This window comes from Cuculus canorus, chromosome 5, assembly GCF_017976375.1.
Source record: "Cuculus canorus isolate bCucCan1 chromosome 5, bCucCan1.pri, whole genome shotgun sequence".
In the NCBI taxonomy this organism is placed as follows: domain Eukaryota; kingdom Metazoa; phylum Chordata; class Aves; order Cuculiformes; family Cuculidae; genus Cuculus; species Cuculus canorus.
This window is the reverse complement of record NC_071405.1, coordinates 8,114,095-8,402,452: the sequence shown is the minus strand read 5'-3', so window position 1 is coordinate 8,402,452 and position 288,358 is coordinate 8,114,095. Positions and strand designations below refer to the sequence as shown.

General features: G+C 40.9%; 1 protein-coding gene across 1 annotated transcript; it reads right to left on the bottom strand.

Annotated features, from left to right (window-relative positions):
* Positions 1-76,544: 76,544 nt before the first annotated feature.
* KCNH5 (potassium voltage-gated channel subfamily H member 5) lies at positions 76,545-246,177 on the bottom strand. The gene is made up of 11 exons (XM_009564375.2): positions 246,069-246,177; positions 232,546-232,669; positions 224,912-225,018; positions 220,912-221,040; positions 203,400-203,515; positions 198,223-198,615; positions 182,492-182,921; positions 137,027-137,226; positions 125,288-125,540; positions 115,153-115,349; positions 76,545-90,388 (listed from the first exon to the last, which is right to left on the bottom strand). The coding sequence occupies exons 1-11, from the start codon at positions 246,139-246,141 to the stop codon at positions 89,441-89,443; spliced, it is 2,970 nt and encodes a 989-aa protein (XP_009562670.2). The 5' UTR covers positions 246,142-246,177; the 3' UTR covers positions 76,545-89,440.
* Positions 246,178-288,358: the final 42,181 nt, after the last annotated feature.

Here is a 288,358-nt window from a genome sequence, read left to right as displayed (position 1 = left end):
TTTACCTGCACTGGTAAATGTGGAAAAAGGTTAAAGAGTATGGGATCTTCCCTTAGTTTAAAGAACTTTTTCATTCAAGGTCCTCAGTATCCATCCTGCACAAATGATATTCAGACCTGCCTGTAAGGATGCCCAACTCCACTACCATATTTGAGTATTTTTTTTTTTCTTGCCAAGATCCACTTTGCAAGAAAAAATTAAATGCACCTGCAAATTTAAAATGTGAGCTGTGGAAATGCACAAAGGGAGCCAGTAACAGCTCAAATGAAAAATGCCCTCAGTCCAAAAAGCCATTTAAATGCTGCCTGCCAGACACTGAAAAGGCATCACTACGCTAATTTAGCAGAGATGGGATAAGTGTCACCAAAATGCTAGATCAAAGGTCTTAATAAACTGGAAAAGCAGGCTCCTTAGCAATACACACAACCTTCTAGGACCTCTCCTGCTTTCAACATGATTATAGCTTTTCAATAAAGTGCCTTCTCCACAAATCAATAGGGGAAATCCACTTAAGATTTTACCTAGTAAATAGGGTTGAACTGAAGCAGTGTGGCACATCTTAGACACCAAGGAGTCAGGGCAGTAGACATGGGGGATTTTAGTATGAAAACAGGGGGTCTTTTTCACCTGAACAGAAGCAGCTCTTCATTAAAACAATCACAGCAGACTACTGTTACGACTTCCAGTCACTATCAAACTCGTTAAAACAACGCATAGGTATTTCGGTTTATATGTACACACTGTGTATTTGTTGTGTTTTTATTGTGCATCTCCTGAATTATATTAAAGATTGATTGAGCTGCACCAGCCTCTACTGGAAGTCATCTGACTTGGTGCACTCTAAAACCAATATAAGTCTATAAACCTTTTTAAGCAACCCATTTGGGAATGCATTTCATTAAATATAGCAGCTTGACGTTCATTAAAATTAAAGACAGAAAATAATTTTAGGTAATGCAGCACTTTTCCCTTGGCAGTGTAGGACTGGCATCTCCTTGATGAAAGTTTGACCCTCTGTGTTGTTTTGAGAAACTGTACATTGTTTTTGCTACTGGTATATTTTCTCTGATTGCTCCCCAGACTTATACGTGGTCATCACCCAGTCTTTCACCATTCAGATATATTTGGGACCATGGAATGTCTGCACAGGAGAGTTTTAAATGTATTCGTGTTCCATCTAGCATACAACAACAGTCAATTTAGGACATCATTGAACTGATTAACGTAATTCCTCATTCTAAGCCCAAGAAAGGAGATGTAGTTGCCAAGATACAAATAAATCCTTCTTACATGGTGGGCATCAATGTGAGTGTTTGAGTCTGAAATAACAACAATGATAATACCCATTTTGTAAATACTATATATTGGTTACAGCTACAGAAGTCTTTCCTGCATCGTGCATATTAACTTGTTAGATGAATAACTACAGGTTTTTTTTTTCAACATAGCACAAGTCTGACATATCTCAATTTCTGGAAGTGGTCTGATTTCTCTTGAAAAGTAAAAAACAGTAAACAATAGCAGCTTTAAAAATGTTGAATGTGAAAGAGAGTGTTTATAAATCTGTAGTCCCAGAACTAGAACGGTTACACATTCAGAAAGGCAATACTTAAACACTAACATATAGAGACTCTTTACAGAACATCAGGATTAACATAATGGACCAAACTCATCCTGGGTGTTAAGCTGGCTGGAGTCACGGTTGTACCAGAAATGCTGCTGATGTATGACAGAAAAAGTATTCTGTTTTATTTCTTTGTGGAAAGGTGTTGCCAAGCAATTGGGAAAACAGTAAGGCAAAAGATATGAAATCATAATTCACTTTGTAAACAATAAAAATCTTTACAATTTTGGAAGAAGCTGCAGCAATAATGCATAACATCAGAAAGGAGAAGCTGTACCGAAGATCAATAGAGCATTATTCAAGCTTTTTTTTGAGCATGATAGAAGGCTGATGACTCTATGCTCATGTAGAATTGAGTTACCATCACTGATATCAATTATTTCCCCACCACGGTACTCAGTATCAAAAGCCCCAGTAAAGTTAGAGGCATGCGCACATGTACACAATCGCACTGCAGATTTCTTTCTCTAATGTAATTCGCTCACATCAAAACTGATTTTACAGTTTGCAGGTAGGGAAACTTTCTTCACATTAATACAGCTTTGTACAGTTAGCTTTTTACAGAAAGTTTCATGTTGGTTGTGTTATTTTTTCAGGATTTCCAATAAACATCTAAGTTGCAGTGACTTTTGCCACCTATGAATTAGTACCAGAAGCACCGATTTCTTAAGGAGAGCAGAAAAGTACCTACTGATTGTCCCCACAGATGAACAGGTTTGCGAGACAAAAGCAGTCACATCCAGTCTTTGCCAACCATAGCAATAATGATTTCTTGTTTATGACTCTTCCAAATGGTGTTGACACTCTGGCTGGGCAATTCCAACAAAGCATCTACCTGGGGGTCCTGCAGCATTTTTCCCTGCACCAACCTTTGTCTGACTGAATTGATGTTACTCTTTTGAAACCAATGGAGTGAAGATATTGATATTTTACATTGCCTGAGGAGCTGTCCTGATGCAGAAATACTTCCTTTTCTACCAGCTCTACTAGTTTCAGCAGGGTTTTCATCGAGCTTGGAGGCGGGTTTGAAAACGGCGGTATACTTTCATGTTTTAAATCAGGAACACTACATTGAGAAAGGGTGGCAGAATCCTCTCTCCTGTTACCTTTATAAAAAGAATCCAATCTTTTATTTGAAACTCACAAAACTGTGAGTCTAGATATACACAACACTCCTGGGTACCTCCTGGGAAATTGCTCAAGCAAGATCATTCATGTGTTTCATTCATGGGGGTGTGGGAAGAACACACCTGGATAGATGAAACTGGTTGCATAGAAGCTTTTCTTTTGCTTGTGTTTGTGTTAAGCTGCATTTCACCATGAAATATTTTTCTTCAGTGAGTTCAGGGATGAAAATACTAACATTGCTCTAAAGTACATGTGGCATTGAGAAAGAGCTGTTTTATTTTAAATAAAAGCATTTGTCTTCTTTTTCACAGCTAAATCCTTTGCATGACTTAGAAAAAACCTTTTCAGGAAAAAATATTAAACTTTCAGGCAGCCAAGAGAATGAAGTTTTTTCAGTTAACATTTTAGCCCTTTTGCCAACCTCTCTCATTTGCACTTAGCTGAGGAAAAAAACCCTAAAACATCCAAAAGCCACTTTCTAACCCTCCTGCTATGCCTCTGTGTCTCTGCCAACTGATGCTGGCAAGTGTGTTGCACTACAGCTGATCAGGTCAGTCATCCCTATTACCAAAGCAAAGACGACAGCAAGCGCTCTGACTGCATGCACTGCCTCACCTGAGCAGTCTCATGTTGCCACCACCTTTTCTTTTGCTCCATCCCTCCATTGGTTTGCTCCAGCCATTTTGGTGGGATGAGATGCTGGACTGTCCACACGTGCTCTGCTGCCATTATCAGCAGAGATTTTGCCTTCGCTGCGACAGAAACTGCAAACAGGATTGTAAAACCTTAGGTGAGCGATGGCCTTTGAAGTCTGTCGTAAGCAGTGGGACCTTTGCTGCTAAGCCTCTAATTAAAGGTCTGGAATTAAAGCCTAACAAGTTGCTATGAAGCCTTATGATCCCTTCGAATCAACGGCTCGAATCCTGTTGATTGCAGTGGATCTGGGCTTTGTCCTAAGGTGTTTCAACTTTATTTACACCCTCAGAAATACTAAGGATACCACAGCATCTGTTCATTTGATGAACACTCCTATGAGCTCAAAGAGACATAAATACAGTGGGGTTTGGTCTTCTACAGAGAATGCAAATGTTTGTTCTTTAAAGTTTTGCATTTAGTTTTACATTTTTGTTAAACAGCATCGATTCAGGTTTTATTTTCTGTACAATTCTGGCAATGTAAAGAGTTTGTTTAGTACACAGGTGAACTCATCCATGACAAATTACATGGAAACTATGGAAACACTGCGTAACGGAGTAAAAGGTCAGGCTGTTTCATGCTGAAAAATTAATCATTCCTCTGCTTTTTTTGCACAAGGTTTCAGGGGAGGTAGGAAAAAGAGGTTCAGATTAGTAGGACATGGGAAGCCTAAATAGTGGAATTGTTTAGAGTTAGTTGAATTAATCACTGGGAACAAATTGCTTGACAACTTTTATATTTTCCTTTTTAATCTGTTCTCTTTAATGCAAGAGGAAGTGCTCATTTCTGTAAGCGTTGATCAAATTATTTATATTCACACTTTTCCTTTTCTGGAGCACTCTTAACACCCACAGATGTGCCCTTGCGTCCTCTGGGACTCGTGGGAGCCTTATGTATTGAATGATCAACAGCCCAGCTGAGGGGATATGGTGACCCCGTGGGTGAGTGGGAGACCCAGGTGGGGCTGAGATCCTCAGGCATCTCTTGCTCTTCAGTGGTTTTGCTGATGGTGGTGCTTGAAACAGGCCATTGTGCTATAGTATGCCAAAATATTTTCATGGCTTTGTACATGGATGCTGTCACTTTCCACTCAGCCTGCCTGCAGGAGGGTTGGTCACGTACTGGGTGCTTGGATCCATCCCCATGATCACATAATTTTGTATTTGCCTTCATGACAGTAATTATCTTCCTTTCTCCACATAAATCTCCTATCCAACATGAGCTTATCCAGCAGGTGTCCTGGATTCATTGTGAGTGCTCAGCAGAGCAAAGATAATGTTTTGTGGATTTTACTTTGACTTTTTTGGGGGGGGAGGGGAGCAGGGGGGCCTGTAATTGATAAGATTTGCAGTTATTTCCCCTCTTAGTGTTCTCAGATTCTGCTAAAAGTAGAACCAGGTTTATTCTTCTAATACTGTGATAACCCAAATGTTTGTTATTGAATTTACCATGTATGAAAGTAAAACCATACATTTGGACTCATATCATATGAAGATTACTACTGTGAAGAAGAAGAGATGTCACACATCTACCACCTGTATCATTCTTGCTTAGTCTTTCTCTTGAGCTGAAAGTTATACATTCAGATCCATTTAAAAGAAAGAACCTTGAATTCCTAATGAGGAAGAGTTTTATGGATTTCAGAAATAGGAGAAATGAGTTGCCGTATGTGCAAACTTGTCACCCTTAGTCTGACTTAATGCAAATACTTATCATAGTTAATGCCACAGAGTAGGATGTACTGAGTAGTTTGACCTCAATAGAATTTCAGCATATACTGAAATGTTAAGCTGATTTCAAGTTCACAAATAAAGCTAATTTTGAACATTTTGATGAAACAACGCATTCACAGTTACAGTTCATCATAGAGGTGAATTGTTTATAACAATATTCTTCAGAGAGGCGGTAAGGGGCGGAGGGACTCCGACTCCACCAGCAGTAGTTAGGACTCTGGCTGGCCTTGCAGAGGACAGCTCTCCAGGTCTGTACCCTGCTTGTGCCAGAGATCTCTGGTGTGTGAGGAGCTTGGTTGTGAACCAGACAGACCCTGAACCTTGCCCTTTCCCATCTTTCTTCTCTGTTTATACTGAGGAGGAAAAATAAGAAAACCCATATTTCCATTCAGAATATTTCCCTGAAGACCTGTATTTATCAGTGCTCTTTATCCATGAAGATGAGTGACAAACCTTCCAGCACAGGTCCAGTCTTGGAGGCTTTGTGAAGTGCCTGGACAGTAGATGTATCCATAATTATTTCATGGCTCATAAACACTTATTTCTGACTGGAGATTTGGGCATGGAAAGAGGGGAGCCCAAAAATTGCTAATGTACAGGTAAATGTATTCCCAAGCATGCAAAGGACAGTGTCTGGTGGGACCGGTTTTGCTCTGTATGCTATATCCCTCTAAATTATTTTCTTGAGTGGCAGCTCTAGAGGGTGGGAAATTGTTTCACATTTAGTGTACAGTGGAGCCTGGTCAGGGAAAGACATTTCTAGAGTGCAGGAGATAAGAAGAGAAAGCATGAGCATTGCAGCAAAGAGTCTGAAAAGAGAGGGGGCAGAAGATAGAGCTCACAGAGGATGGAGATGAAAAGCTTCTTTGGAATTAGGGGGATTCATGGGCTTTTTGAGGCAGAATAAGTCCTTCAACTGGCCAAAGCAAATCCTAAAGGCTGGAACCAGCTCTGCCAAGATGAAAAGGGAAAGTGGCTGATAAGCACCTTTTTTATTTTCCACCTTTCACTGTTATTCTTTCTGTAAGAAGTGAAGTATTCTGCTTCAAGTTCTCATAAAACTTGATGTTTTTTAGTTTTGTGGGTTTTGTTTGTTAGTTTGGTTTCATTGGGCCTTTTTTCCCCATGAGGAAGGAAAGCTTCTCAAAAAATGGCTCTGAGAGCTCCAGTTTATCTGGGCTCATCTCGCAACACTACTAACCTTCTGACCAAGAGTTGTCATTTTTTGATAGTACTGGGTGTCCTGTAGCTGCAATATGTTGTATTGGTTTTCCTCACACTAATTTCTCAGTTTCGTAGTTAGAACACTAATATTCAGTTGAATATTTTGAACAGCCACAGAAAATTCCACTATCTTTTTCAACTAGTTCTCTGAAATTGGTTTCCTCTTCACTCTGCACTTGTTCTTGCAAAGTCTGCTTTCCTTAAGCTTACGTTATAACTGATATTCTGGGTGCTGCCTGGCTGGAGGCTTTTGCTTAGCATTTATCTATCTATGCCTAGTGTGAAGTAGGAATGTAAGCCAGAAAACTTGCAAAGATCTGGCTTCTACTAGCCTTTCCATTTAGGATTATAGACATCCACACACCCGATGCTTTTCTCTCTGAAGCTTCTTGTACTGGGATGAATGATGCATGCAGGGAAAAGATAACTTAATCCTGGGAAGGAATGTCTGTTTGCCCTGCAGATTCCCAGATTAGACCCTTTGGCATGTATACCTAGAAGGAACATGAGTCACCCACTTCAAGTTTTTGTAGCTGAAATTCACATCCCTACAGGTTGATTCAATATTGCCAGAGCTTTACAAGGAAAGGCAAATGTTAGCATCTTGACTGCAAGTTAACCCACCGTTTGTTCAATTAAAATAAGCTCATAATAAGCGTTACTAATAACTTCCCTATATTAGGATTACAAATGGGCTCACACTTACCCTACTCTCAAACTTAAACTAAAAGTATTTCTGAAAAGCAGCACAAATTTGTTCGCCTTCTGCCATCTCCTTTACCTCCATCTCAACAACCTCCTTCTCAAGGCAGATGGTTCCCACTCCCTCTTAGCTCCCCTTGACGCCCTGACAACACCATGCCCAACCACCCTTGTCATCTGTCTCTTGTCTCTAACCCAGTTCCCTCAGATATGACAGACTACAGTCTCCTCTTTTTCTCTAAAAGGAAGCACTGCACCAGCATGCCAGTACCTAGAAAACTTGGTCAAACTAATGTGGGCAGGGATCAGAGAGGGGGTGGAAGGCTTCCCTATGGAAGATACTTTACTTTTCATCAAATATAACTAGAAACTATCCATTTTTAAGCTATTTATTTCTTCCTGTCCAAAAAAAGCAAACACACCCTCACTTCCTCCTCCTGGTCTGGTTAGAAATGCCGCTAAAGAAGAACGTGGGGGCTCTAGTTCAATACCTTGTGCATCAATTCTCCCCTGAGACTTTCTTTTTCCCTCCTCTGAAAGAGCCCACTGAGCCTCTTGAATCCTGTCTCCTTGCTTTCCATAGGAAACCCAGCCCAGAGAGATGGAGAAACCATGTGGCATTTCAGCATCATGACAGTCAAATGTCATTTTTTTGGCTGATATCTGAGAACTTTTCAGAATCCAAGTGCTTTGGTTTTCCATTTTCTCTAGAAAGGTGACATTTTTTAAGAAAAGCAGAATCCTTCTTTTTATGGAAAAAAACCCAAATCCAAACCAGTGAGAAATCTTCATTCCCTCAGTTTCTATTGAAAATGTTTTGATCAGTTTCAGTAATGAGGGGTCTGCTGCAATGCATGAGGTAGTGATAAAATAAGACTTTTCTTAAGACATCTCTCTAAGATCTGCTGGCTCTACAGGTTTTTCATCTTTGGTACTACTGAAGTCCTCTGATCATAGTACTGTGGACAAGTTTTCTTTGCCTATTAAAGAATGTTGTGCTCTCATCTCCCAGCATTAGGCTTGCACATAAATCTTTGTAAATTGGCCCCAGGAGAGTTGGGAGAATTTTTAATCAGGACCATAACATATCTTCAATAAAGTATCTTTAAAGATTTCACATTTGAAGCTAAACACATGCCTTTCCAGTTTAGGGGACAAAATGTGACTGCCTCTGCCCTCAAACCCATATTTATAAACCAGAGTTAATTCTGTGGCTCCTACCGGCACATTGGGCTTTCAATGACCTGATAGGCAACACCTTGTCCTTTCCCTCCTTTGATTCCTTGTTCATTTAATATATTTTACATTCCTCAGTCTTACAGCGATGTGGTTCTCGTTGTGTTTGGCATAGTGATACTGGAGAAGGTATGCTTAAGAAATGCTTCAGATTTTCTTTGCTTATTAAATATCTTGATATGGAAGCTCTGTCAATAGACTGTGCTAGTGTTGCATCGGATTGCTAAAGAAGCACTTTTAGAAACTCCTAGATGTTTCCCTGTGGTTGGGGAAGCAATCCCAGGTAAGGGAGCATAAGAAACCAAGGAAAAGGTTGCTATAATTTGTCACCTTTTCATGTAGATATATGTTATCATGTGAATAGAAATATATGTGTACCTTGAAAGCGTTGCAGTAGATGTAGAGAGACGCATTCATGCTACACTCCTCAGTGTTGTGACATCTGTGGGGAAGGCTATTCTTCGAGTTTTAATTTTGTTTTATTTTTACCTCATACAGAGAGAGTTATCAATGAGAAATGTGAGTTTTACTTTTGGCGTAAACCTGTGCTCATATTTGAAAACCTCACTAACTCAATTTTTCAGCCTAAGAGAGGCGTTGGAAGCGGTCCCTGGCAAACTGAGTGAATTGCTTTCTTCTGAGACATTGAGCTGTTATCACACAGTGTATACGGCTGAAAACCCCATCATAAAGAATGCAGAAGAGCATTCTGTGACTTCCAAAAGCAGCTTGGTGTCTCAGCTGACAGCTGATATTCTGAAAATTAGTGAGCCTTTTGCTCTTAAGCAATTTAGGTAAAAAGCCTCCTCCTGTATTTCTTTTGATGTTAAATCTGACAGGTAAATTCAAGTAAGTGAGAGGTGAGTCAGAGATGAAGTACTGAAACAATGATTGACCAGGCTGGATTCCCACTTTCTTCAGCACTACTGAAGTTTCCAAGGAGAGACCTCTTATGAAACATCTTGGTATTCTTGCTTTTGTCCAATTCATCTAGGAAGGTTTTTTAATATGTTACTGACTTTTATTGATTTTTACCACTAATTCTGCTTTTGCATTTGTTTCAGCCTGGACAATGGAAATTTCATTGATCTATTTCTAGCCACTTTTTGTTATTGTGTAGCAGCCTAGCAATAGCAGTGGGAATTGAGAAGAAATTTTAATGTATTGAACTTGACAAACCTTACCAAACACAAATTCTTGTATTTTTTATTTAAATTGCTTGAAGGAGCACAAATCTGCCCTTCTTAGCTTTAACACAAAAACCCTCACATTCTTAATGTAGATGTAGAAGGAAATGAAAAATGGTAAATTGAGACCTGTGATCAAGGTCTTTATCTTTCCTAAAACTCTTTTCTGAAACCTTAATTGCACAATGCTATTAAAAAGCAGATGACTAAGTAAAGACTACCTATCAGCAGCAGGTTCTTTTGCGATGCAATCTAACCAGCTTTGTTTAGAAAACTTCAGGCAGTATGATGTAATTTTAATGACATTTAAATTTAGCATTCATATTGGAGAACAGAGAGTTGCCCCCCATGCAGCAAGACTTCTTGTTTGCACACAAGGGTGAAGGCTTATGGCACCATGGGTGGTATCCAGATAGACAGTAATTTCTACAACTCCTTGCTTGCCTTCACATCCTTAAATAAATATTTTGCCAATCAGTAAGTGTTCCTTATGTTAAGCAGTTACGTTAGCATTAAAATAGAGAAAAATAATCAGTTTGTGCTTGCTGGGCATCAACCCTGCTGACTGTCTGAACGGGATAAACAGAAAGGGGGAAGACGTTCACACTCAGAGAGTGCCAGTACTACTGAACACGTGCAGACAAAATACTCATTATTTTTCCATTAAGGAACAAGAAGGCCAGTTTGGAAATCAAGATTTGGACAGCTGGTGTACCCCATGATTCCATTCAACCCCATACAAAGACACATTCCTCAGTTCTCAGAGTAACTGGTCTACATCCTGTTACCCATCCTAGATTGCTGGGGACCTTATTTCGGGAGGAAGCTCTGCCTTCTTTGCTCCCCAGCTAGCATGTTCCCATTGCCTGGATGTTGTCCTTCTCACCAGATTTAAACGGCCTGCCTAGCATGGGGTACGTGCAGGTGGTTTTGTTCTGTTTCTGTTCAGAGAAGAAGCACAGGTTTTTGGTGAAACACTGAAATGCTCCGAAAACACATCTTTGTAAACTGATAGAAGCCTACATAGCTACAGAAAGCTGGGATCTTACCGATCTTGCCTTCCAGAGTCCTTTCCACCTCACATTGGTTTCTCGGACTGGTTCACCATGCATCTGCCCAGAGAACTGGGCAGCCACCATGGGGAGAAAGAAGGGGGACAGAGTGATCTTAGGACAGGAACAGGCAGCTGGGTGTGTGGGAGCGGGGAGTCCAAAGACGTGGCTGTGGAGCCACATGCAAAATGTGAGGGCAGGTGTGGCTGTTGGGTATGACGGGTTAGGTGCTGTTGGTTAGGAAGTGAGGAGATGTGGCATTAACAAGGTCATTGCTGCAATAACATGTTCCATTCTGGTAGGTGTCTTGAAAAAAACCAAAAAAGCGTCAGGAACAGCTTCAGACCCGGGACTGTGCCCTGGGCACACTGAAGGTGTCTTTAGTGTACCAGCTCCATAAATGAGATAGGGGAATGGTCTTCAAATTAGCCAGGACAGAATGTGATCAAAGAAGTAGAACAGGAAATTCAGATAAAGTTGTGGTGGAGTGTGATTTTGACAGGAAGAATAATTCCCTACAGAAACTGCTTATAAGGAGATCTATGGGATCATCACTGCCCTAGACTTGACTGAACAACCTTCTAAAACATAGACAAAACTTCAAAGAAACTGTGGGTTTGGTGCTGGTTTGAGCGTGGGGGTTCTTCCATCTACAAGCTGTAAGATGGTATAAGGTTCTAAACAACACTGTCCACTTCTTTAGGAGGAAGACTTTGTTGGCTACAGTATTTTCTCTTTACATACTTGGAGTATTTCTCTGTGTCTTGGAATGAATAAAATGCTAATCTTAATATTATGTTGTTTTCCATTTAAAATTGCAACATCTGAGATGGATATTTTCCCCTTAGAAACTTATTTATTTTCCCTGTTTTTATGGCCTGGAGGTTTTCTCTCTCCTTTTTATTTATCATCTCATATTGCTATGGTTTGAAGATACATACAGTAATGACGCAGGCTGCTGTTGAGTTTTGGTTCCTTGACTGGTTTCTATTTTTAGAGTGTTCTTAGTTCACTGAAAACAAGCAGCAGCAACTCTATTGGTCCCAATATAAAGCACAAGTTTTTTCAGCAGATACAATATGAATAACATAGCTTACTCTATATTTAGGGACTATGCAAAACATGATCCTTTTAAGGGACATACTTTCAATACATATATTTAATATATTTAATACATATATACTTTTATAAGTAATAAGTCTTGCTACAGCTGCCCAGACCCCCTCTGGACAACAGAAACCAGAATGAACAACCTTGGCCCATTGTCCTCACTGAGACAGAGGGCTGTGACCAGCTGTGTTAGCTCACCCTACATAAAATGGTAAATTATAGCTCTTCTGCTGTCTAACTGGCCATGAAATACTTAGCGGGCACTGGAGCGCATACGTACTGCTTTGCAGGTGTGTGCCCTAACCAGCCCAGAGGATCAGCCTGCCTGTCTCTTCTGCCCAAAGTTTGATTAAAAAGCCGAACATCTCCTCCAGTAGGGGAAGAGTCTGGTACCTCTATCCTCAGAGCAATTAGAGAAGACAGAAGACCGAGGATTAACTCTTCAATGCAAGCCAGCAGAGCAGCGCCTGCCCCTCAGCTTGCCAGGGTCCAGCTGAGCATCCTTCATGTAATTAGTCATGGTCTCTTTTCTTTGATGAAGTAAAAAACATTGAGCCCTAATTTTCTGCCAAGGTATGATGGGAACACTCTTGAGTTCCCCAAATTTCCATGGCTAAATAAAATTTAAAAAATCCCTGCTCATTACCTGATACATTTTTTTTTATTAGTGCTTGTGCATTAGAAGAATGTGGAATTCCCAGTTCTACCATTTCATGTGGTCACCTTCTGTCTAGCTCAAATTCCCGATAGGAAAAAACTCCACCTGAGATAAATAAAATGAAGTAATTTTGCTGCTCGTTTCCTGTAGAAGCAGCTTTGTCTGTGAAAGACTTCTTGAAATTGATTTTCCTGATACAGAATTTCCTTTCTTTAGCTTGAATTTCCTTTGAGGTTTTGTCTCTATATTTGCCTGGATTACCTTAAGTAAGAAAGTTTTAACTGAGCTGCTTTTGAAGAGGAAACACCAGTATTAGGACAGAAAAATTCTGTTCGAGATTGTAATTTGTAATATTTTTATCAAAAAAACAAAAAAAGGTAATGACACTGAACAGAACTAAGTGAATGGAAATGCAGACTTAACTGTGATGTGCTTTTTTAATAAATTAGATATGATGCCTTTTCCCAGCCAGTTTGAAAACATTATCCATGCCAAGATTTTAATGTTATGGCACAGCTCCGCTAACTACATTAAACTTCCACATGTCGGGGAAGACTGTTGTACAACGTATGTTACTTCTTACATTTTTATTTGATTCCTCTTCCCAGTTATGTTCCCTGGTCTTACCCTACTCCTGTGCGTATTTTGAGCACTGGATGTCACTGAGTTGACTGTGTCCACGTTGCAAAGTGCGGGTTCGGGCCCTTTCCTGAGCTGTTGGCTGTCCAATATCTCCTTGAAGACATCAGTCAGGCTCCATGAGATTTTTCAAGAGCTAAAAGCCTCACCATAAACTTAGACTCCTCTATACCACGTGGAGAGATCACACTCACTCCAGGCAGTGAACTCGAGTATCTGACAGCTCTGTCTCCAGCAGATATCCTCATAAATGCCTATTTTAAGACAAACCAACTTAAATTTGCGAAGAGTCAACTACATGCTCAGCATCTGTATAGAATGTGGCTCTTGATATAGTTTATTCCACTTGACATCCTGCTTTATCAACGTTTCTCTATCACAAACTAAGCCCATGGTCTGAGAACTGTAAGAGGAAACATCACTTCCTTATTTTCCATCTTGAATGAAGTATCATGGACATTTGCCCTGTCACTATTCTTAAGTAATTGTATCTAGCATCTGCTCTGAAAATAACTTAGACAAAGTCAAGCTTCACACAATACCATTTGTTCAAGGCAACGCAACACTTAACCTGAACTGTACCTGCACACTCAGTGCCCTTGCTTGTTTCTGAGAAGTGAATTTGATTCAAGAATGGAAGGATTTCTTGCAGCTTCTATTCCTGCTGCTCTAAACATTGAGCTTAAGGATGTTTTCTGGACTTGCAGGAGACTTCTTTACTTCTCCATTTTTTTGTGGGTATCATTAATTAGTTCTTTTGCTTGCCCATCTTGAAATCAAAATGTCATATGGCATTATTTTTTGCTCTAAGGGCACATTAGAAAGTGCTTGAAAATAGTTTGATTGTAATTTGGCAGCTCGTAGTATGGAATTTCATTGAAGTGCCCCTCTCTGTACCTGTTTTACATCAGAGGCCCTTACAACTTTTTCTAATATCCAGCGTTTTCCCTCCTCAGATGAGCTGGTGTTGGGCTGAACTGCTGTTCTTCCCCCACGCCCATTCTTTTGTGTACATCGCTAGTGGCTGAACATGATCTTGAGGTCACTTCACTCTTGAAGTGACAACTTTCACTCTCTCCTGCCTGGTACTTTATTTGTAATGAAATACATTGTGAAGCTCAGGGAGAGACAACTGTTACCTGTGCACAAAGAAATGGGAAATACCTGGGGTTAGGTACAGGAATACCTTAGTAATGATTGAATAATTTGCATTGGAAGGGCCCTTTGGAGGTTTTCTAGTCCAAAACAAACACTCCACATGCAGTCTCACAGGCAATGAGTAGAGGGAAAGGATGCCTTCTTTTATCTTACTGGTTATATGTGGTTGGTCTTCTATGCTGCAAAGATACTCTACTGAAAAACTATAACCAAATGTGATAAGAGGTTTGCAAATGGCCCAAGAGAGTGAGGCACACTTATGCAAGTGATAACAAACTGAGAAGTAAACGTGTGCATTGCTCACACCCCCACTGTTCCTGTTGATATGAGCATCAAGGCATCCTGAGGTCTCCAGGGAGATGACTATACCCTCTAAGCAGAACTTGTGGGATTTACCAGGCTACAAGCAAGCTCCAAAACAGATGTTAAAAGCACAGATGAGAGTGGGGAGAAATGGTGAGATCAAGCCTGCCCCAAAGCTCTAACTTATGTATCGATGATGTACCAGAACGTAAACCACTGCACAGCACAGATGTTTTTCCCAGAGGAGGCAAGATGTGCCTTCTTGGCTTGTCCTAATACAAAAAATGCCTCTCTTCTCTCTTGCCTTGATCTGTGTGATGCAAGCCTCCCATTCTCCTCTCCAAAGTACTGTTTGGGTTTCATCTGTAGTTGCAGTTCACCATCTCAGCCAGCACAGAGTCTGGCTGTACCATCCCTTACTTTGTCTTAGACCTGGAGTTCTGTGCCTACTTTCTGTGTTTGTGACATTACCTTCTGAGACATTAAGACTTGAGGCAGATGCCCTCAAAGGAGGTTGCTGTGGAAAAAAAACACCAACATTTCTTTCCTCTCCAGGTTTTGCAGTTTTACAGAGCCAAAAATGGGAGTGAAAGCCAGGATGCAGAGTGACAGCAGCACTGTTAAGGAACTTTATTTAATGCTTCCCTGGCTGTGGGCTGGACTTGTGGATCCAGCAGAACACAAGAGAGTGGAGTGAAGGGTCAAATCCTGTGTGACCTCCCCAGTGACTGCTCCGTGGCTGAGAGCCCTCTCGTGCTCAGGGAGATTAGGTTTGTACTTCCCTGCATCAGAAGGCTGTGGACCAGAAAGCCATAATTTAAACCCACAACAAGCTGTTTATAATGCTCAGTTCTCAGCTTCTGCCTAACACAGGCTAGAGAATTCCTCCTGGTAATTCCTGCCTTGTGCATTGCATCCCAGTCTGTGTTTGAGCTAGAACACATCTCTTAGAAACAAGGATTTAGCCTTGTTTTAACAACACTATGAGATGCAGAATTTGCTGCTTCCCTTGGCAATCTATTTAATCTAACCAATCCCCCGAGTGGGAGAATAGGCTTCAGACTATTCCTGAATACATTTGGACTTTAAACTTACTTTTGTTAAATATTTCTCGAAATAGATTTGCTAGCTATTAAGAGCCTAATATTACAATTTTTCATTTGGATAAAATAGTGACTTGACATCAGAAGCAGACCTGGCAGACACTGTAAGTCCATTTCATTTCACCTTTACCTCTGGATGTCTACGAAGTACTGTAACTTATTGTTCTGCTATCTTAAGGTTATTCTTATAGCCATTAGCATCTCCAGTAATGCAAATATGTGACTGGTGGTGTTGCTGTTAATTAATCATATCTAGTATTTTAATCTCCTTTAGTAATGCAGTCCAGCTGCATATACAGATGCCAGTCAGGCAATGAAATCCCTCAACTCCAAGAGACAATATCATGATTGATGGCTCTGTCTCTCAGCACTCATTTGCATCAATGACCAGCAGCTTAAGACTCCTGTTCTTTTCTTATCGGTATGTTGTAAAATGCCATTTTGATATATCTTTCTTCCTAAATCTGGCCTGAGATCTGGGTGAGGCTTTGGCTGTGCAGGCAAATGAGCTTATTTCCTTGAAATCCGAGCGTAGTTAACAGGAATGAGCTGAAGTGCTAGCATTGTCTTCCCAGGTCTGTCTGCCAGACATTCTTCAGGGTTGTGCCAGGTATAAGCTTGCTCAGGCATGCCAACCAGATCCTATTTCAGATCCAAGAATATAGCTTGACTTTTCTGACAGCAAGCTCTGAACAGATTTATGGATCTCTAAATGCGTAACTGTGTTTAGCAGGTGGCCTTGGTTATAAGCTAAACTTGGTAAACTCTCAGTCTTGGAGGCAATGCTGAAATTACCCCCTGGATTGAGAAGGCAGCAATTCATCAGTGTCTCCAAGAAGCAGCAAGAAAATATATCTGCGTGAAGGAGTTCCCTGAGAAGCTGTTCAGTTTAGGGCGTTTCAGAAGGATTTTTTGAGCCCTGTGGGGATCAGACATCCTTTAAAATCCCAGGCACACTCACTGCAAATGTGATGATGCTGTACTGTGTGTACACAGTTCGCTCATGAGGTGCATGTAGGGGCAGGACTTACAGCACCCCCGAGATTTATCTGTGCATCCACAGCAGCCATTTGAGGCCCAGGTGTCCAGCAACAGCAGTTGCCTCAAAAATTTGAGAAAAATTCTTCCATGGATACTTCTCTCAAAATATATGATGTTAGTATACATAATAGGGATGTCCTGGATGCCTCAGAGTGTCCTGCAACCCGATCATTTTCAGATGTCTTTCTATCTGAGTGTTAAAAGTCTGAGCTCCTTGGGACTGCGGCATAACCCAGCACAAAGCCATGTACCTAAACTCCGTAGTGCTTCAACTGTGTAAGCAGACAAAAGACAAGGGGTAGAAGGAATTCTCTGAACAAATATGTGTCTCTGAGCCAGGGAAACCAGGGCACGTGTTCTTTTGGAAACTCCTCTGCAGTGCAGACATCATTGTACTTCATTCCAGTGGCTGGAGCTCCATCACAAACTCTGCTGTGTGGTGATTCAAAGCTATTTGCTGTGAGTGAGGGCAGAGCTGTGACCCTTTGGCGGCAGAGGACCAGCTGAAGCACAGGCAGGATTCCACCTGGGAACATGTTGGTACCTGAAAGTGTCTTTCCACTTGAGTTGACTTTATTGCTATAAACTTCTGACCTCACTTTTGGAAACTGCTCACGCCAAATTAAGAAGTGACCCTCACGGCAGCTAATGTGATTACAGCTGAAAAGTTTCTTGGGATAAGAAAGAGATATGAGATTATACCAGAAAATTCGGTATCTACTTTCTAGTTTAAAGTGTAATGGTGATTGCACCCCACAACCCTTTATTTTTGGCCCTTTTTATTTTTAGGAACTGAAATATTTAGCCATTTTTTGCAGCACAGCCAGGCCTTGTCTGCAGTTATGGAGCACAGCTGGCAAAAGCTCTCTGTGGAAACACATTTCTTCTGTCACTCCTTATGAGAGCACACAGTCCATTTCACTAACTTATGAGTATCTGGTGGCAGAAATACCTGGGCAAAAGGTCTTCTATTATGATAATTGAGAACAGGATTATAATACCTGGCACAAATTACAAGCTGTGCCATGGGGGTTTCCCAGAGCATAATAACCCTCCCCAAGAACGCTCCTTAAAAACACATTAAAGTTACTTTAGGGGGAAGCAGTTTGGTCAAATAAGTGTCACTCCATACCTCCCTTTCATAGTGTCCACTGAGCCAGAAAGACACATGCTCTGCACACCTCTATGGTGAGAGAGAATGTGCCATTCCAGCTGCACAACCATTTTTACTGGGGTTCTAAGTTGTTTTTCAGTACTGATATGCTGTACAAGTCTTAGAGCAACTCTGAACTTTGTAGTGAGTCAAAGCAAAACTTCCAAAACCTTTTATACCCACTCCTTTATTGACCTCAAAGTGATATTCCACCCACAGTACCAAATCACTCACTTCTTCACCCAGATGAAAGTCTCCTGTCGAGTACGCAGAAACAGTCCAGCAAAGGGATGTTACTGTCAGGAGGTATCGTACATATGCCGACCCCATGCGTGTCCTGCCACCACATTTCACTGGGTTTAAGGCATTGTAGTTACCTGGTTTGGTCACGCGTACAGAGCAGCTTATTTCTCTTGGAGCCAGATTCTTTGTGATAATGGAATATAGGTATTAACACAACATCTGATCTTCACTTACAAAGGTCAGACGATGGCATATTGTATTAACTCCCCTTTGCATTATGCTCCGATTTCGTAATTTAGAATGTCTTATTCTGTGCTTGGACTTAAGCCTCCAAGGACTGGAAATTGTTATATTGGCTGGTTTAAAGTGTCATTAACATGGGGCCCGTTTCCACTGTTTCTGTCTCTTGCCTGCATTTAAATCACTCCTAATTTTTTTGGTTTTTTCTTTTTAAAGAAAATAGCATCAATAGAAATAAGTTCTGTTTCACAAAAGAGAATGGATTGTGCTCTTTACATTACCTGGGTCAGAGTACATCTTCAATTAGACTGTATTGCAAAAGGCAGGTAACCTGTTGGAGGAACATCAAACTCGAATGTTTTCACATGAGTCAAATACTTCAGTCTATGTCGTTTTGAGAGAAATTTCATTGAAAGTGATAATTTTGTGTTGAAAACTTTCTTATGAAAACATGTTTTAGATGCGAGTTCATGCACTTGGAAAATCAGTGGCCAGCATGTATTCCTTCTCTTCTTTCAAGATAAGTCTTTAAGATAATGCAGCTCCTCAACATACTTTTTGAAGTGTGGGTATTCCCTTGGTGAGTTTATTATTCCATATGCAGAGGAGACATAACTGCAGCTTACAACACCTCTTTATAAATATACCCAATGAGTCCTTAGGAGTTTTTGTCTTTATATTTTGTTCCTCTTATTTAATTTTCTCTCACCAGTTTTCTTTTCAATAATTTTCTATACATTTTTAGTCAATTACACAAAAAAAAGTTGCTAAAGAAGACATTTACTGTCTACTTGTGCCATTGCTGTGCATAGTCTGACTTGATTAGACCAGCCATGCCACCTCACTTTGAATCTTCCTGCCACTAATTCTGCCAAATATGACACTAATATATTTTTAATAAATGCTGTTTAGTGGTCCTACTGTTGGTGATTTTATTAGCCAATAAATCACCTCTCAAACACTTATTGCCTTCAGCTTCATAACACGATCTGATTGGGAACAAAATCACTACTTCATAAGCAGTTCCCATTTCTTTTACAAATTGTAGACATCTGTGTTTTCTTTATCTTTGCATATTTTTACAGTTTGTTTGGTATGAAGCTGATTGTCAGCACTGGAATAAATCTGCAGAGGTCAGTCTGTTAATTCAGCAAAGAGAGGTGCTAAGAACTTGCTCCCAGATAATTTCTCCTCCAAATTTTCTACATTTTCTTTTCTACTACTCTGTCTTTAACAAAGACTCGCTTCTTAAGATGTTCAGGAATGCCTTTACTTTATTGCTAACTCACTGATAAACCTCTCCTGCGGATGAAAAGCTGCAAGAAGAGCCCAGTGGAAAGGGGCTGCCCTACCCTTTACATGAAGGAAGAGGGAGACTATACATAGCAGGAATCATTGAAGTGTTCCTCACCCACCAGTGTAGACTTTGGTAAGCTGAGACACATGCTGCATCACTGTGAGGTCCTTGTCAAGTATCCCTCTGACCTGAGCTGGTTCTGTGTCATGCAAGTCTCCACAGCCATATTTGCCCTAAGAGCAGGTGTTACTGTGGCCATCTTTGGAGGGAAAACTTTAAAATTTCCTTTGACAGTAGTGTTTTCTTTTTTTATTGTATTTATAACTCAAGACCAGGGCCCAAGGGCTAGGATAATTCTGCCCTGCTTGGGTTATGACCTTTATTCTTTTCTGCTTTCCATCCCAGAGAGGACTGATGTGTACATTGTGAGAAAACTCTGTTCTTTAGCAGATCAGAACCTTTTGATCTGCAATTTCAGCCTGTAGCTGTGAAGTGTCTGATCAAAGGGGAAAGGACTCAATGTACTCAGGATAAAGCCATTTCCATGACATGAGATTCATTCCAAGCGTGTTTCCTGCTTCAGAACGTGTTTCTCTCCCTAGTTTTATTCCTCCGATAACTTTATCAGGTGGCAAATTGCTGCTTCAGCATGGTTTTGGTTTCTTTTTCATGTCTGCTGTTTTGCCGATCTATAAACTTGACGTATAAACTCTTCCCTTTCTTGAAGAGTGAGTGTCCTAAATCTGAGTCCGCAGAATTGCTGCTTTCCCTACAATTTATTTACAATAAGGAAGGGAACAACTTCAAACAGAGAAATGTAGAAAAGCGACAGTCACCATAAACCAAGTATTTTGTTGTTAAGGACGTTTGCCTGGATTGCAGGAGATTTGGATTCACAATCTTTATTGATACCCTATAAAACTGTAACTGGCACACTCACATTGAGGAAGAATAACTTTGTTAACAGCCCCTCTTCTATTTGGATTGGGAGAAACTTTGTGTCCTATTTGAATCATTAATTCCACAATGATGTTTACAAACTGCGCCTGACCAAAGTTATCAACAAAACCAGTGTATTTCCCAGAAAGGAATTGTTTTCAGTCAATCAGTCAGCAGTTTTTGATGAAAAATAAATGTTACTATCTCCCTCCTCCCCCTTCAAAATTCCAAAGAGGTCTCCTAATTACACGTCTACCAAAAGTTCACAAATCTGGTTAAGTACTCAATGGTAGAAGATGAGGTCCAAATCTTTGAAAGATCCTCTTCATCCAAGTATCAGTATGCATAACCCAGGGTATTGCAGGAGTACTTCGGCTATTGATGGCAAAGAGAGCATAGGGTTGTGCTTAAAATAGACAGAAGAATATAGAAAAAGATATGTCAGCAAAATCATCTCCAAGCATGTTTCAGAATTTTCCATGAGGCATCAGGGATCTTTGACCTAAGCTCAAAAAATATTATTCTGCCTTTCGCTATGTATCTTAGTCAGAGAGTGACACTTGAGGTTCACTTCATCAGAGTCTGTGCCATCAGAATCCAGCTTGAGTTATCCTGTGACAGCATTAGATCAATCATGTTTTAAAGTAGGCAAGCAATTTAATCTACTCCATCTTCTGAGACAGTCCAAAACTGACACTTCACTACAACCTGAGTTGCAAACACATTTTAGAAGGTGAGAGAGAAGTACCACAAAGCTGCATTTTTAATACTTGCATCTAAAACAAGTCAGTTTCAAATTAAAAAAAAAAAAATAGAACATGAACAAAATGCCTAGAATTATTTTTTAAAAAAATGTGATCAAACTCAGGGTCTTCAGTGAACTAAAAGCACTGTTAGCCCTTAGTGAACGTACACTGGGGTTATAATTTTAAAGCGTAGGTCAAGGTATTTGAAGTTCCGAGATCTGCAATAACCTCTGTGATACAGGTCTTGAAAAGGAATCTTTACTGCACTGACAGACCTAAATACGGAGTAGAAAACACCACCTGGGAGAATTCATTGTGAAGGGCTGGTACATGTGGTCTTCGAGAAAAATGGGTTACAAGCCCAATGAAAGGACTTTCCTCATGCTGTAAATGTTCATAAAGGTAATCATGATCTGTGCATCTTTGCTAAACTTGCACTTCCTCTTCATAGTCTTGTATGCAGGCACTGGAAATTCAAGCCAAACCCAAACCAGACTCGAAACAGACTGTGATGGCAAGTAATCACTGAAGAAAATGCAAAATGTTCTTTTTCAGTTGTCATTGCTGGCACCTCTTAAAATGAGATTAGACATTTTTCAAAACAGAACAGTACTTGAAATGGGGAGAAATCCCAGGAAGATGTCAGTTCTACACCACACAGAAAGTCAGACTAAATAATAGCAGTACTTCCTCCTGACCTTGTGGTCTGAAGATGCATTATATACCACATGGTAAGGCTGTACCACCAGAGAGGAAAATCTGTGGGGCAGAAGGAGTTAAAACATATTTGCTGCTCTGAATTTGCATTCAAAGAGCATTACCTCCGGCTTTACTGCTGGTATTGCGCTAACAGAAATAATTTACACATTTCATCTTCTCTTCCCGTGTCCCTTTGCAGGTCTCTGCTGAGTGAAAGGCTCCTCTAAGGGCATCCTGTGTCTGCATCTCCTGAAGGTTTAGCTGAGTGGTCTTGTAGATGGAAGGGGATGAGAGACATTAGACCAGCTGTTCCTTTCCTGTCCATTGCCTTGTGTCCAGATAAAGCTTATCCCTGTCATTTTGTTCAGCTGGCTGGAGCAGGATCATGGAAAGCAGTAAGGATCACATCTTCCCACTTCTTCGGGGTTTTCAGCCGGCAGCAATTCAAGATTGATCAGCACAAGTCCTATCAGATAGTGATGAAGAAACAAAGGCCAAGGGAATGGCAGAATCAATAAAATTTCTCCTTCCCTGTTCAATATATTCCCATTAGTCCTGTCCAGACTGCATCCACAGGTAAAGACGGGTATTAGGTAGTCACTTAATGTGACTGGGCCATGAGTGTAAGATCTGTCATGAGACTGGAGGTGATGATGACATACCAGGAAAGTTTTGCCTCTTCTGTGTGTCTTAAAACCTTCAGTTTTCTGCAAAGAAACAAGAAAAAAAGAGTTATATTGATAAGCTTAATCATCTGAATATGTTTTGCGTGTGCCCTTGATACTGTAAAATCAAAGCACCACAGCTCTGCCATGCATTAAAATGCCAGATTTGAGGGTCATTAAAAGCAGCAGGGTCCTTAATCAGGAGCCTTTATGGAGTAGCACAAAGCTGCTCCTCCCTTTCTGTGCATGATTTATTTTTTAATAAGGGCAACCAAGATGGCAGCCCATGCAACGCACTGTGCTACGCGAGCAGCTCTGCAGCAGGACGTGATGATTTGCTAACTCCCTCTGCAGTGTTAATGTCTATGTGAACAACTTGGAGGACACAGTGCAGCCTTAATGCTTTAAATACTTTCCCTCATCGTACGGGCCTGTCTCGTTCTGGATAAAGAAAGCAGTTGCAGAAGCCATTATGTGGATATGAATTTTTAAATGGTATATCTTTATTACTTTCTAGGTTCCTCCACAGGCTCCGGTATTGGGTAACTTAAGGTTCAGAAGCACACTCACTGACTCTTCAGGGAGCTATCTAGCCCTCATCAGAAGATGGTCACTGGCTGTTATGGTAGGACTGGCTTATTAGCTTCATGCTCAAATAGCGAGGAGGCTAGATGTGGGGTGAATCTCCAGCTGAGTTCATATGAGTGCAAAACACAGTGCACCGGATGCGACTACAAGCTAGCTTGTCCCAGTTTGTTGCAGCTCCAGGGGTATCCCTTGTGTAGGGGTGTCCTTGACAGGCATGGACATCACATTGTCATCGTCTTCAGAGGAGTTTGGCAGCCAGGCTGCCTGCACCAGTTACCCACATACATTACGTAGGCAGAATATAGCCTTCATGTGTTCCCAACCTGAAAAAAAAACCAACCAAGCAACCAACCTACCCTGCATGGTCTGCTACCATTCCTTCATCCTTTCACATGAGATTCACCAGACCATTTTCAGTTACCACAGCCACAGTTCTTTGGGTGCTGGTGGCCTTTCTGCCTCTCTATCAGCACTCAATCTCTCTTTCAGCAGTGCCAGCTCTACCTGGAGCTCAGGTCATCCAGCCCAGCAGCAGATTTTGGCTTGAGCTGCAGCCAGCAGAGCCTCAATGCTGAGGGACCAGTGGTTTGCAGCACACAGCCCTGATACAGTTGTGCACCCAACTTGACTGCTTCTCCTGAAGCTGAAATGCTTTAATTAGACCAAGTACCTCAGGGCATGGACCTGTCACAAGTCAAGCTGGGATATAGCTAGCATGTACCGGAAGACCGCACCTCCTCTGTCTTCCCAGCTTTTCCCCTTTGGGATACATGACTATTATGCTAATCTTCATAGAAAGGCAAGGTTTTAGAGACAGAGAGGACAGCCACAGGGAAAGCAGGCAATGGCGTGTGAAGAATATACGAGTGAAATAGGCACCTACTGTCCTGAAGCATTTTCAAATGTTAAAAAAAATATAATTGGGGGCATAAACTGGAAGAGTGCACAGGGAGATTTAAAAGTATAGGCTGGTGCATACATGAAGGATTGCCCTTTACATTTCTCTGATCTTGGCAGCCTCCAGGAGCAGTCATATTCAAATGGCTGAAGAATTAAGAAAAGAAGTTCCATGTGGCGGACAAAATAAGGATCACATTTGTCCTTTCCTTTTAAGTCTTCCTTTTTGACTCTGAGTCTTTGCTAAATAAGCAAATCCTCACACTGTGAACTACCATTTATTTGTCTGCATTTCAGATATAAACCTGCTTCTTTCATGCTTTGTTTTGTGAGCCATGGAGACCATTCCGAAACCCTGGGGAAATGCAATTGTGCTTCTATTTTCCTAGTGGTGAAGGCAAAGGTTTTCAAACAGATCAGATGACTGTGGGCAGCCACTTTGTAAGAAACTTAAAGAGTACCTGCAACACAGAAAATGCTGAGCCTTTTGAAAGCTGTCTGCTTAGACAGAATTTGATAGAGAAAGAAAAAAGTTTGCTTTTTTTTTTCCTTTTTCAAGCTTGCAGATGGATCTCAGTTCTTATGAGAGCAAGGGATGAGTAGCATGGATAAGAGCCAGACACAGGACTGGTAGGCTGTGTTGCGGCTGCCCCAGATAGATGTGTTGATCCCTTGGCGTGAAGTATCCCCTGCTGTTCCCATCCCAAACAGCTCCTGATCACAGACTAACAGCTGAGATATGGTGTTGATTATCATAACACTCAGTGGAGGTTATGAAGAATCCTGCTTTTTATCAGAGACTGAACTGGGAGAGTTCATTTCCCTCTAGTCGACCCAAAGCTTTCAGACCAGTTGAGTATGTTTTACTGATCTTATCGCACAAATTCAACCCACTTATATGGTCTTGAGACTGAAATATTTGAAGATTATCCCATGTTTGCTAGATGTGCATGGGCTGGTTCAAAGAGCAATGGAGGCAGAAGCCTCAGATTCCTCTGCCTTTTGTGCTGAGGGATCTAGAGGGATATCCCAAGTTGTTAATACCCTACACCACTGTAGTGCCACAATTTTTAGGATATTACATGGATGTCCTGATAAATTGAAGGAGCCAGGAGTGACAAGGATAAGTAGCCAAAGGATGAGTGAAATAATGTCCTGAGGACAAGACGTTTAGTGAACTCCTGAATGACCATGCAGCATAAGCAGAATTCAGCTCTCGTCCTAAGGACCAAGGCTGGTTAAACATCTGGTATTCTTCTCTGTTTGGGGATACTGAAGCACTGAACAGACTGCCAAGGTTTGATCTTCTGCCTAAAAGACAGTGATAAACTTCAAAGATGAAGTGTTATAATGATACTAGGTGTTTTGCTGTATGTATTCTGATGTAGTTAGAAGACAGATATCATGTTTCCAACACCATGGTAGTTCTTTACCTTCCTCTTGCATTTCTAAAAGAAACCTGTCCTGCTCCCAAATCAAACCCAAGTCTCCAACAGGCAACACTAAGAAAAGCCTCCAAGGGAAATATTTTTTAAAATGTTGAAATTAGTTATTGAAAAAAGAATATTCGCTTTACTTCTGCCAAGAGAGTTTGGCTTGGCTTGGCTGTACTCCTCCTTTGTATGCTGGTCCATAGCCTGAATAAGAAATCAGGACCAGCCAAAGCGGGTCAGTACTTCCCCACGTTCCCGGTCTCTACTTGCTCTGCTGCAACGACAGTCTGGGAACAGTGGCCCAGGGAGGGTGATGGCAGCACGGCACTGCAAGGTTGTAGGTGGTTGTCCTTCTCCATTCTCATCACCAGCTTACCACACTACTTTTGGTATGGAGCCCTGTCTTTCTGTCTATATTTCCCTATTAATGCAACATACATAATACCTAGCAGCTTGCTTGTGAAGTGCTCTTAACTCGGCATATTTCATTATAATTGCAGAGAATGTGATTATTTTCTCCCATGGTAGAGGTGAAGCTCAATGTTGCAGTAAGATGAAAAGGGGTGGTGTAGCAGATACAGGCTATGACTTGTTCTGGCAGCCTTTGCTTGAGGAATGTGTGAAGAGGGCAGACACGCTCATCTGTCAAGAGATAGTGGTGTTGGAAGGGCTGAAGATGCTTTCTCTTCTCCTCTTAGAAGCTATTAATTTCTACATCTTTTTCTACATTTTTATTGTCTGGCATTGTTAATATTCCCAATGTGTGGATTTTTTCTTGTAAAATGTGGGATAAATAGGTGGATTGGTAGTGTTAAATAAAATAATTCCAATAGTTTCAAACGGATTTTTGACTGTGGCTTGGGTAGAAAGCAGAAATTTTCTTTTGGATGATCTTTTTGTTTCATGAACTGGGCATCACCATGGCCCTCCCTCAAAACAGGAATGCACACAAAAGCCAGGAGAACTGTGATATGACCACAGCAAAGATTTCCTTTGTATCAGCATTGTTGCATGGCTTTCTGTGTGCTTGCTTTCTTAGACATGAAACATCAGTGAGGCATACAAACAGATCAGAGTTTGACCTAATGGACATGAAAGTTACATGTATTCCAAGAAAGAATATCTCCCAGCAAGATCTGGATGCACATAACATGTTCTGGCCTGTCAGACAGCTTTACATCTCTCCCAGATACTTTGTCCCCTAAAAAACATGCTGCTTTTTAAAGAGCCTTCTGTCATGCATCTGAGACCAAACAGGAGCATATTAGCGCTAGCTAGTGCACTTAATGAATATTCATAATTAATGAATATGCCGTAATTCGTATTCACTCAGCTATCCACTGCTGTATGGTGGCATCAAAGTAGATATAGGGGTTTAAAATGTGAAGGGCTGATTAAGAGGGGAGGGGAAGGCAAATTTCACACTTCAGCTAGTGTTTTTGAGTCAGTCCCTCTGGCTGCAGATTGCTTAATGCAATTGGTTGCTCCCCATAGCTGCTGCTGAACATGAGAAGAAATCCAGCTTGCCCTGAAGTCTCTGGTTCACAGCAAAGGTCACAGGAAAGCTGTATTGTGGTATTCAACAAGTTAACAATGCAATTAAATAGAGGCTAAGAAATAAAATCCTGCCGATGGTAGGCTTGTCAACATCATGTCTCTGCATTTGGGCTGATATTCAGGACAGATGCCTATGAAAAGCAAATGAAATCTGTCCCTGTTGCACAATCTGCAGAAGGAGTGTATCTTTCACACCAGAAAAGGCACAGACAGTGCTCAGAATCACTCAGATCCATGCCCTGGACACATCCTGGCAACGTGCTCCTCTGCTGAAAGCAGCATTCGGTGCAGTGTAGCCATCTCTCCAAAACCATATTTGGCTGTTTGTCTTTTTCTACCATTCACAGGTTCATGCTTGAGGCCTCTTCAGACCCTTTAACTTTACAACACATCCTCCAATTTTTTAGCCAATTTAATTCTGTTATAACTCAGTGAAGAGACAGAAATCACAGGAAACTTGTGATACCTTAGACAACCCTGTAGATTTTGCTCCCAGTGCAAGGATCTCCAGATGGGCAGGCTGTAGGTCCTTGCTCCGTGCTCTACAGATGACATGGTTCGATATGGAGGCAGGATGGGGACAGAAGGACACAGTGTGTGCTGGTGAAGGTCATATTAGAAGCCCCTTGGCTGCTAAAAATCTCTCTGATCCCCCAAAAATATATCATTCTGACTTCATGGCATGCAGCCCACCTGAGGGGCCAGACAGCACATTGGGGTCTCTCTGGAGGTGGCAGAAATCAACAAACAGCTTTTTTTTTTTTTTGCTTTTAAGCCATAGAGTAGCAAAGAAAGTGGAGGAGCAGCCTAGACCTGCCTGTTGTATGTATCTCTCTGCACAGGGGAACCATAGGGGCCCTGGCCCATTTGAATCCAACTTCGTTTTCTCATGATGCCCTGTGCCTGGAGTGGAATAACATGCTTTGTTGCTGTCCCAGTGCAGAACTGCCCATCGAAACTGCATGTGGATTTCTTTGCTTTCTCTTGGGCAAATTTGCTCAAAATATTTGCACTGAGTGGTGCTCATGTCTAGAATCCTCCATAGAATCACAGAGTAGAATCATAGAATAGTTTGGGTTGGAAGGGACCTTAAAGATCATCTAATTCCAATCCCCTTGTCATGGGCAGGGACATCCCACTAAATCAGGCTGCCCAAGACCCCATCCAACCTGGCCTCCATGTTATGCCTCAGCTGAGAAAGCACTGTTTTGGGATGTGAAATCTATCAGTAAGGGGAAATAAGAGAACACTTAATTGTCTTCATAGTGCAGAAGCCCTTGAGCACGTTAGAGGAGAAGCAATTCCTCAAATAAGCCTCTTCACGTGAATCCTCCATGGTGCTTGATCTTCATTGCTCTCATTGCTCAGGAGGGTCTGGTAAGCTTGTGCAAGCCATAAGGGACCACAGAAATACCTGTATGGTCTGTTCTCTGAAGAAAAAAAGCCTTTTAAAATGCCTTCTCAGAAGACACTCAACCTCCCAGAAAAGCAGAAATGCACACCAAGTAGGTGGATAAGGGGGGGTGCCTCTACACAGAAACTGAAATTTCTAGCAGTGCCTCCCCTGTCTTCTTTCTCAGGTACAAATGCCTTAAAAAAGTAAAATCAGTGGGAAGTATAAGAATAACTGAATTTAAGTTATCAAACATAGGGACAAAACATTTGTGACCTATTCTGTCTCTGCAAATGTTGTGCAAGACCCACTGAAGCCTGCGATGGATAAATGGGTTCCCTTTACTTTAGTTCCTTTCCTTCCTGTCCAGTGCTGTCTGAAATAAGTTTCCTTTTCTTTGGTTTATTAGATTTGCCTGAACTTGGCTATGTAACACTTTAAAGTGAGGAAAACCTCTCCTGAGGTCTTGCAGGATGATGTGCAGAGCGCAGCTTGCTGTTGTTGTCTGTGAAATATTCCTTGGTGTTTGCCCTGTGAGAAGGAGAGGCGATATAGACTCTGGCAAGACAACAGGCCAATATATAACTGGAGCAATGTCCTACAGCAACGCATGATGATAGGTCCATTGAATTCCCTTGAATTCCATTTGAAATGGTGCTATGGAAGGCGGCTGGTCAGAAAATGGAATTTTCATTCTGTAGAAAACTTACAATTTTAGTTTTAAATCAGCACCAGAAGGCAAAATGAAGCGCTGTTTGAAGTTTGGAAAATTTTTGGTTCCTGAAACATTGAAAAAGCTTTCTTCCAATGCTTCATAATGGTAATTTAGAACATTTTGCTCTTATTTCTGCTGTCATAATAGTAGCTAAAATTATTCTATTGAAACAAAATTATTTGAATATATCACAGTGAAATGTAATTTCCAGGTGAAAGCACTGATGGAGTTTGATACCTTCTTGCAAAACTTCCTAATTTTGTCAAAAAAGCACTTGTTGTAAAACTTTGAAATGCAGCCTTTTAAAATTCGTTTTTATTCCATTGTAATTTGTGGTATTTTGTGTAAAAACAGCAAAAAAATTCAATGCTAAAGAACAAAAAGGCAGATTTGAAAGCCTTACATTTAGATTACCAACAAAATGAAAGAAATCACAAGGGATTTGGCCTGTGTTACACGTGACTTTCTGTTTAGTTGACCTAATATCTTAGTCTCACAGAGTTCCCTTCCACTCTTCGTGGTATGTGTCCAATCATGGAGATTTAAGACTACCGAAGAACAACAGAGAAATCATTTAAAGCTTCATGATGACCATCTTCCTTCTTGTACCAACCCACTCTAGTAGACCTCAGAAGACATCGTCTCTCCATCCTAACTGGACTGGTAGCCACCTCTACTGCACTCAGCATTTTGGCAGTGCCTTAGAATCTGCACAGGATGCCCCAGTCCTGCTCTGCATTGCTGTTAGTCTCTGCTTGGCTTTCTTTGATAGAGGCTGTGTCTTTATTTCTTTTTGGATCTGAGCCCAAAGGGCTGTAACAGCAAGGGTCACGTATACTGGTGAAGGACGTGGTAGCTGGTAGATGATATTTCACAAACTGCTTCTCCTTCTGGATGAACTCCTTCCCATCTGTGTTTTTGAAGGCCCATTATCCTTTGAACCACTTGGGAAGGGGTCTGTACTGGGAGCAGTGCTGTTTAATATCTTCATAAATGACATTTGCAGCAAGATCGAGTGCACCCTCAGCAAGTTTGCAGATGACACCAACCGAAGTGGTGCAGTTGCCACACTGGAAGGACGCGGTGTAATCCAGAGGGACCTGGACAGGCTGGAGAGGTGGGTCTGTGAGAACATCATGAGGTTCAACGAGGCGAAGTGTAAGGTCCTGCACCTGGGTTGGGGCAATCCCCATTTTCTGTACACAATGGGGTATGATGTGCTTGAGAGAAGTCCTGCAGAAAAGGACCTGGGGGTGCTGGTCAATGAGAAGCTCAACATGAGCTGGTAATGTGCGTTCACAGCCCAGAAGGCCAACCGTGTCCTGGGCTGCATCAAAAGCAGCCTGGCCAGCAGGGCGAGGGAGGGGATTCTGCCCCTCTATTCCTCTCTCATGAGACCTCATTTGGAGTATTGTGTCCAGTTCGGGAATCCTCAAGATAAGAAGGATATGGAGCTGTTGGAGCGGGTCCACAGGAGGCTACAAAGATGATCTGAGGGCTGGAGCATCTCCCATATGAGGACAGGCTGAGAGAGTTGGGCTTGTTTAGCCTGGAGAAGAGAAGGCTCAGAGGAGAACTTATAGTGACCTTCCAGTAACTGAAGGGGCTACAGGAAAGCTGGAGAGGGGCTGTTTACAAAGGCTTGTAGCAATTCGACTAGGGGCAATGGGTATAAACTGGAGAGGGGCAGATTTAAGCTAGACATAAGAAAGAAATTCTTCACAATGAGAGTGGTGAGGCACTGGAACAGGTTGCCGAGGGAAATTGTAGCTGCCCCATCCCTGGAGGTGTTCAAGGTCAGGCTGGATGGGGCCTTGGGCAGCCTGAGCCAGTGGGAGGTGTCCCTGCCTATGGCAGGGGGGTTGGAACTGGATGATCTTTAGGATGCCTTCCAACCCAAACTATTCTATGATTCTATGAATTATAATTGTTTGCATCATGTAGGCAGAGGGGCACAATTATTGCTTTCAGGGGCTCTTGAATGGGAAGATTCTACCCACACAGAGTTATTCACCCGCCTTTGCAAGTATGGCATCTTTCTGTAACACCAATACTCCTGTTACTTCTAACATATCAGCTTTGGTAGGCAGGAGCATAAAGCTCACATTATTAGCATCCAAGATACATTTCTATTAATAGCTGTTCAAAGATTCTTAATTAGATTGACGTATATTGAAAAACATAACTGAATAAAACTGAACTGAATGAAGAACTACTATCAGAATCACCAGATTTTTAACTCAATTTTTCATTGTCATCTTGTCTTTATAACTACCATGGAATGAGGATGGTGCCTTGACAAAATACAGGGCTCCTATAGAGAGATAATAAATAACCTGGCATACATTTCCCCGCTTCCTCCCTTCTGCATGATTGAATTTTTCAACACCTAATAACAGTTCTTGCCAGCACAGCAATATAATTTCTAAATCTCAACGCACAGAAAAAAAAGTAAGTTTAGACAATATTGAAATGAAGAAACTAAAGGCTGGAATTGAAGTCCTGGCCCTGAGTATGAAGTCTGTTATTTATCCAACTTCTAAAACATCCCAGGATCCATTTTGGAACAGCCTATTGTGGTTATTTTAATTCAATGTCTGAGAACTTTGTGACTTTATTCAGGGCTTTAAAAAAGTCGATTAAATGTTTCAATTCCTTTTGCAGAATTCACAATTGTCGTCAGTGACTGACTGCTTTTTTTGTCATTGGGCAAGTTTTTACCTCCAGCCTCAATAATTCAGATTTAAGTGTCAACTGACTTTTTTTCAATGTTTTGAAGAACACTAAAATTTCAGCCAGGTTCTGTAGCTAACTCTTTTGTGCTATGAAAATTCATAAGACTTCCAAAAGATCTGGCTTGTTCCCACTCATGATGCGACACTGCCAACAGATTCTAACACTTTTGACAGACATAAAGTGAAGGCAAGAGAGAGAGAATAATATGTCACCAGAGTATAGGATCAATTAGCTATAGCAACAACAGTGAAAACCAGCAAAGCTGTCCTCAAACTGAAATAGAAAGTAATGTTTTCAAAAGTAGACTCTCTCTCCTCTGGTAGGAGTCACTTGCTCAGAAATGCCTGTCTGGCTCTAACTCTGCTTGGGTCAAGATGTTTTATTTGCTGTTGTTACTCAAGCCAGTAGTTAAATTTACCTAAATGTGCCAAATGAGAAACGCTGGAGTGAGATTTGTACACGGACATCCCATCTTTTTGAGAGATGCCATACCAAGCTGGGGGGCGGAGGTTAGCAGGGAGGTTTGATGTATCATCAAGGTTAATGTGAAAGGAAGTGACTAATGAAATGACTCAACAACTTTACTGATGGAATTAAATGCTGTGACCAGAAATGAAAAGTTCTGGAAGTGAAAAGACAGTTCAGGAAATGCAAAAATACTTGAAAAGAAGACCTGTCGTTTGCTCGCACTTATTAACTTTGGAGGAGGCTGGGTAGGTGGAGGTATGGTGCCTATTCCAATGATAAATCATCAGACACCACAGGAGAAGAAGTTCTTCATAGACACTCTCTTTAGTCAAGTCTTCAGTTAAATATACTACCATTACTCTTGTGTATTCTTAATAATATAGATGTGTGGGTTTCACAGTGCAGAACAACCAGCAATGTGCCCTCATGGCAATTAGGGCCAATGATATCCTGGGGTGCCTTAAGAAGAGTATGGCTAACGGTATGAGGGAGGTTATGGTTTCCCTCTACTCTGCACTGGTGAGGAGCTATCTAGCGTACTGTGTCCAGTTCTGGGCTCCCCAGATAATGAAAGACAAGGAGCTGCTGGAGAGAGTCTATCAGAGGGCTGCAAACTTGATCAGGGGACTGGAGCATCTCTCTTATGAGGAAAGGTTGAGAGCTGTTTAGCCTAGAGGAAAGAGGACAGATAGGGGACCTTATCAATGCTTATAAATATGTAAAGGGCAAGTGTCAAGAGGATGGGGGCAGACTCTGTTCAATGGTGCCCAGTGACAGGACAAGGGGCAATGGATACAAACTGGAGCACAGGAAGTTCCATCTGAACATGAGGAAAAACTTCACTGTGAGGGTGACAAAGCACCGGAACAGGCAGCCCAGGGAAGTGGTGGAATCTCCTTCTCTGGAGATATTCAAAAGCCACCTGGACAAATCCTTGTGCAGCCTGGTCTTGTTGAACCTGCTGTAACAGAAGAGTTGGACTGGATGATCTTCAGAAGTCCCTTCCGACCCCTACCATCTTTAGTTCTGTAAAAGGAGGCGGGTTGCCTATCCTTGTGCAGCAGGCAAATATAAAAGAGGGATAACTTGTATTATTCAGCAGGTCAGCAGCAGACCTGAAACTAGAGAGCAAATATTTGTTTTGCGTCTCTAACCACTAGAGAAGTGATGCTTTCTTTTACTACGTGTATCTTGAGAGATTGCAAATAAAAACACTGAGAAATAATACCACAATAAATTTACATCTTGCCTTATTATATGAAATTACACAATGAGTATTTTAAGACAACAAAGCTCATCATAATTAAATTAGCATTATAAAGACATTCCACTGCTCTTGGGCTCTCAGTTGTTTTAGTGTCAATCTGGATTAACTGACCATGTGAGAGAATTTGCCTAAAATTTACACTGTTGTAATCAAGACTGAGAGCTATCCAGTAATGCTACATTCTTGCTGGAGTCTGATATTTACTCTGAAATGGACAGCTGCAAGATACCAGTGGTGAAGAATTAGCAATTTAATAAAAACCAGCATGCTTCTAATTGGTATGTGTTATGTTTTGAACAAGAAGTTATGAAACCAGGAGCTTTGGTCCCAAACGTTGATTGTTATCCATGCATTTGTTCATATCCTGATGAAAATAAAATAGTTTAGGTTGATTGCCCACTCAGACTATCTCTGTGGACAGCTAAAAAATGCTTTTTTCCTTCAACATCTGTTCCTCAATAGCACGGATGTGTGCAATGGTGGAAAAAAATGTTTGGTGGAAAAGATCACCTATGCATCTATTGTAAGCAAACCCATTTCCTTTTCTTCAGAAACTGCGTGACCCAGTAGAACACCCTTATCTCATGGGACCCTTTCCACCTGGCAGCATTTGGTGTGCTTTCAGAAGAACCTGCATATTAATCATAGACATCATATCAAGCTCCTCAGTTTGCTTGGACCTAGGCCACTTGATGTGATAAGACATTTACATTGAGGTAGCCTTCATATCAGGAATGTCCAGAACAAAGGTAAGGGTGCAGTGGATGTTCATTCTGACTACGGACTTTGCAATCCTAATGAATATGCCCCTCTTTAAAGTGAGGTTGGTGAAGCTTTACTACCAGTCTGGACAAAGGCTTAAGTACCTGGATATATATCATGATGTCTTAGCCACTCAGCTTTAAGATCTTTGGAATTCATAACTTAGTACTGGGAAACACTGATGTAAACTAGAAGTTTGCTAAAATAAACCACAGAATGCTGAGGCCATTGTTGGTTTTCTGCTTGTAGCACAGGAAAAGGTTCTGCAGCTGCTATTTTGCTGGAGTGAACAAGCTCATACCAACAAGCAGCCTATTCTGAGGGTAGGAGACTGCTGGTGAGGATCACTGACACTTCCTAATTTCTTTTCTCCTGGGCTTTGATTAACAGACTCTCAAGGCCATTCTTTACTTACAGATTTGCAGCACTAGCAGGTATAAGCAAGACAAATGTCGCTTTGAATGAACTTGACTGGGCCAGTGGAGTCAATGGCGACCCCAAGAACTGAATGGATGTGTCATTGTCAATGTATTTGCTCAGAGCATGAGCACTCCAATCCATCAAGGTGGTAGACCACGTCTAATGGAAGCAAAAGGCCAAGTGGTGTCTTGCTACAGGATATTTTCAAAGAGTGGAGCTGAAATATTTGTATTTCTTGCTCACTCTAGCTTTGTGACTAGCAGCCCTTGAAAACGTGTGTGAAATGTGTCACCTAGTGTGAGGAAAACAAGCTCCTTCCTGACCACAGGGCCAGCTGGTTGCGATGATTTCTGGAGTGCAGTGCAGCCCTCCAGCTAGGCTCGAGTCAAAATCTGGAATAATTTTTTTAAAGAAGCAATTAATGGTCTCTGGTCAAACAGGACTGTCTGCTTACAGGGCAGCCCTGGCAGTACCAGCAGTCTGCAGAGGATGAGCGATAGCACACACCAGTGTCACTACTTTCAGTTGCATTATTCGATCTGTCCTTTACATACTGCTCAGTACTGTAGGTAAGAAAGGCAGGGACTGAGGAAAACAAAGGCTGGGAGAACATAGCTAGACACAACTGCTGATAAGAACAGTCCAAAGCATTTTTACAGTGAGCTTTTACAGTGAGCTTGCCCTCTCATTGCACAAAGAGAAAAGTGCGAACACAGACGATCTTGGGACCTGCAAGCAAAGGAGATTTGGTCAAGGCTATTTGCCAGCCACAACCTCACAATCCCATCCTCATGTGAAGATTTCCTTGAAAGAATGGACTTAATAAGGTTTTCAGTCCCCTCCCAGTCTCCTGCCTTTTATCAGTGCCTTATCTTTGGGCTTACAGAAGCCTGACCCATTTGTGGTCCACAAGTTTTTGTTCCAAGTCTCAATTTTGTCTGTTGGAACAGCACTGAAAATGTTCACTATGGTTTATGTTATGTTGTAAAGAGCCATCAGTGCTTGTTTACTGGCTTCCAGTGAGGTCTGAACATTCAGACTCTTAATGCCGTCCCCCCGATATTCCTTTCCCTTGACCTGCCTCTGTTATGAATTAAATATTTCCGACTGGAAAATTGAAAAGAATATACACCTAATCAAATACTGGTATCTTGTGCCTGAAGGATATCCGTGCGAATACCATACTTATACATAATACATATACATATTCTGCCGTTAAGATTGAATACTGTGAATGAAAAGTATTTTACATTGGTATCTGTGTTTCCAGAGCGTCAGTATTTTATTTGCTACAGAGTACGACAATTGGAAAGACTCACATACTTACTGTATTGTGCACTATTGAGAATCCATGAACTATTCTAAATGACCATTAACAAATGAGTCCACTGTGTTGGTGAGTAGCTTCAAAATCAATTGCTGTCATATTTCAAGTCACCAAGAATGTTAGAAACCTTCGTGCAAAAATATACCAAGATAGTCTAGGTATTTTTTAAAAGCAAATTTATTTCTATCTTATTTGTGTGCATGTTACAATGTTTGTTCCATTATACATAATATCACTATACTATTAATTAGCTTCTAGGAAGCTTCCAGTTTTGGGTTATAGATGATTCTCCTGGGCACTGGAGAAAGCATAGCAGAAAAACAACGTAGAAGATGGCTGTTGCCAAGTGGAACCTCTCATTGTATGTGGAGTGTCACTAGACTCTCATACTGACCTTGAAGGTGCTGTATCACTCATGTATGAAACAAGAAAACAAGAATTTGTCAGACTAGAAAGTAACCACACCCAGCATGGTGTTTCTCAGGGCAAAACAAGATTTTTCCCAAGGCTTTGTTTTTCCAATAGTTGTTTCTTTTTCTGCTGGACCAACTCTTTCTAAAAATAATGAATAGAATATTGGTGATGGTCAGCCAGAACTTCTGCAAAAATTCCCCACAGAGTGGGAACCTTCAGATATCTGCTTAGAATTGATTTCAAACCCAGCATAGGATTTCGCACATGCATCGACTGCCTTGGCCACCAAACACTGCAGCAATCTAGTCAGACAGACCCCATGGAGAGGATATCTCCCTTTAGATGCACTGCAAGAAGCACTTCTTCATCCACGATAAAAAGAAGAGTGAGGTTAAATTGCAATATGTATCCCCCAGATATATATTTTCCTTTCATACCTGAGTAACCAAACTGCAACAGGGCTTCTTTCCAAGACACATTCTCCTACTTCTTCAGCAACCACATCACAGAGAATAGTTTTATTCTGTTACAGCTGTCATCTTTTAATCGGTTTGGTAATCAGGTCTACACAAAGCACCTGCTCCTTTAATAGCTTCTGTCAGTAGCCTGTAGGCAGAGCCAGGGGTGCATCTGCCTGGCGTCCACATTTGCAGATAGATTGACTGTAATAGATAGGTACTGTATCGGCTTGTCCTTGGATTTGGGGATAGAAAGCAATAGTTGTCATTTTGTTTTAATCTTCACATCTATAACAAACCTGCCTGAAGCCACTTTGGATGGACAACTGTGGCTAACTTTTTTGTTTTGAGCATCTGAGATCACTACTACTTCAAATAAGGCTTGTTTTGAGGAATACGGGCCAAGAAATGGTCAAAATGACTCCAGTTCTTCAGTTATTCCAGTGATATGTGTTTGCTAACTTGAGACCCTCGACAACCCATAGGTGATTTCTCAGGAGAGCTTTCTCAGCACCCATCTCATTTCCTTATGGTAGCTCCTGCTGATCTGTGGAGGATGGCATTGCTTCTGTCAGCTTTGCCTGTAAGAGAGGAGCTAAAATGAGGAGATATCATCCCATTGAGGTGACTAGAAAAGTGGTGTGTTCTTTGTTCTTCTCATGTCAGAGAAGACAGATGCAGATGGCAATCTGAGGACCACTGTTGCCAGAATAGTTATTGAACTCACGGAGGCTTCAAACACAAGTAAAGGGTGTTCAGAGCCTCTTTCCTGCCATCTCCCCACTGGGTGGGTTGTGCTGTTATTTACTTTACCTAGAAAGGTAATGCAGCTCTCTGCTAAATAAGCTTGTCCTCAGACATCCAGCCCAGGAAATCCTGGGTTGGATTTTGAAGGAAACATCAGTTGAGGAGACAACCTCTTCCATTTCGGGGAGGAGACAGTACCTTGCATTTTGGGGCACATGTGTTATAGCCCTCAGAGGTAAGATTTTGGTGTATCTTAGTTTTAGCCACAGCACTAGATTGTGGCAAAAGTATGGGAGAGTAAGTAATGCTTGACGTGGAACGAGATTGAGTGGAGAAAGCAGTAGAGTTTTGCACAAGGGGATGCAGTAGATAGTGACCTTTAGGTATTTTTATTTAAAAAGCTGAAAAATTTAAAATCTAAAACTTAGACCTAGGGTTTTTTTTGTTCCAATTCAGGATTAATCCCTGTTAAAATAGCCTTCTTGTTTTAAAATGAAAAATACACCTACTGGTGTCATGAAAATTGCTTTGGAAAAGGTATGAAATCTATTTAGAGGCCTCTGGCTGAATTAATCAGTATCCAGCCTGACTGTGTGCCCTGAACAGGCAGGGAGACAAAGCAGTATAAACCTCCTCATTTGTGCAGGAGGACTTGAAAGGGTCATGCAAGAAGGTGCTGCATCAGAGAGTCTCAAACTACATTAATCTGAGGAGATATGGCCTTTTGGTGGTGCTCCGAATCCATTTCCTTCCTTCCTTCCTTCCTTCCTTCCTTCCTTCCTTCCTTCCTTCCTTCCTTCCTTCCTTCCTTCCTTCCTTCCTTCCTTCCTCCTCTCTTTCCTTCCTCCTCTCTTTCTTTCTCTCTCTCTTTTTCTTTCTTTCTTTCTTTCTTTCTTTCTTTCTTTCTTTCTTTCTTTCTTTCTTTCTTCCTTTCTTTCTTTCTTTCTTCCTTTCTTTCATCTCCTCTCACTGTCTCACTGGTGTCATAAGGTGCAGTCATGATTAGGCTGAGAATCCAAAAGAGGTTCCTAGATCACACACTTGCTTGTAAGGTGAATCCTTAGAAGGGAAGACAGCAAATGAGTGGTGCAGGGACTGATCTCATTCCCCTCTCACTTAATGAAAATCCAAGCATGCACTGTGAAGAATTTTAAATGTTTTTTCTTTTTTTTCCATTTTATGTAAGAAATGGGCTAAACCTTAAAAGTTAATGATTTTCCTCAAGGTGAGAAAAAGAATCAGCAACTGAAGTTAGGAAATCTTACTGCAATTACTAAACTGTTTAGTTACTGGGACGGGGATGGTTGATAAGTGGTTAGAAGAAAAACAAGGGATCAAGACTTTGAGGTTCAATATCCAGCTCTGACTTAGTTCATAATGCATGAAAAGTTTCCTAACCTCTTTATGCCTTAGGTTACCACAGTGGTACACTGTAGTACTTAGCTGTCTCCCGGGCATTTAGAAGATTTATGAATATGAGGCTTGAAAAGTACATTGGCATCAGAGAATGAGGGATATTACTATCTACAGATGACAAGAAGCATTTGTAGCCTCAGCACTCCCGGTGAAGGCTGAACACAGAAAATGTTTAGAAATAATGATAATAATAATAAAAAAAGAAGCTGTTAGACTTTCTGAAAACTGCAAAAAGATATGACACGGTTTTGGAGCCAAAGTTTAGAAGAGTTTAACCATTGCTAACCTAAAATTTCTCATCTTCGAAGAATATTTTTTCTACTTCTGGAGAAAAACAACCATGCACTATTCGTTTATTGTTATGAGGTATTTACAATGGAATCACAGTACACAGCAAGGCAGCATAAGGCTGTCTTGTGCATTCAGCTGGAGTCCCCAGAAAAAAGAGATAGGGGAGCAGCACGACTTTCTTCATAAGACAAACTTGACCCTCAGCAAACTGTGCTAAATAATTATATGTTCAAACCTAAAAATCTTCATGTGGAAAATCATCCCTTTAAAGCCTAGAATTTTAGCCTCTAATTTTAGGAATTTTAGGTTTAACTGACTGACTGTAGTCAGTACAATACTCCATTTTTAGGTACTGCAGGTATTGTAAGTCTGATCCTCTTCTAATACCCTGTTGCTAGGAAGGGTTGCATTTGATTTCTTTTCAGGTAGTTCAGATAGCAGTGAACAAAGTCAAGCAGCAACCAAAGGCTGACAAAGCAGAACATTTCCCAAGTTGAACTTCTGCTCTCTGTCCTTTTTTGACTCACAGGAGTTGAGAACAAGCCTAGCTGGGGCTGTGATGGAGGAGTGAAGTAGCAAAGAATAATGTGCGGCTTTGATTACTGCTAGCTGAGCATTACAGATGTTCAGGTTTGACTGTCTGTGTAGTGGCACACTGGTGACTGCAATAGGAACACTTTCTTCACCAAAGCAAGAAGCAGGATTTACCCACAGGCTTGCAAGCAGACAAGGGTGTAAAAACAAATTCACTGTTGTAATAGCCTTTCAGCTGTGGGCTGCCAAACATGTTTCGGAATACAGGACTGAATGTCCCGTTGGCATCAATGGCCCAAGGTTTGTGGCAGTGGGGAAGTGTCATGGCATTGGCTGTATGTCTTCCCATCCTTCCTGATTACTCTTCTTTGCTGGAAGACCACCTGAGCTAATGCTTCCCTTGGTTTACTCTGAGTGCCCAGGGAAATTTCAGCACACCAATGCTCTTTCAGATATTCCGTAGACTATGTTGGAAAGGACACCTAGGAGATATGAGAACTGGTAGTCCATCCTCAAGAAGAACTGAAGTATTTATTTTCAGACACCCTTACAAGGCTGAGCCTGAATACCCTCATGCTGACCAAGACCTTCACAGTTCCTACAGGATTCCTCATGAAGAAGGCTCTGCTGTCCAGTTTCAGGCAGGCAGTCTAGGCAGCCTAGTAGGCAGGAGCTACATTGCATGAGCTAAATAAGTGTGGCGAAGCTTCTGCTGACATTAATAATTCAATTTGTACTTGAAATTCAGAGTCAAGAGATATTTTTGGCATAGACATCCTTGCAGGTAGACACCAGAAACATGAAAATAAAAACACACATGGAAGAGCCAGAAATTTCTTGTTGCTTTAGGCTTATTTTAATTTGTTGCTTGGTAGGGAATATATCACTCTTTCATTGTGCTGGTGCAACTGAAGTTATTTGTTCTTCAGCTTTGTTTTTTGAGGTGGTTCTGGGGCTAAGAAACTCAAGATAATGCATATGCCATCTGCCAGCAAGTTTAGTTACTACAACTTAGTTTATAACTAGGAGCATACATGACAAAATAAACCAGTCTTCCTAAAAATGGGGAGATTGAGAAGTTGAGTAGTTTAAGAAGTGGAAATAGGACACAGAAGCTGAGGATCCTTTGGGTAAGGGGAGATGTTGGAGCTTTTAATCAAACATGAATGTTTGCTCCTCTCATTTACCATGGTTCAAGAAATTTGTCCCGATTAGGTGACTTGTGAAGGGATTTATTTCTATTGTACAAACTAAGGGGAATCCACATCTCCATCATGTAACTTGTTGCTCATCACACAACAGAAGACAGTCTTCCCACCTCCCTCTACTGGGACATCTTAGCTAGGGGTCCAGGAATCCTCAATGTTATCCCATCCTGAGAAAATGAGTGGAATGATAGGGATTGTCTTTTTTTCCAAAATCCAGGGACAGAAATTATATTCCAAAGAGTGTGTTTGGGAATAAGAGCGCTTGTCCTGTCCCCAAATCCCTACACATGCTACTCATCAGATCTCAGTTTTGTCACCCATTTCGGCCTGCTAATTCCATCATTCCTAGAGGCAGCCTTCCACTGTACTGATTTAGGTAAAGATCAAGCATCACTGAGGATCTCTGGCTTTTGGTCTTCTTGCAGTGCTAAACAAATGGCCAAGGTCTGTATACACCACAGAAATGCTAAATGCAAGGGAAGGCTGGTACTTCAGATTTAATCCTCTCATGACACAGAGCCAACCTGGGCAGAGTAGCAGGGGTGGGACGGGGACAGGGTGTGTCTAGAATATCTGCATGTGCAGAGGTGGTCTACAGCAGAAGCGCCAGCAAACCTGGTGTTCCTCGTGACCATAATACTATTTATGATCCTCTCCTATGTCAGTTAGTGTCTGCAGCTCATTGTGTCATCTAGCTCAGTCATCGTTCTTCAGTGCTTCTGTTACGAGTTTGTACAGTAGAAACCACAGTCTGTTTAATTTCTTTGTATAATTGGAGCTGGAATGGCTTTGTGCGCTACAATTGCAGGACAACTCTGGTGAAATTGCGGAAGCAGGGACTTGATGGGCTGGTATCCAGATCACTAGATAATAGTTTGGGACCTGCCTATTGGTTTTTCCACCTGTCATATCCAAGAGTCTGAAATCCCAAAACATCTTTTCAATGGTAAAAGGTCATTTGACTTTGATGCAATTCCATTTCATTGATGATGTTTCACTTTCTGTAATCCTGGAGAGAGAAACATCTTGTCCAGTTGCTGTGCTCTGCTCTTAAATATCTCCCTATGAAGCCTCATTCCTGAAAGCCAGGAATGTGAGTCTGGAATCAGAAATAAAACAGACCCATGGGCTATTTTGGACTCCGGCTCACTGGAGGCCAGGGCCAGGCTTGTCATATCTGCTGCATATCTTCTTGATTTGTAGAAGGAAAGATCAGGGAAGTCTTAGATGTGCATTTGTGTGTTTATTCCTTGAGAAAGACTTTGTTGTGTCCATACATTTTGTACTTGATGTATTTGTGCATTTCCAGCACACTCACTCTGGCTTCTTTTGTCTGGAACAGGCTTTTTGAATTCTTCTACTGCTGCAATGATCTTTTAGAGTAAACATTGTTTTTTTGTTAATTTAGTGCACTAGGCAAATAGCACACAACGTACATGCTCCTTCTCTGCCTCCTGTAATGTGCATTTATCTTAATGTGTTCCTTTCCCAAGTTGTTGGTAGTCATAGGCACCCAAAATGCTTTCCTAAAAGTTGATACAGATGGAAATGGTTAAGTCCCATCACGATGATGCTTAGTAGACCAAGACTCATTGGCTGGGGGTTCTGTGCCAATGCAGCTCCAAGTTGGCATATCTGCATGATACAGCCCTGTGCCAGTGACTATAGAGGGCAAATCATCTGTGTCCGCTTACCTGGTGACCAGCTCTTCCCACTTGGAGGTCTGACCCCTAGTGCTCCTGACTCTCTCCAGGTCTGGATGAGGAGCTCCTTTTCAGAGCCACTTTGGACTGTGTCTATCATTTATAGCTCTAATCAAGCCTCTGGACTGGGTGTCCTCAATTCATCCCTTCATGCTGTCAGTTCTCCCATATCCCCTTCCCTACCTATCCTGTTATGCTTCTTAGAACATCCCCAGTCCTGTGTAGATCATGGAGAACATGAGGAACACTTGAGCCCCAAAAAAAAAAACCCAACAGGATTCAAAAGAAGCATAAATTATCTTCACACTTGTATCTGATTATTGATTCATGCTGTCACTTCAGCTCACAGACTTTTTTTTTACTCCACTGATCTACTGATTTTAGCACTGCTGAGAATCCATAAAAGAAAATTAATTCAGCTTAATATATTTGACATGTTTCTTAAAAAACCCTTTGTTGACTTTGCATAATTAGAAATAGTTCATTTCATCACCACTGTCAGGTTCTGACTCTATCAATATGGATTGTTTGTAGAGATCTAAAGGTAAAGTTGAAAACGTAATGCTGAATCCAGTACCTTGTTGGACTATATACTTGTTGGAGCCAAAGTGTGGTGATAAATCGTTCATAAGCTGCATCACAGACAACTGCTTATTATGTCTTTGAGTTAAATCATAGTTTCCCTAATTGGCTTTGATACCGCTGTGCTCATTTTAGGACACTTCTGATGAGGGAAGAGTTCTCTCTCTTCCACTTCAATATAATTGTACTATCTGTAGATCCTTTTTCACTCTCCAAATTTTATTCTGGCATTAAACCAATTTCATTGCATTAATTTCTGCCTGATTGCTGCCCCATTTCTTTCGGTATGAGGCAAATCATTAGTCAGAATTCCTTGCTCCTCGATGTCCCAGAAAATGCAGCAAGTGTCCTCCCACTCTCACATATCCAGCAACTCCACCTCACAATAGCCAGGTGACTTAGATACATATATATATATATATATACACACACTCTTACATGGGTAGCTGAGATGGACTGAAATCCTTTAAAGCAAAGACTTGCAGCTGAGGTTATTTCAGGCCAAGTCCTCTGACCATTGGCTGTTATGAGGAAGGTGGCAACTGCTCTACTGAATGTATCTTTCACTAACCGTAAAAGTCTGAGTCTTTGGAGGTCCAAACACAATAGTTTAGTTGTCTTTTCCCGTGGATGCCTAAAGAACCCTCTGGCCACCTCAGAGGACATCATAGTGTACCAAAGATTAAGCAGTTCCACAAGACAGGTGGAACCAGGAATGGGACTTCAGCAGGATTTAGGCTGCTTGGATGTCACCTGCAGGATCTGAATGAAAAGACAGAAGATGTGTTCTCCCCATCCATTTCCATCCACTTCAGGAGCAGGTGCCCTCTGTTAGATCGTGGAAAGAGATTGTCTGGAATTCTCACTTCTGAGTATTTGGGGATACATCATGTTAAAAAAAATCATAAAATATTCAGAAATTAACATATCAAGTTCTAACAAACAGAAAACAATAATGAAACTACTACAGCCAAAGAGGGACAGCTGTATCCAACAACTCCTTAGAAAGTTATGGTAAAGTAAGAAAATCCCTTTTGTGTCTTTTTGAAAACGCGGTTACTGTGGACAGAACTCAGCCTGCTGAGTTTTACTGACCAACAGAGAGCAAGAAGGCAGGAAACTTGTAAGCCTCTTAGTTTATTAAACATATCTTCTGTCCCATTGCTTTCATCCCCATTTTCTGTGACTGATAAAGGTCATGATACCTGAATTTTCAGTTTGTAGTGCTCTCCACCCTCACTCTTCCCTCTTCTGATTCACTGTATGGCTTTACCTTTGATTTGTGTCTTTTAAGGAGAATTGAATTCCTAATACGGGTAACAGCCATAATCTCCTGAGTTTAAGACTCAGTTGGCGCAGATATTTTATTTTCCTAAAGGTCTTTTCCTAAAAAGTCTTTTCTAAAAGACTTTTGCACACTTTCTCACTACCTTTACTGTTCTTGCAGCATGAAGTTGTTGCAGCCCACGAGAGGGATGAAGAAATGCCGAGTCAGATGGTTTGAAAGGACATATATGTAATCCACATCTAGTCTTGTGTGTAGTAAGCAAGATCAATGAAATCTGAGCCATATTTGGAGTCCAAGAAGAGGAGCACTGGGAAAAGTGAGGAGCAAAATGAGTGCAAAGAGGATTGCCCAGAGGGACAAAGTATATACATCCCTCTTAAAGAGTGTCAGGTCTGTTATGTTCATAGTGCTTTACTTTAGAGTGGTACCCTGGCTTTCAAACAGCCTTTTTAAATTTAATCTGTGCTGATGTATGCCCTAGGAAAGCTCTCAGGAAAATAAATAGGTGGTTTTCAGTGCTTTCTGCCCTGTAAATACAGTCATCCTGCATTTTCCTTCTGAAAATGATACAGAGTTCAATAGTTCACATGAATCATAGTGACAGTTTCAAATTATTTCTTTCAGCAATTTAAGATGAGCTTGACACAAGTTATTAATTACTGAGATCTATCTTCCTGTCAAACATATAATCAACAAAGAAATCTGATTCTGACAAGTGAAAGGGGAAACCACCATTTCCGAACTGCTCCTCCTGAAAGCTGCCTCCTTTCAGGGGTGGGTTCTGAGTGTCGTTTCCAGCCTGTGTTTCTCGCAGACTGAAAAGACTTCTGGATCAATATTTTTGACTGTAAGGAGAGTTCAGTAAGGGAATACCACTGCCCACCACCCTTTGTGCGGAGCGGTGTCTCAGTGAGGATAGAACACTCGGCATACAGAGAAGCACAGTGAGAACCATGCGGCATTTCAAGGTGGGCGGAGGATCACAGCCACCTCAATGCATTTTAAGATATACAGAATATCACAGCATTGTCTGTAATCCATTCTTTTACAAATCTAACATATGAATTCTTTATTTTTTGATCGGAGACGTGAAAAATTATGGATATTGTACAAGTCATCTCTTGAACTACAGATGTGGGAGGCAGAAATAGGGAAGCTGGTTTCATTATGCACAGGGCCCTAACTCTGACGGACGACTTCGGTTAGTTATTTATTATCGTCTTCCTTTTCACACTCCCACGTCACTGTAGACACAGACAAGAGATGCTGAGATTAGCTCCTGGTGAGGTTTGTTACAGCTGTGAGCCATTAGCTTGCGGCGTGCTGGTGGTCTGCTCTGAGCTATCGTAGAGTGATTAATGCGGCTCTTGGGCATGTCCAGCTCTGAAAAGCTAATGGAGTTCTGATTGCTGAGGAGGGATCATGTGGAATGATACCCAGTTGCATTTGATCAATGCCAGGGAGAACTCTGAATGGCATTTCTTGCTCTCTGTCTCCACTAATTGCTTATATGTGTTGATATAAAGCTTTCACAAGAATTTGATGTGAGAAGTTATAAGGTGAATGTTTGCAATAGAGTTGCCGTATATCCCGAGCTGTAAGGGACTACTCGTGTGCCTTCCCCATGCCTCTGGGTGGAAAGCCAGAGTACATCTAGGAAATAAACTGTTTTCTACAACCCTTCAAGTCTGCCTCTTTTAAATGAGTATGGACATAAAACACAGCTGTGAACCTATGCCGCAATTTTCATTTTAATTTGTGATTTTATCCAAAGCAATAGTCTTCTTGAAGCTGGCTTCATCACAGTTCAAAGCTATTCAACATGGCATTGTCTATTGCTAGTGCAACTCACCAGGTTTTAAGCTTGATGGGAGAGCTGCTTGTTGCTGTTTTGCGTTCAATGCTTGGGCTCATTCCACTTCCTCATGGATTCGTATTTAAGTAGTGTCATCTCTCATGAGAAGGAAAGCTAAGTTAGCCTGCTGAAAAACCAAAGAGTTTTCTTTTCACTGAATGCAATTGCAAGTCTCTTTCAATCTCATTTGCATTGCCATTACTCCGGTGTTTACACCTGATTTATGGTGCTGCCTGATTTACAGCTCTCCAAGCAGATTTAGTCCTAAGAGTTTCTTGAGTTAATTCAAATGGAAACATAGCTGAAGAAAAGAAAATGGAAAGGAAATCACAGTGTATTTCTTACTAATGACAGGAGTAATTATGGGTAACTGGTGATTGAATACACAACATGACTTACCTAAATTAAGGATACTTGGATTTATGTCCAGGTGCAGCAAAGAGTGGTCGGATGTATCCATCTTGAGATGTGAATGTGCCATGTGCTACACCTAAAAATGAACTTGTACAGAATCACTTTGCTAAGCTGAGGTCCAGGAAACCAGTTTTTAGCTTTTGTGCTCCTGTTTTCATGTAGGGTCACAAAAAATATGGTAAGCATGTTGCAAACTCACTTTCTTTCAGGTTGCTAACCTAACAGGAGGGGGGAAAAAACTGACATGCCCTGATTCTGAAGATGTTGGCTCCAGTGATTATCTGCCTGGGTGATTTTTGCTTTTCATTGTTTATTGACATTAAATTAAGCTGACACCATGAGGGCAGGAGCCCCAAGTTCAGCAAATAAATACAGTTTCACATCTACTTTAATAAAATTTCTGCAAATATGCTTTTCCATGAGAACAGATGGTTCCATCATTTCTGATTCTGCCGAATGTTTTGTTTTGTTTTGGTAGGATACAGTCATTATCTTGGTCTCTGTTGTTTTTCTTACGCTTTTGTTTTATGTCAGTTTTCACCACTATCACATCTCTTGGTTCATTATAATCCAACTCTGTGACTGCAACGAAGAGAAAGTGGCTTTAGCGATTATTTTCATACTTTCTTAAAATACTTACAGTTTTCATTCTGATTTGGAATAAAGTAGCAAGATTTCCTGTACTTAGAAGTTCTTGTCAGCTCTCATTTTAAGCAATGGTTTTAAAGCAATAGGCCAGAGGACACCACTTAAAGCACTAGATAAATAACTTGCATGCGCTGCCTACACTGAAAGAAGATGGATTGCATGTGTTCCCTTCTCTCATTTTTGTCTTGGACACCTTTTTGTTTGATGGACAGCCAAGCAAGGGCTGAAATTTGCTTTAGACAGACTTCAATAGGGTTTTTTTTTCCTCATTCCTGACCAGTGGGATTTAACTTGCAATGTTTAGCACAGAATTGTACACTCCATTTGGTACAACTTCAAGAGCACAATAATTACAGGAATAAATCACTAGTATCTGCTCAGTGTTTGTGGAATCGAAGATTATAAAGCACTAGGGAACTGCAAGCAGTAGGAGTGAGAGAAGACGATGCTGGCAAGCAGTTTGTCTCTGATGTTACCTCCCTAAGGAAGAGAGTTAATTACAATAATAATATTCTTATTCTTTTGTTTCTTTGGGGACTGGAACTCTGGAAATGGGTCTGAGCAGTGGTGTATGTAGACAAAATCTAGAAATGCCCCCAGATAAAAAAACTGCATCACCTTCCAGAGAGAAGAACATGGAAGATAACTTTCCTACCTATCCCAGGCGGACTTGGATCCTGATCTTTAAAAATAGTCCATCTTTTGGTTTCTATGGAAAGTACGGGAGGTTAAAACATCTAATGGGGGTTTATCTCTGCTATATAAAGTCATTTTTATGTTCTTCGTCATCTTGAAGGTATCACAGCTTGTCCAAATTTACAACCAGGCTCTATATACAACCCATTTATTTGCATTGCTTGATGTGGGATGCAGCAAACCGCAAGTTTGATCCTTTTTCTGCCCCTCCTTCCCTTGTCCCAGATATAGGAAGGGCAATATTTAGTACTGCAGCAACACATATTTAAGGATACTCTCTCCCAGTTGTGGCTCCACACACTATGTTACCAAAGATCTCTGCAGAAACATTTCTGATGTGCATACAGACACACAGCCTTCTGGGTTTTTGGGGTTGAGTTGCATTAAAGCAAGCAGGAGCTCAGCTACTGAGGAGAAGTAAATTTGTTATAGGCGGTTGTTGGAATTAAATGCATCACTTCCTCATCCCTGGAGGTTTTTGGAAAGATTCCACATCTCCCCATATGTCTTGAAGAAGTCCTCAAGAAAGAATCTGCCATGGCTTCTAACAGGTCTAGCTGAGAACTGAGGGTCAGAGCAGGAAGAGTGATAGCTGCTAAGGCACAACAAATCATAAATTAGGTACCTGGAGGGGTTTTAGACAGTCCTTGACCATAAGTATTGAGTTTCTGCAGTCTCCATTTGACTTGTATCAAATGAGGAGTGCAACTGGCCTATTGGTATTGATTTATACTACCTTGCTAAGGAAAAGCTTGTTACCTGGGTGAGACTGTATAACATTTCATAAAAGAAAGCAAATGCCTAACATTTGTACCACTGGGCTGGCTATTTTCTTTCTATGATAAATGACAATGTTGAAAGGGAAACAAGAAGCAGAATCTATCCTATTCTTCAAAATTTTAGATAATAGCAGTTCCAAATTTAAGACATCAAAACTAATATAAAATATTTTATAAGTATACTTCAATACAACTCATCCATTTTGCTTTGATTAAAGTAAGACTAGATCTCTCATGACATTTTCAAAACAAAATGGGACAACCCCAATAAGTCACTTACTTTTTTCTATCTAATAATAGAAAACAGTATCCAGAGAAGCATTTCACTTTCAATGAAACTGCAAGGAAAATCTCTTCTGGCTAAACTGTTTCAACTGGCCCTGGGATTGAAAATTTCCTGGGTTAACATTTATTTTACAGACAGTCCTATCTATTTCCTGGCAAGACCACCTGGCTCTTGAATACCAGGGGATAAAACCAACATATACAAGTCTCAGGATAAAGGTTTCTGTCACAAATAAATCAATGTCCCAGCAGTACATAAATGGAGAGAGAGAGGAGAGACTGTAAGGCTGTGATTATGTGAATTTATTAAAATTCAGGGCATGCTGATCTTTGAAAAATGTTGTGGAGGGGAAAATAATTAACTTTTCTTTGGACAAGATAGATTAGGAAATACAGCATCTTGACTTATTTTTCAGAGCTGGGATTTCATTTGCATGGGAAATGTGGAATTCACTATGTCAGTAAAGAATGAAGCTGTAAGGGAGAGAAAATCTGAGGTGTAGCCAAAGCTTGCGAAGTGGCTAGTGGCATTGGATTGCAGAAGGGTAATCTAGAAACACTGGTGTCTCTTTGATGCATCCTCAAAACTGGGCACCCAAAAAGTGAGGAACACATCTTAATTTAATAAGTCTTAGTCTTAGTAGATAATTCTACAGTCTCTCTGGAAGAAAAAGCTGGTACCAATACTCCTCCGGACAAGAAGAGATTGTGTATTTGTAAATAATTTAACCGTCGTCAACAATGGTTTACAAGGACAGTAGAAAAACTGTTCATACAAATAAATATGAGCTTTTTATAGAACTTTTTTTGGCATCTTGTTTTCTCATTTCCAGATAACCTACTATAAGAACCTTTGTTTATTGCCCAGAAGTGGACTTCATCAAGTTTGGTAGCATGGTGTCAAGTGACATCAAGTGGTCATTTGAAGAAATCATTTGTGTCTTTTGTTCAGAGCAGTGGCCATAGAATGCTCTACAGACCCCCGAAGGCTGAGGTGCACAGAAACGTAGTAGAAGCTCAGTATTGATCCATGCTACTGTATTAAAAACTTTCATAAATATGTCCACTCTGAACATCTGCTTTCTGCAGTCCATGAAAGGCAGATTTCCCATGATTTCACTGAGCCAAATACTTGGGAACCAAGTTCTTGTAATTACCTAGGATTTATCTAATTCCTCAGCCAGATATATCTGTTGGTATCAGAGAATAAATTCCTAAATATATTGGAAAAAACCTTGTTTCAATGGACTTCGTGATCTAACCTTATCAATTTCATAGTCCCGTCCATCAATATTCATTTCACAAGCACCTAAGAACTCTTGTAAAATGTGGGTGGGCCGTGTTCTAGGGGAATGGGTGAAACAGCAGGTTTGGTAGATGAGCAGCCCTGAGAAACCTGCTCTAGGAGACCCTGCGTGAGTGTGGGAATGGGACTAGACAATCCCCAGGGATCCCTTCCAACCTCATCCATTCTCTGAGCCTGTGATTCTGTTTGGTTGCAACAATATTGAGACATTTGTTTTAAAAACACTTTTCTATGTTAGTTTGGTTTTCGATTCCTCAGAATGTCCCTATCCTCACAATATGGTTTCAATCTCCTGGAATATAATTTTCTAGTGTAAAAACAGTCTTTCACAAAACTTTCATCTGCTGTAGTTCCCAGACTTGCTGTGTGAAAAAAATTCCAAATCCATAATAATGTGCTGAGCTCTGGGGGCAGTGACACCAGTACTTGAAAATTTGCTGTCTACACCAGTTCTCAGTTCCTACCAGGTCTGGTAACTAGGTTGTGTGCATGATTTTCAGGGAGGCTGAGGACAACGTAAGTACTATAGACTGAGCTCAGTTATCCTTCACGTAGTTTGTTGCTTTCTAAAAGTCTCAGAATTCTGATGACAACTAATTGGAGCAATTTTAAAATATTCGTCTTGACTTTTTTAAAGTATTTTAGGTTTAATGGACGTAGTAACTAGATAAATGTCTTCTTATCCATCTCTCTGGCTTCCCTTGTGATGCTCTGCTGGGATTATGCATCTTCAATCTTTTTTCGGCTCTTAAGGTTGTATTGATAATTAGGTGAAAGTATAGAAGTAAACGGCGTACTAAAAGTACTGTTAAGAAGTCATGAATCAAGATTGCTTACAGCAGCTGTATTACTGGTCTGTTTAGAAGTGATTTGTTTTTTTTCTCAGCATTTCAGTTAAGTCATCTTGAAATAATTTGAGATATAACTAACAGACATGACACATCCCTCTATCTTTAGTGTTTGGCTTTTTTTCTTTAAAAAAAAAAAAGAAGAGCTAGCATGTCTAAGAAGTAGGAATATTGACCCATTCAGGCAATATTTCTTAATCCGTAGTGTTTTTACACTGAATTCACTGTGTCTAATTATTTAAAAAAAAAAAAAAAAAAAGAGGACAATAATTCCTGCAACTTTAGAAAAAATAGTGACAGGGTTTAGTGCTTGGTGGTGATGGGATGGTTCCAGACCCCCAAGAAATGTATTTCTCTGTTACTAGGCAAGATCTTCTATGGGACCTTGTTTTCAGGCCATGTGAGAGGGACCTGTAAGCATGGGGAAACTAGAGACTACCTCCAATGCTCATAGAGTATCCCAGGATAAAGTCTGTTCACCTCGGAGTAAGGTACCTCCTGAATAAAAAATCTCTGAAAAATGGACTTGTTTTATCTTTAAAAAATGGCCAGAGAAGATAGGCCTTAACTTACAAGGGCCTTACCCTGTAAGCTCTTTAAGTATAGCTCTGTAGAAAGTAGGGATTTCCAGAGAGCCACTGCCCTACCTGATTTCCAAATTCTTAGCCAGTCTTTGGTAGGAGCGAGAAGTCCAGTATTGGGAGGAGGAGTTTTGGTGTTGAGCAGAAGAAATGTCAGGAGGTAACTGGAGGTTGACAGTACAGGGTTGTGTTGAGCAGAACTTTTCTAACTTGTATTTTTGGACTTTGGGTCAAAGTTAGGTTTGTTTCTTGTTCTCCTCACCCTCTCCTGTAACTTTAAATGCTACTAAAAGTAGGAAACTCACTTAAGAAAAGGCCCCCTTTTATACCACGCAAATTCAGATCATGCTAAGCATTGAATCAGTCCCTCAATGCAGGCTTTCATATGCCTGTACTTTTATTGCAACTCACCTCACTTCATCCCAGGCAACCAGCTATTGAGTGAAAACTTTTATCAAGTTCTAGCAGCAATTCCTGTCCCTGTGTACTCACATTTCCATGTAAAATTATGTTTGTATCAGTCATTGATCAAACACGCAAATGTCCCTTTGCCATTTTTACAGTCACATACTCGTGTATTTTCCCTTTCCATCTTGAATTTCTTTCAGACATTTCAATCTCTTTCACACCTTTGTTTTTACAGGAGCAGTAGTGCTTTTCCCAACAAGTAAAACTTTTACCATCCCAGGTACGTGCTCAGCAGTTAATAACTACATCCTAAAGTCAAATGTCCTCACTCTTTCTGAAAAGCAGTGGAAACTTTTTTATCAGTGGGAATATGTCAGTATTTTAATTAAATGCAAAATAATACCCATTACAGCTAACAATGTGTGTAGAAGAGGTTTACATTCTATCCAAATACATAAGCAAACATTCCGAATCCTGAGAGCAACAGGCTAAAATGGAATTAAGCTGCCTGTGATGGTTTCCCCCCTAAAACAATAATTCCTGTTGCTATGTCACAGGAGCTTCCGTTTTTCAATTTATTTCTTAATGATATTTTCCTTTCAGAATTCTTTCTCTGACTTCAAGTGCCATAATTCATCTATCTCTGTTCCTTCCTTTCTAGAAGTTACATTAGTCTCAGTCAGAAATGAAAGCAGCGGAACAAGGTGGGGCACTGATTGAAATGGAATATAGCCTCATGCTGTTAAGGTCCAGAATAACAAATGGAAAAGTTTCAAAAAGGTAAAGAGAAAAACAAAAATGGCCTTGTATACAACACGCCATCAAAGTACCCCTGGGTTGAGTTAATTTTTTGTCCTGTATGTTAAACCACTTCTGCAGAAAGACTTGGCATGTGCAGGGGCTTTAATATAATTGCAAACCCAATGGGATGTATGGCAAAGCACTGCTGCACGGGAATGGTGAGGTGTCTGAGAGGGGGAGACTGAGGCTCTGAGATTCAGCCTGTGGGCACCTCTGGAAGGCTGCCAGCAGCGTATCCACAGCAAGAATTCACATCTGCAAGTGCAGTCTCACAGTGGCTCTGTCATCACCCTGTGCATAGGCTTTGCTTTCCAGCATCATGGGGTTCTTCTGTGTTTTCAGAGTATTTCAACCACACAGCAATGCTCTACTCTTTGCCAGGCTTCCAATAATATCTGTACAGTTAAAGGAAAGACAAGGAGCCCACTTTAGGGCTGGACCTCTGTCATCCACAGTGCTTAGTTGATAACTTACTCTCCAACTCTGTTGGGGAACTCTTTAACTCATTTCTAGAGGACAGAGAGTCATTCAGGACAGAAAGAGTAAGCTCTAAATGGCATAGGTGTGAGCCAGCTGGTTGCGCTTGCTCGTGCTGTCAGAGTTTGCTTACTTTAACACAACAGTCTAAATAGCTTTCTGGAGGAATTGCCTGGTTGGTGTTGTATCCGAAAATAATGTTTGCAGTTTTCAGGGATGAAAACTTACTGGTGAGACGTTGAGTCTGGTATCTGTGTTCATTCAGTGGCTTCACAGAGACATGTGGAGAAGCTTCTAGTATCAAAAGGGCCTGAACTCTTTGAAGTGAGTGGAACGATTTTTCCTGACTCCAAGGTCTCATATCTGACCAGGGCTGTAGAACAGCTCTGGGACTGCTGTGGAGACCAGAGGTGGACTGACCGTGCATGGGCTTCTAGGAAAGTGCCCACGGGGCTTCTCTACATCACCAATAGCCTTCTGCCCATTGCCTGAGTGTTCTCGTCAGCTGGAGGAAAGAAGAGTTTTTGAGTAGTTCATCATAATGTGTTAGTGCCTTTTCTGTCCTGTTTGTATCCCATAGGCACTGTGCTCTACAGATATGCATTTTTGCTAACAAAATCTGAAAGCCTATTAGGGGGGTGACTTTTGTGTTTTTATCAGCAAAAAAGCAGATTTAATCTGATATGAAAACTACTAATCCATTAGGACTTGGACATTTCATTAGCATGGAGAGAAGCTTTTATTGCCTGTTCAAGCTCATAAACTTTTCTCCAACTGGAAGGAAATGGCATGTAGAGTTTTAAATCGTGGAGTTGGGTAGTACATGTGCTCAGGTGCCACGTCAATCTCACTTGCCCCTGGGAATGCTTGTAGCACTGTACTAACTAAGCCTACGCTTAAAGGTTGCATGAGGAGAGACTGCTACTCATCATTCTGCTGTGCAGCCAGCAGCTTTGCCTCTGCAGTCACAGTGCTACGTTGGTAGGGGAAGAATCAAGGCTACTGGCCTGCTAAGCTGTCCCCATAAGCCCCTGACTAAAAGGAAGCAGAGAAAGGAAAGGAAAATTGATTTGCCAAGAGTCATAGGTGAGAACTTGGCTGGGCTTTCCACCCAACAGCATCAATTCCTGCCTTAGAGGAATGAAACAGTCAGTAACTCACTGGAGGAAGCAGTGTCCTTTTTTCCCTCTGTTGCTCTGTGCTATCCCATCCATGAGCTGCTAACAGTCCTTCTGTCTGTGTATCACCGTCACCAGTACTCTGCTTTTCTGTCTTCTCCATTCCCATTCTCCTCTCTCTGCCCCTGCATATGCCTAACTGGTCTTTCCTACACCACTATCCCTCCCATATGGTTCAGTCAGATTTATCTTCCTTCCCATTTTTCCCTGCCTTAGGAAGCATTCTTCTGTGTTAGCTCTTCTTCATAATCTGTGGAGAGCATAGATCTGAGCCTTGAAAGGAGGCACTTCTTCAAAGTGCTCCTGGAGGTGACAAGGAAGCTTAGGGATAGCTCGATTCCTGGAAAGAAAATTGAGTCTACTGTTCCCTTCCCCTGAATCTTCTATTTCATCCAACTTTAGAAAAGATTATATGTAGGCCATTACTGTCACCAACATGGTGTAGATCCGTTGTGGGAAGATTTATGTGTAGTGTTGGTTAAAAATGACACAAGCTGCTTCTTCTGTCACTGGTACTTGGGTGATGGAGCTGCATTTACAGGATGTCAGAGGGACTACGATTAACATTCCTTCAATCTCACCCCATCAAAATCTAAATAGTGATGCTCTACACAGCCTTAAGGTTGCAATAGTGGTGTTCAGAGCAGCTAGCATTAAACCCCGACATTTTAAGGCCATTCCCCTGTATTCCCAGTGCCTCTGTATTCCCAACGGAGGGAGACTGCATCCCCTAAAAAGCAATGCCTCCCCACTTACTAGCAGAATAAAAAGTGGAGGTCTTCTGTTGTCCCTTGGCTTCTCAACTACTTGCCTTTTAATTTGTACCTTTAATTTATCTCCTGAGCAATCTGTTAGCAGAAACATATCAATGATGTAAAACTCAGTAGCTTGATAAGCCAAAAAATGCTCCTGATTCACAAGCACAGAATTCATTAGCAGAAAGACGAAATCATCAGAGTATCTGTCTGACCACTTCAGCTGTTACACAATAGCTGTTTGCAAATCCAGGGTTATGTCTCACAGCTGGTGCAGCCTGGCTTAGATAAATATAAAACTTGCTGTAAGGGAATGGCTCGTAATTGGGTTATGCACAATGTTTTAATTAGATTTACGTAAATGCATACAATGCACTGCAGAAATCAATAGCTTGAAGAGCTTCTTTGGGTTTATTGTTTAATTCAGCAATGCCAATTCAGCTGAATTTAATAGCATGCTTACGTTTACTCCAACCTTCAAAAAAAAGGGCACTGTTAACGTGATTTATGGTGCACGAGTTGCTCCACTGAGCGGGTCCATTGCATGGTGTTCTCTTTTATCTGGCCTTTTGCAGACTGGGCACTTGCATGCAATACCTGTCCAGAAGAAAGTAAAGAGGTTGGAAGTATTTTAATTCTAGGAAAAAAATAACGAATAAATACAAGCTATGCCCTCCAAACCAATACAGGTGAATAGTAATTAATCTGATTTGGTAGTCTGGCATAAGCTTATCAATTATTGGAGTTAAAGCATTAACTGTCTCTGAAAATGATAATGGTAGAGAGGTCTTTTTGTTGTGAGTAGGAGTAAGGGCCTACGAGCTACACATATCATGATTCATAGACAGGGTGTGCAGATTTTCTGCAAAGACCTTAGGGAGAAAATTATTGTTTCATAATTTATTTCAACTAAGAAATTGAAATTGTTAAAAATAATTGCTTTATTATTTACTGATAAAGACTTGTCTATATCTATTAACAGAGATGAAAAAAAAACCAGAAAGAAAACAGTATTATCAGCTATTTCTTAAAGGGCAGAAGTTCAAGTGCAGTGTGAGATAGATTTAAAATACACTAAGGTTTCCAACTAGATTTGTATTGCATTTTTTAGGGGGAAAAGGTAGCAGATTTTTTTTTTCATGTTTTTTCTCCTGTTCCTGTTTTGGTGTCTGGTTGGCACTACTGCTTTTCTATACCCAAAAGAAGTCTTTTCTCCAGCAGGAAAACTTTTATGTAAAATAAATAGACTTTTAGAACAGCTTGGTGTTGGGCTCGTAGTCAATGAAAAGCGGCTGCTATCAAACGCTTTGAAGCTCTTGCCTTAAAAGATCACTTGGTACACAGAAAACTGTGACTTTCCAAGAACATCATGAAGTGCAGCATTACGCAATCAGAAGTTAACTACCCTTACTTTACTAAAGTTGTGCAAAGTCCATTGTTGCAGACTTCTTATGGTACAGTCTTCAATTGACTGATTCCTGTCTAAAACTCCTGCCTTCTTTACTAGGAACCACAAGTTTCTTCGTGCTTCACAAAGTGTAGTTTCAAGCCTTTTTTACTGCAGCTATTTAGCCCACTATATTGTGCCTCACTAAATACATTTTATCACTATAGTAATATTGCCAGACTTTGGCATGTCTGAAGATGCTCAGAGAGTTGTAATGGAAGTTTACAAACCATTGTTGTTTTTCCCTGGAAATCCCAAATAGATCCTTCTGTTCTTCCATCTACAGGTCTGAGGCCTTCAGTTCTACCCCTCCAACTTGGGGTTTTTTTGTCTTGTTTTCCTATTGTGCTATTCAATCCTATTTTACCCCCTCCTCCCAAGATGAGACCCTGCTTAAACTCCTCATTCTCTCTCCTCCATTCTATCACTTTGCTGGATCCTTCTCCCAAATTCTTGTCTTCCCCTTTTTCCACTAATCCCTGCCCCACTGGTGCTTCAAGCTTTGAGTGTCTTTCACCCCCTTCGTCTTGGCTGCATGTCATCCTAGCTGTCCCCATACAGCCTTTCTATTTACCTAGCTAAGAGCTACACAGACCTTCAGCAGTAATTGGAGAGAAAGTCCAGCTCTGTTTTCATGATTGCAAGCTGCAGAAAGTGATATCCCAAGGAACTCTGGCCCGTGCTCCACACTAGTTGAATGTAAGAGGGATCACATGTCTTAGAGGCTGTGCAATCTTCTGAGACTGAAGCTGCCACCTTCAAAAACGTCAAAAGACAAAGTCACAAAAATCCACTAAATTGAACTTTACGATTTGGTGGATTTTCACAGCAGCAGGTAAAGGCAGAGCTGTGACCTCAAAGATCACACTTGGTCTAAATTCAAGTATACTCATGTTTTCCAATGAAAATAAGCAAAGCAAAACAAAATAAAAAAGTGTTCCAATGTTATTTTAAGATAGAGAAGGAAACTATGCTTTCTGTCCTCTTTTATTCTTGTTCAGAAGTCCTAAACTTTGTTCTCACCTGGTTTTCGCAAAAAAAAAAAAAAAAGAAAACGGAAAAAAATCCCACAATAACCAAAACCAGAAAAAAAAAAAGCCTAGCCAACTCCTGCCTTATATGAATTCTCAGAGTGGAAAATTATAGTGAAGGTATGACAAAGCTATAAGCAACAGAAAAGAGGTTCTTTTGTAGGAAGTACTGCATTTATCAGACTATGCATGCATGCATGCACACTCCCTGAAATGGCTCAGAGACAATCTTGCTCTCAGTAAGTGATGTTCCCCTTCATTAAACAACAGAAGTTAGTGTTGATAAATGCATACCATTAAATTAATTCAAAAAAACCCAAAAGCCATGTGTATCCTCAACAATATTTGTTGCTTTAGTGATTTATACCATTATGAAGATTAAATGTAAATTTGATGAATGGATGGTAATTTTCACTGGTGAGGGCTAAAGCTTTCATTCTGTCTACAGTGCAGCTACAGTGAGGAACTTTAGCACGTTTGTACTTATACAGACTAAGAAATGGGCTCTATGAAGACTTTGAAAACAAGCACTTAATAGAAATAAAATCTTAGGACCAGTTAACTTGTGAGTTTTCATGTTTGCCACTTAGTTTACTTAATTTTTCCTTCTGCTATTTTTTTTCCCTCATCTTTCATGTTGTGCTGTCCACAGCAACGCTACAGTTCCAAAAAATACGGTAGTCTGATGATCTGTCTTCATGCAGACCTTCTGCTAAGTGAACTGACGCTACAGCCAGAAGTATCCAAGAAAATATTGTTTTTAAAAAAATCACTCAGTGGTAAAGACAGCGAATAGATTGTGTGCTTGAGCATCTTCATCAGCCTTATCCCGAAAAATTATCCAGTAGTCTCAGAGGATTGAGAGTTAGTGACCAAAAGGTGGTCTTCAGGAAAGGAGGTTTACAGTGCTGTTGATATCGCTGAACAGCCTTGTGTTAACCAAGAAAACTGGTCAGAAAGACCAGATTTAAAACATATAATCTCAGTTAAACAGATTTTTATCAGGAATTACATAACTAAGATACAAGGAGTCAATTGGCTCTATAAGGAGGAATCAGATCATGACCTGGCCACAGATATGGAATTAGCATATGGCAAGAAATATACAACTATGCCAATAAAATATTTCAAATGAAAACAACAACCACTAGAATTTCTTTCAGTTTATTTCTTTCAACCACCAGAAAATCTTTCAGTTAAATCTTTGAAAGAGTAGGAAATCAATTCCTTTGTAGAAATCTGAAAGTATGCCTAGACAAGATATATATTAAAAAGGAATCTTAACTTGAGGTGGTAACATACACCTGTCCTATAAAATGGTGTGGGTTTTTTCAGAATATGGTATTCTTCAATGAATTTTCTAAGACTCAGTTTATTCAGGGAAATGCTAATATTATCATGTAAAGGGAGCTGCTGGGCCAGCTCAAATCAAGTTTGGACTGCATCCTAAAAAGTCTGTGTGGTTAAAACAGGAGTAAACATATGCATTTTTGTTGCCTGGATTTGAACAGTAGTCTCTAAAATAACTTGGTTCAATATTTGGCAGACAGGGAACCAGGAAGAAAAGCTGAATCTTCAATAACATTGTCACTTGTATTCACAGGGGTAATCCAGACCACAGTAAGGTACTTCCAAACTGCAAAAAAAAAAAAAAAAGAAACAGGAAGATGGAGCAAGAGACAGTCAAAACAACAAGAAAAGACAAGTTCAGTGCTGTGATGGACTTGACAAACCCCTTGAGTGGAAAAAAGGGAATCAGCTCCACATGGCAGCTGGGAGCCAACAAGGTGTGAATGATAAGGACAAGACACAGCAGAAGAAAGAAGGTCCTGGTCTAAGAACTTGAAGAAATGACACAAGAATATGGACAGCGAACAGTATTGCTTACTGGTTTTCTTGCTTACAGTACATGCGGAGAATATGTAGTGTATCCTGTCATCCTTAAAGTTGAGTTGCTGGTGGCCTGGTGCACCTCTCTTTTAGCAATAAGTTTTCTGATAAGAAGAGTGACTATTCATGGTGTTTGTGAGTCTAACAAACACTGGACTAACTCTTTTGAGATCTAGCTTTTGCGTAGATGTTCCTTCTATGCATGCATTCCTTCTCTTAACCAGTCCAGGTGGAGAAAGTGAGTTTTCTCTTCATCAGCTGGCCAGAGTGGTGATCTGTGGTGGCCCTAAATTGTGGTGGTCTATAACAAACTGAGTGCTCGAAACCTTACAAACCTACCATTGTCCCTTTTGTACTTCGTTATTCAGCCTGGGTTCCTTCCTGTAGAATCTGTTCTGACTGTGTACCAGGGATAGATTTTTTCTTTGCACATCTTATGGAAATCTATGAAGCAGAATTTACAAACACAAGCTATTGGTATTCAAATTAGTTTGTTGAGGCTCTAAATTAATGTGATGGAATACTTTTATTATGAAATTCAGAAAAAGGAGCCCATATTTCACTGATTTGTTTTTAGCTCATTTTTCTGTTCTAAGAACTTGTACAGAAGGAGTCAGGCTTTCTGCAGTCACCTGTTTCTGATGGTTATTCCTGACACTAGTCACATCACTCTAGAATGCTCTCAGGAGATGTCTTCTTTCAGATTCTCATGGTGCCATGGTAATAGAAGCTGTTGGTAATACTGTGTCTAGTGACACTTCCCAGGAGGTGGCTCTGGATCATTCTTGATCAGTCAATGGTTGCTAAGAATAAAAAGATACAAAAAGATGGTAGCTAGGGAATAAGATTATCCGATCCTGAGAAGAAAGAGCCACCTTTACAGTCAGTCTTTTCACTTGCATAATGAAAGCCAAATTTATGCACTAATGTATGTATGAACTCATAGCTCTTCCTGGTATTCTTTTAAATCCTCTTAAATGAGGTTCTGTGTGTTCTTAAACACACCAAGGGATGCCAAGGTAGTAAACTCTCCTCTTCCCAGCCACAAGTTTCACAAGTCAGTCATTGTCAGTGTAACAGCAGTGCTCTCTCTTATCTAGTGTGACCCTGTCCAGTGGCTTGCATGCTGGACAAGCTTTCATAGTGTCTTCCACAAGCAATAAAGTCATCATTGATTCACTGGGACATCTTCAGCATAAACCAAAACATTTTATGATTTTGTGATTCTATGATTCCACAATGTCCATATCTTTCTCTTGCTTTAACTGAAGAGATGAGACTGAAGTCTCTGTGACTACATTTGTACCACACATATGTATGTGTTGCCTACTAGAAGCAACAATTATTGTTGAGATACAGGAGAGAAGTCCAGACAGGACCCTCTTGCTCCTCCCGGTGCTGCCCTGCTTGTCCTTCTCACCCCTGTGAGTACTTCCCAGGTGGGATACTCAGTGTGCTGATGGTATAGCAAAAGACTGTAGATGTGCAAATATCAAAAGCCCCTCATCACTCTCATCTGAACTCATTTGAGAATCTCCTGGTCCAGCAGAAGCAAAGTAACCATGAGTGAGAAGGTCGCCACATATGCTAACTCAAAAACTCAATTCAGAGTCACTAAGCCTTGGAAATCTGGCCTTCACAAATTTCAAGCAACCTAAATCTTTTTATTTGTCCACAAAGGAAAACTAAAAAGGTATTTTGCAAGTAAAATGCTTTATTTGATTGCTCCTCTATGGTCATACAACGCACAATTTTTTAAAGTAAGAATTATATGTTTAACTTCAAAAATTCTTGACATAGTATGGTGTGACATTGCTTTTTCTATATTTTTATTCGCTTCTGAAGATAAAATATTGATAGAATGCAATGCGATTTTAGTATTGATGCATACTTTTACTAACCTATGACCAGATGCCCATGGTGTTTACTATGGTTAGTGGCATTCAGATAGTCTTTCAGATAAATTCAGACTGGTCTGAATTAATTCATAGATAAAGTGGACCCTACATCTGGGGCTGAGAGCTCTATTTAGTAAAGGAAAGAATACGCCACCCTTTCTGCTAAGTTTTGGTGTTATACACTTTAATTATTCTCAGTTATATCAGTAAAACTGTCTGCTCTGTAAGGTACTTCTAAATGTTCAGAAAAGTGATAAAATCCAGCTCTACCTCATTACCACAGTTATAGTGAAATGGTAAAGGCGGAATAAATTGCCTGGTATAATTATGTATATGCCAGATGTTCTTAATCATTCCACTTCAAGCCTCCTTTGCTAGATGCAATTTTGAGCCTTTTCTGAATCTAAGGGAATTGGTAAACATGAGTAATTAAAAAGAAATTAAATGGATTTTAGAGGTGAATTACTGTAGTTCCCGCAACATTATATAATATAATTAGCACCTCTAAAATCAATCTGAGCGAGAAGACGTACTTTATGTGGCACAATGGATGTTTCATTTATGGTTTGCACTAAAAACAGTCATCATGTTAGTGCAGTTAAATAGCTCAACAGAACCATACCGGGCAAGTAAGAAGAAATCTATTCTTACAGCTGATTTTTTAAAATAGAAACAGAAAGCCATATCTCAGCTGGTGTAAATCACTATATTTGCACTGACTGTCACATGCTGAACTTACACCAGCTGAGCCTCTGGCCCATCCTCCATTTGGATTCATTGAAGCAAAGTTCTGTGGGTAGACCAACCCATAATGAATAATTTTTTACTCTGTAGCTAGAACTCCTCTTTCAAATGAGACAAAGTCCCAGTAGATGGAAGCAGAAGATACCCTGTTATTATTTTTTTTATCATGTTGGTATTTAGAATCTTTCTTTGCTTTCCAATATTTTGAGGATATGAAGAGGAAAACAAAGCTGTAGCACAGGTACCCAAAATGCCTGATTTCTGACCAAAGTGTTCCCTAGAGGCCTAAAGACACCTGTGCTTTTCTGAACAACCCAGAAAAGCTCCATTTATCTGGGAGAATACAGCTGTTACCAACAGAGAAAGGTAAGTGTAGGATATCTGTTATAAGATTCACAAACATAGCAGTGCTGGTTGGAAAGATCCTCTGGAGGTCTGTAGTTCCATTTGCAGGTCAGCGTAATTTTCTCTACTTGTGTCTTGAAAACCTCCAAGGATGGAGATTATAGCACCTCCTTGTGCAGTTTGTTCTAGTGTTGAGCAGCCTCCTGATGAAAAGTTTCTCCTGAACCTTCAAAATGGTGATTTATAGGTGATTTCTCCCTTGTTAAATTGTCTACCTCAACTAAGTCTGCCTTTGTGATCTTTGTAATTACTATTCAAGCTGTTGAGCTACACTTCAAGCCATCTGGTTCTACCCTAGCCTCCTCTCTGCTGCATTAAACAAACCTGTGTCCCTCACAATCCCCTTTTAGGCCATGTGCACTCTTAACTTACACTGAACCTGATGTTCACCGTAATCCTCTGGTCCTTTTTAGCAAGACTGCTGCCCATTGAGGCAGATTGCAGCATGCGTGAGGGGAAGGGGTTAATTCTATATGCAGAACTTCAGCACATCTCTTTGTTGAGCTCCGTGGGGTTTCAGTTGTCCCAGTCAAGTTTCTCAAAATCCCTCTGGACTGAAGAGAAACATGAAAAGAGACAAGAATTCTTTTCTGTGTATTTTGTGCTAAATACAAGGCACCGCCTCGACTTACTCCCAGTAAATTCTTTACATACACTTAATTATCTTCATCCTAAACTATAAAGTGTTTCCTACAAACTGGGAAGGAAGTTTCTGTTCTTAAATACATGGGACAGAAAAGAAGTTAGAGTACACGCCTGTTTGCAGAAACACTTAGATACACATACACCCAGAGTATCTACCATGTTTGCTGCCTGCATCTTGAGTGTCGCAGTCAACAAATAGGTATTTGTGTCCTTCCACCAGGCTGCAAGTTGAAAAGTTGAAAGTTGCTTCAGCTATCTGCATGCTAGAGCTACGTAGACAAAGGAAAGCCTCTTGCATCATACTGATGAGATGTTAATCTGTTTCTTTCCAAAGATGATGGACCAGACCTACCACTGCTAAATTGGCTTCTGCAGCATTGAAGATACGGAGTTACGCCAGCTGACAGCAGGACCACAGCACTTTAATGTGGGTTTTGCCTTATTTAACAATTACCATCGGTTACAGGATTATAGGATCATTCATTAGATGCAGCATAAAATACAAGTGTTTTTATTAGGTTTTTTAGCTCGCCTTTCCTGTTAAGAGGAAGGTTCCAATATCAAAAAAGTATTAGAAGAACATTAAAGTCTTAGCTATCCCTAATCTTTATGGTTTCAGTTGAGTTCATAATGTATCTTTTGGTTTATACTATTAGCTGGGAGCTATCTATTTGAGAGACTTAGTCAAAAGATACAGTATAAGCAGATAGTTTGGTTAAGCTGATTTTTGCAGTTTAAGTGAGTCTAAGGCACAACATGCCTGGGATTATCTTTATACTTGTGGTTAAATTTGACAGAATTTGAGCATTCTTTGTGTATTGCAGTATACAGCTTGGAAAGTAAAAGGCAGCTGGGTTAGTGGTTTATACGTAAAGGAGCATTTAAAGAGCATGTAGATGATTTACATTTTCATACTTTTGTACATCACTCAGGGAGAAAGCAAGTATTTTGACAGCTTAGATCATGTGATATTGAAACAAGAGACCTCATTAATTCAGATATTTCAGATTCAGCAACAGCAGAAAGCAGGGATTACGACTGCCCAATTTGATCCAACTGGAAAAAATCTAAATGTAGACCAAGGTCAGGTACATCACAAATGAAGGAACACTATAAAGAGTATTTAATTTCCTGAGAACTGTGGTAAAATTAAGATAGGAGCCCTGCAAAGAGAATCTAATATACCACTCAGCCCTACCAAGGCTCACATGTTTCATAGAGGTGTCATACCTGATTTGAAAGGATAATCTCTGAAAAAATCTGCACAATTTTCCATTTTTATTCTTTTAAGAGTTCCTGTCTTTCTGGTTTGGGCCAATCATAGAGTCAAATGATATTCTGTTGGGCAATATTATTTAGCAGAATTAATTGTCCCCTTTGTCAGTAACCTGGGGCAAACCCACACTTTCTTCTCTTCAGACAGTGCATAATTCCATGTTTTCCCTCTCGTGGGTTTCTCATAGTACTGCCATGGGTTTTGCCGTCTAAGATTTAACATTTGCTCTTAAGAGTGTAGACTTGCTTCTGGTAGAAAAGACCCTTCCTCATACACAAAGCAGAAGCAGGGGCCTGGAGGAGTCTTGCACTACCGCTGCTGTGAAGCGTTTCCTTAAACTTCATCTCTTTTGTAGAGGCTGGATAGGAGGGATCAGCACTAGCTAGGGAAGAAACAGGCAGTGGAAACACTGCTGCTTTACACTGCCATCTCCTTGGAGGCTGTTATAAGAATGGCTTTTTTCTGGTGGGTGAAGACTTGGCATCTTCCTCTACCTTTCTCTTTCTCTCTTTACTCCATCTTTTCAAAAACTTCATTTTCATGTACATAGGAATATGTGTACATGTGTATACACATATATTTTTATATAGGAATGTCTGTACATTGTGATTTGAATTGAAAGCATGTTAATACTATCTCTTATAGACTAAGGGCCTTGTTCCAAACAGTGAATGTCACATGCATTCACTCCTGCTTGAAAATAACACCCAACATTTTCTTTGTTCTTGTTAGATGAGATCTAGGTAACAGTGGGAAGGAATTTGAATTGCCCTATAACCCGAGCCTATTTTTTCTTTGGAATTTCACAAAGATTAGACATGGCTGTTAAACCTGTTCTTTGTGTTCTGCCCGCTTTTTTGTTCTATTTGCCAGATAACAAAAATCCTCTGTCCGTGTTTAAAGAACAGACCATAGCAGCTGGCTCTTCAGCTCAAGTAACAGCAGGCAAGAACAGAAGTGTCTGTGATTGAAAGTAACCATTGATAAAAGGGGAGGATGGCAAAATACCTGCAGGGCACTGAACATTTCTGAGCAATTCGGCTATGGGCAACTGTGAAGTGCTCATTAGAGGCATTGCATCACTGACCTGCTATGAAAAAGGAAGAGAAACAAGTCTGTTTACCTTTGTTGCGTTTAGTTCAGGTTACAAAGGGAGTGCCTGATTCTGCTGGTTTTTGGGAAGGATGTTGCATGGCTGATGCTGCACCCCGAGCACAGTTCCAGCAGCGAGCGAGAGGGTACAGTGGTGCTGCAGAGCAATGAGGTCTCAGTAGGGAACGGAAATTTCAGTTGGACTCAGAAACAAGTCTATATTGCCATAAAATATAGTTGTGTAGCCTCTCTCTCACACATTCATGAGTATAAAAGTCAAGTTAAATTAATGTTTAAAAGTCATAGAATCATGGAATAGTTTGGGTTGGAAGGGACCTTAAAGATCATTCAGTTCCACCCCCCCCTGCAATAGGCAGGGACACCTCCCACTGGCTCAGGCCGCCCAAGGCCCCATCCAACCTGGCCTTGAACACCTACAGGGATGGGACAGCCACAACCTCCCTGTGCAATCTGTTCCAGTGTCTCACCACTCTCATGGTGAAGAAATTATTTATATCAAGCCTAAATCTGCCCCTCTCCAGTTTATACCCATTCCCCTCGTCCTATCACCTCAAGGCTTTATGAACAATCAAAAAATTGGGGGCAAATCAAAAAATCAAAGTAATCCAGGGTGGTTTTAGAACACCAAGTTTAGTGTCTCTCTTCAGTAGTCAGCTCTGTTAGCACTGCACAGCCAGAATCCACGAGCCTGTTGCCCAGCCGAGCTCATGCAGAGATAAAGGCTGTGCATGCAATGGTTTGATGTCATAACTTCATGCGCAAGGTTGTGCGCTAATCTCAGGGATTGGTAAGGTATGCATTTACACTAAAAACTCATAAATAATGGCTCTGGCTGTAGGGTCTAACGCTTTTAGAGCTGACAAGTGTCAAGAAATTTTACATAATAACAGTAACAATAATACAAAATTATTAGTTTCTGTAACCCTCAGCCTAAGAATGTCTTTGCATTAGGCTAAACACTATACCTCCTCTGTTACCTGTGTATCACCTCCTTGTTCTAAGGCATGAAAATTCGGTTTAAATTCTTCTGTTATCTTCATTAATTCTTCAAAAGCTGGTGGTGTAAGGTGCCTTGGGTGCCAAACTCCTGGTAATTTCATGCTAGCAATGTCGAGTTACCTTCTTTTGAAGGGTTTTGAGGTCACTCTCCATTGACTCCTGGTTTGCTGCTCTCTGGATGATTGGTTCTTCTTCGCAATTGGCTGCCACATTTATTTTAAATTATCATTTTGCTTCACTTACATGGAATTTTATTGCTGGGCTTGAAAAGACGTGATTAGTTAGTGGAAACAAGAACTAATTATTGTAGCTCTGTATCAGCAGCTTGATTTATCTTGACGTCAAGGTTGAAGTTGAACATGGAACTGCAAGACAGAGGAAGGAAGGCACAGGCCTGCATATTTGCATGAGGGCATTCTCCATGTTTCTGCCAAAGAGACAGTGTGCTGCCCAAGAGCCAGAAAGCAACTTCACTTGATGATCAATTAGCAGTGCCGGCAGTGATGGATAACTATTCCTGAGGAAGAAGCCCCTCCGGCAATGGTGAACCTCAGATCAGAAAACCTGGATTGCATCCTCAAGAGAGGGATGGAGTCCCCCACTCTGGAGGAGGAATGACCATGTCACCTTAGTCAGCCCTAAAGAGGAATTGCACAACCCCTGAGTCCTCAGTGGTTTTCTAATAAACAACTTAACAAGCTCATCTCCCTTTGATGGGTTCCCAGGTGGATCCCCAATCACAAGGGTGAAGAATTTGCTGTTTATTACATCTGAGCACAGAACACCTTGCACCTCTTAGAAATGCCAAAATAATACCAATGTTATGCAGCGAAAATCAACTGAATGTCATGTGCTACCTGTTTTGAAAGCACATTTTCACATGTCCCCCTTGGTAAATGAACTCAGCAGCTGCCTAGGGCTTTGTAGGTAGGTTTTACCTGGTACTGGGAATCGGGAGAACTGCTTCACCCAGCCAGGCTGGCAGGATGTTTTGGCAACATGGCAAACAAAAGCAACTCCGCAGAGACAGGAAAACTACTTCCAGAAAGCTTATAACAGATGAAGGACTAATCATGTGAAACTGGTAAAGGGAAGAGAGAGACTCACAAAGTACAAGTCATGAAAAAGCCCTACTGAACACTGTTTAAAAAGACACTTAACATTAAAGAAATGAGCCCACCAGTGTTTAAACTGAATAATCTGAATAATAAATGTTCTTGTAAACAAAGCATGGAATTGAACCAAGAGAAACTATAAACATGCTGTAACCAGGAACTGGGGGACCAGCAGTTCATAATTATCTGCAGGGTACAGGGGAATGTTTTGCCAGATCAAAGAACATGTGGCCTTTATCCATGCAAAGGCAGCCACCTGCATCTCAGTGAAGTCCTTGGGTCATAATTTAAACAAAGAGAGGTAGAAATGCTCGTAAAGGACTGTTCATCTGACCTAGCTGGACATTTTGAGAGAAAATTCTGCACAACACTGCATGCATGCACAGACAAACATGCATATACTTTCTCTTTTATCTGTTTCTTGTTAATGAGGTTTGAGTGATTGGTTAAGATGCAAACAACTATGGGTCAGGCACCACAGGGTGAACAGATGAGCCCCAGATGAATGCTACATTGCATGGGGCTCTGACAGTAGGACACACCTCGGAAGGACTAGCTTTACTCTGCATGACAGTGCTCAATGCTTTATTCACATCCAAGCAAGCCCCAAACCTCTATAGAGAGGTTGGAGGAAGTGTAATTCTGATTTCTTTATTGGACAAGAAAAAAGGGAATTCTGAGAGAGGATCACCATCTTCCCCCTATCTATGGATGGTGTACACATATTTCTTCCTATTGCTCTGGTTCTTCAGGTGTTTGAATGAGTAATACCGATGGTGGGCATCAGGCAAGCATGGGCAGGTCAGAGCTGATAAGCCCTGGATGAAGCTGGAAATAGCCTGAAACAGAAATGGGAGCACAGAGGAGACTCTAGGGGTAAAGCTCCAGCTCAGCAGGTCACCAGGATGTAAACGCTGGTAGAATGTCCGGCTTAGGTACTGACCCCTCTTTGTGAATCCAGTCCAGAGCTTGGCATCGATTTTTAAAGTATTTGAAAGTGCTGAAAGGTCCTTTGCACCTTGCTGTTAATGAGATTTCAATGCAAGATAAAAGGAACCGTGTCTAACCCAGATTAAACTCGCTCCTGAGTTATTTTTAGCTTACCTAAACTCTTTCAACCCTTTTGGTAAAACTCATCAAAATTCATCTCTGCTAAAAGGATGTGACTTCAAAGAAGTCATATGCATTAAATGTCAACATGCTTTACTCATTATAAATTACAGTATCATTAAATCTAACATGAGTTAAAATGAGGGAGATTTAATTTCACTATCTTTAAAATGAAGGCTTTTTAGCAAGGGAATAAACTTTGCTTTTAAAATTATTTTTAAAGTAAAAGTTGGTATAGAAGCTTTATTTTACATTGTATCGTATTTGCCTGTAGTAATAAAGGTAAAAATGCAACACTCCTTTGTTCTTAGGATGATGTGGAAATAGTAGCTTAGTTCTGTTCATTTTACAACCCTCTTTTTGGATACACTTCTAATTTAAACTGTGGAAACTGAAAATGTTCCTTTAAAACTGGTTGTCATGGTTATGAAATCCCGAAAGAAATGATGTGCGTCTGCATCTGCTGAGGGAAACATTTATGTCATGATTTAGCAGGGAAACAGGGAGGGAGGGGGTAAGCAACCACCCACCACAACCCATTTTCAGACTCACTTATTAGATTACTTGACAATAATCCATCACTCTCCCCAAAAAGCCACAGAAAGGATTCTTGCACATTTTTCACAGCATCCAGTTCATTAGCAAATATCGTATGGCAAAGGGTTATTCAGTCAAGTTCTAACAGGTTGGGGGGGGTTGTTTGTTTGTTTTCTTCAGTTGCCTTTGTTTCCATCAAGCTTATCTGGAAATATAGAGTGTGCTAAATTACTAGAGTACATTCGCTGTCACAATTGATGGCTTCGATTCCCTATGGTTAGAAAGTCAGCTGGCCAGGATAAAAATCCAACTTCCAAACTGCAGGTCAAACAAGCGGGAACAAAAGGCTTAATTTCTTGATAGATTTCAAAAAAGATGAAGAAAAGGAAATGGGGAAAAGGGGGGGGAATGGAAGATAAAAAGATAGAAAAAAAGTAAGGGAAAAGAAAAATATGGGAAAGAGAAAAAGGGAAAAGGAGTGAAAGTAAAAGAGAAAAGGAGGGAAAGGAAAAGAGAGACGGAAAGCAAAAGAAACATCACCTTACTAAAGGAGAACCGAGTCTTTTGTGAAGTCATTACACCATCATATGCCCCCAGGATGCAATTTCCCATTAGAAGCTGTAGGTTTATTAGGAATGGGTGTGTTTTGGGCCAGGCCTTATCTCTTACAGAGATGCAGAAATCTGCACACGTTTTGGAAGCTATTGTCCTGCACTTTTAATTTTTCACTAAGAAAAGCTGATTACATACACAATTTAAAAATTACATTCTGAAAGACTGAGGTAGGATTTTTTAATCTTTAGAAAGAAGGAGAAAGGGTGGGTGATGTGTTGCCTGGAGGAAATATCTGCAGCTCCTGGCTCTGCTTCATGAAGTAAATAGCAGATAAGGAGGGTGGGGGCATTTTAGATGAAGAATATGCTTTATGTTATGAGGTTGTGGACTGGGTCTTCTTTGAATGGGATTCAAAGGGTCTGCTTGCACCCATTGATGCTGGGCTTTTCCTATACAAAAGTTGCTGCTGGAGAAGGAATTTTATTGTCCCAAGCATGAAGTAGAACTCCTCTGAGAAAGTTTAGAAAATCACAACAGGCTGAGCTACTTCTGAAAAGCTGTATATGTTCTCAGACACTGACTTTCCCCACCCACAAAACAAAGGATGTAATTTTTCACCCTCCTGTTTCAGTGGAAAATTATTTCTAACAAACATTTTGTACATTCCCAACAGAAGCAAATAATTCATAGCATCTGAAAGGAAGACTGCAAGAAACTGGAGAGTGAGAGCATCAGGGACAGAATTATACTTCTCCAATCCTCTTTTCTCCCTTCTTTCCATCTCAACAAATAGAAAATCTTGTAGCTATTTTGAATCCCTGCTGATTGTGACTTCTGATTGTTGATGTGCTGCACGATGACAAAATTGCCTTTTCCCTTGCTGCCTGTTGAGAGAGAGAGAGAGACATGTTTTCCCAAGTTCACACCACCTCGCCCATACCAGCTGGGTGACCAGGCTCTTCTCAGCACTGATGGTTGAAATAAATACAATGGTGGTGGGCAGGTGGTATCTATCCACCTCCCCACAGCTGGTCCCACTGGTACGTTCTACCTCTGCTGTAGGGTACTGCCACATTGTGGCACAGTGAAGCTGGGGTATTTTGGTATGTTACAACAGGTGTACATGAAAAACAGATAAATACATCCAAATTCTACTCTCGTGTTGAATAGTGTCTGTCTTAGATCCTTCATACCAATGTGCTATTCCTTGAGTTGTGCCTATGTCACTGATTTATAGTCTTGTCCTAATGCCTGTATGTAAGTAGATGGCAAGACTGATTAATCCATCAAGTCTGTCCATCCGTCTATTTCTCATCTCATTTCTTTCCTTGCCTGTGCTTTATTTAACTATCAGGTAATAAATTGATTCGGTCTATCTCCTTATACAGCCTTTCCTTACTCTCCTGCTAACTATTAGTAAACAGACTCAGCAGCCTCTGAGGGTCACTCCCTGCCCTGTGCCATGGGGGCAGCGCTCTCATCTGCTCTCAGCTGAGATGAACCATCACACTCCTCTGCCCTTGCCAGTGAAGCCCTGCACTCTCCAGGGGCTGACAACAGCTCGCTTCACTGCAATCAGATTAATTGGGAAGTATGTTACTTTCCTGGAGAAAAATGTCACTGAATTACAGAGGAGAGAGATGGAAAAGGTTTATTAAATTGGTCGGTCCATCTTCTTGCCAATCAAGGACAGTTCCCGACAGCGCACACTCCCACCATTGTTCCAGTGATGTTTGAAAAGTGTTTTGTGATGTGCTGCCAGCCCCTGCCCTTGAGAGCTCTTCACAGCTGGCACCATCCCATGTCATGAGCACGTAGGTGGCCATAAGTCCTGCACCTGTGCTCTGTCGTCCTGGACCATCGCCGTTCCTCCTCATTTATTCCCATTTGCAAATGGCACAAGAATACTCAGAAGACTTTCCTCCTGTTTGTTAAAGGAGGTGTTGAGTAGCACTAATTCTGGCAGCAGGATTGCAAAGCCAGGAAGAACCTCTGGGGTGGGATACTTTACTGCTTATCAGGAAGGTCACCTCGATGTCTCAGTGGCCATTTTCCAGCTGATGTAGCTGTGTTCTTCATCATGCAAATAGAACAAGGTACAGATACAGAAATAAAGATTCAGACCCTTTGCTACAACGTTTAACCTCACCGAAATATTTTACCTTCTAACCTCTCTCAGTGAGAGTCTCTTTTAAAATATCATTTTAACTTATGCTGGTCTAATGAGAAGCAAACCCTTCATACTGTATAAATCTGGAATTTCCCAAAATACCCATGATATTTGGGCATCTTTAAATGTACTGGGTCAGCATAGCACTGGGCTAATGTGGTCAGACTCCCTCTTCTGATTCCTGGTACTCTCATCCTTGCTTAAGCATCTCTTAAAATCAGAAAGGGCACAATCAGATTTGTAGAGAAAACACAGGTTTGGAATCTCTTTTAAAATATCTCTCTCTCTCCCATGCAGAATCACAGGCCAGCTTTAAAATTGTGCCCTGAATAAGGAATAAATGAGTGCTCAGCGCTCTCTCTCTTGCTTGGCTCCTAAGAGAGTGACAGGCACTGCTGATGGTGGTGGGAGATCTTCAAAGGTAGCGAATTCAGAGCTGAGCAGCAGCAAGTGACTAGCAGGAACAGGGTGAAATGAAGAGACAACAGGCAGCAATGGGTGTGGTGCCTGGCAGACCTGAGCTGGGGACCTCATGGAGACACAAGCCATCACACAAATTTCTGCTTTCTAGATGCTTTAGTTATTGGGAACTTAGCAGAGACACTTCTTCTTTTGCAGGGGGAGACCAGACCTCTTTGCTTTCCTCTGCAGCGGTGTTTATAAAAAGCCTGGGCAGAAGATCACCTTTCTTCACAGTATAGCTCCACTTTTGCCTTCTTTTTCAGCAATAAAAAATTCCATATGTCCTTTCTTGACAGATGCTTCCTTCGCTCCTCCTGAACTACACTTTCTCCACACAAAGAAGAATAATAGATACTACCACTGAACCAAAATTTCCCATCATAATCTGCTTTAAATTAATCATTCAGTCAGACCTTCATAACATGTTCACAGAAAGCTTTTGGCAGCTCCTCTAAAAAAAATTTTCAAGTCTGTTTGAAATGGCTCTTCAGCAAGAATGGTCTTGATGGTACATGTTGCTCTTGAAGAATTGTGTGATGACTAAGTACCGTACTTCACCTGCAGGATATATATTTGCAAAGACAGAGATGTCAATGTTTCTGTTGTGTTTGTACAGCACAACTGTAATTTATAACTATCAGCTAAGGGCACTGATGACAGTCTAAGTCTAAGGTCTAAGGGTCTTGCCACCTTAGACCCCCATTGGATAATGGGGTAGATAAACTCATCTGAAGGGTTTCAGTGAAGTGGAAGTGCCCCGTGCCTTGCTTGTCATGAAGTATCTTTAGCAGGATCAGGTTCCAGTTCAGCAATCTCAATTAGATGCCTAAATTTTACATGAGACAAACATAGCCCATAAGGAATAGAATAGAAGAGTAATTGTTCAGATTCTGTCTCTCTCCAACAAATTGTGAGGCTCTGAATGCTCATTTTTGATGACAGAGAAATTAAGGTGAGTACTTTGCTATTGTCTCTATTTACCACTTCTTTATACAGCATGTATTTATATTTAATTCTGCAAATACACCATATATTTGCATTTATTTGTTTGGCAACCTTTGAAGAGAAGTGGTCATGAAAGGAAGGAGCCATAGCCAAATAGCTCGCAAGGCAAAATGTTACTTCTCACATCTGAGCTAAGCAATCAGGACATGTTTTCTCTGTCCTTCTATTTAGCCAAGGGCAGAAAGGCATCTCCAAAAAGTTATGGTATTGACTGCTGAGAAGCTGCTGCTGCTAGAGGTCAAAAGCACTGAGCACCGTTGCCACAAAGGCTTTTTGCAGAGACCTACTGCCCATGAGCTCAGTATAACTTTCAAGTATCAACACCATGCTGCCCAAATACTTCAAGCACTCCACCCTCAGGCTTGCAGGACCAGTCTGCTTCGTGCCTGAACGTAAGTGAGCAAGAAACTACACTCAGGCAGACCTGTCTATGTGGAAATGATTGGCCAGGAGAGGGAGGTGGTCAAGGTGCCCCCCGAAATAGCTGACATCAATGGTATATCTTTCTTGATCCATTTAAGGCATTCAAGTAGCTTTCATCTGGACCAATTTCTGTTCTGAAGTGAGCAGCAAAGCATTAAAGAACTTGCTTACTCTATCTTCATCACTTTGCCTAATCAGAGGTATAAGATGATCATTTTAGCCTCATTCCTGCCAAATAACACCACTGGGCACAACTAGGAAAAAAACATTTTGTAAGAAGTTGCCTGGCAGGGATGCACTGATGTGAGGAAGGAGCTGGTCTGAATGAAGTCTCTGTCTTTGCCCTGCACTCCTGGCCTCTGTTAGCTTATACATATTGTTTATAGTTGGATCCTATATCAGGCGGAAAATTAGTCCTGGAGAATAAACCTCAGTCCAGTGTGTTTTATGGTGCTTTCATAAAGGGAATGAAAGCGCATAGAAACATGATTCCCTCGTTTTCAGGGCTTGTTTAGGTGGAGGAAGAATCCACAGGTAAAGCAATCTGAAAAGTGAAATGACTCACCCAGGGCTTCAGCAATCTCAGGGGCTGATCCCGCATCTCAGCTGGCATCCTTGCCACTTGTAGGGGTACAAGAGAAAATCTGCCTGAGAGGGTAGAAGGAGTCTGGGATGCTGGTGAGGACCAGTTCCATGGATAATAACAGAGGATGCCAGCTTGCTCAGTTGTAGCTGCACAACTGCACAGCACAGTACTATGCGGACGCTGCCAGATTCCTGACTGGGGAAAGCCAACCCTAATTACAAAAGACAAGCAGTAGGAGTGGTCTCTGCCACTGGATTTTCAGCAATGGAAATTAGGGCCTGTTCTGCCAGTGCCTGCCGTGAAAGCTTTAAGCTGTCCTCCCTCCTGTGCTGAGCCCATGATCTTCTCACCACAGCTGAGGATGCTGAGAGCAAGTGCTCAGCGAGTCAAATAAAGGTCAGCAATGGATGCTTTTCACCATTAGTAGGAAGTATTTTCTCCCTAGAGGAAAAGTATTTTCTCCTTAGAGATTTGGATGCTTTACCCTCAAACTGAATTAGTTCCACTCTGCCTGTCACAGCCCTGCACACCCTGGTACCATCACTGGCTGGAACAAAGCTTGTAGGATCTGGGTCAAAGCCACTTGCAAAGAGATAGGAAAAACTCCACCAATTTCCATGTGCTTTGGTTTCTGAGCTGAAGGGGTGTCAAAGCAACTGTGGTTTCAGGAACACATCAGCAATGGTTTGCATATATGTGTCAGGAAAGTCACTGGAACCTTGGCACGGGTGTTTCTGTGAGGAATACCACATGTGACAATGGCAATGATGTAAGAAGTAAAAGAAGGAAAAGTCTTAGAAATTATTGGAACTTGCTATTTCTAAGTGAAACACTTCTGCCTCTACCCCACCCTCACAATCTTTATTTTTCATTTGGAATGCAATTAATGTATGGAATTGTTTTGAGGCAAAGTTATGCATTTGCACCAAATAAAATAGAATATTCTATGAACAAAAGGTTATAAGTAAATATAAGCTGTGAATGAAGTATTCCCTTTTCATCCTGATTCTCTTGGAGGAGGGAATTAAATGCTATAAAAGCTTTGTGCCTAGCTCAGCTTGATTTATTTCCTATTGTGTTCAGGCTAGAGAGGAGGAAGGCCAAGCATTGACCCTGTGGTTCTGTATACAAGCTCTATTCTAACAATAGCTTTATTTGCCTCCCCCATCCCCAAGCCTCCGAAAAATAACACTATGTTTTGCTCATTAATCTCAACAAATTTCTGTCTTTGGCCAGGAAAAGAGGAGCTATCACTTTTATGATACCAGAGCTCCAGAAAAGTAACACGACAAGAAACCAAGGTCAATAAAATGCACTTTTTATTCTGTATCAATGAAAATATAGCCACATGTAAATAAAGACGTGTGGAAAAAAAAAATCAACATTGATCCTCCCTGAAGAAGTACAGTTCATTGTGCTAAAACCCATAAACCTTTGGGTTAGAAACAGTTGTCTGCCAATGCTTTAAAGTGACCCACATTTTCCTTGTTGTTGAATTATTAGCAAACATAAAAGTGCAACAAGAAGCTTGCTACAGATTAACCAATTTCAATTGACCAGACATGGAAATGTCCGAAAGCCACAACGTAATCACATTTAACCAACACGTTCCCACACATCCCACTCAGCAGTCACGTGAGTGGTCAAGGGAGCATCAACTCTGTACAAACTGATGTGTGATTTTCATTAAAAAAATGGACCTTCCTTGGTGTAATTCACAATCACTTTGTAGACTTTAGATATGGTAGCAGAGGTGCATTCCTTTTACAGTTGTTCAGTCTCAAATGCTTTATATTTTTTTCTCTAGGTTTCTATAAGCTTCTTGCTGTCAAAATACAGTTCTCAATTGCTTTTGTAGAAATAATCCTGAAAGGCAGAGGCATTTAAAATCCCCCCAAATCCTCAGTATATTAACAAGAGCAAAAAAGATAGCTGGGCTGTTCAAAAATATCAGTAACATGAATGCCATTTGCATTGGCAAGTGTACAAAGAGCAGCAAGTAGTAACAAAGGAAACATTATCCAAGCAATAACCCTTTCCCCCAATTTCTCCTTTGCAAAAAAAAGTTTTCCCAAAATATTTTTCTTCTTCACAGTCCAGTGCCTGTGAATCCCATACATTCAAAAGCTGCAGTTACTCTGTAGACCAGTTTTTTCAGTATGAGCTTTTACAAGCATTCGTTTTGTTCAACTTCTCTGTGAGGCTTGCACTAATGTGATTATACCAGCTGGTGCTTTTCCAACTAATGAGACACCTTGAAATTTGATATCAAAACTAAGGACCTCAGGGTAAAAAAGGGGGCTTTAAAGCCCCTTATGCTTCGCTTGGAAATAAAGTCCGGTTAATGTTAGCTGAACAATTCCCACAAACCAGGGATCAGCACTGCAGGATTGCCTCTGCCAGGTGTTTTGGAGTGCAGAGCGAGATGTTGCAGCACAGGCATGGATCAGTGAGTGCTGGGCTGCAACACAAGGCTGCCTGCTCCCAAGGAAAGAAAAAAATGCATATTGCATTTCAGCAGAGAAAACAAAAGCAAAGGCAGGTTGTGCCTGTGTTGGGTGATCAGCAGACCGTGTGGGTACCTCGTGAGGGCAGGCTGGGGTAGATATTTAAATTCAGCTTCTCTCTGTGCAGGTTTGTATAGCAGCTTCTGGCTCAGTTTAGTTTTCAGTTTTATTTGGGATGAGGGCGGGGAAGCCTAGGGAAACAAGCTAGAAAAATAGTACAACATTTTGACTGTAATGAGGTCCTCTGTGATGACAACGAGTCATTTAGGAAAAATTCTACCTGACGTTAGTTGTGAGAATACTGTGAGCATGCTGCAATGAGGATACTTCAGCAGACACCGTTGGGGGTCTGGGGCTGATCAGAGACAGATGCAAGAACCTCCCCGCCTCTCATCCCCCTTTGCTCCTATGTTCCCTAGATTTTTCTTCCTTTAAGAGCCTAGGATGGTTAGTAGCCTAAACATGAGTGGGAATCCACGAGCATTTCGAAGGGGTGAGGGAAACAGAGGAGGAGTCCTAAAACTCATACCAGAACTCCCATGGCCTCACGGAGCCAGGACTTCATTCTTCGAAGCCTGGTCTGGGGTTGGGACTACACTTCATGAAGTCCTACACAAGCTCCTCCTTCCTTGCGTGATGACCTGCTCCACTCCTGGTGGATATGGACATGAGGAAACACATGTAGCACTCAAAAGTTGAGCACGTCAGCCCGTGTCTGAATCAGCAGTGCTTGGATACAGGGATGGCAGGGAAGAATTTAGAGTCTCATAGCACCTGAGGCACAATCTCCTGTCTTTGTCATTGTCTCTCTTTGTGGTAGCAATAATAATTTTATTTTTACCTGTGCTTCTCCCCAGAGAGAGTTTGCACAGCTTAAGTACATATCTGGCTTGTACAAGGATATTCTAGACAGTCATGAATTTTGAACAGTTACTTCGGAAGGAAATTACTGACAGCTCAGACACCGAGAATAAGTAATTTAGATTCAAATATGCATTAATTAAAAACTGCCCTTTCCCTGATAAGTTCAGCTGATTTTTCTCCCAATTCATCTTGCCGTCCCAATTTTCAAACACAACCTCTATATTTCTGCCTGCATTTGGCATGCAGTGTTTTGTAGGGCATGAAATCTTTGACCAATTTACGTTAAACAAGAGCCTGAAATTAAAATTCTGGTATCCGCAGCTCTTGGTTTTGAGAAGGATCAGTCCGCACTGGAATTCACTGCCCTGGTCCCTATGCGAGAACTGGGTTGGAGTATAGAAATTACTGAAAAGATTTTCACTGACCTTAATAAGAACATTTACACACTCTGAAAACACTTACCTTCAAAACAAAGGACACAATTTAGAAGACCTGCTGGGAGACTTTACCGAACCACTCGGTCACTGGCTGGAATTCAAGCAGGACATTAACAAATCAGCCCTAATCATAATTCTTATTAGCACATTATTTCTTCTGAACACAAATAGCAAAGCAGATCATTATCTCATTAGGTCTGCTGATGCAACATTACTTAATCAATCTTTCCACTTCTATAAGTTGCTAGCCTAATACTCTAGGCAAGAAAAAAAGAAGTCAAGGAAGAAAGGGAAAGGGAAAGGGAAAGGGAAAGGGAAAGGGAAAGGGAAAGGGAAAGGGAAAGGGAAAGGGAAAGGGAAAGGGAAGGGGAACGGAAGTGAAGTGAGAGGGGATAGAGAAAGAGAAAGAAAGAGAAAGGGAAAAAATGAAAGGAGAGCAGGAAGGGAAGAGGATGGGGAGGGAAAGAGAAGAAAGATAAATATAGAAGGGGAAAACTGCTTTTCATTGTGGAAAATATTACATAGCTTTCAAAACATGCAGAAAATAACACAAGATATGTAGCTACACCTGCTTGTAAAAGCCCCAGCCAGGCGATATATGCATAACAACAGTAAATAGGTAAGTAAAGTTCATGAAGCATATCATGTCTTAATTCAAGTGACAGCAGTTTGCAGTACTAATGAGATTTTGTTACATAAACTATTTTGATAAGGCATTGGAGCTTTAGAGAGTTAGCAAGTGTAATTTTACTGCTGGGATGTTTTTTATAAAAAAATATGGTGAACCTTTATTTCCACTGCATACCGGCAAGCTGCAGGTTTGTTGTGGTGCCTCTTATCGGGCTGCAGATCTCTTAAAGGGCAAATAATTGACAATCAGTGGCAAGCAAGGAAGGGAGCAAACCTGTCTTATGAGAAATACTGCAATATCAGCTTTAGAACCATCTCTGAATCACTACGAAACAAGTGATCATTGTGAAATATGCCCATGCTGGTAAAATAGTGCTATTACATTTAAGGAAAGATCTTGTGTGTGCAAGTTTTCTGGGAAAGCTGATTAGCCTGTTCTCCACACCACAGAAATAAAAGCTTTAGCTCCCCTTGTCTGAGTACAGGGATTTTACTGGGACAGCTGAAAGGTACATTTACAGAGTTGCTTTGCACTTTAACAATGATGAGCTTTTTCGCTGGTATCAATAAATTCTCCTGCTCACATGTTTAGCATTCCTTTGGCATGCGTTGCTAGATAAATCCTTTATTGTCTTTCTGGTAGCTTGCCCAATTCCCACAAGGCAGATTTTGAAAACCCAAATCCTGCCTTATTGCTAGCTATTGCCTCTCCCACTCAATAAATTGCATTTACCACTTGATAGAATTATGCAGTTTGTGGCACTCAGCCCTTCCTTTAAGCAAAAAAAAATGTGTCTGGGAATCTACAGAGCATCAACAGGCAGTAGGAAGAGTTGGGAGATGCCGCTGCAACCTTTCATCTGCAGTCACTTTCTAAGAACCACATCATGGGAGGACACTGTGGAACAAAACCCCTTCTGTTATTGGTTTAACAAGAAGGACATTCCGACTGATGTTCTGATGACCCCAAAACAATGAGCTCTGAACATGCAGCAAGTGTGATAGAGATGCTGGTACTCAAAAGCTAGGTTTAAACAACTAGTTAAGGTGACATTTTAGCTCTGCAATTTTTAAATACCGCCTGACTGAGCTTGTTTGTAATGCCGGGACTCCTAATTATACCTAAAATAAAAAAATAAATAAATAAATAAATAAAGCTGTTGCCAAACAGCATTTGATGATACAAGGGAAGAAGGCAGTAATTAATCCTGTAGGGACAACAGAGGACTAATTAGAAGCAGAGCAGAAATTTTGTTTTGCTTGAGAAAAAAAGAATTTTTTTTCCATGAGAGCTTGGGTGAGACACCCAATTTACAAACTGAACTGTGACCTCTGACTAATTGTCCTGGCAGAGGCTCTGGATGCAACTGGATTCCCAACTGATCAGCCAGAAAGCACAGTGTACTGTACCGCTCTTTGCCTGCTTGCAATGAGCAGTGCATGTCCTCTCCTGCCCCACCAGCTGGAGGAGGTGGACGCCAGCACAGAAGGGTTTTTTTTTTTCTAGGAAAGCAAAGTGGAGACAGGAAAAAAAGAGGTGTGCAACAACTCAGGAAACAGTTCTGAAGCCAAGCCCAGGACAGGAAAGCATGGAAATGTTGAGCACAACCCCAGGGTCTGCCCAAGGAAATGAAGAGGACTTAGAGGACTTTCATGAGCACTACATGTCGTCAATTCAAAGTGCCACTGGGGGTGAAGATCACCTAAGGTGTAACTGGAGGAGGAAAACAGGAAACAGTCGCACATGTCAGATGCTGGACTAGAGTCTGAAGCTAGTGTCTCATTTTAGTTCCCCTTCTCAAACTGGCTCATTAAAACACACAAACACTCCAGTCTCTGCAATGGAACACTGTACAGTTCATGATTGTACAAAAGGGCTATAAATACAATGAAAAAGATGGTTTGTTTAATAAAATAATGTACTGAATACGGCAGAAGGCTTTGCCTGTTCCTATTTAATTTGCACAAGTGCTGCTAAGCCACAGGTGGGAAAAGAATTTTTGGGTAAACCCGTGAGGCATCATGGATAAGGAAGAGGTTACAGATTCTGGAAAAATAGCTTTTCAATTAAATCTAATAGAGGTAGATGTAAACCTTGGAATGTGCCTAGAAAAGCAAGTCATAAGCCTGGGAATGGGACTGGGGCAGACTCTAGAGATGTGCAAGGGCTTTGTGGGTTTATCCAGACCCTTTGGACAAGGAAAGGCCATTTCAGCAATGGTGTCCACACACTGACAAACAGAAATAGGCTGGATCCAGAGAGGAGAGAATCACCTCCAGATCCAGCCACTAACGAGAAACTTCCTTGTCACTGCCCTTCGCGCATTTCCTATGGCCTTGGATGCGCACATCTGCCAGTGCAACACTGCAAACCAGCTCAAATGCTATTGATTTTTGGATGGCACTTTCAGATACCATAACAACCTTTCACAGGGCTGGAGAAGAGATTGGAAGAGGGAGAGGTTGTTGCTGGTGTATCCTTATTAGCTCGCTGCTTCCAGAAACTGCATGGTCACTGAGACGTTATTCTCAGTGTTTGGCATCAAGTGTAGATGTTAGCTCATGCCCAGTGAAAGGATTGATTTATTCTTGTGCTGTAGTTTCAGAATATGCCAATTTTCTCTGCCGTGTGCTTGATGAGTATCAGCTCTTAGAAATGTTCACTATCTTGAAAATTGGCACCACATTCCACAGTATAGTATTCAAGTAGAAAACCAGAAAATAATGGAACATAACTATGAACCTTCCGATTTTAACTCCTCTGTATTTGTGCTTTTAAAATTTACAGAATCACTGAATGATAAAACAACATAGCTTAGATGGGACCTTTAGGAAATCACTTGGTCCACCCCTTGCTCTGCTCAAAGCAGGGCCACCTTCAAATATAGAGTTCCCACACCGATGCTAAACAGTTTGGACACTACATGCCCTCTTCTGACAGGTCTTTGGCATGCTGGAGGAGCTCCGGCTTTCCTGGAGCCCACGTTTTCCCCTAAGGGCATCTATAATAGAATATCCTCTAATGACCCTTCCCTGCTCCACAGCTGTCACCCCAGACAGGGTTGCCAGCCTTATCCTTCAAAAAAACTTGAAGAAAAGAGATTATGAAGGCAGAAACAGCCACTATGCAGAGACTAATAAGTAATGACTTCTGTGGAATATTGCCACCATTTTTGGGCACCATTCTTCCCATCTTTCTTCTCCCACTCCCCTCTTTCCTACCACTGCACAGCAGAAAAACAGTGCTCTGCTGTGGCCTGGGCAATTGCCTGATAGTTGGTCACTCTGTCTACCTTGAAAGTTCTTTACTACAATTCTTCACATTTTTGGACATTTGCAAGTCTTGGTCTCTTTCCACTGCATGACAGCTCAGCGATAAAACTCCTACCATCCTCAGTATCCTAGAGTAGTCAAAGATCCCAAACAGGTGGCAGTCTTTCACTGCCCCAAAACTGATTGGTCGTTCTCCTCTGCGTCTTGGCATTACACATGGTGATGAAAAGTATCTCAGTTGCTATATACCTGTGAAAATGAAAGTCCCTGGATGAACCTGTCATGGAATTGGGGTAAGAAGTTATAAAGCTGATCACCACAGGCCAGGAACTGATTATCTAAATGTCTTTACAGAGCTCTCATTAGCAGTTCAGAAGCTGAACACTTTGTTTCTCGTTGCATGCTGCTGAGATATTTCAGTGTTTGCTGTACTGTTAGTCACCTGTAAAAGTGTTTCTGTGCCAGAAAGATGGTAAGTGGTCCCTTTTGGAGCCATCTTTTTATACAAACAAGATCAGGTTTGGAGCTTGAGTTATGTGTTCGATTCACTTAATTCACCCTCTAGCAGCCTACAAATCAAGTGTCTAATCTAAAGTTGCTCTACAGCGACTGATTAGAGACTGGCACCTCCAGAGCATGATTTAACCCTGTCTGAAACATCTGTCTTAAATGGGGCATATCAGAGTCCCCATTCCAAAAGGTTAGATAAATATATGTATGGTGTGTCTACACATCCTCTGTAGGCAGGCAGAAATATATTCTGCAATTGCTTGGTCTGAACTGAATCTGCTCTGAACCAGATAAAATACAGTCTTGTCACTGGGAGGGACGCTGAGACCAACATTATAAAATCCTTTTTATAGGGCTTTTAATTAAGGGTAAGTGATGTATTCATGGCAGACAGCCAGACACAGAGTTGGTGCACACCAACAGTCTCAGACTGTAGGCCAAGCAAGCTTACATCTCCAAGCAGAAAATAATGAATAAATGCACTTATCTACTTTATAGACAATGGATAAAAAGGTTTGTGAGACTATTGCCTCAGATGCCCGGTTCCACCTGCCTTGCATCAGGAGGTTGATTAACATAGCGTAATAAATAAATATAATTTACTTATCATGGCCCTATCAAGGCCTTTTTGAAGTTTCTATCATTTGAATATCTAAGTATTCAAAATCAATATATGCTTTCTTGTCCCACTGCGCAATACAAGGTCAATTTTCTGTATGACCAAACGCACCCTCTGTAAGGATGATTTTATTTTGTTTCTCATTTGTTAGATATCACAAAGCTGATCTTTGGATGATATTCCTTATGTCAGTAAGAAAATTTGCTGATTTTCTGCTAGAAATAATGTGCACTTCTGGTCTATTTTAGCTCCATTCAGCACTTTCCTTTAAGAATATATATAATTTTGAAATGCACTATAACACATTAAAACCAACAAAATACTTAGAGATCATGTTACCTATTTGTACAAAAAAAAAGTGAAGGGAAAGTTGTAAAAACTATTCCCAGCTGTGGAAATCCATCTGGATCAACATTTTTCTCCCTGTAGGCTGCATGGGAAAGAGCTTCTCTGGCAGCACTAACATTGGTGAAGGACTGGGGCTGTCCAGGAAAAATGACGGTGTCAACTTTTATATTTCCTTCCCTAAATTCCCTGAAGGAAATCAGTGCAAATCCAGAAGTGCCAAGAAAAATGCAAACTACTGCTTTTTAGGGCTCACAGCTCTCACTGAAGCTCAAGAGGGGAGAGTCACAGAGCCTGGGCGGCCATGGAGACATGCCTCTATCCAAATGAATCCCACTTCTCAAACCCCCTCTAACAACTATGTTAGCAGCAAGACTATAAAACATTACAGATCCTGTAGACCTGAAGATATGTGTTAACACATGAGCTTCTCATACAAAAAAAAAAAAAAAAAAAAGAACTGAAAAAAACAGTCTATTAAAAACAACAGTAATAAAACCTGATAAACCCACTTCTGCAGGAAAATGGTATATGAAAACTTTAAAAAAAAAAAACAGGTATCACTTTGATGCCAGCTCACTTAGGAAAAAAATATTTATTTTAACAAACAATCTGTCCAAATCTGACATCCAAAAAGATAGCTTTGGGTTTTCTCAGTTCTCAAAATCAAGTAAAAAACTGTCAATTCACTATAATATATCACTCTACTTCCTCACTACCAAATTCCATATTAAACCTTTGTCTTTTTACTTTCCCTTTCAGTTCAGGACATCTTTTTCCCCGAAAGCCTCCAAGCTATTTCATGAGCACAACAGCTGTCTTCTGACCCATGCAAATGATGATGTCTGTATAATGGTCTCAGTTATTTCCAGAGTGAATGCTCAGGGCTTACAAACCACACGTTACTTCTGCAGCTGCCAGTTCTCTAAAGTTTTCTGGGATCCAAAATATTCGTTAAGGTCCAATATGATCATCACAGTGACCCTATAGTAAATCAAGAATGAAGTTCAGTCTAGCGATGAGCCCAAACTTCGGTGCCAGCAGCATAAAGTCCCTATAGTTGTGCTACTTCTGCAGAACAGGGAAAAGAAAAATGGGCAAAGCTTAAGTTTGTCACTTTTAGAGTCAGCTCTGCTCTAACCCCTGTCCCCTAGCAAAGGCAGAACAATGCAAAAAAGGATTTACAAAGACAAATTCAGAAGACCCAAATCGTCACTACAACAATTAGGTTTTTTTTTTTCAGTTATTATCCTGAAGTGTTGTTATATCTTGTATATGTAATATTCCACAGAAAAGCTATTAAAGATACTCTAGCTCATTGGTTTTGAAATGTGTTTACTTTTCTGTACACATTTTATTTCTATTCCAAAGTCCAGAAAGATAAAATCCACTTGTGTGCAGGTAAAATGCTTTGAACACACAAAGCACAAGGGAAGTGCTAAGTACGCTGTTACCGGCACGTGGCAGGAATATCAGTACAGGTATACAGCTCTTAAAGGAAAGGAAAGCATGCAGCCGAGAGCTCCCTTGGCATAGCAGATAGCTGCTTGAGCTCTAGCTTAGGTTGAAGAGACACATTTGTGTCCTTGTTGCACTTAATGACTATAGGTGGTAGCTTTCAGTCAAGCCTGAACTATGAGACTATGACTCATGCTTCTTTAATAGAAAAGGAATGCCCCAGTCGGCAGCACACTCAATCGCATCATGCACAACCACAGGCGGACAGGAAAGCTGGATCAGTGCCCTGGTAACAACTCCATGAAACAATGTGTAATGCTCTGACTGAAAAATTTTTGGGAGGAAAAGTGCTTCAGAATTGCACAAGCCAAATTTTCAAAGCAATAGCCACCAGCATCAGTCCAGCTGCACTCGCAGCACGCAGGGCCTGGGACAGCCCATTCGCAGGCTGCATTTATCATGTTTGCAAGACACCCATCTCGCTACCACCTTGTCCACGGTGCAAGCTGGTTCCGCTGAATTGCAATGGACAACACTGGAGCATGAGAGTCAAAGACACACTAGGAGAAGTGGACCTGGAAATATTTGTTTCATTAACTTGGTATTTTATACAATTTATAGCTTTTAGCCCACTACACATTTTAACCAGTCAAGCTGCACTTGAACCGAGCTGAAATGATTTTCAAGGTCAGATGAATCCTGTTACATGTTCTCTCACTGTAAAGTGGCACAAAGTTACACTTGACCTGCACAAGTGTAAAGCTAAATAGAGATCCCTTTGAGTGCCATGTAGTTCTGTCTAGAATTAATTCCAGTTACAAAGAAAGAAGTCCTTGACAAAAAGCAGAGGAAGACCATTAAGGCTAAAACTTTCTAACAAAGTCACTCTCATTATTACCCTGCTGGCTTTTTTGCAGCATTACATTCATTCATTCAAGGAACTTTACCAAGATCTGCCCTCCCAACAGCCTGCGTTTCTCAGCTATTCACCGGACGGCTTTGGGCAGTTGCTGTGTGTGCCTTGACCAGCAATCCAAAACAGGCAAGAACATTCAAATCTTCAAAGCTTGGCACTTAAATTGTACCCACAAGGTCTGTACATACTCCAGCAGCCTGCAGTAACCCTGTAACTCCTTAACCTTATAACCCACCAATCCTTCCAGAGTCCCAGGGTAAGGTTTGGAGTAGGACCTTGAAAGTCTTGCTGGTTTGCGAGCACAGTTTGTTCTGCAGACCAAACCATGATTGCAGACATAGAGATACGCACTTATGTCAGAAGAGCAGCTGCAAAAAAAATGCAGCTGCTGAAAGTTTTGACAGAAGCAAGCAAATTGCAGCTGTGGAAAACTATAATGAGCAGGCAGCCAAACCATCAGGCTTTGGGAAAGTTGTCCCATTCTGTGTTTTTTTTCCTTATTCTTTTTTTTTTTTATCCATGATTTCCTAAAGAAAGGAACTGGAGAAGGGGCAGAAACAGGCCAGAAAGGAACAGAAAATGAGAAAGACCATTATATCCCAAAGAGCCTCCATGAATTGACAGAACAGAAGCAATGACTTCTTCAGCTTTCTTATGAACTTTTGGGGGTTTATGGGTTTGAATTTCAGAGTAGAAGATATGTTCACACTCAAATGCAGGTTTCTAATCAACTGCAGTATTTCAAATGATGGTTTTGGGGGATTTTTTGTATTTTTTCATAGTTTAGTTTAATTTTCTGATGTGAAGTAGCAGATTCAATGGCACTGATGTCTAGTAAGGATGCCCACTTGTTATAAACATGCCTTTTATTTACCTGATTGATAGTGATGCCTTTTGGTACATAAATGTTTTACTCCAGAGACTTTTGAAAACATGGGATCTTGATGCAAGAGGCCATTTAAATGTGGTGAGGAAATCCTTCTCTGAAGGAGCCATTCACTCTGCTGTGCTGGCCTCAAGTTGCAAAGCTGGACCAGCAACTGCTCTGAGGCTGCAATGGCCATTTCTACTGTGCATCACATGTGTCTGGATTCTCAACTAGTACAAACAGAGAGGCAAAAAACCTCCCCACACTCAGGTGCAGACCCAGGCAGAGTCCAAAATCTCAGCTTCAAGCAGGAGAACAAACAAGATCTAGAGCAAGAAGCTGTCCTGCTGCAGCCCTGCAACGCCAGCAGTGCTGCATGGAGAGCAGTGCTCCAGCACAGGCAGTGGAGGTGGGGTCTGAGCATAGTTTGAGACTGGGAGATGCTTATGGTAGCCAGTTAGGAGGGTCAGAGCATGTGCCACAGACCTAATGGCCTTAGTATGTGTAACAACTGGTGGTGAGGGCACTGCAAATCTGCTCTTGAAGTGTGCTCCCTCTCTCCCCACCTGACAACTTCCACAAGCCCAAGGTAAAAGCAGCAGGTAGCGCCCCATGGAGGAGTGCATCTCTCCAACACAGCCACCACTCTCCCACCTAAACTAAAGGTATTTCCATCCTGACTGGTTATTTTCTCTCTTTCTCAAAGACAGTTGAGACTCATAAACATCCTCAGAAGAGAGTGTAGGGAGATAAACTGCAGCCTTTTAGCTTCAAGATTTCAAACCCGCTCACGTGGCTCCTGAGCTGCTAAAATACAATTGTTTTCTCCCCCGCTCAAACCTCATGCAAAGTCTTTCTGCCAGGGTCAAAGGAGGTGGAGAACAATCTCAGCTCTGCTAAAATGGGACATCCTAATGAAGATACTGACAGAACTGGACACCATCGCTGAGTGCTGCAGAGAGAATCTACATAATATTACTCTAACAGTTCAGTAAAAATTGTATCAGTAAAAGGAGGCTTTCAAGAAAGACGTTGCCTCCAAACACAGAGGGAGTGAAGCTGATTTTCTCTTAGTTTCATTTTGTTACATAAAACACCATTATTATTTCTTATTTAAGTTGTTAAAAGAGCAGGAGGACACTTGAAATAAAAGGCCGTGCATGCACAATACCCACATGAATAAATACCAGTGATCCACTTCAACACCGGACACAATGCCCTTCCCTGGCCACTGAGCTGAGCACTCCTTTAGGAGAAGTAGGTGAATTTATCATCAAATATACAGGATATTGGAATGGAATGATACCAGGAACCAATACTAATTGGAGTATCAATGTGTTCTCCAATTGGTCATGTTAATCTAATGTTTAACTCGGCAGAAAAGACAGTGAGGAAATAAAAGCTCAATTCACCCAGCCTGAGATCAAAACTGTCATGGCAATATTGGCAGGTTAGACCCTGATTCTTTAAATAGTACATTGCCTTTGTTAAACAAAAGTCATTCTTTTATTACATAATAGAGATTATAAATAAATGTAAAGTGTGCATGCAGTCAACTGCATATTATACAAGCAATATCTATGTTAATAATTGTTTTCTTTGGCAGGCCAGAATCCAGCTGGACATGCAATATTTACATATCAAAATCCTTGGTGTGTTCAAGTCATATTGGATGCAAGTGAAAATATATATGTATATATATTTACCTTATACACACACACATATATATGTATAAAGGTATATATACACCTCTGCATATATACTGTATACATATATACACATAGGTATATGCTAAAAGTGGATTTCATCTTTTTCTGATTCTGGTGATGTAGGCCTTGAAACACTAAAAATATCCTGACAGGGTATCTGGGGAGGCTGCTGGGGTGAGAAATGAGACTTGGGGGAAGAGGTCTGGGATACGTTCTTTTCAGCCAATATTTTTAAAATTTCTGCCACCTGCTTCTCAAGGGCAGCCATCCTACTGCTTAGCAGCTGGATATCTTCTTTGAGTTCGTGCTTGACTTCCTGCAGCGTGGTTTGTAAGGCCTGCTCAGGAATAGGGTAGAAAGGATGCCTAGCGTCAGCCTGAATGGGGCTGTGCTCCAGGGGGCTGCGAGTCTCACCAGCTTTATCCAAGCGAAGGTCACTTTTTGTTATTCCACTGTCACAAGAGTCTGTTTTCCTCAGTGGGTTTTTATTTACACCGTTCTCTGAGTCATTGCACTTGGGGTCGTCAGACAGTAACCCCATGGACTCAGCCTTCGTGACATTGTTCCAGTCCTCCTTCTTCTCTTCGTGAGTCACCATCGTGTTCTTCAGTCGAAGCCACCCCTTCCCATTCCCATTTTTCATCCGCATGGGACTGTTTACTTTCAAACATTTTTGGTCTCCATTCCCATTTGGCTTGAGCTCCATCGCATCCCTGTTGTTCTGCTTCACAGCCTCACTGGTTTTCATGTAAGCCAGTGACGTCTGGATGGGGGTGATCTGAGACACAGTGACCACACTGGTGCCTGTGATGGAGGCCCCGTTCTGCACACTCCGCCCTTCCACCTGAAGCTGGTTCCTTTCTGGGTCGATGTGGGTTGAGCCTTGATTACGCATCTCCTTTTGCTGTTTGAATTTCTGGAAAAGTTTCCGGACAGGGTGATCCACAGGGATGCTTAGCGTCACCTCGTTCTTCTGGCGCAGGCGCTCCTCTTCCTCCTTCTTCACATCGCTGATTTTCCGGAAGATGATCTATGGGGGATAAACCCACAACAGTCAGTACCCAAATGATACTGCATACGGAAAATGTTACTGGAAGACAGGAATACAGTCTTGAAAGAACAACCGCTTCTTCTTTCTATCTTAATATCTCATAGTGAATACAAATGAAGCTGATAAGACACAGTAACCTTGAATATGTGCCACTGCATAGATACAGATATATACACACATTCTTAAAAGTATAGATTAAAATTGGGTTTCACCTTTATTTTTGATGCAGAAGACAGAGCCTTGAAGAACCAAAAATAACCTGACACCAAGAGAAGAAACTGAATAAAGAGAGCAAGAACTCAAATACCATGATACGTACCTGCCCATCACTCGCACTCATAACTGCTCTGTCACTCTCTTTAGTACAGATCAAAAGGAAACAGTAATTCAGTGGAGACTAGACAGCTCTAAGTTTAACTCAACATGCACGTGCTTCCAGAGACTGGAAAATCCAAATGTGCTCAATACTTTTTAGCTCTGCTTACTGCTAGTTTTATAACAATGGCTGGAGGGCACAATTAGTTTCCCCATGTGCCATGTTGTGGGGCATCACACGGCAACACAACTGTTTCCTGGAGAGTTTATACGTCTAATGTGTGTAAGTGTACTAGGAGCACCATGGAGAATCATGGGGTGTGTGACTATAAAACCCAGAAATATCCACTGTTTCTTGATGCCACGCCATTTAATGCTGCAGTTATTTCACCCTGCAGCATCTCTCAAGCCTCTACAGAAAAAGCAATCTGAGCCTAAAGGTGTGGAAGGATCCACAGAGTGAAAAACGTTCTGTTGATTTTATGCATGTTACTTACATGAATTCCTTTTTTTTTTTTTTTAGGTACACTCCTTTTTCTTGAATGTGGGACTAAGGCAGGATAGGGAAACTGGGTCTCTGGATGATGATACTGAAGTGAAAAGCATATCATGATTAAATGCAAATATGGATTGTGTAGGATAATGTTGGCAAGAAGAGTGAAGGAAAGCCCTTGCAATACACAAACAAAACTCTATGACAGTCAGATGTGGGTTTTGAAGTATCCATTTAAGTACTGATATTTCAGTATCTCTTTACTTTTTATAAAAAAGCTTCTCACACCTGTCCATATTTGCAAAGAAATAGTTGCTTTCAAGCCTGACATCTTCAAAAGGCAGAGAGGAGTGCCACAATGGCTACAGCTCCTTCCCTATGTAAATCTAGGATGAGCTGGACTTCAAAGCTTCATTAGAGCGCTTTCAAATGCAGTAAATACATCTTCGTGTGCCGCTGATAGATGCAGCTGCTTATAATAATTGGGAAAGTTAGCATGTTTGTTAGAAGCCCAATTTAAAAAAACCAACAAGAGATAAACATGGAAGATACTTTCATCTTACTCATCTGACCTAGATGCAATGACACATACATTCATTTGGAAGCTCCCCTTCATTAGCACCTAACCTTGTAGAGCAACTCACTCTCTCTTGGACAGACCACTGGGGACAGCAAGTAAATGCAAGAGAAGTTGCCCTTGATTCAAAATTAAGTAATTATGATTAATTGAAGCCACACTCTCTCTGAACAAAGATTTGAAAGGTGAGTTGTATTTTTTCGTTTGTGTCTTTCTTTCCCTGAAGAGCAGCGTGGCATCTCTGGTAGATGATGCAATGCCGAAAGCAAGTTGCTGCAAGGAGACGTCCCCAAGATGTGTCTCTTCCACTGGTGAACCTATCTGGCTGTGCTGCGCAGCCCTGTGCAGTGCCAGGCCAGGTTGGCTGGGTCCTTAAAAACACCCACTACCTGATGTTTCCCTGCTTTGTGGCCATGACCCTATTTCACATCCTCCCCTCTCTCCAGCCTGGCATGCGATGGGAATGCTGCAAGGCAGGCAGCTGACTGAAGCCTGGCAGGGACTCACACTGTTCCCATGCCCAGTGTGGCACTGCATGCCCAGTTGGAAGAGGCACAACGTAACTTTGATAACTTCTATCCCACCAGCTGTTTGTAAAGACCAAAGTGATAATAACAAAGAACATGGCACCAGTCTTTTATGTCCTCTCCAAACACCTGTGCTTCACTGAAAACTACGCTCATCTACCTTTTCCTCCACCAGCCTACTCCTGGTTTCTTTTCATTTATCCTTCTCCTCTCAGTTCAAAACTTGCCCAGCCAGAGGTTATCTCCCTGCTCAGAATATAATTACCTGTGACTGCTGCTGCCTTCTGCAGAAGAAAAGCCAAGAGTCTGCTAATTTGACACTGCCTTTACCTCACATTCCTATAGGTTTTTTTTTCCCCAGAACCACTCAGATGAGCTGAGCCCAGTGGTATAGGGATCTGAGCCCAAGTATTGCTGTGCCTCAGCACAGGGCCAACACTTTGGAGGAAGATGAGTGTGACCCTACTTGGGGATGGGAGGCCGAGGGGACAGACATCATCAAATTTGCAGTGAAAATCTGCTCCAGCCAAGTGAGACCAAGGACCCAGTAACCTCTCACAGCCATGGGCTTTCTCCCCACTTTGTGCACACGCTGTGGAGAAGATACATTCCCAAAGCCCTGGTGTGACCTCCCCAGGAGGTCAAGTTCTTTCAGCCTCTTGTAGGACACAGGCAGGAGCCTGGCAGAGCTCTTCAATAAATCATTTCCTCTTTCTCTGCTTGGGACAGAAGCTGCTACACCCTAGAATGATTATCGGTAGCTCCTTTGAAGAAGCAAGCTTGATGCACTCTGAATCAGTGCAGAAAACACCCAGGGACTCAGAAATCCAGGGGTTAGCTAGGAGTTCAGAATTCAGGACTGATGTGCCTTGGTGGAGCTGTATTTCCAAGGCAGCAAGGGCAGGCTGATGTACAGCCCTGTGTCCACCCTCCTCTCAGCTTCCTCATGAAACCTGGATGTGTTCACAGGTGTTTGCTATTTCCTTTTTCACTCTGAAATGCATAACTACACAGACCCTCATATGCCAGCTGACACTGTGAAATCACAGCACCCCAAAGTCCAGGATCTTGGTCCCTGTTCACCCACTGAACAACTCTGTCACCATGTCATCCCTGTGTCATTCCATGGAGACCTACAGCAAGGGGAGACATTGTCCTGTGAGAACTGCCTTGACTCAGCTCACAATGTGTTTCTGCAGTGCCAAAAATTGCAACAGAAAGCAAACACAACATTTCAGTCCCTGCAGCTACATAAATCCATGTTGGGCAGAAGAAAGAGTCCTGTCACGAGGCTGGTGGGAACATTCAAGCTGAATGCATTGTGGAAGCAGTGTGTTAAGGAAATGTACCATCTCTTGGACGACACTGAGGAGCTGGCTGAGGTCCACAGAGCAGCTCCAGATAATCAGCTTTCATATCCCACCAAGGGGATTTGATGTGGTTCATATCCTATGTGAATGCCTAATTTGCATTAGAAGAGTCTGGGTCTTCGCAAGGTGTGTTGGTCTTTACACCCTTTTGTATAGGTTCTTTTCTGGAAACAGAAGAGCCATCTTGTGTTGCCTCTCTGGCCTGAAGTGATTCAAAGTGACTCCTTCACACAAGCTTAGCAAATGGAGCTGGCAAATGGATTTAAAAATTGTTGATGATACAACCAATAATAGAGAAATACTGCAATAACTCATACCTCATTTTCTTCAGAAACAATGCTAAAAAACCCTCAACAAATACAAATGAAAAAAATTCATGCCTAGGATAAACAACATAAACCAAACCTTTGCAAATACGTTCGGAAAAAATGCTACTAATTTTCACATCTTGAAGTGCATTGTAGACAAGTATTCACCATTTTCCTCATGTTTATGAGGGAGGCAAATTTGTGTCAGACCTAGGATTTAGACACAGGATAGCGCAGACCCATACTGTGCTCAGACGAGGCTGCTATTTTCCTGCTTCTAAGAATAAACTACAAAATACACCCCATTTCCAGAGCACAGACACTCAGAACATGGTTCACCTACAAAGCTGGTGTCTTTATCTGAACTCATCCTCCAGGAGCCCTGTGCAGTCAAGGGAGGGAAAAAGGCACTTGAAGGGTGTGAGTCATTTCACCTGCAGCTAGATGTTAAAACAGGTCAGACAAGCTGCACCCTGCAACGCCCCGATTGTCTCCTGTGTCTACACAGGGAGTTTTCTGCATATCGCTTGGGTGCAGACATCCGCCATGTGATGATGGGTAAGAAGCATCCAAACCCCTGCCTCTAGCAGTGCAAATGTCAGCGTTTGGTGCAGATTGTGTAAAAAGCCTTTCCATAAAGCTTTTCTCTGTGCGTATGTGTACTATACTCTTAATCTGATGCTATTTCTATTGCCTCCAACAGCATGCTGGGGTAATGCCAGTTCCCGGCTGGGATGCGTTCCCCATCCAGCCTCAGAGACCAGCCAGTCCTTCCAGAGAAACAGTATTATTTTAAAAGCCGCAGAGGGAGGACAAGTGACAACTGCATAGAAAGCTATGCCAGACTGGCAGGTCCAAGTGAGAGCCAGAGGAAAACCAGACATTTTGCCTGCACGGAGCAACTGGATGAAACAGAAATAGGAGAGGCAGAGCCTCCCTATTCTCACCCTGCTTCTTGGGAAAATCCTTCAGCAGTCCGTGGGGAACTGAGCTGGTCTCCCTGCAGCTCCTAAGAAAGTGGAACCCACTTACGATGGCTGTGCCTCCTTCCATGCAGCCACCCTTATACATTGCAAAACTCATCCCACTCACAGGGCTGCAGTCACAGGACCGATCCGGCTCAGATCTCCCCCACCACTGGCACCTTGCGCCGCTATGGACTCTTACTGTCAGTAAATCCTTCCCAAGCCATTGCTTTGATGTGCTCAGGTGAATCTAAGATGTTTCATTCCTCAGTCCTTGAGAACAAGCCCTTTCTAGGAGCCTTCAGTTGTCAAAACAAGGCATATCTGGGGACTTTATTTTTTAATATTCTGAAAACTAGGCCAGTCAAGCCCAACTGCTTAGAGTAACCTTTGGTAAATAGGCTTGCTGCAAAGCCGCAGTGATTTTTAAATGCAGGTGGACCTCAGGGAAAATGATTCACTATTAATACTTTTATATGAAAAAGTTTTTAGATTTAATTTTTTCTGATATTCGATTTCTTAAAATATAATTTTTGGGATGTTAACAACTCCTCCTTTTAATTGACATGAATTTATATGTGCTTAAATGTAAAAAGTTAGACTATGGAAAAAACGGACAGAAATGAATGAATAGGAAATTTTCTCACACCAGCCTTTGTGTTTGTAATTAGGCAGAAAGCTGTGAGACACAGTTCAGTCTGATAGCAGAGCCATGGGCCATCTGTATGCATCCTTCAGCTGAAAGTCCAGCCTGTGAGCCTCACAACGAGCCAGAGAAACCTGAACAGTCGGTGTTAATTCAAACCTTCCTTTGGGATGGATGCAAGAAGCCTCTGCCATGCACTGTGGATGGACTCATTGTGTCTGGACTTGTTCCCTGCCTTGAAAACCTCTTTCATTGCAGGTTTACTGCCCTTCCAAGAGAGAAAGGGCAATGGCAGCAGTTCCAGCTCTTGACCCCAAGTTTGGAGTAACACCTTCTTCAAGGTCAGGGCATGGCAAGGAGGTAGGAGCAAACAGCCAACAGGATGGGAAGACCAAGACAGCAAAACCAGCAAACACCTGCAAAGGGCCAGCCAGGAGCACTGGCTCTGACCCAGCTTCCACTAACAGCTTCTTGGTATGGCTTATGCATGGGAACAGCCTCTGACCATGGTGTCCTGTGCAGGCAGAAGTCTCTGCAATCAAGAAGCATGCTCAGAAACCTTCAACCAAACAGGACAGTGACAAGAAACCTGGCAGGAATGGAAGGGAGCTGAAGCCACAAAAAGTGAGAGCCAACAGAGACTGAAGCCAGGCTACCTCTTTCCAAATGCAAACTGCATTTAGGCTGCTTCACCTAATTTACTCCTGTAAATCTCCATGTCCTCTCAGCTCATTTTATTAATCTGCACTCTGAGGATGCAGAATAGATTGCCTGAAATGACGGCTTTATTGTTCTTCTGCTCTGTACACTCCTCAGATAGCTTTACTTTGATGTGAAATTTAGTCTCAAAAACAAATTGCTCTAACAACTGTTTTAATTGCTCTCCAGTAAATTCTCCTTAATCCTCCTGTCCTAGGAACTCTTTTGTGTTAAACCATTGCTCCATCTGCGTGTGGGAAAGGAATCGCTGTCCTTGGCTGTGCAGTGAAAATGACTGACTGCTGAGCAATTAGTTAATCTTCAGGATAGGAAGGTTTCACAAAACAATCTTTCATGCTGGATTTTGGAGGAAAAGAAGATTTTTGTACGTTAGTCTGCTGGCTGCTTGAAAGAAACACTAAATAATAGCCTTTCTGCAAATTTCCATTGATCCTGACTTCACAGATAAGGTAGTATGCAAACACAAAAGCTTGCTACGAAGCACATTTTCATTTTATTTTTGAGAAACTGTATTCATACAGTTTCTTTCTAAGCAATTACAGAATTGACTTGTAAGAGATGTGAAGATTTCCACTCCAAGTAACAAAGTGACGTCACTTCAAGGAAAGGAGAAATATTTCTATGATGTTGAAAAAGCACTTCTAAGGGAAGTTTAATGGCATTTTATATGCAAGAAAGAGGTTAATCCTTTCATCATGACTTAATAAAGATCTGTGTCATCCAAACTGCTAATCTAAAGAAAAAGGAGGGTACATAGAGAGGAAGAGACCCTTCAGAAAAATCCAACAACAGCCAATAACTGATTTCCCAGAGCTCAGAACTTTGATAACCTCGTTACTTCTTGCTCTGTGTTTTAGAAATTGGTTACTGTAGGTCAAATTTTAATCTGGTTCCATTTTGTGTTTGCAATCAATTTGCACGGCACCCAACTACTCTTGCTGAGAGACATCTGTGCACGCTGACAGTCAATCAGGCTGATCTGCATGTGTGAACAAGCACGCCTATTAAGAAGAGAGTGTTTGAGAGCCTGTCCCATCTACTTTATACTTGGTATGGATCTGAAGCCATCCTGCTTTACTTTAAAACATATCTGGATTGAAGAATAAGGCAGAGATCCAAGTTACATTTGCCACATCCTGAGAGCATCATGGTCCAACACATACAACATCAGGCTGGGATTCAGGAGGATGGATTATTTTGCCAGCCCAATCTTTGGCCAGGTGGGAGCTCTTGTGCAAATCATACTGTCTGTTCATGTCTCCATCTCTCCCAGTGTAAGGGAGGATAATAACACTGCCCTCATTCCTGCAACTAATTTGAAATCCCTTTATCATCTCTATACCATTTACAACTGAGAGACTAGGATCCCAGCCGGTGGCAGAGAGAGGTCATTTTTTTGGCCTGTTGCCAAAACTGGGACAATTCATTAAAAACCCAGCCATAAAAAAACCCCACATAGATGTTCTGAGGATTTCAACTCAAGCCCGGAGGCCCAAGGCACTGCTGCACTGAGACATCTAGGGCAGTGCACAATGGATTTACAATGCTATGAGAAGTCCTTTCCTGATGCCTTAATACATTGGTCTGGTTTGCCTAAGGGTAGCATTGACATCTGCTTAGCAAAGCAGGGTCAAGTTGCTTGGCTTGAGTGATAGGCACTGACTCTCCAAAATGGTGTGATTAAACATTTACCTAAGCATGTGCTGAGCTTTGAGGATGAGGAGTCAGATTGCCAAAAGAAATGCCAAAGCCCTGTCCTCTGTTTGCACAATTGCAGACACACCAACCACAAGGGCATTTTTTGAGAGCAGCTTTTCTGTTCTTCCAGTCGCTCTGACCTGAGCACCTCCCGCCCATACATTTAGTGCTTACAGCCGTCTCTTTCTTTTTCTACCTCAGGGGAAAACAATGCATAGATTTTGCTGCTGTAGGCTTAGCTGTTACATCTGACAGCTGCTGGGCTCTGTTTCTGCTTGGAAAGAGATGGTGAAAATGGGCACTGCGCACCTTTGGAAGGGAGGAGGTTTTGAAAAAGATTCTGGAACTGAAACAGATTAAGTTCTGCTGGTTTGCCTTCATTATTTTCTGTTTTCTTTGCTTTAACCAACAGCAGATGCCTTAGCACATTGCAGAAGAGCCAGATTCAGAGCTATTTCTCCAATACTAGCAATGACAGCAAAATGCAGCTTCCACATACAAAATTATTTAAAGCAATAAACCAGAAAGGCTACTTCATTTATTAATTTACAGTGATTTTCAAGCAGGGGCTGTTGCTGCCTGGCCTAGTTTAGGGTCAGTCCATTACATAGAGGAGTGTTGATTCATGGGGCCCCAGAACAGACTGAAGCACGACCATGACCTACAGAGACAGTCCCTCCTATGGGATTCCCATCACAAACTGGGGCAATGAAACCCAGCTTTAGCATCTTAATTCCTCTCCAAGACCCTAAATCCTACACTAAACTCTATACAAAGACTAAATTGGACTGGGGAGCTGAAATATTTTGTTGAACCAGGGCCTGATTTGTTTTCTGTATGCAATACAGAGATGGTTAAACACGGGGAAATTGAGCAGAGAACAATTTTGGGATAACTGTTGCAGTGTAACTATTACTGAATAGTGTCTCACAGGGACCCTTGTTCCCTCGCACTGGTTAGGTTTATCCACTTAGGGATTTAAATCACGCCTTCTTTTACTCTATAACAACTCTCTCAAGTAAAAAACCCTTGTATGTGTTGGTCATTTGGTGAGTGAGCAAACTAAATGCTTCCTCCTGCCCTCTGCCTCTTTCTACCAATATCTCCTTCTTGCAGATTCACTCTTGATGAAGTGTATCACACACTCATCTCTCCTCCTTCCCCTTCCCTTCCCTATTCCCCTTTTCTTGTCCCTTATTAGAGGGAGCAAAGAGAAGGGGAAATATTTCTCCTCCTTCTTTGCCTGACACTAAAGCAGAGCAAAGAGGAGATCTCTAACACTCTTGCTCGACTGTCCTTCCCTCTTAAAGATGTTTCTTACTCTGTAGAGCATAGGGCTTCTGCAAGAAGGGAAGTTGAGGTACTTAGAGGTACCGTGGTGCATTTCCAGCCCCTTGGGAAAGAGGAGCCTTGCAGAAGGCTAAAATCATAAGCTCAGTAGACCCAAGGTCTTTCACTGGATGCAGAGGAGAATCACAGAAAAGATGCCCTCCACCCACCACAACCAAACCATCCCATGACTTCTAGGATGCCACACAGATAATGGCCTCAAGTTGCAACAGGGGAGGTTTAGGTTGGATATTAGAAAAAATCTTTATTGCAAGAGTGGTCAAACAATGGAACAAGCTGCCCAAGGAAATGGTGGGGTCACTATCTCTGGAGGTGTTAAAAAAAATGTAGATGTGGCACTTTAGGACATGGTTTAATAGGCACAGTGGTGTTGGGCTGACAGTTGGACTGGATGATCTTTGAGGTCTTTTCCAACCTCAACGACTCTATGATTCTATGCAAATAGCTGGTGACACATACCACCAAGTGATTCCCTAAGACAAATCCTGCTAGCACATCACTATTAGGAACCATGAGACTCCGGAGTTGAAAGGAGCTTCCCATTGCCTCCTGGCCCATCCATGGGGTGAGGTGGTCACTGCGAGACAGTGCTCCTTCAACAGGACACTCCAACTAAAAGCAGGCCTGGTCTTTGCAAACTTATACCGGCCATTGGATCAATATCTGCTACTGGCAGTGGCCTGATGAAATGTCAGTAACCAGCACTGTCAGATGATTGAGGCTTTGCTGTAGTGCAGATGAGCTACAGACTGTGCATTTTATTACAGATGATTAAAATAAAAGAAAGTCCTCAGAGAAAGCAGCCTTCGCTTTTCACAGAGCAGCATCTTCTAAGAGTGATATGCTTCCAAGCCTCTATGTGACAGCCGGGTGGTTTGAGCTTGGGGCAGACTGGAGAAATGGTGCTCTCTGGGGAAAAGCGCCAAAAGACTTTTCAAGCTGCTCTTCTGCCTGATTTAACTTGGAACAGAAAATCAATCATCAATAATAATATGCAGAACTAATGTACCACTCTCCTTTCCTTGGATTGGAGAAAGCAGGATTCAGGTTGCTGCCTCGTCTAGCAGATGCCAAAAACAGGACTCCGAGAGGTCATCTATCTCTTACTCAAAGGTCATTGAGCCAGTTAGTGAATAAGTGAGGGATGGAACCAAGGATCCATCCCAGAGTCCCCATAGCATGAAACCCCATACTGCAAGAAGATTAAACATTTAAAAAGATGTATTAAAGTAAAATAAAACTATTAATACAATAATGGACTTTGGTTTTACTAGTGTCCCATCTGAGAAACATAGATCTGTATCCCAAATAGTGGGAAGGGCTCAACTGCAATTGCAATTGATGGCTGAAATTAAATCCTGTCCAAGACTACTTTACTGCTGTTAAGGTTTGTTTTGGAAGCGTGGTGGGTATGTGGGCAGCATTGTCTCTATTTAGTGAGAAATTTCAGAAGGTCTTGCTTTTATTCCAACAAAAAAATGAGAAAAAGTAACATTTGGCTTATGGTCAGCCCTACTTATGACAGACCCAGTATTCCTGCATAACCCAGCACAAAGCCACACAGAACATGGGCCCAGAGAATTTGCAGAATATGTGGGTTATTCTCTGTGTTTTTGCCTCTTATGGGATTCTGCCTGAAGACCAAATGGTCTCAATAAATGCCTACAAAAGACTCTCCATTTATGAAGCAATGCATCAGCAAAAGAACTGCAAATTGTTCCCAAAACGACTATTCTCTCCTCTCTATTTTAAGTGGAAATTTAAATTAATTGGAGTCATTATAGGTTTTTTCTTAAATATTACTGTGCCACACTATTAAGTGCCTGAAATTTAATCTGAAGCCTTCAGACCTGAAAAAATTGTTTTGCAACTGAAAGCTTGTTGATTTTTTTCCAGCTTTATCAACTAAACTAGCTAAAGATAACACCCACTGCTATCAGCCTTGTTTATGACATTGAGGACATTCTACCTTGCTTTCAGAAACTTTGGTTTTATATGGAATGGGCTACCAGCCACTCCGCTTGTACCCTACATAATTTCCAAGGTTTTATTAATTTATCAAAAAGCTTTTATAACAGAAACTTCTATTAAAACAATGCCCCTCCTGTGCCACCATCGGTTTTATTTGGGGTGAGTCAGAAATAATTTTAAAGGGCAGAACATATGAACAACAAACCCTAATGAAAGGGACAATGGGTACCCTCTGTACCTTGAGGAGTCAAGACATCAGACCTTGATGTATGTTTCCATATTACAGTGCAGAGAGGTAAAATGTGCGGCTCTGTTACTGTCAGACATTCCTCACCTGAACCAGGTCTCATAGTGGAAACTAATTTGGTGGGGAGAGCCACTGACTCCAGATTCATGCTAATTTTTCACAGAGGCTGCCCAGTGGGGTGATTTGAGTCCCCATCCCTGGAGGTGTTTAAAAGACGGGTAGACGAGGTACTCAACGACATCGTTTAGTGGCAGATAGGAATGGTTGGACTCTATGATACAAGAGGTCTTTCCAACCTAGTGATTCTATGATTCTAAGATAATTAAAAAACATAATAGTATTCCTGAATGGAGCAGATTTAGGCCAGTGGCTGGGAAGTCATTTGCTCGTTCCCTATTTGCTTCTAGGTCCCAGTCAAGGACCTGATCTTTCAAGTGTTCATGAGGCTGAGAGAGAGGGTAGGTCTTTGACACACCACAAAGACGGGCACAAAGAACACTGTTGTAGCATAGCATCATCCCCTCCGCAGAAAGGCGGGATTAATTAGTCTCAGTTCAGATCTGCTCTAACCTGGCTCTGCCACTTTCAAGCCCAAAGCTCACACTGCACCATGGTTCTGCCTTCAGCCATCCAGCCATGCCAAATCTACCTCAGAGTGAATTCTTATCCTTCTTGACTCACAAATACACCTGATTGCTATATCAGAAAAGAATGAACCTGAGTCAACAAAATTCAGGTAATTCGCTTTCTACAGGTCTTCTGGATGAAACCCAAGCTCAAATGACTGTCATATGCATCCCTGCACCTATGTTTCCTATGGGATGCCCTGTAAATGAAGCCACATGGATGCTGCGAGGGAGAAGAAACTGGGGCAATTCAGCTACTCTCAGAGTCTCAGCTTAGAGATGCCAGAACAAAATCCACCTGCAGTGTGACCTGGCTATTCTTTTAAACTGAAGTCAAGACTCAGAAAAGATGAACAACTCAGGCAGATCATTCACTGACTGAAAGACAGGGCCAGCCCAGTGCATAACAGATGCAAAACAATTCAGTTAAGCCATTAGGAAATCCCAATTTAACAGGAAAAAAAAAAGACCTAAAGGTTATTTACACTTTTAATATCTATGTCATATAGCTATAGAAAGCTCTGCAAAATAACCTTAACAAGTGTCCCTGGGATTCTTCAAGAGAAACATCTCACCTAGCAAGAGCTAAAATTTTTCCAGTCAAGAGGTCTCAGTTGGCAGCACGTGAGTATGCAGTGCTGGCTGTCAAAACGTACTGCAATTGCCTTTAATACAATCACAGCCAGTGCTTCAGAGGGGAGGAACCCCTTGAGGACAAGAAATTACTCAAGACATAAGCATGCAAACATTGAGGAGTACCCAGTCAAGAAGAAATATCCTATGAAGAGGAATTGCTACTTCATCTAAGCATCTGCCTTCAGCCAAAAGTGGTTGGTGTAGAGCTGACACTGAGGGTGTTTTAGCTCAAGAAATGGAAGGAATTACAGTTTTTCAGAGGTATCTGTAATCACCAGTAGAGCAGGGGCCTTCTCTTCATGTTATAATTAAATTAAAAACTTTTAGAGAATAAAGACCCTATTTCAATGATGTTGCTAATGTTTCCTCATACCAGAATCCACACCAGTGGGGCAGAAAGTCAAGGAAAATCACCCACAGCCAGAAGAGGAGAGTCATCCACCAACTAATGAGCTCCCTATGACAACAGGGGAATATTGTATCAGGCATGTGAAACTTCAACACAAAGAGAAGTGGGCTGTTCCCTGAAGGTTGCTTGTGCCGAAATGAAGTTGCTAATGATAGTTGTATCGGAGCCTCTTTCAAGCAGAACCAGTGTTTTGCGTATGTGACAAACACCCAGGGAGTACGAAGTGCTCTGCCTGTCCCCAAAGGGACCATTGGGTGTTTTTGCTAACCTCAGAAGATGTTACTGAGGAATTTGGCAAGTGATGACTCTGATTTATTTCTGAAGGATATCAGCAAGAGGCAAGACAGCACAAAAGAGTTAACTAGTGGGGTTATGAGGATGGAATAAACAGATGGTGTGGTGAAGAGCCATTTCCTTCCCATTTACATGCTGACTGCATTAAATCAATCCCTGGGCTTTCATGGCAATAAGCTAAGGCTCTGCTGGGGAGGATTTTAGTGATCTAGCCATAACCTAGTTGTGAGTATCATTCTACTGTGTGCCGGCATTTAGCCAACCATCAGGCAAAAGGTTCTTCCACATTTTTTTCGTTCTTGGTGATCTTTCCTAATACCTATATCACAGCCATCACCTCTTTTCTAGATGTGGATCTCTGTAAAGCTCATCAGCACTGTTTTATGTTCCTATCCATGTTTTAAAGCACTGACACAGGATGCTCCTTAGGGGCTGAGCCCGCTGTTTTTGCAGCCTTAGCTTATCTCATTGCTCCAGACCCAAACAAATTAGTTTGTAATCCTCAGTACTGTGTAGTTTGGCAAATCTGGCTTTAAAAGTAATCAGAAATTACCTCCTCTTTTAAAACCGGAGTCAGTCTAGTTGATTTCGCCCCTCAACCTATTTGGGGCTACTAACAAAATCCTGTACTTGCACAAGTAATGGGTCTTCGCAACAAATAACATTGATAATTCTGTATTTCCCATTTTGTGACCATGCTGCACCCTGTTTACACAGTGTTTCTATTCTTTCTACCACTCCCCGTGCACACACAATTAACAAAACACCAGCTGGTACAGGATAAACACTCCTGCAAGGATACAAAGAGACACCAGGCAGAAGACGTACAGATTTCTGCCTCTGGACCTTTTCATCTCAGATGCTGCATTCACTTCCCAGTGGTCCTTTTGACCTCTGAGACTTTGGCTAAAGTATCCTTTCTGTTTTTCTCTGGCTTGATTTTTTTTTTTTCTGGTGTCTGAAAAATCCAGCTAACCCTAAGCCTCCCACACAAGGCACCATTTTTTCATTCAACTTCTCCCAGGAAGGCTTTGTCCAAGCACTTCTAGGAGGTTGAACCTCCTCACTGTGGTTCAGCACTCAACTTAGATGCTAGAGGATGCCTACAAATGTGCACCTGTGCCAGACGTTCCACTCATGGGACAGGGCTGATCCATGGAGCAAGAGCATCTGCCTACAAAAAGGCCAGCAAGGTTAAAGAAGGTTGTTGCAGATTTTGCAAGGTCAATCTTTGTCCCAGCAGAGTTCTTATCTACCCTCTTAGGAGCTATCTGAGACATTGGACTGAACTTGAACACACCTAGTCTATGAGGAAGCTCTTCATGGGGCACTTTACTGATGAACCACAGGGCAAACACAGCCTTGGTTCAAACTCTCTGACAACTGCTTTAAGTTATGGCTGATGGTTCATGCGGATCAGTCACATCTGTTCAGCATACTAATGCATGACTGCATTGAGCTTGTAAGTTATTATTCATGTACTTTTGTAGAACATCTTGAGTTGTTGGCTGTCATTTAATAAAGTAAGAACACATGAAAAACATGCATGATTCAGTTCATCCATTTAGGTTTCTACCATAGCCTCTGTTGTCAGGAGGGTTAATACACCCCGAGGGAAGGATGGGGGTCATTCATAATTGAGCTGCTCTGAACTATCGACAACTGTTCCATTTAAAAATGGATTTGCCTTAGACACATGATGGAGATATAAATTAATTAGAGTGGCAGGCATTCAAGGAAGGCAGAACTCCTTAATGGAGTTAAGAGAATTAGAGACTTTTATAACTGCTTACACTACGCTCCTTTTTTAAACAATAACTTACATCTGAGAACTATGTTATGTTTTTGTTTTCTTTAGGGAGAGAAAACAGACTAAGAGCTGTGAAAACTGAGAAGTGAAAATATAAAGAAAAAACATAGATTAATTATATATATTCCTTCTTAAGCACACAGAGGAAGTTGCTCAAAAGTGCAATATTATGTGAGTCAGCTTATTTCAGGTGCTTCCCAATCCCTCTTGACAGCTATGTCCACCTCTGGAACATATGTAAATCAGCTACTCTCAAAATTGCTCCTCCAGACTTCCTTCACATAGGGTCTAAACTGAGGCAGCTTGCTAATCACAGCAGCTGGCTGAGAATTAAAAAAGGCACAATCAGCCATTATTAAGTTGGAAGTGACACATTGGGGGTTATTTTTAAATAAAACTAGTGGGTTTCATGCAAACTTCCCCACAAAGTTTCTTTTGCACTTGGTGTACAATACTTTTCTACATGCACTGTTTCTTTGCTGTAGAAGGTAGCCCAAAAATAGCATTTAAAGTAACACACGGCTGCAAAGATTACCACATGCTGAACCAGCATATTTGGGTATTCTTGTGAAGTGTGTGCTACAATAGATAGATGGATTTATACTTGCACAGAAAAGCAGGGAGTTTTATTTAGCAATTTAAAAGCTCATAGTATGTAAGTGGTGAGGAGCCTCTTTTTTGTAATACAAAGCAAAAACTTGTTTAGAGAAGGGGAAGCAAGAATTAAGTCAGTATTCTGCCCAATGTGAAACAGCTGTGAAATTGCTATGATCATTTTTGGACTGGACAAAACTGATACCATTTCGGGCACAGCCAGAAAAATCCCACTTGGGTGAACACTAAAGCTCTTTCTGCTCTTTGTGAAGCCTATGGGAATCCATTTATATGATCCCAATGAACAGACACAAGTTCTCTCTCCCAAGCCATAGTCCTGGGTGCTTTGCAACTGGCATTCTCAGTCTTGCAGAAGTGAGGTTTGGGGATGGAGAAGTCTCATTAAGAAACTCTTAAATCTGCAAGTCATGCTGTTCTGTGTTAGTAAGAGATCTGGTGTTCAGCTCCAGGAAGTAACAGTGGAAGCAATAAAACCACTTGAAATTAATCTTCTGTTTTGTAACATTTCTCCCTTCTTTTTGTGGTTATCATGTTGGAAAAGTTGTAAATCTACCTGGTAATTAGGCTCAATAAATAGTCCATGCAAGAAGAAATCCATTGGTCTGGGCTAATTGTTTGGAAGGTGTAAGATAATGGAACAGACCTCTTTCCCTACTTTCTGTGCAAGTTCTACCTGCTAGGACGCTAGAACGACCTGCAACAGCAACAGACAGCTCCTGGGCACGTTGAGGGCATCGCAAAATAAACTGGGTACTGTCAGCAGTAACACAAAAGTACCAGTAGGACTCTCATCACTTATTGGGCACCAGAGGAATCACACAAACCTATGGGGTGATGAGCTTTGTTAGGACACCTGTCCCAAAAGAGAGCTCACCACAGAGCTAAGACTGGCAAACTAATAGCTCACAGTGGAAACCCAGGACAAGAGTGGTGATCTGCTCAGGTCTGCTGCTGGCTGAGCTGCCAGTGCTGGTGTTCATCACAACATCAAAACACAGGGCAGGGGACTGATGATAAAAACCTTCTTAACTGGCAATCAAGAAAGAAATGGCAGCGTTGCTTCCCATTGCACCGTGGATGTTCCCTCCCCTAATCTAGCAGTTGGGAGAAATTAAAAGCATCAATTTTAATTGATGAAGAAAGGTGAAGACAAAATATTTATATTCTAATATTTACAAGATTAAAAATAGTAAATCTTTGATTTATCTTTTTTACCAGCGTTCAAGTTCTGTGCAAGTAACACTGCCTTGAATCGATACTAGCAGACAGCCTGCAGAAGGCTTTTTCTGAGTCAACTAAGGAGAGCCTCTTAATTATGACAGCTTTCTAAACAAAGACATTGTCTGAATTGATAAAAAACACAATAGGAAATAATCTTCAATCTAGATCTTCACTCTAACATAGCCAGTTTACACTTCTGTGTTCTGATGCACACTGCCCATCCCTGACATTTCCTGTTTAATGATCTTTCCACACACAAATAAATCATTTAGTTTGTATTGTCTGCCTGAAGAAGAGACACTCATACCTTGGCTAAATTAGTAGGAGGACTTTTATAACAGTGGCTGAGTCTCTGCAGGCAGAAAGCAGCCCATCAACACACAGGGTTGGTGTTTTTTGCAGGCATACAACACTGTTCAAAAATCCTTGAATGAAAAGTATGCTAAATTGCCTTGCATTTCTCAAAAAAAATCAAAATGGCCTGACAAACAAGATCAAATGCCATTTAGATTTAGATGAAAAAGCTACATGTCTAGGAAAAAATAAGTCTACCTCTGTAATGCCAAAGGATTATCAGAGTGGGCTCAGTCCTACTTTTAACAGAGTTGGTAGTGATTTGCCTCTTGCTCCTACAGAAGCACAGTCAGGACATCTGAGGAAGGTATTTAATTTAGAGATTATATTCAGAATAGAATAAGGGTCTGTTGGTAACCCAGTGGAATTAATGTTGCTCTGAAACACTATTAACGATGACGGTGCTTTGGCTAATCTCTGCATCTGCCTTCAGTTTAAAGGCAAAATATATTAATCCAGACTATGTAACGAATCCATACCACTCCAGGCCTCCCATAGACCCCAGGGGATACACAGTGCCTTGTTTTTCAGATAAGTATTTAAACCCAAGTCCTTCAGGAGAAGAGAGGAGAGACAGGATAATTTCAGTCAGAAAGGACCTACAATGATCATCTAGTCCAACTGCCTGACCAATTCAGGGCTCACCAAAAGTTAAAGCATGTTATTAAGGGCATTGTCCAAATTCCTCTTAAACGTGGAGAGGCTTGGGGCATCAATCATTTGTCTAGGAAGCCTCTTCCAGTGTTTGACCATTCTCCTGGTAAAGAAAGGCTTCCTAATGTCTAAACCTCTTGTGGTGCAGCTTTGAACCATTCCCATGCATCCTATCACTGGATAACAGGGTGAAAAGATCAACACCTCCTTCTCTACTTCCCCTCCTCAGAAAGTTGGAGAGAGCAGTAAGGATTTACCTCAGCCTAGGTTTTACCTTCTCCCAACTAGACAAGCCCAAAGTCCCTAGCAACTCCTCACAGGATATTCCTTCCAGTCCTTTCACAAGCTTTGTTGCCCTGCTCTGGATGTATTCAAGAGATTTCAGGTTTACCATCCTCTACTGCACCTGCCCACGAGGGAGAATGCTGTGCTTGTCAGAAGAGAGAAAAACACTGTGTCTCCAGGGACTAGTTTAGAGGTGCAATTACCCCTGTATCCCTGATTCCCCACAGTCTGTATGACCTAAATGGTGCTCAGCAGGGACCACCATAAGGGAGACGATGAAGTGTCAAAAAGGAGAGGGAAGGGAGTGAGGTGCACAGAAAAGAGTCAGGTTCACAGCTACCAGAAAAAGAAAAGTGAGAAAGCAAACCCACCGACACCTTTTACAGCAATCGCTCTGCTCAGACAGATGTCCCATGCCGTTTGGCAGAAAGGCACAGAAGGGTGAAGTCAATGCTGCCGCAGCTTGCTCTTTGAATTTTTATGCAGCTCTTCCACTTGCAAAGTCATTCACAGTCCTCCAAGGACCAACTCCCTTGCTTTGACCGCCTCAGAGTCAAATCCCCATGCCCCTGAAGATGAGCAATGACACAAGGAAATGCTCAGGGGAACAGGGAATGGGAGGGAGGAGCTGCAGAAGAAACTCAGATTTGTAATCCTTACAACAGGAGGAAGCATATGGGTTTCTTGGTGGCAGAAGGTGTAACATGGACTGTGCTGGGCTATCGACAATCACACAACTACAAATACACAAAGAATTGCTCTGTATCATAAAGATAAATTCCTCGCATGACTTTAGCTCAGATCCATTAGCAGTTTCTCAAGAAATTCCTGAGCACAGACCAGCCAGGGATCACCGGCCATTGGCAGTTTGGATGAGGCAACGTTGCGTGAGTGGCTGAAGTAGGCTCTTATGTCCCATGAGCATTCAACATACAAGTCTAGACACCATCAAAGGTGGTACTGGATCTAAATCAGTCCTTTAGGAAATACTGCAGTGGAATACTAACGTATCTGGAGACAGCTGTAAATGCAATGAAGCCAAACAATACAAAATATTTAAAAATTGTCTTAATTGAAAGCTTCTTCAAGCATAGCAGAGGCTGCAGAGTCTGCTAGGATGTGAACAAACTAAAATTAGATTGATTTTTGAGGGTATAACTTATTTGCTCTGCATTCATGCTGAACTGTCACAACAGCTAAACAATAGCTATAGGACTTCATATTCTGGGACAACATGTTCATATAAAAAAGAAACAGAACAGATAACTAAAGACAAGAGAGGGACATGAAAGGGCAGAAGCATCCCAAGACAAAGTAAAACAGTCTTTCCTTTCTCACATGAAGATGGAGAAAGGAATTGGTCAAATTAAAGGCAAAGCTAGCGGTGAGCTCTACAGAGAGAGCATGAGAATGTAAGTTCCCCCTCTTTATGCCATGGTCACAAGAGAACTGCCTGTTACTGCACAATGAAGCAAGAGCTGCAGACACACAAACACAATGCCATGGGCAGCACAGCTATGGACTGTGATTAACATCACTCTGTGTTTTGCACTGTAGAAGTGAAGAGGGGTGTCACTGTGCCTGGCTGGGGATCTCCTCTGTGTCCCCTTGCTTCAACTAGGAAGAGGGAGCAGCAGGATGTATCAGCTTTGAGTCCCTGCAAAGATACAGGCAGGGAAAGGAAACATGCCACACATATTGCCATCAAGAAGCTGATCAAATTAATTTTCAATAGGTTTGAGAAAGACATTGAGTTACAAACAAACTCTGGGTTAAATCATGCCAAAAGCCTGTGGGCCATATAAGCCATAATAGAAATTGATCTGTTAGATCTGCCCTTCCTGAGGCTTTATCCTGCACTCCCTGGGACCTTTGCCACTGGCTCAAACCAGCAGAGGAATAAGCTGCACATGAAAATAACATATCAGGAGTGAGAAATGGATGAGGACCAAGTACCAGCTCATCATTCGCCCATCACAGGATGAAAGCCCAAGATCTTATTGAAGCCCCACCAGGTGATCTAATTATTAGACACAGCAGTTTCCTAAGCAGTACACTCTTCTCCCTGCTTCTCTTCATTGGTAATGATGGGAAAACTTGTTTTGCCTGGATAGGTTTTGCCATCACTGCTGTTCCACATAGAGAAAGTTCCCAGTAGCAGACTTAAAAAAAACAATAATGGACCTGCCAGCGTAGATGGACTACCGGGCAAAGGAGGTGCTCTGCACACCCTGCACCAGTTACACCACAGCTTTCTGTTTGCCAGAGTTACCCAAGGATGATGTTCTCATTTCCTCCCGTGTGAGCAAGTCAATCCCCACAACTGATTAAGACTGAGTGCGAGCACCAGCTGGCAAAGTGCAAACAGCCCCGAATTAAGCTGCCATAATTGTGAATGGTTTTCAGAGCTCAAAACCTGCAGAAGTCCTCAGGTTCACCAGAACATGTGCAATGTCAGGATGAAGGAGCAATATGCATAGCAAAGCTTTCTGCCTCTGACATTGCTTCTGCATCAGGACACTTGCTAACATAGCACGCCATCCGGAGAGTCTTAGAAATGAAAAAGAAGGGTGATCCTTAATGAACCTTGGTACGTGCTTCACTTTCAGGAGACATGAACAAAGAATTCAAATTAAAGTAAAGCTTTTCTAAAAAGTATGTGACATAGAAGTGATGAGAGATTCAGTCAAGAAATAACATACAATTCATTAAATCTTGAAGCAGAATTGGAAAGACAATTTGAAAAGAAATTATTCTAATCTGAAATAGAAAGAAAAACAGGACATTTGTTAAGACAGTCTGAGAGCCTCACCCATCAAAAAGCCTCAGAGATTCACACTGTGCTGAAGGAATTAGATAATGTCAGTCGCTCACAGTATTGTCCCTGGCTTTAAGAGCATTGCAGGGAGAAGAACCAAACATCTCTAGATGGCATTTCACTGCCTTAAAGGCACTTGTTTCTCCTTGCATCTCCTCGGCTCACTGCCCAGCACACCTTCCAGGAGTAAACGTGCCAGAGGTCCTATACAGACAATTGCCCTCTGCCCTGGCTGCTCCTGACTCAGTTCTTTAACACAGCTCATTTTGCTCATGGTAGAAAACAGGAGCATGTGTCCGTGTACCTCAAAATCCATAGGGGAAATCTTTGCTTTGCTGAAACACAGGAGAATTTTACTTCTGATTTCAGAAGGACCAAAATTTCAGTTTGATTTTTCTCTGGTACTTGCATAGACAATGCTGGTCTAGCAGTTACTAGGAGATTGTGCATTAGCTGGGGCAAATGGAGGGAACAATGAGAAAAGTTAAAGAAAGATTTACACATTTCTCCTGAACACTGGTTTTCTGTGGGAACATATTTGGTAGCTCGATGTATGCCTTCCTTCCAGTATTTTCAGCATCAAGAAAACGTATATTTATTTCTCCGGGTTTAAGCCCCATAGAAATCTGTCTTGGGTCCCCTGCTCATAACAAGCTCCACGGTTCAAGATTGCAGAGAGGCTCTCCTTCAGCTGTGTGGAATCTTGAAAGGCACTTAATGAATTAGATATTATTAATATTCTCTTCCATCATTAGATGTCAGTAATTAACTCTTTGAAGACACATCCTAAATACTGCTTTATAACTTTCAGTTCTCTGAGGCGGCTATGTAATCTCATTGTGATTTTAAAGAGCATCTTTACAGATTAATTATTTTTCCCTGTTTGGAAAAAAAAGTTCAAAGTCCTGGCTCTGCCTTGGAGTGTGCATTAGTGACATTAGATGTGCCATAAAGATTTCAGAGCATGAAACATGATTTGCTGCAATACTTTGCAATTACCAATTAAAAGTCACCTCACCACCCTGGGCAGGAAAAATGACTGCAGGTTGAAGAGCTCATTTTATGGGCTCACAAATGCAGCACGATGGCTGAGCTACCCAACACAAAAAAAGAAAACAAAAATCCAGAGTTGATAATAGCATGCCGAGCAGATGCCATAAGTAGGTCATTTAACATGCCAGGCCTCTAGATGTTATTTAGGAGTGAGAAAACATTATTTTCCCACTTCAGCATGACTTTTTCTTCCCTGTCATGTGGAACAAACCTTTTGCGCTCAGTACTATTATTAATTTATTAGCCTTTGAACGTCTAAATTGTTTGCAGTCTATAGACTACATTTAAGTGCTTGTTGAGGGACAATGCAGCACAAACACGTATGTGTACACACCTACATACATGTCTGCGTATTTCAAAGGCCGGACCTGATGAAAGAACACTTCAATCTATTTTTGACAATGAGAAAAGACATTTTCTTGAGCACAGAAACGCAATGAGTGCACTTTTGTTTTAATTAAATGTCAAACCTTACAAGAGATGACTATGTAGAAAAAGTGCTAAGTAAAATTCAACTGATCAATTAAAGGAGACAATGATTCCCATTTAGATTACTCAACTCCAGTACAAACTGCTGCAGTACAGTGCAGCTCCATTGGATCGATCTCATTGCCTGAACTTTCTTTTTGCTTGTTAAAACTGTCCTGGATGACCCTGCTTTTCCTCAGAGTACCATCAAACATGCCCAACAGCAAACAACCCAAGTTTTCATTGGATACAAGGTTTGAAACAGACCCCTGAATAACTTTATGTAACAGGACTCAGATTGCGTCCCTGGTGTTGGAAAGCAGCATTATATATTTTGTGCCCGGGAATAATACACAGACTTTCTGTAAAGTGGACTCTGCCTCAGCACAACTCACTGCAATACTTGAAGTGAGACTTTTCCCGAAAGAGTTCTTGAGTAAAACCACAAGAGACATCAAAGGTGCAGTTCATTTGATGTACCCAAGGTATTTAAAAATTAGTGATCAACAAAAGTCAGCAGAAAGGGGATGATTTTCACATCCCAGACTGGTAGCTGAAGAGGGGCCAGATGACTGTCTTCTGGAGGAACCATTCCTCATAGGCTATGAAGGTGGCCAGTCACCAGCCTTTACATCATCATCCAGCTCTTAGTGAAATTAATTCCACGCTGCATGTACCACATTGACATGGCTTTCTTTGACTGTCCATCTGCTTTCATGTAATGCCCACACAAGCAGTCAATCAACATTTCCTCTCCTTCTGCAAAATCCAACCTTTCTCTGGAAGTGCTGTTCCTTCCTGCTCTGAGTCACTGCCCCCATGGCAAAGTCCATGTACCTAATGCTGCATTATAAAACTACTGGGGTCCTGAAGTGACAGGTTCACAGTTTTAAGAAGGAAAGAATACATTTTGGCACAATGCATGTGGCTTTATCTTGTCCCATGAAATCACGATCAGCAATGCCTGAACAAAATCATCATAATGGCACTGCAGCTGGTGCCACATCTCAGGTAGGTGAGACGACAAGGGGAGGATGCAGAAATCAAGGTCTGGAGGATCTCTCATCATTAGAGAAGCTATAAGCTAGAAACCTCAAACCAGCTTTCAAGCCTCAAAGCCTTCCTTCAAGTCTGAAGCAGAGTTAATCTTCGAGGCAGAGGTACGCGATAAGCTAAAGCCAAACCTGATTATAATTTAGCTCTTTCAGACACTAGCACAGACTGAGTGGGACTTTAATTCCATTTCATCTACTGTTTGCCACAGGTACTTTGTGTCATACATGGTATAATAACAAGTATAAGGAATGCACTAAAAATTAAAACTCGGCTAAAGAGAAATTGGGGTCAGAAAAGTAAAATTCAAGTTGCGTTGAACTCCTTTGATTGTAGGGGCTTAAATTGTCTTGTAAACTACTGAGGAAGTCTTGGTACATTATCAGGTGAGATGCCATAGCTAGAGTTGCAGAAAAATGTGTTTTAGCAGCTAGAGGATCACAGTTAATGCTCAATAATCTATAAATCATTGTTACGAGATTTCTCTATGCAAATGAAATTTATATAACCCTCATCAATCTTAAAAAACCATCATAAAGATTAAATTTTGCAGCCGCGATGCGAATTGAAGAATCCCTTAACTTGTTTTCAAGATACGTCCTTATAACTAATTAATTTTTAGATGGAGTGTTCTTTGAAAGTACTAATGGATAGTGAGCATTTCTGATTGATTATAAAATGAGCAGGAGGGTATACGAAGTGAGCTGTGAATGTAAAATCACTACCAAGCTTTATTAGCCTTATCTTATTAGAATCCTAAACTATGCAAGTGAGCAAAGCAGGTATTAATACAATACTTTTGCTGTGTACATTTTATTTATTTAACATCAATACATTTCTCTTAGTTGATCTGTGCCATGAAGATCCCTCAGACTGTCCTCTGAGCTATATCTTAGCAGGTAGGAGACTAAGCCTCATCTCTGAGGAATCCAGAATCTGCATTCCATCATACTATAAAATATAATTTTTATACATTATGCAATGGGGGAAAAAAAGCCAAAAGCTAGCAACTGTGAAGAAAAGGAAAAGAAATGTAATTCATATGTCATCCTACTACGAGTGCTTCTTAGAGCTGCAAATCCACAGGAAACTTTTATTGAGCCATCATTAACAACCACAACATTTATCGAAAAGCCAGTTAATCTGCAATGACCTGAAAACATCAAGAGTAAATCAGGGGTTGCTAAACACTGCAAACCATCTGCAAAAGGGTGTCATCTCTTGGTGAGCAAAAGGGGAAAATGAGAGCTATCGCCTTACCCGTTTCCTCAAATTGCAGGTGAGTGTGAGATTCCTTGAGAACGAGTTTGCAAATGCAGTATAAAAGTCCAACACTTTAAGCAAGGCTTCTCGTTTAATAATATGTAAATCGCAGTACGTCAGAGCCCGTACATTGGCACATGCATGGGCCAGACTAGTTTCCTTCCAGAAGATATCACCAAACACATCACCTTTACCTGAAAAACAGCAGGACAGATTTGTTAAAAGATAATGCTTATGCAGGTGTTTTTCAGCACACAAATGACTTCTTCCTAAATTGTTCTATGCTTCGAATTACTCTAACATAATCTGCCAACTGTGAAAACTAGTAAAGGTAAAAGTTTTAGAAGAATCTGAGGTACCTGAGGATCATTAGCAGTAGCCCCAGGTTTTTAAGGTATTTATAGATTTCTCTCTGAACTGTCACAAAGCATAAAGACCACATTGTAAAAGTCTCCTTGTAGCTGAAGATGCAGGTAACAGATTTTTCAAAGCTCCTGAATATAATAAGCATTAACTAATGTTCAGATGATTGAATATTTCTAAAGCTCTGCTCCTAAGTAGCTTAGGAGCCCTATTTCACCGAAAGCCTGTGGCATTGAGGTTTGCATGTTACCAAGGCTTTGCAGTGCAGTGCAAAAGCCAGCTTCCAGGGCCCAAGGACCACCTTTTGAAGTATATTTAAAGAGTTTTACTTCAGTGTAGAGTGGCAACACTGAAGTAAAAAACCTCTCTGATACTTTTAACCTGGCTCTAAATCTTAAACAGATCTAGAAGTCTAGTTATAAATCCAAACCATGCACTTAAGTACAGGCTTACATTTAAATCTATTTAAATGTCTGCTAAGTAAGAAAGCATTTGACCCCTTAGACACCTGCACATATAAGCAACTCCAACCAGATGTGAACATTATATGTGGAGGCTATTTCTACATTGGTAGGAAGTGCAGTCAAACAGCTGATGCTGAGGACCTGACTGTTACCCTGCACATTTCCAGGAATTAATTAGCTGTAGTCCAGTCCCATGGTCACAAGAGCTCCAAGGATCCCAAGTGCATCAGTTGTGCTCCTCTGTATCCCCCAGTATCCTTCCTTCTACGAGGAACCCACACCCCTAGACAGCCATGCTAGACGCTGAAGCAGGAGAAGTGAGGAAGATCAGGACATGACATTCAGAATCACACCCAACTGAAACACGAGCATGGATACAGACTGGAGAGATGCTTTCACGTTTTGATTCTGTGGTTGCTCTGAGAAGAAGCAGCAGCAGCAGAAAGCACCTTGAGAAACCTCCAAGCATGTCTCTTGCTTCCCAGCTGTTTCTCAGCCACAGACTGGATGAGGGCCATGGTGTGTGGTTTGTGGGTGATACCTCAAACCCTGAACCACAAACCATGGTAAAAAGGGCGATTTTTTGTTTCACACACCAATGATATCAAAGCTTTTCAGTTATTAAAAGGAAACTAAAATCAATCACTCGGTGGTGATATCACTATTGATTTCAGGTACCTCAAGAAGCCCCTTGGTGAAGTTTAGTGATTTGGAGGATGGAAAAGGAAATACATTTTAATACTTACACCTTTAAGAACTTGCAACATTTCACTCAACTCTATTTTGGGAACACAGAACAGAGTAACAATTTACCCAGCCTTATTACTTTTGAGGGTCAGAACCTCTATTTCTCTGCTTCCATTTCTGCTTTAGGTATTGTATCCATTAAAACATATCTAACACTTCTCTTGCAGAGTAAAATATAACGTGCAAGTCCTTATCTTCATTTCCCTGTTTCAATTTCTTAATAAAAGTTTATATAGCAAAATCACCCATTAGAAAGGTTGTAACTGCATTCTCATTGAACTGCTTTTAAATAATTCTACATATTTTGTCGTAATTAAATTTATCTACAATACATAATACAGCTAGTACAGTTTATAAAACAAGTTGCCTAAAATGCTCTTCTTATCGCAGATCATTTCTTAGTAACGTATCATTTATCTAATGTACTGTTTTGAAATTACCCTTTGCAGTTAATTGTCCTTGTCTACACCCACAGTTCAAAACCTGGTTTACAGACATACTCAGCACAGTTACATAATTTATAGAAAATGGACCATTTCTGAAATGCACAAAATTGCTTAATGGATTTGCTCTCTGAGGTGCATACAGGACAGAATCGAGTCCTGCTTTCAAAAGCTGTAGAGTGCAGTTAAAAAGACAGAATTCAACGACAGGAACTATTACAATTTTCCTACTGAAATGTGAGCAAAATACTTTCTTTCTAAATTTAAGGTAACATACAGCTAATTTAAGCTGAGAGGTTGAAAGCAGTGAATGCTTACACTAAAAGTCTGCACAATGTTATGTTACAGAATGTGTATTCAAATCACGAATAAATGAAATCACTATTCAGAAGCTTGAGAAGACCTCTTCAATGTCTTCAGTTCAGTAAGGCAGGGAACTGCACTGCATCTCTCAGAAAGACCGGGACATGATGAACTAAACCTATTCACTCCACGAGCCATCACTCCTCAAGTGAATTTCAATGGTAAAACCATAAACTCCTCTTACCTTGTGGTTTATTCTTATCAGAAAGTATAAAATCTCATAAGCATTTAAGGGTTCTTGAAATTAACTTTCTCCCCAAACACTTCTGAGTTTCATTTGCCTGTTATAAATGTGCTAAGGAATGTACTGAATGAAAACAAAACCAACCAGGTTCTCCAAAACAACATGTCTTTTCTCATAAATACAGAGATTAATGTACTATACTTCATCCCTATTAACTGTAATTCACTGAGTAGTGAGTGGTAATTATTCATTCAAATTTAATTTTACATGATGCAACTAAATGGAAAAAAACCTTTCAGAGTTGCAAGAGAAAATTCAACTGGTAAGTCTGAAACATCAGCTACGCAGAGGCACTCATATGTTGTACACTTGCACGACGTGTGCAGACTTCTAATGAAAGCCCAGGGTAGGACTAAAAATACTGAGGCACTTGGGGCTGACGCAGCCTGCAGGCTTTTCAAAGCCTCTTTCTAGAGATTTCTCGAGGCCCCAGCACGTTACATCCCAAATCTGCACTGCCTTGAGTTCTGACCAGTCTCAACACTCTTCCTGAATGGAGGCAAAACTCTGCGAAGCCCTTCTGCCCCTGCTTTCACAGTGCCCAAAGCAGTGTGGAAAAAAAGGAATGCTGTAAAATTAGAGTGGGAACCGCTCACATACATTTTGCACATATGAAGAAAGGGAGGAGGAACACCAGGATGTGGATACTGCTGGATTAAAGATGGCAAGGCCATGAGTGTAAAGATTTAGGGACTGAAAGAACCTCAGAAACCAAGAGGACATGCACAGGGTGTTATGACAGACATAATTTTTGCTAAATAGCTACACTGGTATCATCCTCATATGGACAAAAATTTGCTGGTGTATTATGTACATGTGCATGTACATAAAATACACATGTATATTCATGCATGTATATACTTAGAGACAATCATACAGTATGTAACTATATGACAGATAATGATATTTCTATACACTAGTCTATCATTTATACAATGATAAGTCTCCTGTACATAAGTGGGGCAGGTGGGGCAGACGTTCTCCGCAGCCTTGTACTACAGACTGACTTGCTAGGTTGTGAGACAGCAGTTTATGTCTGAACGTTTCAGGAAGAAAAATTCTTAAGGGCCTTATGAAACTCCCCAGGAGCTTACAAAGGGAATGAAAAAGTCCTTGGACTCCAAAAGGAAAGACTCTTGTTAAACAATTTCTCATAACCCATGTATATTTACATAAGGCAAAATTTATGCTTCTCTAGACAGGAACAGAAACTGAGCTAAAAAATATCCTTGTGGACATAGAAACTTGATGGGGCGTTTGGCAGAAAGTTTGGGCAGGCAGTGAAAGAATAAATTCTTGGTGGAAAACAGCGCTAAGGAAAAACACACAAAAAGCACCAAGAAATCTTCTTAAGGTGACAAGGTGTTTTCCAGTGCTGCACAGTCTTTACTAATAAGCCATCTAACCTCCTCCTCATTTTAAAACATCTCCAAATTCTCATCAGTCACACTAGCAAAAGCCAGATGTGATGAATGACATAGGCTTTTCACCATTATATGCTCAAATCTTCTGCTGCTTATGAAAAGCGGAGGCTGATTTTGTTGCAGAGTTAGTAAAACTGCACCATCTAAAGGAAGGGTTTATCTAATCATCTCAGTTACCAACAGCCATGATGTGATAGCAGCATAGAGGTGGAGGTCAGCAACCAAATATCAAGTCCTTGCAGCCATTATTATATATCCTGATATATATATATATTCATATAAATACAACTGCCTCAGTCTATACACCTCCAGTGAAACCTTTGGCTGCAGGACAGACTGATCTCACACTGATGAAGAAATCCAATGAGCAAGGAGGGAATTGGATTGTTACCCAAAGCAGTAAGCAGTAAGTACACATCTCCATGACGGTTCAGCGAGTTAGGTAAGTTCTGTATCCCCTTGTCATGGGACATTGGGGATGGTTGCATATGTTTAAAAAATGATGGGGTGTATTCATGGAATAAAAGACACCTGCAGCTATTAAACACAAAAGATTTCCATCTGGGTGAGGAAAACCTTAAAACACATTAAACTGTGTTGGAATGATGGAGATTATTCTGAGGAAATATCACTGTTTGCTTATCTAACCTTCCTACTTTCTCCTGCATACCCACTATTGGCCATTTTTGGAGAGAGGCTACTGGGCTGGCTGGATTTCTGGACTTAACTGATAGAGCTGTTCATGCCTGAAGAGGGGATCTTGAGAAGATGAGGGTGATGTGGTGGTGCAAATTCATCTGTTGCTTCACGTCAGCTGGGATATCATTGCTCCCTGTAAGCACCACTTATGATGTGCAGTAGATTGTGAGAGAGCGCTCTTCACCTCTGCAAATGCTTTAGTCAAATCCTCAGCCTTTCCCAGGGCAATTTCTCGGTTGTCCTATGTAGGGACAGGAGTTGGACTTGATGATCCTTATGGGTCCCTTCCAATTCAGGACATTCTATGATTCAGAAGGGCCAGAGATACCTTGAAAATCAGCTCAGAGCTGAACACTGACCAGTCAGATATCCAGCTCTAGTGGACAGCACATTCACACGTGAAAGGGCAGAACGATGGGAGAAAAGAGCACTTCTAGCATCCGAAAGACTGTCAGAATTGCCAGCAAAAGAAACAAGAAACTGCACCAAAGATCCAAGTCCATGCTGGCAAAAGCAGTTTGCATTATTTAACACAGTGCAACTTTCTCCATCTGCACCTAAAAACACAAAAATAAATTTGCATTTCTTCCAGCATTAGGGACAGCTGAAAATGAGCAAAAGGTCTATATAGTTATTCTCCTGTTAGTGAAGGGTTTATGGTCCCCCTCTCTCACTTTTAGTGCAAATCTCCAAGTACTTCCTATTTTTTCTAGAAGCTTCAGCTCCTGGAGACAGGATATGTCCATTTTGATTTGATACAGAAATAAGTTTCTATCTCCCTGACTCAGGAAAAAGACTTGAAATTGGAGCATCTTCAAAGCTCATAAAGCAAATCAGATTGCCTCAAACTGTTAGTCTAATTTAAAAGAAATATATCGCATGATTTTAAAATAATTTTCCTTTCCAAGACTTTTGAGGTCCTGGGTTTGGCAGTGAAGCATGCAAGTCTAATTCAAAAACATTTCAGTTTAGTGAAAGGAATCTTTCTGACATTGGAAGCTGCAGATCACATCTATAACACACTAGTTCGCACTAAATTAAGATTGATGCTTTTTATTACATTTAGCTATCATCCAGATAGAGATAATATTTTAAACTGATAAAGTAATGTGAAAAGTTGAAAGTTCCCTTCAACTCTGTCAGTGACAACTAATAACACTTTTGAACAAGCATCAATAGGACTAAATCTTACACAGTATTATGTATGTCAACCCAGAAGGGCAAGATATGACTTATTCCAAGGCATGTGCTCAAGAACTGCACAGTGCAAAGCTGTGCATCGCATTGGTTCTCAGATCAGTAATCTGTCAAGTATTTTGCTATATACTTTGAGATTCAGCACCTAAAAAACTACCTGCATCACCTTAATTATTGCAGTTCTGCTAGCTGAAAAAAAAAACCACCTTTCCTTTATGAATAATTTTCCTCTTAGTTAATCCAGAGCTTTTAACTTATTGGAACAGAAAAGGCTTTTCCTACAGATGAAATAGGACATAGCCTGAGCTAATTTGACATAAGAGTAAGTTCTGCCACTTTCATTCCACTTGAGAAGTAACCTAAGATGCAACTAAACTAATTAAAATGTTACTAATACTAGGAGATGGAATTGGACTGACAGGTTTTTCATGCCATCCACTGCATCACACACAGTCAGTTTTGTCCTGCACAAAGCACACGTCCAGCTGTATAACATAAAGGAATTTCAAAGTCTTGGTGCATGGATCCCATACACCAGATTACTAATGCCCACGGATGAAAGCTATGGAGCCCCTGAGTCTCCTGCTCATCTAAATGGGAGCTGCTACTTGCTCAGCCTCTAAAGAACTTTCTCCTATGAAATTTGGTAAGAGACTTAATCTTTTGACCTCCAAACACATGTAAGATTAAGAGCAGAAAAACACCCATCTCTATTTTCAGTTCTCATATGGAATTCAAGAAGAAATGCCACTTGAGCTCTTGCTGTCCTTAACTCCTCTGATACTGCTTCCCAAACCAAACAGCTGGAAATACTTCATGAAGTACTTTAAGAAGTGAAACTCTGGCTTGCCTGAAAACAATAAATCAAATAAACAACAGATTGCATTGGGACTATATGCAGAACGTGCTCAGAATTAACATTAAACACATTAAGGCAAATAGGAACTTAATCGAATACATGTGGGATCAGGACCCTAAGTGTGGCTAAAAGACGAGCTATTAAATCTATATTCATCCCGGCTCAACTATCAAAATTAAATTCATTCAGCAGCAGCCCCCATTAGGATTTCACTGCTCAATACATTTTTAAGACCACGCAGTCTGAGCAATATTTTTGATCAATTCCTACAATCAACATTTCAACATGGTGGGTTATTATTTCTTTGATGCAAAATGACTTCTTTAAACCTTATTAATCAATCTGCCTGGTTTAAGTTAGTGTACAACTTCTGCAGTAGGCTGAGCACATGGTGAGAGCTGGAAAGCAGCTACCAGCAACACTCGGTTGGCATTGCCACTTACATGAAACTCCTTGCCAGCAGTAAATTCAGGTTAATTGCAGCAGTGTGGATAGTTAGGTGCCCTCTGCAAGCAGGTGCCTCATTTCATTAGCCTGGGGAACTTCAAAACCCCAGTCCTCCCTGAGACTTCTTCACTGATAAGACCAGAACAGTGGTTGTTAAATTTTTTACTCCTGCTTGAGACAGTGGAAAATTACTGATGCGCCTTCTCAGGGTCACCTCACTTGCTAGGAAGGTTTTGATAATTAGAGACAAGACTGTTTGCCCTTCTCCATTATCCTGGCAAAGGCAGATGTTAAAATGACTAGATCTTGTTTTCTCCAGTGAAAACGATGGCGCCCCATCACACCAGCTCTGCATGCTATGTGCTTTCTGCTCCAGCAGCAGTCAGTACCTGTGAAAGGTGGGAAACTGTCCTTGAGAAATGGAGATAACTAATGAGGGGAAAGTAATGGCACACCTGGGTGTCTTCATTAATGAGTCCTATAAACTGTGGATCTCCAGGCTCAATTAGATTAATTCTCTTACTCTACCAATTTCTGTAATGCTGATTACTGCAGCAGCTGGGCATTAGTTACGCACAAATGAGAACAAAACCAAACCAGGGGAGAACAAAACTTCAGGGTGCTGCAACTTGCTTTCGAACAGCGTTCCACTGCGTTTCACCTGCTTTTGAGCACAAGAAATGTCAAAGCTGGGGTTGTTGAGCCAGGAAAACTGCTGCTGAACAGAAGGATGGTTGTCTCCACAGTGGAGCCTGCAGAAAACACCTGGATGGCATGCCAAGCCTCCTGAGAATACGATTTGGCACACAGGGAAGCTGGGTGTGTCAATTTACTGTGGCTGCGAGGGAAGGGAACATGATATGGGAAGACAAAGAAGGGGAAAAAGCAGAAACATTCTGGAGTGATTCATGATGGGACCTGATTGAGAACATAGCCCTGCCCTTTGGACAGAAGCATGAATGTAAGAGGTGGACGATACATACTCTTAACTCATTTTGGTGTCTCTACATGAATCACTTTTCCAGGGTATTCCACTTTAAAGACTACAACTTCCATCTGCAGGTAAGCATGGTAAGAAAAAAACAAACCCAAAAAACAGGACACACCTTCTCTCTCTCTTTAAAGAAGGCAAATAATACTACCATACCAAATATCACTACATTATTAAAACAGTACTTGCAAAGTACCACTTCCAAAGCAAACTTGGGAAATGTGGCTCTGCAAGGAGCAGAAGCTGGCCATTTTCCCATAGAGGAAATTAATGAAGACAAGTTTCCAAAGAATACTTATCCCATTTCCACTCTTCCTAGCTCAGTAAATTAAATATTTGGGTTTTGTTATCATTGTCATACCCAGAAAGCCATTTATTTGTCTAAATGCTGCTACTTACTCTTAGAGCTTTTCTTTTTTAAATAGCTATGAGCAAATATAAGATCTTGCCACTGAGATGGATAATAAAAACAAAATGGTCCAGTAAGCTGAAATACAAGGAATATTCTATTATCTGAATATGGAAACATATTCACTCTTTATTAAATCTCTTTTTAAAAATCTTAGTATATACTGCAACACAGAAAGCTACAGCAGGTATTTCAAAAGACTATGTATATGCATTTTCCCGGTTCATACCCTCCAGCTGGGAGGACCTGCGTTATGTCCTGAGGAAGCTGTCCCATGCAGTACAATCCACACACCTGCACACTGCCCTGTTCCATCCCAGTGCAGGGCACATGTACACAAGCAACACATCAGGAGTCTCCTTTGGCTCCAATGCTTGTCCTCATTTCTCCTCTCCTCCCCGTTGCTGTTAGCTGGGAAGGAGCTGAAGCCTTGATTCACCATCAGAATTGACTCCTCACGTCAGAACTACACGTGTCTACCACCCACGTGCTAGAGCAACTCCCAAGCGTAACTATGAACCTCAACTCTCAGCAATCATCCCCATGAGATACAAGAGGGACCCATGCAGCCCTCTGGAACCACTCTTACAGCAAAGAAGCAGTACAGAGATTCGGTGGGGTGTGAGAGGTCCCCTAGGATAAGACCACTCACTGGATTAGCCCTCAGGGAGCCACAGCTCCAGTTTAAGAGAAGGCCAATAGCTAATATTCAACAGGAGATGAGTTCTACAACCTATTTTAAACAGGCATGACAAACTCTGGGTAGTTTTCATGCAGAGCCACCAGTTCTTCCTCTACACTGTTCTGTCTCTGAGGATAATTCCTGCCTCAGCGCTAGCACTGATGGCTCAGTCCTGCCATCTGCTAGACCTTCCCCAATCTCATATAAGCTAGTGAGGAGTCTGTGTTAGGCTTCTTCCCACCCACTGCTGGCAGACCAGACCCCACAGCATGATTATGGGGTGTTTAAGTTCCCTCATTACTCTGATTTCTCACAACTGTGGCTGGATAGATGGTGCATCACTATCTCTTTGTGTACGCAGTTCAAACTGTTTATTTTCTGTAAAGCTATATCACTACAAGTGACAATTTTGTTTCCTTGAAGAGACTGTTCGTAGGTGTAATTCTGGGCTAGAATACAGACAAATGAAAATCCAGCATGGAGGATAATGTGGAAATCCTTCTATATTTTTTTCTACCAGGCTATTTACAAGATCTCAAGCCCACAGGTGCCACTCTCTTCATCTCCGAGACACTGTAACTGTGACCAGTAACCCATACTGGGAAGAAAGAGCATTCCAAATGGCATAAAAGATGAAGAGTTTCCTTCTAGAGTAGTGTCTCTGGACACGACACCCCCATCCAAAGACAACCACCAGCCTCCTGTAGTCCCAGCTGACGTTAGGCAAGACTAGTTAGTATTAGAAGCTAAGCAGAAGACATACATTCAAACCACCACCATTTCAATAGAGATCACAGTACCTAAAATAGCCACCACCTCGTCGTCCTGGATGACTTCTAGGGATCCTGAGACCACAAAGCAAAGAGCATCAACACTTTCTCCAGCATGATAGATGAGGTCTCCTGGGGCGCAGTGGATTGTCTGAAATTCCACAGCCAGTGCTCGCAGGCAGCCATCACTAGCCAGTCGGAAGGCAGGATGCTCATTAAAAACTTTCCTGTTTAGGTGCACACAAATATCTGCTCTCATGTCCTTTGGGCAAATTGAAAGAACCTGAATAAAAGAAAGAGAAAGAATATTCAGCTCAAATATGACACCAGGCCAGTGCATGATTATGAAATAACTGAATGGACGGATCTAAGATCTAACAATTCAGTTATCTCATAAAGTGTCTGGTGAGAGGTTTTTGGTTTTTTTTTTTTTTGGTTTTTTTTGGTTTTATTTTGGTTTTTTTGTTTTTGTTTTTGGTTTTGTTTTTTGAATTAGAGTAGTATTTCTCTACCTATCCATTGCTTTCCCTGCAGGTGAAAGCGTAATGTGGAAGACGGGACAATTCTGTTACACTATTCTAATTCCTAACAGTTTTTACACTTGCATTCCTCAATTTCAGCTGGCACAACTATGTCCTGTTTGTGGATGTCCCTCCAGACTTCATGCCCAGACTATCTGTCTGCTGCCACACTCAGTCCCTGCTGAAGCACAGAATGGATGCTCAGAGCTGAGGGAGCTTGAAAACATGCAGAGACAGACCATTCACAATAAATAACACCGCATTTTGCTCACATTCAGAAAACCTAGTCTTTAAAAGTCTTGATGTAGAGGACCGCTTACCAACATGTTTCCAAACACAACTAAGGTTTGGTTTCAGTGCTGTACAGATGTTTCTTATACAATGTGCCCTGGAGGGGTTACACCCTAGAAACTCCAAAGAGATTGAAATTAGAGCAAAAAGAAAGTATTATGAAACCATATGTAAGGTAAAGTAAAGGTGCATGGAAAACTGTCCTGTGAACATATGTCTTCACAGCAGATCGATTAAATAAGACCTTCAACTAATTCTTTACCTTAAATAGATTTCTCTATTGAAATAGTAACACGAATACACCTGAAGAAAGAAACTGAAAACCTGTGGGGTCTTGTTAGGTTTGAAAACTCTGTGTCTAATATTTGCACATGCTCCTAAACACGATGTCATCCCTAAAGCTCTAAAACGGATGTCCCTGTCTTAAAGGTAGCTAATTTCATATATATATATATATATATATATATGAGAAACATAAAAATTTTGCTGGGATAAATAATAGAAAAGGGCATGAGATTAAGAGCACTCTAGAAGCTTAACATAAAGAAGACTGCAGATCAATAATAATGATCGATAATGATTAATTTCTCATTGTAAATAATTAATACAGCAGTTTGATCTGCAGGCAGTGTGAAAAAACAGGGACATTGGGTCAATATGTTAGCTGCCATTGAATATTAACAGTGGTAACCCTCACTAAGCTTTGAGGTAAATGGTCAGGTTAACATTGAAGTAAAGCCACAATTTTAATTTCTGTTTAAAGCATAAGAGGTATAAAAAATATTATTGTAAATTATTATTAAAGATCCAAAACCATAGAATGGGAAAGTAGTAAGCAATTTCTAGTTTAATTAATAACATTTAGTCCCTTTCTTATTTCAATAGGTCAAAGTTCCTTGGTGGTCAAAGGTATAATTAATGCAAAAAGGTGAAGAAGTTATTCTCCTGTTCTCTGTACTAAGACAGTCTGAGGCTAGAAAGGGCTGCTGCATCATTTGCACTACCTTCTTGTGCTATGGGTCAACTCGTAATTTTAATATCAATACCAGAACACCTGCTAAAATTATAGCCTAGAAGGCCTTGATTTAATGTTTTCAAATGACACAGGGTAGTTGTAATGCACAGATATTCTCTCTTCTAAAATATGTGTTGTTTCTGAACTGATTTTTGTTTTAATTTTCACCCAACAGGCAGAGGATCACATGTTGCTTGGATAAAAGGCCTGCAATGATTGGAAATCTCTTCCACATATAGGTGTTTACAGAATATGACTAAATCATCCTTGATCTCATCTTGTATAAATAAGAGAGACAATGCTTCTTGTGTCTAACACTATGAAGCACAATATCTCCTTGGAAACTTCCCCATAGGTTTTATCACTTACAACCACCTTCCCAGATCTACTAGCTAATTATTTTTATTTAACTTGATACAGAAGGAGTCAATTTTTGCTTAATGCTGTTTTCGTGTAAAAAAATGTTGTACATAACACATTAAAATACCTTAAATAAGTCTGCTTTATCATAAAAATTAATAATAAACATTTAACAAGACATATTCTCCATGAAACATCATTTGTGCTAACCATAATGTCTTGTCTGAGTCACTTTTGTCCACATACATTATCACAGTTCCATAACATCGTAAGGGCAAGATGTCATTCTTACAAACTTACACTTACCTGAGTCATTCCATCTACTATGAGAAATATGGACACACCTTAGTTGTTCCAGTAAAAAAACAAAAACTATTGTTTCACCTCAGTCCTACTTCTGAATCAAACAGAAAGCTCATCTTTATTACGATAAAACAGAAATATGCCATCTTTCTTCTTCTCAATCGTCATTTAACAAAAAAATCTGCTTGCTTTCGTGCCATGATTGATGATTTGTAACATTTTTATCTACTCTTGGGCCTAAACCATGGTTAGAAGTTTATGTCCCTTTAATACTTCCAGTAACGTAAATCTTTTTGACATAGCAAGGCCATGAGCTATGAATTCTCAAACACTGCTCTTAAGAAAAATCTGTTTTCATACATGACCGATTTCCAAATTTTATCTTTTAAGCTTCCAAACTGCAGGAAAAAAATAACAGAAGCATTTCTAAAATGTACCAAAAAATTGGTCACACTGTTTCTACGGGTTGCTAAGGTAAAGCCTGGAGATGTTCAGGGATCCTTTGTTTTTTCAAGTGTGAATTAATTCAGTCCCTCAAGAACGTAAACCTATTGTTTCCTCATAAACAGAGAGCCGAATAGTGTATTAAAAGCGAGCACTCAAAGCATTACTCTTTGTAGACACAACAAACGTATCAGTCATCACATATTCTAATATAAAGAGACAGAAAAATTTCCATTGCACAGAAAAAGCGAGTTTTAGAAAGCATAATTCAGGAAGTTATCGATGTCATGATGAAATGATACTCCTAATGACATATTACTGTATGGAGATATATCAAGACATCACTTATCACTTATCAACTAGTACAGCATTAAAAGAGTAATGATGCAAGAATTATACAGGAACAAATATTCTTTATGTCGGTTTTCTTGTCTGCTATGCTTCAAGTACTGAAAACAGAGAATGAAACAGATGTCAACTAAAAGAAATATTTAATATCACAACATTTGGCAAAGGAACTTTGACTGACAAACACAGATATACATAAGGGGAAAAAAGAGCAAAGAGAGACAGTCTCAATACTTGGCTATGTGTTTACTGTGTGCTCCAAGCACAGGACTCCAGGAGCTCCAATCTGACTTTGCAGCACTTCTTTTTGTGTACCAACATCATGAATTCAGAAAGAGTCTCACAGATGCCACCAACTTCTCTATTAGTTGTACTTAGAAAGGGGTTGTTACTGACACAGGTTACATCATGCAGTAATTTTCCTGCTTCCAAAAAAGACAGCTAATACGATATAGGATCACACAGAAGCATTTGGAAGGTAACGATATAATAAATAGTCCAAAGATCCTAAGAGGGGAAAACGAAAAAAATGAGCACTTCAAATTCAGATAAATATTTTTCTGAAAATGACCCCTTACTGGTAATACAAGACTTAGACATACTTATTGTGAAATGCTCTTACTGAAATCTCAGTATTTTTAAGACAGCATGCAACTTCAGACAGAAACTAGCTGCAGTATGGTTGTAAGTGAGTCCATATGGTGTACAAATTTACACACATGAGTGTAAAAAAGAAAGTCAGTCTAAGGGAAAGGATATCCTGTATTGCTCAATCTATTGTTTCACTATTAGGGAAATGCCTCCAACACGTTATATCAGTAGAATAGAAGTTCTCCTGGGACAGTTGTTCTAGCCTGTGTATTCTTTCAGCAGCATATTAAAACCCACCAAGACAAATATCTGAAGAGGAAATTTCCTTAGAGACTTCAAGACCTTTGTTGGTGAAACCTGCAGTTTACAAGCAAAGCAAGATATTAAGGTTGCTGACTGCGATGCTTTACTAACTGATGGTCCAGAGCACACGACTGGGAGCAAGCGGCCAGCAGGGACCATATGCTTGTGCTGCTGCAAAAGTTGCTCTGCAATAAATCTGTAGGCACAGACTCTGCCTTCAGCTTTCCCGTATGCATCCAAGCAGCACAAAAGAACAGTCACTCTCGTATTTCAATGCAAAATCAGAGGAGAAAGTTGAATTCTGCCCAGAGGAAAATCTTTGCTGGGTGTATAAGCTGTTTCTACCAGAAAAAGGAGGAAGGACTCATGCCACACATGAACAGTGCGCATGTATCCACACAGACCCAAACCACTAGAAAGCTAAGAGAGGAGAAAGTAAAACACAGAATAACATTTATCACTTCCCTTCTCCGCACGCAAAATGAAGCCTCCTCAAAGTCAGGAGAAGACAATTGCTGAGGTCTGCCACCATCACCCTCTGCTGCCTGGCACCCAGCTGATAAAAACCCCAAAACAACAACACCCAGTGCAGAAATTCAACACTGCCGTGATCTCTAGAGCACCCTGTGGTGTATGTAAAGTGCTGGTGGTGAGTGAAAAGCTTGTGGTTGCTGCTAGGCAATAACCAGCTGTGAAAGACTCCCAGGGAATAGGCACAAAAAAAATCTCACTATCTTTTCTGCTTGAGATCTGCAAAGAGGGAGTAAAATTCCCAAGGAGGTTCCATCTGAATTTTTTTCCTCTCGGATCCATTTCCTCAGCATGCTCAGGCAGTTTAAAATAAGCCCCTTAAACAGCTCAAAGAACGCTACGGAGAGCACAGATTACAAAGAACTCAAAGAAATGAACCGAAACAAAAAATGTGTCCAAAACATATTCAATCTTCCAGGAAGGGTTTAAGTATTTTTTGAAAAACATCCCCAGCTGGAAAACTCTAAAAGAAGGCTTAGCAAATATTATGGAATCTTTTAAGACTTGTTAACAAAAAGAGCAGAGGTCAGAGAATCAAAAATGCTACTTTTTCAGCACACAGCATTCTCACTTTCTCAGAGCTGTAGCTAGGGGATATATTGGCTGATATTTAAGCAAAGAGCTTACATATTCTTACTGCTGGAATAACAACAACCATTTCCTAAATTAATGACTTCAAGAAATATTGGTGATACTAAAAGTGTTCAGCTTTGACCATAAATAATATAAACTCCTTGTTACAGGCCATTGACAACTCTTTATTTTGTGGACGAAGGCTACTGTGGGTTTTCAAATGTATTTAGCAGTCATACTCAGGATCAGTTCTTTCCAAAAAACCACAACACCCTCTAGGGACCTGACCAATTTATTCCAATTTTTAGAAGAATTTGGCTCATTTGCACATTGAATTCTTCTGCAGATCTGGCTAAACGTGTTACATTTGGCACTGGATGGAGGCCAAAGATACAAAGGTAAGGAAACAGTTGAATTACAAATCACTGAGCACTTCCCTGTAATAATCAGATAATTTTGTAAGTAACTCAAAGCTGATGTATGGTCTGAGCAGTTACCAACTCTGCATGCATTACGGTAATCTTTAATACATCACTGGATAACTTGGCACTAAGAACTGAATTTCTCCAGCAACAGTGTGGTCCATTTTAATTGCACTGAAATCCAAGGTCACTGCAATTTAAATGCTCAGAAATAAAAATCCGAAAATCAAGTCTAGTAAGTTGAGTTTTGCTTGTTTTCTCATTAACAGTAGATGAGCAGAACCAGTGATCAAAATGGTGAGACCTGGCGATACAGCAACAAAATTAACTGTTTTTTAACTGAGTAACAAGAATTAGAGACATCCAAAAATCCCTAGAAATAGGCACTAGATTACACCAAATTCAGTATTGTCAGCACAGATAGAATCTGGCTAAGGACGTGAAAAACAGGGGAAGATGAGAGGCATCAGCACGTGTTTTAGGGAATCAAGTGGTTCACCAGCCAGAGCCTGCTGGTTTGTATAATGCACTGAAAAATGTGGCACAGTAGTAACATTTGCTGATGACCCCAAAGTGGCAGATCCCAGACTGCCTAAGGGCTGTACAGACAAACATTTTATTGTTTTCAGGTTTGCTATAATATCTAACACAAGCAGAGTCATTACATGACCTGCTAATGGGGAAAAGGATAGCAGACTACAGGGAATCGTATCATTAAAAATCAACTTCTTAGATAAAAGATAGAAAAACAAACATCAGAAAAAATACGGCATACATCAAAGAATCTCTCAAGTCACAACTTTTTCTGGCACAAAGACCAGTCTTGGAAAAATGGCGTCAATCAACGGGTTATTTTATTTTGTGCTCCTGGACATGGCTTTATTCTCTAACGTGCAACATTATGTAAAGACATTCGGGGTAACAGCATTAGGAAAAGAGATTTGGAGAAGACCTTCCCCTAGATGTGGTCTCTGGAACTGACAGTCTCTCTGTCAGCTCTGTCCCTCGGTGGCAGTGCTCAGGAAAATGCTCAACTCATCCACCCAAGTGCTTCTTCTCCCAGAAAATACCTTCATGAGCTGCTCCACAGCCATGGTGAACAGTCCTGGCATTTCCTCAAGCATGACAGGTTCATTGTTTAATCTGTACCAATCCCAAAATGAACACATCCGAGAGGCAGAGATAATTGTGTATAATCTTTCCTGGCTCTGCACAGTGTATACAGTAGGAAAATAATCCATACCATACACAAAGGTGAAAGAGAAATCCCCACTGGTGCACAGGACCCTACTCTTGGACCCATGTGATGGATAGCGAGACCCTAACTGTCTCTCCTGCATCCCAAAGAACCGTGGATTGCAACCATACCTGGTCCTAGCTCAGCTCTGTGAGGCGAGGGAAGATTTCTTGTTCACCTCATCCCGATCTGCAAGGTACGCTCAACAACCTCGCCTCTACAACAAAACAAAAATACTTGTCCAAATGATTATTACCTTCCCTCTTCAGTAGGGAAATGTATGCAGTTGTCACACCTAATTCTCTAGAAGTTCTCTTTGGCCACGAAGCTTGGAAGCCTTCTACCCCAGTCATCCACGAGGAAATCCATCCAGCATTTATAGACACCTCTGTGTGGTGGGACACTGCTGGAATAGCAGCCTGACTTCCCTGTTTATCTAGGGTTATCACAAATTATTACTGCAGCTCTAGAAGATTTTATTAACAGGAAACACAACTAAACTGCACTGTCCTTCTGCAGATTAATGCTTAATAAAGTTACAATCTGTGTCTATTTACCATAAATCCATCTTTTCTGTATGAAAGCTTAGTGGGCAGCAGTCAACGGTTTTAATACTGTGTTATTTTCCCATTATTTCCATTTCAGTCATTGCAAAGTGGAATTGGCTCTCATTATTCAAGTCATCTTTAATGCTTAGGTTAAGAATAAACAGACGCCTTTTTTTCTTCCAACCTATGGCTTTTCTGAAGGAATCAACTGTTAAAACATGATAGACATTTATTTAATTGTTTTCTGAGCAAATTCTAAAGCCATACAACAGCACAGAGGTCAAGAAGAGAAACTCTTTGGGTTTTACTGATACTTCAGAACGTTATCACTAGATGAGACTTTAAGACATTTGCACGTTAGTTAATGGTTGTTCTGCTTTCATGTATAATGATCTATTTCTTACAGAAGAGCTAATATCTGTAAATTTTTCATTTTCTGCCTAGAGATTCCAATAAAAACTAAGAGAGATGAATTCGTTGTGTATTTCATAAATCAGATTATTACTGTAAAGATTTTTTTCAGCTGCTCAAAAATGATCATATGCAGAGAATGTACTGCAGGTTCTGCTGGATTAGAGATCTGTTTATCATATAAAGGCTTCTTAGTTTTATCATGTTTTTATTTCTGTTCATTTTTAGATGAATAACCCCGAAAACTGTAGCATTAAACATAAAAAAAGATTCCATCTTGTTTGAGCCACTGTTACACTAGGAGATAAGAGTCCATGTGCATGTATTACATATATCATCCCAGCTGTCAGAGGAGGGCTCTCATGTTTAAGTGATTTAAGATTATGGATCAGAGGCCACTTGCTTCCCCTTAAGTAATAATAATAAATACACTAATGCTTTTAGTGTCATTGTTAATTCCTTATTTGTGAACACTCAGGCTGCAGCACTGTGGTTTGAAGACAGGATTTGAAGATGAGTTATTCCCAAGGAGAACAGGGAAGCCAAAATTGTGTACTGATGGCACCATCACTTCCACGTGGGAGAACAAGTCCTCTTCCACATACAAGGACAACAGATCAAAGCTTTAAAACAAAGTTCTGTTTGGGACAGCTTGCAAGGACTAGAACTTCATTACACTTCCTCCATCCTAACTTCCACTTTGCCTTCAGTTCCTATCTGAAGATCCATCCTTACCAGTCTTAGCCAACATCTTCTTTGGGAGTACACAATGAATGCGTCATTCACAGATAGGTATCTGAGGTCTGATGCAAAAAATCTATACATTTAAGTGATAGCAATGCCAATCAAGTTATTAATTCATATTTTAATTTCAAGCATATGAATTTGAGACCTTTAGCTATCAAAGAAACATATGCATATGTGTTCAGTTTCACTCCACCAAATTGCTAGGATTGTTCATCACCAAAGGGACCTACTGTAACACTCATATAAGAAATCTCATTCTTTGTTAGTACATTAACTTTCTTGTTGTTTAAATTTGGATTTCAAAATAAAGCCGTTTCAACATGCTGACTGACTGAATGAAATTTATTATAAGTTTGCGGCAAATGATGTTGCAAAACACGTTCCAGCATGCAGATATATTTAGAACAGTTTAGGATGTAACAGTGTATGTTAGGTTGAAAAACATCCTTGGATGATGGAAACTGTCTGAGCTGTCTGATGGAAACTGAAAAGATGAGAAATTCCTCACTAATTATCATGTGTCATGAGCACACATCTGCAAGATAATATGAAGCTTACTGAAAATATCATAAAAATTAAGAAGAATGGGTAATCATGTGATGCAAAGATATCCAGACAGTAGACTGACCAGAATCTCATTACTGGAGTTTTGAAAACAAGACTGGAAGAAACCCCTCAGGTCACATCCAGGCTGTCAGAGAAAGCAATGCAGAGAAGTAATTCAAGACCTGGGGCTGTAATCCTGTTCCAATCTACACTGAAGCATTTTGTGGAACCCCACTGTGTCTACAGTAATAAATCTGACTTGACTTTGTGTACCTTGGAGGTGCCTACAGTGTGCTCCCATCTACTGGCTGCTCTAGGGTTAGTACAGATGGATTCCATATAAATGAAGAGAGACTTACAATAGGGCTTGAAGGGGTAATGAAGCAATTAATGCAAGAGAAACGATCCACTCTGCATGACTAGTCTCTAGGACTGTACTACTCTCTGTACTACTCCTCAGCTGGAATTTACATTTTCTCATTTGTTTCGGTGAAGCACATTGTAACACCTTCCTGTATGGAGATAAAGGTAGGAAGGCTGCCTGGCTGTGATGCAGCTTTCCACCCTTTTCTAAAACAAAAACTCACTTTAGCTAAGGTCCTGCAGCTGAAAGCAAACTGCCTGATGCTTACACTCATACAGACCCAGGGATGCTCAGCACGGCCACTACTAGCTGCTGTTGCTGTTGCTTTTGCAGACTTGAAGGCTGTAAGAGATACAAAACACCAAAATATTCAAACTGGTGCTCAAGTCATTAAGTTTCTCTTGTCTCCGCTCTTCTGTAACATGGGCTTTTCTGAGAAGCCCGATTAGATGCAACTACAGGTGTCCAAGTGCAGAGGTTCCTGAAATCTTTCAACTATTTTAAATAGGTTTTGGATTCAGGCTTAAGTTTGGACCAGTCTTTACCAGGGAAAATTGTTAAAAACCTAAGTTACAGATTTTCCAGCCATATCAATTCTCTAAGCAGCCACTTCTGTCTTGCAGACCAGAGAACGCTGCTTACCACGAGCTGACGATTATAGCTCCAACTGCATCTTTATAATCTATAAAACAGGACATGAGGAAACTATGGAAGGAAATTTCAGCAATTAAAGCATAGGTTCTCCAAATTAACTGTGAAGCATCATTAAAATCTAATGAAACCATAGTGAAATAATACAGGATTCTGGCTTAATTGCAAGGAGACAAATGCAAATGAAAGTTGAATTTTCAAATGGTTTCGAGTTTACACAATAGGACTGAATGCATTTATAGTAGTTCAAAACATAAAAGTTCACTTTTAACACTGCAAGAGTCAGCACTAGGAAGTTAGGATATTAGTCTAAGAAGTTAACATATTAAAGAATGCAGCATACTGAAGCACAAGAATCAAAGAAATCAAAATCTTTGTTATTTAAAATAGTGGTATTTGTGAGGGTAAACTGAATTTCCCAGCAGATGATTAATAAGATAACTGCTGTTGCATCAGCATGACTTAAGACTAAATTTTTCAGTGTAGCAACTTCACCTTGGCATACCTGAACAAGCTGCATCTTCATTCCATATCAAGCAATAGATTCAACTGAAGCAAGAACTTCAAATCTCTGCAAGCAGTAGACGTTTTAAGATGGTAATCTGCCAGATGCTTCCTTGCCCTCCCTTGGACATTTGCCTTTTAAGTTCTAGGAGGGAAATCTTCATAGAAACTGGAGCCTGAATGCCTAATTTCAGCTGATATCAAGTATATCAAGTCCACGGAAGCCACAGGAGCATTGCCTGTCTCCACTGACCACAAATCTAGACCTAAAACTGTTATATCTACATTCAAGATATTGCAGGCAGAAACATACCCACCTGACTTCAGCTCTCTAAAATATCAAAGGCTAGACAGATCCACTGCACATATCATGGTGAAAGACAGGCACTGAGCACAATTCATTTGGTCTGTTCTGACACACAATGAATCACTCTCCAAAGATGACCCTCTCCTTTAACTGACTTTTGAAGAAATCTAAATGACCATTCCTTTCTGAGGCCCAGAGTCCTGTAGGATTTCTACCCAGCCTGGCTGCCAGCAGTGCCACGTTCCTACCAAAGTCCTTAAGTTCTAGCCAAGAGATTTTAGCTCAAGGAGATCAATCTCTACTGCCATTAAATTCTATACTAATTATGCTGATGGATATGTCAGTGTCCTGGGCATCAGCAAGAGGTCCAAGCCAATCAAACTCATTTAATTGCAACTCACAGATGCCAATACTTTTCATAATAATACTGATCTAGGTTAGACACCAAATTATGTTCTTGGACTAATTTGAAGACCGATTTCCCATTGATTTCGATAGTTAAATATATTAAAATTATTTATTTTTGGAAGGTATAAAACATTTACTATAATGAAATATAAAGGCATATTGCCTACAAAACAGTGTTTTATTAAAACATCCAGGTTTTGATTTAAACACAAACATAGTTATGAAGTAGCATGCAGTTAAAAATTTGTTAGCAAGTTATATGCTGTATTACAGTCCTATTTCTAAGAAAGTACACAATGGACACACACTCTTACTATCTAAATTGTTACCTCATGTACTCATACCTTCTCTGTGTCAATTCCTTTAGACATGGACCAGGTTGAGACAATATAATCCATGACTCTTTCACTAAGGCCTTTTGGGACTTGATATAATTTTAGGAAATCCCTCACATTGTTCAGCATCTCATGGTATCGGTTGGTGTTGGCATACATTTGCTGGAAAATGGTGGTGACGTTTCCAAAAATAGTTGCATAAAGAAGCGCTGAAAGAAACCAAAGGTAATTAAAAATAAATATGCATGGTCTGGTAAATGTTACTTATAATTTAAGGATAAATTCAAAGAATTTTATGTATGGTTACAAATTATTGCAAATACATAGGTATAAACTGAAAAATTATATTTATGCACACACTCTCACACACATACATGTATAATTATTTATTGAATTTACCCACACAACTCATACAGCCACTCAGTGTGCATTCATTTACAAAATAAGTCATACAGATAATGTCCACACATGGAGTCACTTAAAAATAGCTCTTGCATTTTAACTCTATACCCTATCCTAATCCAAATTAATTTTCAGCTGTAGCTCCAGCCTGTCAGTAAAATTTGAAGGCACTATCCAGAGAATCACGTGGATCTCCTGTAGAATCACCTCAACTAGCATGTGCTATGAGAAGAGAATGGCCTCAGTCCCAACAAAGATAAGAAACAGAGAAGAAAGGAACTCAGAAAGCCCGGCAAGGTATCTATGCAGACAGGGTCCCGCATCAATGGGACAAGATGTGCACAAGAAAGACTCAGAGTAGCAGTTCACAGTCCAGTTTCACAGCCATTCCCAGCAGATGACTTGGTATGTATGTCAACTCTAGATGCCAGTCATTAATGATACCAAAGAGAGAAAAACTGGATCAGCAAACAACAGCAAGTCCCACTGCTGAAGGCATACAATTAGGGCATGGGGAGGACATGGCAGAGTAGGAAGCACTACCTCAAACCCACTCCTAGAGTTATTTTCCCTTCTGGTTTTATCCTTCCCTTTCCAAACATGCCACCTATACTGCCAAGTTCAGCCAGCTGAGTTGTGCAACACCAAAGGAAGACATGCCATATTTGAGAAAATCACATTTTAAGTAACCCTTTCCAACTGTAAAGGCATCAACCTCAGTATATTGTTACAAGTGCGATGCAGTGTACACTATTTGATAGAAAACAGCTAATTTCTCACGGTGCTTTATACTATATACATGAAAAAATTTGATGTTGAAGTTCATCAGAAATACAATGTTCACTGTTTCATCGAAGTCTTGGAATTCATCTCAACACATGATATTAAACAGGGTCACACAGTGTGTAGCAAAGACGGACAAGAGGTTTCAGTTTTAGAAAACACAGTAGATTAATACCTTATGTGACGTCCAGAAATAAACCTCTTTTAAAGTAGTTTTCTTCCTCTTGCTTTACTGATTGTTGCATTGTATCTGTCAACTACTGAAAGGTTTTCTCTACCTCTGTACCCCTTCAGATACACGTTTCTTCCCCAAAAGGGTTGTCAAGCATTGGAACAGGCTGCCCAAGGAAGTGGTTGAGCAGCTATCCCTGGAGGTATTTAAAAACTGTGTATATATGGTGCTTAGCAACATGGTTTAATGTTGGGCTTGACAGTGTTAGGTTTATAGTTGGACTTGTTCTTGAAGGTCTTTTCCAACCTAAATAATTCTATGACTTTCTACCCACTCACTCAGAGTGATTATAAAAATGTCTAGATAGAAGAATCATAGAATCATAGAATAGTTTGGATTGGAAGGGACCTTAAAGATCATCCAGTTCCAACCCCCTGCCACAGGCAGGGACACCTCCCCCTGGCTCAGGCTGCCCAAGGCCCCATCCAACCCGGCCTTGAACACCTCCAGGGATAGGGCAGTCACAACTTCCCTGGGCAACCTGTGCCAGTGCCTCACCACTCTCATGGTGAAGAAATTCTTCCTAATATGTAGTCAAAATCTGCACCTCTCCAGTTTATACCTGCTCCCCCTCGTCCTATCCCCACAAGCCTTTATGAAAAGTCCCTCTCCAGCTTTCTTGTAGGAAGAATGACACCTGAATTTTTTCTTTCCTTTTTTTTTTTCCGTTTTTGCCACTCTTTCGAACTTTTGTAGTAGGACAAACATGATGAAGTGCCAGTTTTTCTAAGTGCAACATTTCTCATCCTTCTAAAGAACAGCTGCTGATTTATCATGAACTCAGTCCATCAGATATGTGAGCGCAGAATATCTCTTGCTTTGCCCTGTGGTATCAGATGCATCTGAAAATGACTGTGACTATAAATGTAAAGAGCAGTGATAACCGTCCACGCAACCCTGCCTTTCTGCATGAGTTAAATTTATGCAAGCCTGTAACTACTGCTACGCTGCATATGTAATTACAATGCATACAACCTAAATGGCCACGCAAACCTAAACAGAAGACACAACCTGATTCAAAATGCGACACAGTGCCCTGTAATGTTAAGAAAATAAGAGATTCAACTCTGACACCTGCCAGTCTGGGAAGAGCTAAGAATGACATGGTGAAAACAGCTTGCCTGAAGCAACTGGCACATATTACCTCCTTCACCAAAAAAAAATAAAAAAAAAAAGGCTCTTCAGCAGAGATAATTTGTAGAAAATATACAGCGAGAAGAGAAATCCTTAATCCTGTCTCTTAATATAGGGTCCTGGAGAGCTGTATTTAAAATGAGTATGTTTGCTCTAGAAATTAAGGATGAATAAATCATTGGATCAAGCCTGCAAAACTGCTGGAAGCATTACCCAGCTGTACCTCTCTAAATCAGAATTCACAAGCCTACACAGACGAGTCTGCACAGACAAAATCAACATTATTCCTCTGTTGGAAATCAAAGCCTTTCTTTGACTCCTGTTGGAAATGGTAAAGACACAGGGTTGAGTTCATCTAACTGTTCCACTTCTCTTACGGGTTACTGCATGTGAGTCCTTTGGCAGACATTTAAAAGGAAAACACTTAGATCTTCACAGCTTTGAAGCTATAACTCAAAAACTATCCTAGCTTGTGGTGCTGCCTCATGCCAACACTGGTAGTTGCTGGGACCAGTTTGTTGGTTTTGAGGGGAGAGCAGATTGTTCAAAGTCTGGCATGGAAAAACCACGTCTCTGAAAATCAGCTCCCCATCCATATTCTTTATATGACACCTAGAAAAGAAGGTCATTTTAAAATAGTTGTTATTTATTGTTTTTCAGGTCTTGGTATGCAACTAACCAAGTTCGTCCCAATAAGGAAATAATAAATATGTAAATAAAATAATTCGAATTGGATTTGTAACACGTGTTGTGACTCTCCTTTACAGGGAAAGAGTCCTCTGCTTGGAAAGGTCTACTGAGAAGATCATAGTCCACCTTAAAAATCCAGGTAACCTGGCTTTGTTCTTCCTAGCTCAGCTTCAGGCTGGGGTAATTGCATTAGCTGCAAATATAACAGAGATGGGACAGAATAGAGAGGTGAGCAGACAGATGGCAGAGATGTCTCAGCTCAGGAAGCCAACAACCTCTGGAGCCCGTTGAATTCCCTACGCACAGATGCACATGTGCAAGCACATGCCCACACAAAGATGTGCTGGCAAGCATCTAACACCACCCTTGCCTCCCTCAGCCTTTAAAGGTTTAAGACTGTCCATGAATGACACTTAGTGCCTGTAATTAGAAAATGAAGATTTCTCAGAGCATCCCTATTTAACGAGAAAATGCTGAATTGCCAAGTGTGAACCTTACCCCCACCTTTAAAAAAAAAAAAACGGCAGAGGAGCACTGCTGAGGGTACTTCTGCTGTATTTTATTTATTTTTGGCAAAGGGAACTGGCAGTAAAGATCATTTGCAAAAGGTTCTGAAGAAAATAAAATCCCATGCCTCTCTTGATAGTAAGACAATCTCTACAGAGATTTCTAAGGGTAGACATCCACTTCAAGAGTTTTAATTTAGTCACTCCATTTCACAAGACACGGAAGAGATGGTAAAGGTGAAATTATTTTACCCAACTTTTTGAAATTACTAGTTAGGTCAAACCGTGTTTATTTACCTTCTTTTTAATATCTCACGTTTCTCCAGATGTTTCCCATTATGTTTCTACAGTCATGCAATGCTCATCTACTTAATTGGCCTCAATCTGAAACAGTCATCACTAGATTTCATAGAGATCAATTTGATATAAGGATAGAGAATTTTTTTTCTCAGTCCTAAAGGTGAGGTAGATGGTTCAACTCTTATCTGAATTTCTATCTTTAGTATTGAAAAATTGCTACTCCATTATATACAAGGATCTAAGTATAATATATTTTGGTGTCTAATTTGTGTGTTACTATATTTGTATGCACAAAACAGTTTTGAATGATTTAGCAATAGTGTTACGTAAATCCGTATGCCTGTTTGAAAGCAAGAAATTTTCTAAAAAAAGGCTCAGTGTTACCTAAATTAACCCAAAACGTTTCAGATCTCTTATTACCCTGACTGTGTGCTAAGTATGTCCAGATAGGAACATCTGCCTTTAAGGACTGAAGGCTTGTTTGAGAGATCTAATTTTACCTATAGCCTGCTTTATTCTACAGTATTATTCATCTAAGCATATACAATATACCTTTAAACTGTAATTGCAAAGAAGATGATGCCTTGATCCTGGAAGATTATAGATATTCAATTTTTGCATGCAGAGGCTAGCTGCAACTTCTCGATGATTTTTTGGAATTAGGTATTCCCGTAAGACTATTGGATTAATATTATTAAATCTGCATCATTCGTGAGAGGTTTGATACAAACCCCAGTACAGAGATGTTAGACATAATTATTTGATTTCTTTTCTTAAAAGCAAATCAGTTTTCTGTTATTCCCTTCCACCTCACCTTAACACACCTGATTCTATTGCTATTCAGTGTGACACCTGGCAGCAAAGAGCAGTGTCCATCTCTGAAGTTCAATGGCCTCACTGAGGTACAGCAGCATTACAATAAACAGCTTTCTTCAAATCCATCAACATTATTCAACAAAGTGTATTACTTAGAAGAAAACAAACCTTCTAAGCCCCTTCCTTTATCATTGTTCTACAGCAATTTTTTGATGTCTTCTCTATCCTGCCCCGCAGCCTCAGTCTCCCACCTCCATCCCACAGCAACACTCTTGCCTGCCAGCTGTGCTCGTGAGAGCACCAACACAATCCTATAGTTTTACAGGTCTTCAAAAGGCCAACTTTAATTTTGAATCCTTGGACCCAACAAAAAATAAGCTGTTAAAATACATTCCCCTTTTCCAGCAATGCTGATACCAGTTCTACAGCAGCATTAGATCAGTGTCCTAAACAGCATTAGATCAGTGTCCAAAATAGACTTACTCCCCATTTACAGGGAGAGGATATCAACACCAGAGCATACCAGTTTTCACATTTTACTTCCAAAAGTACCCAAAGTATAAAAAAACCCTCTCTTTCCTCCAATTACACTTGCAGCATATCAATGTACTATCCCATGTCACATAATCGAATATATTTATACTCCCATAAGCCCCAACAATGCATTGCTACATCCACTTTGCAGAGAAGAAGCAAATGGGCAAAGGTCTGGATTCAGCAGCCAACTTCAGCTCTGAACTTTTCAGCAACGTCATCTGACTGCTGAAATCAGAGGGGAGTTGGACATAACCGTATCTAGGTGAATGCTCACCATGGCTATCTTGAATCCATCATTCCTATTGCCTATATGCGTTGCATCCAGATATATGTCCCACATGGCCAGCACGGGGAGGTGGTGGCCCTTCATGCATTCCTATATTCCATGCTGCAGTCACATAAATACAGAGCTCCCCCGTGAGTCCCTGTTTTCCTGACCCAACGCCTTCTTAATGCTACAGTAATGCAAACTGTAAATTAAAAGGATAATGATAATAATGATTAATCTCCAAAATCCCCGTACACATTTATGGGATATTTGGTTGATGAGAACTAAATAATTACATAATTAAGAGGATTGTCAGTAGTAAACTGTAGGAATGCACAGTTACTCTATTTCCCTTTATAAGGGACACTGCACAGCAGAGTGGAACAGCTGTTTTAGAGGCAGTTAGGCATTTTGCATACTTTACACAAAAATTCTTATAAAAATAAGGGCTTTCAACTGCACTTGTACAGTCATTGCAAGCTTTTTTTTTCATGAGAGCACTTAGCTAACTGAAAATATTTACTTTAAAGCTCCAATGCCTCTCTACCACACAAATATGATGAGCTGACTAGCTGTATTTCTGCACAAAGATGCAATCCAAGACTGGCCAAATTGGTATTGCAAAACATAGTACCATGTTTTACTGAGACAATCATAAATTAAAGGCTAAAAGGTAGATACAGTGTTTTTGTCTGCTAATCCTGAAGAAGCAACAGACATATGCTGAAGTTTGCTGAAGTTACACAGTAGCATAGACAACAAAATTACCCATTACCTCTCCTAAGGCTCATAGAATCACTAGATTGGAAAAGACCACTAGGAACATCGAGTACAACCATTCCTATCAAACACTAAACCATGTCCCTGAGCATGTCATCTACCCTTCTTTTAAACACCTCCAGGGATGGTGACTCCACCACCTCCCTGGGCAGCCTCTGCCAGTGCCTGATGACTCTTTCCGTGAAAATTTTTTTCTTGATATGCAGCCTGAACCTCCCCTGGCGGAGCTTGAAGCCATTCCCCCTTGTCCTATCATTTGTCACTTGGGAGAAGAGCCCAGCTCCCTCCTCTCCACAACCTCCTTTCAGGTAGTTGTAGAGAGCAATAAGGCCTCCCCTCAGCCTCCTCTTCTCCAGGCTAAACAACCCCAGCTCTCTCAGCCGCTCCTCATAAGACTCGTTCTCCAGCCCCCTCACCAGCTTTGTTGCTCTTCTCTGGACGCGCTCCAGAGCCTCAACATCCTTTTTGTGGTGAGGGGCCCAGAAATGAACACAGTACTCAAGGTGTGGTCTCACCAGTGCTGAGTACAGAGGGAGAATAACCTCCCTAGACCTGCTGGCCACACCGTTTCTGATACAAGCCAAGATGCCGTTGGCCTTCTTGGCCATCTGGAAATACACTGCTGGCAAGGACGAGGAGCCAAGGGCTGCCTGAGTCTGATGATGCAGATGCTAAGCAGCTTGAAATCACAGTTCACACACAAAATCTTCCCTGTTCAACATCCCCTGCCACAAACACTCCATGTTATTAGATTACTTTTGTTATTCACCTGAGAAACAGTGCAACTGACCAGAAATACAGCCCTGCACAGCCTCAGTGGTCTCCCCTTGGCATTTGGATGCAATTTCCTGCATTTTCTTTCATCTGGAAAGCTTTACGTGTTTTGGGTCTGCTTTTTCCTCATCATGCTATTCAAGGATGTTGAGCACCATATGGAAAGGCACAGCCTGAAAAATGGCTGCAGTTACACCACAACAGGCAGCAGGGCAAATAGTATTACCCCGTGTTAAATGAGTGCCTTATTCTGCCTGGAAAATTCATACCTTGTAGTGATGGGGCCTTATATCCAGAAACTTTTTCTTTAAGAGCTCTGCAGTAGAAGGCTGAGAGTTAGGGCTTTTCCTACATAATTCATATACAGTGGAATTTGGGTCTAATGGGTCACAGCTTTCTGAGGTGACAGTTGGAGGAGGAATATTTAAGTTTCCATTTATAGGAATGGTATGACATAAATACAGACAATAATTAACTAGTGAATTGAGCTAAACCATTTCTTTTACTAAAGCCTCATCAATCCTGTTTCTCCAGAAATCCATCCTCTTCTTAGCAAATGGCACGTCTAGCAGTTCACATGCTGCATAAAGTCTAGCAATGGTAAATACTAATTACAACACAATCACCTCCCTGAAGGAATTACAGTGGGTGCAGAAGGAAAGTAGAGGCACAGAAGATGACCAAAATTCATGAGAATTATGTTTGTCATGAATGCCAGCAATGCCACGTGTTCAGCACTTTGTTCCATCCCTTATTTATCATTTTCTTCATTTTGAATATCATCTTTAACATTGCTTAATTTCCATGCAAATCTCTACGGTACTTCGAAAAAATCTGAACAGTGTCAGAGAATCATCTACCAATCACATAAATCATTCTCTTTCCTTTCTCCATCAAAGAAATAAAGCAGGCGCTTTCCCAGAGTACTGTCTTTACTGTTATTATTGGCTGGCACTGAGACCTGTGGCTCAAAACCATCCTATCTGCCATCCTCCCTGTGCCTCATCATGTCAAAACTGTCACCAGTAACAAGCACAGGACACAAAGGGTCTCCAGCACTATTAAATGGAAACACAGGAACCAAAGGAATCATTTCCAGAAAAAAAGGTCTCTGAGCAAAGTTGGCAGCTGTCAGTATTGCCATGTGAAACAACTTGACAGCTTGTTGCTGGATTTGAGCATGAGGGTTTTTCTGGTTTGGATTTTCTTTTTTTCTTTAATATTTTTAACGGAATTTTTTAGTGAGATACCAAGTTCCTGTCACATTAAGATGAAGCCAAGATAACAATGTTGCTGGAGGCAGAATGCCAAAACGTCACTTGCACATTGAAGAACACCACCTAAATTGCGTGTCTTGTTAAAATAGGAAATTTGTAAACACACCTTCAAAGTACTGGACTGTACTAGAATATGTTTTTAGCTCTTTTTTTTTTTAGTGTATGCCAGTATAAAAGTTTGTACTGTATAAATCTACGTGTTGCTGTGTTTTATATGCTCACAAAAAGGCATATATATACATGATCATACATACAGGTACACCTGTATCTAAGTGTAAAGGTCAAGATACAATATGAATGGGCTCAGACTTTCTGCAGTCATTTTCGTTCCAGACTTCTAACTTGTTTATTCATTCTACTTCTTTCAAATCTAACTTTACTTATTCATTTAATTAAATGTTCAATTTTATCTCAGCATAATTAATGAGAATGGATTTGAGACAATTAGACAAGTGATTCCAGCTATAAAAAACAGGCCATGCATAGTCCTAAGAGGTGTGGTAAACACAACAGCTTGCCTAACTGTGCATTCTTACACAATATTTACCTGAAAATATTAATTAGATAGAGCATAGGTAAAGCATGCTGCTTCTATTCAGTAGCTCTTCCTGTATTTTAATTCGTCAGACTGAACTCTAAGTGAAGAAACATTTTTTTTATGCAATTATAGGGTATTTTTAGGAACAAAAGGAACAAAATAAAGCACTGAACTGTTAATATTAAAAGCCTCATGTTAATATTAAAAGCATGATCATTGGAGATGATGTTTATACCCTATTATTTTCAGAATAATTTTGCTTTATAAAATGATCACAAAACTGTCTACATTGAACTGAACAATGTTTCTTACTCATCTACACCATCTAAGAAACACTTACCCTCTAATTCTCAGCCCTGCCAATTCAATATCTCTGGACACAGCCAAGTAAAACTTCGTATCTAAAGTTTTTTGTGCAACACTGATAGTCTATCTGAAATTAAATTTCCTGTCCCTGTAGAGTTTGCTCTAAAAACAAAAGGCAAAATAAAAATAAGAGTTCCACAAAATGTTATAACAATTCACCTCCAGATATTATGAAGTTAAAATCATAGAATGATTTGGATTTGAAGGGACCTTAAAGATCATTTTGTTCCAACCCCCTTGCCATGGACAGGGGCATTGCCCACTGCGTACCTCAGCCCTTCTCATGTTTTGCTGGAATAATGTTGGTTTTATCTAAAATATTTCACACTCATTCTTTTATGCTTTCGGGCTGAATTAACTGTATAGTGCTTTGATTACCCACTTTGGGAACCTGTCCTTCATCATAGTATTGATTTAGCTGCAGCAGATGCTGAGCTGTCACTGAGCCTGACAGCTTCTTCAGAGCTTCCTCGGTGTTTGTCTTGTAAACCAGTCAACAGCCAAGTGAAACCAAACTGCAAAAATCAGCATGTTTCCCATTTTTATACTCCATGAAATAACACACACTACTCTGTACTGCATCCTTCCAGGAGGAGGGGGAAGGAAAAAAGTTGGCCTCAATATAGCATTAAGCTTTATCAATTAATCCTTTATGTATTCAAAGTATACACCCCTGACACATCGGAGGGACTACGTTTCAGTTGTGGGTCTGTGGCTTTGCTGTCACTCACAACCACTACGTAGTCACTTCTCATCAGTGGAGAAGTCTCTTTGGGAAAAATTTAAGTGTGAATGTGCTTAGTGAGAGAGTTTCATCTCCTACACAACATGGATTTGAATCCCAGTACATTTGGATAGTTCTCATGGCACTTGAGAAAACATCTATGGTCCTAGGAAGAATCTTTCCATGTGCACCTTTGCAAGTGCCACAAACTTGGCACTTGAAGAGCAATGGCGTGGCAAAATGGCTGGCAACACCCTAAACCATAAAATCATAGAATAGTGGGGTTAGAAAGGACCTCAAGGCCTCATCCAGCCTGGACTTGAACACCTCCAGGCATGGGGCACCCATGCTTCTCCAGGCAACTTGTTCCAGTGCTTCACTATTCGCACAGTAAAACATTTCTTCTTAATATCTCACCTAAATCTCCCCCTTTTCAGCTTAAACCCATTCCCTCTTGTCCTGTCCCTGCACTCCATGATAAAGAGCTGCTCCCCAGCTTTCCTGTAGGCTGGAAAATATATATTTTGTATTGTCTAACAGAGGACCACAAAGCCAGACAGTATTATATATGTAGAACTGGTCATAGGCACTTGTGTTTCAGATTAAACAAGAGCTGTCAAAATACTAAATCGAGCACATTACCTTCATCTATTTCCACCTGTCCCACAAATCTCCACCACTCCCTTCTCCGTAATACCAAGTATAAAAACGTTGCTAAAATATTACTAGCCATTGGTGTTTTCCTGGTAGAAGGGGGTTGAGAATATTCAACTGAACAACAAAAGACTGCATGTGCTGGCAAACTAAAACAACAACTACAACAAAAGACTGGCTTTTCATTTTAGCCTCTGCACAGACATTGCTGAACTCTCCATGACTATGTGAGACTGCAAAAATGTCTTTATTTCCTGGCAGCATCTCCTGAAGCTCTCCTCTTCCCTGTCCAACTCCTTTTGATCAGCACTTGTTTCTATCTGATTACCTCTCTGTTTTCTTGCTCACTATTCCAGGAAGGAGATGCTGGAATTAGATTTGCTGCATTTCCATTCCTACATTAACACTAATTTCACTGAAGTCAATGAAATTACATTGATGTCTGGAGAGTATCTGAGGAGAATAATTGAGTGTATTTTATCACTTTCCTTTGACTTTTTTTTGTAGTTGTTTCAAAGTATTTTTAAATGTTGCACTAAAATCCATTTATTCTGTTCTTGGATGCTGCAATGAGGTTACTGTCTTTGGGACAATGGTGTTCTTGCTGTAAAGCTCCAGACACCATCTGGATGATGCCTGGGATGTGTATGTCCCACAGCGATGTGCCCAGCAACATACAGCATGACACCAATTACACATCTAAGCCAAAATCCTCCCTCTGACTGCAGATCCTTCCAGATACTCATGGTAAGAGTACAAGAAAGAGGGTGCAGAGGATGCCTTCTGCCATGGGCTACTCCTTCCAGATTTCCATGAACCCAGAGTCCAGGAACTTTCTAAACTGTCCGCTGTATCCAAACTCTGGTATTTATGAGCCACCGAGAATATCTAAACCCTTTCCACAAAACCATTTCTACTTTTTCTCACCAAAGGATGATATGGTGTTTTTTTTGTGGTCTCCTTACAAGCCTGGCTGCTCCAGCCTTTACGTTGGCCACCCTCAGCTCCCTTTGTGAGAAAGTGAGTAATTGCTCCTCTTCACCTCCTGTGCACCACTCTTGATTTCTATAAGCCTTCCTCCATTGTATTTTCTTAGTCATGAAGAGCAGTCATCTATGTGACCTCTCCTTTTGAGAAAGTCATGGAATGCTTCATTGTCATCACCATCTAGATACCCTTTTTACTCTTAAAAAGTCTTGTTGTTGAACGGTGCAGTGTGGTGCAATGATGTTAAGGTCAACTGCTTACCTAGAAATCACGTTTGCCTTTTTTTAACTGGTACCGAACACCACACTGACACTTCCAAGGAACTACCCGCAATAACAGTCAGATGTCTTTCCTGTGTGGTAACTGCTACTAGTATAGCTGGCTATTTTTTGCCTACATGTACTAATTTGCATGCACCGATACAGAATTTCATTTGTCCTTTCCACAGCTGTTTCTGTGGTGGGATTTATAAAGCAAACCAGAAACTCTAATTTCAGTATCAAGCAGAAAAAAAGACCTCCATTCAGCACAAGGGAGTAGAGCTGCCTTTAGAGACAACTACAAGATAAAGGATAAAAAAAATCTGTGCAAAATTAAATTATTTCTTACATTTTTTAGGTTTACACTAGTATCATGACTTAGGTGCTAATAACTGGAAACTTTACGCTACAAACAGGACTATTTTCCAGAGCAGGGCAAATGCAGGTAAAGCTGTTCTTTCTTGGATTCTATCCACGAGTGATTAAGCCAACCCTAAAAGTCCAGTAAAAAGAAATGAAAGATTTGACATTATAAAAATGTCACGATGTGATCCAACACTTCTAAAAGTTACGGGATGCCTTTTGAACATTAACCCTTTAGCAGCAAAAATAAGCATTAATCTTAAAATAAATGTTTAACCCTCCAGTCTGGCAGTCTCAGTGTCGCACCATTGCATGAGTCATTATGGAAAGACACTGAACAGCTACTGTTTTATTCAAGTAACAGTGAGATCAGCTACAAATCCAAGAGGCTACTTTACGTGGCTTTGAGGCCTTCAATGTTTATTTGGTCATATTCTGATAGCTGAAGAAAATATGTTTTATCAAAATCTGATAGCTGAAGGAAAATTTATTACTTCGGGGTCTTTCTCTCCACTTATTCTGCCAATCCATGAAGCGTCCTCAATTACTTCTCAGCTCTTACGAGGCACTTAAGAGTGGGCATGAATGTCATTAATTTCCTTTGTTAAGGACAATGACATCTGATATTATACACAGCACAGGGATTGCACATAGAATGGGGAATTTTGGTCTTTTGGTCCTTCGGCGTTCCTTCTGACCTAAACCAGGTAGTCCTACTGCAAGTATCATTCACATTCAGTTGTTCCCACCACTGACTACTTCTGTGAATAAGAAACTGTTTTAAGCCTTGCAGGATGAAGTCTTCAAACCCAATGAAAATGAAATTCAACAACCCATTTATTAGTACATCTTTTCAGGCCTTCCGGCCTGCTTGTTCCCAAGCCTCTGCAGTATGGTACATTAATTTCATATTGAAATATTAACTGTAGTTGACTTTGCAAAGCTGTTTTCTTTACATTTTTTATTCAGTTTCGCAAACCCAATCCCAATGGAGTTCATTTTATTCCCCACAGTTTGTTTGATCAAACCACAAGTATTTCCTTTAATCTTTTAAGGCATTCAGATTTATTATCTATGGAGCAGAGCCTCTTCATCTCCTCTACTGATGGTTGGGAGAAACAATCTTTCACGTATTTCTCATTTTATGCAAGTGTTTACTCCTGCCAGTACATATTAGTAAGCATAACATTAAAACACATATACCTAACCTAAATAAAAACATTTTGAATCAAATTTACAAGCCAACCTGCCTTGGTTCTCAATGATATAGTCTGAACTAATTTTTCCCAGAGGTTGTGATCCATAATTCACTGAGGTCAACAGAAAGTAGCTGCTGTTGTTAGTGAGTTTTTGAGTTGGTAATAAACAGGTATGTTTATCTTTTCCTTTGAGAATCTGTATGGGAAGTTTCCCAAAGGCAGGGCAAAAGGCCTTTGGGAAAATATTTCCATTTTTTTCATGTCTATTCATAGTAAGTTCGTTGTAACACGGACACTGCACATACAAAAGGATACATAATGTTACAAATTAAGAGCAAACTTAAAAAAAAAATTAATAATAATAATAACAACAACAATATCACAGTCATCCCATATTTGACATTTAGACATATATTATATGAAGAAAGATATATGATTCAGTTTTGTTCCATACCTGTAGTTTACCTCAGTTCTTCCTCTTCTATTTCTCATTGGAAAATTCAAACTGACGTATTTTATAAAAATGAGACATTCATTGTTTTTAAAAAATATAATTCCCTATTTCATTATTTAGCTACATTTTTCTAATAAAATAGGTTAAAGTTTAGCAAAAAAACCCAAAAGAGAATAACACCTGTGGATTTTCTTCACCTCACACTGTAGTTGTAGCAGATCTTTTAAAGGAAAGTAGAAATGTAGTGTCTTACTTCTTTACTATGTTTTCCAATATCAAAGTGGTTTTTTTTAAAAATAAAATAATATTTCCTCTCATTTTTTAAAACTTTTCCCTCTGAAAACAAAGGGAAGGATTTTTCTACAGATTCTTTTTAGTGTAAAAAGATCTCAAAAGCACAGAAAGAGAACGAGCAAGAGAAACCTCTTCTGTCATCTTGAAAACAAAGACTTTTTAGATGGGAAGTAAAAACAAAAATCATGCATATTAATTCTTTTCTTCAAAACATGTAATTTTCTATAAAAATACATTTTCAACAAAACTAAGTGTTCACCTAAACACTTTCTATGTTATCCGAATATGTTTCTACCACAAGATTTTTTTCACTATCTCATTGATTCCCTCCATCTTTCCTCCCCTCAAGTCTTCCAGAAGTGGTACAGTGTATTTTTATTTTGTTTAGAAGCTTAGCTGCCTCCCATCTGACATCACCCTAAGCTGTTCTTCTTCATTTTATGCAGTGTTATTCCTAATTATTTACCCTAATTGATGATGGCTCCTCTGAGTAGAGCTGGTTGCCATGACACTGCAAGAAACGACACCATATTTCTCTATCTCTGGATCTTTCTGATGAATTCATACAGAACATCTCACTTTCACCAGCTCCCCATCTTCACATATAAAATAATTAATGATTTAACCCTTACAGTCAGGTTTTATCAGAATAATAGGGCTAAAAATGTTTTTTTTTCATGAAGTTTCTCCTTCTGATGAAACTGGCCAAGACTGCACACCTTTAGCGCTCTGGCACAGCACAGCACACCTTTGCAACGTGAAGCATCTTTAGTTCACCTGCCAGACGGCAAGGTCTCATCACAGGAGACTTAGTTTACTGAAGTAACCACAATTAATAGCCTCATCAGCTTCTGCCCTGTGGCCCCTATGGAGTTACTAGCAACATCAAAGACTCAGGGCTCCTTACCGTAAAAGTTCTGTCTGGTTTCTCTAATCTGCCCAACACGTGTTGCTCCCCATTTTGGCTATAGTCTAAGACATGGGAAACATTTTATCACCCACAGAGCACCTAGGACAATTCGTCACACTTCCCTCAACCGCATTTTCCCCCTCAAATTCAGACAGAAAAGAGACAGAGAACTCACCTCTACATCTGCCACAACCTTCCATGTGCCGCCACCATCACATATCCAGTGGAACAGGATGGGCTACTCTCATGGCACAGTAGCGATGACTGCCCAAATGCTGGCCCCAAATCATGCCCTACCTATGTCTACACATGCGCTAGAATGTAAGAGTCAGAGCATTGCAAGGAAAAGGCCCTTCCTCCACGAGTTCCCAGACAGCAAAAGCACAAGAACTCAAAGCAACATCAGTTATTAACCTAGCAGACAACCTCCTCCCTAATTACATGCATTGAAGGCACCTGTGGAAAAGAGAAGACTGGGAACGGCTCAATCTCTGCAGTCCATTTTGGATTGGGTTTAGACAGTTCTCACACTGCTTATACTGCAGCACCCTGGATGATTACAACCATTTGGAGAAACACAGTCATACCTAAGGCAGTCTCAAATACACAGCAGGGACAACCCTCATAGTGTATTTGTCCTTGTAAAAGTTGCTAGTGAAACAGAATATTAGCTATATCCATTATTTTTATTTACATACACCACTAGAGTTCTGGTTCTGCTCTTCAAAACCATGTACTTAATATTGCAGAACTAATACAGATCGGGAATATAAGAAAATACTAATTTATTTTCATTTTTACATTATTAACAGACTTGCTGACAAAAATCTGCTTTTATTGTTGTTGATGATGATTCATCAACAAGGCTAGGCTAAGAATTGTGGCAGAAGTTAACAAAATCTTAACTACCAAGTCAAATATAATAACAAATTTGCTACTGAAGTCTTTGAAATTATCTCCATTTCACTCTTCAGAGGCATAAGGCTATTATTAAATTTCATTTTTATTATTATTATTATTTTGGGCAGGCTCATGCTGGATTCAAGGACTGATTTATTTACCTAATGTATTTAGTTTCATTTGGGAAAGCCACTTCTGACTTCTCTAACCAAAACAACAGCAAATTAAAATTCTCAAAGGCTATCATTTTCTGATTATAATTAGTAAGAGCTTACCCATCTCCCATCTCATTTACACAAAATTAATGTTCAGTCCACTTACAGGTTCATCCTCTACGAGCTATCAGCAAACTGTAAGTAATTTAAAGGACATATATTGAGAGGGACCAAGTAGAGGATGAGAAATGATCCTTTCAACCCTGTGCAGAGATCACAGATAATTTAAGCAACCCTGTGTCCACCCCACAAATCTCCTCCTGTCTCGTGCAGAAGTAGAATCATTAATTGCTTCATAATTAGGCAAGACTAAATAAATTAATGTCACTGAGCAGAGTCAGTTTGCAGCATGCACGGCAGAGCATGTCCCCCCAATTAATAGGTGGTGATAGGAATTAAAATGTAGTGTTCTGCACTGTTTTATATTTCACCTCAAAGTAAAGGATGCTTAATGATAAAATTGATAGGTCAGTTTGTCCCATATTGAATTTACCAGGACACAAAGGAAGGAAGAGGGCACAGAGTGTTAACAAGTTTTCAAAAGATGTGTTGGCAATAAGTTCAATGATCTTCCTCTTTGACAAATTAGCATCTTCTATTGAAATAATAATCTCCCTCAAAAATGTTAACAGCTTTAATAATCTGCCAATTTAATTGCTAGTAAGGGATTTCTGCAATACTCCAATTGTATTTGCATTCAGACTTGTAAGGGCCTCGCTGAATATCTTTGTTTTTAAACTCGTGAGGATGTTAAGACAGGTTACATCATGGCACACTTCAGTACTACGTTATTACCAAGAGTTTGAAAGTAACTGCTCATCTGGTGTCTTGATTTTTCTTAATTACTGGGAGAAGAAAACTCTTATTTTTGGTCTCATGATTCTCACAGAGGCTGAGGTGACATCTGGGAAAAGCTGTTGAACACATTTACCGTGACCTATCTTCCATGTGCTATCTTTCATATTCCTTTAGAGGAAAATAAAAAATATTATTTCCCAGTATCAACTACTAAAAATACGTATCGCAGTCCTTCAGAAGCAAGTCTATTTCTCAATATGTCTCAATTATCTTATTTCAAATAGAAACGGAATCATTCAAATTCATTTTTGCTAAAATGATGACAAGGGCACTACAACCTGTCCACAAAGAAGCAGTGACTTCGTCCTCTACACGGATCTAAAATATGACTTAGTACTACACCGTTGCCAGTGAACTAGTTAGTGCCTCTGTAGGACTTTCACCAAGTCTTTGTAACAAGAAGTTTGTCAGGTAACTGCTTTGGACAGTTTTTTTCAGGATATAGCAGGCTTTTGTAAACTTGTAAGGGGATGATTCCCATCAGGGAAGGTGCGGATCACCACTAGTTAAGAAATAAAGATCTTTTCTATAAAAATATAAAACATTTTCCATTAAAATATCCCAACCGTGTTTCTGCACAACTGAACACAACTGTGTATCCCAACTGTATTTTGCATTATTTAATAATGCAATGAGGCTTTTGTGATGAACTCGTCTGTAAGCTCACAGCACAGCCACAAGCTAAGTAACAGCAAAGGTAGTCAGGTAAGAATTTTAATTAGTCTGGTAATATGCACTTCAAATAATTTGTAATAGAAAAGCCTTTGCAAAAAGTTACTTGAGAAAATGTTATCTTCATAAATAGAGAAAAGGGAGGGGAGAAAAAGAACATTACCTAGCACTTTATTTTCCTGACTAAAAATAATTTTTAACAGATTCTAAATTTATGGGTAGTATATTTAAATGACAAAAAGATAAAAAGACTCTATATTAGGTGTAGTGTCTTCTATTTAGAGAAAAGTGACAATAGAAGTTCTGGAGACATAAGTTACATAAATGTGGCATCAGAAAAATCAAGCTCAAACTGCAATAGTCCTTTCCTATAAGCTGACAGAACTTCAACAGCTCCTTGCTAAGAAAGAAAGAGAAGGGAAGGAAAGGTGGATAAAAGACGAGGACTAGGACTAAGGTTTCATTTGCAATAAGAAACATATTTTCCAGTTGTTGGTAAAAAAGTTTTTAGAACCTTTTTACCTTCAATACATGAACATTTCATGATCCATTTGAAATCAATACAGAAAAGCTGCCATCTATTCTGAGAAACCAAAACCTGTCTAAATCCAGACTGTTTCACATTATCTGCATTATTGGAGGTGCTGCATTAACACTGTTCTGACAGCAAACCTGGAGACAGATTCCTTCAGAGACTTATTTGGGAGATGTGTATTGATTTTAGCACTGGCAGAAGTAAAGAGGAAATGACAGCGAAATACGAAAGAATTTAAGCACTGCTTTGCTTACTTTTGCTGGCACTGTATCTGGCCAAGAAAATAAATGAAAAATTGGGTGACTGGAGATTTTAAGAAGTTAGCTGCACCAGGACAGTAAATGCAGGTACAACCTTCTCCTCTTTGTCCATATTCTCAGTAACCACCTGGATATTTATTTTCAGCTGCCTGTTTTCTCAAGACTGATACTATAGCTGCTGCTTTTTACACAAATAACAGTAAATATACAATGAAAACAATTTGAAAAAAAAAAGCTTACTATTTATGGTAAAAATATTTCTTTTCCAAGTACAAAACTTTCTCATCATTTTCTCTCTTCTTTACGAGGAGTATAAAATGGCTTTAGTATTTTCAGGCATTTTATAATTACACATTAATATACTCAGTGGTTTTTGCAGAAGTAGGAAAAAGGCTCTCAAAAGTAGCGTTTGCACAGAAAATACAGTCTTGCTAATTTGATTTTTCAAGAAGTAAAACATCTTTTAAAATACCAATTTTTGGAGAAGTGTTCTATTCAGAAATTTGCTTTTTCTCCTAATGTGATTATCTAATTGTATCAAATGCTCTTACTCATTGAAATTTTCAAAAAAGGAATGCAGGACATTGTACTGCAGGTGAAACTGGTCAGTACACACAGCTTCACCTCGATGCCAGAGTATTTCTGCATAAACATTCAGAATGGAGAATTTCACTTGGATGAGTGCCTTGCAAAGTGAAAAATGGATCACTCTTTGGGTCTTTGGACACCATGGAACAGGTCCAGAGAAGAAGTGGAAACAGAAAACAAAGGGTAAGCAACCTCAGATGCCTGCATCGTTGTGTTGCAATGAGGACTAACCCTGGAATTAGTCAGAATCATCATCTGCTTCTTTTTTTAATATTCCTGAGTCACCTTCAATGTTGTTTTTCTGCAGAGAGCAACAGAGTTGGCAAGGATATGGGAGGGACCAGACACCGGCACCTGCAAACAACAGAGGTTGCTGAAACTAGGAGGATGTGGGGAAGAGCTAAAAATGAATGGCCAGGCTTGGTCACAGGAGATGAATGAGTTCATCTGGGAGAGCACATCCAGAAACCCAGGGCAGGGTTCAATAAGAGGGAGAGGTTAGAAAGGTGACCTAGTACCTAAAAAAGGTGTTGTGCAGGTGCTAGCAAAATATTCTGATGACCAACTTCTCTTCTAATACACAGGTGAGGGCAGCCACTCTGCTGCGCTGAACCATGTGGGTTCCTTTCAAAGCGTAACTACTGGCTTCCACTGCCTTTGTGGTGGTGTGTCTCAGATGGGCAGAGGAACCTGGCAGCCACTCTGCCTTATAAGCTTCTGTTCATGGGATCTCCAGTTTTTGGATACCCACTGTGTTCAACAACAACGCACTGGGCAATGGCCATCTTATTTTGCCATTTCCATATTGTTCCTTCCAGTGCTCCGACCCAGGATGCAGTTAAAAGGCATCTACAATTTATAAGGATGTTTGCAGCTTCAGCCACTACTTTGAAAATTTGCTACTAGTGGTGAAGCATTTCTGTAATCTCTGGTGTTCACCATCCAAAGCAAACCCTAGGAAATGATCCTGTGGCTATAATTCAGCTGGGGATGTTTATACACACTTGTAAAAGAAAAGTGGGCATTTTTCTGTCTTCAGAAAACACTCCAGTTCCCTTCACCGATACATCTCTACTACAGTTCTCTGCTAATTAAAGAAGCCAAGGCCATAGCTAAGGAATTGGAAAGTGCTTTAATGGAATTACTACTCTGAGGTGGCTTGAATGTCATCATTTCCTTTTCCAACATTGCAACATCTTGACAATCACATTAAAGATAAAGAGCTAGAATAAATGCTGCTGGCTTTTTCAAAGGAAACATCATTATGGATATTAACACCTTCTGTGTTAACAGTAATACATGCATTAAATATAGCAGCTTGAGTGACTGAAATGCCTATAAAGCATCTGCCACAGGATAAAGTGTAAAGAAAGCTTTAAGCAAAGAAACACCTCAGAGAACTGGAATTAACAAAAGATCTCAAATATACCTAAGCTATGACTTCCATCAGGCTACAAATACAGTCTATTTCAACTAATCTTCATATTTAAGAGATTATCTATCTATTTTGACACAAGACATTTATGGGTTTGTCTTTGTATGAGCGCTCTTTCTTCCTTTCACTGTAATATTCCTGTGCACCAGAGACAGTCTTTCCATTTTCTATCACATCATTTTATGGGTCCCTCAGCTTTTCAAAGTTGATGGGGAACCTGGTTAAAGAGTGAGTCTATCCATGCATGTATAGAGAAGGCCTGTGTATGCACTACGTATAGTACCATCAGTATATGACTTGTATATGCCTTATGAAAGACATATACGTATGTCTTTCCCTACCAGGAAAGACGGCTCAGTCCTCCTCTTACACACCCAGTCACACAGTTGCCTTTAACCCAGAACAGTCAGAGTTTCAGCACGGGGGCATAAAACACCACAAGTGTCCCATGAGCCTCACTCATTTTCCTAAACATTGTTTTTCCTACTGGGGCTTTTGCGCACACACAAAACTTCCCCCGACCTCAGTTTCTTCATAACCACTCTTCCAACGTACATAATGCTATTTTCCTGCTTGAGCTTTCTCCACCTCACAATTTGCCAAAACAAATCATGCATCCACACAGTGCAACTTTGTCGAGCCTTGGTGATGACCCAGCTGAGCCATCAGAGTTTGCAGGGACGAGCACTGGGCTTCATTCTGGAGGTCACTGTGCTTGCATTAACATCAGAAACACATGCACAGTTTTACTACCAGATGAGATCTCTGACATCAGGTCTGGGCTTCTGTTATCTCTGACACCATCACTATTTTTGCGCTTAACAAATGAAACACAACTGACATTGATACTAAAATGCAGGGAGCACTGACATAACCGGTTTTGCTCAGCTTTTGCAATGCTTTTTGAATTACAGTTGTTACAATGAATAGTCTTTGATGGTCAATGCACTCTCAGGTATTTAATATTTAAATTGCTGAGGCTGTTGAGTGGACCCAGAGTTGACATTTAATTTTTAAAAAAGGACAGGGGAAAAAAAATACAGGTGGAGGCACAGCAGACACAATCTTCTATTTAATGAAATGGTGCTATTTAAATAATAATGGTAATGATAATGGGCACTGATGAGTTTTATCCCAGGTCAGGCAAGTTAGCTTCTGGGAAACTGAGTTATCGGGATATAAAGCAGGAAGATGTCCAGGAACAATTATCACTGCATTTCCTCCTCTTTTTTGTCCGATACTCCTGATGAACTTTTTGTCAGCCTTTTTACCGTGTAGCTCTATAGCTGATCAGAAGCTGCCATAAACAAACAGAAAGGCTGTAAAGCAGTAAACTATTTTTTTTTCCAGTAAAGTGAGAGTAAAAAATAAATCAGCATTTGAAAATTGCCTCCCTGCTATTTTGAGGCATAATTGTTCATCAGTGTTTGAGCATGAAACCCCACATTTACTCGGGGTAGCCTTTTCCCTTTACATCTTATCCAGAAGGTGGAACACAAACCAGATCATTACAAGGCCCAGAAAAGACATTACTGCAATGCCCTTAGCTCAAGGCTGTCCTGAAAATCATCTTAAAGCCACAGATGCCCAACAGCACACCCCCGCAAGACTGCTAATGTGGATGTTGGGAGTCGGTACCATTCCCAGCTGCCTGCACTCCACTCTGCACTTGGTAAATCAAGTTTTAATGTTAAGTACACAATGACAAAATAGTACCTACACACCTTACTGTGGTTGCCAGCAAGAGGACTTGCCACAGACAAAAGCGAGCAACTTTCAATCGAAATTTCCAAATACCATGATTATTTCCATAGAGTGACAGACCGAAGGGAACAAGACTAAAGAAAGGGAGTAAGCACTCAAAGTGACAAAATGTAAACAGCAGATGGTTTAACATAACTGGCAAAAAAAGGGAAAAGTAAAGAAAAAGGAAGCCCTTCATGAAAGGGGCTAAAATGTTGCAGATTTAATTCTCAATTTAAAAATTGATGTGCTGTGGGTAACTGAATAGAAGAAAAAGGACAGGATGGAAAGTCTTTCACCTCCCCATCCTTGGCCTCTACTGTGTTCTGGTCAGTAAATATACTCCTTGCTTGGTTCAAAAACAGGGAAGCACACCGAAACTCAAACCTTCCTCTTAATCTCTGAGCCTGAACACCCAACTCATTTGCAAATCTTGCTGACTCAAATCCTCCAGAGGACATAATTGTAATAAGACAATAATCAAGTTCAAGAGACCCATCTTAAGAGTAGGTTAATGTTCATCTAAGCAAACGATACCCTCATTAAGGTAACTTGCAACTGTTCACCTGAATTTTCCACCCTAAATGTCTCACAATAACTTCTGGGCCCAGAAATAGTTGGATATCCCCTGGAATATATTTAGGTATGCATGTAGAAGCATCTTCTAATTCTCTTCCCACCGTTTCAGCTTTAAACCAGAAACAAGCTAAGGCAGCACAGTAAGAAAGGATCACAGCTGACTGTAAAATACCAGATTCAAAGATGTGCTAACACAAAACCCCACTCAACCTGGAGCTCAGGAGTGGAATTAGCAAAGGGATTAAACTATAAATTCAAGGAATAAAATTTGTGACAGGATTAGAACCATGAGGTCAAGGAATAAACTTCTTGAGGAGATTAAAAGTACAAGGTCAAAGAACCAAAGAATTACTGGAGGGATTAAGATTGTTCCCTGGCTATTGCTACAGATGCTTCTTCCCTGAAGCACTTTCTCTTGTAGAGTTTGAAATATAAACGCTAAAAAAAATACCAGGAAGCAAGAAATCTGAGCACTGGCAGTAGCAATCACAAGATAACATATTTCTCCATATCCCGGTGGTTTCTTCACCTACCAAGATGCTGAGAACATGCAGAGAAATACCAGTTTTCATTACTGACTGGGAAACGTGAATAACTTTTTGTCAGTGAACATTAGGACATACTGAGTATCTGGATGTAATTAGTGAAAACTTGAGAATGCTTGAAATATTAAACTGTTCTACAAATGACCACGGATGGTGCACCTTTGCCTGGCCCCTGAACAAATGAACAGGTCAGTCACAGTCTGTCTCCTCTCTTCTGTTCCTCCACAAAGACCTTTAGCTCCAAATGTTTAGAGTATATCCAATTAGAGTGAAAAAGCAGGGTCCATATTGTGCTGAAATCATCGCATTTTACGGTATAGTTAAAATTTCAAGAGACAATAAAACCACCTTGCAGTTTATGATTTTCCTAATGACCTTGTTTGTCTGCCTAGTCCTGCTGAATAAACAACATGCTGCAGCCTCTGTGCATCATGGGAAAAGTCAAACTTTAGAGCAAAGGCACTTAGGGTCTGCCCTTTCTGTAACCACAAACTTATTTTTAAAAAATCTTTACGTTCTTCAAGGTCCGACTGCACTACGAAGCACTCCCATGACATGTTCAGGAAATTCAAGCATTAGACATATGAAACATCATTACTTTGCAACAAAATAGTGCATTACTTTAATCAACTGCTCTTCCAATGGACTCAGGCAGGAAAGACACCTCAAATGGGCAGCGGACACCAAGACAGTGCTGTAGTAGCACCGCATACCATGATGAGAAGTTCCTCTTATAGAATCATAGAATCACTAGATTGGAAAAGACCTCTTAGATCATTGACTCCAACCATTCCTATCTGCCACTAAACCATGTCCCTGAGCACCTCGTCTACTCGTCTTTTAAACACTTCCAGGGATGGTGACACCACCACCTCCCTGGGCAGCCTCTGCCAGTGCACGATGACCCCTTCTGTGAAAACCTTTTTCCTGATATCCAGACTGAACCTCCTCTGGTGCAGCTTGAGGCCATTCCCCCTTGTCCTGTCCCCTGTCACTTGGGAGAAGAGCCCAGCTCCCTCCTCTCTACAATCTCCTTTCAGGTAGTTGTAGAGGGCAATAAGGTCTCCCCTCAGCCTCCTCTTCTCAAGGTTGAATAATGCCAGTTCTCTCAGCTGGTCCTCGTAAGACTTGTTCTCCAGCCCCCTCACCAGCTTCGTTGCTCTTCTCTGGACACGCTCCAGAGCCTCAACATCCTTCTTGTGGTGAGGGGCCCAGAACTGAACACAGTATTCGAGGTGCGGAACAAACAGTACCTTCAGGCAGCAGCAAGTCTCAAGTGACACAATATTTTCTAAACGTTAATTTTATTTATTACTGTGAGGATTCAGCTGATCATCATTTTCCATATTGCATCTCGCCACATGAGGGGGAAGAAAGAAAGGGTAGATCCAACTAATAATTCAGCATGGAGCCTATCTGTTGAAGGGTGACTCTTGATTATCCTCAATAACTAAGCATCATTACAATTTGATTACACATCTCAGGTATTCTTTCTTGACCGTTTAAGAACTAGAATTTCCTGTACCATAAATCATAATGATAACCCTTCATTTTTATGACTGGAATTTACTTACATGAAAAACCTTGACAGTACAGACAGCCAGTTGCTCAGAGGAAGTGAAGCCTAAGTCTCCTAAATAAATTTTTGATTTTTACTTTCTTTCTTGATTCTCTGTCAAGCACATTTGCGTACAGTAGCACTGACTGCCCCATTTCCCCGCAGGAATTAGGTTAGTGCTTATTGTGTAAAGCAGCACACTCAGCTCTCACTCATATTTGCCATTTCTTAGAAGATTACCAAATAACAAAGGAAAACATAAGCAAGGCAGGAATTTATCACAGGTCCACATATCTGCTAAAAAAGCCCAACAGCAGCTCTTAATTTCTGCACATGACTTGTGTGATGTGGTTAAGATGAAGCTATTGATTAAGAAGGTGCTATCACCAGACTGCACTGTGCAATTCAAGACATCTTTTCAAGAGAAGATAAAATAAAGCAGGTTTTGAGCAACATCAAACTACATCCATTTTGAGGTTTGTCAGTGTTCAGAGTACTCTCTCTGGATCACGTATTTATATCAAAGGAACCCGATCCAACTCAAATTGTTGCAACTATAGGTTGCATTGGTATGTACAGAGTAAGCATGCTTCAGACAGGGCCAAGCTGGATGCACTTTTGTTCATAGCTCAAATCATTCTAGGCAAAGTGCTTTCATCATGGAAACCACAATTCCACCAATTAGAGTCCACTTGTGATGATGGCTGCACATATTATAAATACACAGAACAGGGAAAGAAAGTTTCACCTACAATTGAAGGAATGATAAAAGTAGAGCAATTATAAAAGCAAAGCATTCAGACACACACAGCAAGTTTATATATAAACTCGCACCTACCCACATGCACTGAATATACATACAAAGAGAAACAGTCCTTTACGCTTTCTCATCCTTTCTTTTCCACACAAATACTATTTCAGTCCTACAAACTTTTAAGACAAAATATTTACTGGCAATGTAAAAACTCCTGTGCTTCATGAAGTGATTTTATCCAAGTACGGATGCATTGTACTTATCAAGTGCTACCTTTCTTTCTAAGGAAACGTTGGACACAAATATCTATATTTAAGTTAGTTTTATAATCAGACTTTAGGAACATGGTTTCATCTCTTTTTAAAGCGCTGAACTGTGCTTTGAAAGGGCCCATTTCTTCTGAATCAATCTAAAAGAAACCTAAAGGAGGTTAGCAAAGACAGTAATTTTTTATATCATACATGTCTTACGTTTGGCAAGATGAAATCTAGCTAAGGGGACTGTTGCTAAAACATTCTGGACCATGCATTATGATTAAGATTCGTTTATGAGAAAAAATATGCTTTTTTTAAGATTACAGAGAATCCAAGATTATGTCCATCCTCCCGATACTGCTTTTTACTAGAAAAGTACAGTGCACGATGGCTGCTAAAACAGAAGTCCCACAGCACACTGAAAAACTACAACCTGAGGTCAAAAAAGAAAAGCACATAACTTTAATTAAAACAATTACTCTTGTTGCTTAATTATGGACGTACTTTGAGCCTCTCTGGGGAATAGACTCACCTCCTACCTCTACCTAACTCCATTTTTATATGATATTCATATGTTAAGTACCCAAACCCTGAATTAGCCTACAGAACACCACTGGGACAGTACAGAAGCACTAATAAAGCATTTTTTCAGGTCACAGATCAAAATGAAGGTCAAGCTTTGTGCTGATGGTAGAAATTATCATCTACTATAATACATCAGAAATAATGCACTATAACAGGATTTTTTTTTCTTTTGAGTTGTTCAGTTTATTACAATTAAGAAAAAGAAGTTTCTCATTAAGGGTATCTTAGAAATAGCACTGTAGCTTTCACCACATGGTTTAGTCGGTTCTCTGAATCCTTGGGAAAAGGCTGTACAAAATTCCACATTGCTTTGGTAAAGTTTGCTCTAAAGTGGGTGACAGAGTGGGAAAAAGTAGCAGCTGGATGAAGGTCCAAAATAATTTTCTTCTGGTTAATTCAATAAGGACTTACTGACCACAGATGCCTTGAAATTCTCCTGCACGCTCTGAGCAGATCACTCTGTTCCCTTCTTTCCCTTTTTGCCCCATTCTGCTATTTTTTCAGGCCAATAAAGGAACTGACAGAATAAAAGGTCCAGAAATAACATTTTAATCTGACTACACTGGTCCTTTCACCTGACAGAAATTTTCCAATACTCAAAATAAAAGAGTGTGATGTCCTTTCCATGAGGCATTTCCACTGCAAACAAGCCCTTCGCACAGAACGTCTGTTCCAGTTTCACCCTAGGTTTGAAAATGAACCTAGGTCACTATGACACTCCAAAATCTGTGCCATAAGGTCTGGATGAGGAAAACTACAGTTGCCTACCATTTTTACCTTGGGCAATCTCTGCCTATGGTTTTGTTCATCCTTTGCAAAGATGAAATCTCGGATCCACACAAAGCACACAGAGAGGAGCTCTGCCGATGCAATCGCTGGAAGAAAGAGGCAGGCTGAATCCTCCTCCTCAGAGAATTTAGTAAAACTGTTTGGTACTTCTTGTCCCTTATATTAATCTTAATCTTATATTCCTTAATCTTTAGAGATTTGTCACATGAGACACCTCGCTTTTTGAAATACTTCTGCTGAATTGTCTACTAAGTGCTTGATTAATGGGCAGCTATGTAGATACTGATTATGAAAAGGTGGGAGTCTGTCCTTTTTCAGGAGAACTGCGTATCAGATTTTCAAGTGAAAAATGGGCAAGAATAAAGCTGAAGCAAACAGAATGACTACAAAGAAATGGGCCCAAAGTGCTTTATAAATAGATTTTCTAATGTCTCCGATATTCTGTACTTAAAAGAATTCGACAAAATAATTCTGCAAGAAAGCTTATTTATTCTGCATGAAGAACGCAGAGCACTAACATCCTAAAGGAAAGAAAATACTTTGGCCTGTTGCTGTGATAAGGGTTTCAGACAACAGCAGAAATTTCCTCCCTGGTAGCACAAAGAAACACAGGGAATATCCCTCTTTCAGCCCTCACATTCCAGTTCTCAGTGTTGGAAAAGAGGAAGAAAAGTTCCTGACCACTATTCATTTTAAGGTTTTCTAATTTCACCATGATCCTTGCTACTAAATATGTTCATTAACTATCCCATACAACACTCCGCTCTGTACTCAGCCTAATTAGATTATGGAAATGGTTTTAGTGTGAATGGTTTAACTAGCAATAATTATTTCACATACTACTCCACTTTCTTATGGGACAGCATGGATGATTTCATCACAAAACAGGACAAAAGAAGATTTTTACTTGCAATACCATCTTCTGAGGTGATGCACAACACAGGGTTCACTTCCTGCCTAGACAAACAGATGCTATGAACAGCCACAAAAAATAACTGAGTTGACAGGTACCCACTTTTACCTCTCAGCATCATAAGTATAACTTGACTAGAGCCAGGTCATCCTTTTTTTAAAAAAGAATAAAGAAAGCAGAAGAAAAATGGGATGGGAGCAGAAGATTCTCCCCGTTTGAATGAAAAGATGCCACATAAACCAGCCTCCAAGATAACACGGTCCACACTCTACCTTGTCACAAAAGTGAGCTGAAATGAGTATCAGAAAGACATATAGTTGCATAGTTGAGCCTATACGTCCTGAAGGTCTGTCCTCACTGTCAAAACAACAGGGGTAACACGCTGGTTACAGGGAAACAAGCAGAAATACTTTGTCAGGATTTTACCCTGGGACGACACAGATGGTCTTATTCCACTTATAGCTGTGTATAACTACCTACCCGCTTTTCAGGTCAACGGTTGTGCCATGTCAATAATTTTGGGAGGAAAGATCAGGAAAAAATTAATTACCATTTAATTAAGATCAGGAAAAAATTAATTACCATTTCTGTTTCACAGAAACAAAGTAGAGTCCCTGAGGATAACAATGGGATAACTATCAAAATGTCTCAATCTAATATACGTGACACCAGACTGCCTAAACAGAACTCAATGAAGTCTGTTGTTTTACACTGGGTTCTAAAATCATGTAATAGGATCAAAAACTAAGAAATGGATTTGTCAAAAATTAACTTTTCCCCCATTTTTTCACACTTTTCAAAGCAAATTTGCCTAGCATATTAACTTTTTCTTCATATTTTTAGTTAGATGTCTTGAATGTGAAGTGAATATAAAATGAAGTGAGTATTACAAATATGAAGCTGATTGTCAAATTTTATTTGGGGCAAGAAATAGAAGTAAGGTAATACTATGTCTTTACAACATACATTGGAATATACAATGTATATTCAATGGGTTATTTTTTTGCCAAAATAGGGATATTTAGTTCAAAGTAAGAAAGAGAGTTAAACCATTACGTGCAGAGTGAACAGTCCATTCCTTAGCTGAGCCAGACTTTCACCTCCCATTCTAAATTTCCTCTCTTTTGTCAAACTCTATTTTGCCCTGATATTTTCCAACTTCAAGGTGAATGTTTTTAGGAAATCTGAGGGAAAACTAATTTGGCTGGGTTTCATTTGTTGTAGCTCTACACGAAAAATACAGTCTTCTTCATTCATTTTGGAAGTACATGTAATATTAAGAACATCTATAGGCAAAAGTATCAAAGATAATGCAATTATGGATCACAGGATAAAATAGACATACAAACTTTGAAAAAGTTTGCAAACAAACTTCGCGAAAATAACATGTTTGTTCATCTACAGTAGAAATTAATTTACTATGCTCTTTTTTTAAGGTTACTCCAAAATTTTTCAGACAGAAACAGGTTGCAAGAACAGGAAACCAAGGAACTTTCACGTAGAAAGTGCAAACCAATGACAAATCATCATCATTTAAAAACTAAAACCAGTGAGACTTGTTTCTTGTTCTTCATGGAAAAATTGTGTCTAATATTCATATACTATTAAGGCTCTAGCACTCCAAGACCTCATGCTCAGAGGTCCGGGACCTCAGAGTAACGTCTTGATGGTTTCTCTCATTCTTTCCTGTTTAGTAGCTGTTATCTCATATTTCTGTTTTATACCTAATATGCCTGTGTTGTTTTTAGGGGGTAAAAAGTGAGCAAGGAGCAGATCCTAAACTAGTTTAAAAGATTTTTATATTGGTTGCAATGGAAAAAGCTGTCAGAAAGAAAGGAAACATGATGCAAATACCAAGATCTCTCTGAAAGCGAATGAGACATAAATTCCTCAAATCTGTATCAATGTTTTGAATATGCTGCCTAATATCCTAAATAACTCTTTTTTTTTCAATGTCTATGATGGGACTTCCAAATCTTTTATAGATTTATAGTAGATACCTGTTGTGTCTTTATTTTGTCAGCCATATGTATCTTGTCATTCTACTGTAATATTTGTTCTGCCTTTAACTTCACAAAATAACAGTTTAAAAGATAGTAGACTATTGCATTTACGTCTACATACACTGAGCCCATCCTTACGAGAAGCAAGAGACAGGCACTAATTTCAGCACACTGTTCCCATGTACCTTGGCTATATTAATCTCAGAACTACTAACCATTGAACACAGTGCTCAGGGTAGGAAGAACTGCCTCCCGTTCTATTTGCTAGGCTGCATCCCCTGAAGCAAAATAATATATCTATTTCATTAATATTATTTATTTATTTTTAAATGAGGATGAACTACAAGTTTCGTCTGATTTCTTCCCACAAATGCTTTGTTTCAGATTCACATAAACTTTTGGCCATCATGAAATATCCTGACTGCAGGCTATTAGATCAGCCAGAGCAATGGACAGTATCTTCCATTTACCTCTCTCTTCACCTGAGCTTTTAAACTGTACGTTGCTAAAAATGAAATGCCTCCTGCACTCTTTGCATTTAACCTGAGAACTGAACCAGTTACGTGGAGTCAACTACAGAAATTCAGACTAATTCAATCTCTTTTATTCAAACTCCTTTTTTTTTGTGACTCCTGGAACATTTTCATATGTTTTTATTGGCTCCGTGTAACTTGGAATGTGGTTTGGTAGGCACCATAGAAAAACATGTGGAATTCCTGCCCCTAGCCGTTTAACATTTAAACCAATAAATCAGGCATAGGTTTGGAGAAGAAAAAAAACTCACAAAATTTATCAAATGTCAAAGTTCATAATTCTACCAAATGTCAGATCTAGAAATGAAACAAAAAGTTTTATATTCCTAGATGAGAGCCTTAATCTTTAGACATCTCTGCCCAAAACCTCTGGTTCCTCCAGTAAACACTACCTATTAAAGAAGACCGCAACTGACTCCTCTTCCCTTTCATGTACACATGAAAACATACATAAGTTAACAACCTCCATATTCTGCCATTACATGTGAAGATGCTTTATCGCTACAACTTTAACTCGTAACAAAATAAACTATAAGACAGTCTGATTCATTCTGACATTCTTATTTTAGTGACATAAAAGTGTTAAAAATGTCATTCTGCCATTGCAGAAATGTCTGTGTCGTATTATCACAAGGACATGCTTTTATCCACAGTATAAATGTGATTAGAATTATGTGTACTGCACATGAAGGAAGAAAGGAATAAATATGTGGTGCAGAGACAAAGAACACAGGACTCTGTTCCCTTTGAATCTGCAGTCACAAAATGATATATTTCAGGAAACCTCCCCTTTCTTTCTCAGCTAGCTGAAAATGGATTACAAGGTGAGGATGCATAACTTCTCTATGGTCCATTATTTCTTATTAAGATCCAGATGGAGTGTGGCTATTACAGCACCACTAAAAACTAATGAACTGCAATGTTTTAGATTACCAATTCTTCAACAGCATGTTTGTCTATCAATAATAGACTGTATAATAAAACCAACAACAACATTCTGACTAATTAGGCTATATCAAATCTGCGCGGCTCAGCTTCCTGTCCCTCCTATTCTGTATGTTCATGTGGGTGTTCAATACTGATGCAGTTCCCATTAAACTCCTTCCAAAGCCTCTAATCACCCATTACAATATTGCAAACATTTAGTATTTAGTGTCTTCTCTTGCTTATAAGAAGTGCTTAAACAAAGGCACACCCATGTTTAAACCATGTGAGTAATTTTCTTGCTATTCTGACTGTAACGAAGGGAGTTTTAAGCTCTTTCCTAAGTAGCATGGGAGCATTTTAATTGGAAGACCCCTAATATTTATCATTAGGTCCTCTGGTCAGCAAAGCACTCTAGGCTTTAATTAAGAAATAATATCTAATATTCCTGAGTTTTTTGGTTTCATGTGGTTTTTTATCAGGTTACACAGAAACTCAATTTACATTTGTGCTTTCCCAGATTTCTCCTTTAGCAGTTGGTGGAATATGTAACACAGCTGCAGTGCTGGGCACCATTCAGAAGCTCGGGTTTGTTTGCTTTTTTCTCTGAAGTGCCCAAAGCAGGTTGTGGGATCTATAAAGTCACTAGCTTCCTAAAATTGCAGTCCTGCTCCAAAGGCCATCAACAGACCACAAATAATGTGCATTTGTTATGATCCCTGAAAAATATTAAGGAAGTTCCACCACCGAAGATTTATTATTTTGAAATGAAGACTAATGCTTCACATAAATCTCTCTAATTCAGCCATTTAAAATCCCATCTAACAGCCAGTGCTACCCCTCGACTTCCTAGAAGACAGCAGAGCAACCTCAACATGGGTGCAACCATGGGCACCCGCCTGCTCCTAACTGAGGAACAGAAAGGGGGAAAAAAGCTCAGTGACATGAACCACATCAGCTCTCACAAGGTCCCACAAGATGCCAGTGGGCTCACCGGTGTTTCATTTCTCAGCAGGACCAGCTTTCAGCCTCTGCTGCAACTGAAATGTATGCGATAGGGCTCAACACACAACCACACACGCGCAAAAGCACACAGAGTCTTGCACGTCACTGAACAGATCTCCCTGCTAAAATGACTTCATGCATGGGGAAAGGAAAGGCTGGCCAATGACCTCCAAGGGCTCTGGCCATGTCACCAGTGTTGTAGGCATCTCACACACTTATCTTCGGCTTGTCTCCTTCTTCACAGCTTTCACCTTCAGACAAGGTGATGGGATTATAAACTCTTTCTTGCATGACCAATCTTCACCCACGTTTAATCTTTTCAGACTCAAATCCTCCAGCCCTTCAACACAGCACTAATGCCAACGGCTTTTTTTCTGGACTTCTTTCTTACCTTATTCACTTGCTTTCATTTTTCCTTTTTCTTTCAAGGGCTAATGCAGAAAGATTGTGTTTGATTAACTAGAAAGTCACATTTCCTTTAGGTAAGATGACCTATCAATTTGGACAGGAAACATCTGCATTAATAAGGCACATTTGTAACCTTCTTTATACCTCAATTTCCTATTCAAAAATAATGGAGTGGAAGCATCCATCAGATTTTGTGCTTTAAAATGTTTCTGCTCAAGGAGGAAGAAGGAGGGCAAATCAACCTAGTTCTTTCGCCATATAAAGCAATGACAGCGTTCCCATTGTGTTCCTTGTCACAATGACAAGTGATCATTCAAAGATATCATGTAAAAAATAATTTCTGTACATAGGACCTTGTTGAAATGGATGTTGAGGTTTTACTATATGCCTACGTGAATTTTAGGCACGAGTCCCACTGACCTTCAAACAGGACTTACCCTCCTAATTCCCTCTTGACTATATTTGGAAGATCCACCTATAAACCTTAAACGTCAGAAATGTTCCCTTCATTATGGCTCATGGCCAGAAAATCACTTAAAGGTAAGCTCGCATTAAGCAACAATGAGGTCAGTGGGACTATCCGGGTGCTTAAAACACACTGCAGGTTTAAGGTTCCATTTCGGGACAGAATAAAGGACCTGATTAAATGCCTTTAAAACACAGGTGAGAATTCATCACAGCTAGCTCTGCCCACCACACCTTTAACCTAACACTTTTTTTATCACACATAAGGCAAGAGAGATGAGACTTAAAGGATGCAACACCTCATCCTAAGGCGGATAGAGTTTGCCTGTGTGACAACCGATGATGCTTTCAGACTGTTCAACCTTGCCAATGCATGTGAGAATTACAGTTTTTTTCCCTAGCCAGTACCATTACTATTAGCATGTGCACACACAAACACATTTTGAAGGGTCACAGATATGAGTGCTACTTCCAGTGTTCAAACTTCAGGCGAGATGCAATGTAAGATGCTTTTATGTCAAGACTGACCATCTTTTGCTGAGGAAAAACTGGCACAGAACTCTACACAATGCCATTTCCACAGAGCTGAGCATTTTCCTGCAGAGGAATTCAGCCTAAAAGCTATCTCTAATTGTCACATCACCATGCAGAAATAAATGGCAGATATTTATAACCCTTTTCCATCAACTTCAAGTTATTTCAATTTGATTTCACTGCACAATAGAGCTTTGAAATATGCTTTCATTTTCAGGACACACATTAGAAGAAATTAAATATTCAGCTTTATTACAACATCCTTCATGTTGTTATGCAACACAACTGTAGACAAAATAAGATAAAACCTTATTAATGTTTCAACTTAAAAAAAATAAATTTCTATCCGCTAGTCATCTTCTTTTTACTTGCCTGTTTAGTTTCCCCTGGAAAAAGACATAAATGGAAAATTGCCCCAAAATCTATCCTTTCTCTTTTTTCTCAGTCTTTAAGGAAGAATGTATTTCCATACTTCTCCCCGTGGACAATATCAAAAGATGTCCAAGTTTTTTAAAAAATATAATTTAAAGGAATAAAGACAGGAAAAAAAGAGAGTGGGGGATAAAATTTCTGAGATAAAATTAACATTTTCTCTTTCTTTATTGTAAGTCTTTATTTTCTGAATGAAAAAATCCCGATGAAAACACTGAGGCAAGAACACTTAGCTGAGAACTATACTTCAGTAACAAAACCATTTAAAGCCAAAACCAAAGTCAAACTCCTCTGCCAAAATTAGTTCCCGTTTCCTCTGTATTTTCTTGATTCAGACCCACAGTGAGAACAGGTTCTTCCATAAATAATTGAATCAAGATCTACCAGCTCCAAGCAATGCCTTCCATATACGTTAGAGAATATGAACACTACCACGAAGCCCTGGTACTTCATAAAATCTCACTAAAGCTTTGTTTTAATGCTGAACACCTCCATTCATCTTCCCAATGCACAAGTTGGACAACAACAGCATTTCCACTGGGAGCTGAATTTCCTCAGGATGAAAGTACACCAGTATACCCATGTGCATTTTACTGCTGAAGTATGGAACTGATATAGGATGAATATGCAGTACAAACACGTGGTTACTACTTCATGGATCATAAAATATCGCTAAATGTTAAAGGATGGTCAACCATCTAGAGAAAGTGAGCCGTGCTTGCTAGCTTTGCCTGGCTTAACACATAACAAAGATTTTCAGCTGTACCTTATTCTCCCTGCAATATCAGAGAGATGTAGGGCTGGGAGGGACCTCACCGGATTGCCTGGCTCAATTGCCATAACTGAGGCAGAAGCAAAGAGAGCTGGAGCAAGCCTAACCGATACTCATCAATGAAGTGACGTCTACCAAATCTGCTGGTGGCTTTGCCCATGGTCTGAATCCACTCACAGCTGAAAAGTTTTGGTGGACTGATGTTGGAAACCCCTGTTTCCAATATCAGTCTTTCATTCCCTCCTAACTGACCTGATTGCCCTTCAGAAAACACAGAGGATCAACATTTTTTTCCATTTCAAGCACGCTCTTTCCATGGTAGAAGTCAATCTTCATGTTCCCCTTCAGCTTCCATCGCCTTAAACAAAAGTCAGCTCCTCCAACTGTTGCCCTGAGATCTTGTCTTGTAACAGATTTTTATTGATCTACTGTCTCCAGCTGTTCTACAGCTTTCTTAAAGACTTGTATCTAAAGAAAAAAGATGTCTCATGACGAGCCCTTAGCCCAGCAGAATAAATGCCTTCTTCAGCTTGCCTATGACATCACTCCTGATAGTTTCCAGAGTAAGATTTATAGGTTTTATTCAACTTCTGTGTTACATTCAGTCTGTGGTTGCCCATTACTTTCCCCTCTTTTCCTCCAAGATCCTCTCCAGCCTCACAGCAGCAGAACCAGTTATTCCCTATACTGCCCTTATGCATTTGATTTGACCTCTTTACACACGATGCATTGAAGCTCCGTCAGGAGAGGTTCAGGTTGGATATCAGAAAAAAATTCTTCACAGTAAGAGTCATTGGGTACTGGAACAGCTGCCCAGGGAGGTGGTCGAGTCGCCTTCCCTGAAGGTGTTTAAGGAACGGGTGGATGAAGTACTTAGGGACATGGTTTATGGAGTGTTAGGAATGGTTGGACTCGATGATCCAATGGGTCCTTTCCAACCTTGTGATTCTGTGATTCTGTGATTCTGTGATTCTGTCTTTATCGACATTCACCTTGCTGATTTCGGGCCACCTTTGCAATTTATTGGGATCATTATGAATTCCAATGCTGTCATCAAAATCATTTGCAAGCATTCCCATAACGCTCCCAATGCACTCACAGTTCTGTCATTCATCTTCGCTTACAGAAGTGTTGAATAAAATCACACATGGGGCAAAGACTTCTCCAGCAATTCCTTCCAGGTTTGACAGCGAAGCCTGTGATTACTTTTTGAGAGAGATGCTTCTATCAGTGATCACTGACTTTGTTATGACTGCGTTGAGATCATCTTACACTTGTTCATTATGAGACCCCTATGCAGAAAAATGTTAAAGCCTTTTTAGAAGTTCACATGTATTGTATGTACTAACTTCCCCTTATTCATAGGCAGTTATCTTGTCAAAAAAGAAATCAGATTAATTTGCCATGAAGTCATCTTATCAAAACCATGCTGGCTGCCGGCCAGTGGAATAAAACTACTTTTAATCATTCGTGACCAAAATATTCCTACTGGAGCACATCTGGATTTTTTTTTATTCAGCACTTGCAGTGATGCACAGCCGGCACCCGGGGGAGAGATGTCATTTTGGATGGTATCCTGTCCTTCCTCTAAATTAAAGGGAAGGGGGTAAAGCTCTTTAAGGTGGAACCTGCAGTCATACTCCCACATAGGGTACGTTTCCACCAGTGGAAATTTTTTCCTGATTCTAACAAGTTTCTTGCATAAAAAGCCACAGGGAAGATGAATGAAGAAGATGAGAGACATGCAGGCTCACTCATCGGTGCTCTCAGCATTTTCAAGAGGAACATGACATTCTACTACTTCAGGCTTAAAGAAATGAAGCAATGAGAAACCAAGAACTAGTATTTGTCATCTTTTATCCAATTACCTGATAACTCTTAGTAATACCAAACATGTTATAGTACCGCAGGTAGTAGTGCTATAATAAAATCTCCTAGAGATTTGGGCTTTTTATTTCTTTCACAAAAAAGAACGCAAACCTCCAACTCCATCAGCCTCTGGATGTGCAACCGTGTCACACAGGTTTTCAGTTCTGAAATTCAACCCAAGCAAATTTAGGCGAGAAAATGTCCTGATTGATCTGGCAAAAAAATATTATTTTAAGGTCTGATTCAATTTTTCTACAGTGGGACACTTCCAAATCCAACTTGTCTCCTCACCCCACTGCCATCCTGACAACTTTCTGTATGCTCTGGTGGATAAACCATAGCACTTTTCTGCAAGTAAAGCTAGGCCAGTTTTAAGGAGATTCAGCAGAAAACACCTGTCTTACCAAGTGAAAACAGCGGCCACACAGGGGCACAGCTCCACTGAAATCAGGCATGAACTACCTGGGTAACTGTCCTGATTTACTTGGCTATCTCTTCCTTTTGAACAACAACCACACACAGGTATAATCTCACAAGTATACTGTTGGAACAGGTCCAGAGGAGGGCTACAAGGATGATGGGAGGGCTGGAGCACCTTCCCTACGAGGACAGGCTGAGAGAGTTGGGGTTGTTCAGCCTGGAGGACAGAAGGCTCCAAGGAGATCTTATAGTGACCTTCCAGTACCTGAAGGGGCTACAGGAAAGCTGGAGAGGGGCTGTTTCCCTGGTAGGATGAGGGGGAATGGGTAAAACTGGAGAGGGGTAGATTTAGACTAGACATAAAGAAGAATTTCTTCACCATGAGAGTGGTTATCCCAGGAAGTTGTGGCTGCCCCATCCCTGGAGGTGTTCAAGGCCAGGTTGGACGGGGCCTTGGGCAGCCTGAACCAGTGGGATGTCCCTGCCCATGGCAGGGAGGTTGGAACTGGATGATCTTTAAGGTCCCCTCCAACCCAAACTATTCTATGATTATATACAAAATTAAGCCCTGTGTGTTTCCAAGGGTTTCTGTGCAGACACAGGCCTAGATACCTTCGCTTTCTGAAATTTCAGAACAGTAAAATACAAACAATCTCCTTCCATCCAAGGGGTATAATACCTTGGGGGTTATCTTTTATCTAAGATTTGTTTATCCCTCTAGCACAATATGCTATAAAGCTGTGCTCCGTTGTGAACTAGTCGGATATATTTGCTGATCTAGTTGGATTAATTAAAACTTTTTGCTTCCTGAGAGATACAGATGTTATGAGTAATCCAAGACAACCTGATAATCCCTCTGTGACCATCATAGGTGGTTGTTTGCACTGTGTGTGAGCAAGAGCACTGTGTAAACATTGATTTTCCACGTTTATGTATCATTTATTTAATAGCAATTTTCAGTTGTTTTAAATAACATAGCTCAATAACACGAAATAACATTTCTTTCTTAATTCTTACCTCTTCCACTCACTGCCTCATCTCTCTTGACACAATAAATTCATTTAAACATTTCAAGCCAACAATAATAAAACTAAAGCTTATATAAATACACACCAGCTCTAACCTTGCAAAAAATCCCATAAAGCTTTCTAAGGAGGCTGTTTTACATTTTTAAAGGTCTTTATGGAAATACATGTTTTTGCTATAAACTAGAACCTGAATGTCTAAAAATCCACTGCTATGTCAGAGTCAAAGTAAAACAAGGCACATATGCCCCTCATGGTCCTTCTACCTTTGCTGTATCCACCCCAATCTCACTCTCAGGCTGAAGTTTCATGAAAAAATGGATGATGCTACATCATTTACTCCCTAAGAGCAACTTGCTTTTTACTGTGGGTTACTGATACATTTATACCCTAAGCCTTTGCCATGCAGCTCTTCAGAGCATATTAAGATTGCCAAGTTCAGCTGCTGCACTGAGACCAGTGCCCCATCTGGAAAAACTTCATCTGCTCAAGGTGGGAGACATAACTGATATTGCTAATAATTAAGAGGTATCACAGAAAAAATTTTGATATCCTTGCTTTGAGGAGATGATAGCACTTGGATTACGTTTCAACAGACCCAAAGTGTCAAAATGCTTTTTCAATGGCACCAAATTGGGAAATATCTACTTGCAAGGCAACTTCATGTAACTTCTGTGTCTCTTCCTTCTGTTTGAGCTGATGGGTAAATGTGAATGAACAGTTTTACTCTCTCCTGATTTGGATGTTAAAGAATTTCTCACCTTTCTCATTGCCTCATCCAAAACTCTGAACTAATACATTTATCCCCAGTTTCATTTACAACTTTTATCACTTATTTATTTGTGCAGACATCTTTACCTCTAGTCTTCTAGGTGTCCTGCTGCCATTTGAGAATCCTTTCAAGCTCTGCAGTATCAAGATACACTCACTTCCTCCCAAGAATCTTCACCACCCCCAAACATAATGCTCTGTCTTTGAGATGTATTTATTAATGCATAGCCCAGTTTGCAGCCTGTCTGGTGCTTGTGCAGAGGAGTAGGAGGGAAGCAGTTGTACACAGAAGAGCTCCTAGTTCAGAAGCAACCTTGTGCCCTCCTCTCAGTAGCTTCCATCAGGGCAATTTTGCCAAACTATGTAGTAGATTCACATTATACAGGGCAGAAGACCATGAAGAAATGAGCTGTTGCTTCATTCCTTCTTCACTGGGCAAAATAAAAACATTCAAAATTTAGCAAGGTCCAACCTGGCAAGGAGTGTAGGCTGTCACCCAGCTTTCCAGCCACTTCATACCAATTGTGGAAGCATCCTGCACCACACGTGCCAAACTCCATTTGGGGGTTACATCTGTATGTCACTGAAGCAATTAAGAGCTCACTAGCAAAGCCATGTTCTTGTTCAGAGCCATGTTTCCCCCCCACTGGCCCACATTTTAAGAAACTCTAAGGAAAAGCACAAAAACTGGCACAAGTCCTCTACTGCTGAAGAGGTCAAATCTTTCTGCAGCTCCTGGACATGTGATGCAGAGCTGTGTCTCTCCCATATCCCACATCTCTGCAGTAAAAGAAAATGCCCTTACACAGGATTGACTCTTGTAAGGCATCCTTAGAACAGAACTGGATTTCAACCATAGCAGAACACTCAAGCCTATGAGTTCCTACAGATGTAAAGTCTTCTCACGTCACTGTCAGTTGCTGTGAAAAAAAAAAAAAGATTTAATCTACATTACTGGCAACGATGTTTGCTAGAAAGTGCTATCTTGCACATACATTTTCCTCAGGATCAAAATTAAATCCTATGGACTCCTGGGATTGCTTGTCTGGAAGTCTGCCAGACAGGCGCTTTCCTACAATTATACACTGTTGTGTCAGTGCGTGGGCTTAGCCACTGCTTAACAAATTTACTAGATAAACCTCCATGACTCATGCAAACAGCACTGAAGTGGCTAACTACCATATACTGGCAGGGAACTGATGAATCTTACTTCAACAATGAAAGAACTCGCTTGAATAATGAACTAGGTTTTGGCAGATCAATGGAGAGATGACTGATAGCCTACAATAGTCCACATCACAACTCCATAACAAGAGTGGAGCAGCAGCAAGGCAGGGTGTCACAAGCAAACAGCAGCCTTTCAGCATCGTTCGCCCATGGTTCTAAAACAGGAGGCTTTAGAACCAGATGTGACTCAGGTGAGAGCATGTCACTCAATCTCAATAGGAAAGAAAATGTCCTGTTCTCTCTCTTTAGTATAATAAAAGTAAAAGCAGAGCAGGATATCAAGAGGAACCCACCCGTGCTCTCATTCATCAGCTGTCACCTGGAAAATAACAACTTGAGATCAAAGTGGCAGCAATCATATCTATAGCTACAAATCATCATCCTGGGTATTTTTAAGATGGAAATAAGAGGTCAAGCATTTCAAGCCATGAAATTAGAAACTGAGTTTTGAAGAAAGCTGCTTAGAAATTGCTCCAACAGCTGGCAGAAATGATAGGTTTACCAGAGAAGTTATCCTATACAATCACCACAACAAATTCTTCTGATCATACCAAAACAATTTGAATTAATAAACCATTAATTCACCACATTTTAAAACCACTAATTGAAAAATAATATTTCTCCCACAACCACCTCCCCATAGATCTGGAAGTAAACAGAAGCCAAAGCAAACTATGTATATGAGATGCAGGTATCTCCCTGAGGCAAGAACAACAAAACATCCTTTCTCAGCTCTTCTTGGAACTGATAGATGACTAAGAGATTCTTGTGGGACTTTCACACCCTGAGAATCAGTGAAGTATTCAATGTTCATTGACATTCCTGCCTTCAATATCTTGTTCTGACCTTCCCTTGCAGCAAGGACCATCGGAGCATTTCAGTGACCAGTGGAATATACTGGTTTTCTGTTATTGATTAGATCAGGTACACACTGGCTTGTGCCCACTCAGCTGGACAAATAAATTCATGAAAATGTTATATTTACGGGGCTAGACCGACTCTCTAAGCTGCTCTATGTCATTCAGAGCAACTTCATATGGACAGGGGCGAATTGATTGTTCCAGGCTACACAAGAAGCGTGCAGAAGTGTATCAGAGATCTCATGAGCTGCAAGCTGTGGGGCTGGCCACTTTTTCTCCCAGTGGATGCGCAGCAGGGGTGAAGGCATATGGCAATACACAAACTCTTGTCACTTAAGCATTCAGACTTGTTTCTCCAGGAAACCCCATCTCTCCTGAATTCTGCAAGTTGTTTCACTCTGCTATATTGCCACCTTGCCCAAAATGCCTTTTCCCTTTTACCAACTTTTTGCTCACTGAAGTCCTGGCTATGCTGAGTTGCAAGATAGTAATGTTGTACAAACAAAAAGTATATTTCTGTCTTCTTTCTTAATACATTCCTTTTTGGGAAAGGCACAAAATCAATTAGTTTTACCTCACCATCTATGGCTGTGTTGCAGAAGCTTAAAACCTGCCTGTGGACTGAGCTAGAGCAACAGAGAGCGCAGAGACCGAGTTTCCAGCTATAGGCTGTGAGCTGACAGCAGATAATGGGAGGTTTACAACAAAGGTCTTCATGAATGATAAGTGATTCCTGGTCCACTCAAAGGATCTGATGGATCTACTTGTTTGTTCTGTTCTGTTCTGTGCAGAGAGGGGACAAAATGACCTATATGAACACAAAAGGAGCTACAAAAAAATCAGATTTTTAATGCATATTCAGCAAGTCTAGGCAGCAAATGCAGAAGGGTATTTAAACAATAACCCTTGTAAAAACCACTGTCACACAATGCTTTGTGCTTGCTATTTTTAGCTTTTCAAGTGTCAATACGAAAAAGAAAAAATATTGCTGAACAGCATTGGACACCAAGAAAAAGCAAGTGAGCCAGAAAGAAATCTAAAGCAAGCTCCACAAGATGAGGTTGAGTTATTCAAAGCTCTCTTTTCTGCAAGAAAGGTGAAGTATTTCAGTCTAAATATCCCACCCGATTTTGTCCTCGGTGAACAAGGAAATGACAAACTGCCAATCAAACTGAAAAACATACCTATTCATCTGGGTTTCCCCCACCACCACCCCGCACTAAGCAATGCTTTATCAGCAGCTACAGAATCTTAATTCAGCTATTTTTAACAAGTACACCAATTTGCAATCCTGCCCACCAGAAGGATTTGCAAATCTCTCTAAATACTCCTCGCAGGTCCTGATAACTTTGCCAGCGCGAATAGGAAACTTCTGGCTTGCAGACGAAGCCGCTGCGGGCTGACAACGCAGTGAAGATTTTCTTTCATATCTGAAGTTTGCATGAGTAGGCAGCTGGGATTGTGATGAATTACCATCTCCGATTCCAGTGCTTCGTTTAAGACATTTATTTGGCACAGTCTGTTAGAAAAGACGCTGCCAATATCAGCTACCGGTATTAGCAAACTTCTTGAGGAAATCTACCAAAGGTATTTCACAGCCTCTCTCTGTTTGTAACAGGAGTCAGTTCACAGACTGGAGTTTTTTATCGATTGAACTGTAATTGAAATACTGTTCCAAAAGAAAAACTGAAACATCTTGTGTTGAAAACAACTCAAATAATTTTCAGTTCTTAGTTACACCTTTTCTAGGGGCCAAACCCTTTTCCCAGGCTCAGTGGCCACTTCAATTGCCCGAGAAATTGCGTATTCCAGCAACTATTTGTTGTGCCTTCCTATCCCATTTTGGTGTTCAGGCTGTCATGTTTTGGCAGCTGGCACTGCAAAGTGTCTTTTTACAATCCTGCAGAAATATTGCAATTATAAAGCCCATGAGCAGTACCTACTTGGAGGTTTTTATGTTTTCACACCAGTATTCAATCAACCAAGCAACTTCTTTAGATTTCAAAGCAGTCATCATATGAATATTCATGAACTTCAAATCTTCAAATGTTCATTGATATGTTTGCAAAAGATTCTATCATTTGATTAAACATTTTTACACTTGCAAATAATCTAAAAAGGTTTCTTCTGTCTGTAGCCTTCCTGTCTGCCACAGTGCTCTCCACCCCACTCACATTTATTTTGATGGCATTATTTTTATGCAATAAGCAACTTGACTGCGCTTTTGCCATGCTTCTTGAATTTTAGATTCTACTTTTGAAATTGCCCAAAAGCCTATAAACCTACTCGTAGTGTTCCAACCGCTAAGCTTACACATGCCACTTGTAAATTTGACATGTGCCTGTAATAATTTTGTAGGTGACGCTTATGAAAGCTATTTAAATCAGCCAGTGGCACATATAGAGGTTGCTGTAAACGTCAATTTTGAAACCACTATGTGCAATCCCCATCCTTAACATGTGTTTCAGAGATGAAAAAGCAAGAGTACAATCCACCCAGAACAAATACAAAGCAGGCTACAAGCTCCATTTCCTATTCACTTACTGAGGCCATGTATCTATTCAGTTGTTGTTGCTATTATTATTATTAATTACATTTATATGGCTCTCACCCTACCTTAAATCATTTACCACAGCTGCTCAGTTCCTTCTGTGAGACCCTCCTTTGCAGGGCAACTGAAGTCCCGACAAAAGCCAAGGTAAGCAAATGTTACAATAATTCAAGTGTTCTAAAACCATTTTATTCACCAAATCACCAGCCTTCTGTAAATACTACAAAGCAGTTACGACAAATGGCTAAGCAGCACCGATAGGTTTTCTATGGCCTAGCTGTGACAGCACATTAATGCTCTGGCTTGGGGATTCGCTTTTTTATGGACTTTGAAATGTTTGGAAACACGTCAACCCATCGTGTAAAGATGCTGTTCAGCAGAAATTTCAGTGCACCGTGATGCAAACAAAGTCCTAAAACTGCAATGTCTCTTTTTAAAAAGGATTTAAAAATCTTCAAACAAATAGCTTTAATCTTCCAAAGGTCTAGAAAGACTTTAGCAAGAAAACTTCCTTTTTATAGTTCAGTATTTCTCTGAGATGAGCTCAGAGTGTTAGCTGAGATAATTATCAGAGAGATTATGCAGATCTTATTTTCAAAAGGTTTTGTTTGCTCTCTTGTTACATAATTGCTTAGTGTTTGGAAGGAGCTCAGAAAATGGGAAGGAGCAGAGAAATACCAAGCATTATTTATTTAACAGAAAAATAATTCTCCCAAATGATATTAACATTTTCAGCAGTCTTTATTTTGAATTTTGGAGATCTCCATTAACCTGAAGAGCTGCTTCATTATCTCACCTTACCAGCACATGAAATGAGAAACGTGCCTTTCCACTTGTTTTTAGACTATTTCAGTGGAGCTGCAGAACAGCAGGAAGCAGACCAAAGGTGCAATATAGTGTCTTATGATTTCCTTCACTTCTAGTTTTGCAGGTGACAAAGGTCACCACATTCAGGAGATAAAATCAAGATCTGTAAGTCAAACCAGTGCCAAAAAGTACTCAATCGCCTTACAAAGTCACTACGTGTTTTACTACACTTACTGTCACAAACAATTGAAAAGCTACAGCAACTATAGAACTTCAGCTCTTGTTTTCCATAATCCGAAGTTCATTTCATTATTATTTACTGGTACTACAGTCTTTTTAGGATGTCAAGAAAGCTTACAGCAAGTGTGCTATGCAACTACTGTACGAGCTATACAACTAGCTTTTGCTTAAATACAATAAAATCAACTTCTACTCACAGCCAACCATCATCATGGCCACCGAAAAAATCTTCTCTCCATCAGTGGTTGGTGCTATGTTTCCAAATCCTATTGTTGTAAGGCTTGTCATGGTAAAGTAGAGAGAGGATATGTACAAGGAGTCTTTACTGGGTCCTCCTTCCCACTGCCCTGAGCCAGTGGTGTTGTATCGATATGGTGTCCCAATACTCAGTGCCAACTGGTAGAGCCAGCTATCTGTTTTGATTGTATTACTGACTTCATCTATAACTTCGTAGTCCCCAATGCTGTACCATATGCAGGCTAGCCAGTGGGCTACCAGTCCAAACACACACACCAACAGTACCAGTACAGCAGCACCATATTCCAGGTAATGGTCCAGCTTCCGGGCGACTCGACCGAGTCGTAGAAGACGCACCACTTTTAAGGAACTGAAGAGGCTACTGATGCCCTAGAAAAGAATAAAGAAAATCGTTATTTAATCTGGAATATCCTGTTGGTTAACACAGAAGGCTGTGCAGCAATTCCTGCATCTGCTTTAAATCTTTCTATACAATTTTTTCATGCTCCAGATCATAAAATACAAGATCAAACCCTCACTCCCCTGCAGTACTTTAATCCTCATCAGGGTAAATCAAATTTGACACTCATTAGGTGGATAAATTACTTTGTTCAAGGTTAGTCTTTTCAAGTAACAGAAGAGTTCCATGAAATCTAAAGTGAGAAACACCAAGTTTATTACAAAAAAAAAAAAGAGGGACTCGATACATTGCCAGTTTGAAGTAAACAAGACACTGTACTTTGACGTCTAAGAGGTCAAACGTGGTGGAAGAGCAGTCACAAATAGAGCTACACCATCGAGCAGTGTCTTCTTGAAGCTCCTCAGAGAACAGTACTCTGCTAAATCCAAGCAGATGATTGCTATTCTGACCAAAACAGGGGTCCACCAATTTAAACAATTCTTAGTATTAATAGATGCTCAAGAGAAATGTCAGAAAGTAATTTTACTGGGTAACTACAAAGAAATCTGCCCGTTGTTTCTCTCATCCATCAGAGGGTAGCGGTGTAAATTCCTCTACTCCAACAGTCTCCAAGTCATATTATCCTACTCCACAGCTAATGTAACCCTGGACATTTTGCTACGTAGAAGATATTTCACTGACTGAAGTTGGAATTGACAACTGTGGCCACATAACCTTTCTGAGTAAGGGCAGTACAGACGACAGGGCACTGGCAAGAGAGACACATGCCTTTGTATATAGATTTAATCTCCTTTCTGATCCACATATATCCAAATGCAAGTGTTTGGATTTTTCCATAAAAGATAAATGAAGTACAAATAAATGGAAGTCCAAATATTTAGGGAACAGAAGCACAGGGACCATCAAAAAGTTAATAGAATCATCTGAGAAGGAACAAGAAATGTGTATGTCCTCCTCAATGCACAAATGGCTTGCAATGTATTTTAATGGATTTTATAGATGCAGAAAGAGAAGAAAAACATGTTCCTGATCTATCGCAATCCCATGATATACGTAACTTTTGCATTAAATTAATTAGTGGCTCAAAATAGAAGGTTGGCAAAGGAAGGTTTCTAATATAAAACATTCAGAAGCTGAAGACATATAATTTAAAGTAGAAATTAAGACATAGAAAGCAATGAGGCAAACATTCCTAGTTACTGTGCCAAGATTAAATTGCTCTTTTCGATGCATCGTTATCAAATCAGTCTAGTCAAAACACTGGCTAATTATATTATCAAACAGTAAAAGACGAGTTTCTGGAGTTTTCCATACCAGAAAAACATTAATCTCTTTTGCACCTATGTTTCTTTTTACAACTAACATTTGAAGGGTAACACACACCTGATATTTCTAGATGTAATCTGTTCAACAAAGTTCTTGTATGCTTTTCAAATCCTGCTGGAATTTGTTTCAGATCCCCAAATCCTTAATAAATTGAAGCTCTGCATTTGCATTCAGGCTCTCATGATGACTAACACCATGGAGGGAAGTGGAATTTTCCCATTTTGATTTCTGCATTTTGCATTTACACAAGACACAGATCTAGTTTATCATTCTCATTTCCATCTAAATGTATATCTACTTATTTGCTTTGGGGTATATGTCTGTGAGGCACTCTGAAAGGCCTACTAGAAAGTTCTTTAGAATATTCATTATACAATGTACTGGGGCCAGTGGACTACTGAATAAGGGTCACACACCCCCAGGAACAGTATCTACATTTAAAACGAAAACAACAGTGTAGTTTAATAGCATACATCAGGAAATTAATCTGCCATTTGTTCCACTCAATTATCCCTGATTCTCAAAGTTTACAACTTGCTGTGAAATCAGAAGTTTTTTGAAGGATCAGGTCCTATTTTGTCATTCAATAAGATAAATATCATTTCCATTTTACTTACAGTCACTGTTCATTACCAAGATTAAGGCCAGGGAAGGAGTTAGAGACATGGAATCTAAACTTGGGAATCCCCATATTCCATCCAGTAGTTTATGTTCATCCCAGTGGCAAAGCTTACACTGCACATTCTGCTGCACAAACCCTAGTCAACTCTTGATCAGAAAAATTTACAGCCTGACATTTCATCCTCCTTGCATATTACATCTTCTCTCTCCAAGTTACAAAGGCACTTTAGCACTTTTACAATACAAAAATACAGCTTTTATTTCAAAGTCTGGGAGAAAGATTGTGCTGTGATTATTTTTTTTTCCCTAAGCACAGATAACAATCACATCTGTTATGCATAAAACAAAGAGAAATGTTTCATTTTAGCTGACATTGAAATGTATTCTTCCTAAAGAGTAATTACTTTAAGTTTCACTGCAAGTCTTAGAGCCAGTTTAGTCTGATCCACTAGTTTAAGGTCAAAGAAACAGAGATATATTTATTGAGTATTCACATTGCATGTCAATCTTGCAAAATATATAGACAATATTGGAAGGTTTAAGAGCTTATTCCATAAAAATCTACCTAGGAAAGAGAAATTAAGCACGTACTAAATGAACGTGTGATGCATCACACTGTCTAAGTACTGGGTTGGGTCAAGCCAGTATCTTTATACTAAAAAATTGCCTGATGATAAATGGACAATTGTTAATTGTACAAAACTCTGCCTGTGATTCAGCAATGACCTCTTTGGTGGAAATTATATGAAAGACTAAGCGCCTTGAATTAAGCTTGGACTATTAAAAAATTCAGTGTTCTAAACTCAACTAATTGCTGGCAGCCTTTAATTCCATTTTTCATTTAACTGAATTTATGAACCATAATGAATATTTTGGAAATCCTTCTACTAAAGGATGAGCATCTGCTCTAACTGAAGTAACCTTAGCATACAAAGAACAGGGACATGATTAGAAAACCTGAATGAAGCATTAGAAACCTTGAATGAAGCACATAATTCCAACTGGCACTAGCATCACGCTTTGACACTGAAGATCCAACCCTCTGGGAGGAGCATTTGTCACCTCTACCACCAAATTTAGTCAATAGGGTCAATTGTCCATAATATACCTGCTGATCTGTCTTCTCTGATGGAGAATATCTCATTATGTTAGGAATCATCCAGTCCTGCCCCTGGATGTTTTGACTAATGTATTTGATCATGCCTTAATCAGATGAGGACATTCAGCTTGCTCATCTTCAGTCACCTCAGCTGTAGAAATCTTTTAACTGAAAAAAACACCTACTCCAGAATTGCATTTTGTGTGTCACATTCGGAACCAAATTCTTATCTGATACACAGCATTGACTTAATTGTTACAAGTGTGAGTCACAAAAGATGTTCTCAGTGACTTCTAAGGCCATTGGATCAGGTGAGGACACAAGCAGTAGCTGTGAACCAGCCCTTTTTGTAGCACCATTTCTATTTAGCAAACAGCCAAAACCACCACAAAAGATGTAGACAATATAAAATGTAACCTGAAAGACATTTTTGAGGAATGGACGTTCAACTTTAGAATTGAAATATTCATTCATGATTAAACAAAGCTCAAGTTCATTGACATAAGCACCTTGAAAAGTCTGCATTCCCAAATTATCTCAATATATTAAGAAAAGAAATTCAATTTGATAGTGTAGAAACAAGTGATGACACCACTCAGTCAGAAATGCTGAGGGACCATTCCCTCATATTAAAATTACCTGAATCTTGCCATTTCAGATCCTAGATGTTACTACACTGTCAAACTTCAGTCTTCCAGGATGAAAGAAGTGTCTAAGCTGTGTCTGCATTTTGCTAAACTTTTCTGACGAAAAGGTGGAGAAAGATGTTTCCTGTAACTGTGATACACACAGTGGGAACAGACCTCTGCACCTTGAGCAAGAACAGGGAGCTAAGTTCTCTTCTGTTTAATGAATCCCTGATAAGCCAGGCAATAGGAAGGATGAATCTGACAAAGTCAAATTATTCAGGTGCTGAAGGCCAAACACACAAGAAGATAAAGGGAACAAGAGACCTTATAGCGACCTTCCAGTACCTGAAAGGGGCTACAAGAAAGCTGTGGAGGGACTTTTTACAAAGGCTTGTAGTGATAGGATATGGGGCAATGGGTATAGACTGGAGAGGGGCAGATTTAGACCAGACATAAGGAGGAATTTCTTCACAATAAGAGTGGTGAGACACTGGCACAGGTTGCCCAGGGAAGCTGTGGCTGCCCCATCCCTGGAGGTGTTCAAGGCCAGGTTGGATGGGGCCTTGGGCAGCCTGAGCCAGTGGGATGTCCCTGCCCATGGCAGGAGGGTTAGAACTGGATGATCTTTAAGGTCCCTTCTAATCCAAACTATTCTATGATTCTATGATTGTCACCAAAGGAAAATGAAGGCTAACAAGTGCAGAAAATCATTCAAGTCAATACGACTGCCAGAGATGTCTTCCTACATCACAAAATAGGGAGTGGAGTCTGTTCATTTCTAAAGGAGACGCAGAATAGCAGAGCTGCAGTGGGAAATTATTGCATAAATGTTTAAAAAAGTAAAACAAAAAGAAAAACTGTCAGTACTTTATACCATCTAAATATAGTATAACATGCTTAAACCTCAAAACTGAACCCCAGTATGCTGAAATGGTAAATTTGTCCATATTTTTTTTTTCTATAAGGGAACAATGTGTTTTTAACTGTAGGCACTTTTTCAATTAGATTTCACTCCACAATTTTTTTATTTATACATTGTTAGCTGTGGGCAAATATGCAACAGCAACAAAAGATGAAACATGCATTTTAAATATATTCTATAACTGAAATCCTCCCAGCTCTGAAAATGGGGATCGGTACTGCATCATTTAACAGAAAACACTGTCCCAGAAAAGGTCAGAAGAAAAAAAAAAAAAGAAGAGCTTTTTCACTTGTCTTGATGTTCAGCACATCGTGGTTTTGAAGAATTTAGGGAGCAGCCAAGAACCGGAGCTCGGAACCTTTCTATGAAGTGCTGTAGGGCATGTTGCCACTGCAGTCAAGGTGTGACTGTGGCATATACAGACCTTCTTAAGCTAAACTGAAGCTAATATGCTTAACAGTTGCAAGGTGCAAGCAATTACAGCAACCTGCATTTAGCAAAACTAGCCATTAAAGTGATCAAAATCCTCTGAGGAGTGTGCAGCCCAGGCCGAGCTCTTTATCTCCATGCAAGAGCAAATGGTTTCACAGAAGCTGAGCTCAAGCACACCTGCAGAAGCCACAGCAATGCCACAACTGAGCTCCAACCACGCTCTGGGGGTGGGATTCCTCTCACGCAATGCCACAAGATTAGGGCCTGCCATCCAGTCGGTGTGAACCGTCCAACTTTCCTCTCTAGTGAGTGAAGAGAGAGGCACGTCAGGAGAGTGATTCACCCAATCTATCTCAGACAACGAGGATGGGATGAATCACTCCCGGAGCTGTCTCTCCCTCCTCCCACTGAATACAAAGAAGCTAAAGCCTATCACTTACACAGCTTTACAGGGGGGGAAATTAAACCCATCCTTAGAAATCTGGATAGCCTGGATCTGGGCATCATCCAAACCTGTATTATGTTATTACAGAGATGGATATTACAAAGCACTGCTTCACAATGTGAGACTTATCTTTCTCGATATGAGCTTGGAGAATAAATGCTATTAATAACAATAGGCTGAGATTTTCTGCAGATGCAACAGCATGCTTATTTCTTTACTGAGCAGTCAATTACTCCACAGAAAGTGATGCTACACTACATTTGCTTCTGATATGATTTTGAAAAGTCCCCGTTGGCGTGAGGAAGGAATTGAATCCGTTCATTAAAAAATCAGCAGTCACAAAGTAAACTGGACTGGGGTTCTTGACCTCAAAAGGGCAAGAGCGAGTAAATTATAAATGACAGTATATTGAACTATAGACAATAATAAGTGAAGGCGACTGGACTGCGAAAGATAAGAGAGTCAGAGACCTGGCAGCCAAGGACACCTGGAATGCCCTTACATCAAAAGGTACAAAATATCCAGAGGCTGTATCTCAAAGAAGGGGGAAAACTTTCAAAGCTGGGCATCATATCTAAATACATAAATAATCATCAAAAAGAAGAAAACAGAAATAGAGAACTAAAAATATATGAGAAATACAAACCTGATCAACAGAAATCTACACCTTAGATGGTAAAAAGAATAAGTATAAAGTGAGAATTGCTAAATGTCAGGTTGAACTTTTCCTTGTAGAGAACATTAAAACAAATACTCAAAGATTCTTTACATTCATAAATGAGAAAAGAAGAACAACAAAGTGATCAAACTGCAATGAAGTAAAAATAATCCCAGCTTGGGCTAAAAATTAAATTATTCTTAGCCTTAGTTTTCAAGGATGATGTTGATGTTTTCCAGAAAAGCTAATACATCAAGAAGGAAATAAAAAAATACATTACCTGAACAGAAGTTAAGGGAAGGAGTAATTAGAAATATTGAGATACATCAAAATACAATCAGTGTAGCAGTGGGTTTGCTAAGCTGAGGCTAGCTGGGATCTAGCCAAGTTCTCCTGGCAGCTTTCTCTGATAACACACCCCATTTTCTAAACACAAGACATGCATTTTTCAGTAAAGTGACAGGTGAAAATATTAGGAAACACAGAGAAAACAGAGACTATAACTGGGGTTGAAAGGTGACTGAGGAACTTGTGAACAGGATGGCAAAATAGAGACCATACAAAAGTCTACGATGGGTTACAAGTGACAACTCTCAATGATCTCATTGTTTTCTTAGTGATATAAGCAGAAACATTAAGCGCTCTTGAATTCTGCTGATGGCACGCCTTTGGAGTACACTGTCACTATAAAGAATATCAGGGTGGGAGTAAAGGAAAATGTGATAAAGCTTAACAATACAGAGTCTCAAGGTATTCACTGCAGGGCAAATTAACAAAAATTTCTACTACAAAGCTCCTTGACTAAAAATGACCAAGATAATGGGTTAATTCCACAGTGATTTAGATCAATCAGTGGGTTGCACTCACAGAAAAGCTTATCCCAGCTCCAGGACAGATCATTTGAGTGTTTGTGACATTGAGAGGAAAAGCCAAACCCCACTTTCAAGGTGAAGATGAGTTATCCACCTGGAGTAGAGCCCTGGTGGGGACATATACATCCCCTGGTCTAAGGGGATGTATTTAAACTCAACTCCTTGCAGAGTGAGGCAGCTGGAAAGGCCAGAAAAAAAATCATAAAATTTCAGAAAAGAGGTTCCTAGACAAGATGAGTTTGTTTAGATTAAGGAAAGGAAAATAGGTGTGTTTGTGCTGGGGGAGTGGGATGACTGTTCTTTCTAAGCACATCAAGAAGATAAACATGAGGGAAGGAAAAAAAAATATTTAACTAAGAAGGCTGGCACTGGGACAAATGTGCAGACTGCAAATTAAAACAGATTTGCAGACACCATGAGTTAAGGTGGATTTTGAGCAGTTTATGGGAAGAATGATGCGATGAACCTGCCCACCAAAGCCAATAACTCAGTGACTGAAAAGATTCCCATGAGTTTTAATCCTATTATTTTTTTTCTGCTTTTGTTTTTATCCTCTGAAAAGTTGAAGCGAAGCAAATAAAGTCTTAAGGGCAGGATGCATCACATCCCAGCCTGAACTATACCGCAGAGGGATCTTCATCTGAGCTAGTCAGATTAGTATGTCGTTACAGTCAGTGGTGAGAAATCAGCATTTTAGGGTGGGGTGACACCTCAGAGCTATTTTGAAGCATCTTAGAACATGAGGAGCCATACCCTCGATGACCCTATATCTCCTTGTAGACTATGCCTATGTGTTTTATCATATGAATCCCGTGCTTAGTACATATTGAAATACAGGGCGAACATTTCAGTTAAAGAAGCATGGGAAAAACTTTGATCACCATTCCCTCATCAGAAGTAATTACAAAAAATAAATTCACCCAAACTAACCCCTTAGCCAACTCTGTAAAATTAAGGTAGAGCTCAGCATTTGGTACTGAGGCACTGAAAAAAGCACCATTTTTGTAAACCTTGGGCAATCTTTACCAAGCAGATATTACATGATGGTACATGGTGTAAATGAAAACAAAGTGCCTAAAGGTTTTGGGAACAACTGAAACAGTGAGCTCTTGCCAACACGAGCAGGTGAGCCTAAAGGTGCATCTCCAGAAGGTATTATTCTGTGTAGTGCAGGAGGACTATCCAGGAGGATGTATAGGCTATTTGAATTTAACTAGCAAATCATTCTCAAAACAAATTTTTAGAGCTAAGCTACTTAAATGGAGCTTAGCTCTAAAATCCTCGGTTAGCTCCTTAAGGCTTCTTTACTGAAGTTAATGTTAAAATAAATCTTCCAACATATCTCAGAAACTCTTCGTTTTAGGTAAACAATTAACGTAATAAAGTTGCAGAGTTACAAATCAAAATGCTGAAATGAGAAAAAAAGCGACTTCTCTGATTTATCACCACTTTAAGAACTGAATTTAGGGCTGCATTCAATTACATAGATCCACAAGGGAGTAAGGGCCTTTGCTTCTGGACAAGCTATCTTGATCCTGGGTTCAGATGCAAGCAGAGCCCATTTAATATTTGACCCTATACCAGTGGCAGCAATGGGAGTTGCGACTGCAATGAGCACAAAATTGAGTCCTTAAAGCAAAAAAGAAAGCAAGTAGATTTTCTCATGCAAGTTTGCGAAAGCACCACTAAATTTATTACTTGATATTTATCTTTTTTTTCCATGAGGATGGGGGAGCTTTTCATACTTTTTTCCTCTAACACAAATGTCAATAAGCTATAATGTTTTAAATAAACTTCTAGTGAATTGTTTATGGCGCAACTGTGCAATGCAATACATTTCAAACAGTGAGGAAAAGAAGGTCTATTTTAAATTATTTCTTTTAGACCCAAGTTAAAGGGGATATGGCATATTGCACTATTTATTTGTTAGCGCATCAGGGTGCCCTACCAGGGAAAAGAGAGGATGATTCCATAAAACACTGTTGCAACTTATTTAGGGAAGGTGAATCGATGATGACATGGGAGGTAGAGGAAGGAATGTTTCATTGTTTGGGACAACTCCTCAGCAGGATACTGGCCTTAAATGCTGCCAATAGATTAATGCCAGCAACAAACTGCAAATTTCCTATTCCAGGGAAGGGGAAGCAGGAGGGGAGGGAAGTCTGGAGGGAATAATCAGAGCTGTAATATTTCTGAACGTATTTCTGGATATCCCTGATGTCATGGGGTCTATGTAACACCAACACAGTCTTTAACAAAATGAAGACTCACACCAAGTTATAAGGCCTCCTTCCTTCCTCCCATTCAAGTGCAGAAGGCATCTTATGCAAAGACTCTGACATTAGCCATGCAGTTAGTTTCTCCAAGGCTGTACCTTTGCTCCATTTTTGCAGAGCAATTGCATGTCCCTTAGCCTGTGTCTCTCTCCCTCCCCTGGACAGCCAAGTACAGCAATCTCAGTAATGGGGATTTGCGCTACTACCATCAGCATTATTTCAGTGAGTATCTGATCAGATTATTTCATTTGCCTCATTTCCTTTGTAAGCCTTCCCCTCCTCTGCAAGCAAAGGCATCACACAGGACTCGAAGCTTCCCTTCAAAGTACTCCACACACAATTTGGCCCAACAGAACTCTGCATCACATAATACAGCTCAAACTAAAGATTTGACTTAAGTGGCTTGTACCCAACATCTGCTTCCCAGTAACACATGCAACACATTAGAAGAGAAAAAAAGGGGGAAGGGGGAGAAGATTATATAATTAAAGTTCAGTATGCCATAATCTGCATTACAGCAGTGCAGCACGGGGTTACCAGGTCACATCCATCTCATGGGACAATTTTGCCTGCCCTCCCACCACCCTCTGCTTTGACCTGTTCAATAGTGTTCACTGTCAAACAGTGGCAGAACTTGAATAAAACCATAGCTTGAATAAAAGCTAGAGACACGGTGCAATTCTGCAACTATGGGCAATAGGGGTGGTAGGGGTAAATAAGCAACAGCGGTGACTATCCGTAATATATGCCTAAGGATACATTTACATTTGGACATCACAACGAAGCCACTGTATTATTATGTTGTGATTTTCTGCACACTACAGCAGGATGACAGTATTCTTCATAGTTAATTGCCTCCCAAACGCATAATAAAGGGGAAAATGCCAGGTGTCAGACTTATGTTGCTCAAGTTTAACACTTGGCTGCAATTGGGATTCAGTTATGGGAATTATTTTCTCCACATCAGTCACCTAGTTTTAAGAAAGGTAGCTGGCCATAGACTTTCTTTCAGAAGCAAAGCTACATTCTTGAAACACTGATTCATCTTCACCTTGCATATATCACTCAGGCTAGGGTCCATAAACCCTTCTTCAAATATCTCCTAGAAAGGGAAAGCTTGCTGTAAAGCACCACAGATCTGAGGATGGCTAAACTAGCTGTATCAGCTTTTATTTGCTTTTGATGTACAGACATTGCTATTTTAGTTGCTATTAATTGCAGTGATGTGCAAAGAAGTTTTTGCCACTGCTGAAACCGATAAGAGGAATTGGAAGAAGATTACAGTCACAGATCCCATGCTTTAATATGACCTGCACATCACTAAATTTTGAAGGCCACTGGGTCATGTAGCCTTCTTACATTCTTAAACAACAGACATAGAGCTTCAAAGTTTTAAGTCTTTTAAATTGGTCTGCTTTTGCTTCTAGCCATTGGGTCATGAAAACTAATTTTTGCAGAGAGGATGATCTTTTATACAACTCATTTCAGAATCACCTATTTGGCTATCTGGATGTATCATCCTGACATCTGGTCCCACTCCTCACAGTATGTGCCATGTTTCTGGCAGAGACGAGATCAAGCTTCTAGGTTTTCTTCCATTACGTACTCAGAAATTTATGAATTTCAGTGAAAATTCCCAGAAAAGAAAAAAAAAATCCATTCGGCCAAAAGCTTGTCTACCCACCTAGTCTTGGTAAATTTGTTCTATATACTAATTTACAAAGACTCAAAACACAGCCCTCAGCAGCACTGTACCAGCATGCCTGTACCTGAGTGTGGGTGCCTGAGGTCCTTCCAACTCCAGGTACACTCCCAATGGCATTGACCCATGTGGGGACATGAGCCAAGGACCTCAACAACATCCTGGTTTCCCTGGGATATAAATCTAGGCATTTAGTCCCAAAGGGAGTTGTAGCATGGTTTGATCATATCTGAAGAAGCAATGGGATCAGCATCCTCAGGCACACTAAATCGATCTACTGACAATTTCAGACCAGCGTGACTGATAATTGTGACTTCCATAGAACTGATGGTTACCCATGCTATAAACAACCTTTTGGTAGCCCAGACTGAGTGGTTGGATACTTATCTTGCTGTATTAGGCAGAACACATATAAAGGCTAATACTCAAGGCAACGTAATTCTTCAGCTTCAAAAATACGGAGTCATGATTTTAGAAGTACAAGTAATGGTGCATAAAACAAGAGAAAAAAATTCTTACATATAGCTAATTACTCAGGGAAAAAATTATAATCATTATAAGTGACACGTAACTCCAGACAAAAAATGACTTCCAGTCAAACAACTTTCAGTGGAATAATAATAGGAACTTCATGCGACTAAAATCTTTGGATCCAGGCACCACATCCCCCACTATTCCGACTTTTTTTCTTTATCTTTTTAATTTAAAAGAAGAGACAGACAGACAGATAAACAGACGTGATTTTGGACTAACTCTGAACTTTTGAAGAATTCGTTTACTTTGGAAAATAATCTGCCTGGTTTCAGAGACTCTGAGCACACATCCTTCATTCTGGCTTGTGTGTTGAAAATTGGCTGGATTCCTCAGCATGTTTTATAGTGTTCCTTCTCACACTTCTATACAAGAAAGGTTTTCTGTATGGCTTTGGTTTAGCCAGAACATATTTCAATGCAAGTAATGTTTCCCAGTTAGAAAATATGCCATGCATTTTTCTGATTTCTAGGACTATCATTCTACCAATTTTCTTAGATAAAGTACGTATTCCACTAAGGATTCCACTTTCCTCTATCTTAGCTCATTTTTCTCCAGCCTATTTTACCTTGTTTTCATACCCTTTCAAAACCTCTTATCCACTTAATTCCTCATCCATCACATCAATTTAGATCACTCTGTGCTGTGTGAGGTATCTCCCTCTCTCATTATCTTACCTTTCCACCTCGTCGTACATCCAAATCCCCCTGAGCAGACTGCAACAGCCTGGCTCTGTAACTCCAAGCATGGAAACCTACACCTCTAATTCTGCCTCAAATCATCTTAATCCCCCCAATTCTCAATTCCTGTGTCATAATCCTTTTCACCATATCCTTCTACTGAGGCTCTATGTTCACTCAACAACAAAATAACTTTGATTTGCAGTCATGATTGCCTCAGGTAGGAGTTTCACAAGACTCCAGCCTTGGCCTAATATTGTCCTTAATGGAAATGACACTGTTCCTACTCCAGCCGAGACTGACTGCATTTGAAGAACTCAAACCCTCAGCAAGAAAACTCACATTTCCTTTTCTCAAACTCTTTTTTTGTAAACTTTTTACTTATAACCCTCATTCTGACATGACAAAACAGCACTTAAGTCCCTAAGGCATTTTACACAATGACTCTGCATGAGAACATTCTAGCACCTCTATCACATATAGTAGACACAAGTCTAAATTTCCTTGGTTATATCCTTCTTTATGCATGAGGGATCTGCCCATGGGAAGGCAAAGAAACTGCCTGCAATGATGTCCCCCCCCTACTCCCCGAGTCTCCTAACAACTAACAAAAGTGCATTTGATGCTTTATGTAGAAAAATGAGGGATGGAGGTGGGACACATAAGAGAAATTTGGCAAGTCATCTTTCACTCTTCAACTTTTAGGGCTGTTTACTCTCATTTGGGTTCATCCTTCGACACCATCCCAAGAACTGACAGAGCATCTGAACCTGCCCCAATATGTTCACCACTAAACTCTGATTTCTGGTTAACTTTTTCTGAAATGACACAATCGCCAACTTTGATGTTAAAGCCAAATGCTCTTATCCAACAACCAGGGCCAAGAGAAAGAGCTAAAACCTATCAGAATCAAGAGGTAAAAGAACTCTGATCTCTCCTACTTGCCTTACAGAGGAATTTTCACTCTCAAGTGAGAAATATTCTACTTTAAATCGGGAACACTCACCTTCTAGTAAGAAGCATTTAAATCAATCAGAATATTTCTTCCAAATTAAGCTTATCAATTCACTTATTCCTCACCTATGAACAATGCTTGAGCGCACTGCTGCTAGTGGGCCAAAATGTTAAATGCCAGAAAAGAATTGCCAGTTAAAACAAATGTTAAAAGCCAAACAAAGTTAAAGAGTATTAATAACTACAACCACCCAGAACACACTGACCAGATCAAAAGACTTATTAAATGTCACAAAAGAAGACATAACAACAAAAAAAATCTCCCCTGGAAGACAGAGAAAAGGGTCTACAATGTAGACCCGAGGAGTAAAGACTGACTGTTTACATACCTCTTTTCAAAATCATTTCAATTCTTTTCAGGCACTAGGGAAAAAAGGAGTTGAAGGGGTTTGAAATCAAGTACATAAACAGTTAATACTCCAATGCTGGAGGCTCCAGGGCCATAACACACCATTTTATGAGAAAGAAATGCTACTATTGGTTTTCTTATTAAACAGGAGTTGATATTCCATTCGTCTGAAAGTAAATGATAGCAGTTCTAGGATCGCTGCAGCCTATAATACCTTGTTATTGTTATTAGATTTTGGTTAAAGTTTGCAAATTTATATGTGCCTCAATTACAATGTACTATGCCAATGTTTCTCTTCACTGCCGCAAATATTGCAGATGGTTTATTTCCCATCTATATGTTAGAGAAAGAGGATAAGCTCATCATTTAAATCTGTATTGCTTAGGCACAGAAATTTTCTGTTTGTTTTTGGTATCAAAGCATATAAATCTGGAGATAACACTGCATTTTTTAAAAAATCAGGTTCCCCTTAGTCTGAAATACTGTTATCTTTAAAAGCTGCATTATATTTACAACCTTGATAATACCACCTCCTTCTATAGCCTGACTGTACAACCTGCTTCCAGACGGGCAGCCCTCATATGATCTTGAATTTAAGCTGCAAGTATTATCACTTCTGTCATATTTGCTATAAATAAAATGGAACAATGTCAAAAGCTGGTACTCAGCACAGAGACAGGGATGGAATTTTAAAGGACGGCTACAAAATCTGCGCCAAGGTCTGTGTTAAAAAATAAGTGTAGTGAGGATATACAACTGCAGAATTTGAAAATTTGAAAAAAAAAAACCCCAATGTCCAAAAAAAACCCTGTAAAATATTAAAAAATGAACAGAGGCTTTTTCATCTCTTTATGGCCCTAAAGGTAAAAGGCTCTAGAAAAAAATTAAAACAAGTCTTAATGCCATTATAGTTGCATTTTAATAATGACTTTCTCTACACTGATTTGTGCATGCATTATTTCTCATAGTTATTGCTTGTTTTCTCTATTATCTTAGGCTGCAAGCTCAATTTCATAAATGTTAATACATTTAGCAGTTGAAAAGCTTTAATTCAGTGTTCGTGTAAGATATTTATGTTTGATTTCTTCAAACAGTTTCTAAAATTCCAGCAGTAACTCAGAAACTGTTTAAAAAAAAATTGAGATAAATCTCTCTCTCAATCACACATTTTAAAAGACATCATAAAACGAAATAAAATTACAGCATGATTCAGAAAGTAATCCTAGGGCAGGATTTTTAAAATGTTCATCCAAAGCATTCTCTGCTTTCGTATATGTCAGTGGCAAATTTGCCACCAGCTTCAACCAGAGCAAATACAGAGTTTTGATTATTTACGTCAACCCATATCAGTCTGCCCTGCAATGGATTAGGACTGCTTAAAGGCAATCACTGGGTCTGAGCCAAAAAGGGCAGCTGTGGCAGGGGGACATTCCAATTGATCCAGCTCATTTCGATATGGATGTGCAACAATGCTTTGGGATGACAAGAGGTTCTAAAACCCACATCCATTACTATACACATGGCACTGAAATCACAAGACACTTTTTCTCCAATACAGGAATGCCGTGTAGGTAAAGCACAGCAGCTTAAGGCCATCCCTACGTATTTGCACAGAGATTCAATGGTTTCTTATTGCTGCCAGATGCCTGGGAGCATGCTTCTACATTAATCCCTAATTAAAACAACCCTTTTAAGGTGGACTGCAACCACTTACCTCATCCACATTTTCAAAGGCATTAATGATGTCATATGGTAAACAGGACAAAAGATCAATCACAAACCACGTTTTCAAGTAGTTCATCCTTATGAGTTTGGGATCAGAAATAACTTCTCCACCAGGGCCGACAAAGGTCGTATGAAAGTTCAAAACAATGTCAACCAGAAAAATAACGTCCACGACACTGTCCAGCACAAGCCAAGCAATGTTGTTCTGTTTTGTCTTGAAGGAGACATTATATGGAACCATAATTGCTGTGTAGAAGGTCAGAATTAAGATGACCCAGTCCCAAGTAGTCTTAAAAGCACAATAGTGTAGTATAATGTGTGGTGGAGTCTTTGGAGCTTCTTGCTTGTACTGAGGAAGAATATCAGATCCCAGCTGGAGAACCTGTAAAAGACAGAAAAGAAAATCTTACTATTTGTAATTAATGTGATTCAATAAGGGATCTTATGGATTCCTGTATGGAGCATCACAAAGACAGGACTGTATCCATTGGACACTGCAAGTCAAGCCACAGTTTCTAAATAATCTGTTTTATTAGGAATGTGTGGTGGCAACTATCGCTCAATGAATAGGAGCAGCATGGCATCTAAGGATATTCTTCAAAAAAGGGAGGTTTTTGTGGATGCACTGAGGGAAAACCATGCCAACAGCAAGGACAGAGAGGCTCCACAAAGATTGTGCGTACTGCCACACCAGCAATGCTCTGCAGTTATGAACATGAGTATTCCTTCATATGTGGAAGTGTTACAAGACTCATCTTTCATGCCTGACCTCTTTTTTGAAACTACTGTATAGCCAGAACAATACCCTATCAAAGGTAAACCAGACTTCAGCCTTGCTGGTTGATCTTCTTCTAAAATGAAGCATTGCGGGCACACTTTCTGCCCTAACAACCCTGGCAATAGCATGCTGTCTTCTCATTTTCTTCAAAAAGTTGTTGCTCTTATAAGCTCAGTATCACTAGTGGGTTTTCTTCTATTTCTTGTAATTTTCTTTTTTGCGTATGACTATAATCTCCTGCATGAGTACTTTTGTAAAATGTGGAACTGGAAACATTGCAAAGCAAGCAAGCCAAATTCACTTCAGATATTCCTCCTAGCTAATCTAATTACCTCTTATCTCAGTCCCACACAAGAAATAAAAGCACAAAGGAATGCCCAAGGAGGCAATATATTGCGCTGACAACTGATTCATGTGTATTTTGGAACTAGTAACACCTTTTACATTTGGAGACCTCAAGCCTGCATGGGATAAAATAAATAATTCCAGCAACTCATTTCAGCCCTACACCTATCCCACAGGGGAGCTGATGCACTGTATTTGCAGGGACAGCTGGATTGCAAATAGCAGTCCCATGTGTGTAAAAAATGATCAAACATAGGATGCTTCCTTGATGAAGAGGAATAAACAGCACAATAACTAAGAATATGAACTCAAGTACCACAGATATAGATTTTCCATCATAGAATCATAGAATTATAGAATCACTAGGTTGGAAGGGACCCACTGGATCATTGAGTCCAACCATTCCTAATACTCCCTAAACCATTCATTCTTTACAGTCTTACTTTTAAGATGTGGTAGCTCTTACTGAGAACAGACAGTAGAAGTCTGGCTTTACTGAAACTCTGTTCTTCAGAAGTCACCAAGGGACAACAACAGCAGCAGGTCTTGCTCTGTGTTGGAGGATGTGGCTTGCTAACATGTCTAACGTGGCCCAATATCAGGCTGCAACTTGACTGGATGCAAACCTGCTTCTGCCTACTTGTTACATCCTCCCTAATATCCAATTTAGCAATCATGACCTGTAAGGAAATTCAGTTAAGTTGATATAATGAAAAACTAAGTTATTGTTACATTAGTTAGCCATTTGTTTTCTACAGAGTCAGCTGAGTTGTACAAATTTATCCTATGGCCAGAAAATCACTTAGACTCACTACAGAGGCAGCACTGAGAGCGCAGCAGAGACCTCCAGGAGACAGTGGCTGTTCCTTCTGCCAACAGCCTCATATCACACCAGCTTTGGTGTAACACAAAGCCGTGTGTTGAGCTCCAGCTAAACAGGAATGCACAATGAGTGGTGTGGTCCTAATGGCACTCATCAGAGAACTTCACAGATGCCAAACGTCTGGCAAGACCCATAAAAATATCAACCTCCATGTGTCCCTTCCCCATTGACCAGCACAAGAATCACTAACACGACTCTTATAACCACTCAACGGGCAAGGTTCAGCTGGCCACTGTGGCACACTGAACTCACTGATGGATCCATGGGTCCTTCCTTGGAATAAAAGCAATGAACAATACAATCAGTTTTTCACAGCAGCCTTTGTGCAAATACATGCAACTTCTTCCAGTGCCAGAACCATCCCCTGCACTTACCACACCATTTCGGCTTTGACTCGTAATCTGGTCATTATCTCCAGTTATCTCTTTGGACTCATCTGTGGTCAACACTTTACTGTCATGACAAATCAGGACTGGGACTTCTTTCCTTGGCTTATCCAAACCTATTTTTCTTTGCCTTCTTCACTAGGGCAGGAGCTGGAAACAGGCTCACTACAGCTGGAATAATAAGCTACTTATGGCTCAAGCAGAATGTGATGAACATATACTAATAGTTCCCTATGCTTCCTTTGGTGGAGTGCTTAGGAGCTCCCATGGCACTGTAAAAGCATAATTATTATTCTTAACATAATATCATGCAGAGTTTGACACAGTGAGTGGGCGGCAAGTGGCTGTGGAGACCACTGAACTATAATGATTATTTCTTTCATGCTGCATTTATTTTTAATTTTAAACCACTAAAGAATACACAATATCTTGTTAGTTAGCTGCATTCATCACAGACTTTCTGAATTACTCTCGCATACAACCAATGTAAATGGCTGATAACTGTTAAGCCTGATTAAAGTGGGCAGTACATTCTGCAAGGGATGAGCTGTGATAATAACACTCCTTCTCAGACACAGAAGTATGGAAAATGGGGACTGCACAGCATTGGTATATCTCTACTTATTCCTGACAAGTCTGCATTCCTGACAAAATGCCTTCAAAGCATTCTGCAGCTCTAAACGACTTGTAAGAGTACATACTCCTCAAGCAACCTATTTCAGGAAAAAACTTCTCCCTTACCTGAGCTTTTTGTACTGTTTAACCTAAATCTTCCTTGCTGTGACGTAATTCCATTACTTTTTCTCTAACTATAGTGGATCTGGTGAGAAATTTTCTCCCTCATTCTTTGCCATTAATCTTTAAACATATTTGATTATTGTTACTATATCTTCTGTAGTTTTCCCTTCCCTAGAATAAACCAATAACAGGTATAACTGGATCTACAGAATACTGAAAGGTTATGGATCAGAAAAGCAAGATATGAAAGTAACTCAGAAGTCATCCAGACTATTGGTAGGGGATAATTCAAGGGGAAACATCACACTGCCAACACATGAAAACTGTGGGTTTCTATTCTGATTTTGAGTAGAGTTTTTATTATTGAAGTTAAGTAGAAACAGAAAGCAAACCAAAAAAAACCCCCAAACCATTTAAAGCTCCTACCAGTTCTTAGCACCGAATGCAGGACAAGCTTAGGGCTGCCATTTTCAGTAGCCCCTTGAAGTGCCAGTGCCCAAAACAATATAGGCAACCCATGGACGGTGCATATGGAATTGCTACGTGTACTGTTTAATCTGTAACTTCTCACATTGCTATTATCGGTAGAATTGTGCTGTGCTATTTTAAATACAGAGAGCGTGAGAAAACGTATCATAGTCAGCATTATCGGTAGAATTAGGCTGTGCCACCATAATTGTAGCTTCTCTAGCATATGCAGAATGAGAAGAAGACCATCAATACACTGGGTGACCAATCAGCATGAGCACTGTGTAAAAAGAGAGTAGCTGTGCAGGAGTGCTACATATCAACAGCCCCTTAGTTTAAAGATAGGAGATATTTAGCTGCTTCCTTATCTACTCTCTTGGGACCTTTGCCATGCTCCAGGAACAGGAGGCAGTGAGCAACTGAGTCAGGAACTCTGCAATTTTAGAATGATGTAAGTTGTTGGGTTTTTTTTCAAAGATATAAAGGCTGGACAGTTTTGCCGCAATCTTTGGAGATCCCACCTATGAGAGCACGGACTGCATAGGAACCTCCATTTGTCCAGGACAGGATCTCCAAATCTTTGCTGCAAAAGAGGCTCCCATGGCAACTGCAGATCTGGATGATGATAATAGAACAATTGGTGATGTAGCTTTCTTAATTATTATATTTATTGTCTTGTAGTAATGATTAGATGCACTGCCTTTAAAGCTGTTCTTGTTAACTGGTTGTCGATAACTACTAATCATTTGTTACTTTCTTGTTGCAATAAGCTAAATAAAACTTGATTTCACAGAGATTGGAGAGTTTGAGCTTTTATGCTGAGCACTTTGTGCTTAGCACCCTTGTGGTAAAACGCCCCTACATTTTCAACCCATGTATTGTTCATTGCCAATGGACACAAAGATGAAAGCAGTATCTCTATTTCATCAGTTAACCCGAAGGCATTCACTTGTTCTATCATCTCCACTGTTAAGGAGATATTTGCAACCTGCCAAAAAGTTCATTTAATCAGATCTGAATCAAAAAATAAAATAAAAGTAAAATACTGCAGGAACGACATCGCAAGAAAGTCGAGATTAAGATATATATGTAGTCAACCTCATATGTATGTACAAGCTCAGGGACCCAGACAGGGATACTTCCAAAGAGGAGTACCTGGTTTCTCAAACAATCCTATTTGCCCAAGACAGTAAGCAACCACCTGCAGACCTCAAGGACATCAAGCCTGGTTCCATGTTGATGTGAGACAGCACGGAGAGGAGCACACTGTGCACCCCAAGTTAAGCAACACCCAGAAAACTGAGAACTGCACGCACAGAAATAGGGTCAAGTAAGTAACAGCAACCTATGGAGACTGTTTTCATGACTGAATGAGAACTATCGGTCTCAGAAACACGGGCTTGGCACACAGTGCTGCTTTAGGATGAGCAGAGGAGAGGCTGAAAAAAATCAGAGTTAGGAAATATTTTCCTCTAAAAATATTATCTATTAATGGAATGAGGGAGGATGGGCGTCCCCCATTTCCTCCTGCCATACAAAGGGAGCAGGGTGGTGTCTGTCCCACTTACTTCAGCTAACCGCGAGTGTTTGTGCACCACCTCAGCCTTGTTCATCGGCGTTAGCTGCTGCAGTACACTCCGGCTGTTTGTTAGGGCTCGCGTCAACCGAGCAAACTTTGTCCAACCTGCAGAAAGAAAAGGAAATCATGTCAGAAGTACTCAGGCCTCGTTAATCACTAGTAAATCTCCTTTGTGTTCACTGATATTAAGTCTCAGACTTGAATAGTTTCTCTAAATTGCTGCACATAACAGCTTGAGGCTCCAGGCTTAAAAAACCCACAAAAGAGAAAAAATACCACTGCTTCAAGGCAACCGTGAGTAAATCTGAGTAAAATCAAGATGCTTGGGCTTGTTCTTTTTTCTGCCTTTTGGAGACATTATGTTAGAGGGATCACACTGTGCTTTCAGCTTTCTGGGAAGTTACTGTACTGCTGAAATCTAATTCTGAGCCGCAGAAGTTAATGCAAAGGCTTACCAAGTCTCTAAATCCTGCAGAAGTAAAATCCTTCCCAGCTACAGAAAGGCCACTGCTGATTCAGAGCCACTGGAGCGGCCCCAAAAGTCTGATCCTTAAGTCTTTACTATTTCTTGTCCCAACTAGACTTCAGGAACAAAACTAAAACTTTCATTTAAAAAAACAAAAATAAAAAAAAAAATCAAAGCTATCAACAGCAGACAAAAAAAAAATCATTATATTTTAAAGATAGATTAAGCACTACATTTTAAATAGCATGAAGAAATGCATTTAGCTGTTAAACTAATGATAAACAGCTGCCTTAACGACAGTTTGAGATACACACTGGGCTCTCTGGGCAACTTTTTTCTGCAGCATTCAGAAAGGAGCAATCAGAGTTTGTTACTGACAGCAACACTGACCCTGGTATGTGTCATCAGGTCATTCCTGCTGGAAAAATGCCCAAACGTGACAGCTGGCAAGGATGCGTCAATGGATGATGTAGATTGGCAGTAGCACAGAAAACGTCAGGGGTTTAAGTAGGAAAATTGAAAATTCAGATATCCACAGGAAGGAAATGCCTCCCCTAGAGGCTCAACATTCAGTTTAGCCATGTAGAACCTGATATTTTACTACACAGGTGTGTATAAAATATCAAAAGTTATGAACAGGAAATAAGTTCAGAAGAAGCTTTTACTTATATTTAATTGGAATGCTGAGTAGATGAAAATTGGCTGAAATGTCACATCTGAGAAAGGAAACACATTTCTATGTTACCTAGATTTGTTTTTCAGTGCCTGTTTTCTGGTAAGAGTCAGGGACTTGGAAAGTTAAGGGAAGCCCTGGGGTAGATAAAATGGAGAGCAGAGAGCAGGCAAGACAATAAAACTTCAAGAAAAAAGTAACTTTCACTTTGGCTTTGCAATTTACCACATATATATCACATCCATGCAAATGTAAATCTGCTGTTCATCATTCAGCAATCAGATCAGATCTAAATATTATGATACATCGCCAGCACAGTACAAACCACTTGTGTCTGGCTATTTATATATGACCTCAAAAATGCACATAAAAAATGCATTGCGAAAAGGTAAAAAATAGAAGTATTTTATTAACTTCTCAAATCTAAACCTTAAACGTCAACTTCAGATATGCTTCATGCTTCTCGAGCTTACAGGGATATTCAATTAGGAACATGCACTTTCTGTATTAAAACAAGGTCAAAAGAGACTATAGTGATCCGAGTATGAACTATTAATTTCTAGAAAAAATTCTTGTGGTTTTCTTTTTCCTAATTGTCTATAAAACTGTGGCAGGGAGACAGCTTGAAGACAAAAGTCAGAACTGTTCTTTATCTTTCTTAGCCAGTGATTTGAAAGAGCAAGTGAGCACAGCAACAGCATCCTGACAGCTCTGACCCGACATTTCTCGTAATTGCTGGAGGCCACGATACATCCAGCCAATTGTTTTTGGCAGTCTGCAACCACACTGCAAGAACCAGAGAAAAAAGAGCAGTTCTCCTCTGGGAAGCAATCACCCACCTCCAGACTCTGGGCAGGTACCTACACATAAATGCACACACAGTGTCCTCTTCCTTTGGAAAGGCACTTCCCTGTGGTCCATGAGCACGGATTCGGGGCAATCCCCAAGGCTTAGTTTGTCACACTGCTCCACAGAGCTGATAAGAGAGTGACAGAAAGGTTCTCAGCAAAGCCAAAACAGCACAGTCAAACTGCTGAATTCATTCCCAAGCACCCTCATTTGTCACATCGCAGCTTTGTCAGCTACTCTAGCTCTGACAGGAACCTGACGAAGTTCAACACGGAGAAGTACAAAGTTCTGTACATAAGGGTGTACAACCCCAAGCGCCAATACATGCTGGGGGTCGTGTGGCTGGAAAGTGGTTTGGCAGAAAAGGACCTGGGGCTCCTAGTAGACTAGGGTGAACATGAGCTAGCAATAATCCCGTGTTGCAAAGGAGGTGAATGGTATCCTTGATTGCATTAGACAAAGTATTGCCAGTAGATCAAGAAAAGTCATCCTTCCCCTCTACTCAGGACAGGAGAGCCCATATTTGTGAGTGCTATGTCCAGTTCTGGGCTAGCCAGCACAACAAAGACATGAACATACTGGAGAGAGTCCAACAGAGGACCAAGATTGAAGGACTGGAGCATCTCTCCTCTGAGGAAAGGCCGAGAGAGCTGTGACTGCTCAGCTTGGAGAGAAAAAGACTTGTGGAGCTCAATCTTATTAATGTATATATAAATACCTGGAGGGAGGATGGAAAAAGGGACAGAGCCAGTCTCTTTCCAGTGGTGACCAGTGACAGGACCAAATGCAAAATGAAGCACAGAAGGTTCCATCTAAACATTAGGAAACACCTCTTTACTGTGATGATAACTGAGTACTGGCACATGTTGCCAGAGAGGTTGTGGAGTCTCCCTCCTTGAAGATATTCAAAAGCCATATAGACATGGTGCTGGACAACTGGCCACAGGGTACCTTGCTTGAGCCGGGGGTTTGGACAAGATGACCTCCAGACGTCTCTCCTCACCTCAACCATTTTGTGATTCCGTGATGTTTCTGATGGCTGCTGGTTAATCATTCTATGTTTACTTTGAATTCTGAGGTTTAGGGTATTGATCTGTACGGTGATCAGATCAGGATTTGGAGAAGAGTCATTGCAGGTTGGCAATAATAGGAGATGGCTTCATGTACTCTCTAGAAATCCTTCCCCAGGGTGCTTACCAGGCTGAGAGATGCCCCTCGCAAAAAAATATGGGGTTTAAAAATGTCTCTCTTATAAAAGCAAAACATGTAAGAAATCCCTTGTCATCATCTGAGACAAGAAAAACCTGTTCTGTATTAACCACAAATAAGGGCAGCCTAAGGAAGTTGGGTAAGATGTACTACAAGGAGCCGGAGGAGTAAGACACATACAAAAGAACAGCAATCCTTTTGCTGTAAAAATAAAAGAAAGGAAGAACTATGACTTTTTCAAATACTCCCTTTCCACCTTGGTGAGATCATCAATGTCATGTGAAAGAAAGAAGACACACATTTTAGCATTCAGGGTTACCACTCTGCTCGTCTGGTCTGACCTCTTCTTTTCACAGGGCAAACCATTTCATTGTGTCCTTTCTTCACCAAGACCAAAGCTTTGCTTTGTGCTAGAGCAGACCTTTGGCAAAAACCCTTCCAGCCTCATTTAGAGCCTTCACATTTGCCCATTTCCTTCAGACCTGTGAGGCTCATGATTCTGCACGTTAGAAGTAGAGAATACGCTAACATGACTTTTTTCTAACTCAGCACAAAGTCCAGCATTATTCTACCTGCTCCAATCTATCCATCTGCAATAGTGTGAAAAAGTACCAACTTCTTTTGCCTCCTATTTACAAACCAGGCGAATTAAAAACATAGCAACGGCAAGATGCTGAGGTATGAGTGGGAAGGTGAAAATGTATACAGGCTGCCTCGCGTCTGAAATAATCTGCATAGGGTACATTTTGCTGTTTCTTGACCTTGTTGTAGAATAGATAAGTTCAGAATTATATTTAAAACCAATGTGTATGTTTAGATCAGGCAAAATTCGCATAGCTGCCTACTGCTGTCAATGTTTCTTCAAACAATTCTCTCCTTTCTTTTCCTCTATAGACACGAGACTTGGCAAGAATTATAATTTTATCCCATGTATTAGTGATCTCCTGTCCTCACAGATCTTTTTAGTCTGGAAAAAGTAAAGGAGTCGCACAAATAGGTCCAAGAAGGAAAAATACTACTCATGAGAGAAGGCAACACTTTCTTCAGCTCATCTGGATTGTGTCTTTCTTCCACAGCATCACTTGAAAAATAATACCTTGAACTTGCACCATTGCACTCAAATTCTTAGGAACAAAGGCAACATAATCAGATCACACACCAGATCTGGCCAGCAGCTGCTTCTCCTTAAAAGAAGTTAAACTGTGTGTTTCAGAGGAAGATGTTAACTACCTCAAATGGAAAACTCTGGAATAATATAAATTGATTATTTCCTCCGGTTCTCTTTGATTACTTTCTGATTCATGGTCAAAGCTAGAAGAGTTTGTACCCTTGCTTTAAAAAAAAAAAAAAGCCTCATGACCTGCATTTATTCTCATGATCCAACCCAAGGGTCTGTTCTTAGAAGCCTAGCAAAATATTTCTGCGTTCCTATCCATTACTCACACTAAAATTTTTGCATTCTGAAGAAATTGTAGATACAGTTTTAACTCCATACAGTTATGAGAACAGGATATGAAGGTAAGCATGCTGACAGAGACGAACTAAACTAGTCTCTGCCTTGGCCCAGCTGTAATGCTGTCCTTCCAAGCATGCAGCTTTCTTATTCATCCCTGTGTTTTAGTCACAAATAGTTTAAATCCCCAAAATATTCTCCATGTCTCGTGCTCTAATTAGGCCTGCCAATTTTACAGCCCTCTGACTGTGGGGCTGACTGAGCCAGGGATGACTTGGGGGCGTAATTCACACGATGGCTGAGCCAAAGTTTTTTTTTAAGAGCAAATACTAAATTAATTTAGGAAAAAAATAGTACCAGGATGCTCAAGGGAGAGCAAGAGCACAGAAATGAAGTAGGCAATAGTCAAACAAAGCAGACAGAGCACATGAACACCTCCTCAAAGGTAAAAAAGCTTTCCAGATGGCTCTAGATGCTCACTCGGACACCCCCTAGATTCATAAACCGCTACAGAAGTGATGTGGTGTCTAAGTGGCAAACAGTTTTCCAGCTCTCTTGTCAATGACCCCATATGTAGGGAGGATACTTTCTAAAGAGGTAATATACCTTTACCTCCTTAGAATTTGATCCTATTGTCCATCCAGCATCAGAAATTCCGAACTATCTTACGTGAAACCTCTCCCTTCCTATAGCATGTGACTCACATATCTTTCTTCCCCAGATACTGAATCAATCGTGTTTTATATTGGGCAGCTGGGAGCCACTCTGCAGCAGCTACTCCCCTAACGGCTCCACTCCACAGCCGCACTCACTGCTTACTCCATTTTCCGAGAACCTCTGCAATCTTGCAGTCTTGCATTGCCGTAGAGACCTCTACTCCTGCCCTTCTCATCACCAGTCTCCTTCCCATTAATACATCCTGAAGACAGATCTAGTACACACACTCTCATCCATCTGCAACACCCAATCCTCTTCTCTGCTGCCTTCTCTAAGTAAGCAGAAATGTCATCCAGGTCAAAGATGCTGTTGCAGCGTATGGGAGAGCATAAAAAAGGTGAGGATAAAAGATGTCCAAAGAAAGTACTGCAAAGGAGGCTTCCCTGAGCAGAAAGGGTATTGGAAGTGATAGACAGAAACACTGTCACCTAATGGCTATCTGGGGGCAAAACCTTCAAATCCCTCTGATGTCTCTCAAGGTCACAATACAGACAGAGAATTAGTTAGACTTCACCCAAAAATGTGAGTTTCCTGACAGCCTTCCTTCCAGTATCACGTCATCTAGTAGGGCTGTCTATTCCCTGGCTTAAGAGGTTATCCTGAATGCACTCCAGGAATCTCCTGGATGGTCTACTGCTCACCACGCTATTTTTCCAGTATATGTTGGGGTGGTTGAAGCCCCCCAGAAGGATGAGAGCCTTCAAGCACAATACTGCCTGTAGGGGGAGTAAGAAGAGTTTGTCAATAGGCTCCTCCAGATTGGGTAGCCAGAAGCAGACATCAACCACAAGGCTTCCTTTCTTGCTTTGATCTTACCTATAAGCTTTCAACCTGCTCATAGCCATTCTTCAGAGACAGGTCTTCTTACTTTATCCATTTCTGGATGTAAAGGACAACACCTCCACCCCTCCTTCCTTCCCTGCAGCCATCGACAGCCACACTCCAGTCAAGGGATTCCTTCCACTAAATTTTAGTAGTTGCAACTAGGTCATAGTTTTCTAGCAGCATGATGGCTTCCAAATCCTCCTCTTTGTCGCCCAAGCTGTGTGCACTGGTGTAGAGGCATTCCAGCAGGGCATTCAGCCATATCACCTTCTTAGAGGTACCTATCTTAATTTCCTTGAGGTATTTCACCAGTGTTTTCCTGTTGGCTCCTATGACGTCAGGAGCCCCTGGCTCATCTCTGTAAGACTTCAGGTCTGCAATGTAGCCAGCACATCTCAGAGCAACAGGCTGAAGGCCCTTGCTAACACCTCATTGCTCTAACCTTGGCGTTTTGTCCCATAGCTTGTCACAGGCAAGCCTGATACCATCCCTCTCCTGCTTCAAGTCTAGTTTAAAGCTCTGTCAATGAGCTCCACTAGCTTGTGAGCATTTGCTCTGAAAAATCTAGACATGACTAGTCCCCCCTAATAAAATATTAGCGTAGGTCTACTGAGTTGCAATTAACCTTCTCGTCAAGGTTCAGAAATATTGATGGCTTTTAAATCAGTGTTACAGTGAACTATCCAATATCTCAAATTGCAGTGAAAACACCTGGGTTAAGAATGCTACTCTGTACAAAAAACAACTGTAGGGGGTAATTACAGCAATGCTCGTGTTGATTCCTGCCTGCAGGAGTACAAGGAGCACCTTCAGAACATGGAAAAGTGGTTCTTCTCCTCTCACTGTGAAGCACAAAACAGTTACCATACAGAATGCTTAAATAATATATACTCTATGACTTACCCACAAAAGTAAAGAGCACCACTCAGAGTTAGGCAGTATGGAATTCAATTCATAACTATTGATGCAAAAGGATGATCCATGTTAGCATCTACAAATCTCAACTATTTCTAGACATTCAGACAGTACAATTATTACAATGGCTGGCTGTTTGCTCTTTATTGCAGGTAAGGTATGGCTCGAAGAGCTCATTGTCTCCTTGAAAAACTTAATCATCCTGAGTTTGCTTTGTTACAGTGAGAGGGATAACTGAGATTCCTGAATAAATAGAATAATAGTGAAACACAGCTCAATCGCTCCCATGATGCAGTAAAACTATTTACAGACTTAAGAAGCACTGAGTCTATTGAAATGTAATTTAAAATATTAGGATTAATCTCTTGATTTGAAATTCCATGCGTTCCACTGTCTGATAATGCACTGCACTCTTGGGATAATTTTTATTTCTGACCTCTGTTCTTGCTCAGTGTTGTATTCCCAGCTACCATCCACCCACTGCAACTACTGGTGAGCTCAAAACAGATGAAAAATCAACGGGTAATCTTGGGCATATCACTTTACCTCTCTGAGCTTTAGTTTCTTCTCCTCGAAATGAAGATAATGCTAATGACCTACTTTGCAAGCCATTTTGAGATCTGCTGATGAAAAGTGCTAGGATTTATACACCACCACACAACATTTGATATACAATGTGTTTTTAAATTTAATTCTGACAGCCATAAATTTACAGTGCACAGCCTCTTAAATTTCCCATTTCTGCAACTAAAGCTAAACTCTATACATGCACACAGGGACACCAAGGATTTATTTCCCATAAGCATATAAAACCAAGTGCAAATTTGGGGAAGAAAAAAAAAACCACAAAACAAGACCACGTACTGTAAATGTCAGTCAGCTGGCTCTTGGAAGCTTGTCAGATAGCAAAGTGGTTCTATTGAATGGTCAAGGAAAAAGGACTACACCAGTCAAAGGCTCAGGGTCAAAAGGAAGGCAGCTTATAGAAATGAAAAAGCAGTATACAATAAAGCATACGGAGATGGAAAGAATGAGGGAACCAGTAAGTAAATGAAATAGAAATTATGGCTTATGAGAATGGACATGGCAAGCTAAAGACATATGGAAAAATCGTCCTCTGGCTAGATTTATTACAGTAAGAATGAAGTTTTTAAAGAACTCTCAGAGTAAGACCAAAAGACTTTCTGCACCCATACGCAGAAAGGGCAAACAGGCTGACCCAACTAATTACAGGTTGCTCAGTTTGATCTCTGTGCCAAGCAAAATGAGAGAAAAGACGATCTGAATTTCAACATGTTTAATAAAAAAGAAAAGGAAAGGAACATAATGAATGGCTATCATTATGAAATGATAAATGGCCCACAATGATAATTTCATTATTTGATAAAAGTATAAATTTGGTTCAGGAAGACAGCCAAACGCCTTGACAGAACATGCTGCAAGCCTAATGCAACGGTCGGCCAGAGCCACAGCATATGCATGAAGTACATTGGAGAGGCATGAGCCAGGGCAGCACCCTGTACCAGTCACTGACCTCTTGCTGGGGCTGAACTGGGCAGCAGCGTGGAATATTGACTTTATGACCACCTCAGCAGCTGCCCCTGGTTTGCTGCCTGCAGCCAAGGATCTTCCCCCCAACAGCTCCCAAAGCAGCACAGTCACAGTGGTCATCACATAACATCACCTCATACTGGTGCTGCCTTTGAATAGCTCAAGAGTCGCGTGTTGGCCAAATCCTCTTGTACGGTAATCTTCACTGAATTGACACTGTGTGACACTCTTGACAAAAAATTGAGACTATGCAGTTCAGTAAATTACAAGTTAAATGGATGAAGAACTTGCTACCTGGCAAATATCAAAAAAGGAGTAGTAGACAATAGTAAAATATTATTATGGAGAACCTTCTGGATCCCAGTGGACAGGCTCCCTTCTATTTAGTGCTTTTCTCTATGGTTTGGAAGTCCCAAAATGACTGACAAAATGCCCAGAGGGCAGGAGGATTAGAGGAATCATAGAATCAAAGAAGAGTTAGGGTTGGAAGGGATATTAAAGATCATCTAGTTCCAACCCCCCTGCCATGGGCAGGGACATTCCACTAAATCAGGCTGCCCAAGGCCCCATCCAACCTGGCCTTGAACACCTCCAGGGATGGGGCAGCCACAACTTCCCTGGGCAACCTGTGCCAGTGCCTCACCACTCTCATGGTGAAGAAATTCTTCCTTATGTCTAGCCTAAATCTGCCCCTCTCCAGTTTATACCCATTGCCCCTGGTCCTACCACTACCAGCCTTTATGAACAGCCCCTCTCCAGCTTTCCTGTAGCCCCTTCAGGTACTGGAAGGTCGCTAAAGGATCTCCTTGGAGCCTTCTCTTCTCCAGGCTGAACAACCCCAACTCTCTCAGCCTGTCCTCATAGGGAAGGTGTTCCAGCCCTCCGATCATCTTTGCAGCCCTCCTCTGGACCTGTTCCAACAGCTCCATATCCTTCTTACCTTCAGGATTCCAGAACCGGACACAGTATTCCAGATGAGGTCTCACAAGAGAGGAATAGAGGAATCCCCTCCCTCGCCCTGCTGGCCACTCTTCTTTTGATGCAGCCCAGGACACGGTTGGCCTTCTGGGCTGCGAGTGCACATTGCCGGCTCATGTTGAGCTTCTCATTGACCAGCACTCCCAAGTCCTTCTCTGCAGGGCTGCTTTCTCTGCAGGGCTGCTCTCAATCACATCACCTCCCATCATGTACTGAAAACAGGAATTGTCCTGACCCAGATGTAGGACCTTACACTTGGCCTTGTTAAACCTCATGAGGTTCTCAGAGGCCCACTTCTCCAGCCTGGCCAGGTCCCTCTGGATGACATCCCATCCTTCCAGTGTGGCAACTGCACCACCCAGCTTGGTGTCATCTGCACACTTGCTGAGGGTGCATTCAATCTCACTGTCAATATCATTGATGAAGATATTAAATAGCACCGGTCCCAGTACGGACCCCTGAGGGACACCACTTGTCATGGATCTCCATCTGGACTTTGAGCCATTGACCACTACTCTTTGAATATGACCATCCAACCAGTTTCTTATCCACCTTACCATCCACCCATCAAATCCATATCTCTCCAATTTAGAGAGAAGGATGTTTTGGGGGACTGTCGAAGGCTTTACAGAAGTCTAGAAAGATCACATATGTCGGTTTGCCCATGCCACAGTTAAACAGTTTGTTAAACAGTAGTGAGGCCAGTCACAAAGGATGATGTGGTTGATAACTGGGCATGTGCCACTAAAGTGTGTTTTAAATGGAAATCGGATATCTAGGCAAAAGGAATACAAACTGTATCTCCAACACAGGAGGGGGAAACATCCCTAGCAAAGAACAGTTCTGAAAAGGATGCAGAGATCTTGTAGATAAACCATTTAGCACGTGGTTTGCTTTGGCAAAGTCACCTAGTCTTTAGATCTGAAACAGTAAGAGCCAGGTTTGGAGAGGCTGAGCAATGGGCAATATTCAGGAGTTAGCTGTGAACCCACCTGGCTACAATAAAGGCTTCAGAAACTTACTTGGGATCTGGGAGGCTGAAATCCATGCCACCACAGCTTCACTCCTACTGCTGCCAATAAGCTGGATTAAAGTCCAGCTAAAATATCTGTGTTATCTGCCATCACCAGACCTTCAAATTCAGGCTAGACAGAGATTTAAAGTAGCTCAACTAATTTACTTTATCAAAAGAAGGTAGAACTATGATTTGATATAAGCCATAATAAGTGTCTTATTGTGACTTTTTTAGTACAGCGGGAAAAAAAATGCATAAAAAGATGCTACTGCAAGAAGCTGAAGACAGTTAATTTAAATATGACACTTTTTTAAAGCCGAAAGTGTAATGAAAAAGCCAGAAAAATATGAAGAAATGTAGTGGATCCTCGAGTCTCTTCAGACTTCTAAATCAATACCGGATGTTTGTATGGAGGACATAGTTTAGTTATGCACAAGTTCATGGGTCCAGAAAAGTAGTAACTTAATGAAATGTAACAACCTGTAATATACAGATTAGACTCTCAGATTCTCTAACTCTGCTATATTTATCTTTATCATTTTAAATATGGCTTGTGAGTGTTCAGTTTTCTACACATAAAGTGTATCCATCTACACACAGTCACTGCTTTAAAGATCAGCTTCCATTTTAACTCAATCTCTCAGAGGGTTTGATTTGATTTCAATGGGATTTCTTTTCCATTGCACATTAAACTTCTAGAAATTTACAGACAGTTAATGCACATTGTGCATCGCTGATGGAGCCCACAAAGGCCTCAAAAGGCAATAACAGATTCAGAAAAGTACTTTATTTCTGTGAAGGAAATTAAACAGCCCTAGATATGGAAATTCCCTCTTCTCCATCAACGGTGGCCCTCTGACAGCAGCAAAGCAAGAAAGGTTGGAGCAGAAATGAGACCTAAGGTTGTCATCTTTAGGGGTGAAGAAAGAATTACCTCTTTGTGGCTGTTCAGCCTTTGCATTGTCTGCTGAAAGTGCCACCAGCAGATCACTAAAGACAGTAACAGAGACGCTTGCCCTGCAGGAACAGCAGCAAAGCAACCTCAGAAGGTCTGCCTGGTTACTCGTAAGCTGTGCCCATCCAAAATGGATGTTTTCCAATACCACGAGACTATATATTTGTATCATTACTTTGAGTTGTCTACATTCCATGCTGGAAGCCCATCTGACGTCCTGGGAAATGACTCTTCTCTTACCATCCCCCACAAAGTCCTTTCTCAACCATCTCTGGAGGCTGTGCTCTAGACCTAGGGGACAATGGGGACAAGGAAGTGATCTCCTAGGAGCCTGAAGGCACTATGGTGTGAAACTCTTCAGATCACAGCAACAGGAAACAGCACAAGAACAAGTGGTTCTCCATAGCACCAATACCCTTGTTACTACAGTCTTGGGGAAGTGGGATGGGAAGGAAAAACAAATTGTGACCTATTAAATTACAATTATGGATTACTGTCAAGGTGATGTATTTGACAGGCATACTGTGCTTCAGCTAAAGGTAGAAACCTCATTTTCATGCTCTAATCTCTCTACCCACTTCTTCTATTATCACCACCAGGATTGATACCCCCTCAAGGAAAAAATTTGCCATGTGCAACTAGTTACATATACTTAATAACTTGCACTTATTAAAGATAAAAAAAGGATCCAAAATATAGGCTTAGCAAGGATTAGTAAGCATAAGTGCATATTTCTGCAACTACTACACTTTTCATAGCCCTGTCACACTCCGAGATAGAGTTGTATCATTATGTAGAGTTATATAACCATAAAGCATTATATCACTGGAAGCATTACAGCATTGTCCCAGACAGTCTTGATTATCAAAGTCTGCCTGTATCAAGTGAAAAAAAAACCCAAAGAACCCTAACTTCAGGATACTGCTGTGCAATCTCCTGATCCCATCTGTTAACAGCACATAGTCCTGACTTGTAGGGACTTCATTAACACAGCTTTGCATCCTAATTCAGTGCTCCACCGGTATTCGTCAGAACTTCACGGTCACTTCCCGGAGGTGACAAGCCTGATCTTTCACTCAAAAGAGACTCAAGATAACCAGAGAGAATCCTAGCAGGAAAAAAATTTTCAGGTCACATAGAGGTCACATTTTTCCTTCTCCGATGATAACAAAGGAATGAAGCCATTTCACAACTAGGTGAAACTCTTAGCCAAAACAATACTGGCCCCTTTTTCTATGCTTAAACTTTCTGTACAATATAACCTACAGCAAAACCATCTTCAAGTGTTGCTAACATTTTAAGTGGCCCCATTTGCCCTTTTAATAGTTAGGGCCCAGAAAAATGGCTCCATTTTTCTCAGACAAATAAACACAAGATTATTATCACTGTGTGTCTTTGAAGGGACTGAAAGTCTTTAGATGTTTTTAAAAAGTCATTGGGTAAAGACAGAATAAAAGCACAGCAAGATGCTAAAAGCATCCAACTGTGACCCTTCGATGGTAAAACATAAAAAAAAGAAGATTCTTTGGGTTTTATTCTTTGGAAGAAAATACATAACACCATAACACAATCTTTTATAAGCTTGTAATGGCCTTCTACCTCTGCTGTGTAAGGCATTCATCCAGGACACCTGGGGATCTGGCTCTCCACCACCATAGGTAGGACCTATTGCTTTGTACTGAATCCAGATCAGACAAATATTCATAATACCACAGAGGAACGGGAGAAAGAGAGACCAGACAAAACACAGAACAGATGCTTCACCAGAAAACAAGGCGTCGTTCCAGTGACCATCAAGTGCAGCCATCATCTCCTGCCCCACCATTAATTCTCATACCTCTTTTTCCACACTACTGCCATCCCCACAGCTCATCCATCCACTGACTCATCGGAGCAGCTGGTGGCATCTCCACTGAGGAGCAAACACATCAAGCCTGTGGCTGATGTTTCCTTCCATTATCATCATCATTATCAACTGCTCCTACTTGACATGGTTTTTTCTTACGTTTTTGCGTGTTTAGACAATTTTAAAGCAATTTCCACTTACAAAGATACAATAGTACTTCAGGGTCACAGTTACATTGGTATACATCACAGGTCTCCTACTCATTGCTTAGCAGAATCACGGAATGGTAAGGAATGGAAGGGGCCTCTGGAGATCATCCAGTCCAAACTCCCTCCTAAAGCATGTTCACCTAGAGCAGGTTGCACTGGAACGTGTCCAGGTGGGTTTTGAATATCTCCAGAGAAGAAGATATCAGCATGGGTAACAAGAAAATAAAGTCAGTCAAATCTTTAGTGTTAAGCTACCTGTATTCTCTCAGAAAACAAGGGGTTTTGATCCCCGCCACTATACCTTATTAGAGGAGAGTAGCTTTTAAATAACCCTTTTCTCCTGTCTTGCTTTCAGTCCAGTAAGTTTCAACAGCTTTCTGGACTGCCACAAATTCACAGTCTCTTGGGTGACCCGGGAAAACCTTTCATTACTTTTATTCCCTCCTGCAAGCAAAGCCCCCTGCTCCTCCTCCTCCTCCTCCTCCTTTCTGGCAGCATTACCACACAGCAAACAGTGAGCACACAGGTAAGCAGAGACACACACCATCTGTCGCAGTGCCCCAGACCTCTCTAACTCTCCTCGTTCTCATGGGGCAAGTCCCTGTGATGTCAACTATATATTCTGTACTGAGCCTGTAAACAAACATATTTCTGACCCCATATCAGGAAAAAATCCTGCCTCTCCCTTGTGATGTACTTTGTAGTAAAACAATGATTTTCTATTTTTATGTCCTGTTTTCACAAATACAACAAGCTCCTCAACACTTGCTGAACAGTTCTGCATCCTCAGCACTGGGGCACTTCTCCCACTCCCCAAAACTGCGCTTCCCTTGTAAGGTCTATAAAAGGCACCGACCATGTTGCAGCCACCACGAGCAGGTCTGGCAAACCCAATGATTTATTTCCAGGAGCCAGGATCAACAGATCATAGAATCACCAGGTTGGAAAAGACCTCTTGGATCATTGAGATACCCTGCATTATACATACATCCATTGTAATTTAAATACCAAATCCTTGTACCTTGTCAGAGCGTAGTATACTGAAGCTTCACAACAAAGCAACACACCTTTGAGTAGTGCAGAATATATTGGTATAGAGAGATCATTGCATAATGGCATCAATATTTTATTTCTGTTGAATATTTTATCTCAAATTTACTGTTCCCATAAGTAATGAAGAGTAACTCATCTGTACCATAGTTACTTATGTATTATGTATTGCATGGTCCTGGCAGAATTTCTGACTAATCCTTCTTTTAAAAGTAAAAAAATAAAAAAAATAGCCCTTTCAATGACAAATACCAGCACTCAACACCAGCATTTTACTGAAATGTCTTTTACAAAAGTTTAAAAATTATCCCCTGAATTGTAATGTATACATTTACCAATGCCATAATTCAAAAAGAAAGTGGCCTGGCAGCTTCCAAGCACACTGTAATGTTATCTGCAAAGACAATGAATTATGCATCTCTCATAGCACTACGTCTAACAAAAAAACACTGTGATCCTGGTGTCGCGGGATCTCTTAGATCCACCCAGTTGAGACATGGAGGGTAATGCAACAGGGCTGTTTTCCCATCCTTGTAGTAAAATGGTGCAAATATTTGAATATATTTTTTGAATATAAACAAAATAAATGACCAGCTCTAATTTATGCACAAGAATAATGAACCAGTTCAATGGTTTGTAATTATGGAGCTTGTTGGACGTATTGATCAATGTTAATCAGTGCTTCAGTCAAAGCAACCTGAGCAAATTCTTAAGGCACACGAGACACGTGGCTGTACTGCTCTCTGCAATGTTTTGTTACAGCTTCTTTTTCAAGTATGACTTTGACAGAAATAAGTGCTCTTTAAACATGCAGTCAAACCTCTCTGGCTGCTGCTGACACTATTTTGCAATGTTCATAGTTAACACCTGGCATTTTAACTAATCATAGAATCATAGAATCACGAAATCACTAGGTTGGAAGGGACCCACTGGGTCATCGAGTCCAACCTTTCCTAACACTCCCTAAAGCATGCTCCTCGGCACTTCATCCACCCATCCCTTAAGCACCTCCAGGAATGGTGACTCAACCACCTCCCTGGGCAGCCTGTTGCTGCCTAATTACCTAATGGTAATTAAGAAAGCTGTACCCTTCACTGGAGAACAGCAGTACACAAGTTACTTCACAGGTATTGCTCTTTCCCACAGAACATACACAGTTCTTACAATGTTTGCCAGGTGGATTCTGCACCTCCTCACCCACAAGACAGGGACGGGGAGAGCTCAGCCTCGCCAGCATATTCCTGCCTCTCCAGGGAAGGCAACAGAGTACAAATTTCCCAGGCCAAGAATCCAAAGAAGGCAACATTTATCATTTCTGCATTTGGGAGCCACCTTCTAGATGTTTTCCCTGCTCTGCTTCAGTGCAACTATGTACTGTGGAAACTGGGGCAGAGCCAGTGAAAAGACGGACTTCTATGTGGTTCTACGTGAGTACAGATCTGAACAGAAAGCATCAAACAGGGAATCTTACAAGGCAATCCTTGCAAAGATTGTCTTTTTCCTTGAATACAATACATATTATAAACACTGCAGCAAGGAGCCAGTCACATGCTTTCAGATCTCTAGAATTAAGTCCTCTCAATTAACTGGCATTTATCTTAAAAATTTCAGATTATTTCCAGGCAGAAGAATTTCATGTTATGGGGCTGAGAGTAAAATAAAGGAACATTTTCAGGTTGCTACCTAAATAGTAGAGGCAGTAAATTTTATCATGGCTGAAAAGGTATCCCTGTGTCAGGATCTAATAACTTCATGGATAACACTCTCCAGATAAAAAATTTTCTTACATGGTGTTTGCCCAAAGAAAGACCTTTTGTTTTATTTTATGTCTGCTTTTATAAATCTACTTTTCAGTTATACAAACACATATTAGTGTTTGTAGTAGATAACACATAGCGTTATCTAGACCATAAGGAATCAGTCTAAATCCTGTTTGCATTCAAATCAAGTTTATTCTAAAGAAGGTGGCTTACAGCATACATGGCTCTCAGTGAGAAATCAAGCCTTCTCCAAGCATGAAGAGAAAAATATAGCAAGGAATTCATCATCAGAAGGCAACTTCCAAGAGATGGGGTGTGGATGCTGTAGCATAAAAGTCCTTCTTTATGTAATCATGCATTATTTCAACCAAAGCAATATACGTGACCCTGATACAAGACACACGACTTTTAACCAAAGCAGAGGATGCTGTTAGATCCTCTGCACTTTTCCCCACCAGATCTCGCTTGTGCAAGGCTGTAGATCTGACCATGGGTTGTTAGAGCATGGCACACCTCATCAAACACCATCACTGGCAGCTGTTAAATAAGAAGTACAATGTCCACTACCACACAGTCAACATTGCAGGCCAGTAATAAAAGACCCAAATAGGCTGTCAGAAAGGGAGGAAACATCAGCTTCTCAGTACAAAGGAACTGGAATTATATTTTCTGAAAAGAAGATACCAGTCCATTAGGAGAAAGGTCCCCTGAAACAACACAGCTTTAAAATGACTCAAAAGTATGCAATTTTTAGCAAGTGCCAGTTGTAGTGAAGAAGCAGTGAAATTACAAAGAGAAAGAAGGACTTGTCACTCTAGCAAATTGTTATTAGGGAATTTCCACTCATGGTGATTTATCTTTTATTTTTTAAGTAATAATTTAGGAAACTGGCATTGAAACTCTGACAGGTCACAAAACACTTCCTGAATTGAAGACACAGATCACAGGCATGACATGGCTCTGTCACAGGACTGAGCTCAACCACGTACTTCATCATTTACCAAGGAAATATACTGTATTTCATATTTACCTTTTGTTGAATCATCTTCAATTGGTTGTTTGAACAAAGTGATATCCTTAAAAGTGCACAGGAACAAAACCACTTTCTCATGCTCATTTCTTATGGGTGCAATTTGCATGTAGAACCAAACCGGGGTTCCTGGAGCAAAGGAAAAAAGCAACATTGGACTGTGGTGTAGCATAAACTTTACACAGCTGTACACAGAATATTTCATCATTTATACATTATTACAACACACGTGTCCTTTAGGACCATACTTAGAATTTTCTACATCTTCCAGATCTTTTAGTTTTACCGCTCCAAAGGAAAACAACCTATTGTTATTTTTACAGATTCACAAAAATGGGGAAATGATACCAATTTAATTTTCAAATAAGCAGAGACAGGAGGCTTTGTAGATCTTCATTCTGAAATAAAATATACGATTCTTCCTCTCTTGCTCCTGTTTTCTTCCCAGCATGTCTCACAAATTTAGTGTCTGCAGGGTAGGCAGGTAAGAAAAAATGAATGGATGGTACCTTTGATACCTTTTCCACATAATATAAAGTTATCGAATCCAAAAAGATTGGAGTATACTGTCAAAAGCTCCAAATTTAAAGTTACTCCCTTATGTAAGAGGACTTGAGCTAATCCAGACACAGACTGCAAATGTCCTGTCAAGACAAATCAAGAGATTCAATTTCTTTTCTGTGTTTCAGGTCATACCCTCCGCCTCCTCACTGTCCGGCCCAGTGAAGCAATCTCCCAATGCAGTTATGTCTATTTAGCGTTTGAAATAAATTCAGAATTATTTTCAAATCCTACCACTCATCAAATAAACAGCTTTAAAAAAAAAAAGCCTACAGTGTTGGAGTGGTTAGTACGGCTTTTGGTAAATACTCACACAGGGCTCCTGCAGGTGCTCAGGAGCTGAAACTGGGTTTGATTCCTCCTAAGCTGAAAGGCATGTCGCAGTCCCCTACATACATGCATGTCTGCTCTGTAAGGGGCAAAATCCTATAAGAAGTAAATCAATTTGCTTAGAAAACACCGTGTTCACCTGCAGGGATGTGAACATCAGAGATGCTTTCCATCCAGCAAAGCTCCATGCCCACAGCCATGTCCTCCCTCTCAAACTTGCAGCTACACGGGCTGCACTACTAATGCCTTCACAGCCAGCTAAATACCTTGATGGCTAATGCTGCAGAAGCAGCAATCTGGGCAAAAAGCAAACAAAGAGGTTTCCTGAGCATCACGATATATATGTATGTATACATATACACATGCCTGCTATGATTGGTGAATAGTTAGGTGGGTAGAGCTCAGGACTACATTTGAGAGAACACAGTAAAGCAGAAGAACACTATAGCAAACTTTCAGGGCTGAACCTGAAACCTGCTAGCTGGGTTAAAGTGCCAAGGGGTCGTGTGAAGGCAGCAGTCTTATGGATGCTGCCAGAGGATATCAGCTTTTAAAGATCATCTCCGTACTGAATGAAAGAAGGATAGGAAAGCAAACTGAAAATCTCAAAATCTCTCTGCTGAAAGCATAAAGAAATGGGTGAGAAAGAAAAGCTTGTGCCACGTAATCAAAAATATACATCATCTCTGGACCTACAGTTTGAAAATGTGGGCAGTAGGGTGCTCTGAGAGCACTGCAAGCTCTGTGCAGGACAGAGGCAATAGGCAGGGTCTCTGCAGGTGAAAAACACAAGCCCTTCCACAGAGCAACTATCTACATTTGCAGAAGCATATTCAAGTATACGAACATGCAGAAATACATTCATTCATACCAACAGATACGAGTCTTTATTTCTCTATCTGCTCCAACATTCAGCATGAAGGATAAGAAGGATAAGCAGACAGTTTCTGGAAGAACATTCCTCTATAAGGCTCAGAGCGTGACAAATAGGACCAAACCCTGGACAAATCAGATGCTGAACTGTAGCCAAAAGTTGAGCCTATTAGTGTTAGCAAGAGGCTGAAGTTCTGGGCTTTGGGTGATGGTGAAGGAAGTGGCAATAGATGTTATGGATGGGAATTGACTGAAGCGTTAAAGAAATGTGGCTTTTCCATAAAGTCCTTCTGCAGTCCTGCTTAACTTATGGGAAGCATAGGCTTGGAGATCTCAGCAAAAGTGAAGATTTTATTACGGCAACTGCAGCTCAAGAAATCTCTGAAGCATAATCAAGCTCTAGCAGGCAATCCACATCCCAAATCAGGAGTGACTAGTTTGTTACAGAAAAGTTACCAAGAGAATGCTTTTTTCTTTTCATACTTAAATAAAACAGAAAGGAATTTAGTTCAGGACCAGCCCGTGCTATAACAGGAGCTGCCAGTCCAATTAATAAGAGAAGCCAGGGTCAGGGAGAGCACTGGGTCTCTGGGATCCTCTTCAGAAATCACACAGCACGGGGCAGGGTGGTACCAGGCACGACCAGATACAAAGATACCCAACACAAGGCTGTCCGGGGAAATTCCCCTAATGTGAGAAGACGTCCAGGTGACCTGCACAGGCAATGGGCAGAGAAGCCGAAAATCTAGAGAACAGACATAGCCATATGCTGAGGAACAGAAGAGAGGTCATTTGGAGGGCTCCCCTGGGCACCTGCAGAAACAGCTGGACTTCAGAGCCACTCTTGCTTCTCTTTTTAATTAAAGCGTTGGCTAAAAATGCTTTGAAGCAGGCAGAACTGGAGAAATCTGAAGACATTTCCTACTGTTTAAGTGCACATACAGGAAGTTTTAGTCTAAAAAGGGAAAGTGGAAATACAGCATGAAGCATGAGTTTGTTCCAAGAAAGCGAGGTATCCAGGACGATCTCTTCAGTGTCACAAAAGGTTTGTGTGAGTTTGCAGTGAAATGGGGTGGTCAGGCACAGTTCTCTCTCTCCTGAGGCACACCACCACCTTTCCTCAGTCACAACACACAGAGAAACCTCCAGCCTCACCCCAGCAAGGTGCTCCATGAAGTGCCCCTGAGGAGGACATGGTCTCAGCTCCCAGGCTCCAGGGAGCGGAACCAGCAGCAAAGCTCCCTGACACCACAGAAGCTGCATCCTGAGCAGGCACGGGAAGCCAAGCCGAGGAAAACATCTCTGTCAAGATTGCTTTTGGCTTGTGTTTGACGTGGCCACCGACACAGTCAATGAGACTTGGTCTGCTCAGCGTAGAGGAACCAGCTTTTCTGGAGCACATTTCATCGGACAGTTTTGGAGTTGTATCTTGGGAAGATGGCCTGTGCCAGTGTCAGAGGCGGCTCACCTCCACTGAGAAAAGCAGGGACTTCAACCACCAGCCCAGGAGAGGTATCGACACTGCATAAGCCCAGTGTGAGACCACATAACAGTGCAGGTTTTGCTTAGCACATGCTACAACGTTAATAAGCCAGAAGTACTACCCACATACATGGCAAGACAGAAAATGTGACTGGAGTGACTCATGCTTCAGACAAACCGAAGAATATCTTCCCCTGTTCTCACAACCTCCTGTAAACCCAATGGTACCAAGAGGAAAGGACTTAGGTCCTACATCTCATTAAGTAACAAAATCTTCTGGTTTTCTAATTAATCAAATTACACATCAAATTAAGCACTCCAACTAGAGCGCACGTGTTGATTTACACACTGCAGAAGCGCTGCTGGGAGCATCCACTCATAGCAATCAGGCTATGGGCTCTCACTTGTGGAGACGTGAAGGTGTTTCCTGAGGAATGTGGGGGAACCTCATTCAGGATTTCTTTCCACTTAACCCAGTCATTTTCCCCTCAGGGAAACAATCCTCAAAACTAAATATATTTTGGAAAGAAGGAGTCAGACTAGAGACAGCAGGGAACAACTATTCTTGGCAATTTGAACACTCATCCTGAAAAAAAAGAGCTCTTTTCCTGAGCTGTGTTGACCGAAATACCCATGTCTTCTCCAAATCTTGCCCCAAATTTACCCATATGTCAAAATGAAAATTTGTTTTACTTTATTATATACTTTAAATGTGCATTTTCACTCTCAGGACCACACACAAATATATACATACTGTTTTTCTTGTAGAGGAGAATTTCAAAGCAGTTTGACTCATAGTTGTCAAAAGTCTGTCTGACTTTTTCAATGGTCTTCTTGTCTGTCAGCTCACCATACATAAAACTGAAAAAGACAAAAGTTTTTCTTTTTTCTAGATAAGCAACAACTTTGTTACAGTCATCTTAAAAGCCATAAGCATTGGAGATGCTATTAACTGTCATATAATGAACTGTAATTATGTAATTATTACACTTCATTTAAATATTTAGAGTGTTACAAGGAAATCTACAACAGTAACTATGACCACCTTTTTGCTCCAAATGACAGTAAATATACTGCAATGTTTCATTAAGTGCTTTTCTGAGCATATCTTTAAGGATATACAGTTATAAAAAGCGCCAATAGCCTATAAAAACATTATTGCCACAGCTGCAGACCTTGAGAATATTGCTGTCAAAATGAAGAAAACTGAACAAAACCTCTAAAACCTCCCAAATTTTGTTTGATCCTCTTGCAAAGGCAGCTGGAGGAGGAATGGAAGCTACTACAAGTAAAAGCTGTTGGCTGAATTGTTGGCTACAAATCTAATCTTGACCTGTGTTGGTCTCTTCTCTCAAGTGATGATAAAATGAGAGGGAATGGCCTCAAGTTGCGCCAGAGGAGGTTTAGATTAGACATTAGGAAAAAATTCTTCACCAAAAGGGTTCTCAGGCACTGTCGGAGGCTGCCCTGGGAGGTGGTCACCATCCCTGGAGGTAAAAGACAGGTAGACGAAGTGCTTGGGGATATGATTTAGTAAAGGACAGGTTTGGTTGGACTCAGTGATCTCAAAGGTCTTTTCCAATCAACCAATTCTATGATTCTGTGGTTACTTGGGACAATGACATAATCAGAATCCTTTTGCTAAATACCAATTACAAAAGGAGGGGGGATTTAACCAATAAGAAGGGATGCCTGTCATTCTTGAAAATTCAACACAAAGCAGCTGTATGAGCTGTCTCATACAATGCAACTATGTCTGCATTACCACCAAACATAACCAAATTGACTCTTAATTTTCCTTATTGTATACTGCACCTCATTTTAATATTTCAGTTAAAATACAGAAACAGTAAAATGCTTTTTGAGATTATTTTTGGCCTTGGGCAGGTTGGATGGGGCCTTGGGCAGCCTGAGCTAGTGGGACGTCCCTGCCCATGGCAGGGGGGTTGGAACTGGATGAGCTTTAAGGTCCCTTCCAACCCAAACTATTCTATAATTCTATGCATCCCTCTCCAGACCAAGAATATAAAAATGTAATTTTAAGTCCGCTATTTCTTGCCATTTGACCATATCATCTTTTTCCAGGTCAGACTTTCAGCTGGTGTAAGGACACTCAACCCCCTGACCTTGCTTTGGGAAGCCTTTGTAAGGAAACAGCCAGGCTTTTATTGTCATTCTTCCCTGGATTAAAAATAAGCGAAGACCACTCTGTGCATATTCCCAATTACAGAACTCAAAGAAAATGGAATATGGGATAAAAGCTTTCAGACATTTGGATGAATATACTTTTAATTGATCAGACTTTTTTTTTTTTTCCCCATTTTCTTTGTTAACAAACGGTTTGAGCTTCAGCTGAAACCTACAACAGAAAACCCTGAGAATACGAAAGAGAAAAGCTATCAGCGCCTTTGTGGTTTCAATGCAGCTTCTCTTTTATTGATCAACAGGCCTCCAAAGGTTCAATAAACATTTATTTTATGTCTACTGTTCTCAAAGAAACAATAAAACAACATAGTGGTTAGTGACTCGGCAAGCATCAAAATACTCGATGAAGGCCAGGCCATGAATCTTTTCTTTACACTATCAGCCAAGGGAGGCAATGGGGCTGACCCCAGAATAAGGTACCCCCCAGCATGGGTGATGGAGGCGGATGTGGGGAATCAGAGTAACCACAGCATCTGTATCTCACTACAGATGCTTCTTCACTGGTAACACAGGGAGAGCTATAAATGACATGTCATAACTGTTACCTTTGGGAGAGCAACGTAAAAGCGACACCACTACAGCAACTGATGTCAGGAAATGGTTTTAACAGGGCACAAGGCTTCGTTAAGGTATTGCTCATCATTAACATACACAGCCGTCTTTGGAAAATGCAAAACACAGCCTACTGCTCATTTTCAAACGACCTGCCTTTCCTTCCTGAGTTCAGCGGATAACCTTTCATACAGTTACATGTGAGATGACAACAAAAGAGTTTGATTTTATCTTTTTTTAACCTATGCCTCTTTTAATGCACTGATGAGGTAAAGCAGATATCCTATCTCCAACACAAAATAAGAGCTAGGATTTTTCACACAGCCTGTTATGCAATTGAATTCTCTCTTTTTGCTTTCTTGAGATTTAAACCAATGTTTCTCTTAGTCCTGAAGGAAAAAATAAGAATTTATTAAAGTGCTTGACTTTACATGGCTTATAACACAGAAAGCCATCAGTAATTAGTGTTAAAATGACAAATTGTACTTGGCGTTGAGTGGTGGACGATACCAGTTAGAGCTGCTGAATATGATCAATCAACTTTATGTTTTGAATAAAGGCAGCTTATTATTGCAGTAACCTGTAATACTCCAATTTTATATTATTTTCACATATAAAAAGACATTTTAAAGGCTTGTGGCATAATAGAAACACTTTTCAGAAAGCAATTTTTAACACTACTGAAGAAACCTCAAAGCCACTCACTGCATAAGTTATATAAGATCTTCGCTTATCACAGGTTTAATTTAATTTAGTCTGCCCTATTTTGTACACATGGAGGAACTCCTACTTCCTCAGTCAATCACTCTGTCTTTTTCTGCCTCATGTTTTGTTATTTAGTGCTTGTCGAGTTCCTTCAGTGCAAACTGTACAAGACATAAATATCAAAAACACCCTGCTACTGGGAATCTTACTACCTAGAAAATAGACTTATCAAAGAGAAATGAGACTTACTGAAATACACAGAGAAAGCACAATCTTAGATAATTTCCCCATCTCTGAAACAGATCATTTGTCATTTAAGATGCCTGGGCTCCTGCCTCCCTCTGAAAGCATCTCTTGGCACAGAAAAGGCTCATTTGAAGCTCTGTATGCTCTTCTGTCCTTTGTCAGGATCCAGAGCAGCTGGCATCAGAACAGCTCCAGGTCTGCAGTGTGTGCCAGGGCGATATTTAACAGCTGTTTGTAAGGAATTACGCAGGACAGAGGACAGGTGAAGCACAGGAGGTACACGATCCTGCATCCAATTTACAGCACTCATCCAAAAGTGCTGGATGAAAAGGCATTAATTACAATGGACAAATGATTACCCAGTAGGAACAGCAACGACAGATACACATCAATAGCTTCAAAACTTTGCAAGTTAAAGAGAAGGCACCATTTCTAAGGAGGAATCATAGAATCAACAGGTTGGAAAGGACCCACTGGATCATCGAGTCCAACCATCCCTATCACTCCTTTAAACCATGTCCCTAAGCACTTCATCAACCCGTTCCTTAAACACCTCCAGGGAAGGCGACTCGACCCCCTCCCTGGGCAGCCTCTGCCAGTGCCCAATGACTCTTACTGTGAAGAATTTTTTTCTGATATCCAGCCTGAACCTCCCCTGGTGGAGCTTCAGGGCATTCCCCCTTGTCCTGTCCCCTGTCACTTGGGAGAAGAGCCCAGCTCCCTCCTCTCCACAACCTCCTTTCAGGTAGTTGTAGAGAGCAATAAGGTCTTCTCCAGGCTAAACAACCCCAACTCTCTCAGCTGCTCCTCGTAAGACTTGTTCTCCAGCCCCTCACCAGCTTCGTTGCTCTTCTCTGGACACACTCCAGAGCCTCAACATCCTTCTTGTGGTGAGGGGCCCAGAACTGAACACAGTACTCAAGGTGCGGTCTCACCAGTGCCGAGTACAGAGGGAGAATCACCTCCCTGGACCTGCTGGTCACACCGTTTCTGATCCAAGCCAAGATGCCATTGGCCTTGTTGGCCACCTGGGCACACTGCTGGCTCACGTTCAGTCGGCTGTCAACCAGCACCCCCAGGTCCCTCTCCTCCTTCTCCTCCATGCAGCTCTCCAGCCACTCTTCTCCCAGTCTGGTGCACCTACCCAAGTCCCACTGGCATGCTCAGCAAGGTTTCTTTGCACAGCTTTGGCAGTGCAGGGAGGCTTTGTCATATACGCAAAAATCAGGTGACAGAGGTGACATCCCAGTATGAAATCTATCTTGTTTCAAGTCTAGCATGCTATACCCTCCATACAAAATCCCATTTCTTTGAACTCAGTGGGAATTTGCCATTAACTTCACTGGAGCCAGGATTTTACTCCCAGGCTTTCTTTCAACCCCACTTGTAATATCAGTAAAACAAAATTAAAGAAAGGAGCGATGCTGACTGGAGCACTGCAAGTGTTTTGGTGGAAACACTAACTGTAAACAGCAAGGAGATCCAATTCCATCCCCTTGTACAGCTGGAAGGCAACACACAAATAGGTCCTAAGAGCAGGTTTTCACTTTGAAAACAAAAACCAGCAAGCAGCTATTCCAAGCCTGGAACGAGGCTCTCGGGTGCAAGGAAGGGCAAGCAAAGCTAAGCCTAGAGCAAACGCCAAGTGTAAAATGCCAGGGTAGGTCTACAAACCAGCCACTCAAAGGGTGCCTGCTCTTCCAAACGCTTGATGAGAACACAGAACTTAACTAATAAGCAACAATACTGGGAAAACATTGATATTAATTGGAACATTAAACTGACTTTTAATGTTTTTTAACTGTTTATTCTTTCAGTGTATCCATGAAGCCATACACTGTCATGACTTTGGGCAGTCGGGCATGAAACAAGTGGTTTTCCTACATGCTGGTTGATCTATCAGTGCACTTCCAGGCAGAGTTTTTTCCATGGTTAATTGAAGGTGAGGTGTCGCAATTGCAGATGCCCTGTTCCTCCTGCACTCTCAGCTCATTTTCGTCTGGCACAGCAATGCTTCAACAGCAAACAAGCTCCTCCACCTAAAAATCCTGTGCATTTTAGCACTCACTTACATGAGTTACTCTACATATCAGCTCCAACTACACATGCAGCTTAGTGTGCCGTGTGCACCCAGAATGAACACACATTGATTCCCATCAAGCAACATTCACCTAACCTGACCCCTGTGTACCCTGTGCCTTTTATATATTGCCCATGAAACCAGGGAAACTGGCACTTGTACTAGGTTATTTCTAAGTGATTTTCCTGTCAGTTATCACATTGTTGGTGATCAAAAAGGTGATGAAAAACAAAAAACAAAGGGATTACCAGCTTGTTACAGGACTAACTCATTGCCTGAGCTGGAACAAAAATCATTATCACCTCCAGTGATAAATCATTATCCAGTGCCTTCAGTCCCTCCACCCCTTCCTGTGATCAGTACCAGCCAAGACCACCTGAGACTGAATATAATGGTGAAATATAAACAGCCCCAGTGTAGTGTATAGAGTGGGACAGACAGAAAGAGGATATAGTGAATACTCACTGGACTACCCAGGAGAAAATTATGGCTGAAAGCTGATTTGAAAGCACTATACCTTATAGGCAGGGGAAAACTGACCAATTATTGAAAAATTTATAAACTGTCCTTTATCACATCCATTTTCAGTAACAAGAACAAGCCAAGTGAGGGGCTTGATTTACACTGTTTGTGTCTGCATGTTGGCCTTTGGTTGGATTTCTGACACTAAAAAGCTATAAAAACAGTCCCTTCCAAAACCTGCAGTAAAGTCGTGGCACCATAGAACTCTTAGCCTGGAACACCTGCCTTGGAACCATAAAGCAAACATTATATATAAAGCAATTTTATACATTTTTAAATCATGTATAATGTAACATGAGCTGAGCATAACATCGCAAATCTGGACTGAGGATGTAACTCAGAAAATAATTTAAATACTGGTCCCAGATATCAAAAAACCTCCAATGACATTCTACTGAGTAAGCCTAAGCAGGCAGCATTGCACTTCAAGATTATTTTCCATTCCATACAGCTGCATAGCTCTTCATGAGAGAGCAGCTCTGAAGACATTGCTCTGGACCGCTACACTTTGCATGTCAGACCATACTGAAAACCTCTCCAGCTCTCCTTTAATGTGCAAAGACAGGGAAGCAGGAAACACTACTCTGTGTATGTAACTCCACCAGCCACGACCCAGACACAAAGGAAGTACTAGACTTGATTTGAGTGTAGAGAGGCCTCTCTAATACCCACTGATGGATGTACAGAAGGAAGATTAAAAAAAAATAATATTAATAACGTCGTTGCTGCCAATTCCATTTTCCATGGTAATTCCTCCTTGAATTTGCATCTGTATGATTCACCTGTGTTATCTACTTGAATGTGGTCAAAACAAGATCCTTACAAATGACAAGTAGAGCCCATCACATTCAGAAAAAAACACTCAGATGGAATAACTTTGGTCCTCTCAGTATTTGAGGCGTAGGGGAATCATTATCAGAGAGGTATTGCTAAACTTTCACTTGCTCAACATTTTTCTACAAGCCCATTCTATGATTTGTAATTATTTTAACATGCGCAGACTATAAAAGTGGTGCCTCACAGCAAGTATATACAGTTCAATATATGGGATAGTAGAGACTAAAGGAGATATCATATATACATATCGAGGAGGGCGGCAGTAAGGCTGTTTCTTTCATTTAAGCAGCACATGCCTACCTCTTCTCCATTGCCCATTAGAGGACACCTGGCTGCACAGAGCAACCCTGGACCCCCAAGGCTTCCTCCCCTTCCCGGCAGATGAAAGCAGTAAACACACAACAGCACATGTTGCTTTTTGGAGCAAGGGATGACTGACATTTGAGAACAGGTTTGCTGCCCACCCGGCTCCTGCCAGCTGAAGCATCAGCCAATGACCAGCGTCTGGCTGCACTCCCAAAAAAACAACACTGTGGATAAGCAGCCCTCTCCTCGCAGTGCCCTGGAGGTGGTGGCGTAAAGAGAAAATATACACAAACTTGTATCTCAGCCATTCCTTACTGATTCTGTCTCTCATTTATTTTGCTCCTACACACACCTCATGTGCGCGCATTAGGGTTTAGCCTTTCCCCAAAGCATTTCCTTTTATAGCATGCAGCAGACAAGGCGCAGAGGCGTGTCTAACCACAAATCACAGCTGCCCACTCCTGAAAGACCACCAACAAAAGGAAAAAGCCATATAACTGTAATGCTTAGAGTAAATATATCATCAGCTTAATCACTCTTTTGGGAATAAAGATGCTGCTTGCACATTAATGTGCTCTCTGTCTGTGTAATAACAGGGACCAACATGGGCTACAGAAGAGCTCACAGCCTCCTACCATGATAACAGGAGAATTAAGAAAAATCTAGTAAAAAGTCATTGAAATACATTATCTAAAGCCCCACTTTCTTTATTGGATCACAAGCTTGAGCACATTCGTACTGATATTAGCCAGCATAAATTTCAAAGTGCTTTATCATGTCCCGAATAAGTTGCTGGTTTCATTCATTTAAAGCCTGTTTCAATACTTTAATTTCTGCAAAACAATCTTTTTTTTTTTCCAAAAGCTCGTTCATCTTCCCAGCAGATTACAATTCTAAACGTGCATTGAGTGGCAACGAAGAGACAGTCTGCATACCTGCACGTGCTACTCTTCTGCATGACGTCAGCTCGATGATATCCAGAGAGTTTACAAAATCCGTCATTACTATAAACTACAGGCCAGTCCACAATCTGGGCATTTCCCAACAGAAAACTGGATTCTGAAAAGAGGAAAAGAGAAAGAAAAGGCTGTGGTCAGTGACAAGACACATTTAAATCCTCTGTGTGTTGCACAGAAGACGCAGAGTTATTCATGATGGAATTCCAGAGGGAAATGAAATCAAAATTGGTATCAGAAAAGAATTCATGATGAAACAGGGTAACTCCTAGTAACATAAGGAGCTTCTTGCACTCCAAAATATAAAATATAAGCACCAATGCTTTAACAATTAGAATGGATTCATTCATTCACAACATCTGCGCAAGGTTATCACCTTTGATTTCCATTTTATATGTATTTTGAAATCAACCTTAAATTAACTTATCAACTGAGTTTTAAATGCTGAACCCTATGGTTGCACAACGCTGGTAACAATCCTATTGCTTAAGACAAGTAAATTTTTTTCTCCTTTCAGGTCCCAGTCTGTTGTGCAGGACACAGCCATCATCTCTGGGATGCGGGACAGAGAGCATCAGGAGCCGCAAGGGAGTGGCAACAAGTGCCCACTGTATCTTCTACAGCACATCATGTCTCGGAGTGCTGATATTAGATGACCCCCACAGAAATTCAGCATGACTGGGGAACTGATGAGCGCCGAAGGGACTTAAACATCGAAATAACATGAAACAGGTATTGAAATGTAGTGTCAGTCTTTTAAAAATGCAGATACGTGGGTTTGGCTTGTCCTAGTAACATGCATCCAGTGCTGTAAATACAAAATAAGGGCAGGAAGCATTTCTAGGAGGTTGAACTCAGGTTTAAATATGGCTTCAGTCATCTTTGCTTTCAGGCAGTGCCTACAGTTTACATGCATGGACTGGCACCAACACATTATGAGTTAGTCCTAAAATAGTTTTATCCACTAGATTGGAATGATTCTTCCATCCCTGCTTTTAGCAAGGCGTGTTCAAAGAAGGAAATACCCATTTTGCTTATACACAGTGTTGTGGGATTCTATGTTCATCCACATTGCTAATTTTGTTTCAGAAATAATATTCTCTCTTAGTAGAGGTTCTCAAGTTGAAGTCCGTGATAATCTTAAGAGTTTTCTTTATTTTTACTGTTAGTTTCCAATTTCATTTTGACTGCAGCTATGAAACTAACTGGTCCCATTCTCTGATGCTAAAAAGCTATTAAAATACAAGTATTAACAATCAGTGCTGTACAGAAATTACAGGAAATGTTCCTTCTAGCAGTTCATGTGGGGAAAAAAATAAGGATATTTTTACAAATTTTCCTCATAGTAGCTGAAGAATGGTTATGCCAATTACTTACAGGCATACTCAGGTGCACATATTCATTTTCACATAAACATGGCTCTGGGTTTTCATCAGCTACACACGCCTTTCTCAGAGTATTTATAACTGTGACTGGATTGTACATTATGCAAACATTATTTTGTCAAACAAGGAAAGCATACCGGAAAAAAAAAGTACTTCTTTTTTCTTTATAAGCATGAATTTGGAAAAAAATAATCTGCAGATTATTGGATTTTCTGTAGAAAAGCAGATTAAAAATATCTAAAAGCCAACCAATGTGAGAAATAAAAGTTTAGTTTTTCTGAAATCTAATGCTTTTAAGCTCAAAGAATTTATTTGAATCCATCACAAATATTCTTAAGCCTAAATGTCAACTTTAAAAATTTGCTTTCCTTCCCAAAGGGAGATGCCTTCACTACAAGCAGCAGGAGACACAGAGTAAAGCCTGAGTATTACATAAAATCTCCCCGGCTTTCTGCAGCCCTTTCTGCACCGGGGACTCAGCCCAGCTTTCCTCAGCACAGTGTAGATACGAAAACAGGGGACATCTTAAACCCCTGGAAACCAAAGGTTTTGTTAGAATTCATCCTACTGTATTCATCCCTCAATACCTTTCACCTTCTCCAACTTGGAAAAGGGGACTCACCAAGAGCTCCCCTAAACCAGGCTTGTCCGATGGTAACCACCCTACCACCACCACACCTCAGCAGCTGGAGAGGAGGGGAGTGTAATCAGTTCTTAATTCCCCACCCCACAGGGAAACAACCGCTAATACAAGTCCTCTGCTTAGATCTGGAAAGAGAACTCTTTATAGGATTATCTTTCACTGAAGTTTTGCTCACATATCTAGACACAATGGGCACAACCTGGGCGATGGAGAGACTGCAATACTAAACTCACTCACGGATGCTGTACACATCTGGGTTCTTCCCAGAGGACCATAGTCCAAAGGCAGGTAACCCTTCTTCAAAGCCTCTCCATTCAACAGACATAATCTTGGTTGTGCATTCCCACCACGTAACTGTTTCAGGACAGAGTGCACAGCAGAAGACACGTGTTACAGCCAGCAGCCCACACATAGTATTTAATGGTTGTCTTCTATGGATTTTATACTTCTTTATACCCGAGGCATTCACTAAACTTATCAATTTCACCAGAAACTTGGCAGGGAATAAAACATAAAGCCAAACTACTGGTAGTTTAAAAAAATCCCATAAAATTAGGAAAAAACAGACCTTGGAAGTATCTTAGTGGAGACCAGTATTTGTAAGGTTAGATCAGATAAAGCATAAACATACTAGAAACTTGACCAGATATTATAATGTGTTTTCTTTTGTCCCCATGAATTTTCAATTCTTTAACTGATTTCTTTTTTACCCTTATCTCCTAAGCAAATAAGGCTTATTCATCTATGTTCAGCATGTGAATATGTATGTGTGTCCTACTCCAACTGAAGAAAAATCTTGAATCAATGTCTGCATCGTATTAGAGACCAATGAGCCTATCTGTGGGCACAAAGCCACAGAAATCCATGTTTCATCAATGCCTCTGCTCAGTGAGCAGCTTGATAAAATTTGAGGAAGAATTGGTCCACATCTGATCCTTGGGCTTTACTGTGTCCCCAGGTCTCAGCATCCACATGACTCCATGCCTACCCTACATTTTATCAGGAGTCATGTTATTTTCTCCAACCAAGACACATTCTTCCATATATCTACGATTTCTCCAGTTCAAAACTCTAGGCAGATTTAAGTTTACATTACACAGTCTGTACCCAGCTGTAAACATCCAAATTTCATACTGGATGAGAGGACACTTTGAGAGAACCTCTTTTGTTGGCCATAATTTCTTAAAATTGCAGAGTGCAAAGGGACACAGAGGAGTTTTTGCTTTCAGTCCTCTGCTGTGACTCTTTGCATGTTCTGTAATATGTCACAGGTTTGGAACTTCACCTTGCTCAACAGCAGAGACTTCTTGGTAGAGAATACAACCCTAGGGTTTCTAGGAGTTTCATGTAGCTGCAGAAGAGACTGCTTTACATCATCATCACTAACAACTCATGAAAGTCCATTTCTGCAGTTACCTTCCCTGAGGCTGGGTCCTAACAGCCAGTCCTGGACTAAATCCATCTGCAAGCCTGACTTCCATATTTCTACAATTCAGTGACATTATTCCCTAACTAGAAAGGTCAACCATAGTTGTGTCTTGGATTACGATTTCCATCTCTCTGACTATGGAAAATTCCACAGTTTAATTTCCAGCTACCTGCTTGAACCTAGTGGAAGAGAGAAAGGTTGGAAAAACCTCATTTCTTCTCCATCTTCAGTTGCAATTGGGCAGTCTGACACCAAAGACAAACCTGTTCCCTCCCAAACATAACTGGCTGCACATTCCTCCTGCTGTCCTTCGCCAGCAGCTCCAAAGCAAGGACCATCAGCCCCTGGTACCTTGATGTCCTCCTGTAACCTGCTGCAGTGACTCTGGTGAGCAGCCTCTCAGCACAAGCCAAGTTTTCATTCAAGAGGATCAGGCATAAAGACAAGCGTGCTACAGACCTGCCTATAGGCTGCAAACTGACTTGTTCCTTCTGAATCATAGAATCATAGAACCACCAGGTTGAAAAGGACCCACTGGATCATTGAGTCCAACCATTCCTAACACTCACTTAAACCATGTCGCTAAACACTTCATCAACCCGTTCCTTAAACACCTCCAGGGAAGGGGACTCGACCACCTCCCATACACCCATACTCATTGCACGCAACAAGGAAGAAATGCATGCAGATCACATCAGTTCACTGGATGGGAGCTCAGAGACGTACCCCGTGGACACTGCAGCAGGCAAGCACTGGGTGCACCTCCATCATCAAATCTCACGTTAACCCCTGATCCTCCTATTCCCCTGATGGTCTACACTCCCCATTGGTTAGTTCATACAAAAGATCTTTTCTTTTTTTGAGTTAGCCAAAGAACTTGTACACAATTGGTCTTTTCTAAAGCATAAGCATGAGCCCTGCAATGCCACACACCAAGGCATTCCCCCCGGGGCAAGAGACCCAGACTCTGACTCCCTTCATGGGAGAGGCAAGCTCTCCTTGGCTGCTCTAGTCTTCAAGAAATAAGACTGTTGTTTTGTGCCTTCTTCAAAAGGAAAAGAAAAGGAGACAACAAAAGCCTGCAAATTGTGAGGTGATGAGCATTAGCAAGGGGATCCACGGGGATCTCCACAGCTGTCTTCCGGTTTGATTCAAGACACAAGAGCTGTATTCTGCAAGCTACAATTTTTTAAAGAATATATTATATTGAAGTATTCTCAAGGCTGAGTATTTCTTAAGAGAGTTTAGTTACTAATAACTGGACAATGGCAAATTCTGCATAAGACACTGGTGACTAAAACTTGCACAATATCTGTGCTGTGGCCCAGAAAGGAAAGTCTTCTCTCTCCATCTTCAGTAGTACTCAATCTCACCCACATTTCACTACGGAGGATGGGAGCTTCTTCCCTGTTCCACCAGACATTGGCCATTGCTGAAAGCAATCTGACAGACCAATGGTCTGATCCAGTACATAAAACTCTTATGTACTTGTAATCCAGATAACCATGCGGTGATATATCACAGAATCACAAGGTTGGAAAGGACCCATTGGATCATCGAGTCCAACCATTCCTAACACTCCCTAAACCATGTCCCTCAGCACTTCATCCACCCGTTCCTTAAACACCTCCAGGGAAGGCGACTCGACCACCTCCCTGGGCAAATCTCAAAATCCCATATCATACTCTCAAAACACTAACAAGCAGCTAACCTCAAAACTTGCATAATGATTAGCCTGAAATGTCTGCTAATGCATTCACCCTTGGCTGGATTTCTCTGATGCACTGATAACACATTTCCACTTCCCATTTCCTTAGAGATAAAAGCCAATTTTTATTATTTCTATGCTCTTCTTCATGTCATTGCCTCCGCCAGTCATTTTCTCCGCTTATCTCCCTATCTGATATATTGTAGACAGTTCAAATCACAAATCTGTAGATTGTATAAATTTTTTTACTAGACACATCTAAACACCAGCGTCTGTCCATAAGCGTGTGGGGAAGCAGGGCTCAGTCAGCAGACTTGCCTGTCTCAGAGTTGTTAAATTCCTCTTAGGAAGTCAGCAGGGTCTTTATTAGCTAATATAACTCTCCTATTTAAAAAATTTACTTCTGATGGCAAAGAATTTGGGTATTAGTGGCATGCAGTTAACAAAATTTCTGGCTGGGAAACACATGAAAACAAATGTGAAAGGCGTTGTATTTGCTGTTGTGCTTCTTTTTTGTAAAAAGTCTCTTTTGCATAAAGGCAGTGCATGCTGTAGAGCAGCAAGCCTTTAATCTTACTCTATCTTGCAGTAGCTAATAGCCAACACAGCGCTCAGCCTTGTTTTGTTTAAAAAAAAAAAAGCACCACAGTGTGCAAGCAATTTTTTTTAACTAGCAAAATGCCCAAAGCAGTGTAAAATTCATGTTATGTAATCACAGGAGAGCAAGAACAGCTAAATCATTCCAGAAGATATGCTTAGCCAAGTGAGAAACATTGTCTCTAATCATCTTTTTTTAAGACTGCTCCCATACCACTTGTAACCAAATTTGTTTAAATCACCATTTTGGAATTTCATCTCATCCCAAGAAAACAAGCAAGTATGAAAAAAAATTAAGTAGTAGCAGATCCAAGTAATAATAATTATTGTAATAATAAAAAGAAGCAGTGTTTCCATCTAGGAATAAACTATTAACTCCAGGAACTTCACGCAGAACTGTCCTTCAGAATTACCACCCTTCCACTGCAGAACAAATGCAGCCTAGATTTGACAGGATCCAACCAACACTTATAAAAGCCCCGATCACTTAAACTGCTGTCAGCTGAGGTTCCTTGTAACTATACAGGGTCAGCATGTTGCTGCAAGCCTTGCTTAGAAAATCCTGGAAAATTCATGGGGCTCCTCTGTGTGTGTGTTGAGGAGGGGGGGTCCTAGAAAATGTTCTCATTTTGTATTTTCTTTTAGGTCATCTGAGCAAGTCTTGGTCCTGATAATACATGTTTCTATAGGTGGTGTTTACAGTAACTCCAACCACAGGCTCAAGACATACTGTATCCCTACAGAATATAACAGAAAATCCTAAATCCTTTTGAGGGGCACAGCCCTCTGAAATCAGCCTCAACGGGCACCACCGTCCCTTTAGCTCCAGGAGTGGCTGCAGACAAACCCCTGCAGTAGAAGCAGCAAACTCCACCAGCACTTTGTGCTCCTTACTATAAAAACACATTGCTGTTTTCTAACAAAGCTATTATTTCCCCTGTGTCTTTAAAGAATGCAAAACATCAGTGTCATCCAATTTATCCAGCACATTAAGTGTTGCTTGCCTGAAAAACATCTCTCAAAGGACTAACTCTTTACGTCACCTTTCTGTACCAGTGTTGTTTTTATTAATACTCATATTATGAAAATGCAAAGAGGGCTAAACCCAGAGCAAAATACCACCATACTGACTATGCTAAAAGGATCTATTTCCTGCCCCAAACAAGTGCTCCTCAAATAAAACAGACGATAAATAATCCAGTATTAGCTGAAATATTAAATCTACATGTAAGGCACTTAGCTGGGAACATAGCAGATTTCAGCAATTTAGTAAGAGAGCTCAAGAAGAAAGATTAAAGTCTGCCCGGAATTTATCTCCTGAAAACTTAATAAAATAACTTTCATCATTCTGAACCTGAAAGCTTGCAAACAGCGTGGTCCCTGCCTTTATCGTGGCACAACTTCACTGACCCCAGGAAGAACTTTGGGTCAATAAGGACAATAGACTATCCCTATGTGTTGCCTGCAAAACGACACATCACACAATTCTGATCACAGGTTCTCCCTCTCCAATTCATTTATCATAGAGTTAAACTAATCCTCACCTACCCCGTTATCTTTTAAACTCTACCGCTGAATCTGTTCTCTATTAAAATTATGCAGAACACAATAAAGATGTAGCGAAACTAAATTTAAACCGGAGCACACTGTAGCTCTCACTAAAGGCACACAGGCACCCTCGGGGAGCAGTCAAAAAATCAGACTTCTAGTGTTATATAAAATAGAGTGCTTGCTTCATGTTCCCAGAGGAGAAAGCCATGGTGACAGTGGTTGTTCAGACACAGGGGCTCCACTTGCAAACGCTCAGCCCAAAGCTGGTCCTGGCTACAGTTTCATAGAGTCTGGCTCTATCTCAAGAGAACACATTCTGGCAGAGGATCACCTCCTTCGCCCATGCACCCCTCTTGGTGCAAGTGGCTGATGCAAAAACTGTCACCAGGATGGATCCTAACCCGGTACCAAGGTGCTGCTGCAGGTCTCCCACTCACAGCCCAGCAGTCAGACCCCCTCCCGCTGGCAGGTGTGGGTGCAGGATTGGGCTCCGGCTATCGGGGTTACACAGAGCTTGGCAATAAAACAGACAGTACTGAGTGGGCTGATAAAACAAGTATCAGACTTTTTTTTTTGGCCTGAAAAACAGGTCATTAGAGTGCTCCAAAATCTTCTATTACTTAACTTTATCAAACCAGAAAATATTATTCCTTTAGCTTTCCAGAAGCATAACTTAAAATCCTGGTTAACCACCAAACAGTGCCCTATTACACTGGCTAATTAAATGTATTTCCACAGCTCACTTAACTTCCTGACATTATTCTTTGGCTGTATACTACTTCCAACAGCAATAAAAAAAAAAAAAGAAGGATGTTTACTCTAAGAAAATCAATAATTTCATTTTTCTCTTCTCTCTCAGATTTAAACATTAACCTGGAAACGCAACAATTCTTGCAGTGACCTCTTGTGGCAAGCGCTCAGCAGCGCTCAAGCATCCCCCAGAAAAGAACAAGGTCTCTCCCACCACCCCATCCCACCACCAGCAACACACACACAGAAAGAAATATTAGAAAAGCGAGATCCCCAACTTGCAAAGCAGCTGATCAGACCCCAGGGAAATCCAGCTATTCCTCTTGCTAACGAATGGCATTATTTGGGCTTCTCAATTAACACAATAGTAAAGAGCTGTTGTAACAGTATTTTTAAAAAATCTACTACATATCCAGTAAAATATTTCGATCGTGTAAAACTCCTGCGATTTCAGCAGCAGTCAGATACACTTAATCTTTCAGCATTCAGTGAAACAGCTTGAAGAGTGAGGAATTGGTGGCACTTGCAATTGAAAACTTCTCACAAATGTCATCTAGTAACACTTCTTAGTGCAAAAATCCACTTTGCATTGATTTACGTATCAGCAGCCCCCCTGCAGTCACAGAAATTGCAAAAGGAACCCTGTGCCTTCGAATGCCAAAGACAGCCCTAACAACATAAGCTTCTTGTTCTTCCCTCCCGTAACTTCTCCCCAGCCAACTGAACTGAAGAATGGAAACCCTCACGGCACAGTTTATGGTGGTTTTATGCGGAGATTTAGGGAACCGCATTTTTCGAGGGGAGAATCTCCAGTGACAGACACCCCGTAAACCTGAAGTAATCTGCTTTAAAGAACCTTCTCTCTGCAGCACATGTAACTCAATTTGGATGAGATCAAAACTCAGCTTTTTAAACCCTCCCTTTTAATTTAGGGGACAGAAGTCTACACATATCATGTACCGTGAGAGCAATGTTTTGTCACCCTGCCGGTAAGACATGAGGTACCCTACACGGGCCAGTAAGGGCAAGAGAGACGACAGACACTTATTTCATCTATAATACCAGCAAAATAAAAATGAAAAAGGTGTCTTAGCACCATAGATGTGACACTCATTTCCTTTCCCTATCCTGGGTAACCTGCCTTGACAACACAGTCACCCGTAAACAAGGCTGATGTCTTTTGCCCATCAAAGCCATAGGGACCCAGCAGGGCAGAAAGCTCTGTCTGAAGGAGCTGATTTGCAGGAACGTAGCACAAAGCTGAAAAGGGCCAGGAATTAAATTCTACCTTGTCGAATTTATGTGGTATAATTCCCACGTAAGCCTTACGGAGCCAAGATTTCAGCCCAAGTGTCAAAATATATTTGTGAAAGACCTGAAAGACTCATTTTCCCGAGAAAGCTTCTAAGAGTTATTGCAACAGAAAAAAATAACCGATAATGATGCCTCTTATTATACAGACAAGTCTATATACAGTCTTTCCCCGAGTTAAGCCTCTCTTTCAGAGTGTTAGCACTCTGGATTGCATATTGCCCCAAAGTCCCAGAGTTAACCTTTTCCCAAACTCACCCTCTACCATCAAAGCAAATTATGCCATTAATACAAGTGCAATGCTTTTGCTGCTAGAATATGCAAAAGGTGAAGACAGATTTCTCTGCCCTCGTGAGTGTGGCTCAACTCCCTGGATCGCTCTGCATGCCAGCCAGGTCCATGAAGCCCAACTCTGCTCTAGAGACTCGCCCAGTTCTGGACCCGTTGCACTTCCATGATGCTGAGCCAAGGTCAGTTCAGCAGGAGCCCTGAATGCACTAAAAAAGCAACCAATAATAGTAGTAGTAACAGGCACAGATTTCTGAGAACATGTTAGGAGAGAACATTGGCCTAAGGAAGACCTTTATTAAAAGTCCAAAATAATGGCAGTGAAAGGCAGTCACCTTAATCTGATTTAACCCAGTGCTCTCACAAAACACTCCTTTCAGCTCAGCAAAACATCTGGTGCTCTTAAGATCCAGGGCACAGTCAAGGCTGTAGTGAGATCATATCAATCTTTGTAAGCCTCAGATAAGACCTGTACTCAATGTATTTTCACTGTGCTCTAAAGGAAAAGAAAAATTGCCAAGTCCACTGAGACGACCCTGAAGATAGTCCTGTGTGCCCTGCGGGCTTGTCCGTTTTTACCAATCGCAGCAGTTGGTCTACTAACAGATCCCGCTTCTCCCCCCTGATTTCCTCTATCTTTGAGGGGAGCTCAGCAGAGGTGTGGGCAAAGAACCCATAAAGCAGCTTAGAGATTACCCTCCGCCACCAAATGTTTTGGGAACCACCTGCAACCTGCTGCTGTCCAAAAAAAAAGCAAAGGATGCCACTGCTCTAAAACAATACACAAGCTGCAAGGTGTAAAGTCATCTCCAAAAGAGAGGTTCCTTGGGCAAAGGGACACTGTCACACACACACACATTGATTTGTCAGTTGCTCCATACTTCCCTCACACTTTGTCTAGGAGAGGTATGTCTGGCAGGGCAGCCCAGAAATCCCACCACTCCACACGGAGGGCAGAAGAGCCACAGCCACCTCAATTCCTTTCTGCTCTTCTCTTCAATGCTTTGCTCATGACTGACTCACTGCGAGTGTTTCTCCCACAATTTTAACCTGATTTCTAGCCAAAGCTGGGGTGAAAAGGAAAGGTTTGCAACATTTCTAAACAGAAAATGCCTAAATAATGCTGAAAATCAAATATATGATGAAACATCAGGCTGGCCACAACACTAAGTCTGCGCACCGTGTCCTACTATGCCAGTTTTGACTTTCCACATTTTAAAATTACTGCAATTTTGTCTATAAATTTTGTTATTCAGATGTATCTCTGGCAAATCTGAGTGATGTGTCTCCACCTACATCTCATTTTAAAACTACTGCTTCCATTTCACCTGAAGAGCCTATCTGCCGAAATACCTGTCTAATTTTTCCAACTGCATCCATTGCCGCATAGAAGATATTACCTCTATCTACAACCCTTCTCCTGGCTGTTAAGGAAAGATTTATGGTCAAGAAGTGCAATGGGATTATATAAGCATGAGAAATCTCAAAAGAAAGTTCTTCAAGCAGGAAAGGCTACAATCATCAGTTTTTCCTTCAACCCATTCCTCAACTTGTCAATGAAAAATCTCTTGGAAACTGGTGAATCCAAGTATAAAAACAAAACCCAGCACACAGTTAGCAGACCAAATCCTTGCCTTCTACCAAGCACTGGCAGGAGATACTTGAACCAGATTTGCTCTACTGGATACCATTAAGTTCGGATTAAACAGTGCTGAATCCAATGAAAATTACTATTTCTATAAAGAGCAAATAAGGTTATGTCCTGGATGACGAAAATAAGAATTAAATCATGTTTCAGGGCACAACGCTTACATGAGTCAAAAAATTCCCAATCCACTTTTTGCTATGTTGTCCAATGGGGTAGGTTTGCCTCTGTAGCTTCATGCTTACACACCATCAGTGGCACAGAAAAAGCAGAATGAAAGACCAGATCAGCATGATTTATGCTCCCAAATTAGACCAGGTTAAAAATTAGAGGGAAACACATGTATAATGTTTGAAAGCCTTCTGAGCCTTTCCAGTTTTTGACATCTCAAAGCTTCACATAGCTTTCTCCAGGGAGGACATGTGTTTTAATTAGAGCACGATACAAAAGCATGCCAGTCCTAAACCCTGTTCCCAGCTGTGCCACCGACTTGTCGCGTGATATTGGGAAAACAACTGTGATGCCCCAAACCTCCGTTTATGCCACAATTCAAACAACAGTTTGGGGATGCCTCTGTGTGTCCTCTTCCACAAGGAGCTGTGAAGTGTAATTAAATTCCACCTGGTGCTTTGAAATTGTCAGACAGAAAGTGCTACACAAACTCCTATTAATTAAGCTTGCACTTAATATTCCAGTAAATAAATACACTATGGTGGGAAATCAGCTCTTCGTGATCGTGCAGCTACAGAGCTTGACACAGAATCAGCTTCTGAACATAGAACAACTTGAAGGGGAGGAAGCCCCTAAAAAGGGTCGATCACTTTATACAAGGCTGGCATTTTTGCATACAACTTTTAAGACAAATTCTAAGTCGTCATCCCCCTCCTGCTCCTGGGAAAGCCAATGATTCACTAATTCACTACCTGCCACGAAAATCAACTTCAAGCCAGCACAACAGACCACGTTGGTAAGAATGTGAGGTAAAAATCCAGAACTGCGCAATAGAAAAGTAGAAGGAATACTTTTCAGCAGGATTTCACATCACATTAGTGTCTGGATTAATAATACATACGGCAACTTTTCTCAACACACTGCCTTGCTCACCTTTCTCACCTACATTCCAAGATAAATGTAGGCACAGCCGTGCTTTGGCATGGCCAGGTCGCCCTAAACTTGGGACTGTCCAAGGCAGTATCTTCTAGCAGATGCAAAGTCGAGATCTTTTACTAGACTTCATTGTGCAAACACTCGTATGTGTCAGTAGTTATGTGCCAGTGCAACGTCTATGCAAAAAAAAAGTAACGTAACTAGCACAAGACTTGCCTAAAGCAGCATCTACATTAATACACCTAAAGAGATGGACTGCAACCACATCCCATCTTTAATGGAGCCGTGTACACTACAGTGCTTTGCATTGGATAAAAGGGTAAAATTAACTTCAGCAGCAAGGAATAACTTGAAGCCACCGGGTCCTGAACCAGTCCTGTAAATAGTCGCCTAACAGAGGAGCTGCAGATGAGCAACTGCAGACAGTTCTTTGCGTATTTGCTCAGCCCCAGGGTTACTTACCATCGTCCAAACCACAATCACTCCCTCATCTGCTTTCCCGGTACCTTTGCCACAGACTTTAAAGTATCACAGAATTGCCAAGACTTTGAAACCCTCAATGAATACGGTCGCAAACCCAATTGTTAGAGAACTAATGAAGAAGTAGAAGGAAAAAAATGACCCGATGAGCGGAGAGGATATTAGCAATGTAAATGATGACTTCTTATTATCAGAAGCGGTTCAGGAAAGAAAAGAAAGGCTACAAATTGACAGTATCGGAGGCTACAAACGGACAGTATCGGTAAGGATGTAAGAAGCGGTGAGGAGGGGACAGGGCAGGGACCGCGGAGGGTCGGTTCCAGCGGCGCTCAGTGAGGCACAGCAGCCCCTCATCCCTGGGGCAGATCCCGTTCCTTGAAGGCGTCCCTTTGGCACCAGCCCAGCAGCGGATGGATGGACAGAGGGATGGACCGATGGAGGGACGGGTGGATGGATGGAGGGATGGAGGGAGGGAGGGAGGGACAGACGGGCGCATGGATGGACGGAGAAAGGGAGGGAGGGATGAAGGAAGGGATGGATGGACGGACGGACGGATGGGTGGATGAAAGGCTGGAGGGAGAGATGGATGGATGGAGGGTATCTCTCACCGCTCGAGCGCCGGACAATGTTCTCCAGGAAGGTGTTCTGCGGTGCCACCAGCCCTCTCTTGCCCCCCGGCATCCTGCAGCGCCGGGCTCGGGGGTGCTCGGCAGCGGCGGCAGCGGCGGCGGCGGCGGCGGCGGGGGGGGGGGGGCCGGCGGCGGCGGGTGCGCCCGGTGCCCGTGAGTCGCGCAGGGGCGGCCGCGGCCGCTCATGGTAGTGGCGCCCCCGCGGCGGCTGCAGCGCGGACTGGAAGCCGCGCCGCGCTCCGAACCGCCGCCGCCCCTCACCGCCGCCTCGCGCCTGCGCGGCCGCCCCAGCGCCCAGCCGGGACGGGGAGGGGGGGGAGCGGGGGGGGAGCGGGGAGGGAGAGGAGCCCCGAGGGAGGGAGAGGAGCCCCGAGGGAAGGAGGAGAGGAGCCCCGAGGGAGGGAGGAGAGGAGCCCCGAGGATGCTCAGCGGCACCGCGGGTCGCACCCGTTGCCGTTCCCAACCGAACATCCTCCCCGGCAAATCGTGTGGAAGTTTTGAGCGAAGCAAACCAAAAGAAAAGCAAAAAACCTAAACCGTTTTCATCTGTACAATGGTTTTTTTTCTTTAAGACAGAGTTCGTATTCAAGACAGAATTCCTAGTTAGGACGGAATTCCTATTTAAGACGGAATTCCTATTTAATAAGGAATTCCTCATTAAGACGAAATTCCTCTTTAAGACAGAATTCCTATTTAAGACGGAATTCCTATTTAATACGGAATTCCTGAGTGGTTTGGGGGAAAACAGACTATGGAATGCTCTACAACATCGTGGAAGGTGGCTGCATTTTGCCCATAAGTGATAACTGTGAAGTGCAAGGTGACATGTAAACTGACAGCCTTGCATGAAGCCATTAACCTTATTTATTTATTTATTTATTTATTTATTTATTTATTTATTTATTTATGGAGGGTTCTTCCTTCTCCCAGTGAGAGCAGCTGCGAGGGGGAGGCAACAGGCGGCAGCTTTGGGGCTGGAGAGCTGTTTTCTATCATTTTATTCCGTGTCCCAGCTCTACCGTGTGGTCCTGCGCCCGTGTCCCAAAGAAGCAGATGAGTCAGTGCAGTGAGACACCACACGCCAATATCTGTGTAAGCTCTTCTCCACTCTTAACCCTGCCACTTTTCTCCCTCCAGCCTTTTCATTACTCACACAGTAAAGGTATGGGTGACAGCATCCTGGAAGGAATTTCTCCACCTATTGCTTCTGCCACTGCTAATTTCGCATGTAGCTACAGACTAGAAGAGATCGTAGAAGGAAACAAGAGATGGAAAATCGCTGCTTGTGTAGGGCAGGACCGTGCCCCGGAGAGCACGTGCTGGTGTGCTGCGCTCTGCTGTGGTTGGCACAAACAGCATTTCTCCCAGAGGACACTATTCCACACACTGTGGAAAAAGCAAGTTGGTTTTGGTTTTCTTCCCAGCCTCTTTTCAGCACCTCCTTCTTTCACTGCTTGGGTCTAGGTCGAAGAAGTCACACTGCAGTCACCTGAACCCTTCAGGTTAAGTTAAGTGCATGTTTAAAACTCTGCCATACGAGGAACAGCTGCAGGAGCAACTCTTTCAACCTGGATTCCAGGACTGCTGTCACTGCCAGCAGGAAAAGGTCTGGTTCTGCTTTCGTTTAAAGAAATGCAAATCAGCAGTAAGTCTGCAATGGAGCTTGTGAATGCTCATAAAACTAGCTTGAGAGGTGAAAGAGGCACTATTTGTCAAACACTTGTTAGTATCCCCCCACCTCAGTTCTCAAATCTTCAGGTGTGGTTTAAAAGATGCTCCTCCTGAGCTCTGCCCCAACTATAGGGATGTTTGGCTCCTGGTTAGTGGCAGATGAATGGCAACACCTTCATTTCTTTCAAGTGAGCAGTAGCCATACGAAAATAACCGTGCACAGGCAAATACTGTGTGACTGATCTGTCTGGACAGTGTGGCCAGGACCTCTGCTCCCCAATTCCCTCTGTTCTACTCAACTTGAACCCAGTTTGAATTCTTCTACTCATTTCCCATCCTTATTTTGAAACCTAGATTTGCCTACTTTCCTCCTCACCACCATCACCACCCCCTATTTTTTGATTAACACATCAAACCCCTTCTTATTTAACCTTTCTACTAATTTTCTCTGTCGTGGTGTGTCCAGGAGTCACTCCGTCCTTCCCGCTCCACCTCCTCAACTTCAGACCTCACTGTTAAGTTTGCCACTCTATTTCCAGTGGCACCAATTAAAGAATAGGTTATGTAGAGGGACAAGCTCCAAAAATGTATCTTTCAATGTCACAGACACCTAGTTGGATAGAAAGGGCAGGACATATAGTGGAATGCTTGCCTCCTGCCAAGCACGTACCTCAAGGTAACAAAAAATTCCAGAGGACACCTCTTTTTTTATTTTTTCCCTGAACTACTGGATGAGGCTAAAGATAACCTTAAAAAGAAAAGTCTGATAAAGAAAGCAAACTGGGAACTGTAAAGAGACTCTTGTCTTCTTTTGGGGATCTTCAAATTGTGCTTGGAAACAGCTTCAAGCCACCACACAGGAAGCTGTTGGAAAGGTTTGAGGTCAGCGTAAGCAGGAAAAAGGCAGCTAAGCAGTTTCATTGCAAATCAAAAAATCCCCAGTCTCCATGAGCTGTTCTTAAATGTGGAAGAAAATCCAAAGTGGTTAAAAATGTATTTTTTTTTTTTATCCCAGAACAGGGAAGTCAACACTGTCGAAATTTGGGGGAATTAAATAGTTGTTAAAAGATTAAAAATAAAGGCTAAGCTAAATGTAACTGCATTCCTGATGGAAGATCAGAGGATTCCCAGTCCTTCTTTCTTCACGGTTTTCAAAGTTCATTTTTTTAAGCACAGAGACTAGTTTTCCATTCCTGAAAGGAAAAAAAAAGCTGAAAGGGAATAAGCACATTGCCGTAGTGGGGTAAAAGAGTAATCAAAATTACTTCCTCTTCTCCTTCACCATTTTTCTTCTGACGTGTGAAACACCTGCTCAGGGTGATTTACCATTCTACAAAAGGCACAAGAACCTATATCCACCAAGCAGTTGGCAAACATAAACTCCCACAGCAAGTGGAGATGAGGCATGCTATAAAGTTCAGCTGCATCTGATGAAGAGCTGACCCTTTGAATCTAAACTTACAGGAGAGGCTTATTTTACTTCAGGGACCATTAAACACTTCAGAATTGGTTCTTAGCCACAGGACAGAGCTTTAAACGTGTCTTCCATGAATTTATGAATTGCAGAATCACCATCTGGGGCTCAGGCGGCTCCTAGAAGAGGAGGAAGCCACAGGCTAGCATCAACAGGTCAGGCACTGATAAGCCTTTGCTTTTGGTGTTTGTAAGTAATCGGATGAGTCAGGTTCCTTGGGACTCCTATGGGCACCCAATGAGATGCACCCATGTAGGTCTAAAAGTATTGCGAGCAGAACTGAGTGATGGGTTATCCTTGGCAAGGCTCAGAAGTGTTTTCTTCTGTTTTACACACAGAAAACTTCCTGTTCTAAAAATCATAATCAAGATGACCACAAGCTGTGGTTATAAACAAAGGGATTTGTACAAATTGGCCTATAACCTAACAATGGTTGATTTCCAATGGCTTTGTGTCTCATGACTTACAGGTATATTGCTAAAACAAGGGTTCAAGTGGGAAACAGATGCCAAAGGGAGATGTTTGAAGCATGGTAATAATTGGAAAAGCAAGTAGAGTTTGCTTCTTAAAGACCAATCTGCACAAAGACTGTGACAAAGAGATTTTTTCTGGTATCTGTGAGGAATGAGGTCTCTAATGAATCTTTCTCCATGGCTGAAGTACCCGTATTGTCAGAAGCTGGAGTGGAACAACAGGTGAGCAACTTTCTTCTTCACTGCAGGGAGGACTAAGAGGTCGATTCTATTTTACTGACTCCAAAACACTCCCCAAGAAGTGTGTGTGACTTGTCATAAATCTGCAGGAGGCGAGCACCTCTGATCCCATTGTTGCTTTCACGAGTCAGTTGAACTGAGTTCAAAAGTTACTAAGGGGATATCAACAGATCTGCTCATACATGTGGCAGCATTTCTTCATCTCATTTGGACAGTAGCCTTTTGAAAGGAAGAAACACCTCTGCTTATAGAGACAGTTGATAATACCAAGAAGGAATACTCAGGAGATAAAAAAATAGGTGGGGAGAAGAAATAAATTACAGTTTCTTTCCTGTTTTTTCATCTTTTGCTCCTCTCCCATTAGAAATTTGAACAAGCAGTTTGACAGACACAAAATCAATAAAAACTTGACAAAAGTTGTTGCTTTTGGTATAAAAATAAAAACTGATTGAAAATAATAGCCAAATCTCAGAGCCGAAGTACTTACTGGTATCTGATATGGCAATTCTTCATTCTTGGTTGTGAGTAGACAACCAGAACTGAAGGTTATGGATCTGTTCATTGGCCCCTTTGGCTGGCCAAAACAAATTGATGCAGAACTTACATGGAGAAACAGTATTTGCAGAGAAATAGATGAGTCAAGCACAGAGGAATTAGGAAGAATTAAGGCTTCCTAAGTATCATGTGCCTAGGATGCGCTCAGGATGGTGCTCAGTGAATGGATATCAGCTAAGTCTTTTCCTTTTATACTTCTCATTCATCTGTATTACTGAGACACCAGCCGCACTCTGCTCAAGTATGGTGTGATTAATTTCTCTGTGGTGCTCATCACTAATCTCCTGGTGATTTGAAGGCATCAATGAACGTCTACTGCATTTTACCTTGTCACACAGGGATCAGCCAGGAAATTGGGGCACAGTGAGATTAAGGTCAAAATCATCTGGTAATTCATAGTGTCCAACTTGAGACATCCAGGATCCTATAGCAGAGGAATAACACTTGAGTAGAGGATTACAGGTTCAGTGTCCAGTGACTTTAATTATAGTTGTGAGAGCAAAGCATTTCACCACATCACAATCTGTCTGTTTCCCAAGGGCTTATGAAAACAACAGGAAGAGTGGATACTGGCAGACACTAGGTTTGAGTGACTTACACAGCTTCATGGAAGAGCCTGGTAACAGATTTAGATATTCCAGGTCTTGTTTGGTTTTAACATGAGAATTTTATTGATCTTCCCTTATTGCTTCACACCTTTCTTTTTCTCTAATGAACACATTAAAGGTATTACAGGCCAAAGGTACACAGAAGTTGGAAGCCAGTGGGGGAGATGTGTGTGTATACACACACACACACACACACACACATATATGAAGTATTGTGGGGGATGTAACTGAAGACTACGTTGCAATGAAGAGCCCTAAGAGCAGAAGCAACTCAATCATCATGTAGGCATTACCTCACTTTGGAGTATATAGAAACCCCAATTTTACTTTTCTAAAGGCTTTTTTTTAAGCCAGAATATGACATTTAGGAAAAAAGCCTTTAAAATATTATCATTTTATTAACGTTGTTTTTCATATTCCTTCACCTGCAAAGTCTGTGCTTCACTTATCATCAGTCCAGCTGTGCATTCACAGGGAGCCATTAAAGCTTCTGAAATGACCTAAAATAACACCTCCAATTTAACAACATCAAAACTTTCAAAGTCCATTATCACAGCACCAGGTCAGTACTGCAAAGTCCAAACCAAGACTCCTGTGGACTCTCTGGAAAGAAGAGAAATTCCTTCTTTTCAAGGGTATGGAGTTCACATTTTTAACCCTGAAAGGAAACAAGATGCTGCAGGACATTTGTAGGTAGAGAAACATACAGTGATAGGACTGAGATTTTCAGGAGAGGTGAGGTGAGAATCACAAACTCCTGCTTAGAAAGGAGAGGACGTTTTTAGGAGTTAACCATAAAAACCAATAACTCAATTACACCAGCACCACAGGATGGCAGCCTGCAGCTACCAGAGAAGCACGGTTTGGGACAAGTTTAGATGGGGCACAGTTACAGAAGTCAGAGGTCTAAATGGTTAGTGTTCAGTAGGTCAAAATGGTATGCGGAATGAGGTGAGAGAACATTCCAGTAACAGCAAATGTGGAGTCTCTAATAGGTCTGTGGCAATGTTCCCTTCCAGGATTTCTTCCTGAGAAATAAGGTGATAGGAACCAACAATTTATTGTCAGACTTTACAGAGGTAAATCACTGGATTCATTACAGAAAGCAAAGAAAAACAAACTAATAGCTTTTTCTTGCTTCTTTTTTAAAGGGAAAATATTTCTATCCACAAGCAGGTTATGCTTGAAATGACAATCATGTGAAGATGAGATTACAAAGTAGTTACAGACCTGACCACTGTCAGGAGCCTGAACATCCTTAAGTCTATGGGACCTGATGAGATGCATCCCAGAGTCCTGAGGGAATTGGCTCTGTGTAAGAACCACGTCAGCTTTTGGAGTCTCTTCTGAAACGGGCAGGAGCTACAGAAAAAATCTTCTCCAGATCTAGAAGTTCACTGTTTATACCACATTTCACTGTTACAGGAATGCCTCTGAGCGCCTAAAGATTGTGCATCAACTACACTAGAATAATCTCAAGGCTTTTTGGCAGCTGAAGCATCAATATAGGTGGATGACATTAAATTGCCCTGAAAATTATGTAAGCAAAACAAAAAGAAACCTAGAAAAATTCTTTAAACACAGTGTTTACTTCTAATGTAGGCAGTCTAAATTAAGCATTTTATTTGTTTGGTCAAAAATGTTATAATAACAGTTATGCAGTTAAGAACAAGGGGGGGCTCAATTTTAAACCTATTTATATACACTTGTTTATAAAAAATGTCTTTGAGAAGAGAATTACTTACATCAGGGCTTAGCTCAACGGTAATGGGTTGGGGTTTTTTTAGAAATTGTCATTAAAACTTGGCAGGGGGCTAAATTCTGAGTTTAAGCATACCTATTCATACTTGTGTTACTGAAAATCCAGAAAGTTTCAGCAACAAAGACACTGTAGCTATATGTACACGTACCTACATGGTACATGGTTCAGTTTGAGCTAGACAGGCAAAAAAAATACCATTCAATAGAGAGCAAACAACTGGGCTAGCAAAAAAATCAGGGCAGAGCCCACAACAGGGCTCAGGTCCCCTCATTACCTGCCTGATGCTTCATGCACCTGCCCCAAACTCATTTTCAGATAGAGAAGATGACACCAGACACATCTGCACCAACCCTTACTCACACACACTTTCTCCTCACAAAGTTTAGTTTGACATGAAAACCTTCATTTCAATCTATGGTAGAGCAAAACCAGTTACCTGTGGATACACCACAGGACAGAGGAACTGATCCTTCATGTCCTTCTGGGAGGCAGCTGAACACTGCCCCTTCCATACACATTATCCTTTATGTTATGTCTAAATGCAGCAGGAAAAGAAAAAAATTACTTATGAGTCCCTTTTCCTAACTACTAAGGCAAAAGGTCTGCAGGATAACATAAATTCCCCAGTAAATATCTGATCCAGCTAAATATTTTTGCAACAATGAAATTTTCCACTAAGCCCAGTGCTAACGTGACCTGTGCAGAGTTTAGCTGTCCAGTTTTAGGATGACTGGTAGCTGGCTGTCTGCTTTTTCTTCTTTTGATTAAAGCTGTGCATGTTTTCATATTGATTTTCACAAAAGCAGAAAGGAGTCCTTAAATTGGTATGTTTATAATAGTGACCCTTCAGGGAACTTAAAAACCTTAGCGTGGTATTGCCTTCTTTTACTGCAGTTAATCTCAACCCATCACCTCACTGGCAATGTTTTCTAGCATTAAATTTTATTAGGGTTTGCTGCTGCCTCTGCAGAAAACATAAGATAGATACAGAATCTGCTGACACAAAAACCTCTTATAAGAAGTAACATGGGTGCTACTCCAGCATTTCTTTGGAAAGAGGTAACATCTTACATGACTAATTGATTAGCATGAAAAAGGTGCCCCTAATTTGCTCTTCTATTGGATGCAAAGAATAAAAAACCTCTTCCCTAACACAAGCAATTCCAGCCAATGAGATGCTGTTTAAGATACAGATCAGAAGGTCACTAAATTCTGGTTTACGAGAAGGAAGGGTGTGCTGACCAAGCAACTTCCTAAAAAATCTTCCTAGGTGATCTGGTTGCTTTCCTGAAGATTACAAACAGGCCTGGTAAGCAATGTAAGATAAAACATACTTTGGTTTTAGTAGTGGGTGGCCAATCTGAAACCTACAGACCTTGTACTGCCTGCGGTGCCTTTGGACTGTGGGGGAAGTGTTAAGATGTGGTGTCCCTCAGAGTCAAGTCACTGCAGTTGGAGCAACTACAGGGTCCTTTCTGGAACAGGGGACACATCCCAGCAGCCAGGAGAGCAGAGCTATCACCAGTCAGGGGCTGAAACTGAAGCTGCAGAGGCTGTTGTGCTCTAAGCGTTCCTCCAAACCTTTTTAGTACTCCAGAAAAGTGCACAGGAGTGACAAGAGACCTGCGCCACAGGTAACACCTCTGCTTCCGAGTCTGGCACAAAATAAGACATTGAGACAAACACATAGACACAAGCACTGGGAAATGCTCCAGTGCGTGGGCCACAGCAACAAACCCAGGGCTGTCTTTGGAAGAGACCTGCAAGCATCAAAGTGGGATTTAATTTTGTTACTTGGCTTCTGGGCTCAAGTCAAATCCATACATTAGCTCTCCATGATCCATGTTTTGGAAATTGCAACCGAGAACTTTAAAATGCACTACTGTACACCCACAGCAAGCTTTCAGGGTTTGAAATCTAACAGACAAGTTACGCACTAGCACCATCCACTCACTGATAGGATTACCATAGTACCTATGCAGGAGATAAGCAATGCAAACTACAGGAAAGGTATCCGGGAAGGGCAAAAAAATTTATTCCATGACTGATAAGTTGTACAGTACATAAATCCAAAAACCAGACATTGGGAAGAAGAAAAAGACGCGAGAAAAGTGATGATTATGTGAGTATTCTTCCTATTGACAAACCTTATCCAACTCTCTCCACAGCTAACAACTGTCCTTTTTCAAATTACAAGGTTTTCCTGTGTTGAAGACAAATGGGAAGTTCACCTCAGAGCATTTGAACTTTAGCTGGAAAGAAATCACTGTCAACATGAAGAAGATAGTTGGGTATGTGCAGATATAGGAGCAGATTTCAAGAGAAAGCTATTGGAGCAATTACCTGTTAGGAACTTAACCTTTGACATCTTTAAACATTTCATTTACTCATGCAGGCAAATCTACAGTCTGATACAAGCAATTAAAACTAAGCGGCTTCTTAGAGTGCATTGAAGGGAGTCTGGGCTGTTCTCATGCGGATATGGCACTTGGAGGAACTATCTATGAGCCCATCCTCTGGGATGTCTCCTACAACCTCTTTAATAATGCAGAGCTGTCTACTAAGATTGAACACTTAAACTGGGCAACGGGCAGAGATCAGAAACACCAGGCAGCAGCAAATCAGACATGCGAGCATTTGTAGTTTGCTTGTGATTTCCTCCAGCCAACGAGGCTGAGAAATGCTCTGTTACACTTCTGACCTGTATTCACGTGAATGAAACCCAAATAGAGCCGAGTCCTGCTGCAGCGAAGAGCAGTGGGACAGCGGTACAGCCCCGTTTCTGAAGATCGGTGGGGCCCATCAGAGCATCCCAAGCATTTCAGAAACCACCACTAAATATTTCCCACTTCCCACAGAGCAGTTTGGAGTTAAGTACCCAGGGCAAGACACTCATTGAACGTACCTACCATTAGGACAAATGCTTGGAAGTGTCCAATCCTCCTTGCTTCAGTCACCACTTAAAGACACCTGCCAAAAACTATAGCTTCACTTATCACCTGCAGGTTTGCAATGGTCTATTCATTTTTTTTCAGGGAAACATTGTGCTTTGCTTTATAAACTTTCCTACCTCTGCAGCACCCTGTTACAGGACTTGCTGCATGCAGCTGTATCCCCTTCACATTCGTTCTTGTTAGATTACAATGAACCAGACTCCTCTTGCCGATTTTGTGGCAGGAGCATGAAGAGGCTGAGGGGAAGGGAGGTACTGAGTGCCACTGATCTAATTAGCATTTCTCTTCCTTGTCCTCTACGACAAGAATAGTTCACAGTTTCTGAGATGCACTGGCAGGCAAAGGCTCTGCTAAAAGTTGCTCATTCATTTACTTTATTCCAAAATCATAACTGTTGCTTCCCTTCAGAAGAAATTAAAGTTATTTGGATATGTAAAACCCATTTTAACATCAGGCAGATTTCAACTTCTGAAAACTTAAGTTGTCTGTAAGATTTTAACCAACTCTTTCTTTTGACATTGCTTTATGAAAGCATTTCTTCTCAGAGGTATTGCCTAAATTTTTAGCGTCTACTTCTTTAACTTATTCCCATATTTCCAAATACAGCTCAGGTTAACCATAGATAGTAGAAAGCCCTTCATCTAAAACAGTTATCCATCTGCTTGGCTGTGGCAGGAGCACGGATCAGGCTAGAGTTTTCCAACTTCATCCGTGAAGAGAAAAAAGTTACTTCTATAAACAGGGCTGTAAATATAAAAAACCACCTCTACCTCAGAATGTATCTATTCATACTCCTGCATACAGTACTATGAGTGGATGTAGTCATAATAATTATCTTTGTAATAAACATTACCTCCATTTTCACAGATCACAATTTGTCCTTGCACTGTAGCTCCTCACTGAAGTCCTTTGAGTTCAGTAATCAAATAACAGGACAAGGTTTTCTCCACAATGAAGAGCAGCAGTTGACTGTCTATTGCTGAATCTAATTTCTTTCAGGAAGATATAATTGCAGCCTTATTTTAATTTCTGGTTAGAAGACTGGAAGTCTTCAATACAAACCAATCTGCTCCAGAAACACTTAAATTTTTCAAGTGCTTTTTGAACTACGTATCATACAAAAAATCACCTTGTTCTTAATTATATCTTCCTCTCAAACTAGACACAAGCTAGGCGTAAAGAAAACAGGACAGACTTACAGAGTTACTAAATCTTCTGCAAAACCAGAATCTTCTGTCTTTTGTAGGATACACGGTTTCCATCCTGCTCTTTTCAATCCAACAGCTTGGAGATTTTTCTCTGTTAGTAGAAATACAGGTTTAATAAGCATAAACCTAATGCCCCCTGTTGGTTAAATATAGCTAAAAACAGCCTATACACACAGAGACTCCTGCATCTCCTGGTGCAAATGAAAGCATTGTATGGAACATTTGAAATTTTACATGCATACAGAGATTTTTCTCCAGATTCATCTGGATGCATTTCTCACATCCACTCCAGGCAAGGAGCCATATCCTGGTACCTGAGATGCTTCTATTAGCCCTAAAAAAGCTAGCACTAATCACCAGAGGGCTCGGCAATAACCTGCCTTACAGGCACAAACACTGCACATGGCAATCAGCAGTCATATAGCCTAGAGCCTGCGTTATCTGTCAGAATAAGACAAAAACGCTAATGTGGGGCCAGGTATTTAAAACTTGGGTCAAGGGGCGTTAGCTTTTTCATAACATATTTTGGTAGTTTCTGAGAAGACGCCCATACTAAAAATTAGCAGCATCTTAAGCTGGCTAAGTTTTCTATAGTCATTTTATCCTAAATTTGGAATTGCTATTTATTTGCTAAACTCATTTTCAGATAGAGAGGATGACACAAGGCATGTCTGCGCCAACCCTTGCTCACACACACTTTCTCCTCACAGAGATTAGTTTGACATGAAAACCCTCATTTCAATGTATGGTAGAGCAAAACCAGTTACCTGTGGATGCATCACAGGACAGAGGAACTGATCCTTCATGTCTTTCTGGGAGGCAGCTGAACACTGCCCCTTCCATACACATTATCCTTTATGTTTTGTCTAAATGCAGCAGGAAAAGAAAAAAATTACTTATGAGTCCCTTTTCCTAACTACTAAGGCCAAAGATCTGCAGGATAACAAATTCCCCAGTAAATATCTGATCCAGCTAAATATTTTTGCAACAATGAAATTTTCCACTAAGCCCAGTGCTAACGTGACCTGTGCAGAGTTTAGCTGTCCAGTTTTAGGATGAGTGGTTGCTGCCTGTCCGTTTTTTCTTCTTTTGATTAAAGCTGTGCATGTTTTCATATTGATTTTCACAAAAGCAGAAAGGAGTCCTTAAATTGGTATGTTTATAATAGTGACCTTTCAGAGAACTTAAAAACCTTAGCATGGTATTGTCTTTATTTACTGCAGTTAATCTCAACCCTATATAAAAAAAGCCCTAAGAGCAAACAAACAAAAATACCTAAAATGAAGTGGAGCTTTTTCACTAAAAAGTTCTTTGACCAACAGTAGTTTTTTGTTGACTGAAGGTTGAGTGGAGTGGTTCACCTGGCTCTGGACAGCAGAAGATGCTAATAGACTCCTGCTGCCTGCGGTCTCAGGAGCAGTAACAGAGTCAATAATAACATTTCAGAGGTAAGAAGCACTTTCTCTGCAAAGAGGTTGTGTGAACCCATCTCTATACCTTTGCCTTTCAGCAAGGATTAGTGCCAGCTGCCCAGAGTGGAATGCTACCCATCTCTCCTAGTGACAGCCACATCCACAGAGGAAGGTGCCAGACCAACCCTTCTTAACTGTCTCAGAAAGACACCACTAAGTATGGAAGTAATAGATAGCTCAGGTCTATGCAGCACAGCAAAACACAAGAGCATTCCCTTGTCTTGACCTGCAAACAGCATCAGAATTGGAGACATGCAGCAGCAGTTAGTGTCCTCTGATTTTGTTGCAAATCCTGCCATTAAAATAGTTATGTTTTTGAGGAGTACTGTGCCATCTCCTGTTCCTTGAGTCTATGATGCTACAGGCTCCAGGTCCATTAGTAAGGAAGCCCAGAGCTGGGTATCAACAAATGCCAGCCTTTTCCTGGAGAGACATCTGATCTCTACCATACAGGTGCCTAAAATGCCCAGAGCCTAAGTGGCTTTCAGTGCTGTGGTGTGAAACCACGGCACAGCCAAGAGCAGGAGGCATAAAACACATCTCTTTCTCTTACCTTTGTTCCTGGAGCAGCTGCCTCTCCTTGGGGGACAGCCATTATTTAGTATTAAGTACATAGTATTATTTAGATAAAATTAAAATATTATTCCAGATTCTTTGATCAAGGCATCGGGATCAGTTTGGTCTTTCTGGTACTCCCTTCTCCTGTCATTTTAAAATAAATTCAGTGCTAAGAGAGAGCAGAGACATAGAGAAGTGTATCTGGATTCATCTGTTGAAGTGTTTTGTGTAATCCAGTCTATCTTTATTCCAAGCTGGTGAATCTGATCTTTATGCTCATGTGTAGTCTTTGTGACCCCTAAGACTATGAAGATAAAAAGAGCCATGCTTTTAAAATAACGCTGTATCATATCTCAAAAAAGATTCCTGTAAATCTGCCTTTGAGGCTGGAGGTAGGGAAAGAGAATCCAATTGAACAAAAACTTTAAAAAACATGTGATACGCTACAAGTCTATGTAACTGGAAATTGGAAGCAAAAAGAGCAAAGAAACACCTGCAAACCAGCACTGCAAATGGCATGTGATGCAAGCAAATGATAAAGAAACTTTTGCAGCTTTTAAGGACTTCAAGTGAAATGCAGAACACTCATAGTTGGCTTGGCTTGCTCTCTGCTTGATTTGAATTTCAGTCTCTGATGTACAAAAAGCTTTGTCTCAATGCGAGGTTTTGAAGTCCTGCAGGACTGATTGCCTGGATGCCTTTGCTTTGAAACTGTCTAAAGCCTCCCTGTCATCACTGTTTCACATTAAAATATATATACTCTATTGCAGGACTTGGCAAATAGATTTTCAGTTGTTCTATCCACCCCCACCCACCCCAGTCAGATTGTTTTCTGCAAGTTCCAAGTATACGAAGATTTAATGGAGACATCTTTGAAAAATAATGCTTTCCTTAGAAAAAACCAGTAAGTTAAAAGCCATTTGTTGTCTCCTGCTGGCAGATTCTTGCCAACAAAACCAGAAAACATAATATAATCAGAATGGTATATGCTGCAAAGCAAAACTGTCTAAACCATCCTAAACCATTCTTTTGTGCTGCTTACATCATTTAAGTGTTTCCATGATTTCAGCTGCCTTCCAGTTGATGCCCAAGCTCAGTTCCATGAGCTGAAGGGAAGATGGTGAATGCACGTGGTGGCTAACATCACAGCCTCTTGTACTCCTCTGAGTTCTTGCACTTCATGATCAGCACTGGATCTTGGCCTTTACCCAAGAACAGTGCTCTCTCTGCCAGGCTCCGATGACTCCTGCATCTTCCCAGCTCACAGAGAGTATGTTTGACTTTCTCTCCTCTTGCAGGCTTTTCCTCCTTCCTCTACCTTGCATTTCTACTCATTCCACCCTCCTTTTGCTTTCTTCCTTTTCATGACCCAAACTCCTGATCTGTTGCCTCCTAAACTTTTCTTCTTGGACTTAAACTCTCCACCTGTCTCTTTCAGTGGTAGAAGGATGAACACAACTGATTCAGAAAACAGCACTGCAATTGAATGAGCCGTCAAACTTACACACGGATATGAGGTTTTCCAAAGGATGAAACACATTCCTGTCTTTCATGTTGCATATAACAATTGAAAACGATCAGGTTCTGAGATGATCTTTACCTACCACCAATTATGAGAAGATTTTAGGCAAAGCATTACATGTTTTAGAAATGTAAATACACCCTAAGGATTCGCGAGCTGGCGTAATCCGACAGATCAGCAAGGAGCTGCATCAGTAGGGAACACCCTTAAAAGAGATTAGAGCAAGTGTAACTGCAGCATGAGCAGGTGTGTCTCCCATTACTCCATCATCTTTACTTGGAAGGCTGAATTCCACCTATTGATTGAAAAGCAAATAACACAACTCTGTTTTTAATGAATAAGATTTACTAATCCCACCCTGTGCGGTCCAAATAGAGACTCAATGTAGGAAGTATTAACTCCAACTCTTTTTATTCAAATCTTTTTCTATGTTTTCCTTTACTTTGTCTTCTTGATTTATTCCTCAAATCCTACAGCTCCAGGTCACCCTTGGATTCCAAAGCCCTGTTCGTGGTAATCATCCCAGAAACCTTGACCCTGTATAATGTCACTTGGAGATAAGAGTGAATTATCACACTGCAACACCCCATATCTGAGAGGGCTCCCAGTTCTTAAAGTGTTTGTCACAGTAGTTTCATGATCTGGTTCTCTGCCACCCACTTTGCACGCACACCTTTCATTTCTCCTCTCTTCCCCTCCCACAGCCCTGAAAATGCTTCTTTGTGGCTGGCAGGCTATGCTAGCATTTCAGATCTGATGTTCCCTTATCCTCCTTCTCCAGCTGCCGAGATGGGAGCAAGGTTATTTGCTATTGAAGAAAGACTTGCTGTGAAATGTATTCTCTACTGCCTCAGTCTCCAAACGCAACTGTATACCTCCTCCCCCACCAGCCAATCTTTACATCTGCCTTTGGTTGCTCTCCCTGTGCCTCCAGAGACTTCTTTTCCTCTTCTTTACCTCTTGTCTAAGAAAACTTCCTTACACCACATTCTCTTCATTTTCCCAGATCTCATTTTAGCTCCATAAATCTCCCCACATCATCTAATACCTCCCCATCCCCTTCCCTGTCCTGCACACAGGAGCTCGACTTCACACACAGGACCAGAGCGTCACCCTTTCTCTCCCTGTGGTGCTGCAAATCGACTTCAACTCCCTCTCCTCAGCACTCACCATCCCTTTGAAGGTGAAACGACCCAACTACTTGCAGGATTTTTGACTATCCAGAAGCTTTTGGTAGAAATCATTGAGCAGCTCTGGTTTATATCCTTCTGAGGCTTCAGCTTTGATTAACTTGTCAAGCCCCCAGACTTTCCATACTACTCCCTATTTACTTGTTAACACAGCACTTACTGTTGTTGGCTTCTCACAGCTGCTTTGCATTGTGGAGGCATTTTCACAAGGTTTAAAAGCTTTTCTCTTCGGCTAGGAGGCCCCAACTAAGTTTGACTCCAAGGGCAATGGTAACACTGCTCTATGCTGATTTTCATTCTCCTCCAGTTTTCCTAGCTTAGAGCCTCTCACATGGCTCTCTCTCTACAACTTTTTAAGTTGTAGTTTCCTTCTCTGAAAGGTGATTTGATTAGATGGTTTCTCACTTATCATACTTAAAACTTTGACTATAAAATTTAGGAAAAAAAAAAAGAAACAACAAAGCAAAGTATCAGTGTGAACAGGGCTATCAAAATAGCATCAGGTAAAGGTAAGAGCCTCTCAGTACCATTAAACAGGATTATTTAGCCATCTGCAGAGACATATTTGCTTTCCTAACAAACAGATGGGTACTTCTTTAGCCAAATTGAATTCTTATTGAAGCACTACCAGTGGAGCAGATGTTTGTCCTGCCATTAACTGTACTAAGGAGCTGGAGAAGCATTGAAATATCCCCTCAGCTGGGGTTACATCCTCTTGGGGCTCCACTGAGTATTTCTGATACAAAGTTTTCCAAGATTATATAGCCAGATGAGCCCATGTAAGTGCCGTAGCACTCTGAACCATTTAATTAATCTTTCCACTGGACTGCTGCTACCACACACTTCTTCATGCTCACCTGGTCCAAACACTGCACATGCCACAATGACACCTGAGACTGAGGACAAGGATACAGGAATGTTTCTAACTCATTGGCAGCAGTGAAAAATGATAATTTGGCCAACCTGATTGAAACTCTTCAATATATGAAACTAACCCATTGCTTTTTCTGTCTTTGAAAGCAGCTCTCAGAAGGAATTTCATGAAAAGAAAATCAAGCCACAAATGAGCTCATATGACCAGAAACAACCACAAATGGTTTACTGCTTTGGTTGTTATTTAATGAAATATGTGAACCAGTATTAAGCATTTAAAATTATTTTCATAAGGTTTTATGACATCAATTTGTAATGGTTGCTTCCAAAATGTGACAATTTCCAGGATTACATGTAGGGTGTACCTAACTGCACCACCTCTTCCAGTTTGAATAGACCCTATCCTTTTTCTGTTTCATGTGCAACATTTGGCGTGCAGATTAACTTACCAACCAATTAAGCAAGCAGTCTTATTTTCTGTCATGATGTAGAGAAAAAGTAGCTTCAAAAAAATGTGTGTTGCTGCTGAGAAATGTACTAGAAGCAGAAAAGCTGTTGTGGTTTTATGACATGGAATAAAACTATGAGGACAAATACCTGAAATACTACTTCAGATGAAGACCCAATGTCCTGTTTCCAACACTGGTCAAGAACAGGTGAAGGAGAGGGAATACAAGATGCTAGCAGGCATACGAAGGCATAGTCTCAGATTACTCTGAGCTACTGATCTGATATTTTGCAGTTCAGGAACTTCCTAAGCCAGAAGTGGGTTTTTTGCATATAATATCTACATGCATTTACTATCTACAGGCAGGTTGTTCTTCCATTTGTTTGTCTAGATGCTTTTTGAACATTGAGCCAAGTATCTGATCCAAAGGTTTTGCTTGTTTGTAATAGCTAATCTGAGGGCAGCAGCTGCCACCAAGACTGACGCTAAGAAATAAAAGTACAATAAATCTCATTATTGATCCATTTGGTTTCCAGGAAAACAAACAAAAATTGAACTGTGCCGAACAACAGACATTTCTCAAAGAGATAACTCTTATACATATAAATAACAAGGTGCAAATAACAAGGCCCTTTTCTATAGCTCCTACAGGCAATTTCCAAGAATAGTCCTTGAGTTTAATGGGGAAATAAACCCCAAACCCCCTCAACTGAAAATTCTGATTGCAGGCAGTTTTTTTCTTTTTTTTTTTAGTTTCAGAAAAAAAGCATCCCATTTCTATCACCACTACCAAGCTCTGTCTCAGAGGATGGAAATGAAGGTTTTCAGAGATATAGTGTCACTTCACATTTCCTGACCTTTCTTTACTGTTGGCGAAACACATTTTCTCAAAATGAAGACATTTTTTTGTGGAACTCCAAAACCCAGGTAACCCACAACTGCTGACTCCTCCTGGGACAGCTTCTAGACCACTGAAATGCATTGAAATGTCCAAGGGCAGCTGAGTATCTAGCATGGTTTGTCTTTACATTTTTTACTTCACAAATGCTGCTCAGCCTAAACAAAGTTAATTTATGCCTGAAAATACCTCCTATTTTTTTTCCTCCTGCCAGAAACCATGAGATCAAGAAGTCTGTATGGGGCATATTTTTTCTTGGTCTGTATTTAACCACAGTAGCATATTTCTATAGGAACATCACTATGTTTTATAGATGTGCTGGTGCTGCCACAAGCTTTTCTCATTATTGCTTCCAAAAGCCTATGGTCTGAGCCAACCACAGCTTTTCCTGTACGAGCAGTCACACAGCTAGACTTAGACAGACATGGTTGTATGGTATGGGATACATCCTTTTCAATCTGTGCATTGTTTACTTTTGCAAACGCAAGACTTCTGAAGGGATAAACAACTGATTTCCCCCTTTTCCAGCTGTGTAACTCCAAGCCTTTACACAGATGCATCCTTTACGTCTTGTTTCAAATGAATTGGCAGACCTTGAAGGGAAGCAATGATTTTAGCATCTCTGAATCATAATGAAAAACTTCTTTTATAGACATGTGGCTTTCCAACGACTTTAAAGATTGCTGCAGTTTACTCTTTGATCACACACACAGTGCAGGCATAAACTTGAGGTAAGAGTTTTCATATCAATTCCACATAAGGAAAGAGGCCACCCAGAAGGGCCAGCTAAGCCTTGGACACTAGTTTTGGAGAACAGAAGTAAGCTTTTTCTATTCTATTCTATTCTATTCTATTCTATTCTATTCTATTCTATTCTATTCTATTCTATTCTATTCTATTCTATTCTATTCCATTCCATTCCATTCCATTTCATTCCATCCTATCCTATCCTATCCTATCCTATCCTATCCTATCCTATCCTATCCTATCCTATCCTATCCTTAATACAGGAAGAGTTATAGACTCATCTTTTACCCTTGGCTCCCTGGAACCTCTGTTAAAGGATCAGCCCAGTACTGAGATTTCACTGAGATTGTTTTCCTTCATATTATAGTAATACCATATTCTTATTCAATGTTTTCTTTAAACTTTCTGTTGTGTTAACTCAACTGTCATTGTTTGGAAGATGTTAGGTTATTGGTTCTGCTTTAGAAACAAGAAACACTGAGGAATTAATTTCTTTTCTTTTGCTATAAGTTTTCTGTTCCCAACTAAGTGCTGGTACCTTTGCTGTGCAACCCCTCCTGCAGGACCTGTGCCATGTGATTTCAGCAAGAAGGAATTGTCAACAGGCTTCTATGACTTTAAAATTAATTTACTTTTTGATTTACACCTTTTTTCTCTTTTGTCTTGCTTTTGATGCCTTTCAGTTTCTGAAAAACCCCTACAGAATGAGACGCAGTCAGATGGAAGCACCCACCAAAATATGCATCAGGACATTTCTGCAAATGACTGCTTGAAGCAGGACTGAAGCAAGTAGGTTCCCCAATGGGTTAAATGCTTATTTCTATATAAGATCTCATTACTACTTCTAAGCGTGATCCTGAGCCCCCTAAAGACCGCCTATGACAAGGCAGAAAGCTGATTACTAATCTCTCTTCCTTCAGCAGAGGTCTCACTGGTAGAAACATTTCAGACTCTCTACATCGTAGTAGGAGTTAGCGCACAGCATGGAGGGACAATGAGCTCCACTTGTGAGGATGGCAGCACAGCTCCACCTCTCCACCATCTACCTTTCTTTGTTCAGCACTAAAATCTTTAAATCCTTTAGGAAGTAAGTCTTGACTAGCTGAAAGGTGTCTCAACACAGCCTGCGGTGTTCACAACTTCACAAACTCTGTTATGGTTCTTCCATACAGCCTCTTTGGAAACTTTTCCATCATATGTGAGGATGTTATTCCACCAAAAAGTCCTTCTCTTTCTATGCTTCCAGCTGGGAACCTTCCCACATGTCTCTCTACAGTCTTCAATCCACCTCAGACAGTTGAGGAGTTGGCAAGACCGTTTCTGGTACTTTGCAGGTTCAGTGGATATTACTTGACTTCAAGCTTTCCTGGGCCTGACAGCTGGGGAGGATCTTGGGGAAAGCGGCCAATTAGAGCATTTTTCAAGGTCAAGGAGAATAGAAAGACTGCCACTAGCTATGGCATGGAAACCTGCTCCAGACCTCAGAAGGAGAGTAAATAGGATATCCAGAAAAAATGGAATTTTCATCCAATTTGCTACTGTTCTACAAAACAATCTTCTTCTACTTTTTATCTGTGAATTGTTTCTACCACAAACCCTCACCTATGTACCCAAATTAGGGAAGAAACTACATCGCTTGCCTAATTAATATATGTAAACCCACTACGAGACAGAGCATGCTCACCCCTGCAACTGAAGAGATTACTTTTGAACATTTTGCCTGTACAGACATAATTCTAATATTACAGGATATTTGAAAACGGACATGGGGAAGAGATAATGCCATATATGTCCAGGATGTGAAATAAATAAATAAATCACATTTCATCCAAACAACCTGTTGGGCACAGAGTACTGCATGTCATCATCTTCCTAAGGTAATTCTTTTAAAGTTTTCCTACGCAGCCACAACAGAGCTGTTTGTGCAGTTTTATACAGATGCTTAGTTGGTGTAAGACAGTGCTCTTTCCAATAACTCTGTTTATGTTATTGGAGGACATGGCCCAAGGTGTTAAAATATTTACTGCAGAGAGACTCACAGATCTGATATAATTACGTTTTATCTACTGATCAAACCTCTTACTGTTCCCAGTGCCTTAATTACTAAACTTGGATTTCTTCCAGGAAGAGATAAACACCAGTAGACAGATGGGCAAAAGAAGAATAACTTTATATTTCCCTGGAGAAACGACAGAGAAAGAATCATTTAACAATAACCAGAATTAAGCAAAGATTAAGATGTTCAGTAGTCATTGCTCACAAACAAAATCAGAAGCACTAGAAAGGGGTATGGTCCATGTTACATCTGCATGTACCTTGCTGATCCCTAGTGCCTGCTCACCAAAGTTCCTCTCACCCAGGATCAAACACCCTTTTTACTGGACTTTCAACTCTCCTTACATGTATTGTTCAAAGACCTCATACAACACACCATCAGGAAATTTTTCTTCTTATTCCACAGGAGGTTTTACCTTCTGATGATCACAACTTCGGCTTTAAAAGCTTTGTGACCTGCTGATTGCATTTATGCAACACTATTGGAGTTTACTAGTTTCTTTGAGGCAATTTGTTGCATTTGTTCAACTGGGAATGAAAATTGAACTATAAGTCACATACAGATAATTCATATTACTCTACACAACTTCCTAATACTACGAAGGGCCACATCAAGATTTCCTATAACCTAATGTCAGGAATGCAAAAAGGTATCCAGGAATTTTGCAAAGTAGAGCGCCCATCCAACCCTTCTTTCAGCACTGACAGTGTTTGGGGTCCATCAACAAAAGCATGAGGAAATCTGTGGCGAGTCCTTTCCAGTGTGTGTATCATACGCATACGCTGTCAGCTGCCAGAGAAGAGCTTTTCATAAAGACTCCACACGCGCACACTCGCAAAACCCCAACCTAAACAAAACACTGTTCTGTCCACACTTTTCCTACCCAGCAAGAGACCAAGAGAACAATTTATACTTAGGTGATGGTTCGTTTGCTCTGCCACTGCAAGGTGCTCAGAGATGGGAAGGGTGTGCTGAGATTGCAGAGACACTATTTTGGCTGCCTCAAGCAATGTGATATGGATACACTCTGGCTGGTGGCTTTCAGTTTGCTGCTCAGGGCCTGCAGGTTAATTTTTAAGGGGTAACAAATGATAGAAAGACAATAAGACTAACATCAGCACATTTAAATGCACTTTCACAGAAAAATGATAGGAAACTACATGAAAAGAGCTGAAAAAAACCCTGTTCTCGAAAGGCAATGTGGGAGTGTTCCCTATCCCCATAGCAAATCCCTGGAAAAAAGCCTGAAGGAAGGAAAATGAGGGTGTGTTGTTCTGCAGGCTCATCTTTTCTGCTTACCTGCCTCCCCTTTCCCGGGGGAACTATATATTCAATCTGGAGATGAACTTCAGCCTGAATCTTACCAAGACCTCAAGCATCAGCCAAGAACATGATGTACATGTAGAAAACAAGGACAGAGAGGGAAAAATTCCACTGTACAGTCATCGGTGGACAGGCAGTGTCAAGAGTTCAGTTCATTTGTATGAACTGGCTGTTAGGAGATTTGCCAAATAGCATGCAAGGCAATGATTTCACTGCTGAAGTGGTCATTCCCTTCAGTGTACAGCAATTAACCAAATCTGGACCCCATCCCTGCATAGCATTCAAGCTTGCCTCTTCCTGACTTTATTTGCACTCTCATTTCGCTATTTCTTGTGCACAGTATAAAACTGTAAAATAAAACTGTAAATCACACTTCCTGGAAGAGTAGGGAAAATTACATACCTTGCTCATCGTAAGTGACAAGGCAGATATAATTTAAATATAGAGGTTTCAAAGGTGCTGCATCGGAGTCATTTTTTCGGGAAATCAGAGTTAACTCTAAAACTATCTGGAACTTTAAAATGAGCACAGATTTCCCAGTTACATCATTAGAGTTTTAAAAATAGTTTCCTACATCAGATGCAAACCAATTTACCTGCATTATTAGTCTTCATTAGTTGTACTACTAAACCACCCGGGAGTCATAGCTGTGAACAGCAACCACCATGACTAAGGTTCTGTACAAATAACAAAGGTAATTATCTTTTGACCTGTTTTTGACATTTATAGAATTTGAGCCAAATTCTTCCCAGAAGCAACACTAAAGAAGCCATTGAAATGACACCCTGGGTCAGTTTAGTCCTCCTCCTCAAATCATCAGTCAATACTCATTTATTTTCTTAGATACATTTCCCATTTCCCCTTTTTAAACACATACTGCCTCAGACACCACCCTTTAGCATTTGAATATATCCTAGAATTTCCTTTAATTTTTTTTTTCCGCACTCCCTCTTGGTTTTCACTGTGATATCAACTCTTTCAAAGGGAGAACAAAAGGAAGCAAAGCTTTAGTCCCAGCAAACAGCTTGGTGCCTGTCTTCAGGAGGTATCTAAAGGCTTTCCATCCCCTAGCAAAAGAGAAGGCTTCAGCTTTCATGTCTATTGTAGGTTATTGTGGGGCTGTGCATTTCTATGCCTCCACACAGTTTCCTCTGTAGATTGCCAATTTTATACTAAAAGTACCTTCCTGAGCCAGCTTCAGAAGGCCAGCAACGTTCTAGCTGGGATTATAGATGGTCTGACTGCTCAACTACCAACATGCCTTAACTAGGATCTATTTTTAAAAAGGATCTAGGCAGAGATTCTCCCATATAGAGATTACACATATTCCAGCTTTTTCAACACCTTCTTTCATAAAGCATAACTTCTTCAGTCCCTGTTCTTTCTGGGTGGTCAGTGTCAATTCATCGCCATCAAGTAAACCTACATGGCTAATTTCTGTTATTAATTTGAAGTTTCATGTTATCAGGAACAGATGCTTTCCTGAGTCCTTTGAGAAGTGTTGCACCACTGAATTAGTGAGGTCAGGTACCAGAACAGAGGATTCTCTGCATCAAAGGCCGTTCAACACCTTCAGGATATTCCTAAAATCCTGGTTGTACCAGTGCCGCCATGGCAACGTTGCTGTTATCACCCACTGTTACCTCACTTTTATTTAGATACATTCTTAAGATGCAAGAGGCTGTTTCCTCAATCAGAGCCACAAAAAAAAAATAGAAAAAAGCGACTGTGTATGTCTTGCAAGGTATCTTCACAGTTATGGTTTGTTAAAAGCTGAAATCTTGATAGAATCACAGTCATCCCCAACCACAGGGACCTACACTGCTTCTCCATTACCAGGGAACAACAGAACATAAGAGTACTGAGCCAGTAACCTTGCTCCCACTTAAAGCAGAAGATTGATTTTTCTGCGTTTACCCTTAGGTTGCTTCCTCGAGAACCTCCAATAGCTGACCTCCAACCATTTATTGCACACCAGTACACAGACAGGTTTTTCCAAAGGACTTTCATTTCTCAATACTTCTAGTGGTCCTGCAGTTAAACCACTTAAGTACTTTTCAAGGGAGAAAATTGATATACATACATAACTGAGCTGTAGTCTCTCCTGTGAGCCTCGCTTAAATGGTCTCTGATATGCTATGAACTTGGCTGCAGTTTCTGTTCATAATATATGCAAACACTTGACAGAGAGCACTCAGTAATGGAAATAATTGGAAACTGGGCTTTGTGACTCTCACATTTTTCTGCTGGCTTAATTTCTGCTGACAAAATACTGAAGGAACGAAGAAGGGATCTGTTCTAAATAATCGGGGTATTTGGCTTGGGAACATGATGCAGCTGCTTTAGTGTTGAGAAAAAAATAATTATTTTTAAATGCTTTTGTCTGTAGACTGAATAAGTACTGCAGAAAGTCAGCAGGACATGAAACTAAATGCCATGAGGAAAGGTTACTTAAAACTCATGGTGCAAAGGAAAGAAGGCGATGGCAGAATTAAAAGAGAGGTTTGATCGGGTAACCTTGATCATCCCTCAGCATAGGTTTACACTTTTTATTGTCAGCTTGACATCTCCAAAAATGTATGCAGGCGAGCTGGCCCAACAAGCTCTGAAACGCTCCTGCTGGCAGCTCTCAGGAGAAGAACTCTGCATGGAGCCATTGATATCTTGTTGTACCTTATTAAGTGCAAACCGAGGCAACCCAAATTGGACTGGTGGGATGCAGGTGCTGCCAACAGGCAAAGAGCAAGAGGTCCCAAAGTCTGTGGAAAAAATGGACACAGGGAGAGGTCAAAGGGGAGAAGGCACAGGCATCGGCTATTGTGGTGGAAGTGCTCTGTGCTTGGGAGAAGATGGTGAGGAGAGAGGCAGGTCTTCAAGTCACATAAACTACTCAACTTCCACCAACTTCAGCAAAACCTCTTCACTTCAAACCAGGTGACAACCAAATATTTTGATGCATGACACAGGAGGGCAAATTTAGAAGCAACAACATGACAGACAAAAACCATGCACAGCCTCTCCAGCGGCTGTGCCAAAATCATAGTCCTTCTATCATGCAAAACTGTGTTGCATCCAATATGGAATAACAAATAATAATGTGATATTTCTCAAGTAATTGGTATGAAAAGAGCTAGCTCCTTTTTGTTTGTTAGTAAGAAAAATGGAATCCAGGTTCTACTATGAAACAGGATTTCTTCTATGATTTTTTTCTTATCTGTACAGATAAAACTGATAATTACAAATAGCAATGTCTTTTCAGTGGCTTTCTTGACTGTGTAGGCAGTAGCCCACAGTGCAATGTGTTCTGTATTTAATGGTGCAGCATTATTTTCTTACCCTAAAAGGACAATGTCAGGTTAAGGGATTGATCTTGCAAACACTTAAATATTCACCTGCCTTCAGGAATTCAGTCATCCTTTTGTTTTCTTTAGAGTATTGACTTATAAGCCCATGTAAAGGACCCAAATCTCACAGCAAAGGGAAAAGGTTGAGCCACACCCCTACACTGTAAAGGTACAAACCTTCTTAAGAATAACTGCAATGCCATCACAGCAGCTGCACAGTGTTAAAGGAAAGCAACTATTTCATGTGGTGTTACACATCAAAGGTGTTAGAAATTGAAATACATTATCACCACAATGATGAGATATCCTCAAACTTTGGTTTTCTAAGATGTGGGAAACAGACACTTCAAACACAGATCCAAACTAGCAATGGCATATTTGTATGTTGGGTTTGTGTGGCAAGAGTTTGGGTAGTGGAGGGGTTCAGGACAGCTTCTTCTGGAGGCTGCTGGAGGCTGCTAGAAGGCAGAGCCAGCTGGCACTGGGGCAGCCCTGCCTCTGGCCAAAGCCAAGTCATTCAGTGACATTAGTAACACCTTTCTGACAATGTATTTAAGAAGGAGGGGAGAAATGGCAAGGAGCAGCAGCCGAGAGAGGAGGAGGCCCTGTCCTTTCCCTCATGCCTGTGGCTGTGCTGCCAGGACTGGTCAGGCTGGGCCAGCTCAGTATAGCAGCAATAAGAGAGAAGAAAAAACAGCCCTATAGACACCAGACCTAAGAGAACCACATACGCAGACATAAGATGTGAAGAAAAATAGCACTGCAGTGAGTGGAGAAGGAGGAGAAGGAGATGCTCCAGATACTCAAGCAGAGATTCTCCTGCAGCCCGTGGAGGAGACTGTGGTTGAGCACTTTGTCCTCCTGCAGCCCGTGAGAAGTTCCAGTGGATGTCCACCTGCAGCCTATGGAGTAGCCCACTCTGTAGCAGGTGGAGGTGCTCAAAGGAGGACTTGACACTATGGAAACCCACGCTGGAGCAGGTTGTGAAGGACTGCAGGCGTCTGGGAGTACTCACATTGGAGAAGTTCCTGGAGGATTGTTTCCTTTGGGAGGGACCCCACACTGAAGCAGGGAAAGAGGATGAGGAGTCCTCACCTTGAGGAGGAAGGAGCAGCAGAAACAATATACTATGAACTGACTGAAATTCCTACTTCCCACCCCCCTGAACCACCAGGAGGGCGGGGGAGGATAGGGGGAAGGTAGAATTCAGGAGTAAAAGTTAAGCCCAGAAAGAAGAGAGGGATGAGGGAAAGATATTTTGGGAAGGATTTGGTTTTGTTTCTCTATATTGTGCCCTAGTTTGACTGGTAATAAATGAGATAATTGTGGGGGGCAAGTTCCCTAAAGTTGAGTCTGGTTTTCCCATGAAAACAATTGGTGAATGATCCTTCCTTGTCCTTGTCTCAACCCACAAGTTGTGCCTTTGGTTCTTTTGATTCTCCTCTGGAAGTGGGAGGAGTGAGTGCCCATTGGGACCAGTGGCCATATGGCTCTTAGTTGCCAGCTGGGGGGCTCTAAACCACAATAACCTGGATTTAGACATTTCTTTTCTTAAATGCAAAGATAGGCAAAGGGGAAATGTTAAAGTCGTTAGTGATACAGGTATCTTCTGGATTCTCTGCTCTTTTGCCTTGTGTTCTCAATAATGGAAAGGATATAGTTATCAGCAGCAAGAACAGAATGGTTTTCTTAAGGGATGTTTGTGCCCAACATAGCTTATTGACATAGTTTATATAAGCATCATGTCCTGGCACCTAATCCATCAAAACAGGCCAATAAATGCCAGAGAAAAAGAAACTTTTCTTAAAATAAGATGTTTGGGGAGGTTAAATCATTTTTTATTAAGCTGCAGGGTTCTTCCAGTTTTCTTAACACCAGGAATTAATACGGATATGGTTGAAGCTACATGTTGTACATTGACCCTTCAGTTCTTTCAGGTCAAGTGCATGCTGGGAAAGGAAAGTTCCGCTTTTCCACACCAGGAGGAGGACAGCTGTGCACCAAGTCAACATTGCACTCCTCAAATAGCAAAATACCTGGAGCCAAACACCCAGATGTTTGGATATCAGAAATACTCCCATGTGTGCAATTCTTGTCTGACAGCTGCTTTTCTCTCTGCAGCCTCTCCTGACTGAGCCACCACTACTTGGCTCTCTTCCACCTCTGCTGCTGCCACTCACTCTGTGCAAAGTTGGGACAACTCTACCTGAACAGCCTTTTCCTGCTGCTTTCTTATCGCTCTCAACGTTCAGGTCCTGTCACTACTGTCATCTCTGATTAATTCTCAGGATGACTCAGAACAGTCGTCATAACGCAATATCATTTTCCTGCTCCTTCGCATGAAATCATTTGTGTTGCATACCAGGAGGGTGAACAGAGTACCTCTCCCTTTTAAGGGTGGAAAATGAGAATCTAGGGAACTATAAAACTGTCAGCCTGGAAGAAGACTAGAGCAAATTATTAAACAATCAGTTTATAAACACCCAGAGAAAAATAAAGTGGTTTAAAAAAAAAACAGAGTGGATGCATCAAGAACACATTGTACCAAACCCAAACTAATTTCCCTCTTTGAGAGGATGACTGGGAAAGGCGGAGGTGGTGGATGTTGGATGTCTTGACTTCAGTCAAAAGAGACTAGAAAAACATGGTTTCGAGAAGCACCTGCTTGCAAAAACATGTTCCAACAAGTTGTCCTCAGACCAACAGCACATGTTGCCACTGGGATCCTGAAGTGGTTTACCCTGTTCAATTGTACATGATATTTCCATTAATCTTGTTAAAGATAGAACATTGAGGCATCTGGCCTCAATTAAGAAGGTCATACCCACCAAGGAGGGCAGGACATGAGTGTGATGCCTGGTCAAGCAAAGGCCACAGACAAACCAGAACAATCTGTGACCAGGCAGGAGGTAGGAAACACAATGCTGATCGGGAAAGACATGCACTCCTCTACCATGCTTATAGAGCTATGCCAGACCAGCGATGCATCGTCAACGATATACCCCTATAAATAAACTTTCTAAATGTCGAGGTGTAAATGAGTGTTAGTCATCAACCTAACTTAATTTGAGAGTGATTAGTGAGCTAGTCTGCCTTTGACCAGGAAAACAGGAAAAGGGAACAAACAGTGAAGATAAAAAATATAAAAGAAACCCAGGATATCTAATGTTGCCTGTCACTAAGATCTTATTTAGGTAAGACAATGTGTCCACAGCCCTGTCCCATGCTGTTATTTATTTCAAAGAAGTCAGCAATAAATATATGATTGTATGATTATAGAAAGCAAAGGCAGCTGGTAACATTGACAAGCGAGCTCTGTTTTCCTGTTATTTAGTGTTGTACAGAGATATTGATAAGAGAGCTAGAGGGAAGATGCACATTTCTCTCCATCTGTTTTATTACAACTCTGTAAGGCACAGCATGGAAGGTGTCTGTAGAGTCAAGTGGAAAAAATAACAACTAAGTTTGAGGTAAGAAAGAAATTTAGCTTACACTCCTTCCATCCCAAACTCATCCCATCATATCTTTCAGAAAGGTAGTGTCACATATGGAAACTGTCTGCCAAGCATTTGCCTCCTCCTCAGCTGAGCTAGAGGATGATTTGATCCTTTCCCATGGTGCCACAGGGCTTTCAGTTTCCCTTCCTATTTTAGGGATTTATTAATAACAAACTCAGTCAGATAGATGAGGCAGTCCATGGGAGTCCACAGCAACAGGGACCCCTTTTCTAACAAGGAGAATATACATCATCTCCTCAGGGAAGCTTGCTCTGTTCTGCTTAGGCTCACAGCAGTTCGAATCACAATTAAAAGATTTCATTAGTTTGAAGGAGGGGAAGGTTCATCAGCGAAGGCTGAAATGTATATCTCGGGTGAGACGGTCAAGTGGTACCATGAACAAGCAGCCTCTGAGTCCCTCCTCCACCCAGAGGACCCATGAGTAAACTGGGTCTGTGTTTGAAGGTAAGCTCAATGTAGTCTTAAGCTCCAGGAATTTTTCCATAAGGGACCTCTGGAAGTTTGTCATTTAGGGGAAACAACAGCAGCACATCCTGGCTCCACTCGCAGGACAGGAGGACTCACCTACCAGGTCTCACCTGCACGTGTCTAGCTGGGGATAGGGACACCTGAGCTGTCCTCCAGACAATAAGCCCTTTGATGTAGTTGTGGTCTTCAATCATACTTTTCAGTTTTATTCACAGAAAGAAAAATATCACTACCATCATTTCACGGTTAGAGAACAATGGAACTGTAGTGAAACACTGGAAAACACGACAAGAGATCATCTAGTCCTGAGGCAGGGAGCCACGCGTGGGTAACCCAGAATCGGAGCAAGGTACCGCTGGGACTGCTCTCTTCGCTACGTTTCATGACCCACTCTGATAGGGAAGTAGTAAAAAACTTCAGCGCTTCCCTAGAAAGGACCACTCCTCATTGCAGGCTGTGTTTGTAGGAGTGGTTTCAAGGAAAGCAGTGGAATGACTTGTATTAATATTATGACCATATTTTTGCTTCATATGTATTTTTCACATGTTACTGACAACTCTTTAGGGCACCAGAATGGGAAGAATTCAAAAAATTCCATTTGCTTTCACTACTTACTCTCCAAGCTCCCTTATTCAAATTTAGACATCAGTATCAGCTTTCCGTAACATTGATATTCATTTTAATTTCATGTTCCTCATTCACCCATTGTCATGTTGTCTGCAGAAGGAATTAACCACAGCCAGGCCAAACAGGCTGTCAAGCAGTGAAGATATTTCTGTTCTCACCGCATTTCAACCTCGCTCTCGCCCACTGCAAAACCCACAGCAGGAGGATTATAGAGAAAAGAAAAATTAGTGGCCACTGTCTGAGTGTTGGTTATGATAATTTCCCACCATCAAGTTCAGCTTCTTGTTCTTGTCATATTTTGATTAAAAGTGTATTAGAAACAAAGGGAATCCTCCAGAAATCCTTCCCTCTGCTTTCTTCTCAGTTAGATAATATACAACAAAGGGAGCAACCATCTTCCGCCTGTTATGGCATGGAAAAATGCAAAATGCATCACTCATCACTCTCGGAGGACTGTTAAACCCCTCCTGTTTGGACTGCTGCTCTGTTAGAAGTCTCTTAATAACCACTAGGTGGAGAGAGAAACTTATTGTCTCTAAATCCCTGGAAAATGCGTAAGCAGCACGATATGTTCCTTCTTCAAATCCACAGTTTTAAACCTGACCTTTTCCCTCCCCTGGCTGCAGATGATTGGTAGAGCCATGAACTAGATGTGACCAGGAAAAAAGAAATCTCTCAATTTAAACTGCAAGTTTTACTTAAGATCTGTCGCTTTTCTGTTGTAATCCTTGAGATACCGGATCTTAAATTTATTGACGGTGCAAAAGTGAGTTTAATATTACACATGGGAAAAGTTGGGCCAAAGTAATTTTTAGAGGTAAGTTTGTGACTGAGAGGTTTATTTGACAGAGAGATTTGGACTACTGTTGGTTTCTTTAGTTATTAAATAGAAGCTATTTAAAGAAAAAATAGGATTTGCAACTTGGGAGTCCCAGAACAGAAGGATCAAATTCAAAAATTTTAGGAAAGATGATTGAAGGACCCTGGCTCGAGAGAGTCATACGGGTAACATCAGGCTTCAGAATTTCCAGTGAAGGCAGATACAGAAGCAGTGAGCTGATGAAGGTGCTCTGTAGTGCCGTGGCTAGTCTCTGCTCACATGCAGCCGGCTAGTTTAAAGCTAGATCAAGTCTGTCTCAATCAGTCTGCAATCACAGGCGTGACTGCAGCATACACATGTCCTCAGAAACCCGAAGGCCTCCTATTTGCTTCAGCGACAGACCAGAAGTTCTCCTTCTCACTTGCAGACTTAGCTGAGAATTACAACAGCACCCACAAACAACTGTGGTTGCTATAAAAGTTATGTCAGTCTCTTAGTCACCTTTCAGTAACAAATACCTTGAAAGCACTTGGCTTCAGTTACTGTACGTTTCTCACTTCATGCCTGGTAGTAAACAACATCATCCTTCAAACACGATGTGAAGGTTGCCATGGAGCTCCCAAATCTCTCTGGTCCAGGAGAAGTTAAAGTTTCAACTGTAACATTTTTATGAGGATATTCTGTGTGGTCTTTCTCCTCCACATTCCCTGACAGAGGGATCATTACCTATGACCAAATAAGAGACGTACTTGGCAGCTACCTCATTCATCTGCCAAGTTCAGTGTAATGTACTTCCAAGGGGAACATCTGGCTCTGTAATTTCGTTCTTTGGCAATGCAGCTGTTCTCTACATGGCTGGTTACCCCTCGCTGCTGGCAGCTGTGAATCTGCATCAGGGTATGCTTTAGACACAGATTGCTGCTTTATGATATTCTCTGTCCTTTCCTTCATTCAAAATTTGCCTGCACCTTAGAAGGATTTTACTCTGGACCTCACTGCAAATGGAAGCAACCAGGGAAGAGAAGCAGAACGGAACTATTTATCTACTCTCCGGCATGAGGAGCAGTTGTTAGTGAGCTGAAAACCCCTGTAAGACCACTTGAAGTTAACAAGCACCCATAATCGTATATGCTGTCCCCATAGGGTGTGAGAGAGAAAGGAAAGCCTGCCTCAACTGCAAATCATTTTATGGAAGTTTCATTGAGATCTTAAGTGGATATTAAACAGAAATAAATGAGTTTTTAAGGCAACTTAAATGGAACATTCATATGTTCAACAGTAGTAAAAATATAAGATACAAAGATTTTGGGCCACCACCATTAAATCTGCACAGGGGAAACACAGCAATAGCAGTTAGGGTGCTTCTTTAACATACGCTGATGACTGACCTGGTGTGTCACCTAACTGCCCAGTGCATCCAAAGCTTTTCAGAAACCATCAAGGTGCTACTCGTGACTCAGAAGATAAACATCACAGAGCAATGGCTTGAGGCTAAAAGAATTCAAGGATTTCCTTTATGCTGGATGAGAAATTCTTAGGCAGAACCATAGGATGAGCCAAGAACAGGTGAAAATGTCAGTAGTATGATGAATACCCTAAAGCCACCTTCAGAAGGTGGGTGGGAGAAATGAGCCTTGCAGTGGATGCACGGAACAAATTGGTTAATGTTATACAATATCCACTGTTGGATGGAGGTTCATATTGTACCACACTGAGTCACTGATAGCACTGAATGATGCATTCATGTTGAATAACTTCCACTTTCACGCTGAAGGGGAAACAGAAGAGTGAGGTGTTTGCAAACTGGGCAACAACAAGTGAAAAGACAGAACAGGCTGTAAATTACTGAAGAGTGAAGAACCAATGTGGGGATGATGGAGTCCTTTATTATAGCAACCACATCATGACTGGAATTTGGGATAAAGTCAAGAGACTCTCTGTGAAAGAAGATGTATCTCCCAACAGAGCATTTCAACTTTGTCAAGGAAAGATTGAAAGGATATCCCCCTGTCCAGGCAGAGCACACAGTGCGTGAACACTGCCACCAAGCTGCATTAGGGTAAAGGACCCTGAGACAAATAACCACATGAAACCAAAAATTTAAATCCACTAAAAGAAAAAAAAAATACCCAAACATGCATGGACTCTAGCCATCATCACAGTGTCTGGCAAAAGAACTAAAATGACAATTTGAGGTGTCCAAGCACTACTATGCAACAGTATGCTCACACCAGAAGTGCCCAGAGCCGGAGCAAAGGGATCATGAGAGCACTGAAATGGTTTTCCATGGAAACAATGGAAAAGCTCACTTCAGAAGATGAAAAAAAAATCTCAGTCAGCTAAAGAATGAAACATCCCACATTTTAAGTTAGTTTACAGGTGATGAGGCAGTGTACCGTCAGGAAAAGTGACAGTAGAGGTGTTAAAAGTCTCCTATCTGCCGGTTCCCCAGAGGATAGGAGTTTTTGATAGACCACAATAGCAGAGCTCAGTAGCTCAAGGCAACACAAATTCTGCTTCTAAATTGTAATATTCCCACTTTAATTCTCCATGTTTTTTCCATCAAACAGTCTGAGCATTCCCCAGGATTCAAACCACAGTCGGTCTCTGATGCTCAATACAAACTTTAGAGCACATAAACCCACCATTTTCTGTCAGGTACAGTTGGATGTTTGTTACAGCTCCCTGGTGAGTTGCTATGAAAACTAGTGTCAAATTAATAAAAGCCTTAGCAAAAAAGTGTCGAAGGGTCAGATACTGCTCCATGTTTGGGGCTGCTAATTACAGAGCGGCAGGAGAGGCAGGGATATCACCTGCTGGCACTCTGCTCAACGGTACTCTTAAACCAGAAAATGCCTCTACGGCTGGATGCAGAGGTCAGCTGCCTGAAGAGCCAGAGAAGGTGAAGAAAATAGCTTATAAGCATTTGAAAGCCCAGGTTTCCACCCGCATCAGAAAAACAAAGCTGCATGTATCCACAGCGGGAAACAACAGCTGTGAGAAGCTGCCAACTATGACAGGTAACCTCACGGTTATGTGAAGTTTCTTGCCTGATCACATCCATCCTGCTCAGATGTAAATGTGGTTTCTATACTCTGGAATGCAGGAGAAGAGGTAGGATGCAGCTGTGCACCTGAGGGGATCTCAAAGCTATATTGTCATATCCTCTTGGGTTTCTGGTTGAATCCACTTCTCAAACCCCACAGTTTGCCGATATGTTGGTTCCCAAACTGATTTGTGCCCACTGGGAGCCAAGACACTTGCCAGCCAGCGAAATGCAGTCAAAGAGAAGTGTCCAGATTTTGACTTTGCCCCTTGGTGCAGAACAGCTACAGCTGGCATGAGCCATCTAACACAGCAGCTTCAAATCCAAATTCAAGCCCAGTCAACAGGTATGTCCCCAGCGGGGACAGGCAGCAACAGAAAGATGAAAGAGCTGACCTAAGGAAAGGCCCCTGCGTCATCTTATTTTCATTGCTTATGTCTATACGGTCTTTTTGTGAGGGGGGATAAACTTTTCCAAGTGATGTTCCCAAGCGAACATTCTCTAAGAGACTCAGAGAAGCGCCAGTCTGAGCCCACGGGTTGTCTGCAGTGCAGCTAAGTGGTGCCTGTAGGACAGTTTTAGCACCTTGCGCTCAGTCCTCCACAAATACTGCAGAATGACAGGTCTCACAGCAGGAAAATCTTATAAACAGGCTCTGGTTTGGCACTCAGAGCAATCTGCTGTAGGCACAGCACATGACTCAAAGTCATTTAATTTACTGGGAGATAACCACTGATTTAAGAATAAATAGCACGGGGTGCTGTTTCTAGGAACGCCACTACCTCACACATCAGCTGGACAACCCTTTCCCTTCCGGTTCCCCCACTGTCGTTCACACCTTTAGACTGCAAATGTCATGAGGCTGGTGCTGCTGAGTTTCCCTTTATCTTTGTACAATGTGTAACGTAACAGGAGTGTGTTCCCACTGTGGTCTTGTAAGCATTGCTGAAAGTGAATCCTACATGCCAGCACAAAGCAACTGGAGCAGGGGCCACAATAACAGGAGAGCAAGTACATTAAAATCTGTAAAAACTTTGAATAAGAACACAAACCAGACTTTTTACTGCAATAAAAAGCACTACTTAACTTTTTCCCTCTTTCCACAAGGGCACACTCACCCCAGTTCCATCAAAAGTAAGGCAGTCAGTGACACGAGTGAGTGCTGAAAGGCTGTTGCTCTGCTATTCACAGCTTGACAAGCTGCAGAAAGATCTGTCACATGAACCCACTCTCATATGATTTCCCAGTGGACTCTTTTCCAGCCCCCCCTTACCTCAGTGCAAATATGGAAAAGGACTGATAACTGAATCTGGTCCAAAAAGTAGGGAAGTCTCATGGGAACAATTTTTCTAAGGAGCATGGGAGATCTTTCTCTGGGAAAACCTAGAAAGTAAGATTCTTCTTTTTTTTTTCCCCCTCTTCTTTTTTTTTTGTGTTCTGGATGAGTTAACAGTGCTCAAGACACCTGAGAAAGAGAAGAAACGTATGTAAGCACTGTGTTATTATTCAGATGCTCAGTAAAAGACTTTAACTGGAGATTATTATTGATTTTATTTACCCAGTAACTAACACCGTAAAATTGGCCTCAATGGCCATTTGAAAGTGGATGGAGCTCTGAAGATTATCTACAGGAAGGATAAAAAATCACTGGATCATTTTAAACATTAATAGTAATTTGAAAACTGCAGTGGTAACAGGCTGAAATGAAGCATCTTATTCATGATGTTCATTTGCCACCAGAGGAGAGGGCTCTCACCTGTGACAGAGGGAAAGATGTGACATCTTCCAGGACCTCAGTGCTTTCTCTTCTCAGATATGGCTGACATACGGCATGTAGACCTGGAAAGAGGACAGGAAGGATTGAAATGCTTTTGGAATCCATCAGATTTCTTTGCACACCTAAACAGCACCCACCACATGGGGTTCTTAGCTCAGCACATGATGGCATTGAAGGTTCCTGCAGCAGTGTGCTTCCAGGCTGCTTGGATGCCTGAGTGGAAAAAAGAATTCATCAGTCTGTGACAAAAGGAAAGCTTCACAGCTGGATCTGCTGAAAAAAGCCACTGCAACATATGGTCATAGGGCTCAGATGAGCATAGCAGGCTCAGGGCTTTGGGATAAGCTTTTCCAAGAAAATGTCCTACTGGGTGATGCCTACTGAGATCAGGCTGTTTCTCCAGTTTGCCTGCATTAGTTATAGCACATAAATTAGGGCTGTTCTGCTCCTAACACGGATGAGCAAAGTCCATCAAAGATGTCTGAAGTTTAAATTACAGATGCTTATCAGCTACTTGCTGTTTTCAAGTTGGTTCCTCTACTGTTTTGCATCATATGTTAAATAAACCCACTTGTTTTGAGACATCTGTTCATCTCCATACTGTACTGAACCCCTCTAGAGAGAGAACACAGAAACCTCTGCCCAAAAGCCACTCCCACAGGCAAGAAGTTACATGCTTGTCTGTGTACCTGAAAACACAGAGTTCATCTGATGTAGGCCAAATAATCAGGTCTGCTGCTTGCAGGGTGTAAACCAGAGAGACAAGAAAGAGAACGGATCCTCTGATCACCTCCTAGACATTTGCTGTAACAGCAGGTTGTGACTATTGCCAAATACATCATGAAGACAGCAGAGAAATTACGTTTGAGTCAAGCTTGGTCAATAATATCTCAGTGGGAACTGATCCCCATATTATTCACCGTAGCTGCAGTCTACATAATATTTGTTCTGACAGAAAAAAAATTATATTCATGAGATCCTAATTACAGAAAGCCATTATTTCCTTTGTCATGAGAAGGGTCTTTACAAATTCTTGAAATACACTGCAGTGCTGGTTCTCAGAGGTGCATGTGGGAAGACGCATAGAAAAATACGTGTGCACGGCACTTCATTGTTCATTGGGACAGAGGAAAATGTCAGCATGATGCACCTGACCACAGAATGACTAAGTAGCTGAGACTGGCAGGGAGCCTTGCAATTCATCTGGTCCAAAATCCCTTGTTCAAGCAGGGGCCCATAGAGCCAATTGTCCAGGATGATGTCCAGATAACTTTTGAATACCTTCAGCGTTAGAGGATCCACGATCTTTCTGATGAATTATAGGACCTTTGACTCCAATGAAGTAAAGTAAAGTTGAAAATTCTTAGGAGCCAGCTTTGTCCACTAAATCTCTTGCAATATCATCAAAATACGCTTTCATGAAGACAGCATGATCTCAAGTGCTTCTGAACTAAAACAACCCACAGGGACTACTGCCACTTAATGGCAGACAGTGGAAGCAAACCCAGACAGCTCTGAGACAGTGCAAATGTGCAGCCAGCATCGTTTAACATACATGTGCCACTGTGGCAGAATGAGGAGCAGGGAAAAGGAGCCCTGATCCTTAAAAGCTTCAGGGGGGCCGCACTGCTTGATTGCAGCGCAGTGCAGAGCACGGCACCATACTGCAATATTTGACAGTCACAGCTCCCCGACGATACGCTGTACCTAAATTCTCACAAATGGCCACTGCTAAATAAGTAGAGCTTCCTCCTGAGAGATGTTAGAGCTCTCTCAGAGGAGGAATGAGCCAGACGGCGATGAGAAAGAGGAGGTACAAATAGTTTCTAAATCAACCTGAGAGAACAAGGAATGCCTACTGTGGTAGGTCTGCAAAGCTGTGACTTCAGCTTATGCCACAAACAAACCAAATATGTTATCGTAGGTACATTAACAGCTGTGTTACCTGCAGCAAAAGCTCTGCTGAGCACTACAAACCCTGTGTAGACCTGTTGGAAAGCACTGGGTTATATGCTCTAGAGAGCATAGGAACACATTTCCATGGCATGAGCTCAGAGAACCCAAGCAGTAGCCCTGGAGCTCGGTGCAGTTTGTAAACCCTTCACACCACTGAGGAGGGATGCAGGGCTATACTGGTGTAAGTGGGACATAACATGAGCATCCAGAACAGAGGGAGACTGAGCCACCATGACTTGCTGAGCGTGATGGCATATGATTGTCCCCTCTGCAAGGTGCAATGTAGGATCAATGTAGCCATTCACCAGAGTTCTTCTATAACCCTCTCCAACAGCCCAAAGTACTCGACTTGTGTCTGATGTCTTTTAGCCACAAGAAAATCTTGGCATGTAGTTCATTAGGGCAGAAAGATTACCAGCCAGTAAACTGAGTTGTCAGCCCATCCCCACACATGCTCTGACCCCTCTTTCCACCAGGCAGTGAGTTGCTAAGAAGCCTTGTCTTTGGTTTGGCTGCGGAAATTCCCTGGGAGCAGGCAGCAGACACTCCAAATTAAGGTTTTGACTATTTTTCCACCTCTTCTTCCCCCTTCCATTGCACATTCAGGTACTTGTAGGTCCTAAAGCATTGACTTAATTCTCTAATCTTAGGCCTCGTGCACTTTTGGGCACATATTTCAGCAGCCTACTTAGGGTGTCCACATCCTTTTGTGTTTTACTATCACACCTTGACACCTTTAAAGTAAGAGGATGATTTGGTGATGTAAATAGAACCTCCAGTTGCTCCAAAAGAAGCAAAGTGTTCTGCCGTTTCCAGCACTCTTCCCATAACTCTGTCACTGGTAGAAAGCTAAGGTGTCCCTATAACAAGTTGGGGGAGTTCAGCCAGCAGAAAACCAACATGAAGGAAATAAAAGGAAATGAAAGAAGCAGAATTTCCTGCATGCCTTCTCCTTTAACAAGCTCACGGTGAGGTTAGACCAAACACTCTTGATGACAGTCAGCAGGTGAGTCGGTTTCGCTCTGTCTTAGACCCACACTCTTCAAACAATACAGGTGGTGGTCCCTGCCCTGGGGGTTAGAAGAATAAATAGAAAAAAGGAAGCATTCCTCAGTCCTGTTTTATGCATGAGATAAGGGTATTGCTTAAATGTTCCACTCTACTTGTGCAAGTTTGAGAAGCAGGTCTGGAAGTGGGGTGCTCCCAAGCCTCATTGCAATGCCTTTGTCACAAGGCTTTGCTGAGAATAGGCTCAGCAGGGGGACACGGCAGAAAAAACACCCATCACAAGCTTGACATCTCTTTGCTTTCCGCCTTGGTCCTCCTGCCGTCTGCCTGTTCCTGGAATGTGGAGGCAGTGTCAGCCTTCTGCTTATTTTTGAGCAGAGGGAGGAAGATCACATGAAGTACAAAAGCACATTCCCTCCCTGGAAGCAGCCTGCTCTCTTCTTTCTAAGAGAGTAAAAGCTCTGCATGAATGTTTTATGAATCAGCCGTATGTTCATTTTAACCATAAGGCCAGCTTGGCAATTTTGGCCTGAAAAGGGGGCAACTGAAAACCTACAGGTGCCAACTGGTATGTTTTCAGATGTGAACTTTTTCCCTCAACTGGAGACAGTACACATCTAACTCAGGAAAGTTTCTTTGCTTTTAAGGAAGTGGCAAATTATGTGTCAAGCATTACACAGAGACAAACCAAAGAGATTTGTCCCTTTAACGAATTCAGTGAGTGCATGCACACACAGTGCTAATTGGTCACAATTTTGGTGCCCTCAGTGTAGCTTGATTTCCTGATTGCAGCCCTTTTACATTCCCAGCAGTCCACCATCTGCAGAGGCAAATTCCATTCGAAGATGCAGAAGAGGCATAGATGAGTTTCTCCCTTTTTTAACCTCCTGCTGTATTGCTCAACCTAAAATCCTTCATGGCAATTATCATAGGTAGAAAGGAATAAATTGCCTAAAGTGATATTTTTCCTGTCATGCTAATGCAAGACTGAAGGCTTATCTAAGGCAACTTCTAGAAGGGAAGGGAAGGGACGGGAAGGGAAGGGAAGGGAAGGGAAGGGAAGGGAAGGGAAGGGAAGGGAAGGGAAGGGAAGGGAAGGGGGAAAAAAATATTATGGTGAGACAGCCATGCAAGAACAAATACAGTAAGGAAAGAAGGCAAAGACAACAGCCAGCAATTTTTGTTTTTCTGCAGAGGGACAAACGACACTGCCAGATGCACTTATTCTACCACTCAGAGGCAACTTTCATACCTCTAAGGAAAATTCATACTCAAAGTCAAGTACAAATACCTATGAACAGAACAGCTGGAAATACAGACTCTGGACAAGTACCACCATCTGCATGTATGACACTAAATGACATTAATTATATTTACAGCACCAGCATGAAACAGGAAACTCTCTGCTGCTGGCATGGAGCACCATGGTGGTGGTGATGGTGGCAGCGTGACTGATTGTGTGTGATGGCTGTGGAGAGGCTTGCTGTCACTCAACAAGGCTCAAAGCTGAACATCATCACCCAAACTTTTAGAGGCAAGGTGCCTCTAAAAAGGCTTCACAGAGAGCACTGTCACCTCTCCCACAGTCAGTGTTGAACTGTTACTTTTCCTCCTCATTTGCTACTTCTGTTTTTCAATATATTGTGTTCACTTGAGGTCTCAATGACTATTTTATTGTGGCAGGAGGCTGATGAATGGGCCTGCCAGCAAGGAAGGGTGAGAAAGGATGAAGGTCCTTATTTCAGTTATCCTTAGCACAAAGTGGAGGGGCATGCGGGTAACCCAAGAACAAAGAGGAGCCACCTCCAGGCTACTATATCTAGGACTAAAGGTCCAGGAGGTTCCCCTGAGAATATAGTGACTGTAGGGATGTCTTAAAGTCCCAAGTTCGTTTAACTGCAAGGGTCTGGCTCTTACTAAATCATAGTTCAGGAAGAGCCCTAAATCTGATGACTAGGGAAACCTGATTTTGAACATCACAGTGATAGTCAGGTTTAACATAGTTCTGCTATGCTCATTCCAGTAAGGACACAGTCCCTGCCTCAAAAAAAGCTCTGACAATGTGAAGAGATTTGACAAAGGATAGGAAAAAATGTGAGATTTTCCTGAAGTCAATTTACAGTTCAGTAGCAGTGTCAGAAGCCTCAATCCTACGTCAGTGCTGGTAGGTGGGAAGACGGAAGCTGGGCATGGCTGTTTCTATCAGTTAGAAGTGGGGAGAAAAGCTTCATGCTCATGCAGTTGTCTTCAAAATCCCCCACCTTGTGGAGCTGCCTCTTATGGGTGAGAACGTAGAGACAGATCTGCTCGGTTTAGATCAAGAGGGGATGATAAAAGGTATGGTTTAGGAGGACAAGGGCTGAGGAAAGATAAGGCCACTATCAAACCCAGGTGTTTGGGTGCCATGAGAAAAACAGTTAATGGAGAAAATTGCTCTCACTTTCAAGTTTTAATCTCAGAAGACTGCACTAAGGAAGACCATTGCATTGCAGAAGGCACTGGGAAGAAAAGTGAAAGTGGCAGGTCTGGCCAAGGGAACAAAGCAGGAAGAGCATCAAATCCTTTTTTCCCTCTGTAAGCCTGCAGAGAAGTATAGGCTTAACTGGTGAACATTTTGCAGAGCCAATCAGCAAATTTGCAAGTCCGTCATCTCCTACAGGTCTTCTCACTAAAATTTCTTGCAGCAGCCTTGGATTTGCTAACCCACAAGGAAGCAGCTCCAGGGAGATCCTGTCAGACCTGTGCGGCTAAGGACAATTCTTCCACACAGACAAGTGGGAGTTGGACCTACTCTACAGTCCAAGGAATAGATTTGCTGCCAATTAATTTAACTAACAAATGGTCAGAGGCACTTCATCTAGAGCAGAGCAGCTTCATTCTACGATGTAATAACACCTGCCCACATCTATTATGGTAAATTTTAGCCTTCCTTCTTGCCATGGTGGTCTTGGCTAGAAGTTTATAAAATGAGTAGGAAGCAAACTGGGTTGGATACCAGGAAACCACAAACATTTAAACAAGCTTTTCAAGTATTCAGAGTAGTTGGGTTCACTTTTTCACTTCAGCCACGTCTTTCCAAACTTCAAGGCTTGGAACTAGTTGGCTTTTATTTGATTTATGAAAGGGAAACACCCTGAGATCTTGGGAGCAAATATGACCAATTCTAACCTGATTAGTGAAAGAGCAAAAAAGCCTTGGGTTCAGATTAAATCACCATACTTTCTGAGCTTTGCTAATCATTACCAATAACCTTGTGACTTCCACACTGGGGCTTATAGGCATCTCCGTTGTGCAGAAGCTGTCTTAGAGGAGCTGAGACTTGCACAGCAGCTGCAGAAGGGTCAGATTAACCTAAGGCATTGTCACTTGCAATTTGCAGGTTAAGGAATCTTTTGTAAAAGATAACAGGATTGCCTCAACCTTTGCTAGACTGCTAAATAACAGGATTGTTGATTGACACAGCAGATTCAAGGCCAACCTTGCAAGTAAAAGCTACAACCCCAGAGTAGCATAGGGATTGTGTCAGTCTCCTGAGAGACAAGTGTAAAACAACATGATTATACTTTGCTGCAACTAAACCAGATCTCAAGATATTTTGGTCCAGCTTATCTGAATGGTGCTAAACCAAGCTAAAGTAATGAGGTTAAAGAAAATATATGCTTTTAGTCCAGAT

What these genes read in the sequence shown, in the direction of transcription:
- KCNH5 (XM_009564375.2), bottom strand. Translation starts at nt 246,141, where the DNA reads ATGCCGGGGGGCAAGAGAGGGCTGGTGGCACCGCAGAACACCTTCCTG. An exon ending in CATTGTCCGGCGCTCGAGCG is followed by an intron (nt 232,670 to 246,068) that starts GTGAGAGATACC and finishes TCCTCTTTTCAG; the next exon opens with AATCCAGTTTTCTGTTGGGA. An exon ending in TGAAGATGATTCAACAAAAG is followed by an intron (nt 203,516 to 220,911) that starts GTAAATATGAAA and finishes TTCTTTCTGCAG; the next exon opens with GTTGGACAAAGTTTGCTCGG.